The sequence below is a fragment of the Mastigoproctus giganteus genome, chromosome 4 (genome assembly GCF_048544385.1).
Source record: "Mastigoproctus giganteus isolate SK-2022 chromosome 4, ASM4854438v1, whole genome shotgun sequence".
Lineage (NCBI taxonomy): Eukaryota > Metazoa > Arthropoda > Arachnida > Uropygi > Thelyphonidae > Mastigoproctus > Mastigoproctus giganteus.
The window spans coordinates 99,465,254-99,753,611 of NC_143578.1; the positions used below are offsets into that span (position 1 = coordinate 99,465,254).

The following is a 288,358-nucleotide window of genomic DNA, read 5'->3' on the forward strand; positions in this document are numbered from 1 at the left end:
GATGCTTCCTAATAGCAAAGTGAGCCCCGGAGGCAATGCTGGGGTATAAGGATTGATTGATAGCAAGTGATATATTGTGTGGATCACAAGTGCCTTGCGACTAAATTCTTATACTTGGAGCTGAAAGTTCCCGTTGCTGCTCATACCTCCTCGTGGTCCGGGGTGGGTGGGTGGGTAAGGGGTGAATCCCCTTACCTAGCTAAACTGAGCAAAGAAGAAGGTAAGAGGCTCTTGTTATTTCTAATTAAATCAGGAGGGGGTGGTTTTTCCCTCTCCTGAGTCTTTTGGAGCATTTCTGTGCCCTAACGTTTTAATAGTTGCTGGCACAGCATTTCCGTGCCCTTGGACATTTTATTTTTGTTGCACCGTTGTGCTTCAGTTTTAGTCCTTCATTTGCATTAAAGGCCTCTGGGAGCATTACCTGTTTAACTTGGGTAGTGTTGTTTTTAACGCTGAATAGCGTTTTTAAAGATTCCATTTCGGCTTATTGGATCTTGGCTCCTAGCTACCTGACATACAAGTTGTATATATGTATATAGTAGACTACTCACCACAGTTGGTGTTTAGTTTTTAAATTGTAAATAGTATTTATTTTTTATAATGTCATCATCCTCGGAGGAATTAATTTCCGAAGAGGAGATAATGCATGCAGCAACTGATGTGACAGAAGAAGAGAAGGAGGACATTGCACGAGTGGTATTAACTCAGGCCCAAGAGTCGACAGAAATTGACATTTTTGCTGGTAAGACCTTGTGCAGGACACCGGTTAAAGAAGGTTTAACACCATTACCAGGTCCGTCAAAAGAGTCAGTTGAGCCAACGAAGAAAAGAAAATCAAGGAAAAGGATATCGGACGGTCAAACTGATAATGTTTCGGATGGCAACTTAAGTCAGAAGGACAAGAGAAAAAAGCGGAAGAAAAGGAAAGATGAAGTAGTACAAGAGAAAATAGTAATGGAAGGTTTTGAGAAAATTTATGAAATAAGGGAAAAATTATATAATTTTATGTGGGATCCAATAAGTAAAATTCCGACGGCATCAATTAGGATTATACTAGATCATTGGGATACTTTGGATCGTAAAGTGCATGAAGTACAGATGGAGAACTTGTTGTTAAAAGATAAATTGCAAAGGAGCGGAAAGAAAGTAGGTGTTGAATATTCAGATGTTGTGAAGAAGGAGCCTATGGAGGAGAAAGGTGCTCCAAAGGTTTTGTTAATTAAAGCTGATGCGGAACATTATAAAACTAGTGAGCAAGTCAAAGAAGAGGTGATGAAGGAAGTCCGGCCAATGTTGGCTAATTTAAAAGTGCGAAGTATAAGAACAGTGCGAGATCGTGGTGTAATAGTTGAGACTGACTCATATGACGACCTGGCGAAGATCAAGTCTTGTTCAAGGATTAAAGAGATCGGATTAAAATATGAAGTGCCAAGGTTAATTAATCCAAAGATTGTCGTTTATGATGTGGAAGAAGATCTATCTAAAGAAGAATTTGTTGAACAATTATGGACTAAGAATTTTAAGGAACATGGTTTTACTGAGAAGAAAATAAAGGACAGTGTGGAGGTACTAAAAATTAATCAAAATAAGACAACTAAATTAAATAATTGGATAGTCCAAATGGCACCAGAAATATGGACAGTTATGTGTTTAATGCTAAGATTGTATTTAAGATGGACTTCTTGTAAGTTCAAAGAAATTTTTACGGTTACACAGTGTTACAGGTGTCTAAACTTTGGCCATATTGCAAAATATTGTAAAAGGGAGATGGTGTGTGGTTATTGTGCTGGGTCTCATTTGTATAAAGATTGTAAAAATAAGGAGAAGGAGCCTAAGTGTTGCAATTGTGTGAGACGTGGTGTTGGGGCTGCTCATGCGGCGAGGAGTGGAGATTGTCCAGAATATGCTAAGGCTTTGGAGGTGCATAAAAAGAAAGTTAATTATGGATAAAAGTTTAAAACTGATCCAATTGAATGCACAAAAAGCTAAGGCTGTCGCTTTAGAAATTAATAAATATATGGAAGAGCGAGGAGGTGATATCGCACTTCTACAGGAGCCTTACACTTTAAGAAATCAAGTGATTGGTTATCCAAAGACTTATAGAGTAATTCAAGTGGGAGAAGGTTCTCTTGCTGCTATAGTGATTAGGAATCAAGAGTTAACTATAACTAAAATAGTTAGTCTTTGTGATAAGGAACATGTTTGCTGTGAAATAATTGGAGATTTTGGAAGATGTCATCTAGTATCCTTGTATTGTCCACCAGGTGGTGACATAGATGTGGTTGTAAATTATTTAGAATGTGTATATAGTGTATTGGGCTCTTGTGGGATTGTGGTGTCGGCTGACACTAATGCAAACTCTCCATTGTGGGGTAGCATGGGAACTGATGATAGAGGGTTAAGTCTAGAAGATTTCCTTGCTACTTCCGGGATGGAAGTAGTTAATGTGCATGGACATATACCTACGTTTAGGTCGGTGCATGGACAGTCTTACATAGACGTGACAATTGCAACACAAAGTATATTAAGGCAGATTAAGAAGTGGAATGTGATTGATAATACTAGCAGTGACCATAATACCATTTCCTTTGAAATAGGTTTAGATGGTCAGAGTAGATTGTTATTGGACACTAGAAGATTTAAAACACATAATGCTGTGTGGACTAAGTTTGAGCAAGAATATAAACTGAAAATGAGTGGTGTCAATTGGTCTAATATGAGTGCTGAAGAGTGTGTTAATTTAGTAACCTCCATAACAATTAGTGTATGTGAAAGAACTATGAAGAAAAGACTAAAGATTAGTAAACCGGTGTTCTGGTGGTCTATCGAGTTAACGGATGCAAGGAAGAATATGTTTAGAAGAGATCTTCAGAGGGCAAGAAGGTTTGGTGATAATGAACTGTGTAATGTCTATAAAGAAATTTTTAGACGGGCTCGTTCTGATTATGTCAGGTTGATAAATAAATCTAAAAGAGATAGTTGGAGAAAGTATGTCAGTGAGCGGGGATCCAAGGATCCTTGGAATTCAATTTTTAAATTAATAACTAATAAAAGGGACACACAAGAAGTCTTGTGCACTCCAAATGATAATGACAGTATTGTGACATGGGAGGGGTCCGTAAACAGGATCCTGGATGATCTCTTTCCGTTGGATGTAGGAGAACTTGGGCAGGATCAGAAGCAAATGCTGGAAGATAATAAAAATTATAAGTCTAGCAAAATTGAAGAAAAATTCACTATGGATGAAATCATAGAAGCCATAGGACGTGTAAAGGATGGCAGGTCGCCGGGCCTGGACAAAATTGAAGTAATGGTAATGAAAAGAGCGTTTAATATAATGCCAAATGTTTATATGACTATGTTTAATAAATGTTTGACGGAGGGTACCTTTCCACCAGGTTGGAAGAAAGCTGAAATAAAATTAATAGTTAAAAATTTAGATAGACTAATGAATGAGATCGGAGGGTATCACCCGATTGCACTCTTGTCGGTTCTGGCTAAGGTTTATGAAAGGTTATTGGTGAACCGTTTAATGATTATATAACAGGACAAAAATATGGCCTGAGACAGGCAGTATGGATTCAAAAAAGGCTGTTCTACTGAGGATGCCATATATAAGTTAGTCCAGACTGTTGAGGGTTGTGATGAGAGGTATGCCCTTGGGGTTTTTATCGATTTTAAAGGAGCTTTTGATAGACTATGGTGGGAAGGTATCATAAGTCGAGTGAGGCAAACAGAATGCTCTGAGTTGTTATATGGATGTTTTAACTTTTATTTTAGTGATAGAGAGATTGAAGTAGGAAATAAGTTTGGTAAAATTGGAAGGAAAGTGTATAGAGGTTGTCCGCAAGGCTCGGTGATAGGTCCCTTTGCTTGGAATATGGTGTTCGATGAATATTTAGATCAAATTGAAGAAAAAGTTCAGAAGATAGCGTATGCGGATGATCTTGTCCTGGTTGTCCAGGGCAATGCCAGGTCTGTCTTGGAAAAAAGAGCCAAAGAGGCTTTAGAGAGATTAACGGATTGGGCTAATAAAAATAAATTAGAGATTTCTAAGTCCAAGACTGTTCAGATGCTCTTGAAGGGAAAACTAAGCATGAATCGGTCTCCCACAGTGAGGCTTCAGGGATGGACCGTTCGATACGTTAAAGAGACTAAATATTTAGGGATAAAAATCCAAGAAAGAATGGTGTTTGTAGAACATGTGAAATATTTAAAACAAAAAATTACAACTTTGTATGCCAAGCTCAAGAGGATTATTAGGAGCGACTGGGGAATAAAGGGTCGTTCAATCAACCTGTTATATGACTGTGTATTTATCCCTATAGTCACCTATGCCTCGGGAGCTTGGGTACATAAAATTCAAAACAAAGTTATTATAAAATATTTAATACAGGCACAGCGATTCGCATTATTAAGTATAACAAGAGCGTGTCGAACTGTCTCCTCTGAGGCCTTACAGGTGCTCTCTGGTAAGGTACCGGTCCATTATATGGTGTTGCTCAATGGGTTGGTCTACTACACTAAGAATAATATCAGAAGAATATTGTTCGAGATACAGTCATGCCCAGAAGATAAGATATATCAAAGAGTGGATATAAAAGAAGAGAAGAAGCGAATTTTGGAGTTAATATATCTACAATGGCAAGAACAATGGGTTAATAGTGTTAAGGGTAGACCGACCCATATGTTCTTTCCTAGAGTGGACATAATTAATAGGAGCAACAAAAATTGGTTGCAATTCGGCTTAAAGGCCACCTATTTAATAACAGGACACGGTTTAGCTTTAAGATTGCACCAGTTGGGATTAAGAGACAATGGTTTATGCGAGTGTGGAACCTTCGAGACATCTGAGCATGTTATGTTAGATTGCCCTAATTATCTCGATTTAAGACGGGAATTGGAAATGTCGGTTGGCATGCTTGAAAGAGATTGTCTTTGGGTTCTGTTTGGTGACAAACGGCTTTTTACGTATTTCAACAAATATGTTGATGGAGTGTTCAGAAGACGATATATGCTAGATAGTAGAGGCCCACCTCCTCGAGGTAGGGATGGGAACTCCCATCATTAGGATTGTTGAACAAAGTTAAGGGCAATTCTTCTTATGGGAGGCTAAGTGGTCAGTGTGTTCTAGTTTGAGTTGTTTTATTGCGTTTTAATTAATTAACAAAAGGAATTCTAAATTAAAGCTGTATTACCCATGAGGATTAAATCCACGGATGAGCTGCGGCTCAAGTAGTGGTGCCTATGGAGGCTGAAATGGAATAATAGCAAAGTGACCAGGAAAAAACGTCAACATTACACACTGTACAAGCAAAGCACTAGACTTATTCCTGGCCTTTTACAGAGTTCTATATTATCACATAATACCATGGCGGAGTTGAGTAAATAAATAAATCACGAGCAACCCAACATAAGCTCTAATACATGTATTTAGATGTCCACTCATGTATGGACGTCGACCGGGGGCTAGCCAGTCGGCGTCCATACTTGATACCCATACGTCCATACCCAAAGGTCGCGGGTTCGAATCCCGCCTCAGGCTTGGATCAGAGCAGAAAATGCAAAATCCTTGGGAGGTGCAATATGGCCACAGAAGCCGATGCGCCAACAACTAACAAAAAAAAAAAAAAAAAAGTCACGTATGGGCTGGCCGTCTGCGTTGAACAGTGGTTATAATCACCGCCCTTCCCACACCGAGGGAAAAAAGGCTCGGGTTCGAATCCTGTCAATGAAGTGGAATTTTAATGGGCTTTTTTCACTCCATGGCTCAGTTGGTCGCAGGCGTAGATTGCAAGATTTATTCGTTGGACACTAGGGTTTTTTGTCAAGCAAAAGAGGCAAATCGACAAGAAAACATACTGAATTTTACGGACATAGTACACATGGGCAGATGAATTTCGGACGACCCTAATACGACACTTTATGCAGTTTACTGGTGTTTCTACAAGTTTGCAGTACAGTACTTTGATATTGATGTGTAATGTTCCAATAAAGCTACAATTATTGTTCACTCTGGGTTTACTTTGAATGTTTTCGTCGTGCACTCAGGGCTCGGAATTGATCACAGTATACTGAAATGCTATTCTGGTTTAAAACGCGCATTTATACACTGAAAGGCAAAATTCATGGGCTACCTGGTTCCTGGGCTCTCGCTAATGGTCGAACCCACCGCTTGGCAGGTATATAGGTACACTGCATTGACGTAGACGGTAATTCGATGTCAGTATAGACAAACGTAGTCAGTTAACCGACTTTGAAAGAGGGATGATAGTGGGTGCCCGACGGATGGGCCATCTATCGCGGAGGTGGTACAGAAATTGCACCATCCCAGTTCGACAGTATCAAGAGTGTATCGAGAATACGCCATTTTCAGAATAACACTTCATCGTGGACAGCGCTGTGGGCGGCGAAATGTGGTGGATGAATGTGACCGTCGACGTCTGTTTCGCATTGTTTCAGCCAAACGGTGGTACAAATCACCGCCGACTTAAACGAGGGCGCTAACAGAAACGTCTCCACCAAGGCCATCAGGCGATCGTTAGCCGCAATAGGTCGCAGGTGTATGGGAGCCGCCGACCTACTAGAGGCCCATTGCTAGCACAACGACACAGACTCTACGCCTCTACTGGGAAAAAGAACATCGACACTGGACCTTGGATAATTGGAGAGGTCTCCTGGTCCGATGAGTCCCGTGTCCAGTTATTTTGAGCGGATAGGAGGGTGTGTATCTTGCGAAAACCGCACGAAGCTATGCATCCGTCATGTAAAAAAGGAACTGTTCAGGCAGGTGGACGGTAGTTAATGGTCTTGGGTGTGTTCAACTAGTACACGTTGTGACCTCTGGTACGTCTAGACGCATCTCTGAACGATCTAGGTTACGAGTCGATCCTTGCAGACCACCTGAATCCCTTCATGGTCATCGTGCACCCAGGGCCGCTACGACCCTATATGGCACCAATAAGCGAAATCCAACTTGCCACCCCAAAATATTTGGATTAAAAATAAAATAAGACGTAAATAATTATTATTAATTTATTGAAAAAGAAAAGAATTACAACATATCTCATATATAATATAATGAAACAACAAACAAAAATAACAAAATCATTCTGAAATTCTGTAAATGAACTTTAAATTATAAATCACAGTAATCGTACTCTATCACAATAATAAAATAAAAGGAAAATTATAATGTTAAATCAATTATACAAATCTATGTTTCCTTGCTTTAAGAGATGCGAATTTATTAATTATTTCATTTATGTTTATTTGTTCCAAATGATCATTGTCCATTGAAATTATTGCCAAATTAGAGAGTCGTTGTTGACACATTGTCGATAATAAATAATTTTTCATTAATTTTAATTTTGAAAAGCTTCGTTCACCTGAGCCAACTGAAACTGGAAAAATTGTCAGAAAAATTTTCTAAAGTCAGAAAAATTGGCATTAGCATTAGTAGTGGCATATACAGTATAATGCAAGAAAGTTAGCTTATACAGCATCAGTCAAAAAAAAAAAAAAAAAAGGGAAAAACCCATTGCCCATTCACCTCCCCATCCTCTCCAAAAGTTTGTCCAATTCTTGCCTGAATTTATTTACGCTATTAACTTCCACAACAACAACAGATGGAAGTTTGTTCCACATTCAATCACTCGCCGGCTAAATGCAAATTTCCGAAAAACTGTTCTACAACTGTCTTTCCTCAATTTGAATTTATGCTCTCGCAAGTGCGTAATCTCAAGAAGAATCCCATCAACATTGAGCCTGCTCAACCCATTCAAGGCTTTGTACACCTCAATCAGATCACCTCGCAGGAGCCTAGTCTCCAGAAGCTGCAATTTGCAGAACTTAGCCTTTCTTGGTAAGGGCAGCTTTGTTCCCCTAAGTTGCATAAATTTTTAATCCAACTGCTACATTTGAAAAAAGTATCTGTAAAATTGTTTTAAAAAATATATTGTAACACTTCAAATGGTGTAATATTGTCTTTAATATAAATTTGAAGTACTCTAAGTTCTTCAAATAATGCTAAACCATCAAACCCCAGGGGCTCACATCTGGTGAGTATGGGCTTGGCATTTTTTTAAATTTAGAAATATTATAAAATATTTTAAATATTTCTACATGTTCTTTCTTATTTCTAAACCTTTCAGTTAACGTGAAAATTGTTGTGTCCATAATTTGAAAGGAAAAAATTAATTTTGAAATTTAATTGCGGATCCTGAATAGCTTTCTCTCTACGTTCATAATCGAAATGACATCTTGTCAATCTTTCTTCTGGAAACTAAGCGGCAATGCCACTGATAGTAGCCATATTATTAGCTAAATGGAAAATTTTTTGGAATGCTTCCTCCGTTCTATTTTCTTTAAAATACTCCGTGATTTCCCATTGGTAAAGGTGTAAGGCAAGGATGTTCCATGTCCCCCGTACTATTTGATTTATACGCAGAAGCACATGAAAGAGTTCAAAAGAAAGCAGAAAGGAGGTGTAAAAGTAGAAAGGGCAAAGATAAAGATAATAGGATTTGCAGATGACCAGATATGACATGGACATATCGTCTTTAACCACCAACATCGGTTATCAGTCTGTTCTGACGAACAGGAAAGATGGGAAAGGAGGCGGAGTCTTAATCTGCCAAAGGCAACAGTTCCCTCTGATCAAGACTTGTGCATACCCTTGGTAACGATTTTGAGGCTGCACTGGGCTGCTATCTAGTCGATGGACTACAGTTGCTAGTATGTGCAGTTTACTTACCCCCACCCGTTGCAAACCAATGCATTACTAATTTTTCTGCTTGGCTCCTGACCTCTATCAAGTGCAACCAGAAAGTAATAATTCTCGGAGACTTCAACCTGCCCCTGCCTGCTGCATCAAAGCTCTTCGATCAGTTAATTTCGGATGTGTCGAGTCTCGACATCCATTGTATCTGTGTTACCCCCCCCCCCGTCTCGAAGAGAAGCCATATTACAGAGAATCTTTTCCAGCCATGGGAGTGTTTAAGCTGCAATCAGTTCTAATTCGGCATTTCCCTCCGACCACAGGCCAATTGAAGCTTCTCTCATCCTGTTGAAAGAATGCTATAACCAACCAAACCAATCGACTTCGATTGAAAAGATCAGGAAAACTGTATATGATCCAAAATACCTAAAAATTGAAACAGCAATGGATCTCTTTAGGCTCTACCCCTGGCGAACTCTCAGTGAAATCGATATATGGCTTCAGAAATGGTTGTCTTTCATTGCTAGAGTGGCCATGTCAAGAGTTTGCGTCATCTGCCCACACTCGAAACCGTTTTGATCCAGTACCCTTTATGCACCAGTTTAAAGAAAAACAACGGCTACATGCCCAATTCAAGGATCACCCACAGAAAGATCATACTCAGGGTACTCAATAGCCAGATATAGTTTCCAGAAATCCAAGAAGCAGGCTATAAACTCGTTCATGGAGAAAAGGATAATGTGTGGCCAACGATCCTGGTTGTCCAATCGCATCTGGTCAGCAGAATCGTTAGACCTGGCCGAATGGTGCGATCATGTAACCCGGTTGGTCAAAACAGACAGTGCAGCTGCGGACTACCCCCCTGGAACAGTGCACACTACGACATAACTAATCTCACTAATGTGATATTGACGAAGAGGAGCTAATCAAAGCCATCAACGCCCTGTCCAATAAAAGATCAATGTGAAGTGGCTCTATTCCCACCTTTTGCCTTAAAGTTGCCTCCTACTTCATCAGCAACAAGCTGACAAAGTTGTTTAATGGAATTTTACAACAGGGAGTCGTCCCAAATGCTTGGCTAAATTATAGAGTAATCCCAGTTCCAAAAGTGCAGAATCCGACCTCTACTGCCTATTTCAATCTCCTCCCCTTTTCTCAAATGCCTGGAGAAGTGCTTATTTAAAGTGGTTGCCAATCAGATCCTTTCCCAGAGACCTCAGCATACACATTACGCGCTCTCACAAAGATCGCCGATAACATGCATACAGGCTCTGAATTTGAAATCCTTTCAAGCCTGGGAGCAAGGCTATGTTATGCATTCTGTTTTTCTTGATCTGAAAGCGGCCTTTGACTCAGTGCAAGTTAAGCCACTTATGTGCTTCCTGGAGAACTACTGCGGTTTCACAGGTAATGTCTCGAAGCTACTCAGAAATTTGCTGACCGAGAGGTGCCTTACCTTCCAGCAAGGCAATAACTGCATCACAAAACAGGTGGAAGTCGATATACTCCAAGATGGATCGTTGTCGGCACTGCTTTTTTCAGCAATATTTTTCCATTAATGAATGAAATATCTGCGTTTATGGCCTATGCCGATGACATTGTATGTTACCTCTCAAGTCCGGCTAACACCTCACCGGACCAGGCAGAGGAATTATCGAATTCTATCACCCTGAACAAATATCTGTCCTCTTTTTGTGAATACACTACTTATTTTGGGCTTAAAATAAACCCTGGAAAATCCAAATATATCATCTTCTCACCTAGAGCACAAGCAGACCTCAATCCAGTAGCCTCTCTGCAGGCCTCCATTGCGGGGCATGTTCTCGTCGCCACTCATTCCGTAAAATTCCTAAGGGTGGTAATGGACGAAAACCTAACGTATAAGGAACAAATCCAGCAACTGTGTTCAAGAGCATTACGGGCTTTCTGGGGTATGAAACTTGATCTCTGTAGAGCGCACAACAAGGAAACAGTCAGAAAATTTTTCCTATACTATTTTAGTTCTATAATCAGTTATGGTTGGTCGGCTGCTCCTATGTCCAGTCTGAAGATACTCTGGGGGTCTGGAATTCTGGGTCCTAAAGTGGGCAAACAATTGGGCTCACCTACTCTATACAACATCAAAATCACAGCTCTGCATAAATCTGAGATACACCCTGGCCCAGCACCTGGCATATGCGAGGAAGCTCACAAAGGCGCTTAATCTGTGCTCCGCTGCTCTCGACTTCGTTAATATCTGGGAAATCGTAGGCTGGAAAATCCCTGGTAGAGCTCTCAGAAACCGTCCAGTGCTCTGTTCTAACCTGCAGAAGCTCTCGACCTTCAAGCGGAACTTTCCGAACAGCATCATTGGCGCGCTGAACTCCGCAAACATTGATTTGGATGTGTGGTCCAGAGATTCTGCTACAGAAGAGAAAAGTGCAAATCCATAGTCAAGCGCAGTCAGCATTCCTGCAATTGTCAGCGGAATAACTCCCAGTGAAAGTTTCCAGACTGCCTCAATGTGTTGCAGCTTATAATGCAATATAAGCTCTGTATAATCAATCTGTTATATAAAATTCATTGATTGCAATATTAGCTGTGTATATTGCACTGTCTATGTATTCTATGTATTTACTGTGTACCCACGTAGTTTTTATGTACTGAATGTAATGTGTCCAGTTAATTGTAAGATTCCTCTGGTTGCCTGTAGCGGGAATCGTGTCGTATATTGCTAATAATGAATAATTACAGAGCTCCTTGGACATCTTGAACAGCGCAATAAAGGAGTAAAATATATGAAGATTAACAGCAATAAAACCAAGGTAATGGTAATTTCAAAGTGGCCAGGAAGAAGAATCAATACAACATTAGATAGAATAATATTGGAACAGGTCGACAGATACAGATACTTGGGAAGCATAATGACAGAAATTGGGAAAAGCCTGGAAGAAATAAAAACAAGAATTGCATGGAAAAGAAGCATTTAGTAATAGAAAAGAACTATTGAGAAGAAATTTCAAGGAGGAATTAAGAAAGCAAATGATGAAAACGTTAATATGGACTGTCGTACTATATGGCCCCGAGACATGGACACTGGGAAAGAGGAGATTAGACGTCTAGAAGCTTTCAAGATGTGGATGTGGAAGAGAATGGAAAGGATGAAATGGTTGGACAGAGTGAGAATGAGATTTTGCGAAAAGTATAAGAGAGAACGTTTGTAAAGAATAAGAAGGGGACAAAATAACTTTATAAGACATGTATTGAGAAGAGAAAGTATGCTGAGGAAAGGGATTGAGGAGTAGATGTGTGGGAAGAGAACTGTTGGGAGAAGGAGAATTGGAATGATAGGTTGGACGGTAAGAAGAAATTATGCAGGAATTAAAAGTATAGCACAAGATAGAGAAGCATGGCGTCAATGAAGCCCTGAACCTGCCTGAGGGCAGAGAACTTGAGAAAAAGATTATAACTGCAAAATATAAATATGAAACACTGATCCGGATAAGCATATTAATGTGCCTGCAATTTCATGTACTGTATTTATTTCAAATGAATTATTTGCCTGTTGTTTCAAATACTGGTAAACGATGAGAGTCGCGCTAATTGTATAAAAACAATCAGATGATCAGCGCGACTTTTGGGTATGTGGGACAAACGGTTGGATAGGTTTTAAGAGCAACACTAAGTTACAGAATGGTAATCCTTTGGCTCTTAATTCGTGCTTAGCAGCAGCACTAATTGACTCAATAGCCTCAATTGAAACAATAGGTGTGAACAATGCGTTCTCAATAAAGTCTCTCGCAATCTGTTCGTTATATGGAAAATTTCTTCGTTCTAGTGACGCTATTATAAATGGAATTACCCAGGGGAATTCAAAAAAATCGCTAAATATCAAATTTCTCTATAAAGAAATTCGTTAAACAGAGGTCCGACTTGTATATGTCAAACATTTTTTTTGGCGACCTCCTGAACTGCCACCCGCTTACGTCGCCTACCCACTTGCGGCGACCCTGCGTGCATCCACAGGGCGATGGACTCCTCCAGCAGGATGATGCGCCTCGCCACAGAGCCGTGGTGACTAGAACATGGTTCGAAGAGCATTCTGCAGATTTTACTACCATGGAATGACCTCCCCGTTCACTGGACATGAACCCTGTGGAGCATCTTTGGGATGCTTTGGAAAGGTCCGTTCGAGCTTTGGATCCTCCACCCACGAATGCGACGGAATTATGGACAGTGGTGCAGGCGTAGATTGAAATACCTGCTGAACGCTTTCGTGAACTAGTGGACTCAATGCCTCACAGGGTGAGGCATTGAGTCCACTAGTTCATCCAGGCAAAAGATGGGCCTACCCGTTACTAGGTAGGCATCCTATGATTTTTCTCCACTCATCAGTGTAATGCCATGTGCATATTTGATTAGTAAAAATAAGAAAGTTTATTAATGAGCTTCTGTTTCGAAAATTTTCTAATTTCAGACTCTAAATAACACATAAAATGGAATTTAGCTTCAATTATATCGTGAGGTGCTCTTGTTAATCCATATTTACACAACCATCGTTTGAAAATATTGTAATTTTAATTGTTTTGACCAGTCTACATACATACTAACAATCACACAACGTGATGTATGGGCATCAGTAGTGCCAACTACCCTTAAAAAGTTTAATTCTTCCGAAAATTAACTACTATAATGGACAACAGCCAAACTTAACCTACTAATACAGAGAACGGCCACAATGAAAGCACAGTCGATGGGACTAGTTAAACTCCTGGATTCGAATGAAGAACAATGACTAGGCTTTGCTGAAAAATACTTTTGGGACAATCTGTGATCCTAACTTATGAAGCGTTTGCGTCTGGCTTAGGTTTCCACACATTGGGTCATCTCAAAGTTTTTGGTATAAAACAGCAACAGCAGCCTTGTGCAAAGGAATCAATTGCTACTAGCAAAACTGCTAAGTTTTGCTAGTAGCAATTGATTCCAATTGAAAGAATTCAGCAGTTGGACTACGGCCTCCACATTCTGTTGTTTGCTAGGAACTTAACGGTGCTCTCATCATATTCTAGTCACAACAACTTTCTGAGCTTCTAGCCAATCCCCTGTTACATCTCTGTGAATCATCGATGCCATTCTTCAGGTGATGTTCACTCTTTCTCTTTAATACAAAGTATTTAAAATGAAATAAAAAAGATATTTTGTATATTTATACATTTTGGGACTAGCAAAATGTATAAATATACAAAATGCAGTACGGTAATGAATTCGGTTACAACTGGAACCAAAGCCACGGCTTTGGTTCCAGTTGTAACCTATCAAATTCGCCTTACATTGAATGGAATTTGTTGTTTTGATATCACTCTGTGTGACCTGGAGAAATGACAATAAAACCAGGAGATTAGGCTGTAAACTCGGCGGCTTCGGGTCTCATCCAGAGAGGTAGAAACTCTAGCCTTATTTAGAAATAAATTCATACTTTAGTGCTGTCCTGAGTTTACCTACAATTGAAGCACATCATGCATCTTCCAAGACCAAACTTTGATCAATAAAAAATATAGTTCGCTTATCTTAACCACTCAGAAAAGAATCGAGAACTACACTTCCATTATTTTGGAAACAAATATTTTTGTTAACACAATTAACTGCTGAGAATTATATATGGTATCATGAAACGTGAACCAATGGGGAAAAAACATGATAAGCCCTCGTAGGGCTTATCTTAACCCGAGTGGAAAAGACCTGAGTTCGAATTCCGTTGATGATGGGAGGAATTTTTATGGGCCTTTTTTAAAACGTGGCTGAGTTAGTCGGTCTCAGGCGAAGGTAGCATGGGTTTTTCTACCGGAAACTCAGGTTTTTCGTCCAGTAAACAGAAAATTGATCTCACAACACAATTTACAGACAATATACATGGAGCAAAATGGCCTAAGTCGACGATGCTCCTAAAACCCAATAGCAATAACAAACTTGATAAACACAGAAATGGCAGTTCAGTTATTCTGTGAATGATGCCTTCATATATAACACTGTACTTTCACCTGATCCCTCCGGTTATGGTCATGGCCTAATTCCTGTGGTTATGGTTATGGTCATGGCCTAATTCCTGTGGTTATGGTTATGGTCTAATTCCTGTGGTTATGGTTATGGTCATGGCCTAATTCCTGTGGTTATGGTTATGGCTTAATTCCTGTGTTAGTTTAAGTAACTGAATATATCCTGGAGATATTTGGTTCTTTTGGTAAATAGGAAACACGTTATTTCGGTGGAAGCTGAGTTGTTCCCTAAAATAGAAACTATGCAAGTCAAAAATTCATTAGCAAAACTGTATGAGGTTTGCAGGACATATGCAAAATTTGCTTTCAGCCAGACAATAATTGATTTCTGGAACAAATTACCATCTGGTGCTGTGGATATCGGTAGCTTGAATAAATTATTATAGGAGATAGACAAATAAAGTGGGTACTTTTATTTATTTATTATTACTATTTTGGCTGCTGTGCTGCTGTATAAGCTTGCTTCCTTGCATAATTTTGCCAATACTAATGCTAATACTACTACACTGCTCGACAAAATTTACAGAACACGTAAAAAACGTGATGTAACTCGTGCAACTTGCGATGAAGCGGAATAAAATTTGGTATGGCGGTGTATCATAGAAAAACGATAAAATGAGGAGGCAGTGAGAAACTTCAGACAGGTGTAAGGGACATTTATAGGGACTGTATAATTACCAAAAAGATCACATTACAGAAGTCGATACAGGATACTCGAAAATATGGTCCATGATATCAGTACGATGTATGATCCCCTCCAGCGGCTAAACGGACTGACAGCGGTAAACCATGCTCAATATAAGGGTGTCTATAAGATTTTGGGGAAACAAATCCCATTCTTCAACTAGCGCAGACCTTAGCTCACCAAGTAACCGAGGAGTTGGCTGTTGGCGTGCAATGCGACGCCGAAAGTCGTCGCAAACATGTTCGATTGGATTTAAGTCTGTGATCGTGCTGGCCACAGAAGTCGTTGGATATCTTCAGTTTCAAGTCTGTGATCGTGCTGGCCACAGCAGTCGTTGGATATCTTTAGTTTCAAGGTATTCCTCCGCCACCTGAGCTCTATATACAGTGGCGTTGCCGTGCATGTAAAGAAAATTTGGGCCAACCATACCTTTAAAAAGTCGCACATAGAGTTCCAGGATCTGTTCTCGGCACCTCTGCGCATTTACGGTAGCCATATTAAAAACATGAAGAGGGGTGCGGCCACTGATCTTCATTCCTCCCCAAATGAGAACACCACCTCCAAATGAGGATGTAAGACAAATGTCGGTCTGTAACAGCTGTCGTGGCTCTCTCAAGAACAAAGTGATTCCGGCTGTATCGAAGTCAAATGGTTTTCAATATCATCCGATGCCACAGCACTTGCAGGAACTAGATTTGGGAATGGAAGGTCTCAGATCTCCGAGGCTCCCATTTATGCAGAATCGCCGCCTGCGGAATTCATATGGTCAATATGTGAGCCTCGGTCAAGTGATAACCTTCACCTAAAGAAGTTTCACTTAACTTCCGCTATGCGTGCTCTGCACACAATTTTTTTAGTGTAGTTTCTAACCTGTACATGAACGTCTTTGAATAAATGGCCACTGGGAGTAATATATAGATATAATCTTTATTGTGTACAAAAGGATGTATACAATGTACCCTTCACGGCAGGAATGCCAGGGGCTTCACATTGGCTGGTGGACAAAGGCCTTGAGGATGGGGCCCACATCGAAGTTCGGGTTCATCCCCCAGGGCCAACAGCATAATAAGTTTCAGTTAAATTATTCACAATATATTCATAAAGATATTATACAGTATTTTTGACATTATATACAATATTATACAGACATCCTTTTTAAATTTATTATACTGCAACATTACTGTGCAGTTTGCCTGGTTGTGTTTAGATCATCAAGGATCTCTCTCCGGTATTTGCGATCCTTGGAGATCGCCGTCGATTGCTTGGACTGCAGTGAGCATTTGCCTTGGGAGAAAACGTTCGCTTTTTTTTTTTTTTGGTAGTAGTTGGCGCATCGGCTTCTGTGGCCATAATGCACCTCCCAAGGTTTTTGCAGTACTTTGATCCAAGCCCGAAGCGGGATTCGAACCCCCGACCTTTGGGTTGCCAGGCAGGCACTTTACCCACCTGGCTAGCCCGGTCGGCTAAACGTTCGCTAAGGGGTAGTCTATTATGGTTGGCTATAAGTGCTGGAGCTGACCTCAGTCCGGGTGGAGGGATTCTCCAGCTGCACAGTTCCCATATGTTTGGCTCCGAGATTATTCCACTGGTCATTTTGGCGTTAGTGTGAGGAGTCTTTCCATTATAAGGTTTGACAGTCGGGCAAAGTTCAGTGCGGTTGCCATCGCAGTTGTTCTTTGCTGGGGTGACGATGATGTTTATGTGTGATCCAACGAAGAAGCTAGTATTTCGAGGAGTACACACGTTCGATATTCGTGGGGGCTGCAGATGCCCATATTTCTGAGGCGTATAACACGACGGAGTATACAGAGGTGTATACGTACCGCCGAGTCACATCCAGATCCTTAACGTGAAGTAGTTGTTTGGTAATCCACCGCATTTTGTAGAATTTTGTCATGAGCTTGTCAATGTGGAGCTTGAAGGTCAGTTTGCAATCGCAAAGTACTCCCAAGTCCGTATGTGTATTTACCACTGGAAGGAGAATGCCATCTAGAGAAGCTTGGACTTCAGTGGGTTGGTGCTTCAAAGAAAAGACAATTTGGGCTGATTTTGCAGGATTAATAAGTAGTCCAAATTGATGGAGATAGGATTCCAAGTCGTGTAGCTTTTGATTGATGTTTTCATTAATTTTTGGGATATGTTCGCCCGGGTTAATCTGGGTGTGTAGCTTAATATCGTCAGCATAGCAGATTATGTCTTCTCTCTCTTGAACAAATGGAATAATGACTGCAGTAAATAATACTCCGGAGAGGACTCCGCCTTGGGGGACTCCCACAGTGATTTTTCTTGAGATTATATCTTGATCCGCTGTAAGAACAATGATTCTGTTTGATAGCAGGGTTGTTATAAACCACAACATGTCACCTTTTATATGGAAGTAATTTTCTAGGAGGTGAACGAGCGAGGGAATGCTGATTGAGTCGAAGGCAGCTTCCAGGTCGAGGTAAATGACGGCAAGTTCTGCTTTAGCTTCTAGTGCTCTGAGAATGGTGCTGGTAATGGATGTTAAATTGGTGACTGTGGATTTTCTGGGAATGGCATAGTGAATTTGTGGGGGTTTTTGAGGCAAGATTTGATTGGTGATGGTTGAAAGTAATGCCTTCTCCATAAGTTTCAAGAGGGTGGAAGAGCGATTTTTTATTAATTTAATATTGATTACAAAGTTTACATCCATTGTCCATACTTTCTGTAACAACTGCAATAATGTTTACATTTCTTATATGGAAAAATATGTCCCAAATTTTTTGAATTGGAAATACTTCCGATTGTGTATTGGAAATACACTGAAGACTTCCGGTATTTCCAATATTACACTGTTCGACAAAATTTACATAACATAATGTTTTTCATGGATATTTTATTGTAAACAGTGTCACCAAAGGAGAATAGGTTCTAATACCTCTCGTGTTTGGGGTTTTCATAAAAAAAAATATATATATATATTTGATATAATAGCATGCAAATTCTGAGTATCCAATAGAAATCGATCTACCACCTTACATAGCCACACATTAAGCAAATTATTCATGCCTATAAAATCCCGGGTTGAGACGGCGTTACTTCATTCCCGTTGTATTTGGCTTGCTCAGTGCGGCAGTCATATCTCCAGTATTCAGAATGGAAAGTCATCATCGTTTAGATGATTCCTTGAGATGGCGGGCCGTTGGACGACTTGAAGCTGAGCAGTCGCAGAAGGATATTGCACGTTGGCTTAATGTGTCACGCAGAGTTACAGTGGTACCGTAAGCGTCTCTTCCCGATGATTTGCAGGATGGTACCGCATTCCTCGTTGTCTCCAGATGAAATAACGTTTAGAATCTGTTTACAGTCTAAAACTGGTCTCATCAGAGAACAGAACTGTTCCCCATTTGTCAGAGCTACAAATTCATATGTTCATGGCACTAGTTTCGACGAGCTCTGCGGTGGTTTATGGGATTTTTTAAAATTTTATTATTATTATTATTATTATTTATTTTTTTTTTTTTTTTTACTTTGTTGCGGCCTCCAGGGATTCTCCTATACGTTGCTGTAGCTCCTGAAGGCGCTTGGCCAAGGCCGGCAACTGTGAGTGTGTTATGTAATGTACGTGTGTGGTTTGTTATGATGGTTAATGAGATACAAACCACTGGCTTCCTTTCATAGAGTCCCCTTAAACTGCGCCTTCTTAACACAGTCCAGTTGGAAATATCTTCACCTATAGCCGTAGCAGCCTCAAGAGACAGTTGACACGATGGGGTTTCGTCTTGCTGTTTGAGCCAGATTGTGATCTGTTCTGGTTGACGTTACCCTCGGGCGATCTTGGCCTGCTTTTCTTGTAATGGTTCCCATCTCCTGAAACTGCTTTCATAGTGTCGGCCCAACTCTGTGTGACGCACTCTTTGTAATCAATATTAAATTAATAAAAAATGCTATAGCTCCCAGTGGCCATTTATTCAGAGAAGTTCATGTACATGTTAGGAACTTCACTAAAAAAAATTGTGTGCCGAGCACGCATAGCGGAAGATAAGTGAAACTTCTTTAGGCAAATATTTATCACTTGAACGAGGATCCCGTATTGACCGTATGAATGCCGCAGGCGACGAATCTGCATGAATGGGAGTCTCGGAGATATGAGACGTTCCATTACTAAATCTAATTTCTGCAAATGCAGTGGCATCGGATGATATTTAAAGCCATTTGACATCGATAGAGCCGGAATCACTTTGTTCTTGACAGTATGATAGTTGGCTGTTCAGAGTGCTTGCAATGCATTTACTTATGGCAACGGTCACATTTTTGTTGCGTTTTTTGTCAATACACGAACGAAAGTTACTCCCATCTGAAAACTGCCTGGAGCACGCCTAAAGGAGTTTCACTTCAAAAGGAGTACCAAAAAAAACAACAACCAAACTATTATATTACGCTACCCGAATATTTAAATTCATATGCCGTGTTGTGTGTCTTATGCCTGTTAATTCCTTCAAAAGGAGTCAGTGATCTCCTGCCGTTTTTATCAGATTCTTGTAGTCAACTCAATCGGTCCCTGTTTCCAAAATTGTATAGACTCTGAAGTCGCCAAACGAACGTGGCGGCAAAGAGCAGCCTTTTTTTTTTTTCTTTCCTTTTTACAGTTTTGCATGTCACTTTAGTATTTCTTCGCTACTTAAAGTCTCTGTGTTTTAAATTAGTTCCAAATAGTCGTAGTAATAGTAACGGCAAATGATGCAAGAAAGCAAGCTTATATAGCATCAGCCAAAGGAAAAAAAAAAAAAAAAAAACCCAGTTCACCCATCACACCCAATGGCCGAACGCAAACCTGCATATCTATCTTGCAACATCCTTCCCCAACTTTATTTCATGTCCCCACATGTGTGTAGTCTCCCCAAGTAGAAGAATGCCATTAACATTCAGCTTTTTCAATCCATCAAGGCTCTAAACACCGTAATCAGATCTCCTCAAGAGTCGCTTTTCAGTGTACCCACTCACTATGCTAACAAGGAATATTCGACTGTGTTATAATTAGTGACTCGTAAGAAAATTATTACTATTTTAGACCACCCAAATAATTTAATTCGTCTGCCGTGCTGTGTGTCTTATGTCTGTTAATTGCGTGTGTCCTATGGTCGATTTGTCTGTTTGCTGGATGAAAAACCACAGTTTCTGGTGGCAAAACCTTATTATCTACGCCTGAGACCGACTAACTCAGGCACGGAGTGAAAAAAGCCCAATAATGTTCCTTGCGTCAGATAACGGGATTCGAACCCGGACCTTTTCTACCCGGTGTGGGCAGGACGGTGACGATACCGCGCAGACCGTGACTCATAAGAATTAGCAACTACTTCTAAAATTATGGTATAAGAATTTTTTCAAGGTACAGTATGGTACGAACAGTAGCGCTGCGTTCCTATGTGCCGCCAGGAAACAAAATAAAATTTGGCGCCTCAATGTTGTATACTGATAAGCGTTAACCAATCAGAAAACAATATAAAAAAAAAAATTTCGGCTCCCTCCTGAACTGCCTCCTGTAAGCGACGCTACTCGCCTACCCACTTGTGGCGGCCCTGGACCGTACGAAAGTACCTTGCTTTTTTTTTCCTCTTTTTTTTTAAACCTTTTTTACAACACAGTTTTAGAAAATCTGATAGTGACTGCTTTGTCACGATTTTGTCTGCGCGAGTAGCACAGTGGTTTCGTCACCATCCTCCCCACACTGGGTGGAAAAGGCCCGGGTTCGAAATCCGTATGGTGCGAGGAACTTTAATAGACTTTTTTCACTCCGTGGCTGAGTTCGTCAGTCTCAAGCGTAAATAGCAAGGTTCCCCCCCCAGAAACTGGGGTTTTCGTCCAGCAAAACTGACAAATCGATCATAGAACACACGCAATTAACAGATATAAGACACACAGCACGGCAGATGAATTAAATTATTCGGGTGGCTTAAATATAATAGTTTGTTTGTCATGATTTTGCACACACCTTGAACCTCAGAACTTTTACAGTAATTTTGAATAGTGGTTAGGGGCTAAAAAATTTTGTGCCGTACTACAAAACGGTAGAATGGTACAGCATGGAGGAAACTGAATGTGATGCACCGTGCAAACTCATTATTATTATTAGCTATATGGTGCAAGGAAGCCTGAGGCTTATACTGCACCAGCCAAAAAAAAAAAAAAAAAAAAATTCTGAATTACCCAGAGAGAGAGAGAGAGTCAGAAGTAGAAGGAAATCCAAGAAAGAGAAGAACGATGATATCCAGTTCATATTGTATTGCAATTCAATATTGTTTACCAAATAAAGAAAAACTTTTAAAAGCAGTGGCGGAATTTTGCTCTGCATTTCCATTTCTATAGGGGAAGTATTTTATTTTTATTTTTTCCCTTAATTTTATTCGAACACATTACTTGTTTCTTCGGCTTCCTGTAATTTTTTTTCCTTAATTTTCTTTGAACGCATTACCTGTTTCTTCGGCTTCCTGTAACTTTTTTTTTTCTTTCGCTTGTCATGATGACGTCCACAGAGTAAACAAGACATGTTACTACTCTGTGATGACGTCGACGTGAAATAGGTGGCTACTCACGGTATTTTCCTCTTTCATAAGCATTGCGGCACACATTGGTATACTGTGGAGTGGAGCGTTTTGTTTGTACATCTTGTTATTTATTAGTTCAGCTGATGTTTTTGCGGACATGTTGAAATCATTTTCAGGCGAAAGAGCGACAGCGTTTTAACATAACAACTTTGTAAGCCGTCTTTGTAATGCTTAAACTTATGTATTAGAAGTAATTTCTTTGCCGGTGTAAAAAGTTATTATTGTTGGGGCCCAACAATGGCACCTGTCCCAGAAGGGAAACTCGTAGACCTCATAGACAGTCATGTAAAAGCTAACAAAGTTATGATATTTAGCAAGTCGTATTGTCCGTACTGTACAAAGGTATGCATGTATTCGTTATTTGTCACAAACTATTATTTACTGACGTTAGTTATTTGATGTCCAATGAGTATTTTAACTGACGTTTCTTATATATTTCGATGAATTTATTTGCTCAGTGTGTGTTCGCATTATCTAAGTGCTGATCTCCAGGTAATTGTGTTTTTTTGTGTTGGTAGCAGGAGAAGAACTTAGGTAATTTCAATTCTTTATTAAAAAAAAGAAAGAAAAAAAGGTTAGTCTTTACAATCTGATACACTTTTCGACTGTTTGTTGTGAGTAGGCAGTGATTGACAAGCCCGCTATGGTTAGTCTTAGTTAGAGTGCTTATCCCCCTCACCTTGCTGTTGTTTTAAAATTGGAAACTCCTTTTCCGATTTTAAAACAGCATCAAAGCGGGGGATGAACACCTTAAGACTAACCATAGTGGGCTAGGCACATCAGTCACTGCTTCTCAACAATCAATCGGAAGGGATACCAGATTATAAAGGCTAACCAACAAAAAAAGGCTAACCTTTAGATTACGGTGCCACTGGGTGTGGCCGACAAACAGTTTAAGTGAGGGACAAAGGCTGTGATTGCTCCTCCCCTCGTGTTGCTTGACGGATTACAGGGAAAGGCCACGTGATGAACAGGTCTCATGAAGGACCTGTGGAGCACCCGACAAACAGTTGAAGGATATGATTGCTCCTCCTGTTGTGTTGCTTGACAGGTTACAGGGAAGGCCATGTGACAAACAGTAGGTCACGTGAAGAAACTTGTGGAGCACCTCAGGCAGGTGAAGGTACCTCCCACTCACTGCTTTTCCCCCTCTCCTTGCCCACACGTTACAGGTGATTGTCACGTGACATCACAATGTTGGAGCTGGTGAAGCAAAAGGGAGCAAAAAACAGGTGAATATAAATGCAATTTTTTTTTTTACAAATGAGTAGAAAAAATTAACACCAGACAACCAGTGATACTTCTCGCCTGTACATTATTAGACAATTTCGAATGCATTAACAGTGAAATTGCTCTTTGTTAATGCACAAAATGTCTACAAAATTGTTTATTATTATTTTTTAATTTTTAGGGGCTGCCACCCCCCAAAACCTCTCCTTTTGTGACTGCATGTTACTACATAATTACACATACATTAACAATGAGAATTGCTCGTGCACATCTAAAAAATGCTATTTTTATGTTTGGGGCTGCAAACTGGATTGAGCACACTGAATTCTGATGGGATCCTTCCACTTGTTCAGATTACGAACCTAAGGGGGCATAAATTCAAATTAAGAAAGGACAGATGTAGAATAGATGTGTGGAAATTTGCCTTTAGCCAGCGGGTGGGTAATCACTGGAACAAACTTCCATCTGTCGTTGTGGAAGTTGATAGGTTAAATAAATTTAAGGAGGAACTGGACAGGCATTTGGAGGGAATGGTGTGATTTTTTTTTTTTTTTTTTTTTTTTGTCTGATGTTGCATAAGCTCGTAAACTTGCTTTCTTGCATCACATGCCACTACTACTATTTGCAAAACTTAAGGCTTTCTTTGTAAGAGCAACCCTTTGTTCCATTCGCTAATCTTGTTGCTCTTCTCTGTACTCGTTCCAATAGCTCTACATCCTTCTTAATATGGCCTCCAGACCTGTATACAGTACTCAAGGTGTGGCCTGACCATTGCCTTATACAAGGGGATAATCACTTCCTTATCCCTGCTAGAAAAATTCCTGTATATCATTGACAAGACACCATGAGCTACTCTTGCAGCCCATCTGCGCTGCTCAGAGAACGTCGTGATATCTGCCTGTACAGTTACCCACAGGTCCTTTTCATTCTCTACCCCTGTCAGTGTAGTACCACAGAGTTGATACGTTGCTCTGGGGTTGCTGTTTCCCATATGTAGTACTTTATATTTGTCAATGTTAAATTTCATTTGCCACCTGTCAGCCCATCTGCTCAACCTTTCTGGATCCTGTTGCAGCAGCATAGCATCAGTAGTGTCCTTAACAACCCTGCCAACCTTTGTGTTGTCTGCAAACTTGGACATTAAGCTTGATATCCCATCATCAATATCATTTATAAATACAGAAAATAATAATGCACCCAACACTGAACCCTAAGGGACTCTACTAATAACATTAGTCCACGATGAGCAGTGTCCATTGATTACCACACTGTCTTCTCCCCTCAACCATCCCTTTATCCATAGCAGCAGTTTGCCTCCAATGCCACACTGCTCCAATTTGTGCAGCAGTCTTCCATGTGCAACAGTATCAAAAGCCTTTCTAAGATCCAAATATATATCAAAATTATTCTTTGCATCCATTTCCTTTGTGACCAAATCATAGTATCCAATCAAATTGGTCAGACAAGACTTCCCTTTAACAAACCCATACTGTGTCCGAGCTATACCTGAAGTCTTGTCTAGATGATCCTGCAGTGCTTCTTTAACCAGTGCCTCCATTAATTTCTCTGAAACAGAAGTTAAACTAACAGGTCTAATTACCTGTCTCCCTTTGATCTTCCTTTGTGGATTGGGGTTACATTTGCACATTTCCAGTCCATAGGTACCTCCCTTGAGTCCAAGGAAGCTCTCATAATTATGGCTAAGGGTTTGCTTACTTCCTTTGCTGCCTCCTTAATATAACTGGATAGATTCCATCCACCACAGCCGCCTTTCTTATGTGTATCTTCAATAATTTCTCCTCCACTTTACTCTCAGTTATCACAAGATTATCTAGCTTATTGCCAGAGTCTAATACACCTCTGGCATTCTCCTCCCTGAATAACTTCTCATGTGTGAATGTAGATGAAAAATATTCATTTAGTTTGTTAGCTACCTGAGCAGGATCATCAACAGTTGTACATTGATATCAAGTGACCAAATCTGATTCATGCTCTTCCTTCTAGAGTTTACATAAGTAAAGAACAATTTGCTGTTTTTCTTTGAATCCTTTGCTAAAGATGTCTCTTAATCTGCTTTTGCCTGTCTAACCTCCTTTGTGACTTTGTTACAGACCAACTTGTATGTATCATAGGCTTCTGTTACCTGTTAATTTATATGTATCCCATTCATTTTTCTTCTCTGCCACATGTCTAGTTCATCTGACATGCATTTAGGCCTAAATCTTGAACAGTATTTCTTAGTTGGTATGAAAAGCCTAGTAGCTTCCAAGATTATTTCTTTGAATTTGCTGTTGGTAACATCATCAGTTGGTCCCACTGTATAGAATTATACTGTCTCAGACCACCATAGTCACCTTTACTAAAGCAAAAACCCTTCCCTTTACCCCTGATGGTAGTTACCTCTTTGAGTAAATCCCACTTCAGCATACTGTGATCACTGCCACCTAGTGGTTCCTTTATCTGCAGATTCTTAATGCATGAAGATCACTACTGAGAATCAGATCAAGAGTATTACTCCCTCTAATTGCCATCTGAACATGATGCTGTAAAAACAATCATCCAATGAATCCACAAAAGCCTTCCTAGTGTGTGAGTGACCAACCCACAAAAATAATAATTTTTAATTTCTGGGAAATTAAAATCACCGTTTATAAGACACTCTGATTTATTGGCCCATTCTATTTCTCTGTAGAATTGCTCATTATAATCATCAGATTCATTAGGCCTATAACACACACCTCTCATTTTTCCTTTCCCAGTGCTTATGTCACACCAAACAGACTCAACATTGCATTGTCCACCATCAGTTGGATTCACTTCCTTAGATTTTGTGTTTCTTAACTAACAGCATAACCCCTCCTCCCATTCTGTCCTGTCTATCCTTTCTGTACACATTGTACTCTCCAAATTTCAATTCTGCACTGCTTATGTCTGTGTGACACCACATCTCTGATATCCTAACAATATCTGCCTTTGATGTCTTGACTAGCACTTCAAGCTCAAATTTATTAACTATACTCCTAGCATTGGTATACATGCACCTGTTTCTACTCTTAATTACCCTAACACAGCCCATGTATTTACTTGTTCCACTATGACTCACAGCAGTCCTGGAAATCCCCATTGCCTTGCTTTCCAGGCTGCTGCTCAGTTGCATTTCAATAGAAGCTGTGCAAGAATCACTTTCACCTCTGGCAGTGGCTACTGTTAATCTATTAGTCCATGTATCCCCCCCCCAAGCTTGCAGTTTTTCGACCCACCTTATTCTGCCTTCATAGCGTCAGCAAATATTCTTGCACCCTTTCTATTTAAGTGTATCCCATCCCTGTAGAAGCAGTCTCTCCTGTTAACAAGCACAGACCATACTGAGAAAAATTCTACCTCTTGAGCCTTGCACAATCTCTCCAGGGCTGAATTGATCAACAAGGCTCTCGTATACTTCCTCCTGTTGTCTCGGCAGAATTACAGACATTTTCAAATTCAACCCTAACTCACAGCTTTTTTTCAACATTGATTTTGATTGAATTTGTTCAACCATTGTTCAACCATTTGTTCAAAAAACTACCTATTTCCACAACTCTTGTTGAAGGCAAACTTTTGTACCTCTATCCCACAATCATTCTTTGCCAGTTTAAATTTATTTAGGTAATTTGGAGTCCCTAGTGTGCATTGAGTCCCTTAAAATAAGATTGTGTTGGGGGAGTCTAGACCAACAGTGATTGCCTTGTTCAGGGCTTTTCCGTGACCTTGGTCTCTAGAGCAACTTTACTACTGCATCTCTGTAAATCCAGCCTTGTGCTAGCTTGCTCCTATCTAAAAAATCTTCAACAAAGCTCACATTTCTAGACTGATCTTTTTACTTGTATTAACTATTTCTAATCTTTTGTGATATTAGCATATTGGTTTTTCTGTGTTGACCAAAGTAGGCTTACAACACTTTTTTCCCAATTCATGTATGTTCTAACTTTGTACACACAAGAAATTTGTCAAATCTAGATTTTTGATTTCATATTTTGGAGAATGCCTGCAAAACTTCTCAATAACTTTCATCATTCCTCAAAGAGAGGAGTCAGGTTAATTAATGCGTCCCTCTTAGACACTAATTTCACAATATTCAGTTCTTGCTTCATGTCTTTTTTATATATATTTCTGTAGGGGTGTTTCTGAATTATTTCCTGTAATTTTGCATCTTTCTTTCAGATACATCTGGTAATATTAATGGATGATACAATTACATTAATGTAAGTTCACTCTTAGCAAGTTTTTTTGTGTAGCTTCTGAACCTGTTCATAGTCACTGTAGATTGCAGAACTAACCATTTGTGTTTGGGGTTACTTTAAATGTGGTTGTGGGACCTGATTTTTTGTCAGCAGAGACTTCAAAAATGCACCATCAACCACCACTCCAGTGAAATTTTATAAAAAAAAAAACTGTCTTAAGTTTATTCTATTATATTAATTCCAAATGACAAACCAAGTTTTTTTTTTTTTTCACTCAAGTGAACTAAGCATTAGTAGAGGTATATGATGCGAGAAAGCATGCTTATGTAGCATCAGCCGAAAAAATAAAAACATTTCACACATCCATTCCCTCATGATTGTCCAGTTCCTCCTTGAATTTATTTAAGCTATCAACTTCCACAACGACAGATGGAAGTTTGTTCCAGCAATTAACCACCCGCTGGCAAAAGTCAAATTTCCGCACATCTATTTTATGACTCTTTCCTCAATTTGAATTTGTCCCCTCAGATTTGTAATCTGAGCAAGAGGAAGAATCCCATCAGCATTTAGCCTGCTCAAACCATTCAAGGCCTTATACACCTCAATCAGATAACCTCACAGGTGCCTAGTCTTCAGACACTGTAATTTGCAAAATTTAAGCCTTTCTTTGTAAAAGCAACCCTTTATTCCATTCACTAATCTTGTTGCCCTTTTCTGTACTCGTTCCAGCAGCTCTACATCCTTCCTAAAACGAAGCCTCCTGACCTGTATACAATACTTAAGGTGTGGCATGACCATTGCCTTATACAAGGGGATAATCACAACCTTTTTCTTGGTAGAAAAATTCCTGTATATCATTGACAAGACACCATGAGCTACTCTTGCAGACCATCTGCACTGCTCAGAAAACTTGACTGCACAATTACCCCCTGGTCCTTTTTATTCTCTACCACCCTATATGGGTAGCAGTAATGTACCACACAGTTGATACATTACTGCTACCCATATGCAGTACTTTACATTTGTCAATTTTAAATTCAGTTGCCACCTCTCAACCTATCTGCTCAACTTTTCTAGATCCTGTTGCAGCAGTGTACAGTCAGTGTCATTTACAACCCTGCCGACCTTCGTATCATCTGCAAACTTAGACATTAAAGTCTGATATACCTTCATCAATATCATTAATAAATAGAGAAAACAACAATGGACAACACTGAACCCTGAGGGACTCCACTAATATGAATTTATGTCCCCTCAGACTTCAAAAATGCACCATCAGCCACCACTCCAGTGAAATTTTATAAAAAAAAAACTGTCTTAAGTTTATTCTATTATATGAATTCCAAATGACAAGCCAATTTTTTTTTTTTTTTTTTTCACTTAAGTGAACTTAGCATTATGATGCAAGAAAGCATGCTTATGTAGCATCAACCAAAAAAAAAAAAAAAAACATTTCACACATCCATTCTCTCATGTTTGTCCAGTTCCTCCTTGAATTTATTTAAGCTATCAACTTCCACAACAACAGATGGAAGTTTGTTCCAGCAATTAATCACCCGCTGCAAAAGGCAAATTTCCACACATCTATTCTGACTGTCTTTCCTCAATTTGAATTTGTCCCCTCAGATTCGTAATCTGAGCAAGAGGAAGAATCCCATCAGAATTGAGCCCGCTCAAATCAATTCAAGACCTTATACGCCTCAATCAGATCACCTTGCAGGTGCGTAGTCTCCAGATGCTAATAAGTTGAATAAACAAACCAAAGCAATCTAATCAGATATAACCTAGCAAGTAATTTAGTATACATCTTGACCAGAAAGATTGCTGTGCTATGCACTTGCAAAAAATTAACTCTCTAATTGGCATATCCCTAAAAGTCACATTCACTAGCAGATCTGAGTACTCCATGATACCATGGAAATGTTTGGAGTAAAGGGACTCAATGATTTAAAATTGAGCACTTAATATGTTCATTATCTTGAGAGTATGGCAGATATAAGGAGGTATTATATATGATTCTTAATTATTATTTTAATTAATTTTCCAAGGATTTTTCATACTGAAGGATTTTTTTTTTTTTGGTAAATAGAAGTTTTTTTGAAGTGGGTTAGGCAAAATTCAAATTGCATACTTTTGCAATTTGAATAAAATGAACATAAAACATAAAAATCAATTTGATAAACAAATCTGAATTTTATGTTTTCTCAGAAAAGCGTGTTTCTGAATAATTTTCTAATTCTGATTTTGAAAATGATTTCAGTTTATTTCTATCACATCAGGTTTCTTCAAAAATCAAAGAAGAAAATTTGATTTTACACAAATTTTTATTAATTTTGGCAGAATTTGTGCAATGAAATTATAATAAAATACTACTTTTACCAGACATTTATATTTAAATACATGTTGTAAACACTATTAGGAAAGGCAGAGTGGTAAAAAGTCCACTAAACATTCTCCTCTCATTTTAAAAACTAATCTACAATGTGTCAAATTTTTGTTTCTGTGATTTTCTTGCAGAACCTTTTAACTTTGCTATGTATGTATGGTTGTAACTAATTCCCAAATAGTTCATTAGGTCATTTATATTACTGCAAAAAACTATAGAATCTTCCTTAGAAAAGTATGGGACTAGTTCTTGTTCTGTGTCTGTACCATGAGAAAAAGGCTCATATGCTAGAAGATTTTTTGACTTTAGTCTAGAACCAAGGAGATCTGCTAATTCCTTTGGTAAATTTAAATCTCTTACCAGATCATTGAGCTTATGCTGTGAAAACAGTTGAGGGCTGTATTCAATGTCTCCAGGTGTATAGACTTCACTTTCATCCTCAGAAGCTTCACTTTCAGTGCTCTCTGCTGCTACATTTTCCAATATAAGTGGAAGGCATGGAATCAACAGGTTATCTCTATGTGGCACTGGTTTAATAGCAGATGGAATATTAGGATATGCAATGCCCTTATTACTCTTTGCATTGTATCCCTCTCCATTAACTAAGCAAAAGTGACAGTGAGTGGTTTATAGGCTTCCTCCAAATTCTTTTTATAATTTTTCCACAATCTCAATGCTTCAACTCAGATTCATCAAACTTTATGGAGTCCATTGTTTATTTTGGTCACTGAGTTTCATTCCAGAATAAGCAATATATATTTTTTACAAATTCTATAATATCTTCTCTTTGCTTGAAGACTACATAGTTTATGCAAATATAATAAAATAAGTTTGGATTGTTCAAGCACTTGAGTGAAGACATTTTATTCACTTTTCAACACAAGTTTGACACTATAACCTCAAAAATAAACTGAGCTCACACTGGTAAACATTGCTGTGTGGAGCTTTCGAGGTCAAGAAACAAATGACTGAAGGCAGTGTTGCCAACAGAAAAAGATTTAGTTTACAAATTCCCAGCATTTACACCTAACTTAATACATTCAATAATACAACTCGTGACATCAACTTAAGTGATTTGTGAAAAAATGGTACGTGAAAGGAAACAGATAACATTTTGAAATAAATGTAAAAAAAAAAAAGTTAAAACAGCTATTAGTTTGCAAACATTGAAAACAATATAGAGTGGTGTATTTAACCCTTTCTGATGTCTGAGTTAAAGGAATCTATTAGTAAAATTAACCCCTTGTGATGTCTCTGAGTTAAAAGAATCCATTAGTAGATAATCAGCCCCTAATGATGGCTGAGTTAAATGAATCCATTCCTAGATCTAACAGTAGCTCTGGTGATACTGACAGAATTTATTACAAATTGCTGAGGAATTTAGATGAATTTGCCTTGTAACTCTTACTAATATTCGTTAATGGAATATTCAGTGAAAACATCTATCAGTTTCTGGCACCGCCTGACTGTTCTGGCTCTTCCAAGCCTAAGAAGGGTCATTTTAATCCTAAAAATTACTGCAGTTTCCCTCACAGCTTGTATCGGTGGAAACTATATAAGCAGTGCAAACATACTGCTCCTGCCCAAGATGATGTGCCCTTACCTACCAAGGTATTTCATTTATCACAAATAAATCAGGAATCTTGTATGCAACACCTCTTCAACTCGACATCATCACTTGTAAACTCAAAAAAGGATTATATTTCAGTTGTCCACTATCCAGGAAGATGTCAACAGATGTCCTTATATTAGTAGAGTATTAGTAGGCAAATGATTCATGAAAGCAAACTTATAAAATATCAGCCCAAAAAAAAAAAAAAATTGCAGTCAACTGTCCATCTGCTTCAATAATCTGTCTAGTTCTTTCTTGAATTTATTCAAACTACCCACTTCCACAACAACAGATGGAAGTTTGTTCCAACATTCGACTACCATTTGGCTGACGGCTAACTTCCACACATCTATCCTGCAACTATCCTTCCTCAATTCGAATTTGTCCCCTCATATGTGTAGTCTCACAAGAAGTTACACACCCATCAACATTGAGCTTACTCAATCTATTCAAAGCCTTAAACATCTCATGTACATCTCCGCATGTGTGCCTAGTCTCCAAATGCTGCAGTTTGCAGAACTGAAGCCTTGGTAAGTGGACCCTTTTGTTCCATTTACTAATCTTGTTGCCCTTCTCTGCATCTGTTCCAACAGATCTACATCATTCCTAAAATGAGGCTTCCAGACCTGTATACAGTACTCAAGATGCAGCCTAACCATGGCCTTGTAAAGGGGATAATGACCTCCTTATCTCTGCTGGCAAAGCTCCTGTATATCATTAACAAAACCTTGTGAGTTGCCCTGGGAGCTTGTCTCACTGCTCAGAGAACTTCATATTTGACTTCATAATTATCCCGAGGTTTCTTTCATTTTCCAGTATGCTAAGTGTAGTACCACACAGTTGGTATGTTAATCTGAGATTACAGCTACCGAAATGCAGTACCTCGCATTTGTATATCTTCAACTGCCATTTCTCAGTCCGTTGGCCTAATTTTTTAGATCTTGTTGCAGTAGCTTACTTTGATTACTGTCATTAACCAGACTGCCAATCTTTGTATTGTCTGCAAACATAGACATTACGCTTAATATACCTTCCCACCTTCATTAATAAATATTGAAAATAAGAATGGGCCCAGCACTGAAACTTGGAACTCCATTATTAACATTTCTCCATAAAGGACAGTGTATATTAATAACCACTCTGTCTTCTCCCACTCAACCATCTCTTTATCCATTGCAGTAACTTGCCTTTAATGCCATATTGCTCTAGTTTACAGCAGTCTTTTATGTGCAACATTACCAAAGGCCTTCTTGAGATCCAACTATATGGTATCAAAATTATTTTTTGCATCCAGTTAGATTGGTTAGATAAGACCACCCCTTAAATCCATGCTGTGACCGTGGTATAACCTGCATTCCTTTCTAGCTGGTTCTGCATTACTTCTTTAACCATTGAATCCATTATTTTCCCTGTAGCATACCTTAAGCTAACAGATCTGTAATTATGCATGTCACCTTTTGATCCCCCTTTGTGAATTTGGGATAAATTCGCACATCCCTAGTCCATAGGAACTTCCCCTGAATCCACATGTGCTCTTATAATTATGGCTAGGGGTTTGCTTACTTCCTTTGCTGCCTTCTTTAATAAAACTGGTTAGATCTCATCTACCCCAGGTGCCTTGTTTATGTTTAGTTTCAACAATTTCTCTTCCACTTTTTTCAGTTATCACAAAAATCATTTAGTTTCCCTTTAGAGTTTGATAAACTTCTTTCATGCCCTTACCTAAAGAATTCCTCATATGTGAATGTAGATGCAAAATATGTATTCAATTTGTTGCAACTTGAGCACTATCATCAACAGTTAAACCATTGACATCAAGTAGTCCCCTCGTTCTACTCCTTCCCTCCACTGTTAATATAAGCATAAAAATCTTTACAGTGGTTCTTTACCAGAAACTTCTCATAATCTGCCTTAGCATGCTTAAGCTCCTTTGTGACTTGATTACAGACTAGTTTATATCTGCCATAGGCTTCTGTATTACCTGATAATTTGTGCATCCTATGCATTTTTCTTTTCTGCCACAAATCATATCAATTAATCCAATGTTTACTTATGTGGTATGAAAAGCCTAGTAGCTTTTATGATTATTTGGGCCCACTGTGTTGAATTTAAAAACTGTCTGAATCACTGTAGTCATCTTTACAAAAGCAAGACTTTCCATTTACTCTTGACAGTAGTTATGTCTTTAAGTTAATTTCATATCAGTACACTGTGATCACTGTCCCCCAGTAGAGTTTTTTACCTGCACATTATTTTAATGCATGAAGAATTACTGCTGATAACCAGATCAAGAATACTGCTTCCTCTTTGCTTCTCTAACATACTGCTATAGAAAACAGTCATCCAGTAAATTCACTAAGTCTTGCTAGCTTGTGAGTGACCAACCCACAAGTTCTAATCAATATCTGGAGAGTTAAAATCCCCCATTTTGAGACATTCTGATATACTGGCCCACTCTATTTCTCTGTATATTTGTTTGGTATACTTATCACAGTCATTAGGCCTATAGCACATGCCTACTCTCATTTTTATTTTGTTAATGCTTGTGTCACACCAACTGACTCAACATTTCATTAGCCAACTATGTTGACTGAATGTGCACTACCTTACATTTAATATGCTTCTTAACTAAGAGCATAACGCCCCCTCCCTTCTGTTCTTACTCTTAGTTACAGCCCACGTATTCACTTTTCTATGATGACCCTCAGCATGGCTTGAAATTCCCAACACCTTGCTTTTCAAGCTGCTGCATGTTTCAATAGGTGCAAGTGTTTTGGGTCTAAGGGCACCAGGGGTTTTCTCCCTCTCTGCCTTTTCTGTGTTCCAATAGGTGCAGTGCAAGGTCACTTTCACCTCTGCCTGCAGCTCTAGTTAATCTATTAATCTGCGTCCCCCCAGTATTCCAACCCACCTATCACTGCATCTATAGCATCAGCAAATATTCTTGCAACCCTTCTATTTAAGTGTATCCCATTCCTGTAAAATGGTCTATACTGTTAACAAGCACAGACCATGCTGAGAAAAAAAAATTCTTCCCTCATGGGCTTGCATATTCTTTCACGAGCCAAGTTGATTGACAAGACTCTCAATAGAGAGCCTTGTTAAGTGTAAAATTAGATGTAGAACCATTACTTCCGTATTTACTTGCTTGTATGGCCACAAATTTACAATGGATCACTTTGAGAAATACGTTATTGTGTATTGCAACAAAAATTATTCCAGGTGTTTGAGTTTGAAAGGAAAAAATTTAAAAAAAATGTTTAAACTTTTTTATAAATGATTTTATCACTTTACATTGCTTAATACAAAGGTTGTGGTTCAATCAATTGTAATAAATGTAAAAATTGCAGTACATATTAGTGTTTTGGTTCATATTTTAGTATATTTTATTAGTTCATATTTGACCATTTTTTTAGTGCATATCTGATGTCTAGTAATAAGCAGTCCATGACAGAAATCCACAGACAAAAAAATCCTGACAGTGTTGACGTTTGAAAGCATACTGTACTCGTAAATAATTGTATCGTAATACAGGGCGTTTCAAAAATGGTCAATAATTTAAAGGCGAAAAGTACAAACTAAAATAAGCGAAAAAGTCCCAGTGAACATTGGGTCGGAAATGAACCACTTTCTAGATAATGCACATTTTCTGCTAAGATCTGCCACTGACTATGGGAGCACTAGTTTAGCAAAAAGCTGTGAATCCTTTGCTAAGGGTGGTTTTATTAAACATAAGATAATACATTTTTAATTTTTGGTTTCAACACCACAGGATTTTACAGATTTTACAGGATGTTCTTTCTAACACCCTTTTCTCAACATCAGGTGTTATGCTTCTGGGCCTACTTGTTTGTACTCCATGTGTGAAGCGCCCATGTTCTCTAAGGTGTTGATGTACCTCGATGAATGTGCGCATGTTGGGGCTGCCTTCGGCAGGGAAATGCTTCCTGGCAAGAAGCATTTCCTGGTAAGAAGCTAAACGTGCAGCCTCGAGTGCACTGCCGTTGGCTTTACCCTACATGAAGTGCATGTCCGCATACTCTTCGTTGCTGTAACCTCTTTCCATGTTGACTATCCTTCGACAAGTACTAGCATGCCTGCTATATCTCAGAGCATTGAGAGAATGCTCAATTTCCTCAGAATGCTGAGGAAACGGAGAGAATGAGCATAACCTAAACAAACAAGTCAGTGATGGATCCCACCTAAAAACGTGCAATATCTTGAAAACGATTCATTTAAGGACCCATGTTTACTAGGCTTTTTTGCATATTGTAGTCTTTACAGTTCACCTTTAAATTGTTGACCATCACTTTTGAAACACCCTGTATAAATTGTCTATATTGCCACCAAACTTTAATTTCAAGGCCAGCCTGTTTAAAAATCTGTCTGAAGTCAGATATTCTAACTATGAAGTAATCCTGGATAACTGATAAAATGTTACTGTTTTTTCTTTTTGAAGCTGATTGGATATTACCAGCATGTGCAATAGTTGAATGTAGCATACTTTGTAAGAACAATATTTGTGTTATTGAATCATGGTGCCTAATCCACACTTAAGGTATTATGCAACTTCTGAACACCACTTTATCTGAAACATCCCTCTTAATGTTAGATATGCAGCTAGACAGGATAAGGTAACCTTTGTTCCAAAAGCTCAGTTAACAACCTGTGCTCTCCATATCAGAAGCTGTGTAACATCTCATGTTTTTAGGGATACTATTTACAGAACAATCTGTCAACATTTTCAATACACTGGAGCCAAAAATTTTTAATATCTGTGATAGCATTATTTAAGAAAGTAGACTAGAATAATGAAACATTTCCCAAGGCAGCTATAGAATGTTTTGGATTCTGATAGTACACATTTAAAATGTTTTTGTATGACTTCCACTTTCCTAAAACTGCTGAGTCCAGAGACATTAAACATACTGATTTTTTTTAAAGATATATTTTAATTTTTAGATATGTTATAGCATATGTGTAAAGAACCTGTTGTCTTCATCTTGACACTTAATTAGCATTAGCATTAGTAGAGGCATATGATGCAAGAAAGCAAGCTTATGCAGCATTAGCCAAAAAAGAAAAAAAAAAACACTTCCATTTCATCCCTCCGTTTGTTCAAAATACCTGTCCAGCTGAGCCTTAAATTTATTTAGGCTATCAACTTCCACAACAAGGGATGGAAGTCTTCCACCAACCAACTACCTGCTGGCTAAAGGCAAATTTCCGCACATCTATCCTATATCTGTCTTTCCTCAATCTGAATTTACGCCCTCTCAGGTGACTATTCTGAGCAAGAGGAAGAATCCCATCTGCATTGAGCATATTCAAACCATTCAAGGCTTTATACACCTCTATCAGATCACCTCGGACACTAATTTGCAAAACTTAAGCCTTTCTTCGTAAGAGCAACCCTTTGTTCCATTCACTGATCTTGTTGCCCTTCTCTGTACAAACAGAGCTGCTGCTCTGTTTGAACTGCTCTGTACAAACAGAGCAGTTTGTTCCAGCAGCTCTACATCCTTCTTGAAATGAGGCCTCCAGACCTGTATACAGTACTCAAGGTGTGGCCTGACTCAATAATAATGCCTTATACAAGGGAATAATCACCTCCTTATCCTTGCTAGAAAAATTCCTGTATATCATTGACAAGACACCATGAGCTACTCTTGCAGCCCGTCTGCACTGCTCAGAGAACGTCATATCTGCCTGCACAATTACCCACAGGTCCTTTTCATTCTCTACCACTGTCACTGTCAGTGTAGTACCACAGAGTTGATACGTTGCTCTGGGGTTGCTGTTTTCCATATATAGTACTTTACATTTGTCAATGTTAAACTTCATTTGCCACCTGTCAGCCCATCTGCTCAACCTTTCCAGATCCTGTTGCAGAAGCATAGCGTCAGTAGTGTCCTTAACAACCCTGCCAACCTCTGTATCGTCTGCAAACTTGGACATTAAGCTTGATATCCCATCATCAATATCATTTATAAATACAGAAAATAATAATGCACCCAACATTGAACCCTAAGGGGCTCTACTAATAACATTAGTCCACGATGAGCAGTGTCCATTGATTACCACACTGTCTTCTCCCCTCAACCATCCCTTTATCCATAGCAGCAGTTTGCCTCCAATGCCACACTGCTCCAATTTGTGCAGCAGTCTTATATGTGCAACAGTATCAAAAGCCTTTCTAAGATTCAAATATATAATATCAAAGTTATTCCCTGCATCCAGTTCTTTTGTGACTGCATCATAGTATCCATTCAAATTGGTCAGGCAAGGCTTGAGAAAACCATGCTGTGTCCGAGCTATAACTGAAGTCTTGTCTAGATGATCCTGCAGTGCTTCTTTAACAAGTACCTCCATTAATTTTCCTGGAACAGAAGTTAAACTCACAGGTCTATAATTACTTGTGTCAGCCTTTGATCCTCCTTTGTTAATTGGGGTCACATTTGCACATCTCCAGTCTATGGGTACCTACCCTGAGTCCAAAGAAGCTCTCATAATTATGGCCAAGGGTTTGCTTACTTCCTTTGCTGCCTCCTTTAATATAACTGGATAGATCCCATCCACCTCAGGTGCTTTTTTTATGTTTATCTTCAACAATTTCTCCTCCACTTTCCTCTCAGTTATTACAAAATCATCTAGCTCACTGCCAGAATTTACTTCACCTCTGGAATTCCCCTTCCTGAATAACTCCTCATGTGTGAATGTAGATGCAAAATACTCGTTTAGTTTGTTAGTTACCTGAGCAGGATCTTCAACTGTTGAACCATCAATATCTAGTGGATCAATCTGATTCATCCCTTTCCTTCTAGAGTTTACATAGGTAAAGAACTCTTTTTCTGTTTTTATTTGCATCCTTTGCCAAGGATTTCTCATAATCTGCCTTTGCCTGCCTAATCTCCTTTGTGACTTGGTTACAGAACAGCTTATATCTATCATAGACTTCCATGTCACCTGTTAATTTATATGTATCCCATTCATTTTTATTCTCTGCCATATGTCTCATTAGTTCATCTGACATCCATTTAGCCTAAACCCTGAACAATATTTCTTAGTTGGTATGTAAAGCCTAGTAGCTTCCAAAATAGGTTCTTTGAATGTGTCCCATTTTGAATTTGCTGTTGGTAACATAATCAGTTGGTCCCACTGTATAGAATTTAAATACTGTCTCAGACCATCATAGTCGCCTTTACGAAAGCAAAAACCCTTCCCTTTACCCCTGATGGTAGTTACCTCTCTGAGTAAATCCCACTTCAGCACACTGTGATCACTGCCACCTAGTGATTCCTTTATCTGCAGATTCTTAATGCATGAAGAATCACTACTGATAATCAGATCAAGAGTATTATTCTCTCTAGTTGCCTCCTGAACATGCTGATAGAAAACAATCATCCAATAAATCCACAAAAGCCTTGCTAGTGTGTGAGTGACCAACCCACAAATTCCAGTCAATATCCGGGAAATTAAAATACCCCATTATAAGACTCTCTGATTTACTGGCCTACTCTATTTCCCTGTACAGTTTCTTATTATACTCATCATAGTCATTAGGCCTATAGCACACTCCTACTCTCAATTTTGATCTCCCAATGCTTGTGTCACACCAAACTGACTCGACACTGCACTGTCCAGCAATGTCGACTTGGATTTTGCGTGTCTTAACTAATAGCATCACCCTTCCTCCCTTCCTATCCCGTATCCTTTCTGTACACATTGTACTCCCCCAGATTCCAGTTCTGCATTCCTTATATCTGTGTGACATCACGTCTCTAATATCCCAACAATATCTGCCTTTGATGTTTTGAGCGATACCTCAAATTCATCAAATTTATTTACCAAACTTCTGGCATTGGTGTACACGCAAGTATACATGCACCTGTTCCTATTCTTAGCTACCCCAACACAACCCATGTGTTTACTTGTACCGCAATGACTTCCAGCAGTCTCTGAAATATCCTGCATCTTGTTTTCCAGGCTTCTGCTCATTCCAATAGAAGCAGTGCAAGAATCACTTTCACCTCCGCCAGTGGCTACTGTTAATCTATTAGTCCTTGTATCCCCCCAAGCTAGCAGTTTTCCGACCCACCTAACACTGCCTCGATAGCATCAGCAAATATTCTTGCACCCTTTATATTTAAGTGTATCCCATCTCTGTAGAAGCAGTCTCTCCTGTTAACAAGTACAGACCAGGCTGAAAAAAATTCTATCCCTTGAGCCTTGCACAATCTTTTCAGGGCCGAATTGATTGACAAGGCTCTCATCATATACTCCCTGCTATCGTGTCTGGGCAGAATTGCAGACACTTTCAAATTCAACCCTAATTCACGGCTTTTTTTCAACAGTGACCTGTACTTGTTAAGTAATTATGCCGGTCTCCTACTCTTAATATCATTAGTGCCAACGTGTACAACTATATCACATTTTGTGCCCTTAAAAGATGATATCCGCTCTACAACATCATCAACCTTTGTCCCTGGCAGACATACCCTGGTCCTGTTCCACCTATCATGTTCCCCGTTTCCCCGACAATAGTCACCAATTGATCAGTTTTCATCAGGATTTTTTTATTTGGCTGTTTTAGAAAGATTTGGCAAGCCATCCCAAATTTCATTAAAATTTTACCAATAGAAATCCAGGAATTATTTTTTTTTCCGTTAATCTCATATGTAAAAACTCAACTCCCAGTGATGATGCCTTTGCATGAAATTTTACATTTGGGTGTAAAAAGATTTGTTGAGCCATCCTGATGAATTTAACTGAGATGGAGCAGTAGAAATTAGGAAATTGGTTCTTTGTTTGTCCATCTGCATGTAATAACTCTACTTTCAGTGGATGGATTTTTATGAAATTTTATATTTGGCTCTTTTAGAATAATTTGTCAAGCTTGCCAAAAATTGCATTTAAATCAGACTAATAGAAATCTGGCAATTATTTTTTTCATATATACCACATAGGCTATCCATATATTGTAGCAGAATACCTGGATATTTTTTGTTGCCCTGTCCTCTTTGGAGGAATAGGCAATATGGAGGATGTGCAGAAATGAAATGTTCTGAGTTGTCATATAAAAGTTGTTGCTTTTTTTTTTTTTTTGTTATAAATTATGAAATATTACTGTTTGCTAATGCATCTGAAATGTAATGCATAATGCACTGTGTACATTAACTAATGCTATTTTTAAGGTTGACTTTTAATAAGCAGTCCTTTTATTTCAGGTAAAAGACTTGTTTAATTCTCTCAAGGTAGAATTTTTTTCTCTTGAGTTAGACAAGCATGGTGAGTAATTATTTGCCTTACTTTATATGTGTATTACATATAACAAATATGTATATATATAAATATATATCTCTTGCACTGTTTTACATTACTTCTCATTATGTCTGGTATAATTGGTTTAACCTCTATAAATATATTATATTTTGGGGGGGGGCAAAATATACTCTGTAGTTAGAATGATGTATTAAAATCAGCATCAATCTTTTTCAGGAACTTTAAAACTTCCTTATAGTTGCCTATTAATTTATGCATGAAGAGATGTGTGATAATTTGTTGTTAGACAGTTTTTCTTTTTAAATAAACAGAAAGAGATATATTATTAAAATATTAATTATACTTCTCCTCTGTTTAAATATCAGTTAGTATTATGTTCTCTCTTTAAAGAGAATAATATAATACTAATGTTGCTGTGGTAGAAATATTTTAGCTTGCCATTTTATTCCTAGAGGTGGATTATTGATTAACCACTTTTGCGACACTGTTTCATAACATTCTAGTGGCTGCTATGGAAACAAAGCACATTCTCAACGATGCCTCAGATTTTTCCTCTCTGTTGCTCTGTTGATGTTACCAGTAAGATGATTATCTTAATATTCTAATTAAAATAGTATAATCAGAAGAGTTTTTATCTCTTAGTTTTGAAAAATGAAACTATTTTATTTTTAGCTTATGAGTTTTTGGCTTATGTTTATAAGTAAATTGATTTCATCTGGTGAAACACTGTATTACAAGAGAACTGTACTGGGAAAGAGAATTTATAGTTTTTATTTTATCGTAATGCCTGTTGTATTAGAAATACAGGTATAGTAAATTGGGCTTGTTAAAACTATAAGCATCTGATTTGTAAATTTTGCTTTGCCAAACATGGGGAGAGATTCTGTGTAAAACAAGCTGAGCCATTTAGAGGAAGCAAAGCAAAAGAGAAAAGGGGGTGTATAATTCCTTAGAAGTGATATAAGATATAGCAGAGTGATCAGGAGTGTGAGTTCAGTAGCACATGCCATTACAGTGGACTGTGGTTCAAGCCTGCCTCACTGCTAAATATAGTTAATGATTGCATTTAATTTATTGTAAACTCCTCTGACCTGCTGGAGATCTGACCTCCTCTGGTCATGTTGGAGTATAAACAATAGCATAATGGTATAAATAGGTAACTGAATATTAGTATTAATAAATGATGGCAAATGATGCAAACTTTATACAGCATCAGCCAAAAAAAAAAAAAAAAAAATCTTTCCCATATCATCTGTTCATCCCCTTCCTGTAATGTCTGTCTAGTTCCTCCTACAATTCATTCAAAACTACCCACTTCCAATAACACAGGTCTGTTCCAACAATCAACTACCTGCAGGCTGAAGATAGTTGATTGTTCCACTGGTGATATTCTGGCTTATGTTACCCATTTATGGACTAATTCAATGGAAAACTTTGGTAAAACACAAGCAGTTGCTCCTGACATCTCGAAGGCTTTTGATCGTGTTTGGCATAAAGGTCTTCTAAACAAGCTTCCATCTTATGGTTTGCCAACTGTTTTTTGTAATTGGTTATCCAGTTTTCTCTCTGATCCGTCACTGAGGGTGATGGTAGATGGCTCTCTGTCTTCTAACTTCTCCACTAATGGTGGTGTCCCCCAAGGTTCAGTTCTTTTCCCCCACGCTTTTCCTCTTGTATATTAATGACCTTCTTCCATTGACTGGAAATCTTATCCATAGTTTTGCCGATGATAGCACATTGCATTCCACTTTCCATTTTGAGAAACCTTGCCCTGCTCAATCAGCTTCAACTTCTCGAATATCTATTACCAATTCCTTAAATTCCAATCTCCAAGTAATTCTCCAGTGGGGCAGACAACTTAGTTGATTTCTATCCTTCTAAAACTCAGTCTTATCTTATATCTCACAAAAAGGATTCTTCTGCTCCTATACTTATCTTTGGTGGCACTCCAATTTCTAGGCAAGTTGATATATCTCTTTTGGCGATTACCCTGACTTCTAATCTGTCTTGGCACAAGCACATTACAAATATTGTTTCCTCTACATCTAAAAAACTTGGTTTTCTCTTTTGCTCTCGGCATTACTTTTCTTCCAAACAGGTGTTCACTCTGTACAAATCTGCCCTACCATGGAATTTTATTCCCACATCTGAGGTAGTGGCCCCAAAACCTCTCTCAGGCTTCTAGATTACATTCAGAAGAAGGCAGTTAGGTTAATTAATGACTCATCTCTGAGTCTCTCCAGTCGCTGTCTCATAGAAGTACTGTTTCTGCTGCATGCCTTTTCTAATACTTCCATGGGCACTGTTCTTCTGAATTGGCTTCTGTAATTTCCACTCTCTTTCAAAACAGTCCGAACACTTGCTGCCACCAACCAATATCCATTTACTGTCCAACTTCAAACTCACAGAACCAACTTTTCATCTTCCTCGCTTATTCATTCAACTGCCGTTTTCTGGAACAACCTTCCTTCATACGTATTTCCTGAAAATTGAAATCTACAGAAGTTCAAGTCTGATGTCAACAAATATCTTCTCAACCTTCAATCCAAGCATGGTACTAATACTGTAATACCTCTTGTTTGGGGTTTTCATAAAAAAAAAGGGGGGGGGTCATTTTTTGAGGCAACTTTGTTAGAGTCCTTATGGAAAGCCCTTTTTTCTTCTTAAAACTGTAACACCAATATAGTTCACCTTTGAAGTCTAATAAGATACCGTGCTTTAAGGCAAATTTCTAGGCTTCTATTTGTACCATCTTAGTAGATAGTGCTATTCCATTTTTACGGTGGTTGAAAACCCAATCCCAAATAACTGCTTCTACTGCCAGCCACTGTGCCTCTGCCTTTTTTTGCCTTGTTTATCGAAGTTAAAATATCTTTTTTGATGCCAAATTATAATCATTTTTTCGATGTTTTTGTGGGGCCCGAAATGACGTGAAGCAGCTCTATTGCTATGTATCTCTGCATAAGCTACTACAAGCAACTTATCGCCCGCGGTATAAGAAATCCTCTTGTTCTTATTTAACTTGACCATTATCTGTGAATAAAAAAATAAGGTTTCCACTTTCTTCAAAATAAAGTTACAATGCAAAACACCTAAATATAACAATTACTACTTACGGTATTGACATTGCTAACAGAACAAAAATCAAAAAGCAAATAGCAATGTAACTATTTCACACTACAGGAAACCCTTGATTAATGCGGTTTTGAACAATGCGGTTTTAATTAGTGCGAAAAAATTTTTTGATACTATCCCCTTAATATATGCGTTATCAAATTTGATTAGTGCGCTGTTTTTTTCTTGCAGTGCTTGGCAACTCACAACGGGGCCTAAAGCGGCAAATACGTGACACGCACTCACCAGGGTCTTCTAACTTAAATGAATGGGAATCGACTCCAAAATGCTCGACAGCAGCACCCCATACCACTCTCAAATTGAAATTTTCTCATATTCTTTTACTCATATTCTTTTATTCTTTTATTATTAATATTAAACTTCTTTAATATTATGATATTAAAGAAGCAGTTGAGAACATACACAAATCGTGGGAAGAAATGACGAACAGCTGCATGAGAGCTGTCTTGGCAGAATCTTTTGCCTGAATGCGCAAATGATTTTTGCGGTTTCATTAATCCTGTCAACAAAGTTATTGATGAAATTACTACAATTGGAAAAGACCTCGGCTTTGAGGAAGTAGATTCAGAAAACGTTAGAGAATTATTGGAATCGCATTCAAAAGACTTAAGTAACGACGATCTTGAAATTGAGCATCAACATGCATACGAGGAAGAAGACGAAAATAAAGCAGAAGAAAAGCAATTTGCTCCCAAAGAAATTTCATTCAAAAAACTTGAACTATTTAATACACTTTAAAAAGCAAAAGAACTCATACTAGAGATTGATCCAGATGCAGAGAGAAGCATGAACGTTCGTTGAGGGTTAGATAAGCAAATTGATTGTTATCGCAAAATCATGGAGGAAAGGAAGAAAGCCACCACTGTTCAATTGAAGTTAGATAAGTTTTTTTTGCAAAAAATAAAATTTAAATCATACTATCTGTTTTTTAAATTTATTCCTTAATAATTTAAGAACTATGCAGTGCATTATAAGTACGTATTGAGTAAGAAAAAATATATTTTTACAATTTCATAATTTTCAAGGATTCATTATAATTATTCCCATTGTTTCTTAAGTTTGATTAGTGCGGTTTTAATATGTGCGGTATATTTCAAGGATTCATTAACCGCACTAATCAAGGGTTTCCTGTACTATAATATGTACAGAAGATAAGTAACCTGCTTACGCTACCTTGAAGGGTCCATGTCACTCACCTTACACTTGTTAATAGTATTAATGAAAACTCCAAAATTAAAAAAAAAAATTGCTCTCAGTACTCGGTGTATAAGATGCATATTGATTTTAGGACTAATTATAGGGTAAAAAAAAGTGTCTTATACACTGGAAAATACAGTAATAAATTTCTCAATCATCTCAATATAGTAATCCAGAAGTTGAGTGAATGAGTTACATCAGCCTAACCTTTCATTTATGAATCTTGAGAAATATTTTGATTAATCCATATTGTCAGTTAGTCATTGGTCTTGAACATAAAAGCAGAACAACCATGTCTTTATTTGTCAGATGGTCATCCTATGACCATCTGACAAATTTCCCGATGTGCTCGGATATATGTAAAAACTATTACTGGTACCAAAATGAAATCTCCACCCTATGTGGGATCAGCTTGAGCACTCCTTGGCTAATCTGAGAACTGAATTCATTTGATTTTCTTTTCCTTTCATTTGATTCTCAGTTTTCTTTTTTTAAAATTTTTCTTTTTATAAAATCCCAAACACGAAAGATATTAGAACCTTAAGTACCATGTGTGGGTTGAAGATTGCGAAGACAGAAAAAGGTACTTGTTGACATGAGACTTTAATTTCTGTAGATTACAATTTTCAAAAAATGCATGTGAAGGAGGGTTGTTCCAGAAAATGGAAGTTTAAGGGATAAAGGAAGAAGATAAAAGTTGGTTTCATGGGTTTGAAGTTGGATAGTAAATGAATGCTGACTGTCTGTTTCGTGCCTAGATTGGTTTGGAAGAGAGGGGGGGGGGTAATTAAAGAAGTTAATTCAGAAGGCCAGTGCCCATGGAAGCATCTATAGAAAAAGGCATGAAACAATGTCTGTGAGACAGAATAGAGACTTTGTTAGAAAAAGGTTGTTAATTAACCTGACTGCCCTCTTTTGAATGGAGTCTAGAAGCCTGAGAAAGATTTGGAGGCACCACCCCAGATTTGGGAACAATAATTCCAAGGTAGGGCAGATTTGAAATTCATATGGAGTGAGTAGTTTTTTAGAAAAAAAAATAATGCCCAGGCGAAAAATTGAACAGCTTAAGTGGAGGAGATTTGGATGCAAGCCAGTTGTGGTGTGCAACATTCTTATCTTGAACAGCTTTATCACATTTATTGGAAAACCAAGGTTTAGATAGAGGGTGAGATTTTAAGGTTGAATGGAATAAAGGATTTCATCCTTATAAAAATGATTTCACCGTCACAATCTGACTAGGATCTGGTTTCCTGGATTCGTCCAGTTCCTTGAAAACTGCGGGATAATGGATTGCCAGGTATGGGAGGTTTACTGTACATTTTTTCTACTTAGTGAAGTGGTCAGTTCTGTAGTGTAGTAGTTCATGGATTTTAGTTGATTGATTCAAGTTTACGAAAGTTGTTTATTGTTAGGTTTTCTTGTAAATTGATGAAAATGCAAGTTTCTGGAAACCTGCGCAGCTCTCGCTTGAGACTGACTGATTGTCCATGTTGTTTGTGTTTTTTTTTTTTTGTGGGGGGGGGGGGTTAGTAAATGTTCCTCGGGTCATTAGTGCAGTTTGGGCCTGTGCCTTTTCCACCTAGTTTGGTGTGAGGGGGGGGTGGTGATTATAAATGTTTTCTGCCCGTGAATTGGGTATGGTAGTTTCCTCACTGCCCCAGCACATTTCTTTCATTGTAAGAGAATTTCTTATGGAAAAATTCCTAAATTAATGGGGAGGGGGCATTCGCTGCCGCAGGCAGGGAATGACAGGACCACTACTGTGGTCCCATTAAATAGCCTCCAAGGTCTTGCAATTTAATTCCTTACATATTTTATTCTTTAGGTTTATATGAAAGAAAAGATCTAGGCTATAAACCTAGATCTGGAAGGATTCTAAAAACATTCACTGCTTTGTAATTACTGTAAAATAATTCAGTAGTGGCAGTTTCTGGCCAGGTTACTGGTTTTCCCAGCTACTTGTTAATTTCAATATTCCTAATTTGCCTTAAAGCAATATTATTTATTACTACAATAAAAATATAACATGCTGACAAGGCAATGCTGCAAGATGTTCAATATGTAATTTTGCAATCTTAGAGCTTTGGTTGTATACAGTGCACAATGTCATTAGAGCCATACATAATTTAGTTTTAAACCAGAGGTTCTCAAACTTTTATACTTTGTGTCCCTCTTAATTTTTCATAAATTTTGTGCCTCCCCACCCAGTTCCACTCAAGTGCAAATGAATAGATCTGACCTGAAATTCAGCTATGAATATACATATAATATAACACTAATATAATATTAATACTAACACGAGGTGGTAGATGACTGATCAACCAGTGCAACACCACCACTTTGCATATTGGAGGGCTGAATTCGTGAAACCCATGTTTAGTCTGTAGAATAAAGTTTCTGGCATCCCTTGCAACCCTCCTTTTCAGCCCATGCACACTACTAGTACTAATACTATTATGATTGAGTACCATTACTGATAACTAATACACCGACGAGCCAAAACATCGATCACCTACCTAATATGACGTTGGTCCTCCACGTGCAGCCAAAACAGCTCGTAACCGGCGAGGCATGGATGCTACGTGATTTCTAAATGTTTCTATTGTATCTGGCAACAACATGTAACCAGCAGATCTTTTAACTCCTGTAAGGTCCATGGTTGAACTGCCACAGGTCGGAGTTGCTGTTCCAACACAACCACAGATGCTCGATGGGATTGACGTCTGGTGAATTTGGAGGCCAGGGCAATACCTGGAAGTCTTCCTCACATTCCATGAACCAGTCTCGAACAATCCAGGCTGTGTGGCATGGCGCATTATCCTGCTGAAAGACAGCACTGTCAGAGGGGAAGACCGTTGCCACAAAAGGGTGTACCTGGTCAGCAATGTGTCTGGCACACGGATGACTGGACCCAGAGTATCCCAGCAGAACATCGCACAAAGCATGACACTGCTACCACCGGCTTGTTTTCATCCCACAGTGCACCAGGTGCCATCACTTCCCCAGGTAAACGCTGCACACATACCTGGCCGTCCACATGGTGCAACAGGAAACGTGATTCATAGGACCAGGCGACCTTCTTCCAATCACTCAAGGTCCAGTTTCAATGCTTGTGTTCCCATTGTAGGTGCTGTCGCTGGTGAACCATGGTTAGCATGGGCACTCGGAGCGGCCTGTGGCTATGCAGCTCCATTTTCAGCAGGGTTCGATGTACTGTGCATTGTGACACATTACTCCCGTCACCAGCATTCCAATTACTGGCGAGTTGCACTGCACCACAGTTGCCCTTCTGTTGCCACGTACCATCTGGGAGAGCCTTTGCTCACCTGGAGCATCGATGAGTCGTGGTTGTCCAACACCTTGCCGATGGTTCGTGGGTTTCCCCTCCTCGGAATAACTATGGCTGACCGTGAACATCCCACCAGCTGTGCCATTTCGGATATCATCTGACCCAGTCGTCTGGCCATTCAGTTTGGCCTTTGGCAAACTCGCTTAAGTCCGCTGCATTTCCCATCTGAAGAACAAGAGTAACGCTGATTAGCGGAGTTCAGTATCAGGTGTCCCGACCCATGCACCTGCCATAGTTCACCTGCAGTTACTTCGATTTGCATAACGACTCACTGTTCATAACGTTTTGGCTTATTTGCATAACGACTAGCTGATCATAACGTTTTGGCTCATTTGCATAACAACTCGCTGGTCATAATGTTTTAGCTCATTGGCATATAATATTAATACTAACGACTAGGTGGTAGATGACTCTCACAACCGGTGCAATACCCACTTTTCTTATTAGAGGCTTGAAGTGGTGAAACCCATGTTTAGCCAAGACTAAAATTTCTGCCATCCTCTCCCCATCTCATATCCATGCATGGTATTAAGGACTTTAGGTTTTGACACCTTTTATGTTTGGGGTTTTTATATATATATATATATATGCAAGGAAGCCTGAGGCTTATGCTGCACCACCAAAAAAAAAAAAAATTCCGGAGTTACCCTGAGAGAGAGAGAGAGAGAGAGAGAGAGAGAGAGAATCAAAAGGGAATCACCAAGAAAGAGCAGAATGATATCCAGCTCGGGACCCTGGGTGTGCCAAGCCCATACTCACTAGATGTGAGCCCCTGGGGTTAAAAGATGTTTGTCTTTAAAAGCATGTTTGTCTTAGTGAATATGTCAAATTACTTTAAAAGAATAAGTTATATATGGTATGGCAAAATGAAAATTGGTATTGGTTGGTATGGCAAAATGAAAATATGATATACGGCGGATTCCGGTTATTTGGGCCACTGGTTAATCGGGGCAGCCATTTATTTGGAGCAAATCTTAAAAAACAGAAACCAATCAAGAAAATAGCCAGGGTTTACTTCGCTTAATTGGGACAGCATGCCGTTTAATCGGGGCAGGAGACTGCAGCACTGGAGATTACCCTGTGATTGTCTCTGACGGTACCACGTGGTTCGGTTGAAATTCTGGAGGTCACAACTATAAAACAATAAAAACAATTAGCAGTCACCTGTTTATTGGGCTTTTCTGTTAGTGAAATCTATCATAAACAGACAGAAAGCACCTCCGTAGCCAGGTGGGAAGGAGCAGCAGTGCGTAGCGCACACTTCTTGATTAGACCGGGGTTCGAGCCCGTCACCACCAAATACGGAGGATGCGGAAAGGTCAGGGAATGACAACCGCATATCCCGGAGTAATATGGCCTTAGTTCCTAATGATCCTAAAAAAAAAAAAAAAAAAACCAACCAAATGATGGACAGTAAACTCGATCTTACTGAATTTGTGATAGCACCGACAGCTGGAATTCTGTGAGTTATTATGGCGAAATGTGTTTACACTTCCATGAAATCTTCAATCATATAAAAAAATTAATTTTCAGATCTCTTCATTCCTATTTTTAAAGCTTTGTAACTCGTTATTCTGTTTTCACTTGCGCGTATTGTTACTTGCAATTTGTGTGTGCCGTGTTCTTTGTTATTGATTGTTTATCTTTTTACTGTTTTAAATTTTAACCCCCACAAATGTCAGTAAACAGAAATGTCAACTAGTTCGTATGTACATATTACAGTACATATTAATTATTCCGATTATCACGTATATTCTTCAGATTTTCACGTATCATTTAATTTTTTAATTGGTAAGGTAATAAAGGGTAAATTTGTGCTTAATATATCTTTGTTTTTATAGCCTGTGGATAATATTCCTCCTATTTTCGCTAATTAGAATCGCTGTTTAATAGAATTAAAATTCAATTCACAAATGTGATTACGGCGTTTACTGCACATCGTATAGTGAATGGTACTTTACTATGGTGACTCCATCGTAATGTGATTTGATTGTACAGTGAACCAATTGTAAAGGGGGGTGGTACATTGTATTTTTAACTATTAACGTGAAACTTTGGATAATTGGGGCAGCCGCTTAATTGGGCCAAAATGCACTAGTCCCGATGTGTCCCAAATAAACAGAATGGACTGTATTAAAAGAAGTATTAAGTATAGAGAATATAAATTAAAATATTTCTCAAGGGCAAAGTGGGCATTTATCTAGTCTTTGGTGTGGAACCCAGTTTTCTATTAATACTAGTGAAGCTTTTACCAATTACCGTTCTTAGTTTTTGGATTGAAACCCTAAAAATTTACCAATATAATTATCCATGTTAAAAAATATATATATAATACATCAGAAGTATAATGCTCATTTTTGTTCAGAATTTTCAGGTGGTAGTAAATTGATTATCAAGTTTATACACAGTATATCTTTTATCTGATGTATGAGTATGTTAGTCTTTTCATATTTCATTAGCAAAAGTTGAACTGTCTTTGATTACAACATAACATTCAGACATACACTGTGCTGCCACTTTATTAGGTAAACCCCTGCTGTGCACACAAATGGTTTGTCCCACAATGTTGCAAGTAACATGACCACAGTTGTGGATATAAATGCAGCAGAACAACCTTTCTAGTATCAATTAAGCATGCAAACCGTAGCAAGAATGGGGAAAAGGAGTGATCTAATTGACTTCGAACATAGCATGGTAGTAGGTGCAAGGCATGCTTGATAAAACATCTCTGAAATGGCAGTTCTCCTGAACTTTTTAAGCACCGTAGTTCAAGGGTGTATCGAGAATGGGTGCAACTAACAGAAAACATCCTCTCAACGACAGTCCTGTGGAAGAAAATCACTTGTTTATGAGAGAAGTCAGGGGAGGATGGCTAGAATTGTGCAAGCAAACAGATGGGCCACAATGTCGCATATCATGTCAGAATACAACCTTGGTGTGCAGAAAAAAATATCGCAACTGACCACTAGTTGCACTTTATCGTGAATGGGCTACAACGGCTGATAGCCACATCACATATCTTTGTTATTAATGATGAACAAGAGAGCACGCCACCTGTGGCCACAGCAACACCAGCACTGGACTATCGAGGATTGGAAAACAGTTGCTTGGTCTAATGAGTCAAAGTTCCTGGTGCATCATGTTGATGGAAGGCTCAGAATTTGGCGAAAACAACATGAATCCATGGACCTGTCATGTCTGACGACTACTGTGCAAGGTGATGGGGGCAGTGTTATGGTGTGGGGAATGTTTTCTTGGCACACATTGGGTCCATTGATACACATAGATTCATGTCTGAATTACACATCGTACCTAGACAGTGTTGCTGACCAAGTGCATTCGTTCATGTTGACAGTTTATCCTCAGTCAGATGGTTACTTCCAGCAGGATAATGCGCCAGTGCAGAAAGCCCGAATGACTATGGAATGGTTCCAGGATCACGATAATGACTTTTCTTTGCTGCATTGGCCTGCTCAATCCCTGGATCTTAATCTTATTGAACATTTTTGGGATGAGCTGGAAAGGGCTGTTCGCTGCAGGCTACACCTCTGTCAAATCTTAAGGAACTGCATGACATCCTAATGTCTGCATGGTACTCCATTCCTGCACAATGTTTTCAGCACCTTGTTCAATCCATGCCTAGACAAATTCAGGCTGTTTTGTAGGCTCAACACACTACTAGGTAGGTGTACCTAATAAAATGGCAGCACAGTGTATATACATTGATAGTGTGTGTGTGGGGGGGGGGATGCCTCAGTTAAAAGGCACCAAGATCTGGCTCGCATATTTTTGGGTTAGGCTATTTATCAACTGGACCTTTTTGTTGTATTCGAGCTGAATTTTTTGAATTTAATATTAAAATTGGTTTGAGTATTATAGTTTAGATTTCATGATTTCTATATTTAAATTTTGACTAATCAACTCCTTTTTTCTGAATGGGTAAGTTGTTAACTGCTTGGTTTAACCTAAAAACATTATTGGTGTACTTCTAAAATGAATATAAACTGATTTTATTTGAAGAAAAAACTTTGATGCTCTCTCTTCAGTGTGCATTTAGCTGTTGTATGAAGGTAGTTGGAGTTGCTTCTACTCATGCTATAGCTGTTGCATTTTTTTGCTTTTTTTTTTTTTTTTTTTTTCTTCAAATTAAATTGGTTTGCATTTTGATCCAAAAGTACACTAATAATGTTTTGTGGACCAAATTGAAGGTGGGGAACAATTTTCCATTGAAAAAAAAAAAGCAATTTTCTCATAGGAATTTGAATTTCTTTTTGATTTCTTTTCACAATTTCTGAATTTAAATTCTACCCAGTCAGATACTTTTTCTTAATTGGCCATTGAGAAAAGCAGTTGATTAGGCAGAATTTAAATTCAGAAATTGTAAAACCTAAAGGGTAATACTTTAGTCCAATCTTAACATCAAATTCAAAACTTAAAGCCCATATTCAACAAAGAAGGCCCAGGCAATAAATAATCTAAACTTAAAATTAATGAGATAGACCCCCAGTACCTTTTAACTGAAACATGTATATATTGAAAGTTTCATTGCCCAGCAAGTATGAACCATTGTAACACGTTTACTTGGTGTGGTATTAAGCTGCTAGGAAGACTACTAGTGTAGTTCCATAGGTTATTTTCTGTATTGTCAGTTGTTTGATTGCTTCAGGGATTGTTGTCACTGAACCTAATAATGAATGATTGATGTACTTGTGGTTATCAAGTCCAAGGAAGCAACAATTTAGCAAAGGGTTAGCAACAATTTGTTGCTGACTGTTTGCTAAATTGTTGCTTCCTTGCTAAATTGATGGAGAGTCAATTTAGCAAGGGGGATCAGCAACAACAATTTGTTGCTTATCTTTCCTCTCCCCATCTCTCCCATCTATTTAATAATTCAAAATTAATATATAACACCTTACATAAAGAATTGTATTATATCAATACATCAAAATAAGGTTTACTGAAATTATGTTTAAATAAACTTGGGGGTGGGGGAATACAATTTTATTTTTATTTTTTTAAGCAAAATTTTGCTTCAATGAAAAATTATCACTCAAAATTATTTTGGAAGAACTATTATTCGTTCAGATAAGTTGAGCTTCATTTTTTGATATAGAGAAATAGTAATTTTCACTGTATTTTACTTAAATTTTGACTTTAAAATCAATAAGTAAATAAAACTGAAAATATATATTACAGAGTAAATATATTTCCACAGTGATTTTTCTTGAAGATTCAGTTATGATATTTTGTTTTTTGTTTCCATTGCTGGTGAAATTCATAAGGAACAACTTAAATTCTTGTTCAGCACTTCAACATTTAAATGTCAATATATTTTCCACTGAAAATGGTACCTTCTTGATAATTCATATATAATAATGATAATTTGTGTGTATAGATGAATTTAAATCATATATGAAAATTCAGTTATTGTAGTTATTTCTTTTTCTATTCACCTTCTGTAGAAAATGGCGCTGATATACAGAGAACTCTAGCAGCCAAATCTGGCAAGTCGACAGTACCTCAGGTATTTGTTAGTGGGCAGTTTGTTGGTGGTTGTGATGATACTATGGCAGCCCAAAGAAGTGGTAAATTAAATATGCTGTTGGAATCATCTGAAAGCTACGATTATGATCTTATAGTTATTGGTGGAGGCTCTGGTGGTCTTGCTGCATCTAAGGTATCAATAAGTTATGATTGAATAGCTATAAGAATTTGTCTGTACTATATATATTTTGAAATGTGTTTTAATAAATTTTATGAAGTTTTATTGAAATTATCATTTTACTACTAAACTAGAAGCATTAGTAGAGGCATATGATGCAAGAAAGCAAGCATCAGCCAAATAAAAAAAAAAAAAGACAAAAAACTTCCCATTTCACCCATCCATTCTCTCCAAATGCTTGTCTAGTTCTGACTTGAACTTATTTAAGTGGTCGACCTCCACTACAACAGATGTAAGTTTGTTCCAACTATGAACCACCTGCTGGCTAAAGTCAAATTTCCTCACATATATTCTACAATTGTCTTTCCTCAATTTGAATTTGTCTCCTCAGGTGAGTAATCTGAGCAAGAGGAAGAATCCCATTAGCATTGATCTTGCTCAATCCATTCAAGGCCTTATACAATTCATTGAGATAGCCTAACAGGTGCCTAGTCTCCAGACACTGCAATTTGCAGAACTTAAGCCTTTCTTGGTAACAGCAACCCTTTGTTCCATTCACCAATCTTGTTGCCCTTTTCTGTACTCGTTCCAGCAGCTCAACATCCTTCTTAAAATGAGGCCTTGAGACCTGTATGCAGTACTTGAGGTGCCTGAGCATTGCCTTATACAAGGGGACAATCATCTCCTTATCCCTGCTAGCAAAATTGCTATATATCATTGACAACACACCATGAGCTACTCTTGCAGCCTGTCTGCACTGCTCAGAAAACTTCATATCTAACTGCACAATTACCCTCAGGTCCTTTTGACGGTTTTTGAAACTTCACTGTTTTGTCATTAATCCATCACAAAGTATAAAAGATTGCTCAGCCTCCTTGTTCTTTTAATTGTTTACATGAGCAGGCTCTAAACAATATTGTGGGCCAGTGCTGGTCTGCAGGTTTGCACATAATTTCTACGTGAAAGCCTGGAGACAGAGACACAGATGTACACACACACATGTACACAAATTTTTCTGGATGTTTTCTCTGCAGTTTTATTATTTAATCTAAACAAAACTAACTAAGTTTAGTGAACTTTTTTCCTCTGACAACAACTTTTAAGTTATTTAAAAAACTTTTAACCTCAAACAACTTTTAAGTTATTTTACAAAAAATATAAGTAAATTTTATTTTAAAATCCTACACCACTTAAGGAACTTTAGGCAAAAGCCTTGTGATATGAGCACTAAAACATATTTGCACATAATTTATTTAAAATGGGGTGTGGTATGCATCATAAATAAATAACAGGTGCTTGAAAAAAAATTCCTTTTATATCTCCACCGATCATTTATTTTCAGGAAAATAAATAAAGGAGAGGATATTTGATACTAAGTATTTGTCTGCTTATTCCTTTAACGAACATCTGTAGCAATTTTTTTTAAAATTCAAATATCACATCCACTTGAAAATATAGGATCCAGTGATTATGAAATAGAGATTTTTGCAGTGATAAAATAATTTATTCTTTAAAGTCACTTTGAATATATACATGCATACAGAAATTAAAAATGTAAAAAGTAATGGACAGATAATCTTTGTCCAAGACTTCCACTACAGATAGAGGGGCCTCCAGGGTCATACCAGTATCTATAATAGATGACTTGACATCCTTAAGTTAAGGCGAATTCATCACTGGAATCTAACATCAGCCTAGGTTCCAGGCTATTATTATAGGAACCGGGCATGTTTGCCCGGTTCTTATAATATTAGCAGAGAGAGAGAGAGAGAGAGAGAGAGAGAGAGAGAGAGAGAGAGAGAGAGAGAGAGAGATCTTAGTGCTTGAGGGGGACAGCTTCAATATGCCACTTTGGCTCCTGTGTCAACTAGTGGGCTCACCTGTGGAGTTCAAATGTGTTGATGTCATGCTCCATCCTTGTGGTCAGGTGTTAGTATGGTGTCTCACTCCTGAGCACATTGGTTTCTTTGCTGGGTAGTGAATCGCCATTTGGGCTTTGATGGGTGGGGGGCCTGGGCACTGAAACAATACTGTTTTGTGAATCCTGATAATCTAAATCTTTCTTTTGAGACCACAATATGGTCCCTTTTAAAAAAAAAAATGATGGAAATATTCATGGTAGCACCATGAAAAAGAGATCCATAACAGAAGACATATCAGTCCCTGCATAAATTCCTTATAATTTATTCTACTTTTAAAAAGCTCATAAGTAAAATGTCACCTTTCTTTATCTATAAGGGTTGAAAGACTCCCTTAAATCAGTTAAGAGGTATTCTTATTCTGTGTTTAGAGATATTCCATCCCTAAAAAAGAAATGTAAAAAACATTCCAAACAGTTCCTCTATTTTGAGGATAGATATCAATCACAGTAACACCCCATAAGACACCATTGTCTTATGGTGTGGTCTCTGAATGGGATCTTCTTGAATTGTCTGAAGAGAAAATCTGTTCAGGGCTTAAATGATAAGGTATGATGACTGTAAAATGGATATTTATTCGTAGGGATGGGAATCTAATTCCACTAGAAACCTTATTTTTATTTTCAATACACCATCTCCTAATTCAATCAGAGATAATTACTTACACTGACCAGTCAGGCAATATATACATAACCCACTAAGGTGCTTTAAGTTCTAAAATATGAACACTCACAAATGGCCTATTGTGGTGGCCTTGCATGCGTTCAGTGTGGTGAATACGTCCATGAAATTACAGTATGTTCAGCCCAAAAGCCACATATATTAACAGATATCCCCCATGCATACTTTCTAGCATGCAAAAGGTGGGAGGAAGAAAAGGAAATAGAGTAAACCCCTGCTATTCGCGGGGGTTACGTTCCTGAGAAATGTCGCGAATACTGAGTTATGGCTCCCATAGTAATAAAGGGGTTCCGTTCCAAAGTATGAAATATATAAGAAAAACTAGTCTAAAATTTTGTCTATGTATGTATTATATGTACCTTCATAATGACTATGTACATAGACAGTACATAGTGAAATGCAAGCATATGGCATCGAAATGAAAATAAGAAACAATTTAATATTAAATGTAATATTTATTAGAAATTTCAAACAAATCTTTCAAACCAGCGCCTTTGCTAGCTAAAAAACTTATCCCGCCAGTGCTATCACCAGTTTCGCTAAAGTGTTGATAAAGGAGTTTTGCATTTTCACGAATGATGAGTGAACTTAATGGAATTTTATTTTGAGTTCGGTCTTCTATCCACAGATTTAAAGCCTTTTCCATTTTTCCTAATTTAACATCATGAGTTACAGAGCAACTTTTTGTAGCAATTAGCGTGTTTTCACGGACACTACGGCGGATTTTTTCTTCCAATTTTTTGATTGATCCGTTGACTCATTGATTTTATAATGTTTTGCCACTGAGGAGACACTTACACCATTAGAAATTTTGTCTAATAACTCAATTTTATTCGCTAATGTCATCACTTTCTTTTATATTTTCACATTTCCCTTGTTATTCGTAGTCATATTTTTGTACGGGTTAGAAAGAACTTGTCCACAATAAAGTCACTTTCTTCTGTTAACACACTCGAAAAAGTGTGTTTTACACTGCAAAACGGTAGATTTATCACTTTTGTAAGCATATCAATTTATAAATTGATAAATTTATTCAATTTATAAGCATATAAATTAAAAGCAAACAACGAAACCTTCCATGACAAGCGCATAACACATACTGAACAAGGATTAGCGAGAAACATCCACGCTTGTGATTTTGTCACCCCTCTTCCCCCCCACCCCCACACACACACTGAGCGCTGTTTTGACAGGGAAAGATAATTTTAGCCACGCCCATGTTTTTTTATGGTGGAAAATATTCACGGCACTTTAAAATTCACATTTTTTTAGGTTTCGTTTTATATTAAATCAGCGATCGTGAATAAGCGAAATTGCGAATACAGATACCGCGAATAGTGGGGGTTTACTGTATAGACTTAAGGCAGAGCTCAACATATAATATCAGGAGATAAGAAAAGCAGTGAAACCTATAAATATCAAGAAACCTTCATATGCTCAGAAGTTTGTAGGGAGATATTCCATTAGAACATAAACCAAAATAACTGTCTCGCCAAAAAAAAAAAAATCGCTTACTCCAATAGCATATTATTTATTAAGCTCACAAAAGAAGTTAGCTGCCAATCCTATATTAGTACCTTCTCTGCCAAACTCCAGTGGCAATCACAAAAAACTAGTAATACAAGAAAAAAATGTATGTTGAGGTTAAGTAGGGACAACTTTGTCTTTGCAAAGCAAGAAATGGATGAAGGGCAGTGTCCATACTTATCCAAAAAAGAAAAATTCAAGACTAAGAAGAGTAAGACCTCCAGTACTTTGGAAACCATCAGACAGATCCATCAAGCCCAAATAATGCCAGATTCATGCTGTGGAATTTCTGTGGATTCTGACTGAATGTTGATGATATTAAGTCCCAGTTCCATATGCACAAGCCAGTTTTCCTTTGTTTGCAGCACATATTTAGAGCCAAATGAGAGCCCTACTTTATGGAATGTTATAGCCTCATGCAAAGACAGAATGGGGGAATGGGCCTGCTCGTGGCAACCATATTATTTTCTAGGTAATTCCTCTTACTATCATCATAGAGATATTTGCCTCTTATAGGTTTCTCTTAATTTGTTCTGTATGCTTTGCCACCTAGGATTGGCATCTCCCATCACCTTTATGATCTCATTAAGCACATTAATCTCTTATTCTTTTATTAGGTGTGCTCAGTGGACATAGTACCATCTGAGACAGTGCAGACACTCATGTGAGGTGTATATTTACTATCTGAGATAATGCAGATACTAATATGAGGTATGTATTAGAGTGAGTGCTCGAAAATATGAACTCTCTCTCCTAAATGTGGGAAAGAATGCTTTTTTTGCATGCCAACCCAAATGTTTTCTGCCATTGATATTTCTATTTGTTTCCCTTCCCTCCCTTTGTTTACATTGCAGGTTGAAGACAATCCCTATGGGAATAATTCTTCTCTGTAATCTTGACTACCTTGACTTAGAGAAGACCATGTCAGCTATCAAGAATATCACAGAAGTTTGATTTGGCCAACTGGGATGCCTTCAAACAACTTGCACAGCTTGACATGGGTGTAATTTTAAGTGAATCAGTCTTTTCTTTTATCACATGGATAATACAATGTGTAAAATGTAAAACAGTAAAATTGTCAAGAATGTAAATTAAAATTTTCCCTATGTTCCCCTTATTTTATCTGTATAGTCTGATGATGGGATCCAGAAGGATCCTGAAATGTCACCTTTGTAATAAGATTAGGAATTACGTTAAAAGCACTTAAACTAACTTTGTATTGTCCACATAGTTAAAAAGCGGTTCATTCAAAAATTAATCCATGGATAATCACCACATAACATTTCCAGATTACATAGGAATTGTCGACGATGCATACATTTCAGAAGGTATTGTTCATGCAGCATGATAAGTTTTCATAATGGGTGAGATCAGCTGTTTCTGTTACAGCTGCAGGGAGAGCAGCAGAGACACTGTGCCCAGTTGAGTTCACAGCAGGAAGGGAACTGTTTCTTTGAGTCACTTATAGCAGAAAATTGATTTCTGTTTGACGTGATGAATATGTTATCAAAAACACATCTAAATGCAATACCAGTATCCAAGATACTAATTTGTTATGAGGTTATAAAGTAGAGGATGTCATTGAAACTTTAAGGAATGGTTGATCGAAACCAAACTGCCATATAATGACACCAGGCTGTAGGTTGCCTACTCCTGCTTTAATTAAGTGATTTAAAATAAATGTTTAATGTATGTATAAATTATTTTTTCTACATATTTTGAATGCTTGAATATCTTGAAAACTAAATTGTTATCCGGAATATAATATTGAGATATCCTAAATATTTGTATGCTGACATAATGTATTTTCTCTATTGTAGGAAGCAGCTGGACTAGGTAAAACAGTAGCAGTTTTTGATTTTGTTACACCAACACCATTGGGAACATCATGGGGTAAGGTGGTTTTTTTTTTTAATGAAATCACTCAAGTATTGTTAAAACAAGCCAGAATAGCATGTCTATTATATTTAAGTGCATGTGCATTTGAATTTAATAGACTATTCATTCATTTTGATATAACCGAATTACCTTTGTAATAATACTTTTGGGAATTAATTTTGTGTTACTAAATTTGGAAGAGAAGAAAATTTGTGATAACATATAATTTTTTGTTGTATTCCCTAATTAATACATTTTATTTTGTGTAATTAAATATCAAAACATCAACAGATATCTTAAATAAATAGTTGATATTAAAAATCTACATTAAAAAATTCACTATATAAGTGTAGAATAAGGGTTTAGTTCCCAAAACATTTAGTTTATCTCCGAAGATCTATTATTGAAGTATTTAAAGTCATTAAATCAGTCATTGAAGTCATTAAAACAGTTCCAAAGATCATTAAATGAAAGTCTAATAATTATAACTTGCATCACAAGACCTTATTCCAGGTCCATACTTATAAAATCCTCCAGTAACTCTAGAACAGTCCCTTTTGAGATTCTGCCACCTTTTTGGACATTTTAAATCTTGTTCATTATATGCATTTAAATTTTGAGCACCCCATGTCAGCTATCATTGTATCAAAACAGTTTTGATGATGTCTCTGCTTATGGAGTGTTACTCCATAAAAGGGGGATGATTGACTAAAAAAAAGTTATTCCAGTGTTTGAGGTTGGACAGCATACCATCATACTTCCTTGTAGACTGTTTAAAATTACCTCATTTCCTTTTTGTGCACTTAATTAGCTCCAGAACTTTCTCAAGAAATTTACAAACTGCTTTACCACCCCATTTAGAAAAACTTTCCAAATAATACCTCTTGCTTTATCTTTCCTCCCAACTTCAAACACAGCGGAGCATTTGTAAAGTTAGCTTCAAGTTCTAGCAGAAATATAAAAATCTAAAACAAAGACTATAAATAAGAATATAATACAAAAATGCAGAATAATAAAAGAAGAATCTGTTTATACCCCAGGACAGTCATATGAGAAAAGGATCATTAACAACATTATTTTGGTAACTACCTGAATAATAAATGTATTGTGAATTTTTTTATGGTGGTGGGCAAATTTGAATGTGTAGCACATGCATTCTACATGTTTCCTCTATCCAGAGCAGTGGCTAATCCTCGAAAAGGTGGCTTACAAAAAAAGTAAGTTTAAAAAGGTTAAGATGCAATATATTGCTGTAGTAACAAAAAATATATATATATTGCAAAATAAATCAGATTCATTAAGCACAATCACATATACTCAGCAGAATAACAGAATCAGCAGCTTTCAGGATAATTTCAATGAAATAAAAATAAATAAAAAAATTTAATGAAATTAAAACACTATTCTTCATCTTGAAAAGAGTTGCAGCTACAACCAGTAATGCTGACAAGGTAAAAATAAGAATTATAATAATTTCAGAAATAAATAAGTAGAAGCCTAGACACCTAACCAAATTGGCAAATATAGACCTCACTAGAGAAGAAAAACCAAAAAAGAAAGTAAGTTTAGGGGGAACCACAGTAACCACCTTTACAAGAGATATCTGCCCTTGTGTAAATTTCCAAATGCATGTCACTATCTAGTGCACAAGTTGCCATTTAAAAACAGTGCTCTTATAAATGCTGAAGTAGAACAATTTTCATCCACTGGCAGTTCATTTTAAAATTTGAAATTTTTTGTGGATAAGTTTCCATTACTTCATGGCATCATTAAAGATAAAGAAATAGATAAAGCAATAGAAAAGGGGTTGACAACCTGTGGCTCACGAGCTGCATGCGGCTCTTTGAACATGTAACTGCGGCTCTTTAACTTTTAGCTCACATGAAGCACAGTTTGAAATGGAGATAGAGGACTTAAAAATCAAGGACATGTGGAGTGCAAAACTGAAATGCCTTAAACTGAAATTGAGGATTTGTAAAGGCAAAAGGCTCTCCTTGCATTTCTACACAAATGGACAGCAATAGATGAGTCGAAAAGGCAAGACCAAATTGTGTTTGATGTGTGGACTAGCTTACTGGACAAGTATATAAATTTGAAAATACAGTGGATTCCGGTTATTTGGGACACATCGGGACTGGTGCATTTTGGCCCGATTAAGCGGCTGCCCCAATTTTCTGAAGTTTCACATAAATAGTTAAAAATACAATGGACCCCTGCTTTACAATTGGTTCACTGTACAATCAAATCACGTTACGATGCAATCACCATAGTAAAGGTGATCACTCACTATACGATGTGTAGTAAGCGCCGGTCATTGTGATCATGTTTGTAAATTGAATTTTAATTCTATTAAACAGCGATTCTAATTAGCGAAAATAGGAGGAATATTATCCACAGGCCATAAAAGTAAAGATATATTAAGCACAAACTTGCCCTTTGTTACCTTACCAATTAAAAAATTAAATGATACATGATAATCGGAAGAATATACGTGATAATCGGAATAATTAATATACACTGTAATATGTACATACTAACTAGTTGACATTTCTGTTCACTGACATTTGTGAGTGGGGGTTAAAATTTAAAACAGTAAAAAGATAAGCAATCAATAACAAAGAACACAGCGCGCGCGCACACACGCGCGCACACACACACACACACACACACACACACACACACACACACACACACACACACACACACACACACACACACACACACACAAATTGCAAGTAACACGATATGTGCAAGTCAGAACAGAGTAACAAGTTACGAAGCTTTAAAGATAGGAATGAAGAGAAGATTCTGAAAATTAATTTTTTATATTATTGCAGATTTCATGGAAGTGTAAACACATTTCACCATAATAACCCACAGAATTCCAGCTGTTGGTATTATTGCAAATTCAGTATGTTCAAGTTTACTATCCGTTTTTGATAGATTGCACTAACAGAAAAGTCCAATAAATAGGTGACTGATAATTGTTTTATGGTTGTGAACTCCAGAAATCCGACCGAACCACGTGGTATGGCCAGAGACAATCGTAGGGTAATCTCCTATGCTGCGGTCTCCTGCCACGATTAAACGGCATGTTGTCCCAATTAAGCATAAACCCTGGCTATTTTCTCGATTTGGTTCTGTTTTTTAAGATTTGGCCCAAATAAATGGCTGCTCTGATTAACCGGTGGTCCAAACAACCGGAATCCACTGTATTTGCATTTGGACTTCTCTGTTTTTAGTTTGATATATTGCTGTGGGCAAATATTTTCGAATGTGAACGATATTAAAAATAACCCTTCTAGCAACCCTTCTAAGTACATGGTCGAAGTGAGTGTTCCTTTAGGCACCTCAGATCACAACTTGGTGATTGTCTTTTCTCAAATGGAGCCTTTATCTCATATCTATTTGCAACCTCATATTGTTTGGCATTACAAGAATGCAAAATGGGATACCTGCAAAATTTCTTTTCATTGGTCGGATTACTGTTTCAAAACTTCTAATGTCAATATTTGCTTAGATCGTGTCAGTGAAATTATTCTTGTAGGAATGGAATCCTTAATTCCACACTCCACTTTAAAATCTCGTCCTTTATCTAAACCTTGGTTTTCCAATAAATGTGCTAAGGCTGTTCAAGAGAAGAACGTTGCATATAGTAATTGGCTTGTTTCCAATTCTTCAGTTTCATTTTGTGTCTACACCAAAGCTCGCAACAATTGTAAAGCAATTATTAATCAGTCCAAACTAGATTTTGAACAGGCTAAGAGTAAAAAACTTGCTTCTTACCATTAGGGTAGCCGAGCATTCTGGTCTCTTGCCAAAGCTATTGGCTGCAACTTTTGCCCATCTCTGCTCCCACCTCTGTAAAAACCAGATGGTTCTGTTTTCACTCCAAGGATAAAGCTGACCTGTTGAGCATCCCATTTTTCTTCCAACTCGTGTATTAATGATCTTGGTAAAACACACCTCCCACCATTCCCAACACACTCCATTCAATGCCTCCTATGGTCTTCCGTCAAAAGGATGTCAGAAGGATTTTGACAAATCTCGATGCTAAGAAAGCTCCAGGTCCTGATGGTATTTCTCTACTTATTCTCAAAACCTGTGCTCTTGAACTTACGCTTGTTCTTTGCCGCCTTTTTTCACTTTCTTATTCCAAAGGTATTTTTCCTTCTGCTTGGAAATTTGCTCATATACAGCCAGTTCCTAAAAAGGGTGACAAATCCCTCCCATTGCAATTACTTCTACTCTTTCTAAAGTAATGGAGAAATCAATTAACCACCAACTCTTAAGCTACCTAGAAACCTTCTGTCTGATCAGTGATCGCCAGTATGGATTCCATAAGTGTCGATCCACTGGTGATATTCTGGCGGGTTCGGATCCCGCCTCGGGCTTGGATCAGAGTAGTGCAAAAACCTTGGGAGGTGCATTATGGCCACAGCAGCTGATGTGCCAACAATTAACAAAAAAAAAAAAAAACAAGCACATTACAAATATTTCCTCTGCATCTAAAAAACTTGTTTTATCTTTCGCTCTCGGTGTTTCTTTTCTTTCAAACAGCTGTTCACTCTGTACAAATCGCAAATTTGCCCTACCATGGAATATTTTTCCCACATCTGGGGTGGTGCCCCTAAAACCTCTCTCAGGCTACTAGATTCCATTCAGAAGATGGCAGTTAGGTTAATTAATGACTCCTCTCTAACAGAGTCTCCACTCACTGTCTCATAGATGTACTGTTTCTGCTGCGTGCCTTTTTTACAGATACTTCCTTGGGCACTGTTCTTCTGAATTGGCTTCTACTATTCCTGTTCTCTCTTTCGAACAGTCCAAACACGTGACGCCAACATCCATTTACTGTCCAACTTCAAACTCACAGAACCAACTTTTCATCTTCCTCGTTTATTCATTCAACTGCCCGTTTTCTGGAACAACCTTCCTTCGTACGTATTTCCTGAAAATTACAGTCTACAGAAGTTCAAGTCTAATGTCAGCAAATATCTTCTTTCATCTTGTCAGTCTCCAACCCAAGCTTGGTTCTAATACTTCGCGTGTTTGGGGTTTACATAAAAAAAAAAAAAGTTCAGCAGCAAAAGTCACATTAATTGGTACCTAATTGCATGTTTGTGACATGTTTTCAGTATTAATAAATAATAATTCAAAATATTTATTTTTTTTAATAAAACAACTTCCCACTCTATTTCATTTCTTAACCCCCTTCTCTCTGCTTGAGCTGAGGTGCGGCTCTTCGGATTCTCTTATTTAAAATAGATCAGAAATGGCTCTTCACTCAAAAAAAGGTTGCCGACTCCTGTAGTAGATGTTTTGCAGCATCAGTACTGTCAGTTTCAGTGTGAGAACTTATCAGACACTACAATGAAAGAGGAAGGAATTGGTGTTGCGTGGTTGGTGGAACTTACATGTGCACAATGTAGCTTGAAATATAACAAACTATTCTCAGTTATGTTGGATGCTAACAATTCATCGTAGTAATCTTTAAGTACAAGAGGATAATCAGCAGTGAGAAAAACAAAAACTGAGTTTGGTTCTCTTTCTGTGGAAGTTTCCAAGATGCTCTTGGACAGCAGGGCCATTGTTATAAACAAAACTTTGACTCAGCATTTCTGAAGAAGCTAAAGTCTGTACAGACACTCCCCGACTTACGTAAGGGTTGCGTTCTGTGGAACTCTGTATAAGTCGAATTTTACGCAAGTCGGAATTTCCTTAAAGGCTTATACAGCACTCACAACTATATGCACTGAATTTGATTAATGCTAAAAAGAAATGTTCAACGAACATGTAAATAGAATTATTTATTCAATTTTTTTAAACTTGTGCACAGGAAAAATTTCAAAAGTGTGCAATTTCAAAAATTTTACTTTAACATTGTGGTAACCAGTGTGATGCTTGAAACTATTAAACCATCCATTGCTTACCATCAACTTGGCTTGGGGTTTGCCGTACTTATCCTTAATATCTTCATAAATACTCCTTGCGTTTGCTTGAATGGCCATTAGACTCAAGGGCACTTGCTTCTGAATCTGATTTTCCATCTGTGATATAGTACCTGAGTGCTTTAACATACCTTTATACGTGCACTGTCCTTTAAAATAGTATTCACTATTGAAGCAGCAAGACCTAATTCCCATGCAAGAGATGACAAACTTTGTCCTGCTTCTTACTCATTTTCGTCTTCATTTCTTAAATCAGTTTTGTTTTCGTTTCTTATCACTGCCACCACTTGCACTTTCCATTGGTCACTTTCCCTTCATCATTGTAATGAGTAAATAAGAATGAAGTGAAGATTCTGAAATTTATTTGTTTTTTATGATTGAAGATTTCTGTAAAAGGGAAACACATTCACTATAATAACATAAAAACCCACTATTCCAGTTATCAGTATTATTGCAAATGCAATAAGATAGAGTTTACTACCCCTTTTGTAATAGATTTCACTAACAGAAAAGCCCAATAAACTGAAAAGTGCAATTTTTTTTTATTGTTTTATGGTTGTGACCTCCAGAAATGTGCTGTAGAAAAATATCACAAAGGTGTTCAAAATTGATTTTTATAATGGAACTTATGATAACGATGAAAATGTAGTGCACTCTCTGGCCAGACCATGTAGCCCTTCCCCTCAGCCAAATAGTAGCATTTGTAAATGTGTTGGCTGCATGTTTTGTTTTTTCTTCCTTTAGTTAAGTGATTTTTGTGTTGTGCTTGTTTGACATAAATTTATATAAAACTAATAACATTTTCATTATAAAAATGACATTTTAGAAAGTTAAATAGCTTAGTTATATAGCAAAAATTTCAACTTCTGAGGTCTTGGGGAAAAAAACACATGCAAGGTGTTATTGGGTTCAATTACAATATTTTCAGCCGACCCGGCTAGCCAGGTGGGTAAAGTGCCTGCCTGGCAACCCCCAAAGGTCCTGGGTTCGAATCCTTCCTCTGGCTTGGATCACAGTAAAATGCAAAAACTTTGGGAGGTGTATTATGGCCAGAGAAGCCAATGCACCGACAACTAACAAAAAAAACCCCAATATTTTCACAGTACCTCCATTTATTCCTGTGGGATGCAAAACTTATTTCCATATTTTTTTTTTTTTAGTTTGCACCAGCCAGCACTTAAACTCAACTTACGTAAAGTCAAATTTACGTAAGTTGAGTATTACGTAAGTCGAGGAGCGCCTGTATGTTTTTTTGGAGTCATAATCAGTTGATGTCTAACAGACAATCCAAACAGAAATCCACAGGCAGAAAAATCGTAAGTAAGCTAATGTTTGATATACTGTACTGTTAAATAATCCTGTGCCTGCATTTTTATATAAAATGTATGTTTTCAGTGAAATTTCAAGTTCAGCGTAGACTATAAAAAAAAAAAAAAAAAAAACCCTCTTTTCAAAAATTCTCCTGCTGTCCTGTTTTTTGAGAATTCCTGCTTTTTGCAAACTTGAAACCTTTTAGCCAAAAAAAAAAATTTCCCTTCTGCTCACAATCTGATCTCAGATTTTTGAAAGTCAAAAGTTGGCAACTGTATAAAAGTGCCAATGAGGCACTTTTAAAATTACTATAACATGGATCAAATTGCAAGAATTGAATAAGAACCGATTAGTGTGTTTTACTAAATGCCCTCAGACTCTCGGAGCAAGAAAAAAAAGCTGACATCTTGAGCAGTGACACATTGGCAGCTATTTAAAGCTGTGTAAGCATACATAGTACAATCAAAAAGTCCCCAGAATTTCATGCTAGTATTTAAATAGTTTGCATTACAGCTGTAAGGTTTTGTGGGGCATTGATGTTGATCTTGATGCATACGCATGTTAAGTGAGAACTGGCTTGATCATTTTGCTTGTGTGTCACAGCAGATTGATTGTGGGATGTCATAGTTTTGAAACGGCATGCTAACATCAACCTCTTTAAACTTGGGGAAAAGTACTGCAGAGATGTTACAAGTTACAAAAAAGTTTATGGAGATGATGCTTTGAAGAAAACAGTGGTTTAATCAATTTTAAAATGGACAGAAAACATTGAAATGATAGCAAATTGTTGTTGAGATGTCTCATGAAGTTGAACCGTTTGTAGGCTCAGTACACACAATCCTGATACAAGATTCAGGGGTGTGTCATGTGTGTGCAAAGTTCCATGCTTACTGTTGGACAGTCAAATGGACTGCAGGAAAGCCGGCACAGGCGATTTATTCGAAGAGATCTATGCAGGATCTGAGTTTCCTAAGAAAAGTGGTCATTGGGGATGAGAGTGGGATATTCACCTACGACCCCAAGACCAAGGTGAAATCATTCAGATGGCACACAAAAATGTCCCCACAGCTCAAGAAGTCTAGTACAACAAAATTGAACATCAAAGTCATGCTGATAATTTTTTTATTATTATTATAAGGGTATATGCACCACAAATTTGTGACTGTGGAGAAGCATTACTGCTGCTTACGACATTGAGGTTTTGGGATGTTAGCTTGAGAATATGAGGCGAAGTTACCTCAGAAATGGAAGATGGCTGGATCTGCACTATGATAATGAAGTGAAGCCAGTCGACATCGATGGACAGGGCAGTGTCGAGTCAGTTTGGTGTGACATAAGCATAGGGAAATCAAAATTGAGAGTAGGAGTGTGCTATAGGCCTAATGACTCTGATGAGTATAATAAGATATTGTACAGAGAAATAGTGGGCCAGTAAATCAGAGAGTCTTATAATGGGGGATTTTAATTTCCCAGATATTGACTGGAATTTGTGGGTTGGTCACTCGCACACTAGCAAGGCTTTTGTGGATTTATTGGATGATTGTTTTCTACATCAGCATGTTCGTGAGGCAACAAGAGGGAGCAATACTCTTGATCTGATTATCAGTAGTGATTCTTCATGCATTAAGAATCTGCAGATAAATGAACAACTAGGTGGCAGTGATCACAGTGTGTTGAAGTGGGATTTACTCAAGGAGGTAATTACCATCAGAGGTAAAGGGAAGGGTTTTTGTTTTCGTAAAGGCGACTATGATGGTCTGAGACAGTATTTAAATTCTATACAGTGGGACCAACTGATGATGTTACCAACAGCAAACTCAAAATGGGAAGCATTCAAGGAACTAATCTTGGAGGCTACCAGGCTTTACATACCAACTAAGAAATATTGTTCAAGGTTTAGGCCTAAATGGTTGTCAGATGAACTAATGATACATGTGGCAGAGAAGAAAAACGCATGGGATACATACAAATTAATGGGTGACATGGAAGCCTATGATAGATATAAGTTGGTCTGTAACCAAGTCACAAAGGAGATTAGGCAGGCAAAGGCAGACTACGAAAAATCCTTGGCAAAGGATGCAAAGAAAAACAGAAAAGAGTTCTTTACATATTTGAACTCGAGAAGGAAAGGGATGAATCAGATTGGTCCACTGGATATTGATGGTTCAACAGTTGAGGATCCTGCTCAGGTGGCTAACAATCTAAACGAGTATTTTGCATCTACATTCACGCATGAGGAGTTATTCGGGAAGGGGAATGATGTAGGTAAAGTAAACATTGGCAGTGAGCTGGATGATTTTGTAATAACTGAGAGGGAAGTGGAGGAGAGATTGTTGAGGATAAACATAAAAAAGGCACCTGGGGTGGATGGGATCTATCCAGTTATATTAAAGGAGGCAGCAAAGGAAGTATGCAAACCCCTAGCCATAATTACGAGAGCTTCTTTGGACTCAGGGGAGGTACCCATAGACTGGAGATGTGCAAATGTAACCCCAATTCACAAAGGAGGATCACAGGCTGACACAAGTAATTATAGACCTGTTAGTTTAACTTCTGTTCCAGGTAAATTAATGGAGGCACTGGTTAAAGAAGCACTGCAGGATCATCTGGACAAGAATTCAGTTATAGCTCAGACACAGCATGGTTTTGTTAAGGGCAGGTCTTGTCTGACCAATTTGATTGGATACTATGATGTAGTCACAAAAGAACTGGATGCAGGGAATAACTTTGATATTATATATTTGGATCTTAGAAAGGCTTTTGATACTGTTGCACATGGAAGACTGCTGCACAAATTGGAGCAGTGTGGCATTGGAGGCAAATTGCTGCTATGGATAAGGGGATGGTTGAGTGGCAGAAGACAGAGAGTGGTAATCAATGGACACCGCTCAACGTGGACTAATGTTATTAGTGGAGTTCCTCAAGGTTCAGTGTTGGGTCCGTTGTTGTTTTCGGTGTTTATGAATGATATTGATGATGGTATATCAAGTTTAATGTCCAAGTTTGCAGATGATACAAAGGTTGGCAGGGTCGTTAAGGACACTACTGACGCTATGCTGTTGCAACAGGATCTGGAAAGGTTGAACAGATGGGCTGAGAGGTGGCAAATGAAGTTTAACATTGACAAATGTAAAGTACTACATATGGGAAACAGTAACCCCAGAGCAACGTATCAACTCTGCGGTACTACACTGACAGTGGTGGAGAATGAAAAGGACCTGGGGGTGATTGTGCAGGCAGATATGAAGTTCTCTGAGCAGTGCAGACGAGCTGCAAGAGTAGCTCATGGTGTCTTGTCAATGATATACAGGAATTTTTCTAGCAGGGATAAGGAGGTGATTATTCCCTTGTATAAGGCAATGGTTAGGCCACATCTTGAGTACTGTATACAGGTCTGGAGGCCTCATTTCAAGAAGGATGTAGAGCTGCTGGAACGGGTACAGAGAAGGGCAACAAGATTAGTGAATGGAACAAAGGGTTGCTCTTACGAAGAAAGGCTTAAGTTTTGCAAATTGCAGAGTCTGGAGACTAGGCACCGGCAAGGTGATCTGATAGAGGTGTATAAGGCTTTGAATGGTTTGAGCATGCTAAATGCCAATGGGATTCTTCATCTTTCTCAGAATAATCACCTCAGAGGGCATAAATTCAAATTGAGGAAGGACGGATGTCGGATAGATGTGCGGAAATTTGCCTTTGGCCAGCGGGTGGTTGGTTGGTGGAACCGACTTCCATCATTTGTTGTTGAAGTTGATAGCCTAAACAAATTTAAAGCTCAACTGGACAGGTATTTCGAACGAACGGAGGGGTGAAATGGGAGTGGGGTTTTTTTTTTTTTTTTTTTGGCTGATGCTGAATAAGCTTGCTTTCTTGCATCATATGCCTCTACTAATGCTAATGCTAATAATGCTCCCACTCACACAGCAATAGTAGTTCTTGGCTGTGAAAAAAAATCTATCATGCAGCAGTCTCCCTACTCCTCAACCTTACGCTGTTTGACTTCTGGCTATTCTCTAAACTGGAAATTGGTCTTTGGGGTAATTTTGGTACAGTAAATGACACCAAAGAAAATGCCAGAGTGGGCCCTACATGTGCCAGAAATGAAATTTTAAAGAATTTCAAAGCTTGGAAAGACCAATGGAGCAAGTGTGTATGTATGTATACAGAAGGAAGGTACTGTGAAGGTGATTAGCTTAATAAGCCCAACTGTTCACTCAAACTTTTATAGTAAAATTTGTACACTTTGAATGTATCTTGTATAGCACATAATGAATTATTTGATTTTCTTTATTCATAGCTCTGCTTTCCCATTTGGACTATTTTTCTGAAAATTTGATAGTTTCAATAAAGAACAAGGTTATCACAAGTACATTAGGTAATGAAGGAAAGATATTAAGGAAAGTGAAATGCTAATGTGATGGCTGACTACTAACAAGATAACAAGAAAAACGCATGTGCATGCACAGATTGAATTGCGTAACTATAAAATTCCAAACATTTCACCTAAATACCTACTATTTAGGTGAAATATCGAAAATTAAAATCAAAATATTACCTTTGATCATGGTTGGTAACATTTCAGGTCTACAAATTGTAATCAATTTGGTATAACATATAACCAAGTATAAATAAATAAATTTTCTGTTTGTACTCTGGGATGGATGCATAGGGTCAAAGTAGATTTTTTTTATTTAAAAAAAAAATTTTTTTTTTTTATTAGAGAAAGGTCAGTATATAGTAGAACAAAGTCTGTTATTTTTGAAATTAGCTAGCAAAATTATCAGAAAGTAACATTTTTGAATAAACGCTATATTTTATTTATTATTTTTTTTTAAATTTTGATTTACAGACAAGTACTTTGAGTGGTAGATGTAGTTGCTATTAAATAATGATTTTAAATTTTAAAAATGTTTAAAATAAAACAATTTTTTTCTAATAGTTTTTTTTTTTTTTTTTTTTTACCACTTTTCTATCTTTTATGTCAAATGTTTTCAGCAGCAGCAACTTCAGTTTTAATCAGGATACAGGCTTTCTGTTAATCCATAGTGTTACCCTAACCATTGAGATTAGCAGAAAAGAAGACACTGGACTACTAATTTTAGGAGTGTTCACAAATTCATGAAGCATCTGTTTGTTTCACGTAGTCTGTTAGTCCATTTACTGAAATATCAGTGGACAGATTTTCATGAAATTTATATTTGACTCTTTTTAGAAAAATTTGTTATCCCAAATTTCATTAAAATCAATAATAATTATAGACAGAAACCTAACTAATTATTATTAATATTATTTTCATGTATATCACAAAAGTTATCCATGTACTTTAGCTGAAGCAGCTGTGAAGGGATTCTCCTGATTAGAAACAATTTCCAGATAACCATTGGCATTGATGTTGTTGTACAACTGGTATCAAGAAACTCATTATGTAACACGAATAACACTCCTCATTACACCATCACCAGCCTGTAGGATAGGTCCATTGATTCATGCTGTTTTAGTCATTCTCTTCTCCCCATCATTACATTATGGCGCATTATAGCCAAAGTAGCTTATGCGCCATCAAATCCCCATATCAACAATATCCCCATCATTACGAAACAGCAGGAACTGGGATTCTTCACACCAGGCAGTGTTTTTCTAGTCCTCCACTGCGCGATGTGTTGGTGTTCCTGAGCCCACTCTAATCGTTTTTGTTTTTGTTTTTTGTTTTTTTTGCTGACAGAAGCAGAACCGGTTGTTGTTGGCTGCAATATTCATCTGTGACAAGGTACAATTCATGCATTCTAAAATGCTTCTTTGATTACCACTGTTGTACTGGGTTATTTTACTGACTATAGCCATTCCAGGAAGTGACTGTGTAGGTACTTCAAATGAATGTCTATAGCCATTCTGTTATCCTGCACAAGTCTTTGTTTCACATCAGTGAGCTGTTTCTGATATGTAAACTTCAGCAGGGTTGCAGTTTCCATGATACATATACTAGCACATCTGGCATCAACTATTATGCTATGATCAAAGTCACTTAAATCGTTCATCTTTCTCATTGTTATATCGAATTTCATCATCCCTATACAGGAACTCCCCGACTTACATAACACTCGACTTATGGAAATTCGACTTTACATAAGTTTTTGCCAGCCGGTGCAAACTTAAAAAAATCGTGGAAATGTATTTTGCATCCCTTAGGAATGAATGGAGGTATCGTGAAAATATCATAATGTGAACCCAATAACGCTTTTTTTTTTTTTTTTTTTTTTTTTTTTTAATTCGTTCCAAGTCCTTGGAAGTTGAAAATTTCACTATATTACTAAACTATTTATCTCTTTAAAAGGTCATATTTATAATGGAAATTGCATTACCCTTTCATCGTTATCATATGTTCCCGTTATAAGAATCAATTTTGAACACCTTTGTGATATTTTTCTAAAGCATGTTTCTGGAGGTCACGACCAAAAAACAATAAAAACGATTTGCACTTTCCTTTTTATTGGGCTTTTCTGTTAGTGCATATAATTATAAACGAGTAGTAAACTCGATCTTATTGTATTTGTGACAATACTGATAACTGCAGTTGTGTGGATTTTTACGTTACGGTATTATGGTGAAACGAGTTCCCCAATATAAAAAAATTTGTTTTTTATATGATTGAAATCTTCAATCATATAAAAAACAAATTTTCAGAAACTGCTCTTCATTCCTATTTATGTATTACAATGATGAAGAGAAAGGGACCAACGGAAAGTGCAAGTGCTGGCAGTGCCAGGAAACTAAACAAAATTGATTTAGAAATGAAGATGAAAATGATTAAGAAGTACGAAGCAGGACAAAGTTTGTCATCTATTGCAAGGGAATTAGGTCTCTCTGCTTTGACAATGAATACTATTTTAAAGGACAGTGCGTGTATAAAAGAACATGTCAAAGGATCAACGCATTTAAGATCAACAGTGATCACAAAACGGCATTCAGGTGCTATATCGAAGATGGAACAGCTGTTAATAATATGGATGGAAAATCAGATTCAGAAGCGATTGCCCCTGAGTCCAATGGACATTCAAGCAAAAGCAACAAGTATTTATAAAGATATTAAGGATAAGTATGGCAAACCCAAGTTCATGGCAAGCAACGGGTGGTTTAATAGGTTCAAGCATCGCACTGGTTTCCACAACTTTAAAGTATGCGGTGAAGTCGCCAGTACCGATTCTGCAGCTGCAGAGAAATTTTGTGATGTGTTGGAAAAAATTATTGATGAAGGTGGCTATTCAACACAGCAATTTTTTAACGTTGACGAGACTGCTCTGGATTGGAAAAAATGCCGGATCGAAAATACAATGCCAGGTTTCAAGGTGTCAAAAGATGGGGCTGTGCTCTTGCTTGGGGCTAATATGCAGCAGGAGATTACAGATTAAAACCACTGCTTGTGTACTATTCCAAAAATCCTCTTGCATTTAAGGGCATCAATAAGGCCACCCTACCTGTGCATTTATGATCAAACCAGAGAGCATGGATAACAGTATCTCTCTTTGAGGATTGGTTTAAATGCCGCTTCATTCCAGAGGTTGAAAAATATTGTAAAGACGACGTTCCTTTCAAGATTTTGCTTCTATTAGATCATGCTCCTGGTCCATCCTACGCATCTAGATGATTTCAATTCGAACGTGAGAGTCATATTTCTACCACAAAACACGACTTCACTGATCCAACCTATGGATCAGGGTGTTATTTCGAATTTAAAACCATACTATTTACCCACAAAATTTGCTCAGGCATTGTCTGCAGTAGATGATGAGAAAAATTTTACGTTGAGACTTTTGGAAATCTTACAATATTTCTCACGCCATCTTAAACATTAATAAGGCCTGGGTGGAAATTACTAAAAGTTGTTTAAATAGCGGATGGAAGAAAATATGCCCACAGCACGTAAAAGGTTTCGAAGGATTTGAAAAAGGTGAATCATATGAAGAGGTTACAGATAAGATTGTAAAGGTTACAGAGCTACTTCAGTTGGAGGTTGATGCCAAGGATGTGGAGGAGTTAATAGAAGAAGAGAAGGAATTATCTAAAGAAGAACTTATTGACTTGCAGGCAGCAATAGTGAAAGAAGAAAATGCTGACGAAGCTCAAGATGAACCAAATGAGCCGAGATTACCACCAGAGAGATGGCAATGGCATTTTGTGAAATTGCATCGACAGTTGTGAGTTTTGAGAAGATGGATTCTAACAGTGAACGGTTCTTAAAAGTTAACAGAAGGGTGAATGATATGCTTGCTACAAAGAAATCTACAATGAAAAAAAATGCCACCGTCCAGTCATCTATTAACATGTTCTTTCGTAAAGTTGAGCGGCTGACCCCTTCTAAATCTCCACAGCCCTCAACCTCCACAGTGGTGTACTTATCAGCTGAAGATGTTAATTCTGGCAATGATGTTCAAGAGGTAAAACTTACTGATGTTATGCCTGTCTCCTCTCTTTTTTTGTAATTTTATGATTTTGAAATATTTTTAAATTGCACGCTTTTGTAATTTTTCCTGCACATGACTTAAAAAATTGAATAAATACAATAAATTCTATTTACATGTTCGTCGAACATTTATTTTTTGATTCAATCAATTCAGCGAACACAGTCGTGAGTGCTTCACAAGCATGGGGGAAATTCCGACTTATGCAGCGTCCTGCGAAATGCAACCCTTACGTAAGTCGGGGTGTTCCTGTATATCCGCCCCTCTTGCTTTATAATATGTGGTATGAACACATGATGCCACTACTGAAAGAGGTATACCTATTCATTTCATGAAAAGGGTAGGTGTGCCTAATAAAGTGGCCATTTAATGTGTATTTGTTTATTATATTAATTACAGAATATCCATGAAATATGTTTTGTTTCGATTTTTATTAAAATACAGGAGGAAATAAAGTACGTTGCAAAAAGTTAAGGGAATTTTGTGTTGAGGAACATGAAGTGAAAACAATTAATTAGTTATTCGCTTCTTTACCTGTGTTAATCACAGAAAATGGAAAAATTCAGTTAACTTGAAAAGAAAAATTGAACACACCTGGAATTTAATACAGTGCATACATTACATAACTTGTTATTTTTTATGATCTCCTATAGTTCTATATGACTTCTTGGCTTCTCGTTAAAATTATCATTGTATTTCATCCATATTGGTTGTGATATAATAATTTTAACCACATAAATAATAGGCTGAACTTGCATATGTAAAATATGCTGTATGATTTTAAAAATTCAATATTTCCATTAATATATTTCAGGCTTAGGGGGAACCTGTGTAAACGTAGGCTGTATCCCTAAGAAACTGATGCACCAGGCTGCTTTATTAGGTAAGTGAAAATATGTTTGAAAACACCTTTTCTCCTTTCAATTTTCAATTTATTTTTTTTAGTGTATTTATGACATTTTATTATTGCCTCATATAATTTAAAAATAATGTGTTTAACTTAAGAGAGTATTTCAAATTTTCATCTGATAGTAATCAGTATATTGACCAGTTCAAGTTAGGCAATAGTTAAAAAAAAAAAAAATTGTCAGGCCAAAAGTGTAGTAATGTACAATTGTTTTTTTAATAACTGCTAATTTTCCAGCATTTGGAATTTAGCATGTGTATAGTGATATATTGAATATGAGATGGAGTAATTTAGTATTTTCATAGGTTGAAGTTTTAAGAAAAAGAGTGGATAATATAGAAAGGAATCACTTACTTGGGGTGTCTGGTCTGAGGAGTCCAGGCTGGTCTAAAGCTTTTCGTGTCATAAATGAAGCCATTTAATAAGAATTGGAATAATCTAATTTAATTGTCATTGTAAGAAAAAATGACTGGTTGATTTCCTTGCTAGAGAAGTAAGCAATATTGTGTGTGCTGAGAGAGAGGGGGGGGGGACATTATCAAGGCCATAGTACAAGTTATTGAAAACCATTCCATTTCTCCTGAGAATGTGTTAGCTATGCTGGAACAAAGTCATTAAACAGACAAACTGAAGCTCTTAAATCATAATGTGGGAATGTTATGATTTAAGAACATGTCATGAACAGGGTTGAAACATGAAACAAACGAGTTTTCTAAATGCATGTGAGCAAAAAGGAGTGAATTTCTGATAGCAGTCGACTCTTTGGAGTAACTTTTTTTTTGTGGAATCCTGAAATTTTGTAAAAACTAACTGTGTATAAATGCTTTAATCCTTCTCAGAGTGTGTACATGGTGTGTATTTTCAGTGTCATTTTAAATACATTTCAAATAATATTTCAGCGCTATTTTTATCCCCCCATCTATTATAAGCAATTTCTGAAATTAGAAATGCAGATAAGAGATGACAGGATGTACTAAAATTTTCAAGGTAATTTGTGCATTAATGGACACATTGTTTGAAGTAACCTTTAAAACGTACATCTGTGTGTATACTCCCCCAAAGCCCACATACGAAAACAGATATATATGAATGAATTCCTGAAAGAATTAAAGTGAAGGTGTTTGGTAGTACGGATCTACAGTGGACATGGAAGATTATAATTTTTGCTGATGTTTCAGCTGATACAACAAAGTTTATCGTGCGGTTACATGGGTTGAGCCGACTGGGCTGGCCGGGTGGGTAAAGTGCTTGCCTGGTAACCCAAAGGTCGCGGGTTCGATTCCCGCCTCGGGCTTGGATCAAAGTACTGCAAAAACTTGGGAGGTGCATTATGGCCACAGAAGCCTATGCGCCAACAACTACCAAAAAAAAAAAAAAAAAACATGGGTTGAAATTCAGTATAACTGTTACATATTGTGGTAAATGTTGGATCAGTAATGCATAGATCAGCAGTTCCCAAACTTTTTGGCACCATACCCCTTTCTGATTATCAGAAACCCTATCACTTCACTTCTTTACGATCACTCAATACCCCTTTTAACAAAATTCAATCCATAATTTAAAATGTAAAATAAACAGAAAACCTTTGTAATCAAGTAGAGAAGTGGCGTACTATTTCAATGCAGGTACTGAAATAGTTTGAGAAAATAATACTATACTATATTATGCTTTTTCTATCTTTACTTTATGGCGACTATATTGTTCCTTCTGTGATGGCAAGAGCTTGTTCTTAGGCTCTTTGGAAATGATTGTGTTTATCCATGAGTTGATTTAAAGTAACTAATATTGTTTATTAATCAAATAACATTACCTAGTAGGCGATTCTGATATTCATTAAGTGTTTGAGTTTTTAATGGTCGAATGTGTTTTTTTTTTTTTTTTTTTGCTGTTGGCTATTGTGCAGGACTGAGTAAAATTCGATTAAAAATGATGTTAGTTATTTTTGGTCATCTTGTGGATAAACATAATAATTTCTAGAGTATAAGCCTTGTCAGGAGGGACAGTATGTGGCCCCTAAGCAATGAAGACAGAAGAACATAATGCAGTGCAGCATTATTTTCTTAAACTAAAACCAAGTAAAAAATTTTAGTTAAAATGAAAAATAAGCACAGATAGTTTACTCGACAAAAATTTAATAAGAATGTAATTTAACATAAATAACAGAAACAAAACGGATTTAATGTGCAGGATGATGCTTCATTTTCTTCAAATAGGTTTCAAAAACACAAGTTGTTTTTGACATCCAATTGATTTATTTGTTTTGTTTTATTCTGACTAAACTTAAAACTTTTCCATAGAAGTACAGCGCTGAAAATGAATAAGAGGAATAGTATTAGCCTTATGGTGCAAGGAAACCCAAGTCATTTTCTGCAACAGCCAAAAAAATGAATTTAAAAAATAGGTTAAGTTGTCTGACTCCACCACCCAGAGGAGTACTTTTCAAATAATTAAAAACTTGATGGATAAAAGCAAACTTCTTGCAATACAGTCTGAACCTTTTTCCTGTAATTTGAATTTATAGCCCCTAGTTCTGTGATTATATAAAAAAAAAATAAAAATTACACACTCATTCATTTTACTTTCTCTTCTCAGAGCCTTATACACCTCAGTTAGGTCTTCTTTAAGATGCCTAGTAACCAAGCTCTGCAGCCCACAGAGATGTCCTTTTGCCAATCTCACTAGAGATTATCATTAGTAGAGGCATACGATGCAAAAAAGCAAGCTTATGCAGCATCAGCAAAAAAAAGAAAAAAAAAAAACCCCTCCCATTTCACCCCTCCATTTGTTCCAAACGCCTGTCGAGCTCAGCCTTAAATTTATTTAGGCTATCAACTTCCACAATAAAAGATGGAAGTCTGTTCCATCAATCAACCACCCGCTGGCTAAAGGCAAATTTCCGCACATCTATTCTACAACTGTCTTTCCTCAATTTGAATCTATGCCCCCCTTGGGTTCTTAATCTGAGCAAGAGGAAGAATCCCATCAGCATTCAGCTTGCTCAACCCATTCAAGGCCTTATACACCTCAATCAGATCACCTCACAGGTGCCTACTCTCCAGGCACTGCAATTCGCAGAACTTAAGCCTTTCTTGGTAAGAGCACAGCTTTGTTCCCCTCACCAATCTTGTTGCCCTTTGTACTCATTCCAGCAACTCTACATCCTTCCTAAAATGAGGCCTCCAGATCTCTACACAGTACTCTAGGTGTGGCCTGACCATTGCCTTGTACAACAGAATAATCACCGCCCTGTCCCTACTAGCAGAATTCCTATGTATCATTGACAAGACTCCATTACCTGCTGTGGTAGCCTGTCTGCAGTGCTCAGTAAACTTTATATTTGATTGCACTGTTACACCTAGGTCTTTTTCACTTTCCACTTCCCTGAGTGTAGTACAACACAGTTGGTATGTTTCTCTTGGGTTATTGCTACCCATATGCAGTATTTTGCATTTGTCAATGTTAAACTTCAGTTGCTACTTCTCAGCCCATTTGCCCAACTTGTCTAGGTCCAGTTGGAGTAGCATTCTGTCTTTACTGTCGTTAACAACCCTGCCAACCTTTGTATCATCTGCAAACTTGGACATTAATATTGATATGCCTTCATCAATATCATTGATGAATACACAAAACAACAATGGACTAGCACTGAACCCTGGGGGACTCCACTAATAACATTTGTCCATGAACACCAGTGTCCATTGATTACCACTCGGTCATCTCCCACTCAACCATCCCTTAATCCAATGTAGCAACTTACCCTTAATGCCATACCTCTCCAATTTGTACAGCAGTCTTCCATGTGCAACAGTATCAAAAGCTTTCCTGAAATCCAAGTATATGATATCAGAATTATTTTTGACATTCAGTTCCTTTGTGACCACATCATAGTATCCAATCAAATTGGTCAGACAAGACCTCCCTTAACAAACCCATGCTGTGTCTTAACTATTACTGAAGTTTTGTCTAGATGATCCTGCAATGCTTCTTTAACCAGTGATTCCATTATTTTCTCCAGAACACAAGTTAAACTAACAGGTCTATAGTTATTTGTGTCACCTTTTGAACCCCCTCCCCCTTTGATTTGGTGATACATTTGCACACCTCCAGTCCATTGGGACCTCCCCTGAGTCCAAGGAAGTTCTCATAATTATGGCTAAGGGTTTGCTTATTTCCTTTGCTACCTCCTTTAATTTAAGTGTATAGATCCCATCCACCCCAGGTGCCTTCCTTATGTTTAACTTCAACAATTTCTCTTCCACTTTGCTCTCAGTTATTACAAAATCACTTAGCTCACTGTTAGAGTTTAAACTTTTGGCTTTCCCCTCATTGAATAACTCATGTGTGAATGTAGATGCAAAATACTCATTCAGTTTATCAGCTACCTGAGCATGATAATCAATAGTCAACCCATCTATGTTAAGTGGTCCAATCTGATTCATCCCTTTCCTTCTAGAGTTTACATAAATAAAGAATCCTTTGCTGTTTTACTTTGCCTCCTTTGCCAATGATTTCTCATAATCTGCCTTCACCTGCCTAACCTCCTTTGTGACTTGATTACAGACAAGCTTATACCTGTCATAGGCTTCTGTGTCACTTGATAATTTATATGCATCCCCATACATTTTTCTTTTCTGCCACAAGCCTCATTAATTCATCTGACATCCATTTCGGCCTGAACCTTGAACAGTATTTCTTAGTTGGAATGAAAAGCCTAGTAGCCTCCAAGATTAAGTCCCTGAAGGCTTCCAATTTTGAATTCAACGTTGGTAACATCATCAGTTGATCCCACTGTACAGAATTTAAAAACTGTCTGAGACCCCTGTAGTCACCTTTATGAAAGCAAAAGCCCTTCCCTTTACCCTTGATGGTAGTTACATCTTTAAGTAAATCCCACACTGGTACACTGTGATCACTGTCACCTATTGGTTCCTTTATCTGTAAATTCCTAATGCATGAATCAGCAGTGCAGATAATCAGATCAAGAGTATTACTCCTTCTGGTTGCCTCTCGAACATGCTGCTGTAGAAAACAGTCATCCAGTAAATCCAAAAAAAGTCTTGCTAGTGTGCGAGTGACCAACCCACAAGTTCCAGTCAATATCTGGAAAGTTAAAATCCCCCATTGTAAGACATTGATTTACTGGCCCACTATTTCTCTGCACAATTGCTAATTATACTCAACAGATTCATTAGGCCTATAACACACACACACACACACACACACACCTACCTACCTGCCCCTACTCATTTTTCCTTTCCCAATGCATATGTCACACCAAACAGACTCAACATTGCATTGTCCACCAACATCAGTTGGGTGCACTTCTTTATCTTTTGTGTTTATTAACTAACAGCATAACCCCTCTTCCCTTCCTGTCCTGTCTATCCTTTCTGTACACATTGTACTCCCCAAATTCCAATTCTGTACTGCTTATATCTGTGCCATCACATCTCTGATATCTCAACAATATCTGCCTTAAATACAAATGGCTCTGTTGTACTGGATTCCATTGTTTAAGGAGATTAATATTGTATATATATCCAGTAATATATCAAATAACAAAATGTAGCTTTTGGGGTAAAATGGACCTCTTCATCAGCAATATACAGATTCTAACTGAATGATGTCAAGACCTTGATGCCTTGACTAGCACTTCAAGCTCATCAAATTTATTAACTGTGCTCCTAGCATTGGTGTACATGTAAGTACAGCAATACCCCGAAGTTACTCGATAGGTGGGTCCGACGAAAATCGCTTAAGTCGAATTCGCGTAAGTCGGGGTACAACTTTGCATATAAATACATAAATTTTGTTTAATTGGGACCAAGGACTAACAAAACCACTAGTTTAGAAGAAAAATATTAATAAAATTGCAGTTCTTTATACATATTAATACAAAATATGTATTAAAAAAATAAATGACTTGCGTAAAAAAGTTATTTCGATGTCGATGGCTTCATAAAATCTAACAAATTCGTCTGACGACACAGAGACTTCTTTTTTTCACGCAGAATTTCTTCGTAGCAAGCTAATAATTTTTTCATTCCTTGCTTTGTAGCTATAATGCGTTCTTTGTTGTAGTCTATGTTTTCTAAAATTAAGCCCTTTTCAATTGAGCTGATACCTTCTGTCAAGTTTGCAATTGTCATGCACTTTTCGGCGTTGCCTCATTTAGGCCTGTAGCACGTGCAATATCACATGGTCTTTCATTTCGCTCAAAGCGTTTCACAATTTCATATTTTTTCTCTATCGACAGAGACGGCCTGGCCATAAGCCTTACCGGGGACACCCGGTGGGCCGGGGGCCAGTGTGATTTTGGCCATAAACCATAGTATGAGGCCACTATAAATTTTCCTGGGTAAGAATTTTTGACCCAGTCTGCCTCTGTTTATCGATAATTGCTTTTCTTTTTCTCTTTGAATCTGCAGTGTCTTCAGTACGCTTCCTTTTCACACCTTTTAAGTATTTTACTCATTTTTAGGGAATAAAGCACAATTACAAAACGAGGAGGTATGCTTGATACGCATAAACAAAGCTGCGCACATGTAGCAACTGAATAAACAACACCATAAAGGCAGAGATACACTATTAACACCTCACATTTCTAGGGATTACTACCATAAAACAATAAAAATCCAGTTGCGTTTCTGCTAGTGGAATCTGTTATAAACTGGTAGTAAACTCGATCTAATTGCATACCGATAGCTGGAATTGTGTTGGTTTTTACGTTATTATGGTGAAATGTGTTTCCCCTAAAACAAATACATTTTCAGAATCTTCTCTTCATTCCTATCGTTTTGCGTTCGGTTAGGATGATTCTGCGTTCGACTGCCATTTCTTGTAAACACAAAGGCGAATCGTGCATAAGCCAATTCGGTTCGTGTTATATTATAAGATATCGTTACCGTATTTATAAATAGTGTATGATCGAATTTGTGTAGTGTAAACACATGTTATACGAGGACTGACTGTATACGGCTCGACCGACGCGATCCATTTCTCTCATGAAAACGATGTAATTTCCGACAAACGTTGAGCATGAATTCGAATGCACACATGTAAATATGACAGTTGGAATACAAATTCTTGTATATGTGTGCAGCTCATGTGCAGTAAAGTTGAATTTTGTTCATCTTTTGCTCTCACTCTCCGCCATCGCACCGTATATCGATAACATATGAAAAACGACCTTGAAGATAGTGGGCGGCAGTGTTGCCAAACGAAAAAATCAAGAACCGCGTAACTCCGAGTTTGCGTAAGTCGGGGTATTACCGTATACATGCACCTATTTCTATTCTTAGGTACCCTAACACAGCCCATGTCTTTATTTGTTCCACTATGACTCCCAATGTTCCTGGAAATCTCCATTGCCTTGCTTTCCATGCTACTGCTCATCCTAATAGAAGCAGTGTAAGAATCACTTTTGCCTCTGCCTGTGGCCACTGTTAACCTTTTAGTCTGTCCATCTTTGCAAAGATGCTGCCCTTCTTTGGCCCCTTTCAAGAATCTTTTTTTTTTTTTAGGTGTGGTTTTCATACTTGAATGCAATATTCCAAGTCTAGAGTTGCCTTATGCAGTGGGATTATGACTTCCATATATCTTCAAGCAAATAGTTGACAAATCAGGACACCATGGTGCTCCTGCTTAAAGAACTTCAGCTGCAATCACTCCAGATTCTGACATAATATATTCTATAATTCTAACATACAGGTAGTTCCTGACTTTATGAGTTAATTCGTTCCTAGCCTGTGCTCATAAAGCGAAAACTCGTAAAGCAGGAATTTATTACCCATAGACGATCTAAAAAATAGAGGTTACATTCTCAACAGTGAAATTAGTTAATTAATTAGTTTATATTTAAACAATGATTGATTTATCTAAAGAAAGGAAAACGTAGCCTGTAAAATGAAGCACATTATAATAATAAAGAAATCATTTATGACTTACAAATGTTAAAGAATGTTTATTCTTCATCATCGAGTAAATGCACACTCATTGATCACTCATTATTGGCTTGGCACTTGTTGGTTTGTTGCACAAGGAGTTGTCTTCTTCAGAAATGCTTCAAGAGGCATTTGTTTCCAAGATAATCTTATCTTTTCTTTATAAATTTCGATAGCATGCATAAGAATTTTTTAATGGAACGCACAAATTGCAACTCACACAATTTGTGCGGAGTAACAAGGAATAAAGATAAGATTCTGAAATTTTATTTGTTTTTTATACGATTGAAAATTTCAGTAATAGTGTTACATTTCGCCTTAATAGTGTAAAAAAACAGAATTCCAGCTATTGATATTTTCGCAAATGCAATAACGCAAAGTTTATAATTGCTTGTAGTAACAGAAAAGCCCAATAAACCGGAAAGTGCAAATTGTTTTTAATTGTTTTATGGTCGTGATCTCCAGAAATGTGCTTTAGAAAAATATCACAAAGCTGTTCAAAATTGGTTCTTATAACAGAACATACGATGACGATGAAAGTGTAGTGCATTTTAATGATTTCAATTGGTAACTAATACAATTTACACTATAAAAACAACCTTTTAGAGAGTTATATAGCGAAAATTTCAACTTCCAAGATCATGGAACGAATTACCAAAAAACAATGTATTATTGAGTTCACATTACGATATTTTCACGATTCAATGGTGTCTCTGGAACAGATTAATATCGTAAGTGGGGAACACTGTATAGCTATGTGCGTGGTTTCAAATGTGGTATTTATGAATGTTTAACATTCATTTTTCACAGTTAATGTTCATATTTTCGAATTTGTTGATACAGTACTAGATACTTGGGGAGGGGGAACGTGTAAACCTGGGAACACGTAAAGCGGGAGCTATCTGTATTTGCACTTTTTACCTCTCCCCCCCCCCCCAGTTGATTGTGGCCATGTAGCAACTTAAGCCATTAACCTTTTTTCCTGAAATTAAAACCCATTGCTTTGCATTTTATCTGCTGCTTCTTTGCTTATCACCATCCATCATGGAACTCTAATCACATATTACTAATAGTTCTTGTACTGTCAGCCATTTGATGTCATTCAATTCATGGCGCTGATCAAGTCTAGAATATTCTTGCCCCTGGTACTTTCCCTAATGCAGATAAAAATAACAGTCATCCAGTAGATTTAAAAATTTTATTCTTGGTGGTGAGTATCTCTCCCACTTTCTCCAGTCAGGGGCAAATTGAAATCACCTCTAATAGGACATTCACGCTTGCTCATCTATTCTGTTTGAATGTGGAGGCTCCCATCATAACCTTCTGATCTGTAGATTATTCCTACTCTCATTATACCTTTGCTTCCAACTATCATCACACTGATTCTCTTGCAGCATATGTAACTTCTGAATCTGGAAAATTGTCATGCTCAGGCTGCTTTGATAAATGAAATTCTGAAACAACTGATGTTAGCATTAGCTGTCTCACACATGGGATTCATCACCCATTTTATTGATGATGTTCCTGGAATTACTGTTTGCACAATTAAGACTAAGTTCTTGTATAGCTTGCTATCCTGATATACCCCTTGAAGTTATTTAAGCTTGTTTTCTTAGCATTAATATCACGTTATTTGAAATGTCACTATTCTCAGAACATACTGATTTTTGATGTGTGCAGGTGTTACTTTGACCCATATCATCGGATAAATGCATATCTATATTATTGCTGTTCCCCACAACTTCAGAATAATGGCACCTTCGGGGATTCAAGATGCCATTATTTCGATTTTTCCGTTATCTAGAAAGTTTTTAATATATTTAATGCAGAAATAGTGAGGCTAAATAAGAAATAGAGAGATTAAGAATGCAATTTTATTAACTGCACATTAAAAAGATAAACATGTGGACGATCCAATGTTATATTCTGCCATTAATACACTCCTGTTTAACCTATTTTCTGTTATTATTTGTCAAGTTTGTCACTAAGCTTTAATGTTATTCTTTGTTTCTTCTTTGTATGAGGTTTATTAACTTTAGGAGCCATAGTGAGTGGTTTTTAATTTAAAATAAATATAAAACAGTGGTATAATTCCCCCCCACCACATATAACACGGTACTTCTACAACATGTTTCGCTCTAACACGATTGATAAATTGCGGGAATCCTCGCACAACACGGTATTTAAATAATACGGTTTTGCTCTAACACAGAGAGAATTTCGGAAAACCTGACTATTAAGTTGGATGTAATTTTTCAAAATATCCACTCTTTTTGAATTCCCGCTATTTACTCGCTAGTCAAAAAAAAATTGAGAAATCCCTGTATTTTATTTCGTTGGGAAATCCCCGTGTTATGTTCTGTGCAATTGAACTTGTGCTTGTTGAACTTGTGGAAAAATCTAGATTTCAAAGTTTTATTACTATTGGATAGCACACCAGGCCATCCAAAAGATTTAAGTCATCCAAGCATAAGTTATGTTCCTACCACCACGGTTGTACTAGGTTAATACAACTTTGTTCATTCAGCTGTTAGATCAAGGCATTATATGCGCCTTTAAAACTCATTACATCAGAAAATCGTTACAATGGATTTTGGAAAAAAATTATTCCAAATTATTAATGGAGGATCCAAATCATAAAAAGTAATGCAGGTATGGAAACATTTCTCAATTGTGGACTGTATCAGAATCATAGCTTTATTGCTGAAAGAAGTGAAACTGTCAACAGGTGTGTGTTGGAAAAATGTATGGGCAGAGTTAGTTCATTCAGGAAAACGGAATCAGTGCGATAGTAGAACTTGCTGTTTGGGTAGGAGGGAAGGTTTTGATGATATGACTACTGAAGCCTTTGTGGGTAGCACAGTTGTTTTTGCAGGAGGAATTTTTATGGGTCTTTTTCACAACATGGGTGAGTTAGTTGGTCTCAGACAAGGGTAGCATGGTTTTTTCTCCTGGAAACTCTGGTTTTTCATCCAGCAAAACAGAAAATTGATCTCAGGACACATGCTATTTATAGACAATATATACAGAGCAACATGGCCTTAGTCGCCTATACTCCTAAAAAAAATAAAAAACATGATTACTGAAGACATTCAAGAATTACTGGTAAAAAAGAGGCCGGCAAAGCGTATTTGGTGGAAATGGAATCAGAGGTAAAACCAAATCAATTCAGAGGATGATAGCGCAGATGAAACTTTTAAGCTTCCAAATTTTATGCTAAAAAAAAAAAGCATACTGGAAGGCATAAAGTTAGTCAAGCAATTAGAATTTTATATTTTGAATGCAGATTCTTGAATGAAAGGAGCCCGAAGTTCAAAAGGGAGCTTCAAAAATGCTTAGTTCCATACGATGAAATTCACAAATATTTCTCATGCAAAAGCAAACAAACCCAGATTACTGATTTTTTTTAAAGAGAGTAGAATGGTGAATGGTGAATTTTTTTAAAGAGAGTAGAATCTAGAATGGTGTATTTTTGTTAACATTTTGTTATCGAAATAGTGTATTTTTGTTAGCTTTTGGAACGTAACCTCCCTTTTTGTACTTTTTCTTACTCCCATATAACATGGTTTTGCACAACACGACATTTTTATAGGAACCTAACTACCGTGTTATACAAGGGTTACCTGTAATAACGTGAAGCAGTTTTTTTTTTTGCACTGCAGGACATCTGTGCTGTATGTAAACATCTGATCTCAATGTGTTGTTATTTGGGATGCTATTTTGACAGCTATTGTAATAGGCAAAATTTCTTTTACCACCTTTGTGCAAATGTATCCTGCCTTTACAAGAACAATCTCTTCGATCTACAAGTGCAGGCCACACTGATAACTTCCCCCCCCTTCCCTGAACCTAGTGTTTTTTTTTTTTTTTTTTTTTTTTTTTTAAATCAGAGGCCCTTGCAGAGTCTCAAGTTATGAGTATCCACAAGGCTTTTAGCATATAGCTTCCTCTGTCATGCCTGGGAAGAATTGCAGACACTTTCTGACCTCTCGTGTAATTTTTTCATCATGGTCCCGTATTTTATTTATCAAACAAACTGTCAGTTCAAATGTGCTTAATATCATTAGCTCCCACATGAATGATAATGCTCTCTTTAACGCATCCCTCCTGTTAAAATGTGACATTCTGTTAATGATATCATTAATTGTTGCTGGCACACCCTGGCTCTGGTCCGTATCTCCTTATTACAAAGAATATTATCAGTTTCCCAGACAATGGAATATCCCAATAAAATTAAATGCTTTTGAAGCAGAGCAGTATTCACTTCACTGTTCTGTTCTGGGGCCTGAATTGAGGGTGCATCACCTGGCAGGTCATTAGATACTTGAGTCCCTGACGACTCCTATGTTTACTTGCCTTCCACCCATCAAGACTGCAATGGTGATGATCACTTACTGGGGAATGCTGCACAAAGCCAGTATGTGGAAAAATTGAGCTAAATGTTACCATCAGTGTGATAATATGTTGTAAAACAGCTTCAGATATGTACACAGTTGCCATCATTAATATTCTCTGTAAATTAGATTTGCCCACCTCATATAGGGTTTGTCCACCTCGTATAGTAAATTTTACAATATAGGTAGTATAAAAAAAAAAAAAAAAAAAAAAAAGGAAGTAGTATGGTATTCAATGCCTATTCATTTATCAATAATTTTCTTGAGTTTAAAGCATTTATGTACAAAGTTTTTAATTTTTATGAATGAAAACTTCTGACCTTTGCACAGGTGAGTTTATAAGCAATGAGTTTTCCCAAGGGGACCCACACAGTGTTTATAAACTCATTTGTGTAAAGATTAATCATACTAGTGAATATAATATTAGTGTGAATTCTTATGTTCTTCGATACGTTATATATGCCTTGTTAAATAATTGGTTGTGTATGGCAATATTTTTAACTAATTCATCATTAATTCAAGCTGGGTAATATTAATTGATATTAGATATTAATTTGGAAATGTAAAAATTGTTATTTTTGTAGGAAATAGCATGAAAGATGCCAGAAAATTTGGTTGGGATGTACCTGATAAAGGTAAGCTAACTTTTTATTCTTTGAATTTTATTATCCTGATCCCCATACCTCTGTACTAAAATTCCATAACTAGAAGTTGTAAAACAACAAATTTTGATCTTCAATTTTTTTATAGATAATTAATAATTCAGATTTTCCTTTATAATGGTGCTTTTCAATTTTAGAGTGGGCAGTCCGACATTTGCATGCACCAAAATTTTCTGCATAACCCCAGTATTTTTAAAAGCAGGCTCTACACCAAATGTTTGAGGTTCAGTATGTTCTAGGCCAGGAATGGACAACCTTTATAAATGACGGGCCAGATAAAATGTCTGTGAGGCGCACACAGGCCAAATTTTTTCTTAATTTCTATAATTTTTGGGATTATTTTTAGGATTATTAAAATGGTGTATAATGAAAAAATTGTCATAAACAGTTCAATGTTATTTATTGTAATGTTTATAGATGTACAGTCAGTCCTCGTATAGCACAATAGTTGTTCCTAGAAACTCTTGTGTAAAGCAAAATCGTGCAATATAAACAACAGGCCCTATGGGAAAAATAGGGTTAGGTGCCGACCACCCAAGGTGGAACACACATTTGTAACCAAAACATTACCAAACACAATAAATAATCGTAATAAAATACTTACGTAATTTATTACAACTATTACGTAATAAAATATTGCTAATGCTTTTGCTTCTAACATAAGCAAACTTGTTTTTTGTTTGATTTTCTATCCGAACAGATGACAGCTGTTCCATCTCTTCCAATTCTTTGGGTCTTAATCTAATGGATTTTAATTACACTTTGAGTTGTACCTGCTAAGAAAGTTTTTATTTTCTCTGCATTCTTTGTAATTCTCGGCATTGCCTCATTTAGGCCTGTAGCACGTGTAATATCACATGGTCTTTCATTTTGCTCAGTGTTTCACAATTTCACATTTTTTTTTCTCTATCGACAGAGGCGGACTGGCCATAAGCCTTATCAGGGAAACTCCGATGGGCCGGGGGCCGGTGTGATTTTGGCCATAAAAGCTAGTGAGGCCACTACAGATTTTCCCGGGTAAGAAATTTTGACTCAGTCCGCCTCTGTTTATCAATATTGCTTTTCTTTTTCTCTCTGAATCTGTAGTGTCTTCACCAGGATGCTTCCTTTTCAGTATTTTACTCATTTTTAGGGAATAAAGCACAATTACAAAATGAGGAGTCATCATGCTTGATTCACATAAACAAAGCTGTGTGCGTGTAGCAACTGAATAAACAACACTGTAAAGGCAGAGACACACTACTAACACCTCACTAGCTCACATTTTACTAAAGCACATTTCTGGGGGTTACTACCATAAAACGGCGCCTCTGTAGCCAGGTGGGAAGGAGCAGCAGTGCGTAGCACACACTTCTTGATTAGACCGGGGTTCGAGCCCGTGACCACCAAATACGGAGGATGCGGAAAGGTCAGGGAATGACCACCGCATATCCCCAGAGCAATATGGCCTTAGTTGCTAATGCTCCTAAAAACCAAATAACAACAACAACTACCATAAAACAATAAAAACAATTTCCAGTTGCGTTCCTGCTAGTGGAATCTGTTATAAACTGGTAGTAAACTCGATCTAATTGCATTTGCAATAATACCTATAGCTGGAATTTTACGTTATTATGGTGAAATGCGTTTCCCTTCACTGATATAAAAAACATAAATACATTTTCAGAATCTTCTCTTCATTTCTATCATGTTGCGTTCAGTTGGGGTGATTTCGCATCCGACTGCCATTTCTTGTAAACACAAAGGCGAATCGTGCATAAGCAAATTTGCTTCGTGTTATATATGATATCGTTCCCCTATTTATAAATCGTGTATGATCGAATTTGTGTAGTGTAAACACATGTTATACGAGGACTGACTGTACATATAATTAATTTTATTAATAAGGAAAACTAAATACAAATTCAAGATAAAAATACAATTATAGTAACAAAATAAAAATACAAATCCAGTAACAAAAGTTGCAATATTTTATTTTTATAATATTTAATGAGCGATTTGATGCATTTTATTTTTATCAGCGAATCGATATTTGTTGTAGCAATGTGCAGAGTATTTTCTAAATTTACATCAAATTCCATTAATTCGAAAATATATATAATAAACGGCAGGCCATTTATTTTATATATATTTTTGACTACTAGATATGGTGCTGTTTCTTGTAATCTCTATCTTGTGAATTCCTGACTGGGTGATTGTCCCGGAGTATAAACGGAAAATTTATTTATTTTTTTAAGTGGAGCTTGTTTAGAACACCTTCACCCATTGCAATCTTTGCCTCCTGCAGTGCAGGAAGCAGGGGTTTTTTATTAATGGTTACTCTTCAGATTGGGCTAACATTTAGAAGTGGGAACCTGTAATGAGTGATTCTGGGACACAATTGTTGTACTTAGATTTTCTTACATAACTTTGGAAAAGGGATAGAGAATATAATAAGATATGCAAATGGGGTATCCATGGAAAGATTTCAAATATGTGCATGGTAACCAGGCACTTGGAAGATGTCTGTAAAGATTTTGAGGGGGAGGAATAAAATTATTCATAATTTTCGGTTTTAAATTATGCCAGAGCTAGGGGTCATAAATTCAGATTATAGAGGGAAGATGGTATGATTGTAGAAAGTTCTGTTTCAACCAGCAACTTTTTTTACTGGAATAAGTAGTCTTTGTGGATTAGTTGAGGCTGATAGTTTGAGAAATTCAAAGTTCAGCTGGATGGGCACATAAGTGAGGAGGTAATTGCATGGATACTTTGTTTATTTTTATTTATTTTTTGGTTGGTGCGTCAAACACCTGTGGTTTTCTTGCACTATATGGTTAATACTAATGAGACAGAACTGCTTAATTGTAATGGTCATGATCAATAAGGTTCCACAACACAATTGACATTGGGTGAGTAAGTAGCATAATGGTCATTGTTCTAACCCATCAAACACTTCATGTATCCAAGAACTTAATTTTTTATTAACATTTTATCATAATAATAAACTTTTTGTATCTTAAGCCATGAAAAGGTAACATGATTGCTTGGTAAAAAGTGGAAAACTGAAGAATTATGTTTCAATGTTAATGCTAAATTCACAATTATATTTTTATGTTATGTATTTTTATGGGGGAACTTTTTCATACTTCCCTGAAAACTTAGAAGTATTTCCAGAAGATCCCATTTCATCATGGTCAGTGAGCTTATAAAATTGATCAGCTACAAAAGTAAAAGAAAAATAAATACAGGAGCGTTTTTTTTTTTTTTTTTGTTTGTTATCACTGTTGTTTATTAACAGTTACTCTGAATAACAAATAAAATATCTATTTTTTGTTTAACACAAGTTAGAAAATTTTTCAGTTATGTGATGTTATGAAAGTAATTGATTTCACAGTGGATTATGCTATCACAGATCGAGAGTTATTCTGTATAAATTTATAATTAGTTATACAGCATTTATTAAAAAAAATAAAATTTTATTAGTTTAAAATGCCTAATTTGCTGTCACTTGCTTACCTCGTTTTCTGTTCATCAGAATACATTATTTAGTCTTCTTTTCTGTTTTCTCTGCTTCCTTTCTTCCCCTCCCCTTCCCTATGTTGTGTGTACTTACAGTACTATTCTTGTGTATTGAAATGTCAACTAAAAGGTTATAATATTGTTTTAGGAATATTTAAGTAGCTTTGCTCTGTGGCCTAGAAATGTTAGACTGCATATCATGGTGGTAATGGTGGAGAAGATCAAAAGTTTTGATCATATGCAGGTGAAGTGCATACTGTATTCTGTCCATTTATTTGGTTCTGTTTTATTTTTATGGTTCTGTATGTTAAGCAGTTTTGTTAGGGCATCTTGGTTATCTGCTTGATTATTAATAGACATATCAAGCATTTGTTGGAAATATGCAAGTGCTTTTCTTTATATTTAATTATTTTTAATTTAATAAGTTTATGGTGAATTTGGTTAATGGCACATGTATTTTGAAAACTGTTGTTAAAAAAACATTTTCCTGATATCTAGTTCAGTAAGGAAATACTGATTATTTGTGATTAGTATGACATCACACGGGTAATGAACACTTGAATTCAAGAGGGAATGTTGAACACTGTGTTGGTTTTCATTAAAATGCACTATTTTAATTTGTCTTGCATGGTTCCAGTTTTCAAACATTTAACACCAAGTTGATTATGTTAAAATATGTAAAATACAATACAGACAAGGCTAGTAAAATTCTGTAATATATTGGCTGTTGTTACCCAGCCTTTGACAAAAAAAAACAACATTTGAAGTCACTTTCATCTGTGTAGGGAATGCATGTCTTTTTATTATCTATCTTTGGAAAGTCTGGGGTAAGATTATTGCTAGGAGCAAGAATATATGGTAACTTATCTGTTGTCTCATTGGCAAATCTAAGATGTAGGGTCTAAGTTGACAATTCAACTCTTCCCTTCATAACCTTAGGGTAGGCTTAGATAGACTTTTCATAATGTTAGGTATAAAGTACTCAGAGGATTGTCATTTCTTGAGCTAGGACTTGCTTTTTTTTTTTTTTTTTTGGTAGTTGTTGGCGCATCGGCTTCTGTGGCCATAATGCACCTCCCAAGGTTTTTGCAGTACTTTGATCCAAGCCCGAGGCGGGATTCGAACCCACAACCTTTGGGTTGCTAGGCAGGCACTTTACCCACCCTGGCTAGCCCGGTCGGCACCTAGGACATGCAGAGTAGGAGAAGCAGGTTAGTTGGCTTTAGATCAATTTTGCCCTGATCTGTGGTTATGTGAATAACATATATCATAGATCAGTGTCAACATTGAAGGGGAACAGCTTAGGCTTTATATGTTATTCTAAACATTAGGTACAGTTCATGGAAGATGTGAGTTTCACTATTCCTATTATTTTATTTATTTATTTTTTTTATGTTGATTTATTTATTTATTTTTTTTAATATTGATTACTATATATAAAAAAAAAAAAAAAAAATCGATTAGCTTGAGGGTACCCAGTATCTTCATGAACCAGAACTTTTTTCTATATGAAAAAGAAAAAAAAGATTCTAGTGTGTGAAATATGTAGAGATGTTAATAGAAACAGGAAAGGCCAGAGCTCTCTCCTCCACCTCTGGCTAAGCCAATGAAAAGCTGTGCTTTGGAGTGATTAGTCATGATATGTGGTTTGCTAATCTGATGCTTATGCCTGGGAGTGGCAGATGCCTGGAGAGAGCACGTGTCAGGCTGTATCATCTCAACAATGAAGTTTGACAAAGGTAGTGTGATAGTCTGGGACTGTTTTTCATGGTTTTGGCTGGGACCATTAGTTGTTTTTGACAAAACCGTGCATGCTGAGGTCTGTCTACATGTCCTGGACATTAACATTAACCCATCAGGCACATCAGGAAGGCCCATACCTGTATCAGCAGAGTATGCCCAACTGCTTTCATTTTGATGGACTGGTCTGAGGAAATCAGTGTTGAAAATTAAAATTAGCCAGTCCAGAGCCTGCCAACAAGCAGAATTGAATGGGTTACTGCTCTGTTTTGGGGAATAAAAGCTGATTAATTGGAAATATTGGAGGATGTTTACTAATAACTGTTGGAGTGTATCCCACAGAGACTAGTTTTCAGCACACATTATTAGTTTTCTTGTAAATAAAGGTTTGTGTGTGTGTGTAAAAGGACGTATTATGATGTATAATATACGGCTAATACTAACACTTTTTTTTTTTTTTTTTTTTTAGTTGAACATAGGTGGGAAAGGATGAAAGAAGCTATTCAAAGTTATATAGGTTCTCTGAATTGGGGCTACAAAGTACAGCTTCGAGAAAAACAAGTTAAATACATAAATTCATTAGCTCAGTTTGTTGAACCACACAAAATTAAAGTAAGTAGTGAGTGGCTATATAATTTACTTTTAGCTGAATAAATGCAATATAGATAAATAATTTTGCTGACTTAGTACTGTTTCTTAATTTTTCCTAAAGAATTTTATTTGCAGATCTGTAAATCATTTCATTCCATGCTTCAGCAGAAAAATGAAATAATTGTAGAATGTAGTGCTTTTTTTTTTTTTTGTTTTTTACCCCCATAATAAGTACAAAAATGGCATTTTAAGTAAAGCAGTGCTTATGTGCCTTTATTATAAATTAATCTTGAAATCAGTTCATGAGGGAAGGGGGCTATAATTGAGTTTTCATACTGGCAATAGTATATGATATTGAGCATGTGACTTTTAGATGCCAGTGCTTAATTAGTCATTAATGATAGATTCAAAAGTCTAGACCTCACAGTAGCTTCTGAGAATGAAGAGTTAAATAAGTCTACTTAATTAAAGGAATTACCTAACCCAGAAAATATTAATCATTTGTGTTGCAGTTTTTGATACTGATCCATCTTCCATAAAAGACATATTTTGGATTTCTGCAAGTTACAGAATTTTAACGTGTAAGGTATGTTGGTGTCTAACAGCTCCTGAGATTTCTCCCATCTCCACGAGTGAGCTTTGTATCGGGCCAGAGATTTTGAGATGTGTTGGTTGTGTGCTATGTAGTGTGTTGTACCCTTTGTTTATCTGGTCAGTTAGCCACTGAGCCCCTAGTGGGACCCAACGTTACCACACCTTGCCTCAGGGAGGCTGACTGGGTGTACCATTGTTTCTAAAGTACTCTGGCAGGTCCTGCCACCTACTTTCTTGGGATTTCAGCGGTTAGGACTTAAGTAAATGGTGCAAAACTATGAAATTAGAGTAGATGCCAGGGAGGATACTTAGTCACTGTTTAGAGGGGCTATAAGGAGACAATTGCTGAAAGATAAGTTGATAGGTCGGGCATAAATTGATGCTTTTTGAATTTTGACATGTGGGGGCTGACGCTGTGTAAGAAGAAAGTGTGTGGGGGGACAGAAGGCTGGGGGTTAGAAGTTGGAAGTAGGGGGTCGGCAGGGAAGATGACCCCTGTTTGGCAGTGGGGCATGCCCATGCCTCACAAAAAAAAGAGGGGGGGGGGGAGGGTTGGAAAAGCTCTTCTCTCCCTCAGGGAAAAAAAAGGTTCTGCTCAAGGGAGTGTGGAAGTAAGATTGCCCACTGGGCAACCAAGCAGCAGCGCTGCTTTAGGCAATTCAGCACGGCCGACGAAGCATTTTAACTAGTGTTGGGATGAGATATTATTTGTGCTTATGAAATTGTACTTCACTACGATGGCATAGCTGCCAACTCTCCGTATTTCTGGAGGGCGCCGAGTGTAATTGCAAGTGGATGCAGTGAAATTGAAGCTCCAAGAAATAAGTGTTTTTTGCCGTTTTATTTACTTGATTGTCATATATCATTCTTTATAGGTAGCTTTATAGACCTAGTTAACACTTCTTTTATTAAACAATGGACCCCAGTACTCCAGGCCCATTTGTCACTTCTTTTATTTTTAATTTAGATAGATTTTGTAAGTTACTACTACTTAATATATGTAAAAACATAAAAACTTAATATGTAAAACTAGAGCACCAAAGTAACAAGCACAAAGTAACTGGAGTGCTATGGCTTGGGGAAGAACCAAGGAGGGCAATTCTCCAACACATCACAGCCTCAAAAAAATCTGCCACTTATGAAATGTTTGCGGATCATTCTGGAACAGGACATGATCTAACCAAGGAGGATGATTTTGTGTGCTCTAGGTGCAGAGAGTGTCAAGAAATTAGGCACAAACTCGGCATTCTGATGGGTGCCTATGAGAGTTTGAAGAGTCAGGTAGATGCCCTTGAACGTATTGAAGTGCAGAGGACCCATCAAGCTCTTAGCTGTCCAACTCAATGCCAGAGCTCCCATTTGTGAATCAGGCTACACAGCAGCAATCTCCAAGGCAGAATGCACTGATCCCTCAGGAGATAGTTATTGTCAGTGACTCCATTGTCAGGGATATAGGTAATATATTGTGTAAAAAGGATAGGTGGACTAGGACCAGGGTATGTCTGCCAGGGGCAAAAGTTGATGACGTTGTAGAGCAGATATAATCTTTTAAGGGCACAAAGGGTGATATTGTTGTACACGATGACGTTGTGTAGCAGATCTGCAGATTTACTTAAGTATAGGTGAGTTAGGGTTAAATTTGAAAGTGTCTGCAATTCTGCCCAGACAATGTAGGAGGGAGTACATGATGTGAGAGCCCTGTCAATCCTTTCGGCCCTGGAGAGATTGCTCAAGGCTCATGGGGTATAATTTTTCGCAGCATGGTGTGTGCTTGTTAACAGGAGGGACTGCTTCTACAGGGATGGGATACATTTAAATAGGAGTGCAAGAATATTTGCTGATGCTATTGAGGCCGTGTTAGGTGGGTCAGAAAACTGCTAGCTTGGGGAGGGATTCACAGATTAAAAGATTAACAGTAGCCGCAGGCAGAGGTGCAAGTGATTCTTGCACTGCTTCTATTAGATTGGAGGGTGAGGTGCTGGGGTTTTCAGGGAGTGGTGGGAGTCATCATGGAACAAATGCATGGGCTGTGTTAGGGTATAGTAAATAAATTTGATGAATTTGAAGTGCTGGTCAAGACATCAAAGGTGGATATTGTTGTGATATCAGAAACATGGTGTCACACAGATATAAGCAGTGCAGAATTGTGATTTGGGTAGTACAATGCATATGGAAAGGATAGACAAGATAGGAAGGTTGGAGAGGTTATGCTGTTAGATAAGAAACACAAAATCTAAGGAAGTACAATGTTAAGTCAGTTTGGTGTGATGTAAACACTGGGAAAGCAAAAATGAGAGTAGGAGTGTGTTATAGGCCTAATGACCCTGATGAGTACAATAAACAACTGTACAGAGAAATAGTGGGCCAGTAAATCAAATTGTCTAATAATGGGGAATTTTAACTTCCCAGATATTGATTGGAATTTGTGGATTGGTCACTTGCACACTAGCAAGACTTGTGGATTTATTGGATGATCGTTTTCTACAGCAACACATTAGAGAGACAACCAGAGAGAGTAATACTCTTGATCTGGTTATCAGCAGTGATTATTTGTGCATTGAGAACTTGCAAATAAAGGAACCACTGGGTTGCAGTGATCACAGTGTACTGATGTGCAATTTACTTAAAGATATTACTACAGTGGTCTCAGACAGTTTTTAAATTGTATACAGTGGGGCCAACTGATGATATTACCAGCAGCAACTTCTAAATGGGAAGCATTCAAGGAAGTAATCGTGGAAGCTACTAGGCTTTTCATACCGGTTAAGAAATACTGTTCAAGGTTTAGGCCCAAATGGATGTTAGATGAAATAATTAGATCCTTGGCAGAGAAGGAAAATGCACGGGATGCGTATAAATTATCAGGCAACACAGAAGCTTATGATAGTTATAAACTATCATAAGCTTCTGTTTATAAGTTATAACTTATAGTTTATAAGTTATAAACAATCATAAGTAATCAAGTCACAATGGAAGTTAGGGAAGTGAATGCAGATTATGAGAAATATTTGGTAAAGGATACTAAGAAAAACAGCAAGGACTTTAGTTATATAAACTCTAGAAGGAAGGGGATGAATCAGATTGGTCCACTTGATATCAATGGTTCAACTGTCAATGATCCTGCTCAGGTAGCTGATAATCTGAATGAGTATTTTGCATCTACCTTCACACACTTGGAGTTATTAATGGAGGAAAATGCCAGAAGTTTATCAAACTGTAACAGGGTGCTTAATGATTCTTTAGTTATATAAACTCTAGAAGGAAGGGAATGAATTAGATTGGTCCACTTGATATCGATGGTTTGACTGTTGATGATCCTGCTCAGATAGCTGATAATCTGAATGAGTATTTTACATCTACATTCACACATGAGGAGTTATTAATGGAGGAAAATGCCAGAAGTTTATCAAACTGTAACAGGGTGCTTAATGATTTTTGTAATAACTGAGAGCAAAGTGAAGGAGAAATTGTAGAGGCACCTGGGGTGGATGGGATCTATCTGGTTATATTAAAGAAGGCGGCAAAGGAAGTAAGCAAGCCTTTAGCCATAATTAATAGAACATCCTTGGACTCAGGGGAGGTCCTCAAGGACTGGAGATGTGCAAATATATCTCCAGTTCATAAAGAGAGGTTCAAAGTGTGACACTAGTAATTACAGACCTGTTAGTTTAACTTCTGTTCAGGGGAAAATAATGTAGTCACTGGTTAAAGAAGCATGGGTTTGTTAAGGGAAAGTCTTGTCTGAAAAATTTGATTGGATACTATGATGTGGTTACAAGGGTACTGGATGCAAAAAATAATTTTGTTATCATATACTTGGATTTCAGGAAAGCTTTTGACACTGTTGCACATGCAAGACTACTGTACAAATTGGAGCAGTATAGTATTAAGGGTAAGTTGCTACAATGGATAAAAGAGTGGTTGAGTGGGAGAAGACAGAGTGATCAACAGATGCTACTCTTTGTAGATTAATGTTATTAGTGGAGTCCCACAGGGTTGGGTGTTGGGCCCACTGTTGTTTTGTATATTTATTAATGAGGTATATCAGGCTTAATGTTGAAGTTTGCAGATGTTACAAAAGTTGGCAGAGTTTGTAATGGCAGTGTGGTACTGCAACAGGATCTAGAAAACTTGGGCAGATGGGCTGAGTAGTGGCAACTGAAGTTTAACATTGACAAATGCAAAGTACTGCATATGGGTAGAAGTAACCCTAGAGAAATGTACCAACTATGTGGTACTATACTTAAGTTGGTAGAAAATGACCTGGGAGTAATTGTGCGGTCAGATGTGAAATTTTCTGAGCAGTGGAGACAAGCTACTAGAGCATGTCATGGGGTATTGTCAATGATATTCAGGAAATTTTCTAGTAGGGAAAAGGAGGCAATGGTCAGGCCATTCCTTGAGTACTGCATACAGGTCCGAAGGCTTTATTTTAGGAAGGATGTAGAGTTGCTTGAGCAAGTACAGAGAAGAACAAGATTGGTGGGGGGGGGAACAAAAGTGTGGTCTTACCAAGAAAGGCTTATGCTCTGCAAATTGCAACGTCTGGAGACTTAGGTACCTGCGAGGTGATCTGATTGAGGTGCATAAGGCTTTGAATGGGTTGACCATGCTTAATTCTGATGGATTCTTTCTCTTGCTCAGATTATGAACCTGAGGGGGGCATAAATTCAAATTGAGGAAAGACAGTTATAGATGTTTGGAAGTTTGGCATTAGCCAGTGGGTAGTTGATTGCTTGAACAAAATTCCATCTGTCACTGTGGAAGTTGAGAACTTAAATAAATTCAAGGAGGAACTGGACAAATTTTTAGAGGGAATGGATGTGCAAAATGGTTTTTTTTTGGCCTGATTCTACTACATACAGTAATACCCCGAAGTTACGCGATAGGTGGGTCCGACGAAAATCGCGTAAGTCGAATTCGCGTAAGTCGGGGTACAACTTTGCATATAAATACATATAAATTTTGCTTAATTGGGACCAAGGACTAACAAAAACACTAGTTTAGAAGAAAAATATTAATAAAATTGCAGTTCTTTATACATATTAATACAAAATATGTATTAAAAAAACAAATGACTTACGTTAAAAAGTTATTTCGATGTCGATGGCTTCATAAAATCTAACAAATTCGTCTGACGACACAGCGCGTTCCTTTTTTTCACGCAGAATTTCTTCGTAGCAAGCTAATAATTTTTTTATTCCTTGCTTTGTAGCTATAACGCGTTCTTCGTTGGAGTCTATGTTTTCTAAAATTTTTAAGCCCTTTACAATTGAGATCTTTTCAATTTTCAACCTGTCAAGTTTGCAATTGTCATGTGCTTTTCGCCGTTGCTTCATTTAGGCCTGTAGCACGTGCAATATCACATGGTCTTTCATTTCGCTCAAAGCGTTTCACAATTTCATATTTTTTCTCTATCTACAGAGGCGGACTGGCCATAAGCCTTACCGGGGAAACCCCGGTGGGCCAGTGTGATTTTGGCCATAAACAATAGTGTGAGGCCACTATAAATTTTCCCGGGTAAGAATTTTTGATCCAGTCCGCCTCTGTTTATCGATAATTGCTTTTCTTTTTCTCTCTGAATCTGCAGTGTCTTCACCAGGACGCTTCCTTTTCACACCTTTTAATTTTACTCATTTTTAGGGAATAAAGCACAATTACAAAACGAGGAGCACGCTTGATACGCATAAACAAAGCTGCGCGCATGTAGCAACTGAATAAACAACACCATAAAGGCAGAGATACACTATTAACACCTCACATTTCTAGGGGTTACTACCATAAAACAATAAAAATCCAGTTGCGTTTCTGCTAGTGAAATCTGTTATAAACTGGTAGTAAACTCGATCTAATTGCATTTGCGATTATACCGATAGCTGGAATTGTGTTGGTTTTTACGTTATTATGGTGAAATGTGATATAAAAAACATAAAAGCAGCAAAGTTGAATTTTGTTCATCTTTCGCTCTCAATCTCCGCCGTCGCACCGGATATCGATAACATATGAAAAACGACCTTGAAGATAGTGGGCGGCAGCGTTGCCAAACGAAAAAATCAAGAACTGCGTAACTCAGAGTTCGCGTAAGTCGGGGTAGCGTAAGTCGGGGTATTACTGTACAAGAAAGCCTGCTTTCTTGGATCACATGCCTCGATTGCTACTACTACAATCGAAAATCTGTCTTGATTTGAAGAATGGTAGATTTGACCATTCTCAAATCTAACCAAGAAAGCTGGTAATTCTGGGCATGTGATCCTACTTGTGCAGAAAGTCTGTTCATGTTTCTCTCTTCTGGTTTGAATAAAGAAATTTGCTTGTTTCTTTTAAATGTTATGCCATTGTTTTAAAATCCTAATATAGCTCTTCAGTGCAATGTACCAAGGGCATTACTCCTGGATGTGTCGAAGAATGTTATATGCAAATTTATTTTATCAAGAGTTTTCAAATCTTCCATTTTGGAAATCTATTACCATGCAGATTAAACCAGATGAGTGATTCTGGCATTCCTACTACTGATGTCATGGTGAGTCTAAAACAAAAGGAGAAGATTCTGTTCTTTTGCTCAGTGAGTAATTACTTTATGGGTGCATACAGTGGGAATTTGTGAACTGCTTAGTCACAAATTATTTGTGGCTAAACACACATTCCCACTGAAAAATGTTCTTATAAATGCTGCGATAGTATAAAATCAGTTGGCTGGGCATGTGCAAATTTCAAATTTTTGTGAACAAGTTTCCAGTACTTGATGTTGTTAAAAGTTAAAAATAATAAATGAAATAAAAAATAGATGAAGCAATAGATGTTTTCCAGAATCATTTCTATTAGGTTCAGTATGAGAATCTACCAGAAGCTATTATGAAAGAAGTGATGTACATTGGTCTTTTGGCTGAAGAAACTGACAAGTATAAAAGGAAGCCTGAAATAATTGAACTGGTTTATTTATAAAAAATTGTTCTAAGTTAATGCTTTGCCTTTTTTACAATTCATCTTAGCAATACTAAGTGCCAAAAAATGTTCAACAAGGTTTTAAAAAAAAGTTCAGATCTTCTCTTTCTGGTTAAGCTTTGGGAATGCTGTTGAATTGAGTTGAATTTTGACTCAACATTTCTGTGGAGGACAAAGTCTACAACCTACGGGTTGGAAACCACATGCTTGCTTGCTCACTCACTCACAGTAATAGATCTGAATATGTGGCCCTCTGCAATAAAAACTGTGCTGATACAGATTGTACTTATTTAATAAATGTGTAGTGTGCACAAAAAAAAAAAAAAAATAGACAAGGCTGTAATTTGGTGAGAATTGGGAATTAAAATAACTTTATCAAAGTTATAATATGCAAAATTAAAAATGCAAGTATGGTCTTGATCAAAACTCATCATTTGAGTTTATCAAAGTCTCATACACCGAACTAACCTTAAGTGGTTTCAGCCACTGGTTGTAAATGAGGCAGATTATAATTTAGAAGCATGAGATATAATAAGGTTGGTAGTTAAGTTATTTTCCAGTAGTGTGATAAACAGTATTACATATTGCTTTATTACGAAGCTTTTCATTTACTACAAATTTTTGATAGACTTGTAATCATTTTTTTTTTTATGTTGATTATCATCCATAAGTGTAATATTTAGGTCTAAGAAATTGTCCAGTATTTTCCTTGTTGAGTTCAATTTAATATTATAGATTGGCAGCTGAAATGGTGGTCTTCAGAAATGCAGGAATTAATTTGATAAGTTGCTTTTAGGGATGGTGGCATTAAGCGTAACCTTTTTTGAGCATTTGTGTGTGTTTCAAAGTCATTTCAGATATGTTTCAAATAATATGCAAATTGTCTTAATCTTCCAGTAAATTTTGCTTTTCCTATTTGTGCCTCTGTTGTAAACACAGTTTACAATAGAGGCACTGTGAAAATCAGATTTCAAAATCTGAAGAGATTGCAACTGTCAGACATTATTGTTTAAGTTTACAAAAACAAAAATTTTCTCGAATTCAGACTAGAAGTTGATGAAATTGGATTAAGTGATACATAAAGAGATGCATAAGGGAAGATATTACTACATTTAAAAAAAAAAAGTATAAAGTTTTTTGAGTTTTCTAAATGACTTTTTAATAAATTTCTTGAACAAGTTTTTTGAAATTTTGATATCAGTTTTGACATTTTCTCTCTTATTTTGGGTAATAAGCAAGTCAAAGTAATTCTGCTGACAAGGCTATCTGGATGTGGAACTTTTTCAGGAGCCACTAAGTGGAACTTTCTTTATCACTTAAATTATTATTTTTTTATAACTTTTAATGAAATTAGTAGTGTAGTTATTTGTGATTCTCTGATTAAGTTGGCCAATTTGTTTGTTACTTTGCCTTTGTAATTGCTTTAGAAACCACAGTCAACTTCTGCTGTGATTATGTTATATCAATAAGAACATTCAAATTTTGTCACTATTGTTATAGGCCAGGGGTGGCCAACGAGTCGATCGCGGCTTTAATTTTGGTCAATCAGGATGAATTTTAAATATACAGTCATCCCTCGATTTGCGTGGTCAGGTATACTACCAAAATTTTATATTGCGCAGCGGGTTTCGCTACCTGCGCATTATTTTATTTATTTTTTTTTTTTTTTTACGAAGCTTCAAAAATAGGAATGAAGAGCAGATTTTGAAAATTTATTTTTGTTTTTTTTTGTATGATTGAAGATTTCATTGAAGGAGAAACACATTTCACCATAATAACATAAAATCCCACAGAATTCCAGCTGTCGGTATTATTGCAAATGCAATAAGGTTGAGTTTACTACCTGTTTATAATTAGATTGCACTTACAGAAAAGCCCAATAAACCGGAAAGTGCAAATTGTTTTTATAGTTTTATGGTCGTGACCTCCAGAAATAGCTTTAGAGAAATATCACAAAGGCGTTCAAAACTGATTCTTATAATGATATAACCAAACAGAGCAATAAACCGTGGCGTGTTTGTCCGGTTATTTTGTAAACAACTTCCTCATTCGGGAATTCTCTTCATCAATTGTCCTACATTAGCTGTTCAGACAGAATATTTTTCTGGTCCGTGCAACTTAAAGTGTTAAGTCGGTAAGCATTGCTTTTGCTGTTTTAATAGCTGGACAGAACGTATTAATTTAATACCTTTTGATTTAAAATGAATACTACAAAAAAGAGTAAAATGTATCATTTTCATCAAGAGTGGGAACTAGAATACTTTTTTGTTATGGTGAAAGAAAAATGTTGCTGTTTGATTTGCAGTGCATCTGTGGCTATACCCAAAAAAGGAAATATAGAAAGTGCACTTCAATGCACTCCATGGTAAATACCAATCAGATTTTCCACCTAATAGTGACCTTAGAAAAAATAAATTAGAACTTAAATCCAGATTATTCGCGCAACAAAATTTCTTCATGAAACCTAATTTACAATCTAAAGCATAACTATAGTGTTATTTAAAGTGAGTCATCTTCTTGCAAAAAAAATAAAAACCATTTTCTGATGGTCAATTCATCAAATCCATTTTAGAAATAACAAATTCTCTTTTTGAAAATTAAGAACAAAAATGAAATTAAAGTGCCCTTCAAGATCTGCAATTATCTTGAAATACTGTGATGCGATGCATCGAAAAAATTAGTAAAAATGTGAGCGAACAATTGCATGCTGATATTGCTAATTGTGTCCTTTTCTTTACAACTGGATGAATCTACAGATGTCAGCAATACAGCTCAGTTGCTCGTTTTTATTCGTATGGTTTTCAATGATTCTGCCACTAGAGAAGAACTGCTCGGTATGGTTTCGTTAAAAGAAAGAACTACAGGTCTTGATATCTTTAACTCATTCAAACATTTTATTGAAAAAATTAAAATTACCACTATTTAAGCTTGTATCAGTAACAACAGATGGAGCTAAAGCAGTGACGGGGCTTCTTAACGGATTCATCGCATTGTGCCAAAAGGATGATGAATTCCCAGATTTTTTGTTACCACTGTATCATCCACCAACAAGTGTTAGCCAGCAAAAGATTAAATACTTTTCAAAATGAGACTTTTCAAAATGCAACTCGATGAAAAAGAACCAGATCTGATATTACACACAGATGTGAGGTGGCTGAGTTGGACTAAGTTTCTACAGAGATTTTGAAATTTGCTGAATGAAATTAAAAAAATTGTTGATCAAAGGGAGATGATTATCAACAGCTACAAGATAGAGTAGTTGTGTGATCTGAATTTGGAATTACAAAGAAAAAATAAATGTGGGTGACATGATTAGTAGTCATGTAGATTGGTGTATTTTTTTTTTTTTTACTAAGAAATTTTATTTCTAGTAAGGCCATAACTAATTTAAAACTCTACAAATGTAACAGTTTATCATATTACATATAATGTAAACTTGATAGTAATAATACATATTATTGCATTTAGGTATCTATCAGTTTAGTGTAGCATTCTCAAGTTAAATTAATTTCAATGGAAATTATGCCTCAGACTAGAGCAGAACAATTGACTCAAAGTAGCTGGAGTATTATTTTAAGCAACTTAAACCATCAATCTTTTTTCCTAAAATTAAAACCCGATACTTTGCATTTTAAAAACTGCTGCCTCTTATCTTCATCGTCATCCACCCTGAAACTCTGATCACATGTTACTAATGGTTCCTGTACTGTCAGCCATTTGTCTTAGCAGTGATCAGATCCAGAATATTGTTGCCCTAGTACTTCCTCTGACGTACTGATAACAATCATCTAGAATCTACATTTAAAAATTTTATTTTTCGTGGTATCTCTTCCACTTTCTCCAATTCGTTAGGGGCAAAAATATTTTGATCAGGTTAACATCTACATGGATAACTGATCTCATCTGGAAAAACAAGTTTGTTGTCTTTTACTTTGGCAAACAGTTATGGAGGTTCTGAGTTATCATTCAGTTTATTCTGAAGCTCTTCATTGTATTTCTTATCCAATAATAATTTTAGTTTTGTTTATAATTAGTTATTATTGGAATTCCTGTGGTTATAAAATAGTTATTTGACATTGTAAAATTAATTTATAATTTTCAGCAAGCTATTGGCATTTGTTCAGAAATTAATTTGTCCCTTTTTTAGCTCAAGCAGCAGAGCAATTGACTCAAAGTAGCTGAAGTATTACTTTAAGCAACTTAAACCATCATAATCTTTTTTTTCTAAAAGATTATGATGGATGATACAGTGGTAACTGAAAAAATCTGGGAATTCATCATCCTTTTGGCACAATTCGATGAATCCGTTAAGATGCCCCGTCATTGCTTTAGCTCCATCTGTTGTTACTGATACGAGCTTAAATAGTGGTAATTTAATTTTTTCAATAAAAGATTATGATTTTTTCTAAAAGATTATTTTTAAGCAACTTAAACCATCGTAATCTTTGTATTGGTTTGATGATACAATCAGATGTTTCAGAAACATCACCATTATATCAGATTTAGCATAATTAAGTCACAAGCACTTTATCTTTAAACTAGTTGTGTGGTATGAGTGTTTCCTTATATTATTTAATCAATATTCAACTGCCTTTTTTTCACATTTTCAAATTTAGATGCTCTTGAGATTGTACTCAGAGCTGGTGCAAGTGGGCAGGTGAGGTGACAGTTCAGGAGAGCTTAAAAATGTTTTTTGACATTGCTTTCTGATTGGTTAATGTTATCAGTATTCAGTGTTTAGGGCAGCAAATTTTATTTTGCCTACTACTGGCACATAGGGTCAGTCCTACTGATTGTACTTCTGCAATGGCTGTGTGTGTGTGTAATGACTGCTCTCCATATATAACTATTAAGATTCCTGTAATCCAGGTTTCTCCTCATTATCTTCTCCATTGTATAGCATATTATCTGTTTGTTGGTCTCCGCTGCCTTCTTATATGACAGCAGTGACCAACTTAGTTGTCACTTCTAGCTGTGTATAAGAGATGTAGAAGGATATTGAGGTGAATGAAATGATTCCAAATTATATAAAACAAATTGGAGAAAATTTGTCATTAGCTTGGATTTGTATTCTTGACATTTGTTTTGTGATGCAAATCCTGAACTACGTATAGAATTAGATTCCTTAAATGTTCAAAGGTACAAAAAAATTAAAAATAAATGCTGTAGTTTGAAGATAATTTTTTTATTTTTTTATTTATTGCTTTTAAAATATAGGAGTAAATCTAGATATTTAGCTGAAATATTTTTCAGTTGGGTAGCTAACACATTTTAACTTTCAGTCAATAGACAAGAAAGGAAAAGAAGCATTTGCCACTGCAGAAAACTTTATTATTGCTACCGGAGAGCGACCAAGGTATCCTGATGGTCCAGGTGTAAGAGAATATGGAATCACCAGGTAAGGTCTCTCTCTCTCTCTCTCTCTCTCTCTCTCTCTCTCTCTCTCTCTCTCGATATAGAAAAGTAACCAGGATTAGCATTAGTACAAAGGGTACTAGGAAAGTTTTTCAATACAGCTTTGTTTATTTAATTTTTTCAAAGTAATTTCCTCTACATTCAATACACCTCTCCATCCTCCGAAACCAATCTTTAAACCAGTTCTGCCAAGTTTCACTAGGGAGTAAAGCACACTCGTTGTCCCAAGCCCGTAGAAGGTCCTCATCACTGGAAAACCGCCTCCCTTTTAGCTTCATTTTCACATGCGGGAACAGTGCAAAGTCGCAGGGAGCAAGGTCTGGACTGTAGGGAGGGTGCTCGAGAAGTTTCAGTCCTGTCGTGGTCAAATATTCGGTGCAGGCTTTGGCGCGGTGAGCTGCAGCATTATCGTGATGGAGGTACCAGGTGTCCATTCTTGACTTTGGCCGCAGGTTCTTCATAGATCCAATGACTTTAGGTAGGCATTGTTCAGTATACCACTTAGCTGTGACTGTCTTCTGCGTGTCCAAAACGACACGTTCCACAAATCCACTCGATTTGAAAAATACAGCTATCATTTTCTTCTTTACAGATCGGGATTTTCTGACAATTACGGGTGTGTCGTCATCATCAAAGACCCAAACTTTGTTTTGAGCCTTGGTCGGCAGATCGTAATAGTACAGCCAAGTCTCGTCACCATGTTGTTCACATACCGAGATTGTCCCTTATCAAACTTTTTTAACATCTCCCGGCACCAAGTCACACGTCGTGTCATCTGCTCTTCAGTCAGTTGATGCGGCACCCAGAGAGAGAGAACAAAGTTTCTTCACGTGCAAATGATCTTGCAGAATCGAACGAATTGCTGGTGCATTTAGGCCCAAAGTATCCTCTATCTGTTGGTAGGCCACTCGCCTGTTTTCGTCAAGCATTTTCCTCACAGCAGTAACGTTTTCCTCCGTAACTGACGTTCATGGCCTTCCCGGCCTCTCAGAATCCTCCAGAGTGAAATTTCCCCTTTGGAATTCTCTATACCACCTGAATATCGTTGTACGATGTGGACAATCATCATCTAGTGCAAGAGTCATTTCTTCTAAGCACTGGTCTATGGTTAAACCACGTACGAAATTATACCGCAAAACTGTCCTTATCTCATTTCGTGACCACAATGCCATCGCAAGCACTTTACACTCTCACTACTAATGAATAACTGAGCCCATCGACTTGGCGTGGCGGCTACTATGCACGTATGAACATGTCTCAACATGCAGCAACAAGCAGCTTCCTGTGATTCATTGTTGCGTCATATTGCAAAACTTTCCTAGTACCCTTTGTACAGGCATATGATGCAAGACAGCAGCATCAGGAAAAAAAAAAAAAAAAAAAAAAACTTCCTATTTCACCCATCCATTCTCTCCAAAGTATGTCCAGTTCTTACTATTCATGATGTATTCAATAGTAAAGAAGTGTTGGGGAGGTGGACATGCTATATGGAGTACTGAACTTTTTGAATATGGCATACACACAGCAAGAATATACCTAGATCTTTGACACAATGTGGTCTTGACAATGTTTCCCTCCACATATATGCTATTCGGACTCCCTCCAGTCACTATAATAGAGTAGTAGCTAGATTATAGTAAGATGATCCAGATGCCTCCTATAGTTACTGTAGGAGTCATGAATAATGCCATCAATAAGACACGAATATGGCATCAACATGGTGTTCATGGGCTGACCACTAGGTAGTCCAGTAGGCTACCTAGCAGTCAGCCCGTGAATCACCATTTTAGATCTCTGTCTTTGAAATCTAGGGAAGATTAGATCTCACCATGATGCTCATCATTACCCCAAAAGACATCAATCATAAGGCACCCCCGTAGCCAGGTGGGAAGGAGCAGCAGTGCGTAGCACACGCTTCTTGATTAGACCGGGGTTCAAGCCCGTCACCACCAAATACGGAGGATGCGGAAAGGTCAGGGAATTACCACCGCATATCCCGAAGCAGTATGGCCTTAGTTGCTGATGCTCCTAAAAACCAAAACAACAACATCAATCATACTGCATAATGGAAGAGTGGGTGGGGGGAGTTGCTGGAGCTTTTCTCTAGAGACTAAACTTGAGTTTCACCACCAAGAGTCCAGTAAGCAAAGTGGTGGTGTTGCACTGGTCATTGAGAGTCATGTATTACCTAGATGACTCCCAATGCCTGGTAACACAGGGGACAGCATATCTCTGTGTGATGTGGATGCCACACAAAGACCCTTGCTTGCGTTGGTTTGCACATGGGAGTTCCTGGGTTACAACAGTCCCACCATTGTGAAGGTGTGAGCAGAGGATTTGGTCATCATAATTTGGCTGGACTTCGCTGAATTCATTTGATTCAAGTGTCACCTGAATATCAGTTCCATCAGCATTTTAGACTCCCAGGTAGCAACTCCTAGCTTGTCATGCCTGAAAGAATGTCAGTGACATTCTTCGGGACCAAATATATATTTATTATTTATATAATATGTATCTATTATGTTCATGTGTCTGTTAAGCACACTTTTATTCTTTATATAGAGGTACTAAATAAAGATCAATAATATAGATCACAACAAAATTAAAAACATACAGTACAATATACATTGTACCGTACCCTTTTTATAATGAAATAAATATAAAATTCAAAAAAATATATATATAATAATAGCTTTAAGTAACTTAAACCCAAATTACACGGCAGGCATCCTAAGAATGTTGTTGCGGCACTCTAGTGTACCCCGGTTGAAAACCACCGGGTTAAGTTATTGTTAAATGGCTCAGGATGGTCGTGCTGTTCATTTGAGGGTGATGTAGTATTGCTGTTTATTGAACAAACTTGTTTTACCTTACTAAACACTTCTAAACATCCAAGCGTGTAGCATAGTGGTTGCATCTTTTGCTGCTTATTTGGTGAAGTGCATATTCAACTCCTGTAAGTGAGGCAAGCAAGTTATCAAGCAAAGCCAAGTTAGCTGATCTGGGGGGGGGGGGCTTTTCATCCTAAACAGGCCCCAGCCTTAGAACAACATGGGTGATATATGGACCTACTTCATGGATATCTTATAGCCTGAGTTGTCTAGCTTATTAAACGGTCTTTTGTTATCTTTGGTAATAATAAATTTCCATTTTTTTCTTGAGATGGCAAAGTTGCCAAGAAATGCGTGTAGGGCTCTCTACAGCGTTTCTCAAACTGTGTTCCTTGAAAAATTGTAATTAAAACCCCGGGGGCTCACATCTGGTGAGTATGGGCTTGGCACACCCAGGGTCCTGAGCTGGATATCATCATTCTTCTCTTTCTTGGTGATTCCCTTCTACTTTTGACTCTCTCTCTCTCAGGTAATTTGGGATTTTTTTTTTTTTTTTTTTTTTCCTGGTGCAGCATAAGCCTCAAACTTCCTTGCACCTTTCTATGGCTATTAATAATAATAATAATAATTAAAATAATAAAATTAAATAAATTTTGCATATTTGTAGCATTTACCACTTTTCTATTATTATAATTTTTAACATTTTTTTTTTTTTTTTTTTCCGGTTATTAATATACTGGCATAGACTAATAATCAAGCAGACAGTGGAACACTTTATTTTGGTGGGCTTTTGCATAGAGGAACATGCATAAAAGTAATGACATCTATGGAAAAGTAGCAATGTAGTGATCCAATATGCCATTCGATTGCGATTTAGCCTGGAGTACACGGGTTGAAGGAGAGGAGGAAGCGAACTGATATCATAACTGTGAACTCACTTCCTTGTATACATATTTTTTTTATAATTATCAGTATTTCAAAATATTATTATTAAAATAAATGACCATGGATTTGTCGTGAAAAAAGGACTTTAAAACGAGAAGCAAGTACTTCTAGTATTGCAACTGTGGTCGATGAAAATTAACACAATTTTTTGTCACACTTCAAAGTGAGGATGAATGATCACAGCCTTTTGTTCCCCAGAAATCCGAAGTGAAAAAACAGGAACCAACTAATAAAAGACCAAAGTAAAAGGTAAAGTGCAGCCATTATCAACCCACTGCAGGACGGAAGCCTCAACAATTCATGTTGAGGGAAATGGATCATAATCTGCCACGCTGGTCCGGTGCGGGTTGGCAGATCGACCGTATTCAGCAGTCAGGGGCTTGAACCCCGGTCTATTCAAAGAGCGTGTGCTACTGCACTTCTGCTCCTGACCACTCGGCTACGAAACAAAAGTATGATGACAGTTATTTGAATTTTGGCTTTACATATGTTGGAAATAAAGATGCTCCTGATGCACACTGTGTCATATGTAATAAAATATTAGCAAACGGTTCTTTGACTCCCGCTAAATTTGTGTTTCGTAAATATATTGTGAAATGAAAAGTGTTCAGTGAATTAAAAAGTTTGGGAAACGCTGCTCTACAGCATGTAGCATATACAAAACAACGCCCTCTCCAGTTATGTATCTGTCACGTGTAATTAAAATATGCCATTTAAAAATGGCTGACTGATATTTTTTATTATTAATTTTATAATTAAAACTAGTATAAAATTTTTATTCAGTTTGTTTTTAATGAAGTTCTGTTTATTTATAGTGATGATCTGTTTTCACTACCATACTGTCCAGGAAAAACTTTGGTTGTAGGAGCTTCGTATGTTGCTCTAGAGTGTGCTGGATTTTTGGCTGGCATTGGGCTTGATGTTACTGTTATGGTGCGTTCTATATTGCTACGAGGTTTTGATCAAGATATGGCTGAAAGAATCGGAGCATATATGCAAACAGAAGGAATTAAGTTTATTAGACCTTGCATTCCTTCAGAGGTGAAGATATTTTCAACTCTTCAAATTTAATATAAGAAATTTCAAAATAACAAATGTAAACTAAGATTTTATATAATGATGTTTTTAAAAGCATTTTACTTTTAGATATATTCATTATATAAAAACAAAAGCAGTTAGCACTAAATGCATTTTTATTTTTTGTACAAAGCAGTTGTAAATTATTAGTCTTTCGATTATGTCATATAGTGTTAACTTACTATTAGACTGTCATTGCATTACAAAATATATTCCCTGTAACCTGAATCCCTTTTGCCCTCTAAAATACTTTTTTACAGGAAGCTTAAATATTAAGATTTTATTAATAAGCATATTTGTTGAAAAAATTTTAAATGAAGTATTCATTAATATGTTATGTCCAAGTCCAGAATGGTTCAAAAATAGTACAAGTCAGTGGAACTACATATCAGAGAAAAGCATATTATTTACATAATTACACACACACACACACACCGTCCCATCAAAACATTATGGTCATCTACCTAATAGGTATGTCCTCCTCTTGCTGCTAGTACTACTGTCACATAGCAAGGCATGAACTCTACAAGGCCTCTGAACGTTAGAGGAGGTATGTTGTACCATGGCACAAGATTGCATCCCGTATATCTGTAATAGTCCAGGGTTGAGAATTCAAATGCCAGATCTGTCTGTCTGTCCGTATAATCTCAGAGATGTTCTTTGAGATTCATATCTGGCAAATTCGGCAGCCAAGGAAGCACCGGGAAGTCACTCTTGTATTCAGCAAACCACTCCTAAACAATACTAGCAATATGGCAAGGGTGCATTATCACACTGGAATACACCAGTGCCATCCAGTAAGACAGTCAACATGAATAATTATACCTGATCAGCCACAATGGATAGGTATTTTGTAGCTTTCAGCATTCAGAGTGCAGTTTAGGGGTATGTGGATTCCAAGAGATTTTCAGGAAAACGTCCCCCATCCCCAAACACTGCTGCCACCTGCCTGTTTCTGTGGGACCATGACATCAAAGTGATTCCTCTCTGCAGTTTATTGCAGTGTCATCTATCTACCATTCACACCCACATAGTAGGAAATGTGATTTATTGGAAAGGGCAGCTTTTCCCAGTTGTCCAACTTTCAATACAATGAACAGATGCAATCTTTAGGCATCATTGGTGATGCATGGCTGTAAGTATGAGTACCTTGATTGGGTACCTACTCTGCAAGCCCATGTGGAGGAGGGTTTGCTGGTTCTTGCCACGACACCTGTGTCGCCAGGTGAGGAGGAATAACTGATTGCAAAAACACAGGGATAGTCATAATGTTTTGACTGGATTGTGTGTGTTTAATTAAAATCTGAAACATGGAGGCTACCAGTAGTACTCAATACCATTCATGAAGGGTGAGAAGACAGAAGATGCTTGTCGACGTTACGCTTGAATTTTGTTAAATTGTAAATTTTGGGAATTCAGGTGAAGAATAGAGGAAATTCTAACAAATAGAAGTAGAAGGGATAAATGAGGCACTTGATTGGACTGGTTTGGAAGAGAGTGGTGGAATTACAGATTCAGAAGTATCTATAGAAAAGATATGCAGCAAAACTGAACATCTATGAAGGAGTCTGAAGAGACTTTGTAAGAGACGGATTACACTACTCTGCATTTTGAAAAAAAAAAATTCACTGATGTTTTCTCAGAAAACATCAGTGAATGTTTCTGAATCATTTTCTAATGCTGATTTTGAAAGTGAATTCAGTTTGTTTCCATTGTGTCAGGTTTTTTTTCAAATCAAAAGAAAATTTGATTTTTATTAATTTTGGCAGAATTGGTGCACTGCAATTATAACAAAATGCTACTTTTACCAGACTTTTCTATTTAATTACATATTGAAAACAGTATTAAAAAGTGCAGTGTGGTAAAGTCCACTAAACACTCAACTCTCATTTTAAAAACTGATCTATGATGGGTCAAATTTTCATTTCTTTAATTTTCTTGCATTCTACTTTAGTTCCCTCTTCGGCATCCAGCAATTGTCAGCCATCAAGTTGACATTGCACTTTCCCTGGTACCTCATCTTTGTCTTTAATGTCCTGGTGAAACCTCTCACCCTTTTCTTCACTAACACTTTCTAGATTTTCTGGGAAGTAGTCAATGTGAGAGTGTAAAAAATGTACGTTGACACTCATGTTGCTGCCCAGCTTTTGAAATTTGCCGACATATTTTCAACTAGACTGATGAGCCAAAACATAACCACCAACCTAAATGTTCCATGACGTTGGTCCTCCACACGCAGCCAAAACTGCTCTTACCCGGTGAGGCATGGATACACCAAGACTTCTAAATGTGTCTTGTGGTATCTGGTACCAACATGTAACCAGGAGATCCTTTAACTCCTGTAAGGTCCGTGGTTAAAACGCCACAGATCAGAATTGCTGTTCCAACACAAACCACAGATGCTCGATGGGATTGATGTCTGGGGAATTTGGAGGCCAAGACAATACCTGGAAGTTTTCCTCATGTTCCGTGAACCAGTCTCAAACAACCCGGGCAGCGTGGCATGGCACATTATCCTGCTGAAAGACGCACCACCAGAGAGGAAGACTGTTGCCACGAAAGGGTGTACCTGGGCAGCAATGATGTTTAGATAGATGATAGACGTTACTGGACTCAGAGTATCCCAGCAGAACATCACCCAAAGCATGACATCGCCGCCACCGGCTTGTTTTCATCCCACGGTGCACCAGGCAGCATCACTTCCCCAGGGAAACGACCCACACATACCTGGCCATTCACATGGTGCAACAGGAAACGTGATTCATAAGACCAGACAACCTTCTTCCAATCACTCAAGGTCCAGTTTCAATGTTTGTGTGCCCGTTGTAGGCACTGTCGCTGGTGAACCGTGGTTAGCATGTGCACTCAGAGCGGCCTGTGGCTACACAGCCCCATTTTCAGCAGGGTTCGATGTACTGTGTGTTGTGACACATTAATCCCATCACCAGCATTACAATTACCAGTGCATTGTGCCACAGTCTCCCTTCAGTTGCCATGAACCATCCGGAAGAGCCTTCACTCACCTCGAGCATCGATGAGCCGTGGTTGTCCAACACCTTGCCGGCAGTTCGTGGGTTCCCCCTCCTCGGACCACTTTCGGTAGGTACTTACCATGGCTGACCGTGAGCACCCCACCAGCCGTGCCGTTTCGGATTTGTTCCGACCCAGTCATCTGGCCATTACAATTGGGCCTTTGTCAAACACGCTTAAGTCTGCTACCTTTCCCATTTGAAGAACAAGAGTAACACTGATTACCATGTCCCGGCCCTCACACGCCCCATAGTTCACCTGGAGTTGCTTCGATTTACATAGCGAGTTGCTGGTCATAATGTTTTGACTCATTGGTGTATATTCTTGTAGTCTGGATCCTTGTTGCTCCCTAAGAAGTTCTCAATGACAGATCTGAACTGTTTAATCGAACCCAGTTTTATGTGCAAGGGTGGGAGGACAGTGTTGGAGTTTACCAGCGGTTTACTAACTTCTTTTATCCAGGCAACAAGCTGCCCTCCCCTTTGGCCATACCTTGACATTTCAGTGCTTGCTCCTGCCCAACAGTCCCACTCGCACAGAAAACAAGGCATTGTCATGTAGCCAGACTGTTGTTGAAGTAACTTGCCTTTAAAGTCAGCAGAGACCAACCAACCATATTCTTCATACTTAATGTTTGTCAGCTTCAAATTTTCGTGTTTCTTTCAATTGCACAGAGTGGGCTACCGGAATTGACTCATTTATTTCCATTGTGGTGCAACACACCTTTGAGACTCCTTTTTGATGAGTCAATAAAAAGTCGTCACTGTGTAGGATTGCAGCTAATTCCTAAATAGTTCATTAAGTCATTTATATTACTGCAAAAAACCATAGAAATTTCCTTAGAAAAACATGGGACTAGTTCTTGTTCTTTTGTCTTTACCATGAGAAAAGTGCTAGATTTTTTTGACTTAAATCTAGAACCTAGGTGTTCTGCCAATTTTTTTGATAAATTTAAATCCCTTACGAGATCATTGAGTTTGTGCTGTGAAAGCAGTTGAGGGCTGTATTCAGTGTTTCCAGGCATGTAGGCTTCAGTTTCATCTTCAGAAGCTTCACTTTCAGCACCCTCTGCTGTTACATTCTCCATTATAAGTGGAGAGCATGGAATCGACAAGTTATCTCCACGTGGGACTGGTCTTATGGCAGATGGAATATTAGGATACACAATGTCTTTCTTACTCTTTGCATTGTATCCCTCTACATTAACTAACAAAAAATAACAGTGGTTTATAAGCTCAAGTCAAATCATGGGAATTGCAAAAGGTATAGCCTTCTTTTTACCATTTTTCCCAATCTCAATGGTTCAACATAGGTTTGGCAAACTTTGTGGAGCCCATTGTTTATCTTGGTCATTGAGTTTCACTCTGTGTTATGACTTCTGTAATATTTTGTAAATCAATGGTTGATCGAACAACCATTGCTGTAAAACATTAAATAATTACTAACTGTTTGGTCAGTTAATGTTTTACAACTATTACAAGCTTCGGTATAGGCATATTACAAAGCTGGATATTTGGAAACAAGCCACTTACGATTATGCTGCATTGTTTATCTTGAATAGCCTCAGCTCATTTATTGATAAACCAATGTTTATCTAAAAGTCAAGATTTAGAGTGGAATGAGAAATACAGGATATCATCCCTAAAGAATATTTTCACTGACGTGATCTAAGCAAACATTAAGGTTTGATAGGTTTAAAACGATAATCCAGCCATAAGAAGGAATAAAAATCATGCACATCATTTCATTTATTCTTGTAATGATAAACAACATGAAGCTGAGACTGGCCATGAGGAAATGGCCCCATTGGAGAAGAAACCATCAAGTTGTGATATGAGGCACCTAGAGGACCAATGACCTCAGCAAAGGGACACAGAACCAAAGACATCAAGTGCAACACCTAGGTATCTGATGATACGTTTTTGTACATTCTTGTAATTAAAAGCTTGTAGGGAAAAAGGATTGTCTGGTATTTTGATAGTTAAATGAATAAGTTGTGTAAAGCCATTGGTAATTGCAGCAGCCTTAGCACCTTGGGCAGCTGCAGTTTGAACATCACCAAGGAAAATTATTTTGACTATTAGGAAAGTTTGATGGGAGAAAGTTGTTTCAGTGAAAGGAGTTCTGAGTGATCTGTTGAGCTGGGATTAATTGGTTTTAATTTGTAGAGATTAATTGGCCAGTGGATTTGGCTGTAGGGGATCATATCTGTGCTGAAGCCAGACCTTACCTGTACGTCTAAGCGATAGGATTGAGGTTGGTGGAGGTGAGAGTATGATGCTTAGTTAGCTTTGGTGTTGCACTCCAAATCTTCTGGGACCCCTCTAAGGTCACTATCAGAAAATTATGCTAATGAACCAAATAATGTGACCTCAGCAAAGGAACATAGAACCAAAGACATATCAAGTACAACACCTAGATACCTGATGGTAAATTTTTGTACATTCTTGTAACTAAAAACTTGTAGGGAAAAATGGCTCCCTTCATCGTCGTCTTCTGGAAGGGTTGGATTCACAAATTTAGTCAAATCGCTTTGTTCTGGTGACATCCTTATAGTGAACAGAAATGACATGCACTCAGGGCAGCACCTCAAAGCCAAACCTGTTGGAGATATACCAGTTGTAATATTTATCCCAACTGATCCCAAGGAATAATTTCAGAATGAGATCTTCTCAAAGCGATGAGGAGGAGGAAATTATCTGAACTAAAAACCAACAGAGCTATTGCTCCATTGGTTTTTAGTTGATAATCAGTTGTACCTAGGTACCTTCACTGACCTGTGTACAGCCATATGTACCACATCCTTTAAGGTGCTTTAAGTGCCAATAATATGGACACATGCAAATAGCCTATTATGTCCTTTCATGCACTCAGTGTGGTGCAGAAGACCACGAAAGCATGTTCAGCTCCAAAATCATGTGTGTTAACTGCCAAGGAGAGTACTTTGCATTATTCACAATCATGCTGGTAGTGGAAAGGGGGGGAAAATACAGACGTAAGGCAGAGAAAAACATTCCAGGAGGCAATAAAAGCAGTAAAAAAGTAAACACCAGTATGGAAGCAATCACTTCTCTGTGATAACTACTCTACTTAAGTGGAGATCATGTTTCCCTTTTAGTTTATCATGGTGGAAGATTGATCAGGCTGACTGGAATACTTTTCGACATCTGGCAGAGTTTGACATCGTTACAGGAACCTCAGTGATGTACATCATAGAAAATATTGTCCCTGCTGCTGCAATTGCAATTCCTAAAACATCTACTCCGTTCTCACAAAAACTCATATTCAGAGTTTTTGCCTGTACAATGGGCCATTTATACAACAGTTAAAAACAATTCTAATTCTTACCAAACAAGTGCCGTTGGACCATATGACATCCATTATTACACTTTTCACCAAAATATTTGGATCACCTTTCTGTATAACAGGATTGTTTTACAGAAAGGTGATCCAAAATCTGATCAAAAGGTGATCTTTGCCTTTGCTAAGCCAGGAAAGGATCCCAAAGTTCCAACTAACTATTGTCCTATTGCTCTGATTGTGCACAATCCTGGAGAGAATTGTCAAAGCTTGGTAAAAGAGAGGCCTCTGTAGCCGAGTGGTCAGGAGTGGCAGTGCAGTAGCACATGCTCTTTGAGTAGACCAGGGTTCAAGCCCCTGACTGCTGAATACGGTCGATCTGCCAACCTGCACTGGACCAGCATGGCAGATTATGGTCCATTTTCCTCAGCATGAATTGTTGAGGAGGCTTCCATCCTCCTCAACTATTGTCCTATTGCTCTGATTGTGCAAAATCCTGGAGAGAATTGTCGAAGCTTGGTATTTAGAAGCAAATGGTCTCCTTTCCAGAATGGTCCAAAGTGGACCTGTTGCTTTGGAAAGGTGATCCTGGGTATAACCCCATACACAAGCACACTGTGGGTGACCACCAAGGTGTGAACCAATGTAAGCAGGGGTAGAGGTGTGGCCCCCACACCACATGGAGGAATGCTGCCCCTCTGTGTTACCAGGCAAAACTAGGTGGTAGATGACTCTCATCAACCGGTGCAATACCACCACTTTGCTTATTGGAAGCTTGAAGTGGTGGAACCCATGTTTAATCTCCAGAGCTAAGTTCCGGTCAACTCTTCCCCATCTCTTCCATCATGCACTATGACTGATGATTTTTGAAGTTATGATGGACATCATGGCGAGATCCAATCTTCCTTACATTTCGAGGGTACAGCTCTAAAACAGAGTTTGCAGGGCGGCCACTAGTTAGTATACCAGACCGAACCTGTTGGTAACTCTAGGAGGCTTCCAGATCAGCTAGTGTGTAATCTTGCTACTGCTACTCTCCCAGATAGTGACTGGAGGGAGGCGGAGTAGTGTGTATGCGGGGGGGTATTGTCGAGGCCTCACTATGTCAAAATCTGGGTATATTCTTACCATGTGTATGCCATTCCCAAAAATTCCATTACTTCATACAGCATGTCCCCCCTCCCCCCCACTTTTTCTTACTATTGAATACACCATGAATTGTATTACTGTACTTGATTGCATTATTTCACTCCTTAGGCATCACACCTTTTCTAATGCATTTTGTGTGAAGAGTTGCCAGTTTTTGTCATGTCTCTTCCTCCCAATTTTAACAACACTACAGTAACTTCATCTTCCTCCAGGGCATTCTGATGCTTCATTTTCTTCAAAGCATGTTCTACCTCATCAGGAAGGATATTGGGTATGTCGTATGTGTTGCTAATTTGTGATCCATCTTCCCCACTGCTGGCATCATTCCCTCGCTCCTTGTATAATTCTTTATAGTAGTTCTCTTCTGCTATTTGAATTATGCCTTCTTTGCTATTTATAAGTACGGCATTGCTATTCTTCGGTTTCAGTATCATTTGTCTTTCTGTATTACTGCTTATGGCTGCTGATTTAAGCCCTTTGTTTTCTCTTAATGCTTGTTCTACTTTTCTTGTGTTAAATCTTATGTCCTCTCTGAGTCTCTTTCTAATGGCTTTGCATAACTCAATATACTCAATTTTGTCCTTGTCAGTGTTTATCTTGCTTCATTTGTTGTCTTCGGTTCATCATGACAAGTGTTTCTTGACTAATTTTTTCTTCTTTGGATTTATTTTTCCCTATAGGTTTCTTCGGCTTTATCACTTTCAGAAAGTTGTAATATTCCTCGTCAATATCTTGGTCCTGAGCAGTCTGCAGAAACTAAAACTTGTTAAGTTCCAGTACGTACTCCCTTTTCTCCACTTCTGTTATCTCAAAGACCTTCATATATTATTTACTTGAGTCAGTTTTTTCCTTTCTTTTCTTACATCTATATCAAGTGCGCATCTTACCATTCTGTGATCACTTCCAAGGACGGCTTTATCACTTTCAGGACGGTAACATCATTCACGATATACCTTCTGTTAGTGAGGATGAAGTTGATTTCATTAGTTGTTAATCCATTCGGGCTCTTCCAGGTCTGCTTTCTGTTCACTCTTTTCTTGAAAAAAGTGTTCATTACTGACAGTCCTTGAGATTCTGCAAATTCCACAAGTCTTTCACCTCTTTCATTTCTTTCACCAATTCCAAAATTTCCTATAGTCTCTTTCCAACCTTAGCATTGAAGTCCCCCATAATGATAGTGTAGTGGGTTTTCTGCTCATATATAAGACTCAATTTCGGTGTTCATTTCTTCAACCTCTTCATCATCATGGCTCGATGTTGGTGCATAAATCATTATAACCTTTAGCTTGTACCTCTTAGAAATCATGATTAATAGCCTTGACACCCTTGATGATGTACTTTTGAATTCCAAAATGTTGTTTTTTATATCTTTATGGACCAGAAAGCCAACTCACTTTAGCTCCTTTCACTGTTTCCATTGGTGTACAGTGGATTTCCACTTGATAAACTTACGATTCATTTCTTCTTCTTGTTTCAGCCAAACCGATGATATTCTAATTCACATTTTCTAATTCCTTTTCCAGCTCTAATATCCTGTCTTCACCAATGAATGATCTTAAGTTGTAACAGGCCAAGATCAGTTTCCGTGCGTGGCAGTCTGGTCGTACCCTTAACACCCTCTGCTTCCACTCTGATCCTCTCACTGCCGTAAGAGGGGGAGTGAAAGCCGCTAGAGACTGAGGGCCATTTGTTTCATCGTGCTTTCATGTGCTGGAGGGTTTGGTCTTTTCATCTTCATGCTGACCAGGTGTCTTGAAGAGAACCACTCTACATGTTCGTTGCCACCTAAGTGATGTAAAAAGGCTTACCATCGAGAAGGTGTGCATGAGTGGATTTTAGGGAGGCAGGACTTCTGACTTCTCCTAATTCTTCTGAAATAGAAAGATGTTGGATCCATCAGTGTTTTAGACTGAGTATCTGATAACACAGAATGTCTATTCCCCTCTAAGCCCAAAATATATTCACAAATAAACGTCGTCTCAATTCTAATCTCAATGATGTCCATTTCCACTTGCAGTCTACCAAATCCCATGTACTTTTCCTGACAGAATCTCAGTTATCAGTTGATTCAACTACTGCTCATCTCAGTTGCCCAAATTATTCGCTGTAAGATTCCTTTTGCCTCAAAGGTGGTACTTGTACATATGTCCTTTCCGATATTCCCTGTCAGACTTGGTAATTTGGAATCTCCTCTTTTCGATCTTCTCTGGCTTAAAATCTCTCTACCTCATTCTGTCAAATTCATCTGTTGTCTCTACTGTTTTCCGAACTCCACTAATCACTTAGAGCTCTTGACTTCCTCTTTGCAACTTGACTCTTTCTCCCGTCCAACTTTCCAAACAGTGAGGTAATTTTCCTTGGTGATTTTAATGTTCACAATTCCAGCTGGCTTCCGTTTTCTAGTCACACCAACCCAACTGGTCAAGATGCTGAGGCTTTTGCAATTACTAATGACCTTCCACAGATTATTCATTTATCTACATGAATAGCGGACAATCCTAACCGTACAGCCAACATGCTTGATCTTTTTTTCACAAACAACCCTTCTAAGTACACGGTCGAAGTGAGTGGTCCTTTAGGCACCTCAGATCACAACTTGGTGATTGTCTCTTCTCCAATGGAGCTTTTATCTCATGATTATTCCCAAAGTCGTGTTGTTTGGCGTTATAAGAATGCAAAATGGGATGACCTGTGAGATTTATTTTCCTTGGTCGGATTACTGTTTCAAAACTTCTGATGTCAGTGTTTACTCAGATCGTGTCAGTGAAATTATTCTTGTAGGAATGGAATCCTTTATCCCACACTCCACTTTAAAATCTCATCCTTTATCTAAACCTTGGTTAAGGCTGTTCAAGAGAAGAATGTTGCATATCGTAATTGGCTTGTTTCCAATTCTTCAGTTTAATTTTCTACCTACACCAAAGCTCGCAACAATTGTAAAGCAGTTATTAATCAGTCCAAACTAGATTTTGAACAGGCTAAGAGTAGAAAACTTCCTTATTGCCCAAATGGTAGCTGAGCATTCTGGTCTCTTGCTTGGCAAAGCTATTGGCCATAACTTTTGCCCATTGCTCCCACCTCTGTCAGATCCAGATGGTTCTGTTGTCACTTCAGCCATGGATAAACCTGGTCTGCTAGCATCCTATTTTTCTTCCAACTCATGTATTAATGATCTTGGTAAAACACCTCTCACCATTCCCAACACGCTCCACTTAATGCCTCCTGTGGTCTTCCATCAAAAGGATGTCAGAAGGATTTTGATGAATCTTGATACTAAGAAAGCTCCAGGTCCTGGTGGTATTTCTCCACATTTCAAAACCTGTGCTCCTGAACTTACTCCTGTTCTATGCCACCTTTATTCATTTTCTTAAGCACCTCCGTAGCCAGGCGGGAAGGAGCAGCAGTGCATAGCACACATTTCTTGATTAGACCGGGGTTTGAGCCCATCACCACCAAATACAGACGATGCAGAAAGGTCAGGGAATGACCACTGCATATCCCCGGAGCAGTATGGCCTTAGTTGCTAATGCTCCTAAAAAAAAAAAAAACAACCAAATCACTTTCTTATTGCAAAGGTGTTTTTTCCTTCTGCTTGGAAATTTGCTCATATCAGCCAGTTCCTAAAAAGGGTGACAAATCACTCCCATCCAATTATCGTCTCATTGCAATTACTTCTACTCTTTTCAAAGTAATGGAGAAATCAATTAACCGCCAACTCTTAAACTACCTAGAAACCTTGCATCTGATCAACGATCACCAGTATGGATTCTGTCAGTGTTGATCCACTGTTGATATTCTGGCTTATGTTACCCATTTATGGACATATTCAATGGAAAAGTTCAGTGAAACTAAAGCAGTTGCTCTTGACATCTCGAAGGATTTTGATCATGTTTGGCATAAAGGTCTTCTAAACAAGCTTCCATCTTATGGTTTGCCAACTGTTTTTGTAATTGGTTATCCAGTTTTCTCTCTGAACACTCGCTAAAGATGATAGTCTTCTCACTTCTCCACCAATGGTGGTGTCCCCCAAGGTTCAGTTCTTTCCCCCACTCTTTCCCTCTTGTATATTAATGACCTTCTTCCATTGACTGGAAATCCTATCCATAGTTTTGCTGATGATAGCACATTGCTTTCCACTTTGAGAAACCTTGTCCTGCTCAATCAGCTTCAACTTAGTATTAGTAATGGCCGCATGGTGCAAGAAAGCCTATGGTTTATGCTGTCAGTGTTGATCCACTGTTGATATTATGGCTTATATTACCCATTTATGGACATATTCAATGAAAACGTTCAGTGAAACTCAAGCAGTTGCTCTTGACATCTTGAAGGATTTTGATCGTGTTTGGCATAAAGGTCTTCTAAACAAGCTTCCATCTTATGGTTTGCCAACTGTTTTTTGTAATTGGTTATCCAGTTTTCTCTCTGATCACTCACTGTAGGTGATGGTAGATGACTTCTCGAATATCTGCTACCAGTTCCTTAAATGCTGATCTCCAGGTAATTCTCCAGTGGGGCAAAAAACAATTTAGTTGATTTCAGTCCTTCTAAAACTCGGTTTTGTCGTGTATCTCGCGAAGAGGATTCTTCTGCTCCTATGCTTATCTTTGGTGACACTCCGATTTGTAGGTAAGATGATATATCCCTCTTGGGGATTACCCCGACTTCTAATCTGTCTTTGCACAGGCACATTACAAATATTGCTTCCTCTGCATCTAAAAAACTTGGTTTTCTCTTTCACTCCTGGCATTACTTTTCTTCCAAACAGCTGTTCACTCTGTACAAATTGCAAATCCTCCCTAACATGGAATATTGTTCTCACATCTGGGGCGGTGTCCCCAGAACCTCTCTTAGGCTTCTAGATTCTATTCAGAAGAGGGCAGTTAGGTTAAATAATGACTCATCTCTAACAGAGTCTCTCCACTTGCTGTCTCATAGACATACTGTTTCTGCTGCATGCCTTTTCTACAGGACACTGTTCTTCTGAATTTGCTTCTATTATTTCCGCTCTCTCTTTCAAAATAGTCCGAACACATGCTGCCACCACCACCAGCCAACATCCATTTACTGTCCAACTTCAAACTCACAGAACCAACTTTTCATCTTCCTTGTTTATTTATTCAACTGCCGTTTTCTGGAACAACCTTTCTTCATTTGTATTTCCTGAAAATTACAATCTACAGAAGTTCAAGTCTAATGTCAAGAAATATCTTCTTTCGTCTTCTCAACCTCCAACCCAAGCACGGAATAAGTACTATAGGTTCTAATACCTCTCATGTTTGGGGTTTTCATAAAAAAATAAATAATAAATAAATAATTGTTTTATAGAAAGGTGATCTTTGCCTTTGCTAAGCCAGGAAAGGATACCAAAGTTCCAACTAACTATTGTCCTATTGCTCTGATTGTGCAAAATCCTGGACAGAATTGTTGAAGCTTGGTATTTAGAATGGCCTCCTTTTCAGAATGGTCCAAAGTGGACCTGTTGCTTTGAAATAGGTTCACTTTGAACCATCTCATTAGACTGAAAACATTTCTTTCCTGAGATGCTTTTCTAAATTGTGAACATTTGGCATCTATCTTCCTTGATGTGGAAAAAACGTATGACACAAATTGGAGATGTGCCATATACTTTTTCCATATGAAATCATTGAACGACAACTGACAAGCCATTAATTGCCTTGTTTCTTGGGTATTGGTTAATGATTTTAACTTCTCACTGAAAAAGACTGTGTATATATTTTTGTTGTAGTGTAATCTCAATCCTGAACCTGAATCGAGGCGTTAGCAAAATGCTATCCTGGTAGCACCCGAGATCAGATTTTTTGGAGCTGTATTCAATAAAAAATTCACTTTTCTTCTACACATCTGAACTGTGTAAAAAAAAATTCATGATGGGTTGGAATATGTTCCATGCTCTCTCTCTCTCTCTCTCTCTCTCTCTCTCTCTCTCTCTCTCTCTCTCTCTCTCTCTCTGCTTCTCAATGCAGACTGATAAACCTCACTACACCTTTATTGTTGAATTCATGTGACTTAAACTAGATTATAGGTCTAAAATCAGATCTTTTAGGCAGTGGGATATATTACCCCAAGGTCCTCATCAACCTTGTAAATGACATGAAAGCTTATTAGTTGGTTCTTATAGATGATTATACTGCATATTAAACATTGAATTGTAGAAGGTTGGCCCTCCTCACTTTTAGGTATTCATGATTACATGATTATGATTCATGAAAATAAAACCATTTATTTTTCAAACTCTGTGTAATCAAGTTATATGGTCAAGGGAGATTTATAGTGATGCAGTTGGTCTGTGACTCCACAACCCTATTTTTAGGACTTCTAAGTAGGGCTCCACACTAACTAAATCTGGCATTGCCTGTGATAATATCCTTTTACAAAATATTTAGTAGGATCTGATCATGTACATATTTTTTTACAAAAACCAGCTAGCTCAAAATACATGCAATTTACACTTGACAAATTATTGAAGTCCTTGAAGCAGCAGTGATACACTGATGCTTCATGGCCTTAGTTGTTTTGGGACTGCCCTACAGCCCAACCCAGTTTTATTTTCTCTCCATCTTTCTCTCACAAATGTTTAAAAATTTCTTACAGTATAAATCTGTGTAGGCATTTCCAGAATTCAAAACAGGATTTTTTTTGCATTCTGCAATAAATGGCCGACTCTTAATATCTAACCCATTCTATGCATGGCAAGTGGTGTTTCACTATTTTAAATGGAAATGTTAAAAGGCTTAACATTCCAGTTTAATAGTGGTATATTGTTAACATGAAATTAAATTTTATGTTAACGTATACCATTTTGCATTGGCCAATGCAAAACAGGTCATTTCAGTGCTTTGCTAGTGTTAAGTGTTATAAGTTAACATAGCATTTTGTTATCTCTACCAGTGTCAATAAAGTGGCTGCCAACAGCACATTTACTGGTTTTCTTTGAAGTACCATTGAATCATTGGTTTCAGGATCTTTTTTCAATTCAGTTTTAGGTGCAGTTGGAGAATTGATTCCTTTATGATGTGATATATATATATATATATATATATATATTGTTATTATTATTTTTTTTTTATTTTTTATTTTTTTTTGTCTAAGAATGGAACATCATGAACACCATCAGTAGTGAGGAACTATTTTTAAGTAGATATTCAACTTCACATTCATTAATAAAATATTCTGTTTCTATGCCAGCGTAGATAACACAACTTGAAGCAGGGCAACCAGGCCGATTAAAGGTAACAGGCAAGATGATGTCTACAGGAGAAATGGTAACTGATGAGTATAATACTGTAAGTATTTAAGCTTATTTTAATTGTTTGCTAAATTAAACTAAATTAAATAAATTAAAATTATTTTCACCTGTAGGGTAAAATTCATGAATATTTACTTTCCTTAGGTGCTCTTTGCAGTTGGTCGAGATCCATGTACAAGTGGTATAGGATTAGAGACAGTTGGAATTGAAACAAATCCTAAGTAAGTTTGTGCTTAATTATCAAATCAGTGATTTTGGTAGTATCTGTATTGTTTTATTTTATTTTAATTTTCTTTCATAGATGAATTCACTATATTTATGTGGACCTGCAAGAATTCAATTTTGTTAAAAGTCAACTCTGTGAAGTAAATTTCTTTATGGAATTTTGAAAAATTAGTGAAAATAAACTTTGTGTGACTGTTTTTAAATATTAATTTGTTTCTGTTTTGGCTTGATTGCCCCAACATAAAAAAAAAAAAAAAAAACATTTAATCTATATGAGTGATATTGTTGTGACATACAATAGTGTGTATCCACATTATCTGTTCATTTAATTTACTTCACTATTATTAACCAGCAGTTGTAGCAGTGACTACTGATTATCACCTGGATTTAAATGGAATTCAATTTCCTCCATGTAATGAAAGTTTTTGTCAAACCAGAAAAAACTGAGAATGGCTTCTACAATAATTTGTGCATTCATTATAATTCACTGTTTGTGGACTTAAGAAGAGTGGCAGAAGGTGCTGTGGAGTAAAGAATCTTGCTACACAGTTTCATCTTGATGGATGGCTTTTGTATATGGAGATGCCTCAAAAGCATTTTGTGTCAGAGTGTATTGGTGACCATGAATTGGAGGTAGTCTGATGGTATGGGACTGTTTTTTGACAGTGTGTTGGTGATAGTGCCTGAACTTATGAATAGTTTCCAAATTCCCGATATTTTTTTAATCTTCAGGAACCAGGAATGGAAAATTGCAGTTCTCAAGAATTCCTGAAAATTTTATTTTATTGATCAAATATTTGCTATCTCTTTGATAAGAATTTTTATCCTTATTCTAGCCATAAAATACTAGTAAATTAATAAGAGGAGTTTACCTCAATATAGTACGTGGAACACTTCCGTATGATACCCTCCAGAAATTAAAACGGAAAAAACGAAAAAATTGACAACTTACCGATACATTAAAGTAAAATATAAATAATTAAAGTAAAATATAAATAATTAAATAATCAATTTAACACAATTCAAAATCAATTCAAAACAATTAAAATTCAAATTAACGCAATTAAAAGAATCTAACGAAAATATTCAAAACGATTTTCCTTCCTGAAGCTGACAATGCTTTTCGACCGACTGTCGTGATCACAGGAATGAAAATTACCGAATCAGGCTAAACCTGCAACTTAAATAGTGATTATGTGTCTTCGCGCATGCGCGTAAAGGTCCACGCATCGGAGATCAAATATGGCCGCCGAACATTAACAGAATTCTCGTGTAATTTAATTTCAACGGTTTCTGCAATTAATAGTCGCGTATAATTACGTTGAATGTTAAGTATTTTGGCCTCGTTAAATAAAAAAGTATGTTTTTCGTTAATGGCATGAAAGGCTAATTCTGACGCTGCTGAACGAGAAGCACGAACTGAGGCTTCGTGTTGATTTACACGGATATTAAGAGAAAACCGCGTCGAACCCTGATAAGACGAGTCGCAATCACCGCAAGAAATGTTGTATACTAGATCGTTAATTTGTGTTGCGAACGCCGAAAGAACCGAGCGATTGTTCAGTATAGTGTGTAACTTCCGTATAGGCCTAGCTATAATTTTAAATTCGGTATCTTTAAAGAATCTGTTAAGCTGTTTGTGCCACTGTTCAACATATGGGACAGAAATAAAGTATTTTTTGATATTACTATTCGGAAGTTACACACTATACTGAACAATCGCTCGGTTCTTTCGGCGTTCGCAACACAAATTAATGATCTAGTATACAACATTTCTTGCGGTGATTGCGACTCGTCTTATCAGGGTTCGACGCGGTTTTCTCTTAATATCCGTGTAAATCAACACGAAGCCTCAGTTCGTGCTTCTCGTTCAGCAGCGTCAGAATTAGCCTTTCATGCCATTAACGAAAAACATACTTTTTTATTTAACGAGGCCAAAATACTTAACGTTCAACGTAATTATACGCGACTATTAATTGCAGAAACCGTTGAAATTAAATTACACGAGAATTCTGTTAATGTTCGGCGGCCATATTTGATCTCCGATGCGTGGACCTTTACGTGCATGTGCGAAGACACATAATCACTATTTAAGTTGCAGGTTTAGCCTGATTCGGTAATTTTCATTCCTGTGATCACGACAGTCGGTCGAAAAGCATTGTCAGCTTCAGGAAGGAAAATCGTTTTGAATATTTTCGTTAGATTCTTTTAATTGCGTTAATTTGAATTTTAATTGTTTTGAATTGATTTTGAATTGTGTTAAATTGATTATTTAATTATTTATATTTTACTTTAATTATTTATATTTTACTTTAATGTATCGGTAAGTTGTCGATTTTTTCGTTTTTCCGTTTTAATTTCTGGAGGGTATCATACGGAAGTGTTCCACGTACTATATTGAGGTAAACTCCTCTTATTAATTTACTAATATTATTATCAACGTAGAACATATTGAGTATTACAGCTCTGATTCATACTAGCCATAAAATACTATAATAATGAACTGTACACTGTGGTGTATAAGTTAAAAACTAAAATTTAATGAAAATTAGATATTAAAAACTACGACTCATAGTTTGAATGCAAACAGAATTTTATTATATTGGTACAGTGTACAGATGGCCAACATTATTCTATACATTTATTTGAAAACACCAAGTTTGAGATTAGTATAAAAGAAATCTAAGTAAACATTAATAGTGAAACAAAACAAATAATAAGGAAAACTAATATTGGCATTTAACATTTACAATTATTGTTACTGGGTTTTTAAAAATTTCATTTTAACATTTACAATTATTGTTAAAATGAAATTTTAAAAAACCCAGTGCATTAATTGCTGGGTCGGAAAGCCTGAATCTTTGCTTAGTTACAAATAAGCCTGAAGTAGTAAAATTTCTTTCATTTCAGGTGAAGTACGTCTAATTGTTAGCAGTGCACCTGATAAAATTTTTAGATTCAGTGTTATTGTCATCTTAATGATGAAAATACCTTATTTGGGATTGGCTCTGGTTTTGCCATTGAAATGGATATATCTCTCGCTTATTCTGATTTTAGATCTGCTTCTAATTCCCCAGGTTAAAATGCACTAGTCCCGATGTGTCCCAATTAACCAGAATCGACTATTTTATATTTCAAAAATACAACACTAAATTTGACTTTGTGTATATGCTCTTGCCTAAAAGTTTGGAATCGCATTTCCTTTTTCTTAATTTATTGAAATAGGACCACCTTATATACCAATTTTTATTAAAATATTTTCTATAAAATCAAAAACTAATATTTAAATTTCTAAAATATTTGCGAATACCCAAAGGTGTAGATGATTCTAGAATATTCTAGAAAGTGGGAGTATTGTTTCAATATTATGGAAGATTTTAGATGATTTGCTAGAGTGTTTTTGCAATAATATGAATAGAGAAGTTAGAGCTGTAACTTATAAAATTGAACATCTGTCGTTCAGAGTGTTTGTGCAAGTTTTGTGATAAACATGGCAAGAAATTAGAAATTGAGTGTTAAAAAAAAGTGCTTTATAACTCTGTATAAAGAAAGTTATTTCATGAGAAGTATTGGCAAAAAACAATTTTTTTTTTTTAAAGGAGTACTAACTACCATGACTGTCAATTTAAAGGACAAACCATGATCACTTCATGTAACAACAGAAGCACAAGACAACACCATAACATTGATTTCTAAACACAATCGACAACTTACTACACTTTTAATCCAAGCTGAGTCTAAATAGGAACAGAGTAACTCCCTTATCTAAATCCACTGTAAAACTTCATCTTAAACAAGCAGGACTTCATGGTCATGTAATGGTTCAAAAATCCTTGTTAAAACCAGAAAATCGAAAGAAATGGTGGCTAGGGCTAAATGCCATTAACATTTGTACATTTGAAGAGTGGAGGTTCTATCACGATTTGAGATTGCTTTTGTTTTATTCTGAAGTGGGTGATGTCAGAATTGAAGGAATATTAAGAAAAGGCTATAAAAACATTCTTGAACATAATGCAATATCCTCTGGACTTCAACTCTATGGAAGAAATTTCATATTATAACAAGACAATGACCCGAAGCACAGCTCAGTGCTGTGCAGGGACTTTCTAGCAACTAAACAATAGGAGAGGGTTTTGCAAATTATGGTGTGATCACCCCAGTCACCTAACTTAAACTCAATAGAGCTTTTATAGGATCATGTAGACTAAGTCCTTGAAGTCTGCCCACCTTCATAAAATTATGGGAAACTTTGTAGATCGCTTGGAATAATGTTAGTCAAGACACTATTATAAAATTAATCACCAGAATTCCACATCTGTTTAAGGTAGTGATAAAATCTTGTGGAAGATATTTTGATGAAAAATCAGTATAGTTGGTTAATATTAATCATTTCAATATGTTTTTTTTTCTTTTTTTTTTTTTTTGCTGTAAATTTTTCAGTGCTTTAAAAATCTTAATATTCTTTGTAGTATTTTATTTTCTTATATTAAACCTTACATTATCAAATCTAATTTAAAAAAAAAATTATCAAACTGTTGTCATATGCTGTGATTCCAAACTTTTATGCATGAGTGTATAGCCGACCGGGCTAGCCGAGTGGGTAAAGTACCTACCCGGCAACCCAAAGGTCGCGGGTTCGATTCCCGCCTCGGGCTTGGATCAAAGTACTGCAAAAACCTTGGGAGGTGCAATATGGCCACAGAAGCCGATGCGCCAACAACTACCAAAAAAATGAGTGTATATGTATATATATGACTGAAAACCCAAAAACAAAAAGTATTAGAGCCTATAGTACTAAGACCACATATGGGTTCAAGGTTGAGAAGACAGACAATACTTATTGACATTAGACTTGGATTTCTGTAGATTGTGTAATACATGTGAAGGAAGGCTCTTCCAGAAAATAGCAATAGTGGTAGTAGTAGTAGAGGCATGTGATGCAAGAAAGCAAATGTATGAGTTTATGTAGCATCAGCCAAAAAAAAAAAAAAAAAAATTCACACATCCATTCCCTCTAAAAGTTTGTCCAGTTCTTCCTTGAATTTATTTAAGCTATCAACTTCCACAACAACAGATGGAAGTTTGTTCCAGCAATCAACTACCCGCTGGCTAAAGGCAAATTTCCGCACATCTATTCTACAACTGTCTTTCCTCAATTTGATTTTATGCCCCTCAGGTTCATAATCTGAGCAAGAGGAAGAATCCCATCAGCATTGAGCCTGCTCAATCCATTCAAGGCCTTATACTTATCTATCAGATCACTTTGCAGGTGCCTAGTCTCCAGATGCTGCAATTTGCAGAACTTAAGCATTTCTTGGTAAGAGCAACCCTTTATTCCTCCTTGCCAATCTCATTGCCCTTTTTTGTACTCTTACATAAAATGAGGCCTCCAGGCCTGTGTGCAGTACTAAAGGTGCAGCCTGACCAAAGGGATAATCACCTCCTTTTCTTTACTAGCAAAATTCTTGTAAATAGAAAGGGATAAGTGAGGAAGAGAAAAAGTTGGCTCTGTAAGTTTGTAGTTGAACAGTGAATGAATGTTGACTGCATGTTGCATTTGTTTGAACTCATCTGGAAAAGTGTTGAAATTACAGATGTCAATTCAAAAGAACTGTGCCCATTGAATTATCTTTAGAAAGGCTCACAGTAGAAAAAATGTTTGTGAGACAGTGTGGAAAGACTTTATAAAAGATGAGTCATTGATTAACTTGAATGGAGTCCATAGGGTTCAGAGAGTTTCTACTGGATACTACCACAAATATGGGAGCAGTACAGATGTCAATTCAAAAGAAAATTTAAGATTTGTACTGTGTGATTAGGTCATTCTTCAGAAATAAAGTCTCCAAGAGTGAAAAACTCTGGCAGTGTTTCTAGATTCTTCCTGAATCCTGTCCTCAGACAGGACTATAAGTTAATGTAATTTATCTTGTTTTGTAGTCATTAAATAAAATCAGAATCCTAAAAAGGTTTAAGTACATCACAGAATTAAGTTAAAAAATAATAAATATCAGTTTTTAATTAAATTAAGGTTTAGAAATATCACAAATGTTATAGTATGATAAACAATTTGCTTTTATGACAATTATTGAAGGAAAAAATTATTAAACATCAGTTAAACATTAATTTTGAATTAGCTTCCAGATCACAATATACAATTTAAGTTATTTCATATTATTAACATTAAACAAGCAAACTAAATTTTACTGACAAATTTATATACCAATAAAACAAATCAATTTGATTGCTCTTTTCTAATATTAATATGTAATGCAGCTTGTAAAACTGTATATCATAACTATACAGTTATATGTATAGTTATATACTATACACATAACTGCTATTCAAATTTCTGCACCATACACAGTGATTTGTATGGTGTCTCAAATGTCAAGTAAAAATTTTAAATTTGAATAGTAGTAAATAAATTCTGTTTTCGTGAGAATTTATTTTTAAAATACAAATGTTTTGTACAAAATTATATTGTCTTGCTTGCTCTTTTAGGAATGGTAGAATTCCAGTAAAGTATGAACAGACCAACATACCTTATGTCTATGCAGTAGGTGACATTGTAGATGGAGCACCTGAGCTTACTCCAGTCGCTATTGAAGCAGGGCAGTTACTTGCCAGGAGACTATATGGGAACAGTAATATTCAGGTAGGTAATCATCTTTTATCTTGAGTAAGCTGTTGAGTATCATAGATGCTATCTCTAATAAAATAAGCATGTCATTTAAAAATGTCATAACTGAATCTGTTGCATCTGGTTGGTATAGAGGTTACGGTGTTGGTACAGATCAGTCCTTTTGGGCTACCAGCTTAAGTGCCATGCTGTCTTCTGTTAGATCTTTACCCTTATCCAGAGTAAGTCCTCTTTCCTTTGCTTGCTTGTTGAACACAGTCAAAGTATGCCTTTCTCTTGGTCTGCCTATTACCATTCCATATTTTCCAAGTTTTCTGATTTTTCCCGATCTCTAAAAATTACATGTCTTTTATAGTTTTATATGAAGTTTAATTCTCTTTTGGATTTCAGTGAAGTTTATAATATCTCTTTCAAAACATGCTGCATTTTATTTTTAAAAGACCTGCTGAATTTATTGGTTTGTACTTAAAAGCCGCCATTAAGTTATATTGCTTATATTTATTATAGAGTATATCGTTACCATGAAACCTTAGTTTTAGTGTTTGTCACTAGTCCCATCTCAATATTTACTGTGATTTCTGCTTTGTATACTAGTTTTTGTAAAGTATTTTGGGTTAATTCTCTTAATTATTTGCTCTTTAAAAAAATATTGGAAAGATGCATCTTAATCAAGGCTAATTTGTTTTATGAGCATTGTTATTTATTGTTTTACAACAGAAGATGGATTGCAAATTGGGATGGCTTAATTTTAATTCATTCAGATTCATTCATTTTGTTTTGAATATCTATTTAATTGATAAATTAAACATATATTAGATGCTCCCAAGCTTTTTCCTTACCTGGCCGTTGCATCAGTTTATTAGTTTCATTTTTTTTTTATTATTATTTTTTTAATTTCTTTATTTCTCATTTCATGCCTACAACATGAATATGGCTTAGCTGACTTTTAGGCCATATGAAAGAACATATTTTACCAACAGAAAGCACCATTCAAGAAAATGTTTCTATTGATATCTCTGGATTGGGCGATGGAAATGGTTCACTGCCTTTGTGTATACCAACTAGTAAGCCTCTGTAAAACATCATTATGGTTTTAAATAAATGGGAAGAGATGCTTTAATGAGGCAAAGTAAATCACTACCAGTTGAATAGAATAAATGAAAAATGATCTATATATTAAAGTGGGAACATTGACAAAAGCAGATGCTAGGTGAAAATAAATTAATTTAATTGGCTATTTCTTGTAATTTGCTTCAGACCAGAAGCATGATTTTAGATGGGACATGGCATGAAAAGATGAATTTGTTCAGTTTGAGAGTATGAAAATCAGGAAGTAAGAGGAATACTGTACCCAGCCAGTATTTTGCACTAGTGAGTTTATTTATCACTAATCTTTTTTTTTTATGTAAACCCCAAACACGAGAGGTATTAGAACCTATAGTACTTAGTACCGTGCTTGGGTTGGAGGTTGAGAAGACGAAAGAAGATATTTGTTGACCTTGGACTTGAACTTCTGTAGACTGTAATTTTCAGGAAATACATATGAAGGAAGGTGGTTCCAGAAAACGGCAGTTGAATGTATAAACGAGAAAGATGAAAAGTTGGATGTTGGCTGGTGGCGGCACGTGTTCGGACTGTTTTGAAAGAGAGAGCGGGAATTATAGAAGCCAATTCAGAAGAACAGTGCCAATGGAAGTATCACTAGAAGAGGCATGCAGCAGAAACAGTACGTCTATGAGAGAGTGAGTGGAGAGACTGTTAGAGATGAATCATTAATTAACCTAACTGCCCTCCTCTGAATGGAATCAAGAAGCCTGAGAGAAGTTTTGGGGGCACCACCCCAGATGTGGGAACAATATTCCATGGCAGGGCGAATTTGCGATTTATACAGAGTGAGCAGCTGTTTGGAAGAAAAGTAACACCGAGAGCGAAAGAGAAAACCAAGTTTTGTAGATACAGAGGAAGCAATATTTGTAATGTGCTTGTGCCAAGAGAGATTAGAAGTCAGGGTAATCTCCAAAAAAGATATATCATTTTGCCTAGAAATCGGAGTGTCACTAAAGATAAGCATAGGAGCAGAAGAATCCTTTTTGCGAGATATAAGACAAGACTGAGTTTTAGAAGGGTTGAAATCAACTAAGCTGTCTTTGTCCCACTGGAGAATTACCTGAAGATCGGCATTTAAGGAATTGGTAGCAGATTTTTGAGAAGTTGAAGCTGATTGAACAGGGCAAGGTTTCTCAAAATGGAAAGTGGAATGCTATGTACTATCATCGGGAAAACTATGGATAGGATTTCCAGTCAATGGAAGAAGGTCATTAATATACAAGAGGAAAAGAGTGGGGGGAAAGAACTGAACCTTGGGGGACACCGGCATTAGTGTAGAAGTTAGAAGAAAGAGAGCTATCTACCATCACCCTCAGTGAGCGATCAGAGAGAAAACTGGATAACCAATTACTAAAAACAGTTGGCAAACCATAAGATGGAAGCTTGTTTAGAAGACCTTTATGCCAAACACGATCGAAAGCCTTTGAGATGTCAAGAGCAACTACTTGTGTTTCACCGACTCTTTCCATTGAATTAGTCCATAAATAGGTAACATAAGCCAGAACATCACCAGTGGATCAACATTGACGGAATCCATACTGGCAATCGTTGATAAGATGGAAGGTTTCTAGGTAGCTTAAGATTTGGCAGTTAATTGATTTCTCCATTACTTTAGAAAGAGTAGAAGTAATTGCAATGGGATGATAATTGGATGGGAGGGATTTGTCACCCTTTTTAGGAACTGGCTGGATATGAGCAAATTTCCAAGCAGAAGGAAAAACACCTTTGGAATAAGAAAGTGAAAAAAGATGGCAAAGAATAGGAGTAAGTTCAGGAGCACATGGTTTGGGAACAAGTGGAGAAATACCATCGGGACCTGGAGCTTTCTTAGCATCAAGATTCATCAAAATCCTTCTGACATCCTTTTGACGGAAGACCACAGGAGGCATTGAATGGAGCGAATTAGGAATGGTGGGAGGTGTTTTACCAAGATTATTAATACATGAGTTGGAAGAGAAATGGGATGCTAGCAGGTCAGCTTTATCCTTGGCTGAAGTGACAACAAAACTATCTGGTTTGGACAGAGGTGGGAGCAGAGATGGGCAATTTGTGGCCAATAGCTTTGGCAAGACACCAGAATGTTCGGCTACCATTAGGGCAAGAAGCAAGTTTTCTACTTTTAGCATGTTCAAACTCTAGTTTGGACTGATTAATAACTGCTTTACAATTGTTACGAGCTTTGGTGTAGGTAGAAAATGAAACTGAAGAATTAGAAACAAGCCAATTACGATATGCAACATTCTTCTCTTGAACAGCCTTAGCACATTTATTGGAAAACCAAGGTTTAGATAATGGACAGAATTTTAAATTGGAGTGTGGGATAAAGGATTCCATTCCTGCAGGAATAATTTCACTGACACGATCTGAGCAAACATTGACATCAGAAGTTTTGAAACAGTAATCCGACCAAGGAAAAGAAAAGAAGAAAAGAAATCTTGCAGGTCATCCCATTTTGCATTCTTGTAATGCCAAACAACACGAGGTTGGGAATAGCCATGAGATAAAGGCTCCATTGGAGAAGAGACAATAACCAAGTTGTGATCTGAAGTGCCTAAAGGACCTCTCACTTCGACCGTGTACTTAAAAGGGTTGTTTGTGAGAAAAAGATCAAGCGTGTTGGCTGTATGATTAGGATTGTCCTGTATTCTTGTAGGTAAATGAACAATCTGTGCAAGGTTATTAGTAATTGCAAAAGCTTCAGCATCTCGACCAGCTGGGTCGGTGTGACTAGAAAATGGAAGCCAGCTGGAGTTGTGAACATTAAAATCACCAAGGAAAATTACCTCACTGTTAGGAAAATTGGACTGGAGAAAGTCGAGTTGCAAAGAGAGGAAGTCAGAAAGCTCCAAGTGATTAGTGGAGTTGGGAGAACTGTAGAGACAACAGATGAATTTGACACAATGAGGTAGAGAGATTTCAAGCCAGAAAAGATCAAAGAGAGGAGTTTCCAAATTGCCAAGTCTCTGACAAGGAATATCAGAATGGACATATGCACAAGTACCACCTTTGAGGCGAAAGGAATCATTCAGCGAATAATTTGGGCATCTGAAATGAGCAGTAGTGGAATCAACCAGTAACTGAGATTCTGTCAGAAAAAGTACATAGGGTTTGGCAGACTGCAAGTGGAAATGGACATCGTTAAGATTCGAACTGAGACCACGGATATTTGTGAAATGAATTAGGAAGTGCTTGGGAGGTTTAGATCTTTTTGCAGATAAGCTTGCTGTATTAGTTTGACAATTCGTGGTGTATTCAATAGTAAGAAAAAGTGAGTGGGACATGCTGTATGAAGTAATGAAATTTTTGGATATGGCGTACACATGGTAAGAATATACCCAGATCCTTGACATAATGTGGCCTCGACAATGCTCCCCCCATACACACTACTCGGACTCCCTCCAGTCACTATCTGGCAGAGTAGAGGTAGCAAGATTATAACCTAGCTGATCTGGAAGTCTCCTAGAGAGTTACCAATAGGTTAACACCGTTTTAGAGCTGTACCCTCGAAATGTAAGGAATATTGGATCTCGCCACGATGTTCATCATAACCTCAAGTCATCAATCATACTGCATGATGGAAGAGATAGGGAAGGGTTGACCGGAACTTAGCTCTAGAGACTAAACATGGGTTCCACCACTTCAAGCCTCCAATAAGCAAAGTGGTGGTATTGCACCTGTTGATGAGCGCCATCTACCACCTGGTACTGCCTGGTAACATAGAGGGGGTGGCATTCCTCCATGTGGTGTGAGTGCCACACCTTGACCCCTGCTTATGTTGTTTCACACCTGGGTGATCACCCACCATGTACTTGTACTTGCACATGGAGGTTATACCCAGGATTACTAACAGTCCCACCATCGTGAAGGTGCAAGCAAAGGATTTGGCTGTCACAGACCGTCCGGACTTCGCTGAAATTGGGTCCACTTGACTTGAGTGTCACCCGAATATCAGTTCCATCAGCGTTTTAGACTCCCAGGTAGCAAGTGCAGCTTGTCTGGCCTATCTGAGAGAATGTCTGTGGCAACCTCATGGACCATCTAAGCATTTTCCAATGATGTTACATTATGTTTAACTTGAAACTGTTTTATACTTGCTAACCTGTTATGGTCATATCAGGAAGCCTGGGCTGCATATGTGAAAAGCTTATTAAAATGTTATTGCAAGTATTACAGTCTTTCTTTTATGTACTCAGCTAATCAAACAATTTTTATCTATTTCAGTGTGACTACATTAATGTGCCCACCGTGGTCTTTACTCCATTAGAATATGGTTGTATAGGGTATTCAGAAGAAGCAGCCATTGAACAGTTTGGGGAAGAAAATATTGAAGTAAGTTTTTGGCTCTGTAATTTCATTTTATATTAAGACTGGTATTATAACTTGTCATATAATGGCTGGAAAAATTAACCTGTAAATGTTGGGCCTTTTCATTACTTTTTATCTTTGTACATATTCTTTGACACACACACACACACACACACACACACACACACACACACACACACACACACACACACACACACACACACACAATAAAAATATAGAATTGATTTGTGTCTTCATTCACTTCTCTCCTCTTCTTTCAGTGGATTGTTCAGAAGTTGTATTCTGGATTACATTGAACATTGTCACTTACTGACCTAACCTCCTGTGTGACTTCATTACAGACTAGCTTATAATTTATATGCATCCCATGCATTTTTTCTTTTCTGCCACGAGTCTTATCAGTTCATCTGACATCCATTTGGCCTAAATTTAACAGTATTCTTAGTTGGCATGAAAAGCCTAGTAGCTTCTAAGATTATCCTTGAATGCTTCCCATTTAGAATTTGCTGTTAGTAAAATCATCAGTTGGTCCCACTGATGATTTTATTTAATTTAAAATTCATAATTCATAGAATTTAAAAAAATCTCTGAGACCAGTGTAGTCACTATTACGAAAGCAAAAACTCTTCTTCCCTTTACCCTGATGGTAGTTAAATCTTTAAGTAAATCCCATATCAGTACACTGAGATCACTGCCACCTAGTGGTTCTTTTATCTGTAAATTCTTAATGCATGAATAATCATTGCTGATAATCAGATCCAAGAGTATTACCCTCTCTGCTGCCTCTCGAACATGCTGCTCTAGAAAACAATCATCCAATAAATCACAAAAGTTTGCTAGTGTGCTGTGGGTGATCAACCCACAGTTCCAGTCAATATCTGGGAAATTAAAATGCCCCATTATAAGACATTCTGATTTACTGCCTCACTCTGTGTCTCTGCATAGTTGTTTGTTGTACTTATCAGTCATTAGGCATGTTATAAACACTTACCTTCATTTTTGCTTTCCCATGCTTATGTCACACCAAACTGACTCAACATTGCACTGTCCATCTATGCCTACTGGATGCACTTCCTTAGATTTTGTGTTTTTTAACTAAGGGCATAACCCCTCCTCCCTTCCTGTTCTGTCTGTGCTTTCTGTGCACATTGTACTCTGCAAAGTCCAATTCTGCATTCCTTATATCTGTGTGACACCGCGTCTCTGATATCCCAACAATATCCACCTTTGATGTCTTGACCAGCACTTAAAATTCATCAAATTTATTTACTATACTCCTACCATTGGTGTACATGCAAGTATACATGCACCTGTTCTTACTCTTAGTTACTCTAACACAGCCTATGTATTTACTTTTTCATGATGACTCCCAGCAGTTCCTGAAATCCCCAGCAACTTGCTTTACAGGCTGCTGCTCATTTCAGCAGCAGCAGTACAAAAATCACTTCCACCTCTGCCTGCAGCAACTGTTAATCTATTAGTCTGATTTCCCCCCCCCCTCAACTATTAGTTTTCCATCCCGCTTAACATTGCCTTGATAGCATCAGCAAATATTCTTGCACCCCTTTCTATTTAAGTGTATACAATTGTGAATGATTACAGTTAATAAAACTGCAGTCACTCACAATTACTACTATCAACCACAATTATTCTAATTACTACATCTTTATGGAATCAGGTTATCCACTTTATGGACAACCTAAATAAGTACAGTAATCCCATCTATACTTGGTTTTCCTCAGTGGTGGGAAAATTGATTAGCTGTATGTTATTTTTCCTTGATGATAAACAGTGTCTTGGTAGCAGTGCTTAATTTCTATTAAACATTCATTCTCTTCCTCTTTACTTTAATTATTGATCCTCTTCCAATTTTTAAGTTTGGTTTTTGGGTAGGGTCTTGTTTCTCCTTTTCTTGGTGTGGTTGATAAGACCTTTCAGTGTCGAAAAATTGTTTTGGGGTTCTTGAATGGTGTTTTGTTGCATAATGGACCTGCCTCCTAAATTAATTATTAATATCACCTGTTAATTTGCACACAATATATTAGTATACTTTTAAGAATTGTTCCTTTTTTGTTATACACTAGATTTTACTGTATTTGTTTGAGCACTCAAATATATTTTATGGTACATTTTCTTCACACTGAAGACCCTGATGCAAAGTTTCTAATTCTGCCAACATTTCATTTCATGTTTGGAAGGTTTAATATTGCACTCATTGCCTTCATTGCTCTCATTTTCATCCAAACTGCTCATCGATAATGTCATTAGTTCTTTGAATATTCTCCAAAATGTTGGAGTCACTCGGATATTGAGCTACTATGACATCGTTATCATCTCCTAAAGATTGGGTTTGTTAAGGGAAAGTCTTGTCTGACAAATTTGATTGGTTATTATGATGTGGTCACAAAGGAACTGGATGCAAAAAATAATTTTGATATCATATACTTGGATTTCAGGAAAGCTTTTGACACTGTTGCGCATGGAAGACTACTGTACAAATTGGAGCAGAATGGTATTAAGGGTAAGTTGCTACAATGGATAAAAGGATGGTTAAGTGGGAGAAGACAGAGGGTGGTAATCAATGGGTGCTGCTCTTCGTGGACTAATGTTATTAGTGGAGTCCCACAGGGTTCGGTGTTGGATCCACTGTTGTTTTGTATATTTATCAATGATATTGATGAAGGTATATCAGGCTTAATGTCGAAGTTTGCAGATGACACGAAGGTTGGCAGGGTTGTTAATGACAGTAATGGCAGTGTGCTACTGCAACAGGATCTAGATAATTTGGGCAGATGGGCTAAGAAGTGGCAACTGAAGTTTAACCTTGACAAATGCAAAGTACTGCATATGGGTAGAAGTAACCCCAGAGAAACGTACCAACTGTGTGGTACTACACTTAAGGTGGTAGAAAATGAAAAAGACCTGGGAGTAATTGTGCAGTCAGATATGAAGTTTTCTGAGCAATGTAGACAGGCTGCTAGGGCAGGTCATGGGGTTTTGTCAATGATATATAGGAATTTTGCTAGCAGGGAAAAGGAGGTGATTGTCCCTCTGTATAAGGCAATGGTCAGGCCACGCCTTGAGTACTGCGTACAGGTCTGGAGGCCTCATTTTAGGAAGGATGTAGATTTGCTTGAGCGTGTACAGAGAAGAGCAACACGATTTGTGAGGGGAATGAAGGGATCCTCTTACCAAGAGAGGCTTAAGTTCTGCAAATTGCAGTGGCTGGAGACTAGGCACCTGCGCGGTGATCTGATTGAGGTCTATAAGGCCTTGAATGGGTTGAGCACGCTGAATTCTGATAGGATCCTCCCACTTGTTCAAAATACGAACCTACGGGGACATAAGTTCAAATTAAGAAAGGATAGATGTAGAATAGATGTGCGGAAATTTGCCTTTAGCCAGCGGGTGGTTAATTGCTGGAACAAACTTCCATCTGTCGTTGTGGAAGTTGATAGGTTAAATAAATTTAAGGAGGAACTGGACAGGCAATTGGAGGGTATGGTGTGATTTTTTTTTTTTTTTTTTTTTGGCTGATGCTGCATAAGCTCCTACACTTGCTTTCTTGCATCAAGTGCCACTACTACTACTACTATTCTTCAAGAACAATTTCTCCACTGATCAAACCTCTCACTTGGAGTCCTTCCCAAGATTGCTCAATGTTTTTTTTTTTTTTTTTTTTTTTTATGAAAACTCCAAACACGAGAGGTATTAGAACCTATAGTACTTAGTACCATGCTTTGGGTTGGAGGTTGAGAAGATGAGAAAAGATATTTGTTGACATTAGATTTGAACTTCTGTAGACTGTAATTTTCAGCAAATACATATGATGGAAGGTTGTTCCAGAAAATGGCAGTTGAATGAATAAACGAGGAAGATGAAAAGTTGGTTCTGTGAGTTTGACGTTGGACAGTAAATGGATGTTGGCTGGTGATGGCACGTGTTTGGACTGTTTTGATAGAAAGAGCAGGAATTATAGAAGCCAATTCAGAAGAACAGTGCCCATAGAAGTATCTGTAGAAAAGGCATGCAGCAGAAACAGTACGTCATCGTTTTAGCAAAACCTGCTTTTGTGAAACAATTCTTAATCATTGTTTCCATCACATCTTGACTCCACACTTTTGCCAACTCTGATATGCACATCTGCAAATCTATAACAGAATCTGTAGGTTGGTTTGTTTCTATTCTTAGTATAATTTTTTTCAGTTTGCTTCTTTGGTAGTTCATTTTCAAATTCTTGATAATGCCTTGGTCTATTGGCTGCAGTTTAGATGAGATATTCAGAAGGAAGAAAACAAGCTTCACACTTGTAAGTTTTGAAATTACCAAGTGGGCATTTGTGGACAATCAAAGCAATTTTTCTATTTTCTTTCCTCATTTTTCTATTGAAATTTAAAATCCACTGTTCAGAAATTTCACTTGTCATTCAAGCTTTTTTGTTGTAGTTGTAGTCCAACTCTAACGACTTTATTACTTTGAAACATTGGGTTTTTTACTTTTGCCTATTACCAAAGTTTCAATTTTTCATTACCAGCCATATTTGCACCAACCATTCTCTCCTTACTATTTTTACCACCTACACATTTATCACCTTTAAAAGTCAGTGTTTTGTTTGGCAAACATTTAAAAAAAAAAACAGACCTGAAAAACAGATTTCATCAACATTGAATGTGTCTTTGGGCTCGTAGTCCTCCATAATTTTTTTCAAAACTGTTTCTTTTCAATGGGTACAGTCTTTTTCAATTACAACCCCACTTTCACCAGAAATAACTTTTTCGAGTAAGTGATGGCACTTTTTAAATTTGTCTAGCTAACTAGAACTGGCTTGAATGTTTTATGTTCTAGAAAAGATGCATACTCCATAGCCTTTTACAAGGCCTCTACAAGGCCTTTAATATAGTCATGTTTTGGTCTCAAATCAACTTCACCCACTTAAAAATGGTTTCATCTGCAGCTTCATACAGGCATAATTTTGCACTCTTCTGACTGGGTCCTGTTTCCTCAAACAGTTCGAGAATGGAAACACGGTTTTTCAGAATGGTTGACATTCTGAGAAACCGGGTCACTACTGGCTTGAACCTTGGTCTACTCAAGGAACGTGTGCTACTGCACTCCTGCTCCTGACCGCCCCAGAGTGCCAAGCGTTTTCCAAGTGAGCAAGTGATTCTAGAGTGCGCTTCTCAATTATACTTAGTTTATTATATTTATAGCGATCTTCATTTTTCAGTAAGTTTTAGCAAAACTTACTTCATAAGTAAGTTTTGCTAAAAGGATCTAGCAAACTAACAGAAAGGAAAGTCACCTTTCTTTTTTTCTCTTATCTCAAACTAACCACCAACCCTACTAATTTATAGCCGCTGCTTGGTCACTTGGTGGCACCGGGAGTTGGAAGGTACACTCCCTGGGCTAAAAGAGCAAAACATGAGTAGTAAAGTCACTACTTCCCAAGGGACTTCAGAAAAGATCCCACAAAATTGGCTTGATGAAGAACCAGAAAATACTGCCAAAATGCAAAGAACAGATGGCTCCAAACCATCACCGACACCTTTATTCCTAATCATCTCCACTGGAGAGGAGACATTAGGAAAGAAATTTTTCATCCAAAACGTCTTGGAAGGACTACCCCGAACACCAAAAATGGTCAGGTGACTCCGATCTGGGGATTTGTTAGTTGAAACGTCCAGTACTAAACATTCCGAAAAGTTACTGAATTTATCGAACTTTGGAGGTATATCAGTAGTGGTCACCCCGCATAACACCTTAAACTCTTCGCAGGGAGTAATCTCTGAATGGGATCTCTTACACGTTACTGAAGAGGAAATCAGCAAAGACCTCCAAAATCAAGGAGTGACAAATGTAAGACGGATTTCTATTCGGAGAGATGGAAATGTAATACCTACCAAAACCTTAATCCTGACATTTAACACACAAAAAATCCCAGGTACTGTAAAAGCAGGATATTTTAACTGCCAAGTAAAAGTATATATCCCAAATCCCTTGCGCTGTTTCAAATGTCAAAAATTTGGACACTCACAAACAGTATGTAGAAATACACCGACATGTGCTAAATGTGGATCCAAAGAACATCAGATTGATGACTGCCCAGCCCCAAAGTGTCCAAATTGTAAAGGAGAACATCCTGCATACTCCAAAACATGTGATAGATGGAAAAAAGAAATACAGAAATACAAAACAGACCACAATATTACATATCAAGAAGCAAGAAAAATGGTCCAGCCAACCATAACCAATAGACCAATGTACGCACAAGTAGCAACTAAATTTAAATCAGTGGAATGTCAAACTGAAATCTCAGTTCTTCCAAATGAATCTTTTTCTCCATAAGTCAAATACTTACTCCAAGCAAAGCAACAAGATAAACACGCGAAAACAGTAAACACACACCGATCTCAATCCCCTCAGATTCTCCAACCTTGCAACAGTGTAAGAGTAATGGCAGACCACGAAATCATGAACATAACCCAGAATTTATGGAATTTGAGAAAACAGGAAAGATAGATGACAAAGTGTTCGAAATCCATGCTGAAGTATTAGAAGATATGGATACTAGAAAACCGGTATTTCTCAAAAGTGGTAGAGTAAGGACAGAAAAACAAAAGACAACCACCCAACGAAAACAGCTCGCGGGGCTGAGCAAATATAAATAATGGATAAAATTATCCAGTGGAACTGTCGTGGATTACGTACTAATTTTGACGACGTACAGTATCTGATCACCCAGTAATAGTAGTAGTGGCATGTGATGCAAGAAAGCATGTATATGAGCTTATGCAGCATCAGCCAAAAAAAAAAAAAAAAAACCACAGCATTCCCTCCAAATGCCTGTCCAGTTGCTCCTTAAATTTATTCAACCTGTCAACTTCCACAGCGACAGATGGAAGTTTGTTCCAGCAATTAACCACCCGCTGGCTAAAGGCAAATTTCCACACATCTATTCTACATGTCTTTTCTTAATTTTAATTTATGCCCCCTTAGGTTCGTAATCTGAACAAGTGGAAGGATCCCATCAGAATTCAGCGTGCTCAACCCATTCAAGGCCTTATATACCTCAATCAGATCACCGCGCAGGTGCCTAGTCTCCAGCCACTGCAATTTGCAGAACTTAAGCCTCTCTTGGTAAGAGGATCCCTTCCTTCCCCTCACCAATCTTGTTGCCCTTCTCTGTACACGCTCAAGTAAATCTACCTCCTTCCTAAAATGAGGCCTCCAGGCCTGTATGCAGTACTCAAGGCGTGGCCTGATCATTGCCTTATACAGAGGGATAATCACCTCGTTTTCCCTGCTAGCAAAATTCCTATATATCATTCACAAAACCCCATGACCTGCCCTGGCAGCCTGTCTGCATTGCTCAGAAAACTTCATATCTGCCTGCACAATTACTCCCAGGTCTTTTTCATTTTCTACCCTCTTAAGTGTAGTACCACACAGTTGGTACGTTTCTCTGGGGTTACTTCTACCCTACCCATATGCAGTACTTTGCATTTGTCAAGGTTAAACTTCAGTTGTCACTTCTTAGCCCATATGCCCAAATTATGTAGATCCTGTTGCAGTAGCACACTGCCTGATATACCTCATTAATAAATATACAAAACAACAGTGGGCCCAACACCCAACCCTGTGGGACTCCACTAATAACATTAATCTACAAAGAGTAGCATCTGTTGATCACTCTGTCTTCTCCCACTCAACCACTCTTTTATCCATTGTAGCAACTTACCCTTAATACCATTCTGCTCCAATTTGTACAATAGTCTTTCATGCGCAACAGTGTCAAAAGCTTTCCTGAAATCCAAATAGATGATATCAAAATTATTTTTTGCATCCAGTTCCTTTGTAACCACATCATAATATCCTATCAAATTTGTCAGACAAGACTTTCCCTTAACAAACCCATGCTGTGTCTGAATTATTGCTGCAGTCTTGTCTAGATGATCCTGCAATGCATCTTTAACCAGTAACTCCATTATTTTACCCGGAGCAGAAGTTAAACTAACTGGTCTGTAATTACTCATGTCATCCTTCGATCCCCCTTTGTGAATTGGGGATACATTTGCACATCTCCAGTCGGTGGGAACCTCTCCTGAGTCCAAGGATGCTCTCATAATTATGGCCAAGGGTTTGCTTAGTTGCTTTGCCGCCTCCTTTAATATAACTGGATAGATCCCATCCAGCCCAGGTGCTTTTCTTATGTTTAACACACCAATCTGTATCTGTCTCCAGGAAACGCACATCTCCAGTCGGTGGGAACCTCTCCTGAGTCCAAGGATGCTCTCATAATTATGGCCAAGGGTTTGCTTAGTTGCTTTGCCGCCTCCTTTAATATAACTGGATAGATCCCATCCAGCCCAGGTGCTTTTCTTATGTTTAACACACCAATCTGTATCTGTCTCCAGGAAACGTACATCAAACAACAAGATACCCTGAATATCAGGAACTACTCAATGTACAGAAGAGACCGAATAACTCAAGGTATAACACATGGAGGAGTTGCTTATTAGTAAATGACATAATACCAACACAACAGGTGCATTTAAATAGCCCATTAGAAGCTTTAGCAATTCGTACAATAGCAAGGTCCCTATTAACCATATGTTCATTATACATTCCACCAGGAGAAGATGTCTCTTATGAAGACCTAGACGCATTATTACAACTACCACCCCCCCAATCTGTCTGATGGGAGATATGAATGGATATAACCCTTTGTGGGGATCTCCGACTACAACAGAAGAGGACGCATCATTGAACAACTGCTAGATAATCATAGCCTCTTACTTCTTAACAGGGACACTTACTTCCACTTTCCAATTCGGACCACCACAGCTATAGATCTTACCATATGCACTCCTACACTTTACACAACATTTAATTGGAAAGTTTTTGAGGATCCTCTTGGGAGTGATCATTATCCAGTAATTTCCACACTGGTCGGTGAATATCCATATCATACCAGCAGGACTCCTCGCTGGAAAATAGAAAAAGCTAATTGGAAAGCATTCAGGAGGAAAGCAGTTTTCAACATCAATATCATTGAACAGGAAACAGTAGTTGTTGCACTAGCACATGTCACAGAAACCATACAAAATGCAGGCAGCTAACAATCCCGAAGACTTCATCATGTTTCCCAAGCCGTTCGAAAACACGGTGGAACAGTGATTGCACTGAAACAAGAAAACAACAGAATAGGGCATGGAACCGTTTTCGCAGGTACCCCACAACAGAAAATCTGATTCAGTACAAAAGAATGCAAGCCATAGCGCGATTTACTAGGAAGCAGAGTCGAAAATCAACATGGATTAAATTCACATCTACAATAAACAAAAGAACAAATGCACATATAGTCTGAAATAAAATAAGAAAAATGACAGGTAAATATAGAAATAGGCCATCACCAATACTGGTCTGCAATGGAATTAGTTTGACTGAACCTACCGTTATTGCAAACACATTAGGTGAGACCTTCGCAAAAGTATCAGCGAAAGATTCATACTATCTGGAATTTCTGATCCAAAAAGAAAATGCAGAAAATCATAAGATCAAATTTAAATCAAAAGGTAATGAACCCTACAATCAGCCATTCACAATAAATGAACTACATGAAGTTTTGTTCACAGCCAGGCCAAATGCAGTAGGCCCAGACGATATACATTACGACATGATCAAGCACCTTAACAAGACTGAATTAGAAAATTTATTGAAATTGTATAACAAAATATTCCAAGAAAATGTATTTCCAAACACATGGTGCCATGCAATAGTACTAGCTTTCCCGAAACCTGACAAAGACCTGACAAATCTTTGCAACTATCGACAAATAGCCCTCACCAGCTGTTTAGGAAAATTACTAGAAAAAAATGATAAATAAGAGATTGATTTGGTATCTAGAGGAAAATAACTTCTACACAAACATGCAATGTGGTTTTAGACATCATAGGTCTACTCCGGACCACCTAGTCAGGATAGAAGCCAACGTCAGAAATGCACTTATCAGATCACAACATATGGTTACAGTATGTTTTTTACATTGAAAAAGCTTACGATACCGCTTGGAAATATGGGATCCTGCGAGATATGCACCATGCTGGACTCAGAGGCAAATCTCCCTATGTTTATCCAAAACTTCCTTATGAACAGAACCTTCCAAGTCAAAGTACAAACTTCTTTCTCTAAAATGTACCAACAAGAAGAAGGCATTCCACACTCAGTCTTGAGTGCCACTTTGTTTGCCATAAAGATTAATTCGATCACAAATCAACTCCCTCCTTTAGTGTCACATGCACTTTACGTTGATGACTTTAGTATCTCTAGTCAAGCACAGAACATGAGAACTATCGAGAGACAAATGCAATGCGCAATCAATAATATAAGTAAGTGGGCACTAGATAATGGTTTCAGACTGTCAACACAAAAAACAATACGTGTACATTTTTGTCGCAAAAGAAATCTCCATCCTGATCCTGAACTGAAATTAGAAGGCAAGAATATACCAACCCAGTCGAAGGCAAAATTTCTCGGGCTAATCTTAGATAAGAAAGTCACATTCGTGGAGCATATCCTGGAGTTGCGTAAAAGCTGTACAAAACACCTGAACATACTTAAAATCCTTTCGTCAACAGCATGGGGATCAGACAGATATTCCTTACTAAACCTATACAAAGCACTAATTAGATCAAAATTGGACTATGGAGCCCCAGTGTATGATTCAGCACGGAAAACAGCTCTGAAATGGCTGGATCCAGTTCATCACAACGCACTGCGTATAGCTACTGGTGCTTATCGTACCTCTTCCATATATAGAGAAGCCAACAGAGAGGCATAGCTTCTCCAATAGAGAAGCTATGCTGAAGCCAACGAACCACCTTTAACTCTTAGGTGACAGCAACTCGCATTGTATTATACATTTAAAATAAAATCTATGCATGGACACCCTACTTGGGAGACCCTCTTTGATCCACGATGCAGAAACTTATACCAGAATCTCCAACAAGCAAACCGACCCCTGGGAATTATAATGCAAGACTTTTTGGCAGTACATAACCTTAATATAGACAGAATAGCACACATGCCAGTTCATACTCCTCCACCGTGGGATTCGCATATCCCAATATGGGACTTCTTTTAGAAATGGAATAAAAAAGCGATACCTGCAGTAATCTTCCAACAGTTACATACAGAGCACAGAATTCAATTTCCTGACTAATTCCAATATACACAGATGGTTCAAAAACAGACACTTTAGTGGGAACAGCAGCTGTATTCCCAGATATAACTTTAACACAACAGCTACCGAAAGAGTGCAGTGTATACACAGCAGAATTGTATGCAATAAAAATAGCCTTAACTCATGTACAAGATGAAGCATTACACGAGAGGTGTAATATATACAGATTCCTTGAGTTCTTTACAAGGAACCTGTAGGCGCCTCCGTAGCCAGGTGGGAAGGAGCAGCAGTGCGTAGCACACGCTTCTTGATTAGACCGGGGTTCGAGCCTGTCACCACCAAATACGGAGGATGCGGAAAGGTCAGGGAATGACCACCGCACCGGAGCAATATGGCCTTAGTTGCTAATGCTCCTAAAAACCAAATAACAACAACAACAAGGAACCTGTATATATAAAGCCTTACAAGCCATGCAAAACATAGGTACATCCAAACACCCAATCCTTTGGCACATACGGCAAATACTAACTGACTGTGCCAGAAATGAACAGGATACTTTTTCTGCTGGATCCCAGGACATACAGGGATTGCTGGAAACGAAGCAGCAGACAAGTCAGCAAAAGAAGCCATACTACAGATTGGAGAAGATATAACAGTGCTGTATTCCGATTACAAGCCTGTGATATGGCGTATTTGCCAGTTGCAATGGCAAGAAACTTGGAATCAGCAAACTACAAGCAAATTGTACCAAATAAAGCCGAATATTGAAAACTGGATTTCTAGCAGTCGAAGGTCGAGAAAAGAAGAAACAGCACTCACCAGGCTAAGAATCAGGCATACCCATATTACACACTCATTTTTGTTGCGAGCAGAGGAACCACCATGATGCCAGACTTGTGACACCGTTCAATCAGTTCAACACATATTAATAGACTGTCCTACCTATGCAAATGAACGTAAACAAGCCTTCAAAGATATTTATAGGACACATGACGCCATTACACTAACAGACCTCTTGAAAAATAAACACGACTTCACAGATGTTTTCAACTTTCTTAAAGCTATTTATACCACCTCCTCTAAGGAAGTGAATATAAGCAACAGACTAACACAAGGATGTATGAATCAGGTTAAAATGAACAATTGAAATCCAAAGTGAACACCCCTGAAACACAACCTTATGAACTGGTGCATTATGACCCGCATAGTCCATGCGCCATTAAACCTCAATACAAACCAAACCAAAGCTCCTGATCTCTCGGCTACGGAGGCTTACTGGCAGGGATACCAAATTTTAAAGAGATTTCTTTTTTTGATTTTTTTTTCCTTTTTTTTTTTATTTATTTATTTTTTTTTTTTTATTTTTTTTTTCCCTTTTTTTTTTCGATTTCTTTTTTTTTTTCGATTTCTTTTTTTTTTTTTATTTCTTTTCTTTTTTTTCTTTTTTTTTTTTCTTTTATGCCCCTATCTACACTATTAAGCACTTTCACTTTTTTTTTCACTACACTCAGACTCCCTCTTAGACATTAAGGTTACTTGCATAGCAACTAAGACAAAACTGATTTAGGGACCACTTCTAACTACCATATAGAGACAGGCGAAATTTAGTGAAAGTGTGGATGACTCATTTCTGTGAAACAACAGATGAATTTCTGGGATAAAAGAAAAATCACACTATCCTAATTCTCTAATAGGGTGCTTACAATAGAAAACAGGTTGCCCAGAGCCAATATCAGTGTCGGTAATATGCCTTAATCTTTGCCAATAACTGTGGACAACACATAGATAGCAGTTGACCAGCGTGACTTCTCAGGCAATACAAAATTGTGGAATGCTCTTAAGAATTAAACCCTTTAGCCATTAAAAGCTAAAGTGATTAATTGTTAATCCTTTTATCTCTTAATTCCTGCTTTCTACAGTGACAGCTCTATTGCCTGAAGACCAGAGGTGCAAACAGTGTGTCCCAGGTCTCTTGAAATCAGTTCATTATATGGAAATTTTCTTTGTTATACAGAAACTAATTTTCATAATGATCAGGGGAAATCAAAATTTTGCTACATAGAAAAATTCGCTATATGGAAGTTCGTTAAAGGTTGGTCCGACTAGTTAAGAAGTGAAATCCAGTGTGTTAATGATTTGTTAAATTGTCTCACCAGTTGCTGAAGTTGGCTGTAGCACTGATTTCATTTAATTATAAAATTTTTTTCTTTCTTTTAGGTTTATCACACCAATTTTTTGCCTTTGGAATGGACTTTGCCCAAGAAAGATGAAAATTCTTGCTATGTTAAACTTATATGTTTAATTCCTGAAAATGCAAGTATCTCTCAAATTTAAATTGCATGTTTCAAATTTACAACTGCTAGTTATTTATGCATTAGGATCTAACAACAAGTTATATATTAGGTGATCAATAAGTCATACAACCCAGATGTAACAGCTTTATTTTTAGAGTAACACTGATAGCATAAGTACAACTAAGTAGTCATCTTACTGTACTAACACAATAATATCAATTTGATTGCAACATATGCTGAAAATGGCCACCTTTTCGCAAATACAGGCATGTATTTCCTTCCCTCCATTTGAAGCTGCTTTGTGCAGGATCAATTTTTTTGCTTTGTGCAGCAGTTGCTGTTGTAGTGTTGGTCCTCAGCTTATCCAGTATGTGTAGGTTATTCTTCTAGGTTACTCCTTTCAGATAAGCCCTCCAGGAGAAAAAAATCTGGAGATGACAAATCCAGTTATCTTGAGAATCACATCTCTCTGAAAATTAGGCAGTCGTCAAAGAGTGCACAGAAAAGACAGGTGGCATGGTTCATCATCTTGCTGAAACTAGCAGTTGGTTTTATCCACCTTGAGAAATGAAATGAGCTGTGTGGCAATATCTCAGTGTTATTCAAATTGGATTGTCTCCCACATTGCCCTCAGACTTATGGAGCATTGTCCTGATGTTGTCAGAAAGAAGTTAAGCAATTTCACCAAATGTACTGCCACCCAAACTTTGAGTTGCATGACATCTTGATCACTGTACAAACATTCAAATTTTATTTCTGACAGTTAACTTCAATACCATTTCATCTATCAATAGGTACGGAAACAAAGTTTCATGCTACTTTATATTATACTTCCTGACATCAATAACAGATATATCTGTGTAAAAATTGACACGAAGCTGTGTATAGTTGTTAATTGGGTACAAAAAACCGCACATATGAACAGCTCAAAGAATATGTTGTTAATAAGATCTTCAGGCTTTACTTGGGAAACCTAGTATAGCCTGAAGACTGTTATTGTGGTCTGAAAACTGAAACAGTTGGTGTATGGGATCACTAATTTGCATTGATGTGTTCAGTTGGATTAGATGGTCTGTCTCCCCTTCATTGACAGATGTACAGAGCATTGAAGGGGAAGGATATGACTTCATCTACTGTGTCATTTGGGCTATGGCATCTAGACCACTGGCAGTGGATGCTAAGTTGGCTCCTTGAACTTGCTTAACAGACTTAGTCATGGTTCCTTGTAGTGCTATCATTTGACTCCTGTAGGCATGTTGAGTAATGACACCATTAAAAGGAACACGTTCCAGGTCTGAAACAAGGCAGGTAGCAAACATGGCATTTACTGGTGGGTGTCAGGTTTGCTACTTGCATTGTTTCAGAAGATGTGTTGGCTATTATGACCTTTGGGGAAGAAGTGGATGTCAGGTGACCTTTTTTGACATGTTGGCTATGCAAGTAGCACAGCCAGCACATCAAAAAGGGCATCTCTGATATAATCCCCCCCCTCTTAGATACTACTGTGTTTATCAGCTAAGAGTAGATAATACTGTGAAAATTACTAGTCTATCATCTGTACCAGTGAAACACATCACCGCACACTTTGACTGTTTGTCTCTGGATCCATAAAGGTTCTTGACAATGTCACAGTATTTTTAACTGGTGAAATGTAAATGTGAGTATTGATATTTTTGATTATTATTATATTTTATCCACAGAAGAACAGTACTCCAAAATTTTAAAAAGTCTTAATTAAGTTAATTAAAATTATTTTTATTTTTATTAATATTCAATGCAGTGTAGTGTGCTTATTACTAAATTCAGTCGTCCCTGCTTTTATAACCATGTCCTTCAGCTATTTTACTCGTATATATTGAATAATGCTCCAAGTTTTTCATTTCCCACACTAAACTTTGTCAGTAGCTTACTTAAATGGGCCCACCAGGCTAGCCGGGTGGGTAAAGTGCCTGCCTGGCAACCCAAAGGTCGTGGGTTCGAATCCCGCCTCGGGCTTGGATCAAAGTACTGCAAAAACTTTGGGAGGTGCATTATGGCCACAGAAGCCGATGCGCCAACAACTACCAAGTTACTTAAATGGTTCATGAAAATTATAAAAGTGGTGATAGGTGTGTAAGCCTTGCCTCACTTAGGCGCCTCCGTAGCCAGGTGGGAAAGGAGCAGCAGTGCGTAGAACACGCTTCTTGATTAGACTGGGGTTCGAGCCAGTCACCACCAAATACGGAGGATGCGGAAAGGTCAGAGAATGACCACCACGTATTCCGGAGAAATATGGCCTTAGTTGCTAATGCTCCTGAAAACCAAATAACAAACAATAACATAACAAACTTGCCTCGTTACATGTGTAATCCTTAACTAGGCATACTAAATTTCTAACCGACCTGTATAACCAATAAAAGATTAAGTAAGGAGTGGGCCAGTTATCGGAAGGAATGGTTCTTTATGGTAAAATATAAATAAATTTCATCCACTGTTTTGAACATGCCTTTTAATAACATTGGCCAACATGATTTTCACCTGCACTAATATTAGCATTAGTAGAGGCATATGATGCAAGAAAGTAAGCTTATACAGCATCAGCCAAAAAAAAACACCACTTTTTCCTTTCACCCATCCATTCACTCCAAATGTTTGTCTAGTTCTGCCTTTTTTTTTCTCCAGAAGTGAAAACTCCAAAATGCCACTGAGATTGTCTCCTTATTTTGTGAATTGGCACTGGCTCCTGGTCAGCATCAATTACCAATCAAGGAGACAGGTAAAGCTAGCAGCAAACATGTTTATTCTTATTTACAGATAGAAAATGTCTGGGGTATGTATTATTCTGCTAAAGCATTCTATTTACATTTAAAATAATTATTTTTTCCTTAGGAAAGAATTGTTGGCTTTCATTATATGGGTCCAAATGCTGGAGAAGTTACCCAGGGATTTGCTCTTGGTATCAAAAAAGGTGCTACAAAAGCAGATATTGATGCTACTATAGGTATCCATCCAACTTGTGCTGAGGTTAGTTTTAAATTTTTTATATAAATTTAATTCTTTTATTTGATAATATTTAATTTTTTGGTTAGGAGTAAAGTCTGGTTAGTAAAATCATTACCGCTATTAAAGATTACTTTAATATAGGTAATATTACTAACACTTATGAAAAAAAAGGAAATGCTATACAAAATTACAAATACCTCAAATTCTTGAACTTTTTAAGGCTAAACTTGGAAACGTGCGATTCTGCTCTAAGTACCAAGCCAAACTAAAATTAAAATGAAATAAAATAAAGACGACAAAAGAAAGAAACACTCACTTTCAAGAGTGCACAAACATGCTGTTGAAGGTGCTTATTTTGTGTTATTTTTAGGTTGGCTTGGCAGAACAGAATTGTGCCTCTTGTCAAGTTCAGTCTTTAAAAAGACAGCAGGAATTTGCTATTTGTAATGTGGTTAAGCCTTTTTCTCATAAGCTTTATATGGCCACCCTTGTAGGAACAAAGATTTCTTACCAATCTGGTCATTCTTCTTTGAACCAATCTGAATGTTATATTCCAAATACAGTTTCAGACTTATTGTCATCTGAAAAATTAGGCCTCAGTGGATTTCACTTACTATAATAGTCCACTCTGAAAACCTATTTATGACTGCCCCTGTCTTCACTCTTAACCCAGCTTGTTTCAGTTTATACAATAACCTCTAATGGACAACTGTAAAAAAGTGTATAGAACTGTATAACCAGCATATATTTTCCAAAAATATGTGTATAAAATGAAAAATTTTCTTGCATCCAAATGTTTTGTCTTGTCACCATCATAGTAATAAACCAGATTGGTCAAATGTACTTTCCATTCCTATTGAGGTAGTACTGTATTATGTACTTAGCCATAGACTCTGTGATCTTGTCACCCACACAATTCTGAACTCATCAGTCTAGTTTCCCTATAACCTCTTCAGGTCACCTTTATGGATTGGTTAAACATTATCCTGGAGTCTAATGGTGGGATCACTGAAAATGAATTGGTAGATAAATCATGCTTGAATGTAAAAAAAGGCACAAGGAGAATACAGGATAATAAAAAGTTTGGGTGGGTGATAACAAGAGCCAGGTAAATCATTCTGTTGGTCTGAAAAATGGCGAGTTAATACTTGAGAGTAATTGTGCAATGTGACATGAAGTTTCTCACCCTGTGCAGAACAGCATATGGTGTTTTATCTATGATGTAGGAGAATTCTGCTGATGAGGACAGTGGGTAATTATTAGTATTAGCCATGTAGTTCAAGGAAGCTTGAAGCTTCCCACACTATTCTGACCAGCCTTGAAGTCTATCCAAATCAACCTGAAGGGATGCAACTTGGCACTAATCATTAATTACTCTCCCAGTCTTTACATCATTTGCAAATTTTGACAACATGTTCTCTGTCCCCTCTGTTTATTTATGATCAAAAACAGTAATCCTTGGGGGGGGTCTCTCCCCACTTCAGATGTTATACAAATCTGAAGAATGTCCATGAATCACAACTCTGTCTCCTGCCCTGCAGCCACCCTGTGATCTGTCTTAGAATCTTGCCCATGATCCTAGTGTGTTCTAGCTTATACAATAACCTGTCATGAGCAACTGAGTTAAATGCCTTGCTAACCATACAGTAGACTGTCGAAATAATGGAACAGTCCAGCTAACGGTACATTGAGATTGGATGTTTACATACGGTGCAGATGTCTTACAGGGGGCGAAAAAAGAAAACTGCAAGTCACGTGATTACTATATTTGTTTACGTTCTCCATTTTGAAAGTGATTCTGTACTGATGTCACAGATTACATCACTGTTTTACATTTATTTTAAATTAAGAACCTGTCACTATAGTTCCTAAAGTTAATAAACCTCATACCGAGAAGAAAAGAACAACATTAAAGCTTAATGGCAAACTTGATGTAATCTAAACTATTATTTTAACATCACCCAGAAAGTTAATTCATATGCTCATGTGTAATGTGTTTGTAAATTGCATGTGTTCTCTGATCGATTGGACTGTTTTGCTGGATGAACCCCCCCAGTTTCTGGAGGGGGAACCTTGCTATCTACGACTGAGTCCAGCTAATTCAACCAAGGAGTGAAAAAAGCCCATAAAAGTTCCTCGCTTAATCAACAGGATTCGAACTGGGGCCTTTTCCACCCGGTGTGGGGAGGATGGTGACGATACCATTGTGCTACCTGCACAGACTAAACTTGATATAATAAAGAAAATAGAACGGGGCATAAGCATGACAGAATATAACATTGGGTCATCAACTTGTTTGTTTTTTATGTTCAGTTAATAAAATTGTATTTTTAATATCTCTATTTCTTATTTGGCTTCATTATTTCTGCATTAAATATATTAAAAATAAAACTTTCTAGATAACGGAAAAATCAAAATAATGGCACCTTGAATCTCTGAAGGTGCCGTTATTTGGAAAGTCTACTGTAAACTATGTTAAAATAGCACCAGGTTTGTTAAAGATGATTATCCCTTAACGAAGCTATTGTGTATGAATATCATTTCTGACTGTGTCCTTGGAGTGTAATCAGTTCCAAGATTCTACTAACCACCGAAGTTAGACTGACCAGTCTTAGTACTCACTTTACTTTTAGAATTGCCTTTATGTATTGGCGGCACATTACCACTTCTCCAATCGAAAGGAACCTTGCCTGAGTCAGGATGCCCTGACTTTCACATCTCGGCCTCATTCACACAGCTTGTCCTTACCATGAAAGATCTTTTGTCAGAAAAACTTGATGCAAAGTACCTATTAGTTAATCAGCTAGATTATCTAAGATTTTTCCCACATCCATTGCACAAGGGCCCAATCTGATTTGCTTTCTTCTTTGTATTCATATACGTGAAAAACCATGTTTTTCATGTATATGATGTGGGATTTGCTTAAAGATATAATTACCATCTGGGGTAAAGGAAAGGGTTTTTGCTTCCGTAAAGGTGAGTACAGTGGTCTCAGACAGTTTTTAAATTCTGTACAATGGGATCAACTGACGATGTTACCAACAGTAAATTCTAAGTGGGAAGCATTCAAGGAATTAATCGTGGATGCTACTAAAAGTTTCATACCTATTAAGAAATATTGTTAAAGGTTTAGGCCTAAATGGTTATCAAATGAACTAATGAGACTTGTAACAGAGAAAAAAAATGCATGGGATGCATATAAATTATCAAGCGACTCAGAAGCCTATTGCAGATATAACTAATTTGTAATCAGGTCACAAAGGAGATTAGGCAGGCAAAGGCAGATTATGAGAAATCTTTGGCAATAGATGCTAAGAAAAACAGCAAGGATTTCTTTACTTATATAACCTCTAAAAGGAAGGGGATGAATCTAATTGGTCCACTTGATATCGATGGATCGACTGTTGATGATCCTACTCAGATAGCAAACAAACTGAATGAGTATTTTGCATCTACATTCACACATGAGGAGTTATTAAGGTTTTAAAATGGCAGAAGGTTATAAAATTGTAGCAGGGTGCTTAATGATTTGTAATAACTGAGAGCAAAGTGGAGGAGAAATTGTTGAAGTTAAACATAAGAAAGGCACCTGGGGTGGATGGGATCTATCCAGTTATATTAAAGGAGGCGGCAAAGCAACTAAGCAAACCCCTAGCCATAATTATGAGAGCATCCTTGGACTCAGGGGAGGTCTCCACGGACTGGAGATGTGCAAATGTATCCCCAATTCACAAAGGGCGATCGAAGGGTGACATGAGTAAATACAGACTAGTTAGTTTAACTTCTGTTCAGGGGAAAATAATGGAGTCACTGGTTAAAGAAGTGATGCAGGATCACCTAGACAAGACTGCAGTAATAGCTCAGACACAGTATGGGTTTGTTAAGGGGAAGTCTTGTCTGACAAATTTGATAGGATATTATGATGTGGTTACAAAGGAACTGGATGCAAAAAATAATTTTGATATCATATATTTGGATTTCAGGAAAGCTTTTGACACTATTGCACATGGAAGAATTGTACAAATTGGAGCAGAATGGTATGAAGGGTAAGTTGCTACAATGGATAAAAGGATGTTTGAGTGGGAGAAGACAGAGGGTGGTAATTAATGGGTGCTGCTCTTCGGGGACTAATGTTATTAGTGGAGTCCCACAAGGTTTGGTGGTGGGTCCTCTGTTGTTTTGTATATTTATCAGTGATATTGATGAGAAGTAACCCCAGAGAAACGTACCAGCTGTGTGGTACTGCACTTAAGGTGGTAGAAAATGAAAAAGACCTGGGAGTAATTGTGCAGTCAGATATGAAGTTTTCGGAGCAATGCAGACAGGCTGCCAGGGCAGGTTATTGGGTTTTGTCAATGATATATAGGAATTCTGCTAGCAGGGAAAAGGAGGTGATTGTCCTCTGTATAAGGCAATGGTTAGACCACGCCTTGAGTACTACATACAGGTCTGGAGGCCTCATTTTAGGAAGGATGTAGATTTGCTTGAGCGTGTACAGAGAAGGGCAACAAGATTGGTGAGGGGAATGAAGGGATCCTCTTACCAAGAGAGGCTTAAGTTCTGCAAATTGCAGTGGCTGGAGACTAGGCACCTGCGCAGTGATCTGATTGAGGTGTATAAGGCCATGAATGGATTGAGCATGCTGAATTCTGATGGGATCCTTCCACTTGTTCAGATTACGAACCTAAGGGGGCATAAATTAAAATTAAGAAAAGACAGATGTAGAATAGATGTGTGGAAATTTGCCTTTAGCCAGTGGGTGGTTAATTGCTGGAACAAATTTCCATCTATCGTGGAAGTTGATAGGTTAAATAAATTTAATGTGGAACTGGACAGGCATTTGGAGGGAATGGTGTGATTTTTTTTTTTTTTTTTTGGGGTGATGCTGCATAAGCTCATACACTTGCTTTCTTGCATCACATGCCGCCACCACCACCACTATTACTACTACTACCTTGTCTCTGCTCTTTGTTGTCATAGCAAGTGCTTTTGCATACTCAGCTTTTGCTTCCCTAACCTTTTCTGTGGTTAGAGTTGACTTTTAGAATAACTTGTAGCTGTCGTAGGCTTCAGTATTTTTATCCTTCTGTAACTTCCCCAAATCATCCTTTTCTGCTGTATTAAACTGGCCAGCTCTGTATTCATCCACCTCAGCATCCTCCTCATGCTATACTTTCTTAATGGTACATATTCATTCTGTCCAGTTGATAGATGCCATGTATCATCTTCAACTGTCATTGTCCTGTTTCCTGAACTTAATTTGTCCCTGCCTTTAACAACTATATCTTTCTTCATATTCCTGTGACTACTTGATGACTTCCTGCTAGTGGTTCCTGTTTTGTGAGGCCTACGATATCATTGATTCATAAAGGTTAAGTCCAGAATATTCTTACTCCTAATATTTTCTCCTGATATTAGACGATTGGTACCAGAATTAACATTCTGGTACCAATCATCTAATTTGCTTAAATTTTGTTACGTGAGGTGAGTTTCCCTTCCACTTATCCCAACCAATTAAGCGTAAATTGAAATCATTCATAATAAGGGACTCGCACTTTTTGCCCATTCCATCTACATCTAGATTCATCATATTCTTTGCAATCTTCTGCTCTGTAGATTACTCCCACTCTCATACCTTTTCCTTTCAACTAAATCACACTACAAAGATTTCTGTGCTGGTAGATATAACAGGATCTGCAAAGGCTTTTTTCATGCTCAGGCTGCTTTTGACAAGAAGCATGACTTTTCCACCACTGTCTTCCCTATCCTTCATAAATACATTGTACATTCCATAGTGAAATCCATCATCCCCTATTTCTAGGTAACCCCTCATTTCTATTAGCCTTATCATATTAGCATTAGTTGTCCTAATCATGTTTTCCCATCATGAGCTTCCCATTCCTTTTAAACCTTGGGACATCTTGCCAATATTGGTTGTTGTGGCAACAAGCAAGGATCCCTTATGGTATGTTTGAGATGAATGTGTTTGTATTATCCCTTTGTCCCCCCCCCATAACTAGCAGTTTTCCTGAACTCTTAATGATACTAGCAAAAACCTTTATACCACCTTTGTTCATATGAATCTCAAATCTGCAAACAAAATAGATTCTTTCTACCTACAGGTGTAGGCCACACAAGCCATGCACTTGTATGCGATAAAAATTCTCCCAAAAGCTTTGCAGAATCCCTAGAGTCTTGAGTTAATTCACAAGGCTCTCAGCATATCCCTCTTGTTGTGTCTAGGTAGAATTGCAAGTACATATACATTCTGACCTAACTAGTGGTATTTTTTTTAGCATGGTCCTATATTTATCCAACAAATTGTCAGCTCACATTCATTTAATATCATTAAGTCCCCACTAATGAAATTAAATGAATTAAACCTCAAAGAGAGCATTATTATGCATAATAATTCCCTCTTTTTTAAAACACCCTTTTTCTAGTCTAGTGGTCTCCAAACTTTTTTGGTCGCGCACTCTGGAATAAAAAATTAAATATGTTTAATATATTTTTTTAATTTATAAATCATTTACATGGAAGGCATATCTAAAATCACAATTTTAAAAGATCACAAATAAAAAAATACAAAACAAAATCAAATTGAAGTTCAGGTTCAAAATGCACGTACTTAGAACATGCTTGATTTAACAAAGCCGCATATTGAAGTATTAAAAAAACATTTATTTATAATTTTATTTTCAATTTAGTTTTGAAAAAATAAAGTTTTCATAATTAATAAATATTGATTTATTGCAGATTACTTGCGCACCCCTAGGGGTGCGTGCACCCAACTTTGGAGACCACTGTTCTAGTCTACCTATACTTATTACAAAAAACATTACCCATGTTTCTCACATTAGTTTCCCAATAAAATGATTGAAGCAAAGCAATGTGCCATTAATTATTCTGCTCTGGCTGAATCAAGGGTCCATTACTTGGCAGGCCACTAGATACTTGAGTCTGACAATTTCTCATTTTTATTTCTCTTAAATTCCATTTAGAAATGAATCTTATTCCATTTTATGAAGCCTGGTTTTGTCACAGTAATCTAGTATTCTATATAGGATGGGAATTCAGATGGGAGAGATATGTTGAAACAGGTGCAGCAAAAGGAGTATGGTTATTGATATAAAAAAGCATTCCTGTAGAGTGGGACTTTGATTTTGTAGGTTTCAAAGTCTTGAGACCAATCTGCTTCATGACTTATTGAGATATTTAATTCAGCAGTGCCCATGCTGCATTTGCCAGGTGAAGTGCCAGAAGAATCTTTCTTCTGCTAAAATTGTTGATTTGAAATTAATAACTGTAGCTTTCTTTACCTTTCTTAAATATAGACAGTTTTACTAGAGTAGTTTTTTGAAGTGAAATTTTATGATTTTTGCAGAGTAATTGCACAAAAACGTCTGAGATGCAGCAAAAGCATTCTTGTAATTTTTTTTTTTTAGTAGTCACACTGCACCTTACAAGTGTTACTCCTCTGAAATACATATTTTTTTAATTGCACATCCTTAAAAAGTTTTATAAACTTGAAAGTGATTAATAGTATGACACACACTCAAGGTTTGATCAAAACATTAATTTTGTTCAGTGGTAAATATTTACATTAGTACTATTCTTCAATATAATCTATATCCATGCTTTTGTTTCATTGTGTTTGCTGCTAATTGTAGCATTTTTAGAAGTCTTCTTTGTGAATGTTTTTAGATGGTCTGTCATATTTCATTGCATTTCTTTAATTGACTTAAACTGCTTTCCTTTCATGTCCTGTTTAATTTTGGGAATAGCCAATGTTTCATGCTGCCAAATCAGGGGGAATACGGTGGATGTAGCACAATTGGTCAAAAATTACTGAACAGAATTGTTCAGATTTTGTCGTTTTTCAGTACACACGACAAATGAGAAAAGTGCTCACTGTAACTTTCTGTCAGAGCTAGTGTGTAACAAAGGGTCTAAGACTCAGTGTGGGCATGTACAGATGTCATCATAAGCCTCCTCACAATCTTTTGTCTGTCATGCATTCAAGAACTCTGAGCATTCACCAAACTTTTTGATCAAACCTTGTATATGTGTTATAAATTAATTTGAAATTTCGAGCGCTCAAGAGTTTCATAAGCTTAAACAGAAGAAGCCAGTAGTTCTGTGTCTGTTTTATGACTAACATTTTTTTTCAGCAGAATTAATAAAAAATTTTTGTTAAGTATCTCTTTTAAAATGACATTTTTAAATAGTCAAGTTTTTCATTAAGAAATTTTTTTTAAAAAAGTATTGTAATCCATTAGTAAAAAGTCAAACCTTTGTTATACTCCAGCAGAATTTTAAAAAAAACCAACTTTTTCCACAGATTAAAAAAAAACGTGAGCGTTTTTCCTTTGCAAGCACATGCATTTCTGAGATGTCTTTTTGAAGGCTTTAGTAAATTAATGGGGGAAGTATGTGTTTTCTTTCACAGATAAAAAATCTATAGGATAGCAATATATATAAGACTGGTTATATGAAAATTATTTTTAGGTTATTAAATGTTGTAATAAATTACCACCTAATCTTATAAAACTGTAGAGCTTATATAAATTTAAGGAATGATTGGACTAGGTGACTTTTTTGTAAGCTGTCCAAATATGTTTGGAGTTCCTTGCATCAGTTTGCCTTTCTTAATTCTGATACATTGTTCTAAATTTAAAAAGGCAGTTCTAATCAAATTTAAAAAATCAGAACTTATTTGGAATATTCTTAAGGATTAAGAATATTCTTGTATTTCAGAAATTCCTGTTTCTCTTTCTTTCTCTCATGCATGTAGACTCCAGAGGTTATGCAACTTACCTGTGTGTGCTGTCAATACATAGTAGTTCTTGCTAGTATTATAAATTCCTTTTCAGTTCCCACACTATGACAAAATAAGGTGATACTATAATTCAAACACTTCTTTTTGATCCTTTTTTTTTTAAATCTTCGTACTAAGAGTACTTATTTATGATTTTAATATTTCTGTAAGAATTTACTATTTTTCATTAATCCCCCTCTAGTGGGCTTGCTGGTTCAGTGACCAGCAACTCAGTGACTTTTGTAACAAAAAAGTAAATAAATTTGAATATTAAAATACTTGTGAGAACTGTCAGCATGAATTTGAATTCTTCGATTTCAATCTACAGCATTGATTATTTTTAAAATTTATGGAAAATTCATGGTGTGCTCACTTGATCATTTGTCTTATGTAGTTTTGGTTTCAGCTTTGAAATCTGTCACTGGATATTGGCATGAGGTATTGTTTTATATATATATATATATATATATATATATATATATATATATATAAAACATGCAGCATAGGGTCAGAATAAGGAATAAAATTATAAACATATAATTTTAAAACTATTTCTAACAGCATTTTCCCCGTGAATATTGAATTATGAATGCAAGGTAATTAATACACCTGCTTGTGTGACTTTTTGGCACACACCAGCTAGGGAGTTAATGGAAATAAATAGATGGAGTAGCAGATCAAATTTCCAGCAGCTTCTCCAATGGAATTAGAACACTTTTTTGTGCACCCTTGTATTGGCCAAATCATTATGGAACTTTTTTCTTTTCTTTTTTTTTGTTTGATTACAGAATTACTGAATTAGTAGTGGCACAAAAAGACATTAAAGACTACAAATTTCATTTGCTCATCTTTTCTAAGAAAATTTCTGCATATCTGCCCTGCAACTATCCTTTTTTCAATTTAAATTGATGTTCCTTCGTGTGTCTCATCTTGTCTGAGAAAGAGTAAAGGTGCCATCTGCATTTAATTTACGGAACCATTTATGGCCTTAAACCCTTCGATGAGATCTCTGTGCAGATGCCTGCTCTCCAGAACCTTTCATTTGTGCCTGAGTAATGTTACTCTTCCCTGTACCCATTCCAAGATCTCTCTCTCTCTCTCTCTCTCTCTCTCTCTCTCTCCCTCTCCCCCCCTCCCTCCTTTCTAAAGGCTTCTGCACTTGCATGTAGTACTTAGATATTTCTTACTATTTCCTTATGCATCAGGATAATCACCTCTTTGGCCCTGCTGGAAATGTACCTGCATATTACTGACAAAGCCCATGAGCTTCCCTAGCAGCACTGTTTTTCTTTTCTTTGATTTTTGCATGCCCAAATGCATGTTATTATAGGATTATTAATACTCAAGTGCAATACCTTGCATTTATCGATGCTAAACAGTTGGTGTTTTTATACAATGTAATCCTAATTTTTTTTCAGGCTTGTTGGAGTAGTATATCCTGATTACTGTGATTAACCACCCTGTCCACCACTGTATCATCATCTTAGACATTAAACATGATATACCTATATCAGTGTCATTAATATATATTATAAACAGTAAGGGCTCAATACTGAACTCTAAATTACCATTTATAATATTAGTCTCTGAATTTCAGTGGCCATTAATAACAAAACTATCTCCTGGCATCAGCCATCCCTTTATCCACAACAGTAACTTGATCCCAAGGCTGCTCTGTGTTAATTTATATGTAATCATTTATGTCGAACAACACAATTTAAATATGTAATGTCAGACTTATTTTTTGCATTTAGTTCATTTATGACTACCTCAGCAGTTTAGTACCTGATCAGACTGGTCAAACAAGATCCCTCATTAACAAATCCATACTGCAATTTCCTTATAACTACATTTCCCATTGAGCCTACAGGTCTAATTACTCACTTTGCCCTTTGAATCGCTTCCCCTTAGGAGAGAGAGAGAGAGATTTGATATTTTCAGTCTTTAAAGACATCCCCTGAATCCAAAGATACTCTAATAATTATGGCTAAAAGGCCACTTATCTCTTTTGCTGTGTCTTAACATAATTTTATGATTCCAGATGTAGTTAAAAGTAAATAAGGTGCCTTATATACTTTTAATTGCATCTAGTTCATTCATTTAATTTCATTTTAGTAATTATAAAATTATTTAGCTCCTTTTAGAGAATTAGGTATATATGTGGTATCGCCATCCTTAAAAATTTTTTGTGTGAATGTAGATGCAAAATATTCATTTGGTTTGTCAGTGACCTATTTAGAATCATTCCTTAAATTAAATAAATGAATTCCTTAAATGTTACTTATTAATTTATCTTTTGAATAGTGTATATAAATTTGGCTGTCTTTAAGAGTAGTATATGACAGTTTATTCTTTTCACTGAAAATTTATTTTTGGAAAATAACTTTGTTACAAAATATTTTTCTTTACTTTTTACAGATATTCACCACCTTAAATGTCACAAAAAGATCGGGAGGATCAACCTTAAAGAAGGGATGCTGAGGTTAAAAACCCACTGTTTGCTTTGATATCTGCCTGTATGAAATAAGTACTTAAAGATCATGCTAGCTGAATAGATAAGTGTATATCCATCATGTTAACAGAATGCAAAAAAGAGGAAAAAAATGAAGAAATTGAAAGTCCAGAGTATTTTGCATATAATTCTATTTTGTTCATATTCAAAGGCATTTGAGAAATTTATCTTTCTTTTTTTATCCAGAGACTGATAGATTTATTTATTAAATTGTAGAACACAATATACTGGGTTTTAAAAATGTTTCCTTGGGCCAAAATGTAATGTATGGTGAATATCACCACATAATGTGAAGATTATATGCTTATGTTAGATCTCTTAATGTACTTGCTATGTTCCTTCTAAGATTTTGTTGTCGGCTTAATATATCGCCATCCCATTTTAAGTCAAGATTTTTGGAATTCTTGTAATTTTGTCCCTGCCTTCATTTAAATAAGAAATTTCCCTTAATTCACTATAATAATGATTTATTTATACCAGTTAATATTTAAAAATAATTCTGTATGAACTAATTTTCTCTCTAGTAAATTTAAACTGGCAAGTTTTTATGAATTCTATAACATGTTTATTTCCTTTCTTTTTAAGGCTGAAACCACCCACACAAAGTAAACTTTTAAAATAAAATATTAATTTCATTAATTTCTCTTACAAATGAATCATTTATAGTTTAGTAAATTGTAAAAATTATGAAATTGCTATATATAGTTCACTTATCATCATGTGACATTTAGCTTTACATATCCCAAGATAGGTTTTCCATGTTATATAAAAATTTATTTTATTAGAACTTGAATAAGCGTACACTACATTGTTGATTGTGATTTTTATAGGATTGGATTGCTAAGTTTCTTGAGAAGATAAATCAACTTAATTTGTAAGTTTGTTATTTATTGTTATAATTCAGGCAGATATCAGAAAAGCAGATGGTGGGAGAAATTAGAAAAAACTGGTATTCACACTTGCATTAAGGATAAATTTCCCTTTTCATGATGGCTTTCAACTCTAAATCCTTTGTGGAAGAGTGTAGCCTGATGTCATAATGCATACTCAGTTGTGTACCACAATATTTCTTAAAGTAATTCTTTTTATAGATGCATAATTATTTACAATATAGGAATTTTCCAATTTATGCTCACCAGTAATATATATATATAAAAATGTAAATAAAGATTTTTGTAACATTTTGTATTGATTACTTTTCTTCTATACACAGTTCTCCTGCATAAATCTTACAGATAACACAAATGTTATAAAATGTACATAATATTTATGCATATAATGTTTGAATTTGATTTCATATAATCATTAACGATAGCTTTATACATTTATTATATACTTTAAGGCCTGATGCAGCCAAGTGGTCAGGAGTGGGAGTGCAGTAGCACGTGCTTTTAGAGTGGACTGTGGTTCAAACCCATGACTGTTAAATACAATTAATGATTATGTTCATGATTTATTGTAAACTCCCTCTGACCTGGTGGTCGTTCCAGTATGTAAACAAGAACATTTTTTGTGATAGTGGGGTGGGTTGTTTCAATATCAATTCATAAATGCTATAATTTTTTCTGTCTTTCTGTGGTTTTTTGAGATTGAATTATTTTAGTCTTACATGTGTTCTTGCAAATGTTTATACAGTAAAACCGTATTAACAAGTTTTCTAAGGGAGTGGAGGTTTAAAAATGCACAAGAATTAAGATACACAAGTTAAAGGTGACTTAAGTACAGGTAGCCTCCATATAACACGGTAGTTAGGTTCCTATAAAATCTTGTGTTGTGTGAAACCATGTTATATGGGACCAAGAACCAGTACAAAAAGAGGGAGGATGTTATCCCTCCCCCTTTTTGTACTGGTTCTGTACAAAAGCTTAACAAAAATACACAATCTTGTTTATAACTATTGGAAACTTAATTTTTATTAAAAATAATAATAGTAATAGCTGAACAAACGTCTTGCAAACTGTGATACATATCTGATAACGTACATTCATTTAATTTTCTTCCTCTTTATTGCTGCTCAAATGTCTTGCAAACTGATATATGTTAGATAACATACATTCATTTAATTTTCTTCCTCTTTATTGCTTCTAAGCACAATCAAACAAGAATATTTTCTCTGTTGCAGAATATCTTCACCTTCTGAAATTTCTTCTGAAGAATATAGATTTCATGTATCTTCTGTTCTCTAAAATATCAGTAATCTGGGTTTTTTTGCTTTTGCTTGATAGATCTTTGTAAATTTCATATGGAGCTAAACATGTTTGAGCTCCCTTTTGAACTTTGTGCTCCTTTCAGTCGAAGGATCTACATTCAAAAATAAGATTTTAATTGCTCAGTTAAGTTTATGCCTTCCCATGTGCTTTTTAGTGTAAAATTTGGAACTTCAGAATTTTCATCTTTGCTATCAACATCTGTGATTTGGTTTACCTCCAACGCCATTTCCACCAAATCTGCTTTGCCAGCCCCTTTTTCTACCAGTAATTCTTGAACATCTGCAGTAGTCATATCATCAAAGCCTTCCCCTCCTACCAATTTGCCTTCAGTGGCTTTGAATAATTTTAGGAAAAAACTTAGGAAACCTTAGATTGGTAGACTGGTGATGTGGGTTTTTTTTTTTTTTTTTGATTTGCTGATGGATAAGCTTGCTTTATTTTCTAATAATGAAGGAAACCAAATAAATCATCAATATCCATACTCTTTTGGTGTTGCAAACCTTAACATCCTTGTGTGCATTTGCACCTGTCTTGGGGAGGCCTTGCTCCTGGGTCTTTTATGCTGAACTACTTTAAGCTTTTCTTCCCCTAGCTTAAACACTCATGGTATTGACCACCAGATCATGGAAGATGTCCTCTGGTATTTTGGACTGAAGGACATTTCAGAGCAAGGCACTGGCAAATGCATTTTTTGCATCCCACAAGCATTTGATGGAAACGATGTTGGGGAAACTGGCAGCCAGGGAAGTGCACAAAATGCTTGGACACAATCCTCAAAACGTTTTTGATGATGCAGGTCTTGTGACAGGGCATTGTTCATTGAAAAGTTCAGTGTCATTTGGATATGTGGCTGCTCTGTAGGGTAAAATGTTCTCAGCAACAATGCCAAAGTAAGATCTAGTAGTGAGGGCGTGTTCAATGGGGATCAGGAATTGGGAACAAAGTCAATATTCTGTTCTACATATGTGCATCAAAGACTTGAAGTTCATTTCTCAGGTGAGGCTGCAATTTTGAGAGAAAGGCAGCTGGTTCTTGTTGCAACCGCTCCCTGCATTCCACACTTGTGAAGACATTTCTAATGAAACAAGTCGTTGTACAGATCAACTTATTCTCCTAATCTAGCATCAGCGGAGGATCCTTGCATGTACCCAAGGTGAAAATTGTCTTCAAAGGAAAAATTTCATGATGATAAGGACATAAATAAAAACATCTGTCAAAGTGAAAATAATTGCATTGAATGTCATCTGTCTCTTCAAAAACTTTTAGAATGGTCTAATGATTATATTCAGTCAGGTGGTGATTGCTTTGAATAAAAGTAAAACCTGTTTTTGAGCGCCACTTTGTGTTGTTTTCATTGCACTAGCCTGGGAACTTTATTGCCACATCCTGTATGTAGATATCTAAAACTTCATATGTGAATACAGATCATGCAGAATAGTTATTGTTTGTCAGCAACTGGACAGCTTTACAACTGCTTCAAAATGTATGTGCATTATTATTATTACCCACATGATGCAAGGAAGCCTGAGGCTTTTGCTGCACCAGCCAAAAATAAAAATTTCTAAGTTACCCAGAGAGAGAGAGAGAAGAAGAAAGTCAGGAGAAGGGAATCGCCAAGAATGATGATATCCAGCTCAGGTCTCTGTGTGTGTGTCAAACCTATACTCACCAGATGCGAGTCCCTGGGCTGAATATTCAATGTCATCAGGGTGATCTTTTTGTTAAATATCCATTCCTTTGAATGTTGCATATAGACATTTTATTAAATGAAGAGAAAATAAAATATTTCATATTGTTTTTTTTTTTTTTTTAAAATCATAACAGCCATTTGTTTGCTTGATTATTTAAAGCATGAAAACAGTACAAGATGATCAAGTGGATCATGCAGTTCATACTGATGCTTCATAGCAACATCCTCACTTCAAAAATTGTTAGATGTAAAATCTATGAACATTGCTATTTACTACAATAATGTTAATTGCCATGTCAAAATAAAATTATATATTAAATTTAACATATCTTTAATTCAGAAAAATAGCTTTACATACAACTCTAGACTAAACACCTTGCTGTCCTTCGAAAAAAAATGGGAAACTGAACATTATACCCAAAATTCAGACAATCTCAGAAAACGAACTTTGGTCACTGTCTATAACAGGCAATCCTAACAGAAATCAAATAGAAGTTAATAATTGAAAACAGGTAAACAACTGGGTTTTAGAAAGATCCTACTTTCCTCATGCGTTTTGTGAAAAATGTCCTGCTTTCTCTTGTTTACGATTAATACGTATCCAGCTTTATTGGAAGTTCAAAAGGTGGCAGCGATTCAATTATCAAAATTTCAGCTTATGTATAAATTTTATTTATAGGCTCATCTGAGCAGTAATTGTTTTTATGAAATAATTTTTTTAGGTAAATCATGAAGTATCTCTTTTTGTTTTATCCATACAGTGAAGAGTTAATTATAGACCTTACTTTACCTGTAGTGGGAAAAAAAAAAGCAATATAACCAGTAGTATTGGCTTGATGTCCTTCAAAAACCAGAATGGGGGTATTTTTTGATAGCCATGGTCAGGAGTGTGGTAGCACCACGTTCTCAGTAGACTTGGGTTCAAGCCTGTGAATGCTAAATACAGTTGATCTGCCAACCTGCACCGGACCAACATGGGAGATTATGGTCCATTACTTTCGACAGCCGTTTTAATGAGTGTCATCTCAAAGATGCAGTTCCACACACAGCATGGTTGGATTCTCACATGTGGATGTAGTAGTAGTGGCATGTGATGCAAGAAAGCAAGTGGATGAGCTTATGCAGCATCAGCCAAAAAAAAAAAAAAAAGAAATCACACCTTTCCCTCCAAATGCCTGTCCAGTTCCTCCTTAAATTTATTCAACTTATCAACTTCCACAACGACAGATGGAAATTTGTTCCAGCAATTAACCACCCGCTCGCTAAAGGCAAATTTCCGCACATCTATTCTACATCTGTCTTTTCTTAATTTGAATTTATGCCCCCTTAGATTCGTAAGCTGGATAAGTGGAAGGATCCCATCAGAATTCAGTGTACTCAACCCATTCAAGGCCTTATACACCTCAATCAGATCACTGTGCAGGTGCCTAGTCTCCAGCCACTGCAATTTGCAGAACTTAATCCTCTTGGTAAGAGGATCCCTTCATTCTCACCAATCTTGTTGCCCTTCCCTGTACATGCTCAAGCAAATCGACATCCTTCCTAAAATGAGGCCTCCAGACCTGTACGCAGTACTCAAGGCATGGCCTGACCATTGCTTTATACAGAGGAACAATCACTTCTTTTCCCGGCGCCTCCGTAGCCAGGTGGGAAGGAGCAGCAGTGCGTAGGACACGCTTCTTGATTAGACTGGGGTTTGAGCCCGTCACCACCAAATACGGCGGATGCGGAAAGGTCAAGGAATGGCCACCGCATATTCCCGGAGCAATATGGCCTTAGTTTCTAATGCTCCTGAAAACCAAATAACAACAACAACTTTTTCCCTGCTAGCAAAATTCCTACCTATCACTGACAAAACTCATGACCTGCCCAGGCAGCCTGTCTGCATTGCTCAGAAAACTTCATATCTGACTGCACAATTACTCTCAGGTCTTTTTCATTTTCTACCACCTTAAGTGTAGTACTACACGGTTGGTACTTTTCTCTCGGATTACTTCTACCCATATGCAGTACTTTGCATTTGTCAAGGTTAAACTTCAGTTGCCACTTCTTAGCCCATCTGCTGAAATTATCTAGATCCTGTTGCAGTAGCACACTGCCATTACTGTCATTAACAACCTTGCAACCTTTATATCATCTGCAAACTTTGACACTAAGCCTGACATACCTTCATCAATATCATTGAACCTTTCAACAGTGGACCCACCACCGAACCCTGTGGGACTCCACTAATAACATTAGTCCAAGAAGAGCAGCACCCATTGATTACCACCCTCTGTCTTCTCCCACTTAACCATCCTTTTATCCATTGTAGCAACTTACACTTAATACCATTCTGTTCCAATTTGTACAATAGTCTTCCATGTGCAACAGTGTCAAAAGCTTTCTTGAAATCCAAATATATGATATCAGAATTATTTTTTGCATCCAGTTTCTTTGTAACCACATCATAATAACTAATCAAATTTGTCAGACAAGACTTTCCCTTAACAAACCCATGCTGTGTCTGAATTATTGCTGCAGTCTTGTCTAGATGATCCTGCAATGCATCTTTAACCAGTGACTCCATTATTTTACCCGGAACAGAAGTTAAACTGGTCTGTAATTACTCGTGTCACCCTTCGATCCCCCTTTGTGAATTGGGGATACATTTGCACATTTCCAGTCTGTGGGAACCTCCCCTGAGTCCAAGGATGCTCTCATAATTATGGTTAAGGGTTTGCTTAGTTGCTTTGCCGCCTCCTGTAATATAACTGGATAGATCCCATCCACCCATATGCAGGTGCTTTTCTTATGTTTAACTTCAACAATTTCTCCTCCAATTTGCTCTCAGTTATTACAAAACCATTGAGTATCCTTCTACAATTTGATAACCTGCCATTTTCAAACCTTAATTCCTCATGTGTGAATGTAGATGCAAAATACTCATTCAGTTTGTTTGCTATCTAAGCAGGATCATCAACAGTCGAACCATCGATGTCAAGTGGACCAATCAGATTCATCCCCTTCCTTTTAGAGTTTATATAAGTAAAGAAATCCTTGCTGTTTTTCTTAGCATCTTTTGCCAAGCATTTCTTGTAATCTGCCTTCGCCTGCCTAACCTTTGTGACCTGATTACAGACTAGCTTATATCTGCCATAGGCTTCTGAGTTGCTTGATAATTTATACACATCCCAAGCATTTTTCTTCTCTGTTACGAGTGTCATTAGTTCATTTGATAACCATTTAGGCCTAAACCTTGAACAATATTTCTTAATAGGTATGAAACTTTTATTAGCATCCACGATGAATTCCTTGAGTGCTTCCCACTTAGAATTTACTGTTCATAACATCGTCAGTTGATCCCACTGTACAGAATTTAAAAACTGTTTGAGACCACTGTACTCACCTTTATGGAAGCAAAAACCCTTTCCTTTACCCCTGATGGTAATTAAATCTTTAAGTAAATCCCACATCAGTACACTGTGTTGTGTTATATTTTTACTAGCAGTATTCCTTGCGAAAATTTCGCAATTGGTAGCAGAGTTTTTCTCTAGCTGTCCTAAAGAAATGTAGTCCTTGAGCAGGTAAGCCAGTACGTGTCGAATCCTTTCTTATTTCTGTAAAATAAAACTATTCTTTCTTTTAATGTAGACAGTGCTAGTAGAGAAAACTGGCCCGTTCTTTAAAATAAAACTATTCGGAATTTTTGTTTTCCCATATTTCTGCACACCTAGGAAGAAATACGTATCTTCAGTTTGAGACCAGATCGGTTAGGCCTATCGTACGAAATGACTACGTCTGGCTGTACCCGTCGCAATTGCTGGCAGAGTTTTAATATTATTTATTTTATTTTATTTTTTTGGAATAAAGGACACGATGTCTAGCTCCTTTTCTCTGCTCCCTGATCCCCTTTTCCTCTTGGTGGGGCTTGTCCCCACTGTCGTTTCTGGGGTTGTCTTCCCTATCATACCCATATTTCTCTCTGTTCCCCCAGTCTCCCCCCCACACTAACTAAACAAACTGCATACGCCCCGTAAATTCTAACAAACTTCTTGTGGGTCACTGTACTCTAACTCCTAGCGTATACCCCATTTATTTTATTTATATTTTTTTTTTTACCACATAGGCCCGCGCCACTGAAATCAACGGAAAATATTTGGCAGGTCCTGCCAGAGTACTTATATTAACTATCTACTGGGTGCCTGACCTGCCTCCTCTTGGCTATTTGTGGACAACGGTGGGGCCGAATGACTAAATGGTCAGAGATACAACGACATAACACTACATAAACTACTCCCCACACACTTTTAAATCTCTGCCCTCCACAGAGTTCTGTGCTTCACAAACAGAATACACAACGTGGAGATGGGGAGAACCCCTAGTGCTGCCAGACAACTTATACCCTTTACACTTGCTTCTCGCCAGTGAAACAGTCCATTCGCACCTGGAGCCCTAGTTCTTACCAGCAAAACATGCCTCATATTAAGCAACCACCGCCACTTGCCTGGACAGTCAGCACCATACATGATCGGTCCATGGACTCATATTGTTTATGAAACTCGAAGTCGTCCGTCGGCGTGTTGCACTAGAAATTTGTACTCATCCAACCAGCACTCGTTTCCAATCCTTCAGTGTCCAACCAGCGTGTTCTTGACGTCACAGCATTCTCTGTCAACAATGATCGGTGGTGAGGAGAGGGGGGGTCTCTTGGGTCGTCTGCTGTGGAACTTCATACGTCCAAGTTGCAGCTCATCATTTGGAATATTGTTCTTGCAGTCCCCGTATTGTATTGTATTGTATTGCAATGTCAACTCCCGCACAGTGACCTTCCGTTGAGCCCGTACAAGCGCTGCATCCTTTGCTCACCACGAACGTCCACCTTGCATAATCCTTTACAGTTCTGTTGGCGGGAGGTGGTTTGGACCATTTCCCGTGCACCTTAACAACAGTAGCTGCCATGAGCAACAGACACCATGTAATATGGAGGTACACTCTCACGAGCTCCCACAATTCGTGCCCCTTTGAAACGCTCCGATATCTTTACTACTTCCCGTAATTGCTACTTTATCACTTTGACTTGCACGACCATTGCTTCACTGTTTGGCGTTTTATGTTGCGATCTATGTGGCATAGATCATTATGGATGGGGTAGTCATGATTCACTGATCACTGAGTGTATATTGACACTGTCATTCACAGTGGCATGTGAATGTGTATTTTCAATATTAAAAAATAATAAAATAGTATTTACGTGCAACATGGGGGAAGAAATTTTGGAGGTTCTAATAATGTGTACTACATTCAATAGCGCTTAAATATGGTCTTAGTTGCTAATGTTCCTAAAAACCAAATATCGCTTAATAATATTATTGACATACTTGGTTCTAAAGCACAGAATACAAAAAAAAATAATGCCATAATTCTGATTATTCAGAAAAATACCTATTTCCCTTTTGAACCTGATTAATTTAATAAAAAAAGAAAATCATTTCGTGTTTTATACACTTAATATAAGTAATTGTTTTAAATACAGATATATATACACAGTTATGCCCAGTTAATTTATTAAAGTACAAATAAAATAAAATATAAGTACAAATTCAGCACCGACACACAACAACGGAAACAAAACAGTACAGAGGGACTTTATTCAAAAATGGCAACATACAATGATACAGATGCATCACTGCCAAAGATGGAACAAAGAGAAGAGGTGGTCCTCAGTAGAAGATATGGCCACCCCTAATTTCGATGAAGGCCTGTCCATACTTAGAACAATATTGATAAGTTCTTGCGGTAACATCATCTATTCCTCTGTCAGCGCAGCGACATCTTCAGCTGGTGAACATTTTCTGGTGCGTATGGACATGCTGCTAAACGTCTCCTCAGAGGGTCCCATATGTGTTCGATGGGATTTAGACCGACTTAACGGGCAGGCCAATCCATACGAACAATATCCTCACTTTCCAAAAGCATATTAATCTGCAGTGCGATGAGGTGTGGTGTTACCATCCATAAACATGCCACGGCTTTCCCAGACCATCTGCTCTGGGGATGCCCAGCAGGAGCTAAAAGATGAATCTGGCCTGCTAGAGATGTGAGACGGGGCAATCAAACTCGTATTTATTGTCCTCCGGTTGCTAAATCGCCTGACGCCGGCCACTCAACACACACAAAAAAAAAAAAAAAAAAAAATCGCATCACGCCTTCACTTTTCCAACACTACGCACAAACGGCCGGCGATGGCGCTTCCTCACCACAAGACGACAAAGTGGCGAATGGTGGGAACCCTAGAATCCGCAAAAACACCCACTAATAATAATAATAATAATCCATAAACACGAACTCGGGGCCAATGGCACCTCGGAACAGAGGCACATGGGAAGGATTACCTCAGTACAGCAGCGTGCACTGGTTACAGTACCACCTTCCAGTATCTGGAGTTGTGTACGTCCATCCAAGATAACGCCTTCCCAGACGAGAACACATCGATCCTTTTCAGTAATGTTTGCGGGGTGATACCGTATGCCAACCTCTCGCCAGATTATCTGACGTCCAGAATCTCTGCTGAGACTGAATCTACTATCATCAGTAAACAGTACCTTAAGTAAAGATTTTGTGGTTGTAACCTTTAGAAATAGTGTTGGTCCTTAAGTTTTGCACACGCTCTTTGTAGTAAAAATTATATGAAAGTTCAAGTCTTAAAGTTCTATTCTTAATGCAGTTTTTAATTATCACACTTCAACATGGCCGCCATCATTGTTGACTGGTTCGCGGTATCCCAGATCGTGGTTTGTCATTAACTGATCCAGTTACTTTAAATTTTTTCGTCCATCTACTGCTTGACTTTTTAGGGGAATGCATCCTTTTTATAACGAGTAGTGAACTTCCTTCTCGCAGTTATTATTGATTAAAACTGTGCAAGCCAAAACGTTTTCTTCAATTGTCGCCATTTCGGCCCATTCAATATCTGGAAATAAAAGAGAAATTTATAAAATATAAATACAATAAAAGAAAAATCAGATTTACATGCATGAAATTATCTTAATACTACAACTTTCATATAATTTTTACGAAATGGTTCTATCATTTGTATAACTTTAGTTATTAAAATTTAAAACCGGTGCATGACTTTATGACCACCCTGTATTTTAACCATACTGACCTGCTTTATATCACATGTTTACGCATATATATGGGGGCCCTAAAGTTTTAATTTCTCTTTGGGCCTCTTTATCTTTAGTCCCTTTATATTATTCTATTATACAAATGAATGTAATACAAGACGCAGTTATACAATAACATTCATTTAAATATATTACTGGCTTTTAATATTTATCATTTAATTAGGCAAAAACTACAATTTATAAATATTTTGGTGAAATTAATAGCATATTTAACTCTATTACAGTAAACAAAATTATTTATTAACAATAATTAATTAAATATTAATGGAACAAGCAACCATATTTATTTGAAGGAACGGAAACGGAGTGCTTTATTATTATTATTGCTAGCTGGTGCAGCATAAGCCTGAGGCTTATAAAGGGATCAACAAGAAAGAGAAGAATGATAATATCCAGCTCAGGACCCTGGGTGGGCCAAGCCCATACTGACCAGATGTGAGCCCCTGGGGTTAGCTGATGCTCTATAAGCTTTTCTCCTTTGCATCTTATGTTGCCAGCTGTCGTGGATATCACAGTTGTCGTCCCACCAGGTGGAAAGGACCTCAGTTAGAATCCTGTCACGGAAGCGAGGAATTCTTATGGGTCTTTTTTCAAAACTTGGTGTTGAGTTAGTGTGTCTCAGCCAAGGGTAGCAGGATTTTTCATCCAGAAAATTAGCATTAGCATAAGTAAAGGCACATGATACAAGAAAGAAAGAAAGCTTATATACACTGGTGTTCAAAGAAAGTGCATCACCCCGTTAAAATTGTAATTTTCGTCCGAATAACGTAAGTGTATGACAATATTTCTTACAGATTGCATCAGATAAGATTGATACGTGTAAGTGATGACGTAATATTGCATCAACTGTTAATTTCAGCTGTATAGCCGAGTGGTCAGGAGCGGGAGTGTAGTAGCACACGCTCTTTGAGTAGACCGGGGTTCAAGCCCCTGACTGCTGAATACGGTCGATCTGCCACCCCGCACTGGACCAGTATGGCAGATTATGGTCCATTTCCCTCACCATGAATTGTTGAGGAGGCTTCCATCCTGCAGTGGGTTGATAATGGCTGCACTTTTACCTTTTACAAGAGTTGCAATCATTGTTTGCTTGTGTCAGGATGGTGAGTTATGTGCAGTTGATGCCACGAAGAAAGAGTGCTATTGTTGTTTTATGTGAGGAAGGATGTTCTTCTCGTCATATTACTTTGAGAATATCTTGTAATCAGTCGACAGTGAGTAGATTTCTTTCCAAAATTTTCAAGAATACTAGTCCTGCTGATAAGAAAAAAGGAACCGGACGCAAATGAGTCTCTATGCCAAAATAGGACCGCATTTTGAAGCGATTATGCCTTAAAAACCGCAAAGCTTGTTCGTCTGAGCTGAAAAGAGAATGAGAAGAATATACACGAGTGGTAGCAAGTGCAGTAACAGTCAGAAGACGCCTCTTCAAAAATAGACTTGTAGCTCGTCATCCTAAGAAGAAGCCCCTCCTCACACAAAAATGAAAAGGCGCCGATTAATTTGGTGTAAGCAACATGCAAATGGACCTCCGAGCAGTGGAAGTCAGTTATTTTCTCAGATGAGAATAAATTCAACCTGCATGGCTCTGATGGGAGATAAACGATTCTCCGTAGACGTCGTGAAGAATACCATACAGACTGTATGGTGTCTACAGTGAAATTTCCTACCATCCAAATGATATGTGGGTGTATTTCGTATTGCAGGGTTAGTCACCTGCAGTTTATAAAAGGTTCCGTAAATGCCAATGAATCACTGGTTATATTGGAAGGCAAATTGCTGCCAACAATTAGAGACCATTTCAACCTTCCAAGTAACTACACCTTTCAGGACGACTCTGCTCCTTGTCATCGGGAGAAAAGTGCAAGTAGGCACTTCTGTAGTTACTTTAGCTTCACTTCTGCATTAGAGGTTCGAAAGTAATGTTTACATTTGTTACAGGTGAAAAAATGGTTGGAAGAACGGTCCATTGCAACTGTTAGATTGCCAGGAAATAGTCCGGACCTGAATCCTATAGAAAATCTATAGGATTCAAGTTCATCCTATAGAGAATCTATAGGGTGAATATATAGGTTGAATCTGAATGCTATAGATTCTCCATAGCATTCATATTTATCCTATAGAGAATCTATAGCATTCAGATTTATCCTTTAGAGAATCTATAGGATTTAGTTTCTTTCTGGCAACTGCAGATTCCACACGATTGCCTTCCTTGGCATCGTGTGGAATGTGCAGTTGCCAGAAAGAAACTAAAGACCTTCCGTGAACTTCAGGAAGGCATAATTCGTGTTTGGAACCACGAACTATCAGTTGATTATCTTCAGAATTTGATCTTGTCAATGCCTCGACGGTGTGCTACTGTCATCAGGGCCAGAGGCGAGGCTCTCATCAACCCGTGCAATAGCACCACTTGGCTTATTGGAGGATTGAAGTGGTGAAACCCATGTTTAGTCACCAGAGCAAAGTTTCTGGCATCCCTTCCGTTCCCATCTCCTTCAACCCATGCACGGTACTAGTACTCTAGGTTTTGATACCTTTCGTGTTTGGAGTTTTAGTAAAAAAAAAAAAAAAAAACTAAATATTAGTTTGCCTGTGGTGAACGTTTCATTTTGTTTTCCATTTAAATTGATAATCTGAAGGAAATTGAGGGCTTCTAACAATTCAGACCTAATTGTCGTGTTTACGAAACCTGTTTTGCAAATGCTGATTTTGGAAGGTTTTGAGAGCACCTGTCAAATATTATTTAGCTATGTCTTAACTATTAATAAATATCTTTTGTTTATATTTCTATTTGTGATGCTAGTCATTAATATAACATACTATCGCTAAAAAGGGTTAGAAGGGTGAAATTCCTAGGTGATGCACTTTCTTTGAACATCAGTGTAGAATCACCCAAAAAAAAAAAAAAATCTTCTAATTTCAACCATCCACTCGCTCCAAATGTTTATCTAGTTCTGCCTTGAATCAATTTAAGCTATCAACTTCTACAACGACAGATGGAAGTTTGTTCCAGCAATCAATCACACGCTGACTAAACACAGACTTCCGCACATATATCCTACCTCTGTCTTTCCCCAATCTGAACCCATGCCCTCTCAGGCGATTATTCTGAGCAAGAGGAAGAATCCTATCAGCACTGAGCATGGTCAAACCATTCAAGCCTTAATATACCTCAATCGGATCAATTTGCAGGTGCCTAGTTTCCAGACACAGTAATTTGCAAAACTTAAGCCTTTCTTCGTAAGAGCAGCCCTTTGTTCCATTCACTAATGTTGTTGCCCTTCTCTGCAGTCGCTCAAGCAGCTCTACATCCTTCCTAAAATGAAGCCTCCAGACCTGTATACAGTACTCAAGGTGTAGCCTGTCCATTGCCTTATACAAGGGAATAATCACTTCCTTTTCCCTGCTAGAAAAATTCCTGTATATCATTGACAAGACACCAGGAGCTACTCTTTCAGACCGTCTGCACTGCTCAGAAAACTTCATGTCTGTATGGTACTACACTGTCAGTGTAGTACCATACAAACATGAATAACAGACATGAAAACAAGCTTATGCAGCATCAGCCAAAAAAACCCCTCCCCTTTCACCCCTCCATTCATTCCAAATGCCTGTCCAGCTCAGTCTTAACTTTATTTAGGCTATCAACTTTCACAACAAAAGATGGACGTCTGTTTCACCAATCAACCTCCCGCTGGTTGGTTAAAGGCGAATTTCTGCACATCTATTCTACCACTGTCTTTCCTCAATTTAAATCTATGCCCCCCTCAGATTCTTAATCTGAGCAAGAGGAAGAATTCCATCAGCATTCAGCGTGCTCAACCCATTCAAGGCCTTATATACCTCAATCATATTACCACGCAGGTGCCTACTCTCCAGGCACTGGAATTTGCAGAACTTAAGTCTCTCTTGGTAAGAGCACCACTTTGTTCCCCTCACCAATCTTGTTGCCCTCCTTTGTACTCGTTCTAGCAACTCTACATCCATCCATCCTAAAATGAGGCCTCCAGACCTGTACACGGTACTCTAGGTGTGGCCTGAGAACCATTGCCTTGTACAACGTGATAATTACCACCCTGTCCCTGCTAGCAAAATTCCTATATATCATTGACAAGACTCCATGACATTGACAAGACTCATTGCTGTCATTAGACTATAAACATCGTTACCGACAATGAGTTCACCTTTTGTTTGATAGATTTTATCACAGTCTTTATTTCTTATACGAAATATTGTCACTGTCAAGGAATGATCTAGACTATTCCACTGTTGTAGCCTCGAGGCCAAAAGCTCTGCCTTATTATTCGGCAGTTCGAAATCTCTGATGAGGTTATTAAGCTCAAAATCTGTGACCTTATGTGGTTCAGAAGGATAAAGGTTTGGACAAAATGGTGGATCTCTTGACGTAGACGGCTGCTGTACTTCTACTTGTATATCAAGTTGATGTTCATCGGTGTCTTCATCTTCATAGGAGTGTACAGAAAAACGGTCGGGTGGGTCAGGAATAGGTAGTACTTTACTGTGAGGAACAGGACGAATTGCAGATGGTAGATTTGAGTACGTCACTGTCCCCTTTTCCTTCATTGTCATCCCTTTTCTAATAGGAGGCACCATACAGAAGTTACAGTCTGTGACGTGATTTGTTAGCTCCCTCCACATCATGGGCACTGCGAAAGGCATAAAACGTCCCTTTTAATTCACCCTCGTGTTGAGTTTTGATCAACAGGTAGTGCAGCACATGTGTGGAGCCTAGTCCTTGTTCTGGTCGCCTACTTTACACCCAAAGTACAAGAAGTAGGTCTTTTTTATGGCTCGAGTTAAGGGACGCTTTCTTGAAGCTAACGGGACTTCACTACGTACGAAACAGAAGTCATCTGGACTAGTCACACAATTACGGGGCATGTTCAGAGGCGGATTTAACGACTGGCGCTAAGGGCGCGCGCCCTGGGCCCCGACTTCTGAAGGGCCCACGCAAAACCCCAACAAATTATTTGAACATATTAGTTCAACTAATAGTTAAACTAATATGTTCAACTATTAGTTCAAAACTTTGTGATTATTATTATGCTATTACTGTATTAATTTTTTTTTTTTTTTTTTTTTTTTTTTATGAAAACCTCAAACATGAAAGGTATCAAAACCTATAGTACTTGGTACCGTGCATGGGTTGAAGAAGAAAGGGGAAGGGGGATGCTGGAAACTTTGCTCTAGAGACTAAACATGGGTTTCTATTATACATATATTACATTCAAATTTTATTGGAAATAAAACATTAATAGCACATAATATTTTTTTTATTTATTTAAAAAAATGGTTAACATGTATTTTTATTTTCCCTGTCTCTCTCTTTTTTTTAAGGGGCCCAATATTTTCTTCTGCGCCCGGGGCCTCAACCGCTCTTGGGCATGTTAATGTTACACGACACAAATGCAGGGCAAAAAGCAGTTACTCTACATTATGATAATGTAGAGTAACTCGTTAATATGAGACCCCAACTGTAATTCGAAAACAAGAGCCAATCGACAAATTTTAATGTGATTTTCGTGTATATATATATATATATATATATATATATATATTAAAGGGGCGTCAAATTTAAATATGGCCGGGGGCCTATTTCATTCTTAATCCGGCCCTGCACATAACTTACGATACCCAACATAACTTGCGCTAATATGGCTTTGCAGAATCTTGCATCTTCACAGTTCCACTAAGTGCAGTTTTGTGAGAAACCACTTGTACCGCCTGACAAGTACACAATATTCATCCTATTAACCCGAAACCACCGCAGAGCTTGTCGAAACTGGTGCCATGAACATATGACTTGGAGCCCTAACAAATTGGGTACAGTACAGTTCTGTTCTCTGAATCCCGTTTTTAGCCTATAAATCAGATTCTAGACTTATTTCATCTGAAGACAATGAGGAATGCAGTACCACCCCTCCAAAAATCAGAGAAAGGGCCACTTACGGTGGAGGCGATATTCTTGTGCGCGGGACGGAATAATGATCAACGGCCGCACCCCTCTTCATGTTTTTGATTGGGGTACCATAACTGCACAGAGGTACCGAGAACAGACCCTCGAACCAATATGCGACTTTTTAGGGGTTCGGTTGGCGCAGATTCCCTTTGCATGCACGAAAACACCACTGGACAGAGAGCTCAAGTGGTGGAGGAATATCTCGAAACTGAAGATAACCACATCGACCCGGAACGACTCCAGAAAGATTTAACAAAAATAATAACAGAAGCAGCAGAGAAAGCCATGAAGAGAAGAATCCCCATTGCAGGGGCCACGCCCTGGTGGACTCCAGAGCTCACACGAATGAGGAAAATAGTTCAACACAGAAGGAAACAATTTCAGAGGGCTAGGAGGAATTGGCCGCAACAAGAAGTCACTGAACTCAGGAACCAATATAGAATCGCTAGAAATTGTTATACTGAACAGATAAAGAAAAATAAAAGAGAATCATGGGAGAGGTTGGTACAAGGGTCAGGAAATAGCAACCCCTGGGGGGTGGTATACAAAATTACCACTCACAAACTCCCCAGGGGGGAAGTCGTGACAGCCACCAAAACAGCACAAGGAAATTTAACCATAACCTGGGAGGAGTCGATTGGGAACATCCTGGACAACATCCTTCAGGAGCTGCCAACAACACTAACAGATGAGCAGCAGGCTATCTGCCAAGCAAACAATTCCTATAATAATGACCAAATAGAAACCCCCTTCACCTTAGAAGAAATTCAGGATGCAGCAAACCGCGCGAAAAATAAGAAATGCCCTGGATTGGACCTAATTGAACCGGAGATGGCAAAAGAAGCAACGGAACATATACCTGAATTACTGCTAAAACTATTCAATTGCTGCCTGGAAGCAGGTAAATTTCCACTACAGTGGAAAAAAGCAAATTTAAAACTGATCCTAAAAAACCCAACAAAGCCACCAGAGACACCTAGTTCCTACAAACCCATAGCCCTGCTACCAACCCTCAGTAAAATATTCGAACGGCTGCTACATACAAGAATCACAAGGCATTATGATGAAGCAAATCCTAACATGACAAAGCAATACGGATTTACTCCTGGCAAATCCACTATCGAAGCAATACAGAACCTCCTCTCTAGAGTCGCCCATTGTAAAAGGAAATACTTCCTCGTCATCGCAGTGGATTTCGCTGGGGCGTTCGACACCCTCTGGTGGCCGAGCGTCTTGGCGAGACTCAGAGCTGCCAACCTTCCATTGAATCTTTATTATTGCATGAAGGATTACCTGGCTGATAGAGCAGTGCAAGTTACCACACCATATAAATGCCTCAGTCGCCCAGTCCACAGGGGCTGCCCCCAGGGTTCTGTCCTGGGGCCGCTCCTGTGGAACTTTGTCCTGGACGAATTCCTCGCCATGGATCTGGGTGGTGTGGAGGCCCAGGCCTATGCAGATGACTTGATCTTGACCATCGAGGCTGACAGCAGATCCTCCTTAGAAATCCAAGCAAATGATGCCCTGCAAAAGCTGCTAGATTGGACGAAGCTACACTTGCTCAAACTAGCACCCGACAAGACAGATTCGGTGCTGCTAAAAGGTACGTTAGACTTAAGGAGACCACCACAAATTAAGATTGAGAACAAAACAGTTAAGCTGTGCGAACAGATTAAATACCTAGGAATAATCTTGGACAGAAAATTAAATTTCAAACCACACCTAGAATATATTAAACAAAAGATAAGAAGATACGCGGCCCTCTTCGCTAGAGTCACTCGCAGGGACTGGGGACTCAGACGTACTACCCTGTCTTTGTACTACAATGCTATCTTCATCCCTGCCATCACATATGGCTCCCCTGTCTGGTACGCGAGGGCGGCACTAGAAGTGAATAAACGGATCCTCGAAACCATTCAGAGGACCATCCTCCTTACCATGTCGAGAGCAACTAGAACAACTAGCACGGCTGCCCTCCAAGTCCTAGTAGGAGTTCTACCCCTGGATCTCGAAGCTACCCGCTGTGGTCTGCTCTACCATCTTGCCAGAAACACATCGGCTACGATGTATGACCTCACCACTGACATCACTAATGACCGCAACTATGAGAAGAGAAGAATCACCGACCACCTCATCCAGATTTGGCAGAGGAGATGGAGCAACACAGAAAAAGGTGCAGTGACCAGAAGATTCCTCCCCACTGTCACCAAGCTGTACCCTAAGGCGCCAGTGTGGTTTCACCCTGGTCGAAATACCACCTTTCTCCTTACAGGACACGGCCCGTTTAAAGCTAAACTTCACCAACTTGGTATCATAAATAACGCGGACTGTCCCTGTGGCAACCCGGAGTCCTGGAGACACTTAATGTTTGAGTGCGATTTGTATGACGACCTGCGACTACAGCTAATAACGTCAATCCAATATATCCCAGACAACCAAGAACCCAGACTGCTAGACACTCAAGAGGACTACAAGGCACTCAGTCAATATGCCCAGGATCTATTTTCTAGAAGGAAAACAATGATAGAAATATACCAAAGGCAACCCAACTAGGAAGAATGCAGGAGGTCAAACAAGTAATAAAAAAAAAAAAAAAAAAAAAAAACACAAGCAATAAACTCACCATACCACAGAAAGACAAGACTTGAGGATGATTTGAATGGCCTACTATCGACCCAAAACTGCACTCCCTTGTGCGGTTTTTTTTTTTTTTTTTTTTCCGGGGAGCGGGAGGGGAGGGGGTATTTGCTCTTCTCCTCTCCTCGCCTCCCCATATTTTCACTCTGGTGGGGCATGGGCATGCCCCACTGAAAATGTGGGGTCACCTCTCTATCCGACCCCTCTTCTTCCTATTTCATCCCCCCAGTCTTCACCCTACCCTCCCAACACTTTCTCTTGTACAGCGACTGCCCCAGATGTCCAAATTTAAATCACATCAAATTTTGCCCGACCTTTTAGGCTCTCTACAAATAGTTCTTTCAGCGTAAAACCCCACGCAGCGCTTTCTAAATGCAATTTTACTTAAACCGATAACTCCAACTTAGCGATAACTCCAACCTTTATTTTAGGTCCTCGTCACCGAAATCCCAGGAAAGTAAGTGGCAGGACCTGCCAGAGTATAATTAGTCTCTTGGTACACCCGGCCGGCGTCCCCGTCGCTAGGTATGGTAACGCCGGGTCCCACTGGGGGCCCGGCGGCCAACAGGCCGGATGAACAATGGGCACAACAAACTACATACCACATGACCCATACATTATTTTTAAACCTCTGGCATAGACAGGGTACTGTCACTCGATACAAAGAACATACGCGGAGATGGGAGAAATCCCCGGAGCCGTCAGACCCTCAACATACCTATACCTATACCTATCGGCTGCAGTGGCCAGTACGATCAGCAGACTTGAATCCGATTGAACATATGTGGGGCGCCATTGGGCATCGCATTGCACGCCGACAGCCAACTGCTTGGTCATTTGGTGTGTTAAAGTCTGCGTTAATGGATGAATGGGATTTGTTGCCACAGAATCTTATAGACACTGTTATATCGGACATGGTTCCCCACTCTCAGGCCTGTTTAGTGGTTAAAGGGGATCACACGCTGTACTGATGTCATGTGACCATTTTTTCGTATCATCTTCTGTAATATGACTTTTTGGCAGTTCTTATACAACCCCTATAGATGTCCCTTATGCCTGTTCCAAGTTTCTCACTGTCTCCTCATTTCATCTTTATTCTATGGTACACCACCATACCAAATTTTGTCAGCTTCATCGCGATCTCCACAAGTTACGCCACGTTTTCTACGTGTTCTGTTAATTTAGTTGAGCGTGTATCAGAAAGCGACGGGAGTCGAACGCATGTCACTTATAGTCGATTTCAGGGTGCAGCGATGGTATCCACAGCGCTACCGCGACGGCAAATTTACACGGAAAGTAGTGGAGAGTTTCGTTTCTTGTTTACTATCCCTCTGTAGCAGTATACTGTATTTGATTTGAACATGGCTGACTCTAGTGTGAATGACGTAAAAGGATCTCCAGAGAGAGTTGTGGCATGTAAGTTTAAGAATTGATACAGAGTAAGTTTTATTTTTACGCATAGTAACTTGTTTTTTAATATTCTGTCGGGTAGTAAGAGAAATAAAATGATGCTGGTCATAAATTCATTAAGATTTGTGTTACATATGCTGTTTTGTATGTTGCGGAAGGTCTGTACTTTTGACTAATTTAGAATAGTTTATGTTACTGCTTGCGCATCAAAAGAGATGTGGAACATAATTTTGTGCATATTCGCAATATTTTTGGAAAAAAATTTCACGTATTATACATTTATGGAATTTGTATGTTTAGTTTGTTTCACTAATTTGAGTACGAATGGTGGATAAGAAGAGGAGATCAGAAACGTTCTTGTGAGTATTTTATACTGTAATCAAAGTGATTGATAAAATGTAAACATATGAAAGGTGAGTGAAAGAAAATTGTTTGGTATCGTTGAAAGAGTGTTTATTATATATCAGATGAACTGGAGAACATGGGACCTAGGAGTTTTAAAGAAGAGATTACTTATGAAATATGTTTTCATTTTACCTGGCCGAAGGATAATGTTCATCAGATGTTATGTACTGGTTTAGTTACTACTCAAAGAGTGGAAGGATGGTTATGTGCTGAATATTTTTGGCAAAGTGTGTGAACTAAAATTAGTTTAGTTCTGAACTAATTTTATTATATAATAAACTTTCATAAATTTAATAAATTTCATTTTATTATATAATAAACAGACTTTATAGAGCAGATGTTTCATAGACATTTCCCCTCAGGTTTGCTGTATCATTATCAGCCATTTTCAATACACTGCAGGATGAAGGCCTCTCCAGCAACTTTCCAGTTCCTTCTGTTTTGTGCAATGGCCATCCATTTACTGCCCATTAACTCTTGAATTTTATCTGCCCATTTCCATTGTTGTTTTCTTGCTTTTCTTTTAGCTTCTCTTGGGTATCATTCTTTTATTTTAGTCCATCTGTCGTCATGTCTTCGCACTATGTGTCCTGTCTAAGTTCATTTCAGTTCTTTAGTCTTGATAAGAATGTCCTTTGCTTCAGTGTGCTGCCTGATCCATGTGTTTCTCTTCTCCAACAGTCTGATTTTTAATATAATTCATTCCATTCTTCACTGTGTAGTTTTCAGCTCCTCTTCCATTCTTTTGGTGAGTGCCCAAAATTTCACTTCCATAATTCGTGGTGGGGAGTATATACTGGTTCATTATTTTATGTTTCAGACAAATTGGGATATTGCTCTTCAGTATGTGACTATATTTCCAGAATGCTATCCATCTGAAATTTATTCTTCTCTTGACTTCCAGCCATTTATCATTATTGCAGCTAATGACTTGTCTCAGATAAGTATATGAATCCACCTTTTCAATTTCTGCTCCCTCAATGATTATATTCCTCCCTGTGGCATACTTGTTCATCCAGGGCCAGATTTAAACGTCGTGACCCTAAGCTATAACATGTTTGAGGCCCCTCTCTCTTACAGTTTGCCTGTGACAATATGAAAAAAGGATTTTTTAAGATGGAGCAAGGCCTCTTGTAATGTGAGGCCCCAAGCTGCAGCTTGATTAGCTTATATGTAATTCCAGCCTGTGTTCATTATTACTTTTGTTTTAACCATATTCATCATTAGTCCAAAATCATTACTGACTCTGCATAACTGATTAAGATTTTCCTATAATTCTTCGGGATTGTGGCTTATGATCACGATGTCATCTGCAAATTGTAAATGGTTTAGGTATTCAATATTCACATTGACTCCTTTTTGTGGCCAGTCCAATCTTCTGAAAGCTTCTTCAGACAACTTTGGAGTTATTGTGACTCCTTGTCGAACTCCTTTCTCGGTTTTAAATTTGCTACTGTCTTTGTATAGTTTAATAATTTAATATTTTCTTCAAAATCCTAATGTATGGGGTGACTATGCCTTGTCTTTCCAGTGCCCGAAACATTGCCTTATGCTTTGTGGAGTCAGATGCTTTTTCATACTACCCAAATGACAGGTACAATCCGGAGCGGATTAAGGTCGGTTGAGGCCCTGGGCGCAGAAGAAAATATTGGGCCCCTTAAAAAAAAAGAGAGAGACAGGGAAAATAAAAATACATGTTAACCATTTTTTTAAATAAATAAAAAATATTATGTACTATTAATGTTTTATTTCCAATAAAATTTGAATATAATATATGTATAATATAATTAATAATAGCATAATAATAATCACAAAGTTTTGAACTAATATGTTCAACTAATTTGTTGGGGTTTTGCGTGGGCCCTTCAGAAGTCAGGGCCCAGGTTGCGTGCCCGGTGCGCCCGCCGTTAAATCTGCCTCTGGGTACAATGCATTTTATATTCTTTGTGTTCTCCATTAGCTGTGATATTACGTGAAAGTGATCCGTAGTTGAGAATCCTGTCCTAAAGCGAGCTGCTCTGTCAGTTGATTCTCATCAAGTATTCTTTCTAATCTGTTAGTAATGACCCTTGTGAACAACTTGTAGATATGGGATAACAAGCTAACTGGTCTGTAATTTCCAGTTTGTGATTTATCTCCTTTCTTATGCTGCAAAATTATGATTGCATTATTCCACTCCTTAGGCATCATGCCTTTCCCAATGTATTTTGTGAAGAGTCTTGCCAGTTTCTACGTCATGTCTCATCCTCCTAATTTTAACAACTCTACAGTAACTTCATCTTCACCTGGGGCTTTTGATTTGTCATTTTCTTTGATGCATGTTCTACTTCATCAGGAAGAATATTGTGTATGTCATATGTGTTGCTAATTTGTGATCCATGTTCTCCACTGCTGGCATCACTCTCTTGCTCCTTATATAATACTTTACTGTGATGGCTTGTTGTATTACCTGGGTACCTGCCCGCCCACTGATGATGAAGCCGCACAGCTTCGAAACGATCATCTGGGTGGTGGTACTGCTGAAAATAAATTACAGTAGTCTTCTCTATTAGAGAAGCGTTATTTATTTAAAGTAATGCAATAGTAGCTATCTCGTTGTGAAGGCAACCACATTATGAGATACAATTAAAACGATGCCCTCTATGCTACATACGTAGTTCAAATATATGGGTTAACTATGGTGTATTTACACCGATACTATAGAATAATACTTTACAGATAGCTTTATCCTATAAATAGGCTTAAACTTAAATCGGAATCGAATGAAGTCTTGTAAAGTTTTAGTTACTAAGAATGTGGGAATTTATCATTAGTTTAAATATGTGACCCCTCCAAGAAAAACTCTGGAACAGTGTGTTTGATGAAAGGACCTATTGCATGAATAACTAATCAAAAATTAATGTTTGAATAAGTGAAACTTGGCAATAAAGTTTTGATCTTTAGATGCAGTTTTTTTTTTTTTTTTTTAAATTTTTGGTCTTCTATTGTCATGTTAACATTCTTTGAAAGTGGTTTGTTTAAGAATGTTTTGTATTTTATTATTTTTTTTATACTTACAGTAGTCACCATTTGTAAAATATTCAGTTTTAATGAATGTCATACTGACCTCCCCCCCCCACAACAAATATAAATTTGGTCCAGGATCCAAAATATGCCTTTTTTGTTGCTAGTGTCATCATATTGTTATGCCACTAGTATTAAAATGTTTTTGGAAGAAGTATGAATCATGAAAATTTGTGTAGGGATTTATATCAAGCATGTTCTTTGGATTCTGTATTTTTGCCCTTTATACCAGTGAAGCAGTTGTTCACCAAGTAAGACCATTCATGGTCTATGGGGTTAATATTAAAATAGCAGTGATGCAAGAAAGCAAATCTCGTGTTGCATCTGCCATAAATAAGTAAATTAAAATAAATCTGAAATTAAATTAAATGTCTCCCTAATTTTGTATTGTATTTACTTCATATTATGTAATCCCTATTTAAATCCATGTAAGATCTCATATTGTATAAGACTAGCATTAACTTTTCTGTTTGTAGCAAATGCTTAGAAAACGGTACTCACCTTATATCCCACAACAAATATAAATTTGGTCCAGGATCCAAAATATGCCTTTTTTGTTGCTAGTGTCATCATATTGTTATGCCACTAGTATTAAAATGTTTTTGGAAGAAGTATGAATCATGAAAATTTGTGTAGGGATTTATATCAAGCATGTTCTTTGGATTCTGTATTTTTGTCCTTTATACCAGTGAAGCAGTTGTTCACCAAGTAAGACCATTCATGGTCTATGGGGTTAATATTAAAATAGCAGTGATGCAAGAAAGCAAATCTCGTGTTGCATCTGCCATAAATAAGTAAATTAAAATAAATCTGAAATTAAATTAAATGTCTCCCTAATTTTGTATTGTATTTACTTCATATTATGTAATCCCTATTTAAATCCATGTAAGATCTCATATTGTATAAGACTAGCATTAACTTTTCTGTTTGTAGCAAATGCTTAGAAAACGGTACTCACCTTGTATAAATCTGCAATAAATTTTTTTTTTTTTGGTAGTGGTGGTTAAATTAAGTTGGAAGAAGCATTAAAAAGAACTAAGGCAGGGAATGGGGTGAAAATATTTTAAACAGATTTTAAAATGAGTGCAAGGAAGTAGAAATGCAGATCTCCAATCCTTGGTTGTCATAAAGAGGTTAAAAGACATAAATGAAAAAAAGTTTGTACCACTGGTCTTCTCTCTTTTTTTCATTTACGTCTCTTAACCTCTTTATGACAACCAAGGATTGGAGATCTGCATTTCTACTTCCTTGCGCTCATTTTAAAATCTGTTTAAAATATTTTCACCCCATTATTCACCCCGCCTTAGTTCTTTTTAATGCTTCTTCCAACTTAATTTAACCACCATCTACCAAAAAAAAAAAAAAAAAAATTTATTGCAGATTTATACAAGGTGAGTACCGTTTTCTAAGCATTTGCTATTCATTTTTTAGTCAGATTTATCACGGTATTATAAGGTTACTATAATTTCACTATTGTTTTTTCTGTTTGTTCATTAGACTAAAATCAACTTTTCTCACATCCATTCTGCAATTACTGTATGTTCCAGTGTAGAAGTCAACTTTTTAATGTCCAAAAATTACCTCTAAAACTAATAACCAAATTTATATCTAGGGTACAAAACTTATTTTTTTTTTATTTTTTTTTTTTATGAAAACCCCAAACACGAAAGGTATCAAAACCTATAGTACTTAGTACCGTGCATGGGTTGAAGGAGAAGTATGGGGGGAGGGGGGGTGCCGGAAACTTTGCTCTAGAGACTAAACATGGGTTTCACCACTTCAAGCCTCCAATAAGCAAAGTGGTGGTATTTCGCTGGTTGATGAAAGTCATCTACCACCTTGTAAATACCTAATGAGATATATTATATACCATATATTCTGGGTATAAGTCAATCTTTCAAGTTCTAAAAAACATCTGAAATTTTATGGTTTGCTCTTTTGTCCCTCCAGCCAATCTCTTGAATATGAACAAAAATCCCTATTGGAAACTTTATTTTTGGCATGGTGTACCCTCTGAAAATAATCTTTGATTTTAAACAACACTGCTCTTTACTAAAAGTAAACTTTTTAAATTGCCAATTTCTTATAGCAAATATGCTTCCTAATTAATGACTCATCTCTAACAGTCTCCCCACTCTCTGTCTCATGGATGTTCTGTTTCTGCTGCATGCCTTTTCTACAGATACTTCTGTGGATACTGTTCTTCTGAATTGGCTTCTATAATTCCCACCCTCTCTTTCAAAGCAGTCCGAACATTTTATGCAACCAGTCAACAACCTTTTACTGTCCAACTTCAAACTCACAGAACCAACTTTTCTTGTTCCTCTTTTATTCATTCAACTTCTGTTTTCTGAAACAACTTTCCTTCATACATATTTTCTGAAAATTAGAATCTACAGAAGTTCAAGTCTAATGTCAACAAATATCTCCTTTCATCATCTCAACCTTCAGCCCATGCACGGTACTAAGTACTATAGGTTGTAATATCTTTCATTTGGGGTTTTCACAAAAAAAAAGTGCTATTAGTAGTGACAAATGGTGCAAAAAAGTATGAAGGTATTTTGGCTGATGCTGTATGAAGTTCACCAGCCCCTCTGATAATCTGTGTAGTTCTACCTTAAATATATCCAAACTACCCACTTCCACAACACCAGATGGAATTTTGAACCACGATGAACTACCTGCTGGCAGGAGGCAAATTTCCACTCATCTTTCCTGCAATCATCCTTCCTCAATTTAAATATACAGCCACTCCCCTACTTACGTGAGGGTTGCATTCTGTGGAACTCTATGTAAGTCGGAATTTCCCAAAATGCTTATGCAGCACTGGCAAATTTGATTGAAGCAAAAAAGAAATGTTCGCAAAGAAAATGTAAAAAGCAAAAAACATGTAAATAGAATTATTTATTCAATTTTTTTATCTCATGTACAGGAAAAATTATAAAATTACAAAAAGAGAGAGGAGACAGGCATAATATCAGCAAGTTTTATCTTTCGAGCATCGTTGCCAGAATTAACTCTCCAGCTGATAAGCATGCCGCTGTGAAAGTTGAGGGCTGTGCAGATTTAGAAGGGTTTCCCCCAACATCGCAAAATTTCTCTGCAGCTGCAGAATCGGCATTGGTGACTTCACTGCCTACTTTAATGTTTTGGAAACCAGTGCGATGCTTGAACCTATTAAATCATCCGTTGCTTGCCAAGAACTTGGATTGAGGTTCGCTGTACTTATCCTTAATATCTTCATAAAGACTTCTTGCTTTTGCTTGAATGGCCATTGGATTCAGGGGCACTCGCTTCTGAATCTGATTTTGCATCCATATTATTAATAGCTTTTCCGTCTTTGATATAGCACCTGAACGCTGTTTAGTGATCTCTGTTGATCTTAAATGTGTTGATCCTTTAACGTGTTCTTTTATACATACACTGTCCCTTAAAATAGTATTCACTGTTGAAGCAGTGAGACCTAATTCTATACAATAGATGACACACTTTGTCCTGCTTCGTACTTCTTAATCATCATTTCTAAATCAATTTTATTTCGTTTCCTAGCGCTGCCAGCACTTGCACTTTCTGTTGGGCACTTTCCCTTCACCATTGTAATAATAAATAGGAATGAAGAGAAGATTCTGAAAATTTATTTATGCTTTTTATATGATTGAAGATTTCAGGGAAGAGGAACTGATTTCACCATAATACCGTAACGTAAAATCCCACAGAATTCCAGTTATTGTTATAATCGCAAATGCAATAAGATTGAGTTTACTACCCATTTATGATAGATTGCGCTATCAGAAAATCCCAGTAAATCGGAAAGTGCAAATACAAATTGTTTTATGGTAGTGACCTCCAGAAATGTGTTTTAGAAAAATATCTTTAATTCCAAATATCACAAAGGCATTCAAAATTGATTCTTATAATGGAACATATGATAACGATGAAAGTGTAATGCAATTTCCATAATAAAAATGACCTTTTAGAGAGATAAATAGCTTAGTTAAAAATTGCAACTTCCAAGGTCTTCGAACGAATTACCAAAAAAAAAAAAAAAAAAAACTGTGTTATTGGGTTCACATTATGACATTTTCACGATACCTCCATTTATTCCCACGGGATGCAAAATAAGTTTCCACGATTTTTTTTAAAGTTTGCACCAGCTGGCAAAAACTTACGTGAAGTCGAATTTCCGCAAGTCGAGTATTACGTAAGCCCGGGAATGGCTGTATGCCTCTTTGTGTGTACTGTCTGAATAAGAGGAAAGATGCCATCAGCATTTAGCATGCTCATCATCTGTCATCATTCTGCTATTTCACCGGTCGATGTATGAAGTCTCGCCACCATGCCCTGTCTGTGTACTTCTCCCTGTCGTTGATTTCACTCCAGTTTCCTCCTCTCTTAATGACATCAGTCTTTATCATGTCCTGCCACCTCATTCTCGATTTCCCCTTTGGTCTTTTGTCCCTTAATTGTAAATCAAACATTCTTCTTGGTAAACACCTCTTGTTCATCCTCTTGACATGTACAAACCATTTCAAACGGGACCCTTCAATTCTATTCTGGAGTTTTTCAACCTGAATTCTCTCCCTAATTGCATCATTCTTGATTTTGTCGCATTTGTCTTTTGGCTATGCTCGTCACAAATCTCCTTTCTGCCCCCTGAATCCTGCTTTCATCGTTTTTCCTCATAGTCCAAGTTTCAGATGTATACATCAAAATTGTCTTGCAGATTAACTCAAGACTTGAAGGACTCTGCAAGGCTTTTGGGGAGAAATTTCTGTCAGCTTGACCTGCACTTATAGGTAGAAGGAATCTGTTTTGTAGGGACAGGATATTATTTTTATTATTAGCAGCAGCCATATGGTGCAAGGAAGCCTGAGGCTTATGCTGCACCAGCCAAAAAAAATTCACAAGTTACCCTGAGAGAGAGAGAGGGGGAGGAGCCCGAAGTAGAAAGGAATCACCAAGAAAGAGAAGAATGATGATATCCAGCTCAGGATCCTAGGTGTGCCAAGTTCATACTCACCAGATGTGAGCCCCTGGGGATACATTTAAACAAAGGTGGTGCAAGAGTTTTTGGCAGTATTATTGAGGATACCTTAAAGGTTCAGGGAAACTGCTAGTTTGGGGGTACAATGGTAATATAGATATGCATTTATCTGATAGTATTGGTCAAATTAACGCTTGCACATACCTCAAGAGTATTTGTTTGTTACTGCAACAGAACATAGTAGCAAGATGTTCTGAGGGCACAAATGTTTCAAATGAACAGGTAGCAAATGTCAAGGAAGTGAGCTTAAATAACTTTAAGGGGTGTGTCAGGGTAGTTAACTATACAAGAACATTGTCTTAATTATTAATACAGTAATGTCAGAAGTGTTGTCAATAAAATGAGTGAATTCAAACTGTTGATTAGGACAAGTAACACTGACATAATAGGGCTTACAGAAATGTAGTGCCACCTGAAGATAGGGGATGATGAGTTTCAGTATGGCCATTCAGTATGGCCTTCAGTATGATAAGTACGTATAACGTATTTAGGAAGGGTGGGGTGGTAGGATCATGCTTCTTATCAAAAGCAGCCTGAGCACGACGAAAGCTTTCCCGGATTCAGACATTTTGCATGCTAGTATAGAATCTGTATGGTGTGAGATAGTTGGAAGCAAAGGTATAATGAGAGGGGGGGGATAATCTGCAGGCCAGGTGATTGTGAAGATTATAATGACAGCCTCTACATGCAAATGGAATGGGCAAGTAAGTATGAATGTCTTATTATGGGTCTTATTATTATTCATACAAGTAAGTATGAATGTCTTATTGTCTTATTATGGGTGTCTTATTATTAAATCAAATATTATTGATTTCAATTTGTCTCTGATTGGAGCAAATTGGAAGGAAAATCCACATGGGGGACAACATTTTTAAATCAACTAGATGATTGCTATTTGTATCAACATGTCAGGGGAAAGTACTAGGGAAAAGAATACTCTAGACTTCATCATCACCCATGATCCAGTTGACATAATAGGGCTGACAGTACAGGAACCAGTAGCAGGAAGTGATCATGGTGGACGAGAGAGAGAGAGAGAGAGAGAGAGAGAGAGAGAGAGAGAGAGGGAGGGAGGGAGGGAGGGAGGGGTAGCAGTAGTTAAAGGCAAAGGAATGGGTTATAATTTCAGGAAAGGAAATTACAATGCCTTAATAGTACCACAAAAAAGGTTAGGCTGGCAAAGGCAGATTATGAGAAATCACTAGCAAAGAGAGGGGATGAGGAATTCTTCACATATATAAATGCAAAGAAGAGAAGGACAAACCAGATCGGACCCTTATGTAATGGACATGGGATGGTATTAGATACCCCAGTTGAAGTTGCAGATGAACTCAACAGTTATTTGCATTGATATTTACAGAAGAAAAACCCTTTATGTCACTGAGAAATTATGGGAGTGAAGTTGAAAAAAAAAAGTAATTAATGATGTTGAAATTTCATGTTTATTTAATGAAAAAACTTTTGAGTGTACTGGCCAGTAAGGCTCCTGGGGTTGATGGCATTTACCCTATAATTTTAAGGGAGGTGGCAAGTGAGTGCATTGAACCATTAAGGCTAATTATGAGAGCATCACTGGACTTGGGAGTAATTTTGTTAGATTGGAAAAGTGCCAATGTATCTCCAGTACATAAGGGCGGTTCTAAGAGTGAAGTGGAAAATTACCGGCCGGTTAGTCTAACTTCAGTAGTAGGGAAAATCATGGAGACTATGATCAAGGGTGGCATTCAGGATCACTTAGATAGCAATAGAATTCTGAAGAATATGAAGCATGGTTTTGTAAATGGAAAATCATGTTGAACCAATCTGGTTAGCTATTTTGACAGGGTCACTCAAGAGCTGGACTTAGGGAATAATTTCAATGTTGTTTATTTGGATTCCAGCAAAGCATTTGACTCAGTCCCGCATGAGCAGTTACTTTATAAGCTGGAACAGGTTGGAATCACAGGGAAAATCCTTAGATGGATGGCTTCAGGGCAGGAGGCAGAGAGTTGTGATAAATGGTTATTCCTCAGATTGGGTTGATGTAAGAAGTGGGGTTCCCCAAGGATCAGTATTAGGATCTCTGTTGTTTTTGATTTTCATAAATGACATCGATGAAGGAATAGAGTGCGTGATGTCTAAATTTGCAGATGATGTAAAGATTGGTAGAGTAGTTAATGATCGCCTCCAAGCAGAGCTTCTTCAGAATGACCCAGATAGACTTCAGGGATGGTTAGAAAAATGGCAGCTATGCTTTAATCAAGCAAAGTGTAAGGTATTGCATCTTGGGAACGCCAAGTGTATAAGTTATTTTGGGGTCACCCAAAATAACTTATACACTTGGCGGAGTTGAATTAAAGCCGATAGTGGAGGAAAGGGACTTGGATATTACGTTATGGTCAGCTATGAAGTTCTCCAAGCATTGTAGACTGGTTGCAAGGAGGGCTCATGATGTCTTCTCAATGATTTATCGAATAACTCTAGTAGAGATAAGGATATCATAAATCCCATTATATAAGGCTATTGCTAGACCTCACTTGGAATATTGTGTTGAAGTATGGAGACTACACCTAAAGAAAGACATTGTTCTTCTTGAAAGGGTCCAAAGACAGGTAACTTGCCTGGTGAGATTGGCAAAAGGGTTCCCATATGAGGAACGACTTCAAATATGTGGGTTGCAGAGCTTGGAAACTAGGCACCATAAAGGAGACTTGATTGAGGTGTTTAAGGCTCTGAGAGGCATAAGCAAAATGATTAAGGATGATATTTTCACGGTTATAAATGATTCTAGAACAAGGGGCTATAATTTCAAGTTACGGGAGGAGTTGTTTTGACTGGTTTGCAGTCAAAAGTTTGCAGAGAGTTATAAATTAATGGAATAAGTTACCTACATGGGTGGTAGAGGCTGACAGTTTGGGGAAATTCACAAAGGTCAGCTAGATAATTACCTAAGGGAGGAGGGAAATGCATAGGTTGTCCATTTCTTTTTCTCTTATTAATTATTATTATCATTTATTTATTTTTTAATTTTCTTCTTATTATTATTTTATTTTATTTATTTTTTGTTATTTTATTTTTTTATTATTATTATTTATTTATTTTTTTGGCTGGTGCAGCATAAGCCATAGGCTTCCTTGCACCATGTGGCCATTACTAATAGGTACGTAATAAGTCTGATATATAGCCTTCTTACACTTCAGTGGTATGTTCCTGTTCCAGATCAGATCTCTTGTCTGCCTATAGAAATTCCCGCCCACTTGTATCCTTCTACTTATTTCTTCTATCACTCCAGTCTTTATAATGGTGCTTCCTAGATACTTGAAGTTGTTAACCATTTTTAGCTCTTTCCCTACCATTGTAATATATCCATCAGGCTTGCATACCCATTAGCCTTAAACACCTCGATCAGATCTTGCAGGTATCAGATCACCAGGGCCAGATTTACACATAAGCTAAACAAGTTACAGCTTAGGGCCTCACATTACAAGGGGCCTCGCTCCATCTTAAAAAATATCATTTTTTTAATATTGTTACAGACAGATGAACTGTAAGAGAGAAGGGCCTCATACATGTTATAGCTTAGGCCCACAAGTTTAAATTCGGCCCTGTGCATCATCTCTTAAAATTGTAATTGTCATCCGAATAACATAAGTATATGGCAATATTTCTTACAGATTGCATCAGATAAGATTGACATGTGTAATATTGCATCAGCCGTTACTTTCAGCTATATAAGCGTGCTCTGCAAGAGTTGCAGTCATTCCTTGCTTGTCAGGATGGTGAGTTATGTGTTATTGTTGTTTTACGTGAGGAAGGATGTTCCTCCCGTCATATTGCTTATAGAGTGTCTTGTAATCAGTCAACCCAGTGAGTAGATTTCTTTTCAAACTCAAGAATACTGGTTCTGCTGAAGGGAAATAAGGAATGGATGCAAACGACTCTCTCCGCCAAAACAGGACCACGTTTTGAAGTGCTTATACCTTAAAAACTATAAAGCTTCTTTGTCTGAGCTGAAAAGAGAATGGGAAGAACATACAGGTAGCAAGTGCAGTAACAGTCAGAAGATGCCTCTTCAAAAATGGACTTGTAGCCCGTCGTCCTAAGAAGAAGCCCTTCCTCACACAAAAAATGAAAAAGGGCCGATTAATTTGGTGTAAGGAGCATGTCAAATGGACCCCCGAGCAGTGGAAGTCAGTTATTTTCTCAGATGAGAATAAATTCAACCTGCATGGCTCTGATTGGAGATAAACGATTTGCCGTAGACGTCGTGAAGAATACCATCCAGACTGTATGGTGTCTACAGTGAAATTCCCTACGAACCAAATGATATGGGGGTGCATTTTGTATTGTGGAGTAGGTCACCTGCAGTTTATAAAAAGTTCCGTAAATGCCAGTGGATACCTGGTTATATTGGAAGGCAAATTGCTGCCAACTATTAGAGACCATTTCAACCTGCCAAGTAACTGCATCTTTCAAAACGACTCTGCTCCTTGTCATTGGATGAAAAAAAAGTGCAAGTAGGCACTTCTGTAGTCACTTTAGCTTCATTTCTGCATTAGAGGTTTGACAGTAATGTGTTTACATTTGTTACAGATGAAAAAAATAGTTGGAAGAAGGGTCAATTACAAGTGTTAGCTGGCCAGGAAATAGCCCGGACCTGAATCCTATAGAGAACTGTTGGCATCGTGTGGAATCTGCAGTTGCCAGAAAGGAACTAAAGACTCTTCGTGAACTTCAGGAAGCCATAATTTGTGTTTGGAACCATGAACTATCAGTTGATTATCTTCAGAAATTGATCTTGTCAATGCCTTGATGGTGTGCTGCTGTCATCAGGACCAGAGGCAATTCAATTAAATATTAGTTTGCGCCTGGTGAACTTTTCATTTTGTATTCCATTTAAAATGACAAACTGAAGCAAATTGAGGGCTTCTGATAACATTTCAGCCATAATCGTCGTGGTTACCAAAACTATTGTATAAAGGTTGCAAATGCTCATTTTGGAATATTTTGAGAGCACCTTACTTAGCTTTGCCTTAACTATTAATAAATATCTTTGGTTTATATTTCTATTTGTGATGCTAATCATTAATGTAACATACCATTGCGAAAAAGGGTTAGAAATGTGAAATTCCTTGGTGATGGACTTTCTTTGGACACCAATGTATATATAATATTGTGTATATTATATATATTATTAATATAAATATATTATTATTATTACTAATGACACTGGTGGCAGAGAAGAAAAATGCATGGGATACATATAAATTATAAGGCAACACATAAGTCTACGGTAGATAAAAGTTTTTAAATAATTTTTATTTGAAAACTTTCCACTAAAAAAATTAAAAGAAGTAAAATACATGAGATAGGAACTATTTCTTAAACAGCTCCGTCATCACCACTCTTTGCAGAATCGGTTGTTTCTCCTGCCATAAGTCTTGCTTCTTTCTCGGGAGATTTTCCACTACTAAGCTTACTGGGAGAAGGTCTCCACTGTCAATTTAGCTTCGCTGTCTCCAGCTTCTTTCTCAGACATTTCCTCTTCATCCACAGTGTCTTCACTTGTCTCCTCTGAATCAGTCGGTTCACTGTATCCATTTTTGGTGGTCGACCTTTCGGTCTTCTTCGGAAACTGAAGAAAGTGAAAGTTCGACATTTAAGCTAGTCTGTAATCAAGTCACAAAGGAGGTTAGGCAAGCGAAGGCAGATTATGAGAAATCTTTGGCAAAGGATGCAAAGAAAAACAGCAAAGATTTCTTTACTTATATAAATTCTAGAAGGAAGGGGATGAATCAGGTTGGCAAATTGATATCAATGGTTTGACTCTTAATGATCCTGTTCTGATAGCTGACAAACTGAATGATTACTTTGCATCTACATTCACACATGAGGAATTCTGTAGGGAAGTGGAGAACAAAAGCTTATTAAACTCTAACAGGGAAGTAATGATTTTGTAATAACTGAGAGCAAAGTGGAGGAGAAATTTTTGAAGTTAAACATAAGAAAGGAACCTGACGTCAATGGGAATCTATCCAGTTATATTAAAGGAGGTGGCAAAGGAAGTAAGCAAGCCCTTAGCCATAATTATGACAGCTTCCTTGGACTCGGGGGAGGTCCCCATGGACCAGAGGTATGCAAATGTATTCCCAATTCACAAATGGGGATCTAAGGGTGACACGAGTAATTACAGATTAGTTAGTTTAACTTCTGTTCAGGGGAAAATAATGAAGTCACTGGTTAAAGAAGTGATGCAGGATCACCTAGACAAGACTGCAGTAATAGTTCAGACACAGTATGGGTTTGTTAAGGGGGAAGTCTTGTCTGACCAATTTGATTGGATACTACGATGTGGTTTCAAAGGAACTGGATGCAAAAAATAATTTTGATATCATATAATGTGTTTGGATTTCGGGAAAGCTTTTGACACTGTTGTGCATGGAAGACTACTGTACAAATTGGAACAGTATGGTATTAAGGGTAAGTTGCTACAATGAATAAAAGGGTGGTTGAGTGGGAGAAGACAGAGAGTGGTAATCAATGGATGCTGCTCTTTGTGGACTAATGCTATTAGTAGAGTCTCCCAGGGTTTGGTGTTGGGCCCATTGTTGTTTTGTATATTTATCAATGATATTGATGAAGGTATATCAGGTTTAATGTCGAAGTTTGCAGATGATACAAAGGTTGTTAATGATACTTTGATGATACAAAGGACAGGGTTGTTAATGACAGTAATGACAGATGCTACTGCAACAGGATCTAGAAAAGTTGAGGAGATGGGCTGAGAAGTGGCAACTGTAGTTTGACATTGACAAATGCAAAGTACTGCATGTGGGTATCAGTAACACAGAGAAATGTGCTGACTGTATGGTACTACACTCATGGTAGTGGAGAATGAATAAGACCTGGGAGTAATTATGCAGTCAGATATGAAGTTTTCTGAGCAGCGCAGACAGGCTGCCAAATCAGGTCATGGGGTATTGTCAATGATATACAGGAATTTTGCTAGCAGGGATAAGGAGGTGATTATTCCCTTGTATAAGGCAATTGTCAGGCCACACCTTGAGTACTACATACACATCTGGATATCCTCATTTTATGAAGGATGTAGAGTTGCTAGAATGAGTACAGAGAAGGGCAGTAAGACTGGTGAGGGGAACAAATGGGTGGTCTTATGACAAAAGGCTTAAGTTCTGCAAATTGCAGCACCTGGAGACTAGGTGCTTGTAAGGTGATGTAATTGAGTTGTATAAGGCCTTGAATGGTTTGAGCAAGACAGATGGGATTCTCTGACTGGATTCTACCTCTTGCTCAGATTACAAACCTGAGAGGGCATAGACTCAAATTGAGGAAAGACAGTTGTACAATGGATATGTGGAAATTTGGTTTTACCCAGTGGGTAGTTGATTGCCGGAATAAACTTTAATCTGTTGTTGTGGAAGTTGATAGCTTAAATAAATTCAAGAAGTGTACAAACTTTTGGAGTGAATTGATGGGTGAAATGGGAAGTTTTTTTTTTTTTTGGCTGATGCTGTATAAGCTTGCTTTCTTGCATCATATGACTCTGCTAATGCTAATTTTACCATCATATATTAATTGAGAAAAATTGCTTTACATGCAAATAGCTTTACATGTAAATCGGGACTAAACGATATCACCAATAATTTTTTGGGAAAACTGAAGATTTCAACCAAAATTGGGACAATCACAGAAAATTAGAATATCGTCACTCTATGTCTAATAGACAATCCAAAGAGAAATCAACAAATAAAAGTTAATATTTGAAAGCATACTGGTAAAGAATTGGGTTTTAAAAATCTTAATTTCCTCATGCTTTTTCTGAAAAATGCCCTGCTTTCCTATTGCTTACACTTGCCAAATTTTCAGCTTATTCATTATAAATTTTGCTTTTAGGCTCATCTGAGCATTAATTGTTTTTATGTAATAATTTTTTTTATTTAATTCATTAAGTATTTCTTTTTATGTTTTATCCACATAGTGAAGAGTCTTTTAATTATAGGCCTTATTATTTTGCCTGTAATGAATGAAAAGACAACAGTATAACCAATAGTGTTGCCTTGCTGTCCTTTAAAAACCAAAATTGGGATATTTTCTGATAATCTTTTTCTTTGACTTAACCCAAGAACCAAAAATTGCAAGTTCATTCCAACAATTAACTGCCCACTGGCTGAAGACAAACCTCTGCACTCCTATCCTGCAGTAATTGTTCCTCAATTTGAATTTATTTGAATTCATATGTGTAGTCGAGTAAGAGGAAGAATGCCATCAGCACCGAGCTTGTTCAATCCCTGCAAAGCCTTAAACATCTCAGCCAGAAAAAATAATCATCAAAAGGCACCTGGGAGGAAACTAGGAACTCTGCATGTGCCTAGTCCCAGATGCTGTTATTTGCAGAACTGAATAGTAAGATCTACATCCTTTATAAAATAAGACCTGCATGCAGTACTCAAGATGCACTCTGATTGTTTCCATGTACAATTGGATAATCATGGCCTTATCTCTGCTAGCAAAGTTCCTGTGTATGATTAGCAAAACATCATGAGCTGGCAGCCTAGCCTCTATGCATTGCTCAAAGAATTTCACATCTGACTGTACATATACCTCCTTCCATGTGCTTTTTCTGTTTTCCACTACCCTGAGTGTAGTACCTTGTAGTTGGTACATTAATTTGGGATTACTGCTTCCATGTGTAGTACCTTGGATTTTTCAGTATTAAACTTCAGTTGAGATTTCTCAGCCCACATGCTGAATTTTTCTAGCTGTTATTGCACTAGTATCCTTGATTACCGTCATTAACCACTCTGCCAACCTTGGAATCACTTGCAAACTTAAACATTTAGCCTGATATACCTTCATCAGTTTCATTAATAAATATAGAAAACAACAATGGGTTCAATCATCAATCATCCTTTTGTCCATAGCAGTGACTTTTCTTTAATGCCACACTGCTCCAATTTGTACAGCAGTCATGAATATGCAACAGTATCAAAAGCTTTCCTGAAATCCAAGTAATGATTATCAAAATTATTTTTTCAATCCAGTTCATTTGTTACTTTATCATAATATCCAATTCAGATTGTTCAGACAACATTGCCCCTTTCAAATACTTTGGCTGCAGTATAATTGCAGTCCTGCCTATGTGGCTAGTTTACTTCTTAAAAGAATTACTTCATTATATTTCTTGGAACAGAAGTTAAGCTAACAGGTCTGTAATTATGTATGTGATCTTTTGATCCCCTTTATGAATTGGGGATACATTCGCACATCTCCACTTGATAGGGACCTCCCCTGAGTCCAGACATTTTATCTTAGTTATCACAAAATCATTTAGAGTTCAATAAATGTCTGACACCCTAAAGAGTTCTTTGTGTGTGAATGAATATGCAAAATACATATTCAGTTTGTCAGCAACATCAGCAGGGTAATCAACGGTAAGACTATCAACATGAATTGGACAATGTGTCCAATTCACTTCTACTGTAAATATAACCAAATAAGTCTTTGAAAAACAAGAATTTAAAATTAGTGGCCCCTCTTGTGTACAATTATTAAAGTGCACTAATTTTACATCTTATTGCAGTGCATTCAAATGTTACACTCTCTGGCTTTATGTCATGGAAGAGTCCAGCTTGTATCCATTTGTTGATGCACCTGTGTTTTCAATTAACATTTTGCTTGTTATCAGTCAAGATAATATGGGAGATAATATTCAATTTCCTAAATAAGTGATATGATAAAAATCATGAATAACATGCACATCTAAAGCATTTCAAAAGAAGGGGGTATTTAAAAAAATAATTAAAAATATATTTTAATATAACAGATTATTTTTCACAGTTGTGTTCATTTGAAAATAAAGGTAGCATCAAAAATTCAACAATTTCAAATTAGTTCTCACTGATTTTTGAGGCTGTAAATGGGGGTAACTTTTTTCCAAGTGCATGTGATCCTCAGGAAACACTGGACCCCCATTTATGAGTTAAGACAGCCTATTAGCACAAATTTATTATTATTATTTTTTTTGATTTTTAGCTGTTATTGGAAATGTTCTGAAAACGGTAGTAATTTTTTTAAAATTATTCACATTAATGATTCATTCACTTTTCCAGTTTTTAAACAAGGACATATGAGGGTTTATCTCCTCCCATGTAATAATATTTTTTAAACTTTGAGAATTGATATATTTTTTTTTTTTTTTTTTTTGCATGCAGCAGTGAAATGTGTCAAATGTTTTGTGATTCTTGTGGTAAAAATATTCATTATGCCCAATTCTTACTACATGTGAAGTTTCAATTGTCTCAATAAAAAAAATAATAAAGAATAATTTATTGAAACAAAGTTTCAATAAATTATTTCTTTAATTAATTTTAGAGGCAGATTTTTAACAAATTTGGTAAAAAGAATTTATCAAATTTGTTCTTGATCAAGGCATCACCTGCAAAACTTACTCTAGGATTAAAGTAAATAATTGCAGTCATACAAAAAGAAAATAATGCACTTACTGAAAAGGACAAATGTCATGATCACCAAAAAAAATACTCTGTAAGCACAATATGCTGCCCAACCAGTGTAGATAGGTGGAAAGGGAGGCCTATGTGTCCTATCAAGGATTAATCGAACATTTTCTTGTAGAGCTAGATCGTATCAACTTCCACAACAAAAGATGGAAGTCTCTTCTACCAATCAACTACCCACTGGCTAAAGGCAAATTTCTACAGCTGTCTTTCCTCAATTTGAATCTGTGCCCCCTCAAGTTCTTAATCTGAGCAAGAGGAAGAATCCCATCAGCATTCAGCTTGCTCAACCCATTGAAGGCCTTATACACTTCAATCAGATCACCTCGCAGGTGCCTACTCTCCAGGCGCTGCAATTTGCAGAACTTAAGCCTTTCTTGGTAAGAGCACCCCTTTGTTCCCCTCACCAATCTTGTTGCCCTTCTTTATACTCGTTCTAGCAACTCTACATCTTTCCTAAAATGAAGCCTCCAGACCTGTACACAGTACTCTAGGTGTGGCCTGACCATTGCCTTGTATAACGGGATAATCACCTCCCTGTCCATGCTAGCAAAATTCCTATTTATCATTGACAAGACTCCATGACTTGCCCTGGCAATGCGTCTGCACTGCTCAGCGAACTTCATATTTGACTGCATAATTACCCCTAAGTTTTTTTCACTTTCCACTTCCTGAGTGTAGCAGCACACAGTTGGTACATTTCTCTTCGGTTATTGCTACCCATATGCAGTACTTTGCATTTGTCAATGTTAAACTTCAGTTGCCACTTCTCAGCCCATTTGCCCAACTTATCTAGATCTAGTTGGTGTAGCATACTGTCTTTACTGTCATTAACAACCCTGCCAACCTTTCATCTGCAAATTTGGATATTAAACCTGATACACCCTCATCAATATCATTGATAAATATACAAAATAACAATGGGCCCAACATTGAACTCTGGGGAACTCCACTAATAACGTTTGTCCCCGAAGAGCAGTGTCCATTGATTACCACCCTCTGTCGTCTCCCACTCAACCATCCCTTTATCCATTGTAGCAATTTACCCTTAATGCCATACTTCTCCAATTTGTACAGCAGTCTTCCATGTGCAACAGTATCAAAAGCTTTTCTGAAATCCAAGTATATGATATCAAAATTATTTTTTGGCATTCAGTTCCTTTGTGTTTGTCCTCAGTTCCAAATATCTTGTTAAGTCTTAATATTTTTAAATACTGGTGTACTGCAGACCACTATGCGTGTGCAGACATTACAAAGCATTATATAACTGTTGGCAGGTATAATGCTATGCTATATTGAAACGAAATGCTAAGACAAATTTTATCAAAAAAAAAAAAAAAAACTAATATTAATAATAATTATCTGTGCTAGAAGAAGAAATGTAGTAGTAAAATGTTGGGAAGACAATGCATTCAAAAGAAGCAAGCATTTTTCACAATTCATCTAATAAATATTTGTTTTAATTTTTTTTTTTATTATAATTCATTACTCCCTTTACTGAAAATTTCTTCTGGGTTCTGCAGAATGCAGTTTGAGAAACATTGTCCTAGAGTATGATTGTTATAAGTGTACTTTATGTAAGTAACTTTTATTTCTAAATTTCAGTATTCCTTTAAGTTGCAGTACAAATTTTGAATGCAGTTCATTAACTTATTAATAAAAAAAAAAAAAAAAACTTTTGTTAAAAATCGCTAATATTTGCTGTATGAATAGTTGCAGATACTCAAAAAAAGCAAGTTATTCAGGACACAGAAATATCAGAAATGGATAATTTTACATCTACTAACAATGAAGATTCTAAGGATGATAATTCAGCTAGTCCATCTTTTTCAAAAAACATAAGTGATTCCAAAACTGACACAGTGTACTCAGAATGTGGTGTGACACCAGGAAATATTCATGGACACGTTGCTACATCAAATGGCATTCTAGATTATAATAGTGGAGTCAGTGCCCACACAAAAAGTGATCTATATGGTGTTTCTAATAAACTTTTGATTACTACAAATGGCATAATGCAAGAATTAGATGATTCTAGTCATAGTGATAGTGCAGTTGAGGAAAGTCAGCAAGAGCTGCCTAAGGATGACCATAGTGAAATAGTGCACTTGGTAAGTCCAGCAAGAGATAATAGTGGTGCAAGTAATGGAGATGAGGGATTCATCGAAACTATGGAAGAAAAAACTTATCATTCTCATCCTTCCTTTCCTGAAGATAGAGAACACATAACCGTTATGGAATCATGTGCTGATGAAGATGCTAGCTGCTTGTCGACTGAATCAGGTATGTTTTCTTTTTAAAATCATCTTTGTGAAATAATCCATTCTTGTTATCAGTGGTCATCAAACCTTTTGCTGTTGTGGAGCTCTTTCTTTTAAATAAACTTTTATTGGAACCTTACCCCTTAACAGTGATTAACCATGGAATTCCATTGAATGTAAATACAATTAATTGTAAATGTAGATATTATTTTTAATATAAAAAATTAAAGAAAACTTTACATTGAATTTTATATTTATGTAATTTAATTTTAAAATTCTCATAAAATTTCCTGCTGAAGGTTAAATTATGTGTTCTGTTAATGTTAAATTAATTTTAAAATGTCAGATATTCATTTTTTACTTTCTAAAAAAGGATCAAATATAGCTATGTTTAATAGTCGTCTGATTCTTTTTGATTTTAAGAAAAGTACATACATCACTACATTTGGCCATCAGTGCTTTTGGTCCTTGAAGGTTGTCTCGGACATTCTTCCAGCTTTGACAGTTAAGGCTGCTACTTGGGAGTCTAAAATGTTGATGGAGCTGATATTCAGGTTACACTTATGAGTCAAGAGGAACAAATTTCAGCAAAGTTCTGTCATTCTGTGATATCCAGATCTTCAGCTTTCACTTCATGATGGTGGGACTGTTAGTAAGTATTATAGGTATATCCCACATTGACTCTGGGTACATTTCCATGTGCAAGGTCTAAAGACACTACCTAATCTGCTGGAGATGACCACCCAGGTGAACTAATATAGGCAAGGGTCATTGTGTGGCATCCACATCACCTGGAGGAATGGCCAACTCTCTGTGTTGCTAGGTGCTATTATGGATTCTCATCAACTGCGCAATATCAACACTTTTTGTTATCGTAGGCTAGAAGTGGTGAAATAGTGTTTTAGCTCTAGAGCAGCGGTTCCCAACATTTTTTGACTTGCGAATCCCTTTCAATATAATATTTTTTTATCACGAACCCATTTCAGTGTAAAACTTTTTTTAGAAACCCCTTTCAACATAATATTTTTAAAGCTAACCACTAAGCCTATATTCTCTGAAATCGTATAATGTTTATGAATTTTATTATAAAATATTTCATACTAAAAAATGTTAGTATGGAAAACATATTTATTTAACATGATATACTGTAAGATAGTAAACTAATTATAACGAATTGTGGGAGATGTGGTTTTTCTTTCTTTGGCAATTCTTTAATTTTCATTTAATTTTATTTTACTTTATTGTGTATTATTAGTTATATTTTGTAGTTTATAATAATATACCTATGTAAGTCTGAGCAGATGCCATTATAGAATTTTTAGTGCGAACCCCCTGGAGCACTTTCGCAAACCACTGGTTGGGAACCGCTGCTCTAGAGTAAAGTTCTGGAATCCACTCATCTCTTTTGTCATGCAGTACGAACTATGTATTTTTAGGTTATGATGAGTATCATAGGGATCTCCCTATGATACTCATCATAACCTAAAAATACATAGTTCGTACTGCATGACAAAAGATCCAGGCGTCCTTATATTTCCAGAATAGAGCTTTGAGACAGTTTTCGTATGTTGACTGCAAGATAGATCACTGGAGAGAACTTATTGGTTGTGCTTTAGGAGGCATGTAAATTAGCTAGTATATAATCTTGCCACCTCTATTTTGCTGGTTGTGACTGCATGAAGTCTAAGTAATGTGTGGGGGTGGGGAGCAGGGTCAAGGCCATGTTATGTCAAAGAGATGTTTATATTCTTTCTGAAATACAAAATATCCAAAAATTTCATCTTAAACAAATTCTCTCCCCCCTCCTTAGCATTTACCTCAGTGCATCATGATTAGTCAAACTGATAGAACAAACATATGTGAAAGGATCTAAAACTTCCAGAAATGTCAATTTCACAACTTGTTCATTTTCTTAGATTACCAGATAACCACTCGCCTTATACCATTCATCTTTTTCTCCCAAACATCACCTTCATTACGAACATCACCTCATCCTTCAAAGTACACAGTTAATGTTATTGGGTAGCTCAGGTTCTGAGGTATCCAGTGGAGCTTTTCTACCAGGGCTATTCTTTTAGCCCTGCATGATTTCTATTTCTCTTTTTCTTGGTTAGACATACTTTAAATCATATGATCCTAACATTTCCTTAGATTGTGTCAGTAAAATTATTCTTAAGATTAGGAATGTTTTTTTTTTTATGCAAACTTTGTCACAATTTTTTAATGTAAACCACAAGGTTTACATTTAAAAAAAATTTACCCTTTTTTATATTTATTATTATTTTTTTTAATCTGAACTTTGGTTTTTCCAAAAAAATGTGCCAAGGCTGTTCAAGGTGAGAAATAGAATATTACAGTTGGCTTGTATCCAAATTATCAGCTTCATTTTCTGCCCACACTAAGCTTTAAAAAGTTATTAGGCAATCCAAACTTAATTTTGAAAAGGCTAAGAATAGGAAATTAGCTTTTTGTCCAAAGGTTTTGTTATCATGCCTTCTGGTCTCAGTCCAAAGCTATTGGTCACAACTTCTATCCATCATATTTCCACCTGTTATTATATCCTGATGGTTCTATTGCATCTTCATCTAAAGAAATAACTGATTTATTACGGTGTACGTTGATGACCTTGATAAATCACCTCCTACCATACAAACACATTACTTTGATGCCAAGAAGGGTCAAGTCCTGAGAGCATTTTTCCACTTCTTAAAAACCATTTAGTCCAGAACGTATTCATCTTATGTTCCTTTTGTGCTCCCTTTTTACACTCTTCTTTCATTAGTCTTTTTCCTTCTGCATGAAAATTTGCCCATGGAAAGGAAGGGTTTGTCACCTAAAACAGGTGACAAATCCTCCTTCCAGTTATCATCCCATTGCATGTACCTGTAAAGATTTGTTAAGATCCTGCAGTACAAAAAAAGTATCGCAGGATCTTAACAGTAATGGAATTTACAAAATCAGGTTTGTTAAGGGGGGATGAGAGAATCCAGCCTGACCAATATGAATAACTATTGTGTTCCAGTAATGAAGGAACTGGATGCCAACAATAATTTTGATGTATATTTAGATTTCATTTGTGCATTAAGAATTTGCAGATAAAGGAACCACTAGGTGACAGTGATCACAGTGTACACAGTGAAGTTGAAAAATATGTAATTAATGATATTGAAATTTCGCAAGATTATTTAATGAAAAAACTTTCGAGCCTACAGGCCAGTAAGGCTCCTGGAGTTGATAGAATATACCCTATAATCTTAAGGGAGGCGGCAAGTGAGTGCATTGAACCATTGAGGCTAATTATGCGAGCATCACTAGACTCTGAAGAGATTCCATTGGATTGGAAAAGTGCCAATGTATCTCCCATACATAAGGGTGGTTCTAAGAGTGAAGTGGGAAATTATCGACCTGTCAGTCTGACTTCAGTGGTAGGGAAAATCATGAAGGCAATGATCAAGGGTGGAATTCAGGATGATTTGGATAGAACTGAAATTCTCAAGGATACTCAGCATGGTTTTGTAAAGGGAAAATCATGTTTAACAAATCTGGTTCGCTATTTTGAAAGGGTCACTCACAAGCAGGATTTAGGGAATAATTTCAACATTTTTTATTTAGGTTTCAGCAAAGCTTTTGACTCATTCCCACATGAGTGGTTGCTTTATAAGCTGGAACAGGTTGGAATCACTGTGAAAATCCTTAGATGGATAGCAGGATGACTTCAGGGCAGGAGGCAGAGGGTTATGATAAATGGCTATTCCTCAGATTGGGTTGATGTAAGAAGTGGGATTCCTCAAGGATCAGTATTAGGACCACTGTTGTTTTTAATTTTTAAAAACGACATCGATGAAGGGATAGGGGCGAGATGTCTAAATTTGCAGATGATGTTAAAATTGGTAGTTAGTGATCACTGTCAAGCTGAGCTTCTTCAGAGAGACCTAGATAGACTTCAGGAATGGTTAGAAAACTGGCAGCTATGCTTTAATCCAGCAAAGTGTAAGGTATTACACCTGGGAAACAGTAATCCCAAAATAACTTATTCACTTGGTGGAGTTCAACTAAACCCAGTACTGGAGGAAAGGGACTTGGGTGTTACGATACAGTCGGACATGAAATTCTCTGAGCATTGTAAACAGGTTGCAAGCAAGACCAATGATGTCCTATCAATGATCTATCGAACTCTTGCAAGTAGAGATAGGGACGTGATAATCCCATTATATAAGGCTTTTGTTAGACCACACTTGGAATACTTTGTTCAAGTATGGACACCGCACCTAAAGAAAGACATCGAGCTTCTTGAAAGGGTGCAAAGACGGGTAACTCGCCTGGTGAGATTGGCAAAAGGGCTTCCTTATGAAGAAAGACTTTTAATATGTGGGTTGCAGAGTTTTGAAACTAGACACCTTAGAGGAGATTTGATTGAGGTGTTTAAGGCTCTGAGAGGCATCAGTAAAATGAATGAGGATGAAATTTTCAAGGTTATAAATGAGACTAGAACTAGGGGACAAATTCAAGTTACGGGGTGAGGGGAATTTAGATTGGACTGCAGGAAGTTTTATTTTAGCCAGCGAGTAATAAATTACTGGAATAAGTTACCTACATGAGTGGTAGAGGCTGACAGTTTGGCAAAATTCAAAGGTCATCTGGAGAGAGTACCTTCGGGTGAGGGAAATGCATAGGATGATTTCCTTTTCTTTTATTAATTATTAGGTTTTTTTTTTTTTTAGCTGGTGCAGCATAAGCTATAGGCTTTGCCATGCGGCCATTACTAATACTAATACTTATACTAAAAGTGATGCAGGATTTACTTAAAGATGTAACTACCATCAAGGGTAAAGGGAAGGGTTTTTGCTTTCGTAAAGGTGACTACAGTGATCTCAGACAGTTTTTAAATTCTATGCAGTGAGGTCAACTGATGACGTTAAAAACAGCGAAGTCTAAATGGGGAGCCTTCAAGTAATTAATCTTTGGAAGCTACTAGGCTTTTCATACCAACTGGGAAATACTGTTCAAGATTTAGACCTAAATGGATGTCAGGTGAACTAATGAGGCTCGTGGCAGAGAAGAAAAATGTGTGGCATGCATATAAATTATCAGGTGACACAGAAATGGCAGATATAAGCTAGTCTGTAATCAAGTCAAAAAGGATGTTAGGCAAGTGAAGGCTGATTACAAGAAATCCTTGGCAAAGGATGCAAATAAAAACAACAAAGACTTCTTTATTTATGTAAACTCTAGAAGGAAGGGGATGAATCAGATTGGTTCATTTGATTTTGGTGGTTCAACTGTTGATGATCCTGCTCAGATAGCTGACAAATTGAATGAGTATTTTGAATCTGCATTCACAAATGAGGAATGCAAAGTGGAAGAGAAATTGTTGAAGTTAAACATAAAAAAGGCACCTGGGGCAGATGTAATCTATCCAGTCATATTGAAGGAGGCAGCAAGGGAAGTAAGCAAACCCTTAGCCATAATTATGAGAGCATCCTTAGATTTAGGGGAGGTCCCCATGGACTGGAGATGTGAAAATGTATCCCCAATTCACAAACAGGGTTCAAAGGGTGACACAAATAATTATAGACCTGTTAGTTTAACTTCTGTTCTGGGGAAAATAATGGAGTCACTGGTTAAAGAAGGGATGCAGGATCACCTAGACAAGGCTGCAGTAATAGTTCAGACATAGCATGGGTTTGTTAAGGGGAAGTCTTGTCTGACCAATTTGATTGAGTACCACGATGTAGTTTCAAAGGAACTGGATGCAAAAAATAATTTTGATATCATATACTTGGATTTCAGGAAAGCTTTTGACACTGTTTCACATGGAAGACTGCTGTTCAAATTGGAATGGTATGGCATTAAGGACGAGTTTGTGCAGTGGATAAAGGGATGGTTGAGTGGGAGATGGCAGAGAGTGGTAATAAATGGACATTGCTTTACATGGACTAATGTTATTAGTGGAGTCCCCCAGGATTTGGTGCTGGGCCCATTATTACTTTGTGTATTTATCAATGATATTGATGAAGGTATATGAGGCTTAATGTCAAAGTTTGCAGATGATACAAAGGTTGGCAGGGTTGTTAATGACAGTAAAGACAGAATGCTGCTGCAACAGGATATAAAAAAGTTAGGCAGATGGGCTGAGAAGTGGCAACTGAAGTTTAACATTGACAAATGCAAGGTACTGCATATGGTTAGCAGGTACCACACTCAAGAATAAATAAGACCTAAGTGGCAATTGTGCAGTGAGACATTAAGTTCTCTGAGCAGTGCAGACAGGTCCATGGCACTTTGTCAACAACATACAGGAATTTTACCCGCAGTGATAAGAAGGTGATTATCTCATTATATTAGGTTAGGCCTTATTTACAGTCCTGGGTTAGGCCACATCTTAAATACTACATACAGGTCTGGAAGCCTCATTTTTGGAAGGATGTGGATATTTTGGAACCTTGTACAGAGACAAGCAACCAGATTAGTCAAAAACACAGAGAGGTACCCTTACCACAAAAGATTCAGTTCTGTAAATTGCAGCACTTGGAAACAAGGCACTTGGGAGCAAACCTTATTTAAGTGTTTAAGGCTTTGTATGGATTGAATAATTTTTTTACTCATTCTCGGATAACAATCAATGGGACATAAATTGAAAAAGGATGACTAAAGGATAGATACGCAAAAATTTGTTTTCAGCCAGAGAGTAATTGATTTTTGGAACAAATTACCATCTGGAAGTGGGTAGTTTGAATAAATTTTAGGAGGAATTAGATGTATTATTAGAAAGAATAGACAGATGAGTTGGATAGTTGCCTGATGACGTATGTGCTTGCTTGCTTTGCTAATAATAATATCATCTTTGGACAAATTCTATGAAAACGTTCATTTGCAAATGGATAGCCAGTTTAATTTCCATCCTTCCTACCTTTAAATTATCAGCAATCTTCGACAACTTCCTCTGCACTCCCTTCATCAGTGTCTTTAAGAACATAAGAAACTGAAGTGGTCCATCCTGAGATATATCCATTTATTGCCTCAATATGGAAGCATACTTACTATGAAAGTTAGATTCTATATACAAGGTTCTTATTTCAAATACATTTCTCTTCACTTCCCTCTTGTCCTTCCTGTACACATTATACTTATCATATTCAAATTATATTCTGCATCACTTATTTGAAGATAAGAAAGCGCTCAAACCTTTGTTGGTTTAATTATGTTTAGTTTGAATTTATCAATAAGTACATAGTGGGGTCAAATGTGTTCTGGTATTTTTGCTAAAATTTTCGTGTGATCATCGTCAGGCATTTTCAATCCACTGCAGGATGAAGGCCTCTCCAGCAAAATTTTCATGTATAAACCACAAAACCATGAAACATTTGACTCCATTAGGTATATATTTCCAACTTGGAAATAAACATAGTTAATTAAACTAATGTTCGTTTTACTGCCGTATTGCCTTCAAATAACACAGTTTGCATATGCACCATACAGGTCAAGCAATATCTAAGATCTGCATCACTTTTGTCTGAGTGGCACATGTTTTTGATAACCCTTACTATGTATGCATTTGTTTACTTGAACAGACCTTCAAATTGGTTAAATTTTAGTATTAATATTAGTTTTAATAGTGGTAAATGATGCTAGCTTATACATAATCAGCTAGGGGGGGGAATCCTATTTCACTTATCCATTCCCTCCAATAGTTTGTCTGGGTCTTTGTTAAATTTATTCAAACTGTCCACTTCCACAACAACGGAAGGTAGTTTGTTCCAGCAATCAACCACCCATTGGCAGAAGACAAACTTCTGTATATCTATTCTGCAACCATCCTTCTTCAATTTGAATGTATGTCCCCCCCATGTATATAGGCTGAGCAAGAGGTACCTATCAGCATTGAGTTTACTCAATTTCTTCAAACCTTAAATACCTGAGTCAGATCACCTCACAAGTGCCTAGTCTCCAGATGCTTCAATTGTGGAACTGGAGCCTTTCTTGGTAAAAATATCCATTTGTTCCCCTCACCAATCTCGTTGCCCTTATCTGTACCTGTATGCAGTAGTCAAGATGTGGCCTAACCATCTGTGCTAGCAAAATTCCTGTATATCATAGACAAAACCCCATAAGATGTCCTGGCTGCCTGTTTACACTACTCAAAGAACTTTATATCAGACTGTGCAATTATCCCTAAGTCCTTTTCATTTCCCACTACCCTGATAGTAGTACCACACAGTTGATAAATTATTCTGGGAATACCGCTATCTATATGCAGTACCTTGCATTTGTCAATGTTAAATTTCAATTGCCATTTTTCAGTCCATCTGCCTAATTTTTCTAGATCTTGTTGCAGAAGCATATCTTTATTACTGTCATTAATGACCCTGCCAACCTTTGTAACATCTGCAAACTTAGGCATTAAGCCTGATATAGCCTCATCAATAAATATAAAAAATAACAATAGGCCTAGCACCAAACTCTGTCAGACTCCACTAATAACATTAGTCCACAAAGAGCAGTGCCCATTGATAACCACCCTCTATCTTCTCTCACTCAACTATCCTTTATCCATAGCAGTAACTTGCCCTTAGTGTCACACTGCTCCAATTTGTAAACCAGTCTTTTATGTGTAACACTATCAAAGCTTTCCTGAAATCCAAGTACAGTCAGTTCTGCTATAATGCGGTACATGTGTTCCTAAAAATCTCCGTGTTATGGTATTTCGCGCATTAAAAACAACAGGGCTTATGGGAAAAATAGGAATGGGGGAGAGCACTCAAAAAAAAAAAAAAAAAGTTCAATCTGGTAAGAAAAACACTAAAAAAAAAAGATAGAAACCCAATAAAATTGCTAACACAGGTTTAAACACCTTAAATTTCTAATAAATAAATAAATATTACAGTAAGTATAGCACTTTACCTTGACAAGATATGAAGTTTGCTTGTTTGAAGTGGGTGTGGTAAAGGGCTGGTGAGTTATAGCGAAGAGGTAGGAGGAGGGTTATCATTCTTGGGACGAAATGTTGTTATACCCGATGTGGAAGTCTGTGATTCACTGTTCTGATTTTCTTTCTTCTGCGCTGGTTTAAAATAACTATCTAGTTTTTGTTGCTTTTCCTGCTGCCTCCTTTCATATAGGAGCCGCCTGTATGGTTCCAAATGGGTCCGAATGCCACCCAGCACTATCCTACTCCGTTCAGCCTTACAATCATTATCTTCAATCCACTGCAGGTGCTTTGCAATTCCACTTAAAGCAACTGATAACTCTACTGTTTTAAGTTCTCATGGGGCAGCCTGCTGGACTTCGTCCTCATCTTGACTTTCCCCTTGACAGGCTGCAACAAGTTGTTGCAAGTCTTCAGTAGATAGATCCTCATTGTGAGACTCTAGAAGCTCCTCTACATCTTTATTTTCTCCTTCCTCAAAACCAACTTCTTTTGCAAGAGCAACACAACCTGCCTTGATTTGTTTTAATTGCTCTGAAGGTTCAAAGCCTTCAGAATTGCGAATTAAATGAGGGATAAGTTTCTGCCACACACAATTCAAGCAGTCTTTTGTAACATCATTCCAGGCTTCTACAATCATATCAATGGCAACTTTGATGTTAAATCTCTTTCCAAAATTCCTTACTACTCACATCAAACTTCAAATGTCGGAGAGCTATATTTCCCATTTAGTTGTATTGGTTGGAGACTATGTACACTTAGTACATAACTTAATTATTACTGTAATATATACATACTAATTGATATTTCCGTTCATTTTTTTTTTTTTTTTCGGATTGTGAAATTTAAAACAGTAAAAAAGATAAGCAATCAACAATGATGAACACAGCACGCACAAAAGAGAAGATTCTGGAAATTTATTTATGTTTTTTTATATGATTAAAGAGGAAGGGGAAACACATCTCGCCATAATGTGAAAACCCACAGAATTCCAGCTATTGCTATTACTGCAAATGCAGTAAGATCAAGTTTACTACCCGTTTATAATTAGACTGCGCTAACAGAAAAGCCCAATAAACTGGGACCTGCAAATTGTTCTATGGTAGTGACCTCCAGAAAAGTGCTCCTCCGCTCATGCTATGCCATCTCACAAAATTTCTGGTGCCTCCGTAGCCAGGTGGGAAGGAGCAGCAGTGCGTAGCACACGCTTCTTGATTAGACCGGGGTTTGAGCCCATCACCACCAAATATGGAGGATCCAGAAAGTTCAGGGAATGACCACTGCATATCCTGGAGCTATATGGCCTTAGTTGCTAATGCTCCTAAAAACCAAACAGTAACAAAATTTCTGTTTGAACAAAAAATTTTGTGAATACAGCAAATGACAGCAGTGTCTCTGACCACTACAGTTACAGTAAATGGGAAATATAGCTCTCACACATTTGATGATTGACATTTTTTAAACTTTGTAAACTTGTATGTACATTACTACACAGATTGCTACGTCCAGCTTGGTGCTGGGTTTTGCATTAACCTGGCCTTACTCTCAGGCGAAATCGCACATGAGCCAACGCGAAAATCATGTTATGCGATGATGGGCCCAGCACTGAATCCTGGGGAACCCCACTAATAACATTAGTCCGTGAAAAGCAGTGTCCACTAATAACTGCTCTCTGTCTTTTCCCACTCATCCATCCCCTTAACCAGAGCAGTAAATTTTCCCTTAATACCACACTGCTCCAATTTGCACAACAGTCCTTTTGTGTAACAGTATCAAAACCTTTCCTAAATCCAAGTACAGTTGTGCTCCTGTATCCGCTGATTCGTTACCCGCAGTTAACCACAGAAAAAAAAAAAGAAAAAACTTAACACGTACTATTCGCGTGTCCAATACGATAATAATTCCCTTTATTTTTTACAGTGTCGTGTATGGTTTGGTCACCAACATTATAATGGTTCTTTAGAGATTTAATGGATGCACCGTTTTCAAACTTTTGAATAATTTCAAGTTTTTGTTTAATTTGAAAGCACAACTCTTGCATTTGCCCATCATTTGCATAATTTCTAAACAAAAAAAATAAATAAATAAAATAAAAAATAGTTACTATAAAAAAAAAAAAAATTGTTCCCTAATATATCAGTTGCGCTGGAGCAAATTCATGTTGTGAAAATTCGCATTATAGCAGAACTGACTGTTCAAAATGAAAATTTTTTTTGCCTCCAGTTACTTTGTTACTGCATTAGTTTCCAATGAAATTGGTCAGACAAGATCTCTTCTTAACAAACCCATAAATTTATTCTACCAGAATTAAATGCAGTGACTGAAGGATAAATGCACTCCTGTCTAGGTGGTCCTGCATTACTTCTTTGACCAGTGACTCCATTATTTTTTCTGGAACAGAAGTTATGCTAACAGGTCTGTAATTACCCATGCCACCCTTTGCGAACTGGGGATATATTTACACATCTCTAGTCTACAGGGACCTACTCTGAATTCAAAAATGCTCTCATAATTATGAATAAGGGTTTGCTTACCTCCTTTGCTGGCTCCCTTAATATAATTGGATAGATCTTGATCCCGTCCACACCAGGTGCATTTTTTTATGTTTAACTTCAACAGTTAAACATAAAAAAATTACTTTCCTCTCAGTTATCACAAAATTGTTTAGCTCTATGTTAAAGATTGGTAAATTTCTGGCATCCTCTCCCTAAAGAATTACTCATATGTGAATGGAGATGCAAAATACCTATTCAGCCTGTCAGCAACCTGAACAGGATCATCAATGTCAAGTTGACCATTGTGATTCTACCCCTTTCATTCTACTGTTATTATAAGTAAAGTATTTTTTTGCTGCTTTTCTTGGCATTTGTTGCCAGAGACTTTTCATATGCCTTGGCTTGTCTACCCTTCTTTGTGATTTGCTTGCAGACTAGCTTATATGTACCATAGGGTTCTGTATCACCCGATACTTTATATGCATCCCATGCATTTTTATTTTCTGTCATGTGTCTCAGTAGTTCATCATATTAAATACTGAGATGATTATTTTAAGCTCATCATCTCATTAGATGAACTACTGAGATGATTATTTCCCTGAATACTTCAGATTTAGAATTTGTTTTTGGTAAAAACATTAGTTGGTCCCACTGTATAGAATTTAAAAACTGTTTAAGAACATTGTAGTTCCCTTTACCCTTGATGGTAGTTACATCTTTTAAGTAAATACAACATCAGTACACTGTGATTGCTGCCACCTAGTGGTTCTTTTATCTGCAGATTCTTAATGCATGAAGAATCACTACTGATAATCAGATCAAGAATATTACTCCTTGTGGTTGCCTCTTGAACATGCAGTTGTAGAAAACTATCATCCAGTAAATCCACAAAAGCCTTGCTAGGTGTGTGAGTGACCAACCCACAAGTTCTGGTCAATATGTGGAAAGTTAAAATCCCCCATTATAAGATTCTGATTTACTGTCCCACTCTACTTCTTTGTACGGTTGTTCATTGTACTCATCACAGTCATACAGCTTATAACACACTCCTACTCCCATTTTTGTTTTCCCTGTGCTTATTTCACTGCATACTGACTCAACATTGCACCACCTTAAATTTGGTGTGCTTCTTAACTAAAAGCATAATCCCACCCCCACTCCTGTCCTGTCTGTATACATTTTACTCCCCATATTCAAATTCTGCATCCCTTTTATCTGAATGGCACCACATCTCTGATATATCCACATTGTCTGTATTTGATGACTTGACCAGCACATCAAATTTATTTACAATGCTCCTAACATTGGTGTAAATGCAAGCATACTTGCACCTGTTCTTGCTCACCCTAACATGACCCATGTATTTTCTTATTTCATGATGACCCACAGCAGTGCCTTGAAATACTAATGATATTAAGAGTAGGAGACCGCGGAATTACTTAATAAGTACAGTTCACTGTTGAAAAAAAGCCGTGAATTAGGGTTGAATTTGAAAGTGTCTGCAATTCTGCCCAGACACGATAGGAGAGAGTATATGATGAGAGCTCTGTCGATCAATTCGGCCCTGGAAAGATTGTGCAAGGCTCAAGGGGTAGAATTTTTTTCGGCCTGGTCTGTACTTGTTAACAGGAGAGACTGCTTCTACAGGGATGGGACACACTTAAATAGAAAGGGTGCAAGAATGTTTGCTGATGCTATCGAGGCAGTGTTAGGTGGGTCGGAAAACTGCTAGATTGGGGGGATACAAGGACTAATAGATTAACAGTAGCCACTGGCAGAGGTGAAAGTGATTCTTGCACTGCTTCTATTGGAATGAGCTGCAGCCTAGAAAATAAGATGCAGGATATTTCAGAGATTGCTAGGAATCATTGGGGTACAAGTAAACACATGGGTTGTGTTAGGGTAGCTAAGAAAAAGAACAGGTGCATGTATACTTGCATGTACACCAATGCTAGGAGTTTAGTAAATAAATTTGATGAATTTGAGGTATTGCTCAAAACATCAAAGGCAGATATTGTGGGGATTTCAGAGACATGGTGTCACACAGATATAAGGAATGCAGAACTGGAATTTGGGGAGTACAATGTCTACAGAAAGGATAGACAGGATAGGAAGGGAGGAGGGGTTATGCTATTAGTTAAGAAATACATAAAATCCAAGGAAGTGAAGCCAGTCAACATTGCTGGACAGTGCAGTGTCGAGTCAGTTTGGTGTGACATAAGCATTGGGAGATCAAAATTGTGAGTAGGAGTGTGCTATAGGCCTAATGACTGACGAGTATAATAAGAAACTATACAGGGAAATAGAGTGGGCCAGTAAATCAGAGAGTCTTATAATGGGGGATTTTAATTTCCCAGATATTGACTGGAATTTGGGGGCTGGTCACTCACACACTAGCAAGGCTTTTGTGGATTTATTGGATGATTGTTTTCTACATCAGCATGTTCGGGAGGCAACTAGAGGGAGTAATACTCTTGATTTGATTATCAGTAGTGATTATTCATGCATTAAGAATCTGCAGGTAAATGAACCACTAGGTGGCAGTGATCACAGTGTGCTGAAGTGGGATTTACTCAAAGAGGTAACTTCCATTAGGGGTAAAGGGAAGGGTTATTGCTTTCGTAAAGGCGACTACGATGGACTGAGACAGTATTTAAATTCTATACAGTGGGACCAACTGATGATGTTACCAACAGCAAATTCAAAATGATCTTGGAAGCTACTAGGCTTTACATACCAACCAAGAAATATTGTTCAAGGTTTAGGCCTAAGTGGATGTCAGATGAACTAATGAGACATATGGCAGAGAAGAAAAATGCATGGGATACATACAAATTAACACGTGACACAGAAGCCTATGATAGATACAAGTTGATCTGTAACCAAGTTACAAAGGAGGTTAGGCAGGCGAAGGCAGATTGCGAGAAATCTTTGGAAAGGGATGCAAAGAAAAACAGCAAAGAGTTCTTATGTAAACTCTAGAAGGAAGGGGATGAATCAGATTGGTCCACTTGATATCGATGGGTCAACTGTTGATGATCCTGCTCGGGTAGCTAACAAACTAAATGAATATTTTGCATCGACATTCACACATGAGGAGTTATTCAGTGAGGGGAATGCCAGAGGTGTATTCAACTCTGGCAGTAAGCTAGAGAATCTTGTAATAACTGAGAGTAAAGTGGAGGAGAAATTGTTGAAGTTAAACACAAGAAAGGCACCTGGGGTGTATGGGATCTATCCAGTTAAATTAAAGGAGGCAGCAAAGGAAGTAAGCAAACCCTTAGCCATAATTATGAGAGCTTCCTTGGACTCAGTGGAGGCACCCCCATAGACTGGAGATGTGCAAATGTGACCTCAATTCACAAAGGAGGATCAAAGACTGACACAAGGAATTATAGACCTGTGAGTTTAACTTCTGTTCCAGGAAAATTAATGTAGGCACTGGTTAAAGAAGCACTGCAGGATCATCTAGACAAGACTTCAGTTATAGCTCAGACACAGCATGGTTTTGTTAAGGGGAAGTCTTGCCTGACCAATTTGATTGGATACTTTGATGCAGTCACAAAAGAACTGGATGCAGGGAATAACTTTGATATTATATACTTGGATCTTAGAAAGGCTTTTGATGCTGTTGCACAAATTGGAGCAGTGTGGCATTGGAGGCAAATTGCTGCTATGGATAAAGGGGTAGTTGAGAGGGAGAAGACAGAGAGTGGTAATCAATGGACACTGCTCATCGTGGACTAACGTTATTAGTGGAGTCCCTCAGGGTTCAGTATTGGGTCCATTATTGTTTTCTGTATTTATAAATGATATTGATGATGGTATATCAAGCTTAATGTCCAAGTTTGCAGACGATACGAAGGTTGGCAGGGTTGTCAAGGACACTACTGACACTATGCTACTGCAACAGGATCTGGAAAGGTTGAGCAGATGGGCTGAGAGATGGCAAATGAAGTTTAACCTTGACAAATGTAAAGTACTACATATGGGAAACAGCAACCCCAGAGCAACGTATCAACTCTGTGGTACTACACTGGCAGTGGTAGAGAACGAAAGGGACCTGGGGGTGGTTGTACAGGCAGATATGAAGTTTTTTGAGCAGTGCAGACGGGCTGCAAGAGTAGCTCATGGTGTATTGTCGATGATATATAGGAATTTTTCTAGCAGTGATAAGGAGGTGATTATTCCCTTGTATAAGGCAATGGTCAGGCCACACCTAGAGTACTGTATACAGGTCTGGAGGCCTCATTTCAAGAAGGATGTAGAGATGCTGGAATGAGTACAGAGAAGTGCAACAAGATTAGTGAATGGAACAAAGCGGTGCTCTTACGAAGAAAGACTTAAGTTTTGCAAATTACAGTGTCTGGAGACTAGGCACCAGCGAGGTGATCTGATAGAGGTGTATAAAGCCTTGAATGGTTTGAGCATGCTCAGTGCTGATGGGATTCTTCCTCTTGCTCAGAATAATCACCTGAGAGGGCATAAATTCAAATTGAGGAAAGACAGATGTAGGAGAGATGTGAGGAAATTTGCCTTTAGCCAGCGGATGGTTGGTTGGTGGAACCGACTTCCATCCCTTGTCGTGGAAGTTGATAGCCTAAATAAGTTTAAGTCTCAGCTGGACAGGTATTTCGAATGAACATAGGGGGGAAGTGGAAGTGGGTATTTTTTATTTATTTATTTTTTTGGCTGATGCTGCATAAGCTTGCTTTCTAGCATCAGATGCCTCTACTAATGCTAATCTCCAGTACTTTTCTTTCCTGGTTGCTACACGTTGCAGTAGCAGTGTAAGAATCACTTTCACATCTACCTGCGACTATTGTTAATCTGTTAACCTGTGTATTCCCTCCCCCCAAGCTAGCAGTTTTCTGACCCAACTAACGCTGCCTCGATAGCATTTAGCAAGGATTTTTGCACCCCTTTCTATTTAAGTGTATTCCATCTCTGTTGAAGCTGTAAGGCTGCCATCTTGGTACGATAAGTCTAGTAGCTTGTATGATAGTCTCTTATTAGCATGCACTGACCACACTGAAAAAAAATTGTACCCTGTAAGCCTTGCACAGTCTCTCCAGGGCTAAATTCATTGACAGGGCACTCATCATATACTCCCTCCTATCATGTCTGGACTGAGTTGCAGACACTTTCAGATTTCACGCTAACTTGTAAGTTTTTCTCCGCATTACCCTGTACTTGTTAAGTAAGTCAGCAGATCTTCTACTCTTAATGTCATTAGTGCCAACATAACGTATTCAACAATATCCACTTTTGCCCCTGGCATGCCTATCCTTTTTGTACAATATATAATTCCTGTTTCCCTGACAATAGCTTCATCAAAATTTTACTGTACTCCTAGGATTAGTGGACAAGGAAGTGTACATATACCTAATTTTGCTCTTAGTAACCCTGACACAACCCATGTATTTACTTGCCATATGATAACCAAGTAAGACTTTAATCTCTGACACCTCACTTTTCAGGCTGCTGTTGGTCCCAATAGAAGCAGTGCAAGGATAATGGGCCCATAGGCCTTGTCCTGCTTGGCAATGGATTTAAATCCCTTTACAGGATGTATATAAACACAATTTATCATAAGAAGCAAAGATTCTTGGGGCATTGTACAAAAATTGTCATTTATAATCTCAGCACACCAGATATCATCAATTTAATACTGCAAAAGGTTCTTTGGAAACTACAAACTGATCTGACACTGTAGAAAAGTTCATTAACTAACTTGTAATTTAGGATGACACACTTCAAAATTCCTTACAACAGGACACACTAATAGCAGAAAACGTGTTTCATGTTCCACCTGGTAAGGAGGTGGGTGATGCCATTCGTAAAATCAAACCTGGCAAGGCTCCTGACCTCAACCTCATCAAAGGGAAGATAGTAAAAAAAGGCGGGAAAGAATAGGAGTAAGTTCAGGAGCATAGGTTTTGAGAACAAGTGGAGAAATACAATCGGGACCTGGAGCTTTCTTAGCATCAAGATTCGTCAAAATCTGACATTCTTTTAACAGAAGACCACAGGAGTCATTGAATGGAGCATGTTGGGAATAGTGGGAGGTGTTTTACCAAGATCGTTAATGCATGAGTTGAAAGAAAAATGAGATGCTAGTAGGTCAGCTTTATCCTTGGCTGAAGTGACAACAGAACCATCTGGTTTGGACAGAGGTGGGAGCAGAGACGGGCAAAAGTTGCGGCCAATAGCTTTGGCAAGAGACCAGAATGCTCGGCTACCATTAGGGCAAGAAGCAAGTTTTCTACTCTTAGCCTGTTTAAACTCTAGTTTGGACTGGTTAATAACTGCTTTAGAATTGTTGCGAGCTTTGGTGTAGGCAGAAAATGAAACTGAAGAATTAGAAACAAGCCAATTACGATATGCAACATTCTTCTCTTGAACAGCCTTAGCACATTTATTGGAAAACCAAGGTTTAGATAAAGGACGAGATTTTAAAGTGGAGTATGGGATAAAGGATTCCATTCCTGCAAGATTAAATTTCACTGACACGATCTGAGCAAACGTTGACATCAGAACTTTTGAAATGGTAATCCGACCAAGGAAAAGAAGACTTGCAGGTCATCCCATTTTGCATTCTTGTAATGCCAAACAACACGAGGTTGGGAATAGCCATGAGATAAAGTTTCCATTGGAGAAGAGATAATCACCAAGTTGTAATCTGAAGTGCCTAAAGGACCTCTCACTTCGACTGTGTACTTAGAAGGGTTGTTTGTGAGAAAAAGATCAAGCGTATTGGCTGTATGATTAGGATTGTCCGGTATTCTTGTAGGTAAATGAACAATCTGTGCAAGATCATTAGTAATTGCAAAAGATTCACCATCTCGACCAGAAAACGGAAGCCAGCTGGAGTTGTGAACATTAAAATCACCAAGGAAAATTACACTGGAGAAAGGCAAGTTGCAAAGAGAGGAAGTGAAAGAGCTCCAAGTGATTAGTGGAGTTGGGAGAACGGTAGAGACAACAGATGAATTTGACACATGAGGTAGAGAGATTTTAAGCCAGAGAAGATTCCAAATTGCCAAGTCTCTGACAGGGAATATCAGAACGGACATATGCACAAGTACCACCTTTGAGGCGTAATGAATCATACAGTGAATAATTTGGGCAACTGAGATGAGCAGTAGTTGAATCAACCAATAACTGAGATTATGTCAGAAAAAGTACATGGGGTTTGGCAGACTGCAAGTGGAAATGGATATCATTGAGACCACATATATTTGTGAAATGAATTAGGAAGTGCTTGGGAGGTTTAGATCTTTTCGCAGATAAGCTTGACAATTCGTGGTGTATTCAATAGTAAGAAAAGGTGGGCGGGACATGCTGTACACATGGTAAGAATATACCCAGATCCTTGACATAACGTGGCCTCGACAATGCTCCCCGCATACACACTACTCGGACTCCCTCCAGTCACTATCTGGCAGAGTAGAGGTAGCAAGATTATACACTAGCTGATCCGGAAGCCTCCTAGAGAGTTACCAATAGGTTCGGTGTACTAACTATCGGCCGGCCTGCGAACACCGTTTTAGAGCTGTACCCTCGAAATGTAAGGAATATTGGATCTCACCACGATGTTAATCATAACCTCAAAAGTCATCAATCATACTGCATGATGGAAGAGATGGGGAAGGGTTGACCGGAACTTTGCTCTAGAGACTAAACATGGGTTCCACCACTTCAAGCCTCCAATAAGCAAAGTGGTGCTATTGCACTGGTTGATGAGAATCATCTACCACCTAGTACTGTCTGGTAACATAGAGGGGCGGCGTTCCTCCATGTGGTGTGGGCTCCACACCTCGACCCCTGGATGGTCACACCCAGGATTACTAACAGTCTCACCATTGTGAAGGTGCAAGAAGAGGATTTGGTTGTCACAGACCGTCCGGACTTTGCCAAAATTGGGTCCACTTGACTTGAGTGTTACCTGAATATCAGTTCCATCAGTGTTTTAGACTCACAGGTAGCAAGTACAGCTTGTCTGGCATATCTGAGAGAATGTCTGTGACAACCTCAAGGACTATTTTGCAAATTATGCTAACATAATGAAACAATTGTGTGGTTAGGTTAGGGAAATTGACTAAAGTATTAACCCTGTAGTTGTATTTCAAAAATAATGGGCCGGCATTAATTTGGTTTTATCATTTTTACCACATTTATAGCATGATTGCACCCTACCGCGTTTGTTCTACTTTTAATTTGGAAATGCTAACATGGGAAATTGACTGCTGCTTACACTACAAAGCTTAGAATTATGTTTGTTTTAAGTTATTTATGAAACTGGCCCACTGGTGATGCAATGATGGCAATTCAGTTATGACGTATAACTCCACAATATGAAAGATACCTGATGGTGGATAAAGTGAATCAGACTAAAATGATGCCATTTTTGATACTTTTACACAGCCTGAGGCCCTAAAAGGGTTTTAGTCTGATTTACTTTATACACCATCAGGCATCTCTCATATTGTGGAGTTATACTTCATAACTGAATTGCCATCACCAGGGTACCCATCCACTGAAGATGGGCCAAATAGCCCTGAAACGGTGCTGTCTGAGTGGTAGTAACAATAGGCTTCTGCATTGGTGAAGCATTACTTATTCCAGGCAGTGCAATATGATGGCAACTCGTTGTGAAGGTATTCACAATATGAGATATAACTAAAATGATGCCGTTTGTAGCATACTAACATGCTACTATTGCACATTGTCAAATTTTTATAAAGCTTAAGCCTTAAAAGCATTTTAGTTTTAACCTGCCTTTAATTTTCTAAAGATTTCGTGGTATACTTCTTGTACCACTTTTTCATGATGAAATAGTTGAGAATAATCTTTAAGAAATTAAAGGCAGGTTACACTCTACACAGATTTAAGTGCTCATTATTTCACCAATTTCCAGTTCTTGATATACCTGCACACCATGCCACTAAAAGAATGTTTAAGATCCATATATGAAAAAAAAAAAAAAATGATACTTGTTTTCTGTTACTGCATTTGAATAATACAGTTTTTAAATTTTTAACAACCGCCCAGCGAGATACTCCTCTATGTAATTAAAACAATTTTTTATATTCATTTCTAAATGTAGGAAACACTAGTGTTACTTTTCATCACTGTTAGCAAATTTGGTAATAGACTAACTATGTCAATTGTTGGTTTAAATAAATTCCAGTCACAAGTAGAAGAACAAATCTGAATTTTATATTGTGAAGTGAGTTTGTCACTCCATTTTCTTGATACAAAACAGCAAATGTGTGAATTATTGGAATTGAAACTTAGTTCAACAGCAGTGTGCCAATTGGCACACTGCTGTTGAACTAAGTTTCAATTCCAATAATTCACACATTTGCTGTTCTTTCAAGTTGTGTAAAATCAAACATACAGATGGGCATAGTTAGGAAAGAAGGTTGTGAATAGAGTTTTTGTGGACATTTCTAGGTGATTTTTTAAATTTATTACAAATTTGGCATTATCTTTGGGTGCCTGTTTAATTCATTTCAAAAATAGTAACACTGAAAGATTATTCAATTATATCTAGCAGGATTACTAGAACAGGAAATAAATATGGTTTCACAGTGTAAAAGACAATCTATTGCTACCTTTTCTAGTTCACTTGAATCCCTTTAAAATCATAATATCCTATCAGTTGACATTTGTAGCAGGTATTATTTAGTATTGAGTGTATGCATGAGGGAAATTCATTCATTTTTCACACCTGTGAGAGTCCAAGTGCACCTGGACTCTCATTATGCAGCAGAAAGATCAAGCTTCCCTGACATAGTGACCAAGGAGATAGCTGATCACCACATCATAGGGATATTGGAGATTATTAATCCCTGGATGAAGCTTGAGTGGAATGGCCACAATTCTAACAGTACTTGTGAAAACTGGAAAGCTCATGATAATGTATCCAACATTTCTGTAATGAAGTGAAGGGCAAAAAATATATAAATTGCCCAATACAAGATCAGGCATGTTCTTTGCTGTAGAAGTCATTTAAACCGTTTTTTCTTTTTTGGGAAGGCAACAAAAAATTAAACTACTGCAATGTGTACTGATCAGTATTTTTTTCCTTCCCAGTGGGCTAGTTTTGGGGAGATATTTGTTATAGATAGCTTTCTGTGCTCCTAGAGCAGTGGTTTTCAACCGGGGTGCCATGTAATTTGGGTTTAAGTTACTTAAACTTTTTTAAAAATGTATATGTTTATTTCATTATAAAAAGGTGTACAGTATCTTTTTAATTTTGTGGTGATCTATAATTGGTTTACTTAGTACCTCTATATAAAGAATAAAATTATTATATACTCTATATATATAATTTGTATAATTATATTATTGTAATAAATATCGTATAACATATATATATACACACAGAGAAAATGGAGTAGGGATTCCGCAAAACAAAATAAATTACTTAGGGGTGCCGTTATTAAAAAAAAAGGTTTAAAACCACTGTCCTAGAGCTTTGGCGCAGGGGTTGTTTAGAGGCAGCTCTGGTGACTATGCCACACATTCTCTGTTCTGGGCAGGGAAAACAAAGATCCAGTGGCCAAACTAATCAGTAACCTGCAGAACCCGTGTCATAGATTAAATTCATTGTCTCATTAGTTTTCTATGTTACTTGGAACTCAGAGTGAACTTTAATACGTGCATAATTTGTGTGCACTTTTCACAGTCATTGACCTTTTTAGGAATTTTACATAATAAGACTGATTTTTGTATTTAAAGATTAAATGTGCAAGGTATAATATCGGTGTAAATGCACCATAGTTTACCCATAAATTTAACTACATGCATTGTTTAATTTTATCTGATATTGCACTAATTTAAATAAATAACACTTCTCTAGTAGAGGAGGCTACTGTTATTTATTCTCAGTGGGCAGGGAAGTTTCGAAATGCATCTGGGTAGTGGTGCCCACTGAAAACAAATAACAGTAGTCTCCTCTACTAGAGAAGTGTTATTTATTTAAATTAGTGCAATATCAGATAAAATTAAACAATGCATGTAGTTAAATTTATGGGTAAACTATGGTGCATTTACACCGATATTATATAGTAATAAGACTGAGAATTATTACCAGGAAGGATTTTAGACACATACTTTACTGTTGTGAGGGCAGGCATTTCTTAAATGAAGTCAAACTCCAAGGTGGATGACAGATAAGTGATTCATCTTACCCTATCTATGTAACCACTTAAATTTATAAATGAGCATTTCCTTAATTGCTTATGAAATACAATTATCCCTTTTACAAGAGATGTAATCAGCCTTCATCAAACTGGTTGCCATTATTTATGAGGTAGGGTAAGTAGAAAATCTTCAATACATATAATGACAACACTGAACAAGGTTGGGTGTATTTTAAAGTGGATCCAGATGATAGCACAATATCATTGTAACTATATATGATGAATGATCTGGCTAAAGGTCAGGCACAGAGTTGTTGTAATAAGTAGTTTAAAAGTTTATTGTGGGTGAAAAGTACATATTTAATTTGTTTTTATTTCTAGATAATGAACATGGTACTAGTGGGACTGAGTCAGACTTGGAAGACAATTTAGATTTAGATGATGAGTATCCTTGTACAGTAAACTGGCTGGAACCTGCCAACCTTCCCAATACAGTAACTGTATTAAAGACACAAGATGGAAGTACAGTTTATCTTGTAGGAACAGCTCACTTTAGTCTTCAAAGTCAGGAGGATGTTGCCAAGGTCTGAAAGATTTGCATTTTATCTACTGATTTATTTCATTCAAAATATGATAAAATACTATAAACAAAACAATATATTTTTATTCTCCCTTCAAAGTTGAAAAATCTTTGGCTTATTTTGTTAAATTTTACTTCCTATCTAGTAAAAATAAGTTATTGTAAATGAAAACTGCAAAAATATAAACAATCACTTTATTTAATATATTCAGTGAGAAGAATAATTGGATGCATTTTGTTCATTGATTCCCAATATGAATTTAGGCAGTACATCTACTGCCTTCCAAGCGTGTCAGCACATTAATTCCTTCTTCTGCCTGCAAAACTCTCTACATCAATTAAACATAACCAATTAATTTCAATATTGCAATCAGCAGCTACAAATTATTGAATGAAACTACTTCACTTAGCCTGAAACAGAAATGAGAATTTTAGCAATATCACCTGGAACATTTAATATTAGTAGTGGCAAATGATGCAGCATCAGCCAAAAAAAACTTCCACAACAACAGATGGAAGTTTGTTTCAGCAATCAACCAACTGCTGGCTAAATTCAAACTGAGAAATCATCTTTCCTCAGGGTGAATTTATACCTTCCCATGTGCATAGTTTTAGCAAGAGGAAAAATCCCATCAGCATTGAGCTTGCTTAAGCCATTAACACCTCAATCAGATCATCTCTCAGGTGCCTAGTCTCCAGATACCGCAGTTTGGAGAACTGAAGCTTTTCTTGGTAAGAGGACCTCTTTGTTTTCCTCATCAATCTCATTTCCCTTAATGTACTCATTCCAAGAGCTCTACATCCTTCCTAAAATGAGACCTGTATGCAGTACTCAAGATGTGGCATCATTAGCAAAACCCAATGAGCTGTCCTGGCAGAATATCTGCTCAGAGAACTTTGTATCGGACTGCACAAATACCCCCAGCTGTTTTTCTTTTCCACTACCATGTGGTTACCCATATGCAGTACATTGCATTTGTCAATTTTTGGGCCAACTTTTCTAGATCCTGTTGCAGTAGAATACTGTCATTAACCACCCTGCCAACCTTTGTATCAAGCTTGAAATGCCTTCATCAGTATCATTACTAAATATAGGAAACACCACTTAGTCCATCGATTACCACTCTGGCTTCTCCCATCCCTTTATACATAGCAGTAACTTGCCCTTAATGCCATACTGCTTCAATTTGTATATTCTTTTATGTGCAACAGGATCAAAGGCTTTCCTGAAATCATTTTTTGAATCCATCATAGTATCCAGACAAGATTTCCCTTTCACAAGCTGATGTTGTTTATGTTTGAAGTATAACTGTACTCCTGTCTAGATGACTCTGCATATCTTCTTTAACCAGTAACTCCATTATTTTCCCTGGAAGAGAAATTAGCTAACAGATCTGTAATTACTTGTGTCACCCTTTGATGCCCTGCCTCTCTTAATAAAACTGGATAGATCCCAGGTGCCTTCCTTATGTTTAACTTCAACAATTTATCTTCCCTCTCAGTTATAACAAAATCATTTAGCTCCCTGTTAGTTTGATAAACTGCTGGCATCGGCTTCCCTAAAGAATTCTTCATGTGTGAATTTAAATGCAAAATACTCATTCAGTTTGTTAGCAATATAATCAATATGATTCATCTCCTTCTTTCTAATGTTTATATAAGTAAAGAAGTTGTTGTTTATCTTTGCAACTTAATTGCAGACTAGTGTATATCTACCCCATGTATTTTTCTTCTCTGGCAATCATTTAGGCCTAAACCTTAAACAGTATTGCTTAGTTGATATGAAAAGCCTAGTAGCGTGTATGATTAATTCCTTGAATGCTTCCCATTTAGAATTTGCTGATGGTAACAGCATCATCAGGTGGTTCTGCTGTAGTGACATCTTTAAGTCTGTCTCACATCAATACACAGTGATTGCTGCTACTTAATGGTTCTTTTATCTGCAGATTCTTAATGCATGAATAATCAGATCAAGGGTATTACTCTCTTGTTGCCTCTAATATTCTGCTGTAGAACACAGTCATCCAATATAATCTCCTCACTTTGTTATTTGAAACAATTTTATGATTTTGTTTTCAGTAGCAGTATGCTATTCTCATAATCTAATAAAAATTGTTTTGAGGAAGATTCCTATCCTTTTCAATAAGGGTGTGAATCCTAAGTGTTATGTGTCCCCAGAGTTTTGAAACTAGAGTATAGTTTCACATTGACTTTTGTGTATTGTTTTCTTATGATACATCTTACTGGGTATTTAATCCTGCAGTCCTAATTATAGATACATTTTTTTGTTTTCCCAGAGTGAATGTGCAGAAATTGTCATGTACAATTATTCTGAAAAAAAACAACAACAATTACCCTACTGTCTTTAGCTTGTGTTGGTACCTGAGTATGAAACCTGGAATTATGTTTGTTTCTAGTTGAAGATTAGTTGCTTTTATTCTCTCACAAGTTCTCTAAATAATAAACATGAAATAATGGAAGGCAATATTTGCTTGGGATAAATAGTTAACAACATGCATAATATTCAAATTTTGTATTCTTCATGACCTGCCAAATTTAAATATATTTGAAAATGGAAGCAAATAATAGTATCTATTTTTAGAACTGTGTGTGCACGTGATGTATAGAAAATATCTAATTTTTTTTTTTATTAACAAATATGAAATATTTGCAGCTCCAAATAGAAATTTTAAAAAAGTTGTTACCACTGCTTTTTTGAACTGTATGCCTTGCTTGTGATATTTTTTCATAAAATTCCCTTGTCCCATAGTTGAAACCTTAATGAGGTGTTTGTGGGTAATAAGATTGCGTATAAAATGCAGCTGATAAAATTCAAATAGCAATAAGATTGTGAGTTTCAATAGAGTTTTTTTTATCTATCAAGATGTAATCCAACTTCAGCAGCCATTTGAGAAAAAAAAAAAATTCAGTTCTTCATCCAACCCATTTCATAGGGAGGGTTTTTACATTAGAAAATCATCATGGCTTGAAGGATTTTCTGATAACCAGGGAGATTATTTCTCTGTTTCATTCGTGTTGCTACCTAAGGTGGGTTCAACATTCTTTACTATACTGATTGCCATGATAAGACTCGCTCTTCAAAGTTATTATTTTATTAGGAAAATGGTTCCTATAGATTGAAACAAATGTAATCAATGATTACATTGTTAGGACTTTAATCTCTTAGAATTTCATATAGATTTTTGCAGTATATCTTGCCCCTAATCTTTCTACAAACGTTTTGAAAAACAGTATCGCATCTTTTTTTTTAGAAATATCCTAGCTTATACTACTTGCCTTAAATCCTTCACAATTAAGAACTTTAGCAACTAGATCGTATGTATAGCTTAGCTTAATTTTCAGCACTCACCTCATAGTAATCCGCTTAGCTGGTGGAGGGTTTTATCACATACATAGTGGTTATAGGATTCTAATACTTTACAGGGATTATGGGTTTTAAAATTAAGTTATGGGCTGTAGAAAAATTTTTAAGAAAGGAAAGTGCACCTCCATGGTTGCCTAATTAAATTAAATTAAGAGAAAAAAAGGAAATATATAAGCTAATAATCACGCACGAGCGACTTTCGAGTTTCCTCGTCTTCAGTTAGCTATAGTGGAGGGGGGGGAAAGACAGCGCGCTTGTCTTATATACGGGTTGGGTTCCCGAAATGCATTTCAGTGCACGTGGAAACTTGATACGTGCTAAATTCCAAATGGGGGAGAAATTGGCGGGAATCTTTTTGTTTAACACAACACATGAAAGACTCAAATTCACCCTCGAAGTAGAAAACGATAATAAAATTAATTTTCTAAACCTCACTGTATACAAAATAAACACATCTTGAGGCACCAAAATATACAGAAAAAACACACATACAGGTAAATTCTTACATTACCACTCACACCACCCTCTATACATCAAAAAAGCAGTTATATACAACGCTGTAAAATATAGCCACACACAAACAGACCTATCTATAGAATTACAATACCTCACCAAAAAATTCATCGACAGAAAATACCCACCACAACTAATAAAAGAAACCATCACCAAAGTTCATAATAACACTAATAACCCAAACAAAATTATTAACCACGTGAACAAGAATAAGACACAAAAACCCCTTATCGCGCTCCCATATCATCAACAATACGCTAGAAGTTCAACAGATTTTTAAAAGTACAGATATAAAATTAATATTCACATCGTATAACAAATTAAGTTCCAAATTCAATTCATACAAGACAACACATGAGTACGAGACACAAGATTACAACAACATTATATATTTGATCAGATGCCAATCAGATTGCCAAGCATGTTACATAGGTAGTACAACAGCAAAATTCGGGACATCAAAAATCGCGAACACGCGTGCATACTACCACTTTAATAGCTTCAAAACTAACTCAGCAAGTACAGAACTAACACAACACGTCCAATCTCAAAATCACAACCCACTCATCGATTCAGCCATCACAGTAATTAAATTAAATTCTAGCTACAAAATCCTTGAAAATGAAGCCCTCGTTATTGAATGATTTAAGCGCCATACATCACTCAACGTGTTAAACAAAAAGATTCCCACCAATTTCTCCCCCATTTGGAATTTAGCATGTATCAAGTTTCCACGTGCACTGAAATGCATTTCGGGAACCCAACCCGTATATAAGACAAGCGCGCTCTCTTTCCCCCCCCCCCCTCCACTATAGCTAACTGAAGACGAAGAAACTCGAAAGTCGCTCGTGCGCGATTATTAGCTTATTTATTTCCTTTTTTTCTCTTAATTTAATTTAATTAGGCAACCATGGAAGGTGCACTTTCCTTTCTTAAAAATTTTTCTACAGCCCATAACTTAATTTTAAAACCCATAATCCCTGTAAAGTATTAGAATCCTATAACCACTATGTATGTGATAAAACCCTCCACCAGCTAAGCTATACATACAATCTAGTTATTACATTACAGCACATAAGGACTCCTTAAAATATCAAGAGAACTTTAGCAAAATATTATGCAAGGAATCAAACTTATACAACAATCAGCCAAAAAAAAAAAAAATACACATGCCATTTGTTTATCACTTCTAATAATTTGTCTAATCCCTCTTTAAATTTATTCTGACTGTCCATTTCCACAACAACAGGTTTTGAATGTTTATTCCGAGTAAGGCTGCCATCAGCATTTAGCTTATTCAACCTATTTAAAGACTTAAACACTTCACGTTGCAGAACTGGAGTCGTTATGTTGCTCTTCTCTGCACCTGTTCCAACAGATCCACATCCTTTCTAAATTGAGGTTTCCAGAATTGTATGCAGAGTAACCATTACCTTATACAATAGCATAATCATTTCCTTGTTTCTACTGGCAAAATTCTTGTATATCACCAGCAGAACTTCATGTCAGACTGCACAATTATCCCCAAGTCTTTTTTGTTCTCCACTACCTTGAGTGTGGTAGCACCTAGATGGCATGTTATTCTGGGATTACTGCCATTCCAAATGTAATATTTTGCATTTATCAACATTAAACCTCATTTGCTACTTCTGAGCTGATTTTCCTAGTTTCTCTTGTTGCAGTATCATTAATAACCACTCTGCTCCATCTATTATATATAGCAGTAATTGCCCCCTAATGCCACACTGCTTAAAATCAATGTATATATGATGTTAAATATTTTTTGGGGCAGTGTCACAATAGTTTATCATATAAATTCTTCCCCTTAACATATCTGTATTGTGATTTCCATATGACTGCATTTCTTTAACCACTGACAGAAGTCAAGCTTGACTTCTGTATCTGTCACCCTTGATCCCCTCCCCTCAAGAATAGGAGAGACATTTTTGCATCTCTAAATCCAAAGATGGTCACCTCTTTTTCTGGCTATTTTAATATAATTGGATAGATTCTGTTGGTCTCTCAGCTTCAAAAAAATTCTTTTCAACTTTCATCTCAGTTATTACAAAATCAATTAGTTCCCACTTCGAATTTGATGGCCCCATCCTTTAATCATAGCAGTAGCTTGCCCCTAAATTAGCCACGTTTCTCCAATTTGTACAGTAGTTGTTCATGCGTAACAGTGTCAAAATGATGAAATCTTAGTATATGTTGTCAGAATTATTTTTTGTATCCGGTTCCTTTGTGACTACCTGATATTGGTTAGACTATTTCTTGGCTGGTGATGTACTAGTGAAGAAAGTTTTGCTTTTTCTAAGAATAAGGAAGTTTCTATTTACTAGCCTACAACTGAGATTGGCATTGTTTCTGAGTGAAGAAATACAACTCAGAAAGAAAAGGATTAGGTTGGCTTTAAATGACACATACATGCATTCTAATATGTTTCAAGAATGAAAATAAGCTCCTCTTAACCTTTTAGTTTTGGTGATGCATTCATTAATGACTGAGTCTGGAGAAAATTATCTCCCTGTTTAGTTCAAAAGACTATAGGAGCCTTGCTCAGTTTATCAAAAATGATCGTGTGGGTACGGTCTGGTGATCTTTTATTAGAAACATCAAAACTATCTATAATTGTTACATTTAATACCACTTTTCTACCTCAGTCAGTGAAAACAGGATATTTAAATTGCGGAATTCATTCATATATATACAAAATCCAACATGTTTAGGAGACCAACTGCCTGTACTGTGGATCAAAAGAACATAGTCAAGCAAACTACTGGAAATTTTCCTGCTTTTTTCCAAAACAGGTGAAATGTAGATATTGAGAAAACAAAATTTCTATTGGGATGAGCAATAGCCTGCAGGGGATTTCAGAGACTGCTGGGAGTCATTGTGGAACAAGTAAACACATGGGCTGTGTTAAGGTAGCTGAGAATAGGAACAGGTGCATGTATAGTTGTGTGTACACCAATGCTAGGAGTTTGGTAAATTTGAGGTGTTGGTCAAAACATCAAAGGCAGATATTGTTGGGATATCAGAGACTTAGTGTCACACAGAAATGGAATTTGGGGTTATGCTATTAGTTAAAAAATACAAAATCCAAGGAAGTACAGTGCAGTGTGATATAAACACTAGGAAAGCAAAATTGAGAGTAGGAGTGTGTTATAGGCCTAATGACTCCGATGAGCATAATAAACAACTGTACAGAGAAAGAGTGGGCCAGTAAATCAGAGTGTCTTATAATGGGGAATTTTAATTTCCCAGATATTGACTGGAATTTGTGGGTTGGTCGCTCACACACTAGCAAGACTTGTGGATTTATTGGATGATTGTTTTCTACAGCAGCATGTTTGGGAGGCAACTAGAGGGAGTAATACTCTTGATCTGATTATCATTAGTGATTCTTCATGCATTGAGAATTTGCAGATAAAGGAACCATGAAGTGGCAGTGATGACAGTATGCCGAAGTAGGATTTACTCAAAGAGGTAACTACCATCAGGGAAGGGTTTTTGCTTTCGTAAAGGTTATTACGGTGGGACCAATGGCAAATTCAAAGAATTAATCTTGGAAGTTACTACTTGACTTTTCATACCAACCAAGAAATATTGTTCAAGGTTTAGGCCTAAATGAACTAATGAGACATGTGGCAGAGAAGAAAAATGCATGGGATACATAAATTAACAGGTGACACGGAGGTCTATGATAGATATAAGCTGGTTTGTAACCAAGTCACAAAGGAAGTTAGGCAGGTAAAGGCAGATTGTGAGAAATCTTTGGCAGAGGATGTAAAGAAAAACAGCAAAGAGTTCTTTATTTATGTAAACTCTAGAAGGAACGGAATGAATCAGATTGGTCCACCTGTTTATGATCCTGCTCAGGTAGCTAATAAACTAAATGAGTATTTTGCATCTACATTCACACGTGAAGAGTTATTCAGAGAGGGGAATTAAACTGTGGCAGTGAGTTAGATGATTTTGTAATAACTGAGAGAAATTGTTGAAGATAAACATAAGAAAGGCATGTGGGGTGGATGGGATCTATCCAGTTATGTTAAAGAAGGCAGCAATCAAACCCTTAGCCATAATTATGAAAGCTTCCTTGGACTCAGGGGGGGGTACCCATGGAATGGAAATGTGACCCCAGTTCACAAAGGAAGATTAAAGAGCGACAAGTAATTGGAGGCACTGGTTAAAGGGTTGTTAATGACTGTATGCTGTTGCAACAGGATCTAGAAAAGTTGAGCAGATGGGCTGAGAAGTGGCAACTGAAGTTTAACATTGACAAATGTAAAGTACTGCATATGGGAAGCAGTAACCCCAGAGTAATGTATCAACTGTGTTGTATTACACTGACAGTAGTAGAGAATGAAAAGGACCTGGGGTAATTGTGCAGGCAGTCTGCAAGAGTAGCTCATGGTGTCTTGTCAGTGATATACAGTAATAAGGAGATGATTATCCCTTTGTATAAGGCAATGGTCAGGCCACACCTTGAGTAATGTATGCAGGTCTGGAGGCATATAAAGCCTTGAATGGTTTGAGCATGCTCAATGCTGATGAGATTCTTTCTCTTGCTCAGAATAATTGCCTGAGAGGAAAGATAGTTGTAGGTTAGATGTGTGGTTGATTGCTGGAACAAACTTGCATCTGTGATTGTAGAAGTTGATAGCTTAAATATATTCAGGGCAGAACTAGACAAACATTTGGAGTGAGTGAAATAAGAAGGGTGTTTTTGGCTAATGCTATATAAGCTTGCTTAATGTGCCTTTTCTAATACTAATTGCATTCTATCCTATACAGAGGTAGAAACCAGCTGCTTACAATTAAGCTTTCATGTTCCTATGATTGAAACAACATCAAACTGTAGCTTTGCAAATGGAGGTAGCTGTACCTCCAAATAAAACAATTGACTAGAGCAAAGTGCTTTTATCAGCAGAAATAGCATTACAAGAAACAACACTAGGTGCTAAAAAGAGAAGGAAAATTCTGTGCCTGCAGTTACACCAACCTGAATTGATTGATTTCCTCAGAAGAAACACAAGAACTTATGTGAAATGGTGCTGATGTTAAAAAGAAAATTTGCTAGTTTCATCATAGATATACCGAAGAAAGTTCCAAACGATATGTGCAAAAACTCTAATTCAAAAGAGCAGTCAGAACCTAAATAATGCATTGTGTCTACAAGAAATCCATCTAACACCCCAGTCCTTACTAAATTACACCAAGAAAGTTGAAATGTGAATAGAAATATACCAAATAACTTAAGAAGCAGTAGCATCCATCTAGATTATAACTAAACAATCTTTCTATGCAGCTCCAACCTCCTTACCATCTTATTATTAGAAATATCAATGCTTATTACTTTAATTTATTAAACACTGGGTTTACAGGTATTATTTCTGAAATAGATTTATCAGTATGTTCCCTACAGATACAATTGAGTTTGAATAAATCAGACTTTACCATAGATGATGCTGTCATGTATATCAGTGACCAGTTGTTGCTGGCTTCAAAAGCTACACCACCTCAAATAAGTAAGGTGTTTTATAACTTTTGGTGGAATGCAGAATGTGTAGCAGCAAAAACAAAACAATTGTGCTGGAATGAATTCTGAAAATATCCAAATTCTTGGATTGCAAGTGAGTGTAGACGTGTTTGTGTCTCCACTCACTAGAAACTCAAATCCTGGTTTAGTGTGGAAATTAATTCAGATATTGAATGGCAAGTATCCTAGCATACAGTCTCAGATATTTTGTTGCGTATCAGGGACTACAGCCAGATTTAAAGCACAGCTGAACTTCTCAACTACTATACCTTGCTAATATAATTTACAAAAGAATAACTAAGTACAACCATAACAAATGTACCTGAGACTGGATGGTATAACATGATACAACATGTAAACTCCAATTCCCTGGATCTCTTACTGGCTTTATACAATTGAATTTTTAAAAGAACCTGCATAAGATTGAATACTTAGTGTAATCCCATTTACCCTTAGAACGACCATCACAAAAGTTATACTGCCTTTAATGGAAATTTTTATGCATACAGGTGATCTCTTTATCTCATATCAGTGAAATATATATACAAAAGCTCTGAATGAACTACTTGTAAAAACTTTACATACAAGATATGCAGTTAACAGATTTATGTTCTTTCAGTTATACAGTGTATGCTATGACATCTAGATATTGTTCATCACATTGCTGCAGCAAAAATATGTAGCCAAGTATTAAGCCTAAACTGGTCCACAATCATTGCTAACCAAATGAAAACAGATCAGAGGATTGCATTTCAGATACTAGTTTTAAGATTGGGAATTTTTTTTTTATTTATTATCATTTTCCAGTCTCAAGAATAAATTTTGAAATTTCATAGAAACATGACAGAATAAGTTTGTCATATAAAACATACTAAGAACCTCTTTGGCTGTTAGTTCATGTACTACACAGCTTTAAAAATAAAAACAGTTATCAGATATATACAGATTGATTAAGTATTTAGTAGTCGTGTCTACTAAATATGGTATAAAATGTGCTTACGTTTTCTCTATCTTGTGAACTTCCCAGGATATAAACAGAAAATTTGATCAAGATGTTTTTTGTTCTGTTTGAGCACAACTTTAGAGATTAAGTGTGCAATGAACTCCCTTAGAATAAAGAAAGATCTGTGTTTATGGATGACCAGATGAGAAAATGTTATACTGATAAGAATGCATATTGGGCATACTTTTCTTATGTAAAAACATCTTCTTTTAGGGGAGAATCCTCTTTTCTGCTATCTCCTTCCAATCATTGCTGATAAAGCAAACTTAGGTAAATTTGTTGTATATTTAATGTAACCAAATAATAAATACTCTTTGAATGTCTAAAATAATGACATTTTGGACTCATTGCCCTTGTGTCATAAAACCCTCATAAGATCAACAGCAAGATCTCCCTTTGACAGCTTCATAAACTGATTGCCATATAACGTGTTCTCCTGATGAGATGATCCCCAGGCTGTAGAGACTTCTGTCTTTTCATATGTTAAAGAAAGAAGATAATGCACAATATAACTTGCTCACTTGAGTGATAGCAGATTATAGGGTTTTCGGGACTGTTGAATTTTTATTGTATCTTATTTTTTTTAGATAAAATTTCATTTAATTTGTTTATACTTTTACTTAAATCTTACGTTTAATTATTATTATTTTCTTAGACAATACAGGCTACACAGCCCCACATAGTAATGGTTGAACTGTGTAAAAGCAGAGTCAATATCTTAAGTTTGGATGAAAAAACAATTTTGGAAGAATCTAAAAATTTGAATTTTGAAAAAATTCAAACTGCCATTAAACAGGTATGTGTAAAAAAAAAATGTTTCCAGTTTTCATTTCAATTTACTTGTATGTGTACTAACAGGTCCACTAGCTCATAGGAGAGTTATATAGCCATAAAACCATAGGAATTGGCAGTTAAGTAAAAAGGCACTGCTAAGTGAAATTATTGAAAGTAGGCAAATAAAATAAAATATTGTGAAGCATTCAGTGTGCAACTCATGGAAGATATATATATGCAGAAATTATTGCAATACCATGTTGGCAGTTTTGCACTTTCAATTTGTTTAGAGTGCAATGGTATGCATTAATTGAAACTGTTTAAATCTTATTTCTAGATAGTAGTAAATGTTCACCAAATATCCATTTTTGTAGAAAGGCATGCAGCTACTCTTTCAGCACACAAATTACTCAGATGAAAAGGACAGTCTGTGGTCAAGTGTTTAGTCTTCTTTTTTAATCTTTGCTGGAGTAGCAAATACTCCAATTTTAAGGCACCTATAAGAGGAACATTATCAAGTGTTGGATGGCTAGAAGATTCCCAGTGTTGACAGGAATTTAAAAAAAAAAAAAAAAGGCTCGTATTTTTCAAAGCTACCACTGCCACAGAGTTTTGTTCTTTCACTATCAACACAGCTCAAAGGAAGGCCGTTATGTAAGGGAACTTTGTTAGAGCAGTGTTCTAGAACCTCATTTAAACAAACATCAGTTGCTGAGATTTAATTATTTTCATTATCACCTACACCAACAAAAGAATGATATTGAATTTCAGCTTAATCAATCTGATGTACTTTGGAATGATAATATAAGATGAGGAAATAAAGGAGGATGGGATTGTTCCAGAACCAGCAATGGACACTTATTTTCATCTAATTTCCTGCTCAAAAAAAAATTAGTGTGGTGCCTAATACAGAGTATAACATTTTTGAATTGATTAGTACACCTGATGGCCAGTTTGTTAAATTTCATGATTTATACACACCTGCCAACAGGTATCTATAATACAATTTGTAGGGGAAAAAAAATAATAATAATAATTGCTGGATTTCTATTGGTCTAATTTTAATGTAATGTGGGATGGCTGAACAAATGTTTCTAAAAGAGTCAAATTTATTATGTACAAATGGACATACAATAGGAACATTTTATATATAATGCTGCCACACCTAAAAAGCTATCTCTGTTGTTAATCTGGAGAGTTGGCAGTAGCCGTTACATTAGAAACTGCCACAATAATTTTTAACTTGTGTTTGTTCGAGATATATCAAAGGTGAGTATAGAAATGCACAATTCCAGTTGTGTTGTAAAAAAGTCTTAGAAACACTAACATTTAAAAATAATCATAATGCAGGGTATGCATTTCTGTGAAAACCCCAAACACGAGAGTTATCAGAACCTATAGTACTTAGTACCGTGCAAGGGTTGGAGGTTGAGAAGATATATGTTGACTGTAATTTTCAGGAAATACGTATGAAGGAAGGTTGATCTAGAAAATGGCAGTTTAATGAATAAATGAGGAAGATGAAAAGTTGGACAGTAAATGGATGTTAGCGGCATGTGTTTGGACTGTTTTGAAAGAGAGAATTATAGAAGCCAATTCAGAAGAACAGTGCCCATGGAAGTATTCTTCTCTTGAACAGCCTTAGCACATTTATTGGAAAACCAAGGTTTAAAGGTGGAATAAAGGATTCCATTCCTACAAGAATAATTTCACTGACACGGTCTGAGCAAATGTTGATATCAGAAGTTTTGAAACATTAATTTGACCAAAGAAAAGAAATCTCACAGGTCATCCCATTTTGCATTCTTGTAATGCTAAACAAGGTTGGGAATAGCCATGAGATAAAGGCTCCGTTGTAATCTGAGGTGCCTAAAGGACCACTGACTTTGACCGTGTACGGTTAGGATTGTCCTTTATTCTGGTAGGTAAATGAACAATCTGTCCGAGGTCATTAGTAATTGCAAAAGCCTCACCATCTCGGGTTGTGAATGTTAAAATTACCTCACAGTTCCAAGTGATTAGTGGAGTTGGGAGAGAGATTTTAAGCTACTAAGTGTCTGACAGATTGGAAGGAATAATACAGCAAGTAATTTTGGACTAGGATGCATTAGTACAGTAAACTCTTTAATATCTATAGTCGCACAAATATTTGTCTGTTTTTGAAAGGATTTAAACTGCGTGGATAATGCAGTGGTTTAAATTCTCACAGCAGAATAAACTTGCTTTTGTTATGAGTTGCCCTGATATTGCACTACTTTCAGCAAATAGCTTTAGCTATATTTTAACTCAGAAAACTGTTATTTTGTATACTGCAATGTATCTCATATTTTAAACAAATGGCCAAGTCAGTCTTACAAGCATTTTATAAAGGAAGAAATATCATTATTTTTTCAAATGTTAATGTGATCTGATGAAGGATACCAGGGTTAATGACAGTAGTAATAGCAATTGAAGTTTGACAGATATTGAAAAAGATCTCAGGGTAACTGTATGGTCAAGCTGCCAAGACAGCTTATGGCAATGATATGCAGGAATAAGGAGGTGATTATCCCATTATAAAAGACAATGGTCAGGCTTCAATAGGTACAGAGAAGGGAAACGAAGGGCTTCAGTTCTGGAGACTGGCACCTGTGAGGGCATAAATTCAAGGAAGAACTAGACAGGTCTACATACTTCTTAAAATGAGGCCTAACCTTTTAATTGCCTTATAATCACCTGTGTATCATTGGCAAATCTCCATGTCTTTTTTGTTCCTCAGTTGGGTACCTGTTACACCTTTATCAAATATTGAAAATAATAATGGGCCCAGTATCCATTGATGACTACTCTGTCTTTTCCCATCAAAGTTACTTTAGCAATAAGTACAGCATCAAGTTCATTTTTTACTGTGTCATAGTATCCTGTCAGATGAGATCACCCCTTATCAAATAAATCCAATGGCTGTTGCATTTCTTCAACCACTGATTCCATTATTTTTCTTGAAATCAAGCTAACAGGGCCATAATTATTTGTTTCACCCCTCCCCCAAATCTAAGGCTGCAGTTTTGTTCATCTCTTAATATAATTAATTATAGATCCCATCCACCCCAGGTGCAAGAATTTCTTTTTCATCTCATGTGAACACAAAACATCTGTCAGTAATCTGAATGGGATTATCAACAGTTATACCATTTATGTCTAGTGTTTCTTCCCTGAATAGAATTTAAATATTGTATGAAACAATTGTTGTTGACACATAACTTAGTAGATCCCACATAAATAGCCTTCCATCTGAAGATTGTCCTAGCTTAATGCAACATGGGTAATTTCTGGTAGATGTCTGTTTCTTCAACATTATCCATTACTGCAGTGGTGTTCAAACCATGTCCTGTGAACACAAAAGTTTCTAAAAAAATATATAATAGTGCAAAATGGAGTGTAGGAACTTCTGTGCCACCTATCAGTTAAGCTCAGCGAGCACACACAGGTGGCACTGCTACATTTTTGTGTACCAGAGAAGTATTCTTGAGTCTTTGGACCTTTCTAGAAACACAGGTATATACTTGTGTGGATTTTAGTCATTGAATGTCACGATGCGCTTTTTGCAAACTTTTGATTATTAATATTTTTAATATTAATTTTTCTTTAGTTTGTATCGTGTTGTTAAAATAAAGCTAAGTGAATTTAATAACCTTTGTTATGTAAGAGGTCCTAGTAAATTCAAAATGGTGGGTACCAGCAAAGGTAGTTGCAATTTCAATGAACTCATTTGTGGAAACTGTTTGTTTAAATATGTCAGGAATACAATTTGAAAAGACATTATGACATGAAGGTGCAACCAAGTTTGTCAGTTTCTGGGGTCAGGTAAGCTAAACCATAACAATCAGTTTTTAAGAATGCTCAAAAAATTGAAACCATTTTCTAATGGAGTGCCTTGTAGCAGCAGCTGAAATTGTGTGCCCAAACAAAGCTTGTCTTGAATGACTGTTACTAGGAGAGTGGAAGAACTGGCATTGAAAACAAAGTTGCTAGCATAGATTTAAATGATACAGCTCAGTTGGCTATTTTTATTTGTGGGATCGATGAAGAACTTAATGTCTTTGTCCCTTGCAAGGAACAGACATTCTGGAAAATGACTCTTGCTATATATCACCTCAGCTTGAAAAATCTTTCAGGGTTAGTGACGGATGGAGCCCCAGCTATAGTCGGTAGCACTTAAAAAAGTAATAGATAGTAGCAGATTTACCAGGAAAGTTTGTGTTCCAAATCATTTACAGACAATGGGATGCTGTCTACTTCTCTGTTGGTTGAGCCATTTAAAACTGCTCACGAGGATTTTTGAGTTAAAAGATGGTATCCAGTATCAGAGTTTGATGATCTGAAGTGGTTGGCTGAATTTGCCTTTCTTATCATTTGAAGCTCTAGTCAAAAGACCAACTGATGCATGTTCTGTTTTTTCAGATGAAATTAGAACTCTTAAGTGCCAACTTCAAGACCAGAATTTAACTCATTTGCAGTCTATAAAATATGCTCAAGAAAGGACCGTGAATGGTAACTAACCTCCCTTTGCTGTGATGAAGTCTCTCCTAGAATTTTACCCAATATGTAGAAAAGGGAAAATTTGTTAATGTATACGGCAAGAATCTTTTCCCTCTTTGGAAGCATGTACTTATGTGAACAGATGTTTTCTAGAATGAAGCACTGCAGAAATAGTTCCTGACATTGAGTTAGTAGTAAAAAAAAGAGGCAGTTTTCTCATTAACTGAATCTTTCATTCTTATTGTAATAAAATTTGCTTATAAATGCAGTTATTTTGTTCATTTAAACTTTAAATGATCCCTAGATTCACAAAATAGAGTCGAATTCATAAACAACTCAAGGGCAAGATTTTCAAGTTGAAAAATTAAAAGAATCATATTATAGTAAAATGAATAGAACAACACTGCAAGTGTTTTTAACTCAATAGATTTTCCCTTAGGTGTTGCTTCTGAATTCAAGACTAAAAGTGGTATATAAGGCTTGTCTATTGCATGGCCCATGACTTCTAAAAGGTAGAGCACACTTGCATTACTGTATTTAGTGGAACTGGGGGTTCTTTGTCTGCAGATTCCTGTTATATATATATTTTAAATTTTCATGTAAATTTTATTTTGCAGCTGTGGCTATCTGATATGTTTGCACTGTGTGGAGGATTCTATTTTGTCACAGCTGGTTCTTTTGCCAGACAGTTTTTCTCTTATTTCTAAGATTGTAGAGGGTCAATGAATATAAAGCTGGTGTGGTTTTATAAGTTTATCTCCACTATATGATTTTTTTTTTTACATGTAAACTTAACACTTGACTAATCTTTATAGGAGTATTGTATATTTTATTGTTAGTAGGTGTTTCATGAAAGCCACATGCTGCACTTGCCAAAAAAAAAATAATAACCTTTATCTTTCCCTCTTCATGTAGGTAACTATACAGCAATTATTAAATCACTAGCCAAAATAATGACAGAAAGCAAGCTCTGGAGCTGATGTTTTCAAGTCTTTCATTGTATAGATGCCCTTGTTTGACAGTAATTGTGTAAAAAGAAATTGAATTAATCAATGAAGTGCAATATGATTGCACTCCACTGTTACCTGCATATTGCAGGTAACAGGGTGTCTCACAAGCAAAATCTTTAAATATTGCACACTACCTATTTTATTAATTTTTGCTGTCTTTCTTCAGCCTTCCCTTAATGTTATCTGGCATGGTGGTTATTCCAAATGTAGTTTGATATAATTTTTTATTGTATAGTCTTAAATCTGTCTTGCTTTTTTACAACCAGGCTATGGCTAAGCTACTATCATTTGGAATCCACAGTAGCTGATGAATTGACATTTGTTTCTAGGTTTGCATGAAGTCCTTGTCTTATTCTGGCTGGTAAAACTTCACAGCAAAACTCCCATGTTTGAATGTGTTAATTGATTACAACATGTATGGTTTTCCCCTAAGAAAACAAAATAAATAATTATGACTTTCAGAATAATTTTACAACTCATGTGGTGTGTAATATATTTGTAGTTACAAATGCTTTTTCTTTTTTAATTTCTAGAATGGTTTTGTTCAAGGAATAATGTATTTGCTATTATTGAGCATGTCTGCTCACATTACTAAGCAACTAGGTATGGCTCCAGGTGGAGAGTTTCGTAGAGCTTTTAATGAGGTAGGCTTAAAGATGAATATCATGATTTTTTTACAATTATAATGAGTGAAATATCTAAAGAATGTATTAACCAGCTTGTTCCCCTCAACAAATTTCAATACCTCTTGCATGTCATTTTACAATAGTCACAAAACCACTGTCATCTTGAAGAGAGGTGGAATTTCTTGAGTACTTGACAGCTGTTGCTATACTGGTACATATTTTCCCCACATTCAGTCCGAAAGATCTTGACACGGACCCATTTCTTCATAAAGTAGGAGACTCAAAAAAAGACTTGTATTCAAAGTTTAATGAAATACAGAACTGACTCCAAGGTAAAGATGTTGCCATCATTCAAGCTCACATAGATCTGCAGTATTTTACAAACAATTAGAAGGAGGAGGTAAAAAACTTTCACATGATCATTTGGAGATACATAGAGCATCTTTATTTAATAATGGTAAAATATCCGAAACTTTCTGCAGCTGTTGAGCCAGATAAATGGCATGTTAACAGAAGAGAGGAATCGAGTTAACTGACAAATCTTAAACCCAATATTAAAGAGCTTATTTAAATCCATTGCCCATATCCTTGACTTCAATGAATATAATAATTTATTTTAATTGATATGTACATCTAATCAGACCCTATAAATTAAGAAACAGTCCTGATCTGAAGATTGTTCCATTTCACATTCTTGTAATATCGAGGTACCTGGAGGACTACTAAAACAGACATATGCACAAATACTGTGTTTGAAGTAGAGACTGTATATGAGCTGCAAAAATCATATTGAAAGTCACCTCCAATATATAAACGCAGTATTTCTGCCCTTCCAGATATTGCATAGGATAAATAAAAGAACAGTAGTTACTGTTTGGAGATTTAATTCCCTAAAAGGTTATGAAGTGACAGTTAAGTACTCTTATTAATAAATCATTATAGAAAAGGGATCTTAAGAGTATATCACATTAGTGGGCAATTTCCAAAAAACTGAAATTTGGCAACAACCATCAAAATATTGTAGCTCTGCTCGAAAGTTATTTGGGACTTTACATATTTCAAATAAAGAAGAATAGTTATTGTGGTGGTTAATTCAGTTTCATTGAAACGAACTTTAGTCTAATAGGTAAAACCTATGCAAATATATCCACTAATGTAAAAAAAAAAAAAACCTTGTACTATCATATGATAAGTTAGTTGGTTTTTTAGGAGCATTAGCAACTAAGGCCATATTGCTCTGGGATATGCGGTGGTCATGGGCTCGAATCGCGTGCTGCTTCCCGCCTGGCTATGGAGGCGCCATCATATGATAAACCAATATTAGCTATGCTACCATGAGAATGGCCAAATGTAAAAATATTTTTTCTTTCCATTTTAAATTTAGGGAGATAACATTATATGCATCATTAGTGAAGAAAATCAATATAACTTGTAAAAAACTGCATTTTAAGTGGGGGTTAAAAAAAAAAAAAAAATTTGTCAGTGGTTGTGCAACATTCATTTGTCTACACTCTTTATATAGACATGGCAAGTAGCTGAGATCTAGTGTGGGCATCTTTGCCAGTTGTAAGCCACATTATGTTGGAAATGCTTTCTCCTAATGTTCATACTCTGGCACAACCACCAGGTCAGTGGAATTTACAATAAATCATGAATAGAAATGTTAATTGTATTTAACAGTCATGGGTTTGAAGACTGGTCCATGTCTTTAAGCTGCTTAAAAACTCACTGAGTAATCTAATCCAGGTGTGGCCAACAAGTCCAATTTTAAATATATATTAGTCAAAATCTAAATGTTATTAAAAAAAAGCACTTATATAAACAACATATTGTAAGATTCTCTGGGTTTCTGTGTAAGGAATCACTGTTGTATACAATTTATATTAATATGTATCCCATAACTACTCTTGTTGTCATTCAAATTCTTATTTAGCTTACTTAATATTAATTTGATTCATCAAGAGTGGGAACTAGAATACTTTTTTCTAATGATAAAAGAAAAATGTTTAATTTGCAATGCTTCTGTGGCTATACCCACTAGTGACCTTAGAAAAAAAAATAAATCCAGATTATTCTCACAACACTTAATTTACAATCTAAAGTGAGTCATCTTTTTTCAAAAAAATGCAAATCATTTTTTGATGGTCAGTTCATCAAAGATGCATTTTTTAGAAATAACATTGACTTTTTGAAAATTTTAAGAACAAAAATGAAATTAAAAGTGCTCTTCAAGTATCTCGAAATAATGAGTAAAAATGTGAACGAACAATTGCATGCCCTTTTCTTTACAACTGGAATCTACAGACGTCAATGATACAGCTCAATTGCTCATTTTTGTTGGTATGGTTTCATTAAAAGAAACTAGAGGTCTTGATATACAAGGCATTCAAAAATTTTATTACCACTATTTAAGTTCATATCAATAAGAACAGATGGAGCTTCTTAATGGATTCATTGCATTGTGCTAAAAGTGTCATGGACATAGCTTTCAAAATGCATGAGATCTGATATTACACACAGATGTGAGGTGGCCGAGTCGAATTTTGTTGATCAAAGGGGAGATGATTATCAGCAGCTACAAGATATGGAGTGGTTGTGTGATCTGAATTAGGAATTGCAAGGAAAAAATAAAATTGATCATTTGCCAAAAGTCCTGTTTTTGAATTTAAGTGAGAAATATGTTTCTGAAACTGAGAAAGTTCTGGATGGTTTTAAAACTAGATTCAGCTATTATTCAACATATTTCTTATCCATTTAATGTTGACTTAGATACGAAACAAATTGCAAAAAATATTACATTGTGAAACGATATCTTTCTAAAAGCCAGATCATCAGAAAAAGACTTTGGAAATATGTTTGCTGAGAAAAAGTACTCAAATGTAGTGAACTTTTAAATTCCTGTTTTGGTTCCATATATATGCGTGAATCGGCCTTTTCATATTTGAAACAAACAAAGATACAGAAGATATCAAGACACAAGCTTAATGTAAATACGTATGAACAACAATGTGTTGATTAACTTTTTTAACCTTGTGCAATGGTAGATTGCATCACAAATTAAGTGATGCAATCTACCATTTACTTCCAGCTCCACATTGAGCAAAATAGAAACACCTGTTTTGATTTGAGTTATCTTCAAACTTGTACTAAACAAACCATTGCATTGAATTAATTTTTTTTTTTTTTTTTCTAGGCCAAAAGAGTTCCTGGGTGTTTGCTACATTTAGGTGACCGTCCTATTCATATTACTCTTCAAAGAGCATTGGCTTCTCTCTCTTGGTTGCAAAAATTTCGTCTGGCTTGGTATTTACTAACTTCAAAGGAACCTATTAGGTGAGGTGGCCTACATAAATACAAATGTGATTAATCTGATCATTATCTAGATACCCCTTTCTAAAGATGTTTAATAAGATTAGATCTGGGGTCATGTTTCTGGAACCAACACATTCATAACAATTCCCACAATAGTCGTCAGACCAAGCAAATGTGGTGCATGAAAAGTTCAGGAGAATTGCTGTTTTAGAGATGCCACATTTGAAGTCTGTTAGATCACTCTTTTTTGCCATTCTTGCTATGGTTTGTATGCTTAACAGATACTAGAAAGAAAGGTTTTTCTGCTGCATTTATGTCCACAACTTTGGTCATGTACCTAATAAAGTGGCAGTACAGTGTATGTTTAATACAAATCTTGGCACAGTTGTCTGATTATTGCCTCTTGCCACGATTTGTTAGAATTTACTTTTGTGTAAACAAAACCAGTTTATGGTAGCTGCAATGTAAGTGCACTCTGAGAAAACATTGTTGTGAAGGATGAGCTGTTAAATTACAAAAACAGTTTTTTTAAGTTGTTTACATACACTCCCTTGCTGTCCATGGGGACAAAGGAATACAACACTGAAAAAACTTGAAGTGCATGTCAATTTTGTAAAATATCTAGCTGACCACTATGGAATTAGTTACTTGCTCCAAAAATTTTGTGATTAGTAAGTTTCTTGATCATCAAGTGCAGTTTATAAAAGGAATGAGACATGATTGTTCATTTAGAAACTTAAATACCACATAATGGTGTTTTTACAAAACTATATACATATAAATGGAATTTATATCAGTAAAAAAAAAAAAACTCTTTTGAGAACCACTGTTCTAGATTGTACAGCACATTTTGCCGAAACACTTAAGTTGACAAATATATGGCTGTTATTTTTATCTTCCAAAGCATTATAACCTCTAGAGAGCATATAGTGCACACCTGATAAGGTACTTGATTTGCAACATTGAAGCCAAAGTGGAATGTTTTGGGGATGCTATCTATGATCTTGTTATTGCATTGAGTGTAATAATCAACTGCTTGGGAAAGAATATCATTGAAAAAAAGGTAACATTTTGACAGACCTTGTTAATCATAGATATATTGGAACTTCAACCAATACAATTGTTGAAAGAAGCACCTGACTGTGCGTGGTGATTCTGCACAATGTAATAATACATGACTTTGTTTTGATCCAGAGAGTAAAACCTCATACATGGTGCAATTTTTTTCCTCCTAAAGTTAAAGAACTGTTGTATAGTAATTATAATTGTGCTATATTAAGTTAAAATATTTTCAAAGTAACTTATATTGATATTTTCCTCAGTAAAGAAGAAGTAGAGAGATGTAAACAACGTGATCTTTTGGAAGAAATGATAGCAGAGATGACAGGGGAGTTTCCTGCTCTTAGTAAAGTTTTTGTACAAGAAAGAGACATTTATCTTGCTTATTCACTTCAGGTAGCTGCTTGCTCGGTTCAGAGTTCTACAGTACCAGGTGGTATGTAACTTGAATTAATAATTTTTTTTAAATTATAAGTAATCCTATTGCTTAATGATTGCTTCTAGACAGCAGCAACATGTAAATTAAAGATAAGTGTTTTGTTAGTTTCTATTATTTCTAGTAAAATTGTCACCTTGTAGATACATTAGGTTAATGGGGGAAACTTTCCTAAAAAACCATGTCAGGTGCTACTTAACTTTTTTTGTGCTTTAAAAGTACAGTAATACCGCGACTTACGCGGTTCTTGATTTTTTCGTTTGGTGTATATCTAAAATTAGCTTACCAGTGATTTGGAAGTCAAACCATAAAGCTTGGGTGACAGCTTCGGTCACCATTTTATACCCGAAGTCGAACGTTATTGCAAGTCTAAACAGATTCCATTTAAAGTGATGCTTCTTATTGACAATGCACCCGGTCACCTTCCTAATTAATTTCTACCCATGGGTGAAAGTTGTGTTTTTGCCTCCAAACACAACCAGCTTGCTTCAACCGATGGACCAGGGAGTCATCAAAACATTCAAGGCTTACTACACGAGGTGTTCGTTTGCACATCTGAATGAAGCTATGAGATATCTGTTAAAGACTTTTGGAAACAATTCAATGTTTTAGATGCCGTAAGAATCATTGAAGAATCTTGGGATGAAATTCACAAAAAAAACATTGAATGGTGTCTGGAAGTAACTTTGTCCATTTTTTTTTCAAAACTGATCATGTCGCTCATGTGATAGAAGTTGTTAATCTTACCAGGCAATTAGATTTGGAAGTCAATGGTGATGATGTCAACGAGCTGACAATGAATGAGCAAAACATCACTGAAGTATCCGACACTTCCACCAGAAAAGCACATGACAATTGCAAGCTTGACAGAAGGTCTCAGCTCAATTGAAGAATGCGTTATAGCTGCAAAGCAAGGAATAAAAAAAATTATTAGCTTGCTACGAAGAAATTCTGCGTCGTCAGACGAATTTGTTAGATTTTATGAAGCCATAACTTATTTATTTTTTTAATACATATTTTGTATAAAGAACTGCAATTTTATTAAATATTTTTCTTCTAAACTAAACTAGTGTTTTTGTTAGTCCTTGGTCCCAATTAAACAAAATTTATATGCAAAGTTGTACCCCGACTTACGCGATTTTCGTTGGACCCACCTATCGCGTAATTACCAAGGAAAACAGTACAGCAACGAAAGAAGAAAATGAATTAGATCCTAAGTTACAGTAGAATCTTGCTAATACAAAGTTCTAGGTAAAGGAGTTTCTAGCAAATACTGCATAGATTTACAGATGGTGAGCATAAAGATATTAATGGGACAGAGCTTTTTCAAGAATTACTAGATTATCCCTTCATTACCCTTTAGATGTTCTTAATATTTGCATTAACAAACTTGTTTAGTAGGAAAAGAGATAGTTAAAAGCATAAATTGTAAGTCTGTTCAGTTTTGGTCTCTCTGTAGCATACCCTGTTTCAAGAGCAATTTAAATTAGGATTGTATTAAAAATGGATTTCTCAGTACTTCAAACCATGACTGAATGAAGTTTCCTAATGGAAGAAATGAGAGGTCATTTGTTGAACTTTTGCTCATATGGGACCTAGTTCACAATAACTTTCTAGGTTAGTATAACACAAGTTAAGACCATTTATCCTTGTGGCTTTTCTGCCCTGACATCTTATAGGAGGAACAAAGTCTCTTTTTAGATAGCCTGCACACCACTGAATTAGTGGGAAAATAAGCTATTATTTTTACAGTATTCTCATCATGCCCTGAAGAAGAACTTCAGTTGAATGTGCAACAATGCTATCCTGGATAGTTTTCTCCATGAACAACAAGGAAATTACTGATCCAAATGAAAAACTTTCTATCACAACTACTACTGTGTGAATGGAATAGTTTTGTACAGCCTTTTAGTGGTCCCTCACCTACTGCTGAATCATCATCCAAGAACTTGAGTAATGATTCCAGTGTGTGGTGTTATATGTTGTTAATCATTTATATGAAAAAAATGTATTAGTAAAATAATAAGAGGAGTATACCTCAATATAGTACGTAGAACACTTCCATATGATACCCTCCAGAAATTAAAACAGAAAAACGACAACTTACCGGTACATTAGAGTAAAATATAAATAATTAATTTAACACAAATCAAATTAAAAATCATCTAACGAAAATATTCAAAACGATTTGACCGTATGTCGTGATCACAGGAATGAAAATTACCGAATCGGGTTAAACCTGATACTTAAATAGATTATTTGTCTTCGCGCATGCAGGTCCATGCATCGGAGATCAAATATGGCTGCTGAACATTAACAGAATTCTTGTGTAATTTAATCTCAACGGTTTCTGCAATTAATAGTTGCGTATAATTACGTTGAATGTTAAGTATTTTGGCCTCGTTAAATAAAAGTTGTTTTTCGTTAATGGCATGAAAGGCTAATTCTGACTTACACGAATATTAAGAGAAAATCGGGTCGCAATCACCGCAAGATATGTTGTATACCAGATCATTAATTTGTGTTGCGAACGCTGAAAGAACCGAGCGATTGTTCAGTATAGTGTGGAACTTCTGTATTGGCCTACCTACAATTTTAAATTCTGTACCCTTAAAGAATCTGTTTGTGCCACTGTTCAACATATGGGACAGAAATAAAGTATTTTGTACCCTAATTCAGTTTATTGTGGTAATGGAATAACCCCTGTTTAAGAATCTGCTAGTTAATATTTGTATTTCTGAGTCCAAAGCAGATTCCGTCATTGAATATTTATAGGCATTAAGAAATTGATTAAAGATAATCGATCTTTTGTAGGTGAACGGGTGATAGCTATTATAATGTAGAAGCATACCGGTGTTTGATAGATGCTAAATTGTATTTTATTTGAGTCCCGGGTAAGGGTGAAGTTTAATGACTTTGTATCCATATCCTCCCTTTCCAATGTAAAATGTTTTGGATAGTACTACTATCAGTAATAACCAGAACATTGTCTAAATACCTAGACGAAGGACTAAATTATAATTTACTACCTAAAAAACAATGCGTAATTGATATTGAATTTGGACTTCGTAATGTTCCACAAAAAGATGTATTTATTCAACAAGTGAACCAAGTAGTGAATAACATAAAAGAAATGCGACCTCCTAAATTGAATACACACAACAGTTCAGCTTTACGAGAACTTCGGGGAAATAAGGACATATAAAGGAGATACGGTGGTAATATTAGATAAACGTGATTATAGTAATAAGTTAGATACCTCCACTTATTATGAAGTAGACCTGGCACTGTTTACCAATTTGGTCAATCAATACAATAAAACGACTACATTGCTATGGTTCAGTTAAAGGAATTGAAGTCCAGAACATACAATATTCCTACACTTTTCGGTCAGGTAAAATTACACAAGACTGGGTTTCCTACAGGAACTCGGCATTTTCATCCTTAGCCATACATGTATATAACATTATAAAACCCTTTAGACAGGTGATACATTATTTAATAAGCTTAAAGACTGTAGACTCAGCGACAATGACAATTTATTCTCACCAGATATTATTTGGGATATGTTAAATAAAAACTCTACACCGATTAATTCTACGAAGCTACCTACATCACCTTTTGAGACAAGGTGTACAAACAAATTTTTGGATTACCAATGGGTTTGAGCCTGAGTGGCTTAATGTCAGAGATCTATTTTTCAGTGATTGAGCAGATACATTTGATACCTTTTCGAACCCGTATCACATACTATCGGAGGTATTTAGACGATGTTCTAGTTATTACCGATAGTAGTACTATCCAAGATATTTTACATTTGTTTAATAATATTCATTCTAGACTCAAATTTACATTGGAAAGGGAGGATATGGATACAAAGTCATTAAACTTTCTAAATTTCACGCTTACCTGGGACTTGAATAAAATACAATTTAGAATCTATCGAAAACCTACAAAAGATCGATTATCTTTAATCAATTTCTTAATGCCTATAAATATTCAACTACGGAATCTGCTTTGGACTCAGAAATACAAATATTAACTAGCAGATTCTTAAACAGGGGTTATTCCATTACCACAATAAACTGAATTAGGGTACAAAATACTACACCTATCAACAATAGTAATATCAAAAAATACTTTATTTCTGTCCCATGTGTTGAACAGTGGCACAAACAGCTTAACAGATTCTTTAAAGATACTGAATTTAAAATTGTAGCTAGGCTAATACGGAAGTTACACACTATACTGAACAATCGCTCAGTTCTTTCAGCATTCGCAACACAAATTAATGATCTGGTATACAACATATCTTGCGACTCGTCTTACCAAGGTTTGACCCGATTTTTTCTTAATATTCGTGTAAATCAACATGAAGCCTCAGTTCGTGCTTCTTGTTCAGCAGCGTCAGAATTAGCCTTTCATGCCATTAATGAGGCCAATGTAATTATACGCGAATTCTGTTAATGTTTGGTGGTCATATTTGATCTCCGATGCGTGGACCTTTATGTGCGAAGACAAATAATCTCTATTTAAGTATCAGGTTTAACCTGATTTGGTAATTTTCATTCCTGTGATCACGATATACGGTCGAAAAGCGTTAATTTGATTATTTATATTTTACTCTAGTGTACTGGTAAGTTTTTGTTTTAATTTCTGGAGGGTATCATACGGAAGTGTTCTACGTACCATATTGAGTAGTACAGCTCTGATTCATACTATCAAAAAAATGTGGAAATTTGCCCATGTATGATAGTAAACTTTCTGGAGGTTTACTATCAGTTATGTCATGGCTGTGATACTTAGGATATCAAAATTAGTCTTTATATTAGCATAAACAAATAGTTGTGCAGTAGGGTATGACTAGTATATTGTTTAAATGGCTTGAGATTTTAGTCTATTAAATAGTGCCCTAGGTCAGGATGAACAAGCAGAGATGGAGACCTAAGTTTTTTGCAATGACCGACTAACTGGTTAAAATAAAGATGATATGTGCAGTGTCTCTTAATAGTAGTATTTCAAGCCATGAGTGCTGCTCAACTCACAAACAATAGATTGTAATTTCCTCCCTGCCTCTGAAGTTGCTGTTGTTATGTGGTTTTTAGGAGCATTAGCAACTAAGGCCATATTCCTCTGGGATATGCGGTGGTCATGGGCTCGAACCCCGGTCTAATCAAGAAGCATGTGCTACGCACTGGTGCTCCTTCCCACCTACTGAAGTTGCACAACAAGCAAATTACTTGTGTAAGCTTATGTAACATCAGCAAAAAAAAAAAAAGTTCACATAGCCATTCCTAATGTGGGAATGTTATTGAACTTATTATAATGCAGAAAAAAAAAATTAGGTTTTTTTTTTTTGCCTGGTTGCACTAGTCATTGGGAAATATAAAATCTGTAACCCCTTTCAATTTAATTGTGAAAGGTTGTTTGGTAAACAAAGTTTTGTTGTATTTAGTAAATTAATGCAAATCAGATACAATGTGGGGGGGAAAGAGAGAGAAAAAAAAATATTACTGTGTAGAGGTGAAATACAGATTCAGTCTGTGTGGCAAAGGATAATATAGAGAATTCCTTTTTTTGAAATTCCTGTAGATTAGGGCCAAAAAAATTATTTTCACGAAATAGATTGACTGCTAAAGTGTTGTTGTGCATTGATACATAAAAAAACATTACCTGAGGAAGGTGCAAGTATTTATTAATGGAGTGAATTCTTCAGTATTTGTGCACTGAGCTCAGTTGACCTAGATCAGGCCCATCAGCTTTAATTGTATTTTCTAAAAAAGTTTACTTATTTTATGCCTTTTTGGAAAATAAATTTGTTGACTTGTTTTATCATCTCTGTATTGTTCAAATTGAGAATGAACCTACGGGCACTTTTATAATGGTATAATTTGCAATTATAAACTAACTGTGCAAAATTACGGTAACAGACAACAGGAGCAGCACATGCTTCTTTATTAGACTGGGGTTTAAGCCTGTCACCACCAAATATGGCTCCTAAAAACCAATGGCTTGGCTGCAGTTAGTTTTTTTTGTGTTATCATCTTGGTGCCAGGAGTGATAAAAATAAAAAAATTCAAGAGCGGAACACAAAATATTTTTTTGCTAACATACTGGTAAATAACAAGACTATTTGTCTCAGTGTTGAAAGAGTACAATATTAAACATTCTGAATATGGTGCCAATTCAACTGTGGAAGTGAGAAAGAAAACAAAATGTGTTTAACTAAGAAACAAGAAGCTACTGTAGAGGCAAGTTTTGTTATATAATTGAAAAAAAGCAACGAGCCTTTTTCTGATGGAGATGTATTAAAAAATGTATGACTGAAGCTTGTGGAATTATATGTCCTGACATTAAACACAAAATTTGAGAATATAAGTTTATCTGGGTGAACTGTAGTAAGAAGAATTGAAATCAGTATTAGAATCCATAACATGGTACGTGATAGCTCTCGACCAAAAGAATACTGTGCAGTTATTAATTTTCATATTATTGAAGAGCTTCTTTCAATGGAATCTCTTAAAGACCAAACACTGGGCTGATATACAGTATTTGAAAAATGCTGGACTGTTAAAGAAAATTATCCTGATTACAATTCATTGACAAGTATTATGTAAAAATGTGTTACATCTTGTATCATTAAACTAGTAAATTTAATACAATCGAGGGGCCTGAAAATAGACAATTCGTTAATTTTCTTAAAGATATTGCTTATCATAGCTTAGGCGAGTATGGGATCTTAAAGATGACATCATTCTATTTTTAAAACTATGTCCAGGATATGGATTATCCTGGACATCGTGACACACTTAAATTTATATGCCTATGATATGGATTTCAATTAAAACTCCAGTTGTTCCTTCAACATTTATTGATTAACAAGGTAGACCACTTTTCAACCATGAAGTTGATTCCAGAAAATAAGTTTGAAAAATATTGTGAAATTATCAACACTTTGAATGATGACTTCCAAAAAATTGAGACAAGTTTGGCAATAGTGCACCAAGTGACTACAGCTGCAGTGTGATACCAATTTAAGGTAATTGTGCTGATGTGAGGAAATCTGTAAATTTTACAATACTCTTAATTTTGCCCAAAAAATGTTGGATCAACCTACATATGTGAACAAACATTTTCCATCATGAATCTAAATAAAAATTCACAAAATTAATACCTGAAATTTAAAACAGTTCCATTCATCTCATTAAATCCTTGGTTGTTAGAGAATAATTTTTTTATGTTATATTTCTTCTTCATGATAACAAATAATATTTTATGTGCAGCCCTTCAGCCCATGCATGACCTAGATTATGTATATATTGAACTTAAACATTTTTGAAAGAGTATTTTTCTTTTGATTAAGGCATCACTTTGTTTAAACATCCTTCCTGGATGTAGTACTCAGGATTTGGCCTAGAAGTTGCCCCCAAACAAATTGAACTTTATTATAATCATGCGGAAAGAAATTAAATTGCATATTTGTTCTTGAAACATTTTATTAATGTCTAGACAATTAAAGTTTTGCTCACAGGTATTCTTAAAAGATGAATTATTCAATACAATATATCTGTATAAAATTGTATCTTGTCAACATCTTTCATTATTAATTTGGAAAAGTCTATACAAAAAAAAACTATCAATGTGAGTTTTAAGTTGTTCAAAACATTTGTTTAACAAAGTTCATAAAATATGTTAACTTTATCTTCTGGTGTGTGTGGCTGTTCATATTGAAAATGACATTTTTTCTTCTGTTGTTGAACTTCTAATACAGATTTAAACTGTTTCTCCATCCATGTTTTCCTATTTCAAGAACTTAAGACTAGTGATATATTCATTCTGTTAAGCAAATTGTGCCAAATTATCAATTATTGTCTTGAATAAACCATGGAATCATCAACACTTACAAAACCTAAAAATGTTTTCATTGTTACAGGAAACTGTACAATAATAGTCATCTGTTCTGTTTTACTGGCATCAGGTGTGCAGTCCAAAATTATCGAATAGATAATAAGATTTTTATTCCTTATTGAAATAGTGTATGCTGTTGTTTTTTTGAAGGACTCTTTCAATATGATTTTCCATAACAGGAGCAAATAATTCATCTGGTGATCCTTGAATTTCTAAATTTTGACTACCAAGGAATTTTTATTTAATTCTTTCCATGTCAAGTTTCAGAAAGCAGAATAAATTAGCCATGTTCTCTCCATTTTCCAGTTTTAATAAACATCACTAAATTTACATCCTTGGATATTTTTCTTTTGAGTTAAAACTACTAGTGTTTCTTATTTAATTCCTGCATTATAAGAAGAATTTTAAGAACTCCGGCTTGTTTTTGAGCCAGATAACTTTTCTTCAATTTAAGAAATTAGATTTAAAAGTAACAGTCAGCTCTATATTTGAAGAAAAATAAAACCTTTATAAAAACTCCATAATTAATAATACTTACCAAGAAGAACTGTTTACAAGTACACTCCGAATAATTCTTCTCTATTTCACCAGTGTCTTATTATGAATATTGTTCGATTAATGAGTGAGTGAATCATACTCTGTCAGAGTATGATGGGGTTAAAAGAAAGACTGCTCACTCGACATGTAGAATTCCCATTTCACCCATCCATAACTTAGCGCCCTAGGTGTTTTTCATATGCCCAACTTTTCTAGATCCTGATAAATGTGATTGATTTCTAAATAGCATACACCACTAATATTATTAGTCCATGAAGAGCAGTGTTGATTGATTACTGCTCCAATTTGTATAGCAGTATAAAAAAATATATATTTTTTTGCATTCAATCAAAACTTCTTAACCACTGACACCATTATTTTCCCTGGAACAGATCTGTAATTACTGCTTACTTTCTTTAATATAACTGGATAGATCCTACCTTTCTTATGTGTAACTATAATTTCTCTTCCACTTTGCAAAACATGAAATGGTTACAATTTTTTTTTTTTCAGTTAAAACAGTATAATAAGTCCTCAACAAATTTACTCATTCAATATGCACACACATATAAAAACAGAGTAGACTCTTTTTGCTTCTCATTTTCATAAATATTGGGATAGAATGGTCAATAAAGGGCTAACCATTGGGGAATAGCAGTCCCACAGAGGAGGAAAGGGATCTGAGTTATAACATGGGCATCCTGTAGAAAATAATTGTGAGGAGTTTTGTTTTAGCCAGAGTTACCTATATGAGGAGGGAAGCAAATAATTTATATTTTCTTGCACTGTATGCCTATTACTATTCATTAGTGTAGATTTAAAAGAACTTCAATGATAATTTCAGTTTTAACTTTCAGGTAATTTTCCAGCAGTTGTGGTTGGTGTAGTAGGAATTGGACATGTGTCTGGAATTGTTAAAAATTGGGGAAAGATTACTGAAACAGATATTGCACCAATATTGAAGTATGTATATTTGTGTTAATGTATAAAAAAAAAAAAACCTATTTCACAAGGCTTCTGATTATCTTGATTGAAAGAAAAGCAGGATTTAAATGTAATGTAACTGATTTAATTTTTCTTACATGTAGGGTTCCTGAAACTTCAATTGCTGCAAAAGTTATTCGGCATACTGTTCGTATTACTCTTATTGGTTTGGCTGTGTGGAGCTGTTATCGTTTACTACCAGCATCTGTTGGATCTGCACTCTCACCAAGGCGCCCTATACAATGGCTCAGTAACTGGATTAGTCACTAAGGCTAAAGTGTATTTACTTATTTTGGGAGGTGGGAAAGAAGAAGAAATATTTATAATAAGGTTAATACTATTTTATTGACAGTAGTTCTGTTTATCCTGGGGACTGATTTTTAAGTGGAACAGTTAACCCTCTATGGAAGGCATATGGTTTTCTTTAGAAACTAATTTCCTGACTACCTCAATGTTCACAATTTTATTGTGTAGTCAGTGTATAGTGCTTACTGGAGGGTTAAAGAATTTATTGTAATGCATGGAAAGTAATTTTAATTTAAGCTACCTATATAATTTTTTCAGGTGTTATTTGCTGTTTAAACCTTTTTGTCTTTGGAAGAAAAGAGGTACAGACCACTTATGTAACTTCAAAGTAATCACTATTTTGCCTATTCTATGTTAGTGGTCTTGGCAAAAATTATAAACCTATTTTTGTCTTCCATAATTCTGCTGAAAATATAGGGTTATCAAGTTAAATTGTGAATAGAGGCTAATTTTTTCACTATGAAGTAGCACTTTCAATATAAATTGGAATGTAAAGTTGTAAATTAAGAATTATTGCACTGTATATATACCTAATTTTCAAAATTGGAGATTAGGGTCAGTAGTGTTTCTGAAAAGTTAAAGGATTTTTGAGGTGAGGTATCCAGGTCATTTCAATAAATGTGAGTTGGATATTTGTTTTATCACATTCCTTTTTCTGCAATAATCTATTTTGAAACTTCAGTTGTGTGCCAAATAAAAGTTATCTAATTTTTTCCATGTAATGAAGGAATTGCAAAAAAATTATTGTCTTTGGTAAGCATAACAGGACTATGAGAAAACTGAACATTTTTATCATCATGACTTACAGAATTCTCAAAAGTATTTTAATGAATGATCATCTATTGCATATTTCTAAACAGAAGTTGGGTACTCTCCCACTGTAATGTTGTTTATAGAATTGAAAAGTAATTTTTGTACCTTATTAAAAAAAAAAAATTTATTGCCAGAGAGTGTCATTGAACAAAATATTCATATACATTCAGTGTGTGTAAAATATATTCCATTGGCTTCTGAATCCAACACCAGCCTATTGATAAGTTGCAATAGTGAGTTTAAATTTCCTTTCTTGCAAATGAACAAAATAGAATCTACTATAAAGGTTGCTGGTATCTATTTGATGAAATTCATGCACTTTCTGGTCCATCCTGCTGTAGGATTCCAGATACTTTGTTCTTATAACTAACCTTTATGGAAATTGGTATGCTTTTGGGCAAAGTTACTTGAACAGGGATAGACTAATTCTAAGAGATCACAATGTCAAAAGGAAGGGGAGTAATTATGTAATAGCTGGCAATTTTTTTTTTTTTCAGTATTACTGTGGGATCCTCAATCTGATATTTAAGGGGAGAAAAAAAAATAATAATAATTCCACATTTAGGAGTGGAGTGCTTGTGTCATGGCCCTGATCAAACAATATTCTTGTAAATACAGTAATGCATCATTTAAAAAAAAAAAAAAATTCTCCCAATGTTTCTTACATTTTGATAAACTGGCCATAGACTAATACTTTTTCATCTGTACTATTTCCTATATTGACCTGTCCAAAAAGTAAACAGTTTTGAATTAATCATGCCAAGTGGAGGATTAAAAGTCTGTACTTTCATAAGTAATGCATTACCTTAATGTAAATTGTGAGAGTGTTTTGTTATTTCCCAAATCAAACCTCACTGTCTTGTGGAACTTAGATCCTACTGGTGTTAACAATAGCAATAAAATTCTAGTTGCTTCAGTGATGAGAACATCAACTCCAATGAAGCCACTGACCAAAAATAGTAGATACAAATGAGCTTCCTTCCTGCAATCCTTTATAACAGTGAAAATTCCACATATGATAATCAGAAAAATATCTATTAATCTACCTCTGCAACCACTCCATCGAAACATGTCACAAATCTTTGTGACTGAATCCAAATGGAATAAAATTATCCAAGCTATGCAGAAATTACTTAAAATCATTTGGAAGTCCTTTCTCTCATTGTGTAATGCAGCTAAAAAAAAAAAAAAAATGCCTTTCAGTAGTCTATTGTTGGTTGCAATACAATTTAAAGAAGCATGCTTAACTTAGTTGCTGGACTGCAATATACCTGGTCTCTATATTTAAAAAAAAAACCCTTTATTTCATACTCCCGTGATACTTATAGTATTTAAAAAAATTTCCCCAGTTAAAGCATGTTATCTTAAACTGTTTGGATAAGCCATGCCATGCTTCCATAGATTAGTCGCAAAGTCAAGGTGTGCATCTACCTTAACTCTATGCTGATGCACCAACAGCATTAATGTTTTTTTACTTCAGAATGGGGAGGAAAGGAAAGAAGAACCCTGTCTATAATTATAAGAATATACTAAAAATTTGTCATCTATGTGCATCAATACCCAATTGGGAGAAAGCATATATTCCCACTATCTGTGCATGCAGCTCCCTACCCTGGCAGAATATTAAAGTTGATGCTGTCAAACTGACTGTTCCATTATGTTGTACAAATGTGGCTATTCTCCTGCTTGGCCGCTGCAGAACATTATAATCTACAACTCAATGTTGAAAAATTGAGTCCATGATATTTTGCCATCTCTCTTGTGGTTAGAGGGGGCCCACCTTGCAACACAAGGAGCAAAGAAGGTGGCTAATATGTGCTGCACCATTTCCTTAGTCTGTTAAATGTTCTTTACCCCTTCCCCATTAATGTTCGATTTAAAGTACCTTTGATGGTCACTCCCCAGACTGAAGTCTATTCATGGATGTCTCAAAACTGTTAGGCCAAAAGAGGAGTTATCACCATTAAAATAAAAAATTTATTCAGTCAAACAGGATAAGACCACTTAAAAACAGTTTTGTGATCCAAATTTCAACCTTAAATCAGCATCTCATGTACAGTAAACCCCCGCAAATACCGAGTTATGGCTCCCATAGTAATAAAGGGGTTCTGTTCCAAAGTATGAAATTCAGTATATAAGAAAAACTAGTCTAAAATTGTGTCTATGTATGTATTATATGTACCTTCATAATATGACTATGTACATAGTGAAATGCAAGCATATGGCATCGAAATGAAAATAAGAAACAATTTAATATTAAATGTAATATTTATTAGAAATTTCAAACCAGTGTCTTTGCTAGCTAAAAAAAAATTATCCTGCCAAAGCTATCACCAGTTTCGCCTTTTCACGAATGATGAGTGAACTTAACGGAATTTTATTTTGAGTTCGGTCTTCTATCCACAGATTTAAAGCCTTTTCCATTTTTTCTAATTTAACATCATGAGTTACAGAGCAAGTTTTTAAAGCAATTAGCGCGTTTTCACGGACACTATAGTGGATTTTTTCTTCCTATTTTTTGATTGATCGTACCGTTGACTCATTGATTTTATAATGTTTTGCCACTGAGGAGACACTTTCACCATTATAAATTTTGTCTAATAACTCAATTTTATTCGCTAATGTCATCTTCTTTGATCTTTTCACATTTCCCTTGTTATTCGTAGCCATATTTTTGTATGGGTTAGAAAGAACTTGTCCACAATAAAGTTACTTTCTTCCGTTAACACACTTGAAAAAAGTCTGTTTTTCACTGCAAAACGGTAGATTTATCACTTTTGTAAGCATATCAATTTATAAATTAAAAGCAAACAACCAAACCTTCCATGACAAGCATATAATACATACTGAACAAGGATTAGCCAATGAACATCCATGCCTGGATTTTGTCACCCTTCTCCCCCCCACCCACTGTTTTGACTGGGAAAGATAATTTTAGCCATGCCCATGTTTTTTATGGCGGAAAATGTTCACGGCGCTTTAAAATTCATTTTATATTAAATCAGCGACTGCAAATACCGGGGGGATATTTGTTTCTCTTTCCTCCCCTCAGGTACATAAGGCGACTAATTGACAATTTTAATGCCAGTCCATGTATACCAACTGGAGCCCTTGTCTTTTCTTTACATCAACAATATCTACTCTAGGCAAAAAAAATAGAAGTTTGGTTACCGTCTACTTTATCAGGACAAGATGTATTTAACAAATCCACAGGAAATCTCTGTCTGCAAGCACCTGTCAACACTATTCTACAAGATAATCTCCAGGAACATGTGACTATGGAGATAAGCAATCATACAGAAGATTTATTCATCTTCCCCTTAAGCCCCAGTCAACTCTTAGAATTCTGAGGTTATCTTATTTTTAAGAAAACAGACAGATTCCTATATTCATACTCAGTTGTCTCCAGTCTGTTAACTTTCCTAATACCAATATCAGCATACTGTTCTATGTGAAGAGACCAATCACTGAGCCTTCAGAACATCCTCTGCATTGTTCCCTTTTTAAAACCATATTGGTTTTCCATGGACATATTTTTCTCAATCAGCTAATAAAGGTAAAGTGATTGGGCAATCCAGGCTTCAATCTATATGTTCTTTTAAGCAGTAAATATCCATACCAGGTGATTTACCCTCCTTAACATGCTTCAATTCCAATAAATGTAAATAAGCATTCTATTGTAACATTACTAAAATTTTCATTGAGTTAATATCACTTGCTGAACTGACTGTCCTGTTCACTATCTCATACCATCTAATAGAATGATGATTCATTGCTAACTGTGGAAGTAACATTACTAAATTTATATTCTTGAAAATATTCCACGGATCATTTGAACCTTGCCAGCCACATAACCTACATTTTTCTTTATAAACATTCACTAACTCTTAATTACCTATTCCCCAACTTAGTTAAATTAAAATTCCACCAAAACACCAGACGAGTAACTACTTTCATAATGGTCAACAATCTTGACTAATTTTATACTGCTGAACACGAAAATCACTTTAAATTTTGTCAGTTGGGATTTCATGTTAACGAGTTACTCTACATTGTCAACTATGGCAACGCTGCGGTTTCAGTACCACCACCCGCTTATCATGTGATTAGTTGCAGTAATCCTCAAATATGGCTAAGTATTGAGAGATTCTACTTTTTGCGCAGCATTTGTGTGAGTAGTCACATTAGCTTCAAGAAAGCATCGCTTAACTTTAAGGTATTAAAGAAAGGCAACCAGGACAAGAATGGTTGCTTAACGTGTGGGCAAATTGAAAGGGAAGCCAACAAATTGCATCATAGAATTCGGTATGGTGCTTCCTATTTGAAAAGGGATGATACTGAAGAAAATGTGGATAGGGATCATCTGCAATTGGTCCCATGCCTCATGGTGTACTTCCTATTCCTGTACATCGATGAACATCAACTTGATATAAATTTTAAAATAAAATAAATTTTGTGTTTATACTCCGGAACGACCAAACGGTCAGAGGAGTTTACAAGATACAGCACCGCATTCAGAAGTCACGGGCTTGAACCCCGGTCACGAAGTACAGCAACTGTCTGTGTCAAGGGATCCACCATTTGGCCAAACCTTTACCCTTTTTAACCATGTAAAGATCACACAGCTAGATAATTTATAGAATATCTTAAATACTGCTGTGATTGGACTAAGTTCAATAGCAAAGCTTAATGACCTCGAGGCTGCAACAGTGGAATCTAGTTCATTTTGTGAAAGTGACAAATTCTATGAAACTCACCTCACTGTAAGGATATTGATGGCAGCAATGAACATGGGGAACATTCCAAAATAATAGAAATTATTTCACAATGGAAATATGCTGCCCACAAAAAAACAGGTGTACAGAATCGAAGTAGGACTGGCATATATATGTTGTGATTTAAAGGTAATCACCATTTTATTAGGACTACAATAAGCAGGGCCTATATAGGAAGGCAAAAAAACAGTTCACTGCGACTAACAAAACAAGCTTCAATTCAATATGCATACAGTATATAGCGACTGTTCTCGAAACTAGAAGTGATGGTTGCTCCATCAATTGAGGTGGTTTATCATTTATTTTAGTTCAAAGTGTTAAAATAGAAGAAACTTTTATCCCCTTTTTTAGCACATTTGGAATAAAAGTGGCTAGGGCCTACAAACTCCAAAATCCAGCTCTGACAAGTATTGTTGCTTTCTCTGCGAGTGGGATGGTCTTGCCAAGGATATGCACAGCATAGCATTTTGTTGTTGTTTGGTTTTTAGGAGCATTAGCAACTAAGGCCATATTGCTCCAGGAATATGCGGTGGTCATTCCCTGACCTTTCCGCATCTGGTGGTGATGGGCTCGAACCCCGGTCTAATCAAGAAGCGTGTGCTGCTCCTTCCCACCTGGCTATGGAGGCGCCGCATAGCATTTTAACCTTTGGTAGATCCAAATAAAGTTTTGCTTCCACCACTACACATCAGACTGGGAAATGAGCAGTCCTAGCAAGAGAAGATTAAGGCAACTTTTCAAAGACAGTTCGAATGTGTCAGCAAGAAATCAGTGTGGGAAACCTTTCTTATAATGTCAAATCTATATAAAAGTCCATTATCACCTGACTTTAGCATGCTCTTACCAATAAAAAGCTCTATTTCATCTGATGTGGCTGACAGCAGTCATTGATCTTGAATGAGAACTATTTAAAATATGAAACTGCATTGCCAACGATAACTTCCACTTTAAATGAAAAATATTCTAAGCTATAAAAACGACCACTCGCAGCACTTACCTCATAGATCGAAATGCTAAACGTTCTTGAGATTGTGCCAAATACTTCAAACATTGAGTCATCATATGAATACAACAGATTATGACAACTGCACTGATTAAAACTCCCAGAATTGCTGGAAGCCATCTGTCCAAGGCAAAACACTTAACGAGCTGAAAAATAGTTCCAACAGAAACTAGATTTGATAAATGTGGCATTTATATCAAATAAAATTCTGACAGCAAAAAGCATACACAAGTTTGGTATTTGGTTTTCCCTCCACTGGCATCCAGGAGGTTATAGCGATAAAGTTCTCACCAGTTGAGATTCAACCAAAGGAACTTTTTACCTCAAGAAAGTGAAGAGCACCCACTACCACAGTCTTTTTGCGTCCGCATTAAAGTTAAAAGGAAACAAGTCAATAAGACAAAACATTTTTTTCCGATTATTAAAAGTTACATTACGGTAGATGCTAAATTCTCCAGCCTGTCTAATTAGTCCTGCTTAAATGTTAACATAATTAAATTCTCCATTTCATGTTCCCCTACAGACTTATTGGTATCATTTAAGTTGAATTAAAGTCAACTATACATACCTGTACCAGACTTGAAAATATGTTGCTCCAAGTAACTGCTTTAGCCTTAAAATGTAAATATCCCCCCTCACGTCCGGCTTATCATTGTCCAGGGAGTGGCTCACAAAAAGAGCTATAAACATACTAATACAGTAGAGCGTCGATAATCCGAACTTATCAAAAATACTGTTCTAGAGACTAAAAACGAAAGGCCTGCCTTTTCACACAACAAATCCAGATTTCCTAAACTTCATCTCTGTGTGAACCACAAATTAAAAAAAAAAACCCATGCCTTTGAGGGACAGTTCACTAGCTGTTTTTAATGTCTATTTTGGTTGACTGAAAACCTTGTAAAATTTTTCTAACGATGACCCACTTTATCCATTTGAAAATCTATCTTCGATTCATTTGGTCAGGTTATGTTAAAAATTTCTGCTTCATTTTAAAAGACAAAACTACAGTATGGTAAAATAAAATTCTGTAAAACCTCTATCTCGCTTGATGCTGATTTTTTTTTTTTTTTTTTTACTGTTTTAGATTTTACAACCCCCCCCCCATTGTCAGATTATAAAGTGTTATGTTTAGTTAGTACTGTCATCATCCCGCTATTCCACGGGTCAACATATGAAGCTTTGCCACCATGCCCTCTCATTGATTTCACTCCAGTTTTCTCCTCTCTTAATGACAGTCTTTATCATGTCTTGCCATCTCATTCTTGGTCTCCCTTAATTGTAAATCGAACGCCTCTTGACAAGTCCAAACCATTTCAAATGGAACCTTTCAATGCTATTCTGGAGTTCATCAACCTGAATTCTCTCCCTAATCACATAATTCCTGATTTTGTTGCATCTTGTCTTTCCGGCTATGTTCCTCACAAATCTCATTTCTGCCCTCCTGAATTCTGCTTTCATTATTTTTCTTCATATTCCAAGTTTCAGATGCATACGTCAGAATTGGTATATAATAGGCTTGATATATAGCCTTCTTACACTTCAATGGTATGTTCCTGTTCCAGAAAAGATCTCTTGTCTGCCTACAGAAATTCCCACCCACTTGTATCCTTCTACTTATTTTTTCATGTATCACTCCAGTCTTTGTAATGGTGCTTACTAGATACTTGAAGTTGTTAAACATTTTTAGCTTTCCCTTCCAATGTATCCGTCAAGTTCGCCACTCCTCTTCTGACTGAAAACCAGTCCAAATTCATTGGCCATACTAGCCCAAGTATCAACTTGCCATTGCACTTGTTCCCTGCTCTCTCCCCATATGCAGAGGTCATCTGCGAAGAGCATGACTTTCATCTGGTCCTGCCCAAGTTGTTCCACCACTCTACATTGCACATCATTCATGACAGGATGCCCCCCCTTGCTTCAATCTTGATGCTATTTCGTAGCTCTCCGTCAGCCCCATCACTGTATTAATGCACATGTTCTCACTTCTCTAAACAAGATTCCTCAAAACCTCCCACACTTTCTCTCTAGTTAGTACTGTGTGTATGTTAATTAAGCTAACCTGTGAGTAATATTCTTCCGTATCATTTAAATTTGTGCTTTATGTCTTCATTTTCATAGCCTGTGGATAATATTCTACCGATTTTCGCTTATTAGAATTGCCGTTTAATATAATAGACTATAAAGTATTTAAGGGCAAATGCCTGATGCTACGTGGTAGAATGACTATTATGTAGGTTAGTGCAAATGCATCATTTTAACATAGCTATCTACCAAAGTAGTTAAATTAATTAATTCAATTGGCATCGTTTTGGTTATATCTTATATTGTGACTGCCTTCGCAACGAGTTGGATGGTATTGTACTACCTCGAATAAATAACACTTCACCAGTGGTTGTCACTATTGCAACACCAGGGTACCTGCCCACCCACCGAAGAGAAGCCAACAAGCTTTGAAACTGTGCCATGTGGGTGGTGGTATCCACTGAGAATAATTTTTTTTTTTTTAGGAGCATTAGTAACTAAGGCCATATTGCTCCGGGAATATGCGGTGGTCATTCCCTTGACCTTTCCGCATCCTCCGTATTTGGTGGTGACGGACTCGAACCCCGGTCTAATCAAGAAGCGTGTGCTACGCACTGCTGCTCCTTCGAAAATAAATAACAATAGTCTTCACTGGTGAAGTGTTATTTATTCGAGGTGGTACAATACCATGGCAACTCGTTGTGAAGGCAGTCACAATATGAGATATAACCAAAACGATGCCAATTTAATTAATTAAACTACTTTGGTAGATAGCTATGTTAAAATGATGCATTTGCACTAACCTACATATATAATGAAAATTCAATTTGCAAACATGGTCACAATAACCGGTGCTTACTGTAATATTCCTTTCTACTTTTGTCTCTCTCTCAGGAATTTTTTTTTTTTTTTGCTTGTGCAGCATAAGCCACAGGCTTCCTTGCACCAATATATCAAATAGCTAATAATAACACAATCGTTTTTCGATTTATTAAATGAGTATGATGTCGGAATTTATATCTAATACCAAGATTGGGGATAAATTTAATAAGCAGCACTGCATGCTGCAAACACAGTTTTACACTTAGAAAAAAACGCCCCCATCAAAATAACTTGCATATTACAAGGAAAAGTATTTCGAAATTGGTCCAGGCAGCAAAGAGTCCACATTCTATCGACGATTAATTTCATATTTGTTTTAAGAGGAAGCAGGCACATCTGCTGCCCCACACCCAGAAATTGTGGAGGCCCTCTACAAGGAAAGGTAAGTTAGCAAGTTTATCCCTGGTCCTGTACTGGCTCACGATGCCCCTTTAAGGAGCTATTGCCTTGAACAAAGCAGTCCAGAAGTTTTTTACAGTTTCTCAAATTATTAACCCTTATTGTCCATACAAGTTTTCATCCTTCTTTAGAGATTATATTTATTCCACCGATGAAAGACTGAAAAACTTCTTCATACTTCCCCCCCCCCTTTGGCAATAAAGAGAAATCACTATCTGGGTGATTAATTGAACACCAGAAGTTGCTAAAGGTCTAGCGTTGTCATGGAAAAGCAAGATCCCTTTATGTTGTTTTTTTGAATGATTTTTTACACTTTAGGAAGATATTTAATAATATATACCACTCACTGTTAAGTCTTTCAATCGTCTAGCTTCATAATTTCTAAAAATCCACCATTGTTTTCCAACACTTGTGGCTTGGGTGGAGGGGCTGTTTGAGAGCACCAAACAGTTTATTGTTGCTGGATCAGAATCGTACATGCAAGTTTCGGTACCTGCAACAATATCATAAACAGCCTTGAATTTGTCTTCATCAAACTTTGTAAGCATGAAACGGCACCCATCTGCTAACACGCTTCATTTACTTTAAAAGATCATTAAGGATGGTATTAATTGCTACTGATCCAATGATCATATCTTTCACTAATTGCCGTTTCGTAATTCTAAGATCTTTTCTCATTAACATCTTACCAGCTCAATTGGCCTCCAGGGCCGGATTTACACATAAGCTACAGCTTAGGGTCTCACTCCATCTTAAAAAAAAAAAAAAAAAAAAATTGTCACAATAACTAAGAGAGAAAAGCCTCAAGTTTAAATCCGGCCCTGCTGGTCTCCCTAACAAAACTCATCGAACTGATGGTGCTTTCTCCCAAAGCATTCACGGGATTTTTTTTAGCGGTTAGATTCGATTCAAAACCATGGCAAGTAAACTGACGATTTATCTCCATTGGCTTACGCAATTTAAAAAAAAAAAGCGCCTTGTGAAGAAAACCGCGCCCTCCTGCGGTGACTATTTAAAGTACAGTATTTTGGTAAAACTCAGCATTTACGATAAATAAACGTAGATGTAATGGTACTATTTAACATCGATTGCAAAAAAAAAAAAAGTTTTGGAGTGACCAAATATGGAAAACACATCTGGTGAGAGTGGTTAAAGAAGCTTGGTAACTAGGCATTTCATAAGTCTGAAGTTTCTATTTTTCCTCATTGTATTGTCAACCTTACCATTATTTATGATGTTTAAATATAAGAACTTCGTATACTTTATTGGCATATTTTTTTTTTTAAAAAAATTGATAAGCGTCTCCGTTTCATAAGTATTAGTAGTGTCAAATGATGCAAGGACAGGCTTATGCATCACAGCAAAAAAAAACCCTCCCACGTCCATACTCTTAAAAAAAAAAAAGTTTGCAAGAGAAAGATCATATCTGCATATTCCAATTACAAATTCTTCGTAGAATTATGGGATAGAGTAATTACGAATTAAAAAAAAAAAATGACGTTATTGTTAGAGCATGCTGGTGGTGGCGACGGAACGAGCGAGTATTTGAGTAGGTGGGTGGCACGTCAAAAAATTTTAATTGTATCTTTCGGTCGGATTGCACCAAATGAAAACAATGTTCCTCATGGTCTTCTAACCGTGACAAAATTGCTCCGTAGTTTCCAGTTATCCCCGTTCCTTGTGACCTGGAATAACGCCCGTCTACAATAAGAAATGGAACGAATTCTCAGGGAGAATTAAATGTGTTTGAAGGCTGACAGTGTCATCTTAAATCTTTTAATTCCATCGAGCTTGAATGCTTGTGATTAAAGCGTCTTCCGATTATTGGAAAGGATACTTAGCTGTTATCAACTCGTTCATTTAATTGGCTATAACCAACAGACTCGATTTCATTACTTAGATGGTGTTCACAGGCATTTTAATTGGAGTGAACGTACTATAATGTGTGTATGCACACTTCTCAAAAGTCACATAAAAGAGATTAAGCTGACAGTTCGGTAAATTTTAAGCAAAACAACCACATGTGCGTTTCGTACTGGGATGTTAATCAGAACAGAACTTTCAATGTTTGACAGAGTGCTGACCGCAGGCATTTTAAATACTGTGCAGTATTACCTGGAAGTCAATCCAATGACTGTTGTGGGAATATGGTTAACTTAATAATGAATTACCAGGGACGGGCTGTCCCGCACCCGGGAGCCACAAACCCTAGGAACGCCTTAACTATTACTCCTCTAGTCGCTATGTTCACTCAGCGGACATATGAATATTACATTTATCCATGGCGCCTCCGTAGCCAGGTGGGAAGGAGCAGCAGTGCATAGCACACGCTTCTTGATTAGACCGGGGTTCGAGCCCGTCACCACCAAATACGGAGAATGCGGAAAGGTCAGGGAATGACCACCGCATATCCCGGAGCAATATGGCCTTAGTTGCTAATGCTCCTAAAAACCAAATAACAACAAACAAACAAACATTTATCCATTTACCCTCCATATCATCTTTGGTGGCTCAAAACTGTTTTTTTTTTTTTTTTTTTTTGATAGTTATTGGCGCATCGGCTTCTGTGGCCATAATGCACCTCCCAAGGTTTTTGCAGTACTTTGATCCAAGCCCGAGGCGGGATTCGAACCCGCGACCGGTTGCCAGGTAGGCACTTTGCCCACCCGGCTCAAAACTATGTTATAAAGAACATCAAAAACTCAAATGGAATGTCCACAACAGCTACTTCCTACAAAAATTTGGCTGTTAAAGCTAATCTAAATTGCAAGGCTTCGCGCAAAATTCTGAATTTGTTCATGTTAAGTTCTTTTGTATAAACTACATATCAAAAGGAGAAGATACTATACTCATACAGTCATGGATTATGCATGCTATTTTATACAGGGTGTCTCAAAAATATTGGTACAAAAGTTTAGGGGAGGTAGGTAACATCTAAAGGAATGTGAATCGCATAGGAACCCATAACCGGAAACGTCACCGTAAGTCAGTAGACGGTTTCTCCAAGAAAGTGTTCAAGACTTGAATTTTCCAGCCTGTGTTTTGTTCACGGATGAGGCTTATTCAATCAGTACAATGCTCATGTGTGGGCTCACGACAACCCACACAACATCGCTTCGCAATAAATGTGTGGGCAGGTATGATCGGCCCATACCTGTTACCATCCCGCATGAACTCCGTTAAATATCGGATCTTTCTTGAACAAGTTCTATCAGGGTTACTTGACGATGTTCCAGCAAATGTGAGACGCAACATTTGGTTTCAACATGACGGGGCGCCTGCCCAGTATGGAAGGTGTGTTCGTGACCATTTGAACAGGCGTTTTAGGCGTCGATGGATTGGCCGTGGTGGACCCGTTGCCTGGCCCCCACGCTCACCTGATTTATCGAGCCTTGATTTCTTTCTGTGGGGGCCCTCAAATCTATCGTGTATGAATCGCCTGTGGAGACGGAAATGGATCTCGTGGCGAGATTCGTCTGCGCTGCTGCTACTGTCACAATAACTCCAGGTGTGTTCGACCGTGTCCGCCAATCCATTCTGCGTCGGTGTCACGCATGCATCGAGTCTAATGGTGGAACCTTCGAGCATCTGTTGTAACATCATGAAATACATCCATCTCGTACTCCGTTAATATTATGTGAAATAAATGTTTGCCACTAATTACTGTCTTGTGTCATTTCTGCTTCTTGTGCTTCTGATACTACTTTCCCGTTATGGGTTCCTATGCGATTCACATTCCTTTAGATGTTACCTACCTCCCCTAAACGTTTGTACAAATATTTTTGAGACACCCTGTATATACATATATATCATATTGACTTAGCACACCCAGGGTTCTGAGCTGGATATCATCATTCTTCTCTTTCTTGGTGATTCCTTTCTACTTCCATTTCTCTCGGGCTATCTCAAATTATTTTTGACTGACGCTACAAAAGCCTCAGGCTTCCTTGCACCATATGGCTAATAATATACAGAAAATAGTAAGATTACTTTGCTTAACGGGCGAGTACCATTCTCGAATAAAATGCAACTCACAAGAGCAACAAACATTTCAAACTTGAAACTATTAATAAACTCCTCTTCGCTGATTCTTCTAAGAAACGATTTTGACGGTTTAAGGCAATGTGGCTGTTAATCTGTATATGCACTGATGTCATTTGGCGGAATGAAAGAATCCTGCACCTCCGTCTAAGACTAAAATAAAATTTCTGTTTACACTCCGGGACGGCCACTAGGATCAGGAGTTCATAAGATGGAGAGAATACAAAAACATCACGGTATTTGGCAGTCACACAGGTTTGTATTATAGGTCTCGGTTTCTTCGAAACTTTTTTTGCTACCGAAGAGCAGAAAGAGGAACATATCCGGCCCTGAGCGAATAAAAAGAGAGGAAGCCTCATAACCTATGACCGAAATGGTAACGCTGACAGTTTTGCTGTGGGAAAATTAGCATTCGACAAGTTGTGGTTCGATCATCGTTTCTGCCAGTGGTCGGCGACTCTGAGTGGAAAAAAACTAATGTTCGCGATAACGAGGTCTTGTTACGGTGTTTCCTGCCTGAATCAAACCATGACTTCGGATATAGTCCGAAACGCTCCGCTAAAGTCAACGTGGATTGCACTTTACGCTCAAAAGAAATAAAGAACGCAGTGAAATAACAGAGCGCAGTTTACGTGGGGAAATGATTGATTATTGTGGAGTAGACAGCGGAGGAGGGGAGGAACAACAACAGGATGGCACCGGATGGTTTGTAAACAGCCAGATCGTTAGAGAAGAAAAGCTAAATGGTAACATGCTAAAATAGGCATTTACAGACCTTCGAATGTATATCTCCTCACTCATGGGGCGGTCACAGGATTTTTTAAACAAAGATTACATTCTGACCATAAAGGGAAGGGGCTATAGCTCCTGTGTGCAGTGAACAAGAATTACTGCAAGACGACGGTGATTCCAGTAACTCTTATCAGTGACGTATAGAGCGTTCCATTAATCCATAATTTTAATATACATTAGGTTAAAAAAAATAATTATATTTTCATATTAAATTTAAATTATTCGGAGTTAGAACTATCCTTTTTTTCATTCTTCGGCTAATAGATTTTAAACTATTTTGCATAAGTCGACAGCAGAACAATTTTTTTTCACAAGGAGATGCGCTGGTATTGGGCAATTTCAAATTACTTCCTTCATGCGATATCATGTTTTGAAAAGTTAATCTACCATTTATTTAAAAGATGACAATGGCCTAACAACAGATCAATCCTGTGGCGCTGGAATATCATATCGAAAACGTTAGATTGTCGAAATTAATGTATAGTGCAATTGACAGATTAACTTTTTAGGTATGATATTCCAGCGCCACCGGATTGATCTGTTGTTTACCCATTGTCATCGGCGAAAGCAGTGCAACACCAGAGCAACCCGTTGTGAAGATTCTCTGCGATTCATGGTTACATTTATCATAACATACCAACGCGAATGCAGCTATAGGACCATTTCGAGAGAGTGTGTATAATGTCCTCTTTAATATAATTTATCCCCATCTTTAATTTTCGAACACTGAGCAGTCATTATGCGTTATGTTATGATGCAGTAGAACCGCCCGAAGAAATGCTGGTTGGTGACATGCCTTAAACAAATCGCAATCAACGTATTTTGTTTAACAAATCGCAATCAACGTATTTAAGAAGCCTTATATTTGAAAAGTACTGCATCGCAGGGCAACTAATTGAAAAGGGAAGTTGGCTCTGAGTGAGAGAAGTTACGGTTTTTTTTTTTTTTTTAAACTAATGTATTTGTTTCGGGAAAATCAACTAAATGCGAAGTATTCTTTTTGGTCAAAATCTGTGTACAGTCCATTGGAAAGGACAAATCCGCAATAAAGAGACTTAATTAAAACGTAGTTACTGACGCGATTATCGGAAATCGATTTATTCATTTTGCATAGTAGCAATGGACATGCGATTTTTAAGTTGATCGTCATAATTAGTAAGGCCCACAGAGCGCCAAACATCCTACAGTTCGATTCTCAAAGTTCATATAAAGGTTAGTGCGCTAAAACGCAATAAAAAGTTCTTTTAATTTTGTCGCTACGTATGAATTCGACTCTGGCAATAGACTGCCTTTTAAAGTTGAGTATAATGAAGAAAAATAGAACAGGAAGAGAAGACTTGTAGCATCATGTATTCTGACGTTTAAGCCACCGTGTCCCGCGCCTGCGATTTGAAAATCTGGTCACTCCATATATTCCCATCGAAAATGGACACCACATTTCTCATCATAAAACTGATTAATGAAACGTAGCGCGTGTACCTGTTTAGTCAGACGCAAATTTAGAAATTCTACTCCCCCTCCCACCGCAATATTTAACACCATACCAAATCAGCAGTTTAAGAAACTTTCTATAAACTGAGTATGTTCTAAGGCCGGTTCCTTACAGGATAAATTAGCGTCAATGGAATCATTCAGAATTCACTCTATCACTGAGGCCAGCCTGAAGATTGGAACCACATCGTTCATCACTGCCCCAGCTACGAGGATCTCCGATGCGCCCTTTTTACGGAAATACAAAATATCCATCGAGGACACGAGTATATCAACATCAATGATGCACATCGCTACAAACCTTTCTCCTTTGCCCAGAGTTTATTTGAACGGAGAAAATCCCTGTTCGCTCGCCTAGCAAACCAAAACAACGGTGATACATAGCTTACTGAAAACTTCCTTGATCTGCCTCAGCTGAATGTACACTTGCCAGACTATCTTCATCCCTGGACCTGATATCCACTGTATCGACTTATCACCTACTAGACTCCAGGACTGGCACCAACTGGATTGATCACATCTCCGGACTTTTCTTATTCCAGGAATTGACAACCACACCTCTGCTGGCCCTGTTTCCCAGGGTGGGATGTTGCTAACCCAGTCCCTGGACTGGGTAGGATCCGTGGTTTAAATCCACACAACGGCGATCACACCCAGTAACCCGTACTGTGTGGCTTTTCTTTCCTTTTCGCCTTTAGCTAGAGGGGCTGCCATCATCTGCATCCCCTAACTCTTACTTTCGCCCCCTTCTTGTGTTACACTCTGTACTCTCCACACTACCTCTTTTTATTTATTTATTTTTAACTTAATCCCGTCCAGGAAGTTCAGCGACCCTAGCTTAGCTCCTAGCGGTGTGTACGGGCGATGTAGGGTTCCACCAGGGTCCTGCGGCCAAAAAAGCCAGGAGACAACATTTTTCTGGCTTTTATAGTGTCACTATTTCTTCACAAGAGTACTCATGGTGCAGATGAAACCACTGGTGGCGCTTAATCCCTAAATACTATGTACCATATGTTCTAAGGCTGGTTTGTCTGTTTATAAAATAAACCTGGAACACATATGAAGAAAAATTTAAAGGGGGTACCAAATTTCAATTGCCACTTGGGCGCTACATACCATGGGCTAACTGAAAAAAAAAGTTAAGTTTTTCGATGGAATTCGAACCAGATTCAAAACAAAGTTAGAATATTTTGTGTATTTAATTCACTGTTTCAACAGCAGCTTCTATCAATTTAAGTATTTTAAGAAATTTATTTTTATTCCCCGTTTTGTATGGGGAAAAAGCGAAACATCATTCGAGTATTCTCGGACACGTAAAAGAGGACATTTAGTTGTTTCGCGTTTAGGAAGATTGTTCAGTAGCGTTGTTTATTTGCGCCAATACGCCCCGTGACTAGTGTAGCAAGTTTCCCACTACTCTATTGCTAAACTTTCTCCCGCTTTTCTTTGTGTGAGTGACATTTCCTGGTGGTTTTCACAATACGACCGCTTCCTTGACTTTTTATTGTCTCGACAGAATCAATGCGGAAACGTACTTTGACTCTAATAATATGACCACCCGCTGTCGTCTTCGATTATTTATATCAAAGAATTCCAGAACAATTTTAGTCCCTACCGGATTGGAAAGACTCGAATCCCGTCGATGACACCATGCATTTATTTTGTCCATTTGAAAAAAAAAAGGAATATTCCTGTCTCCAGCTAATAAAAATTCCATACAAGATTAATGTTACTAACAATCCTAACTTCTTTACTGGTAATTAAGTAAAATTCTTCTACGAAATTGTCTTCGAGTAATTAATATCATTTAACACACACTGCCAACATCATGAGAGAACGTTAGTTTTCAGCCTCATCCTTCGCAGTTATCTCGTAAGAGAGAGATCCTTAATTTACATGAATATTCCAGGAAAGATAAAACGTTTCATATCCTCTATTGTGAATAAGAAGCCAATCAGCTGTACAGTTTTGTAAGTGGCCAATTTAGTCGGTCTCCAGCAAGAGGCTGCACGATTTTATCGTTTATATATCTTCCAGCAAATAAACTGAAAAACGACTTCTTATAGACAATATATTGTTTTAAATCTACTGCAAGTGCTCTTCGATTATCTCAACTAAATCCACACAACTCATTAAACAAGCTATTTTTAAGCGCATTAGCATTTATGTATAATGCCTTATTGTCTGCACCAATCTGTCCGTCCGCATGTAACAGTCCGTTCCTTCCCCTCCCCCCCCCGAACAAATTTTATATTTAGTTCTTTTAGAAAGATTTCGAGGTATTCCAAACTTCATTAAAATGAAACCAATGCCCGGCAATTATTATTTCTTTTATTTATTGTAATATTTCTTCCTCGTGTATTAACTCTACGTCCAGAAAATTAATTTATGAAATTTTATATTTGGGCCTTTCAGAAAGATATAAAGATCCATCCAAAATTTCATATTGGACAATTACTATTTCTTTGTCCGTCCGCATGTAATAAGTTGACTCCCTGTGAATGGATTTTTTATGAAATTTATTTGGTGGCATGTGCTGGTTGGAGAAATGAATGGGCAATGTGGCGGATGCGTAGAAACGCAATTTTCTCGGTTCGTGCATACAAGTCGTTTGGTTTTTTGTTTTTTTTTTTTGTTAGAAATAATGAATTGTTACTATTTGCTAACGTGCTATACATTTCTGTATGAAGTGTTGTAACAGCACTAGTTTTATTGAATGAAATCCACTCCATGCGAACGACACGTAAGTGATACGAGGCATAGTGACTCGTATAGTGACAAAGGAACACTTCGCTTGACATTTTTCCACCAACAAAGACACGTTGATCAAGTAGCAAAAACCTTTCTTGAGAAGTGGGTCAGTTTTTCTGCGCAAATAATTTCATTGAGATTAACGCAATAAAAACGCCTGTCCTCAATGGCAATTTTTAGAGTTTTGGGGTAAACATACGGGCAGCGCAAGGGCAGCTATTGTTTACTTCCGTTGTGTGTATAGCGAAGAAAGTGGAGACAATGGCAGTAGATCGTAGCAATAATAATAAATATACCAAAAAATAATTCACAAAGGCCCAAACAATACGTTGATCTGGTTTTTATTAACGACCTCAAATTTGTGGTCAAACTAGGACAAGGGTACTCAGTTCGGTGTATTAAATGGAGTCACAAAAACAAGCCCACGTTTCTGACACTTTACTGTTTTTGTTTTACCTTTTTTCCATTGGACTTGACACTTCATGCACGGCTGTTTCGAACGGCAAATATCAGTTAACCCAAAGTAAAAGACAATGAAATGATTAACAAGAAATACGCGTAAAATTTTCAGATTTATGTCCTTGGGCACCTCAGTGAAAGTGCAACATGTCTCGCACCTTGCGCAAGAAATACTCGCGATCAGCACTGGCAATATTACAATTTTCTTATATGCGCTCTAAATAATTTCTTTGGACTTCTTTAAATCGATCCAAACTGAGCTACAAAGGACCAAGAAGACTGTTAGCATCGCAGCCACTAACAACCAGTCCTCGGGTCTGCGATATAATAATATTCATCAGGGGCGTTTCCCTCGTACGATTGTCCCTCTATGTCTAGAAATTCCTTTCTGCCATTCACCTCAGTCCGAGAGGTCTTCTTCATTTAACATCAATTTTTGTCTTCCAACGGCACCCTCCCTCCAATAGTCCGTTTCCCCTGAATTAATTCAACTAGCACATTTTTTTTTTTTTTTTTAATTACTATCCGCGCTGCTCTTCCATGCAGCAGTCCTGTTTTGTTTCTTTTCAGCTCTAAAAGAGCCGTTACTAACTAGAAATTTGAATCTGTTATCACTGTAAAGGTGATTGATAATGAGACTTCTGTTGATTTGTTCCATTGCTTTAAACAGCTCAAAATGAGATATGCTGTCGTACGCATTTTCAAGATCCACAAAAGCTCTCTGAAATCTGAATGTCAACTCATGCATGACTTTCCAGCTGCGAAGCTACATCGTTATTTCACTGTTTTATGTTCTCTCTAGTTTATTTTTCAAAAATTTTCACCATTATCCTCATCACTGGATTTAAAATATCAATTTCCCTGTAAGGTCTGCGTTCTTTTTTACTCCCCTTTTGCCGTTAATCGGCAAAAGGGGATTAAAAAAAATGTAGACCTTAACAGGGAATTACAGTTGGCATATTTGAAAATCAAAGTTTCATAAACTTAGGATTTTCAGATATGCCAGTTTCATAAATTCAGTTTATGAAACTTTGGACTTCGGACAGCCATTTTTAAATTGAACTGAAAAGGCCTCGACTGAGGTTCTATGTTATTGTATACTGTAGTGGTTTCGCTTTCGCCACCCGTTTGAGAAACTTTTGAGGGTCAAAATGAAGAAGACAATACCAGAAGACCCCTCCCCTAACTCCAATTGCAACAGTCAAATGTTTATACTTATAAACATTTGACTGTTGCAATAGTACAGATTTTATCTATTAAAAAATAAACTCGATAATAAGATCAAGTAACACTGATTTTACTCCAAGGATCTTAATTTATTTCATAAAAAAAAAAAATGTGCTCGTTGTCATTAATAAGAAACCCCACAGTACCAATTTCAGGGAACCAGTGCAAACAAACACGTCATAAATTTGGAAGAAAACGAGCTGGATTTAAGGATATCCAAGTTTTTTTTTTTTATCGTCTGGAGTGAACTTATTTGCTACCAATCTCTATTCAAAACTTGCATTCCAATGTAGAAAACATCTACTTAAACAATCTTTATAAACGAAATTAATAGTAGTTCTGAAGACGCTATTTGCTTTGATTTTTGGGTACGATCAGCACCAAAAACGCCAGAGTTTCTGGGGCGGGGGGGAGGAAAGAGAAACACTAAATTCTATACCAATCTGTAACAAATTATTTTGTTTTGTAAACACATTCATTAAACGGAAAAAACGGTTTTTCAATACTGTTGATTCCTCCCCCCATTTTTAATCGAATTATGCCTAAGTGGCAATTTTGTTCAGCAGGTGCAAAGCTGCTCATGGCTTTTTATTTTTTTCACATAAGTGCCCTATTTGCCTATTGACCTGCTCAAATATCAAAAGGAAATTTGTCCACCGAAGAGAGGAAAAAAGAAGAAATTGGAATGCTGGTAATTGTTTCAGGAAAGACCTTTAACGAAACATTAACAAAAAGGACAACGTAATAGTTAAACGTGGAGATAAATGAGCCAATGTGTGTGCTGGGTTGTGTGGGAAAGTGCAGCCGAACTTCGAAGGAAACATCAGCGTCTTTATCTTTAAGCTCTACATCTTGAGTGGGCCACTGAACAAGCCTGCCTCACATAACAGCACGAGCTACGACCTTACTAGTTGTCGGTTGAAACTATTGTGACATCCGAACGATTAGCGGCTGTGTAATGCTACGCACCATATGGGATACCTCTCAATGATTTCTATTTTGCCTCAAGCTCAGCCATTGGATCCTTCTTCATCTACGATAATCACAAGTGCGGTTTCAAGAGTTTGACATCATAATTACTCTGTGAACGTTGTTCTGATACCGTGGCACCTGTTTGAGTTACCACAAAATTCGATCTATGAAATCACGCAGTCTGACATTTCTGCCAGTAAAGATGTCATCCACCACAAAGTAAAGCTGTTTGACACTGCGCAGGGTACTGGCACAAATGAGATGACTCGTCACCGTGACATCCACAATCCATCGTCAAATATAGGAAGATGATTCACTAGTTTGTAGTGACAAGTTCTTATGAAGGCGCCGACTTTTACCTATAACCAGCTGCGAACACAAGCATTATCTTAGAAAACAAAGATCCCGCAGATGATGCAGGTGGTTAGAGATGCCACGTTTTTTTCCGACTCGGGAATTTAGGTTGTGGTGAAATCGACAAGGTGAACAATTACAGAGAGACAGAAAGAGAAAGAATGAGGGAAAGAAGTCGTCCAGTAGAACTACCGTTCGGAAAGCTTGTTCCATAAAAGCAGTCATCCGTTTAGCAATGACTGGGTAGCACGCGCGCCCTAAACCCACCCACACCCCAAGTATTGTCCCGACACCGAGAGGACAGACAGATGCCGGGTAATAGTAAAGGTAAACAGAACGTAGTCAACGTGAGCTTCGGGAAGGTAGTGCTCCATGCACTGTCTATCGTAAGGACACAGGGAACAGCTGATCAGTAGCAGTCATTCGAGGCACGCGCGTGGACTTCCGGCATGTTTCTTCTTAAGGTGAGTTACTTTCCTCAATGTTCTTAAACGCTATCAGAATCTACTGCTCGAGTAGATTTAAATGGCAGTGAGAAATTGGAGAACCATTCAGTAAAGACCAAAGTAACTTTCTTTTTATCTAAATTTTAACGGAAGCTAATGGAGAACCTGTATTTTCGACCGTATTCTAATTGGTAATCCCATCGGAGCGATCAGCAAACGTAGATGGCCGAGAACTGAGCATATTCCATAGCAAGTTTATTTTCCTGGATGAAAAACATAAATAGCAAGCAATTACAAGAAACTTCTAAA

The 288,358-nt window shown here is 37.0% G+C and overlaps 2 protein-coding genes across 4 annotated transcripts; both read left to right on the top strand.

The window, feature by feature from the left end:
- Positions 1-21,968: 21,968 nt before the first annotated feature.
- LOC150086947 (thioredoxin reductase 1, cytoplasmic-like) lies at positions 21,969-169,273 on the top strand. Of its 2 annotated transcripts, XM_090372834.1 has the most exons (16): positions 21,969-22,344; positions 40,678-40,738; positions 53,876-54,090; positions 60,023-60,095; positions 76,610-76,678; positions 89,624-89,674; positions 95,412-95,554; positions 108,352-108,467; positions 113,076-113,301; positions 128,028-128,120; positions 128,228-128,304; positions 134,810-134,963; positions 140,277-140,384; positions 153,781-153,876; positions 156,726-156,860; positions 168,076-169,273. In XM_090372834.1, the coding sequence occupies exons 1-16, from the start codon at positions 22,240-22,242 to the stop codon at positions 168,136-168,138; spliced, it is 1,785 nt and encodes a 594-aa protein (XP_090228960.1). In that variant the 5' UTR covers positions 21,969-22,239; the 3' UTR covers positions 168,139-169,273. The 2 variants fall into 2 exon arrangements, with proteins under 2 accessions (XP_090228960.1, XP_090228961.1); XM_090372835.1 differs by lacking the exons at positions 21,969-22,344; positions 40,678-40,738 and adding an exon at positions 41,241-41,311.
- Positions 169,274-189,010: 19,737 nt separating this feature from the next.
- On the top strand, positions 189,011-266,348 carry LOC150086948 (traB domain-containing protein). 2 transcript variants are annotated; one of them, XM_090372836.1, is made up of 9 exons: positions 189,011-189,271; positions 210,005-210,574; positions 233,508-233,710; positions 244,808-244,948; positions 250,988-251,098; positions 254,274-254,413; positions 255,715-255,887; positions 265,190-265,295; positions 265,421-266,348. In XM_090372836.1, exons 1-9 carry the CDS (start codon positions 189,217-189,219, stop codon positions 265,584-265,586), a joined length of 1,665 nt encoding a protein of 554 aa, XP_090228962.1. In that variant the 5' UTR covers positions 189,011-189,216; the 3' UTR covers positions 265,587-266,348. The 2 variants fall into 2 exon arrangements, with proteins under 2 accessions (XP_090228962.1, XP_090228963.1); XM_090372837.1 differs by having other exon boundaries at positions 189,181-189,294; positions 265,421-266,347.
- Positions 266,349-288,358: the final 22,010 nt, after the last annotated feature.

Coding starts and splice junctions, on each gene's coding strand:
- LOC150086947 (XM_090372834.1), top strand. CDS start 22,240: ATGGCACCTGTCCCAGAAGGGAAACTCGTAGACCTCATAGACAGTCAT. Junction 76,679..89,623: donor GCACCAGGCTGCTTTATTAG/GTAAGTGAAAAT, acceptor TTATTTTTGTAG/GAAATAGCATGAAAGATGCC. Junction 108,468..113,075: donor AGAGAATATGGAATCACCAG/GTAAGGTCTCTC, acceptor GTTTATTTATAG/TGATGATCTGTTTTCACTAC.
- LOC150086948 (XM_090372836.1), top strand. CDS start 189,217: ATGGCTGACTCTAGTGTGAATGACGTAAAAGGATCTCCAGAGAGAGTT. Junction 233,711..244,807: donor GTCAGGAGGATGTTGCCAAG/GTCTGAAAGATT, acceptor TTATTTTCTTAG/ACAATACAGGCTACACAGCC. Junction 255,888..265,189: donor GAGTTCTACAGTACCAGGTG/GTATGTAACTTG, acceptor TTTAACTTTCAG/GTAATTTTCCAGCAGTTGTG.